The sequence below is a fragment of the Haliotis rufescens genome, unplaced genomic scaffold, assembly GCF_023055435.1.
Source record: "Haliotis rufescens isolate VD_foot unplaced genomic scaffold, xgHalRufe1.0.p SCAF_20, whole genome shotgun sequence".
Lineage (NCBI taxonomy): Eukaryota > Metazoa > Mollusca > Gastropoda > Lepetellida > Haliotidae > Haliotis > Haliotis rufescens.
Genome location: NW_025963891.1, coordinates 12642888 through 12896155, shown reverse-complemented (window position 1 = coordinate 12896155; position 253268 = coordinate 12642888). Strand labels below are relative to the sequence as shown.

At 40.5% G+C, this 253268-nt stretch overlaps 3 protein-coding genes across 23 annotated transcripts; 1 reads left to right on the top strand and 2 right to left on the bottom strand.

Moving 5' to 3' along the window:
- Nucleotides 1-4725: 4725 nt before the first annotated feature.
- On the bottom strand, nucleotides 4726-46304 carry LOC124131692 (myosin heavy chain, striated muscle-like). Of its 15 annotated transcripts, XM_046495225.2 has the most exons (40): nucleotides 45964-46304; nucleotides 45497-45640; nucleotides 43314-43470; nucleotides 42583-42610; nucleotides 40610-40730; nucleotides 37892-37987; nucleotides 35377-35440; nucleotides 34912-35010; nucleotides 34279-34382; nucleotides 33740-33872; nucleotides 31885-32003; nucleotides 30445-30594; nucleotides 29707-29877; nucleotides 29413-29592; nucleotides 28395-28521; nucleotides 27005-27066; nucleotides 25678-25765; nucleotides 25074-25191; nucleotides 24411-24668; nucleotides 23707-24172; nucleotides 23264-23473; nucleotides 22946-23091; nucleotides 22365-22455; nucleotides 16474-16530; nucleotides 15678-15764; nucleotides 14741-14907; nucleotides 13948-14026; nucleotides 13223-13468; nucleotides 12726-12922; nucleotides 11774-11906; nucleotides 11119-11335; nucleotides 10728-10968; nucleotides 10309-10501; nucleotides 9480-9740; nucleotides 8896-9135; nucleotides 8397-8597; nucleotides 7892-8050; nucleotides 7647-7704; nucleotides 6677-6715; nucleotides 4726-5356 (listed from the first exon to the last, which is right to left on the bottom strand). In XM_046495225.2, exons 1-38 carry the CDS (start codon nucleotides 46156-46158, stop codon nucleotides 7651-7653), a joined length of 5859 nt encoding a protein of 1952 aa, XP_046351181.1. In that variant the 5' UTR covers nucleotides 46159-46304; the 3' UTR covers nucleotides 4726-5356; nucleotides 6677-6715; nucleotides 7647-7650. The 15 variants fall into 15 exon arrangements, with proteins under 15 accessions (XP_046351181.1, XP_046351182.1, XP_046351188.1 ...); XM_046495226.2 differs by lacking the exon at nucleotides 6677-6715; XM_046495232.2 differs by lacking the exon at nucleotides 7647-7704.
- Nucleotides 46305-107745: 61441 nt separating this feature from the next.
- LOC124131677 (DNA polymerase beta-like) lies at nucleotides 107746-155580 on the bottom strand. Of its 2 annotated transcripts, none has more exons than XM_046495136.2 (12): nucleotides 155424-155580; nucleotides 138155-138279; nucleotides 131727-131801; nucleotides 130145-130203; nucleotides 121347-121396; nucleotides 120686-120737; nucleotides 118761-118815; nucleotides 114109-114181; nucleotides 113043-113113; nucleotides 112557-112643; nucleotides 111765-111832; nucleotides 107746-111128 (listed from the first exon to the last, which is right to left on the bottom strand). In XM_046495136.2, the coding sequence occupies exons 2-12, from the start codon at nucleotides 138242-138244 to the stop codon at nucleotides 110894-110896; spliced, it is 915 nt and encodes a 304-aa protein (XP_046351092.1). In that variant the 5' UTR covers nucleotides 138245-138279; nucleotides 155424-155580; the 3' UTR covers nucleotides 107746-110893. The 2 variants fall into 2 exon arrangements, with proteins under 2 accessions (XP_046351092.1, XP_046351080.1); XM_046495124.2 differs by lacking the exon at nucleotides 155424-155580 and adding an exon at nucleotides 152140-152479.
- On the top strand, nucleotides 152515-226888 carry LOC124133353 (glutamine--fructose-6-phosphate aminotransferase [isomerizing] 2-like). Of its 6 annotated transcripts, none has more exons than XM_048400850.1 (21): nucleotides 152515-152658; nucleotides 168710-168817; nucleotides 173290-173388; nucleotides 174544-174669; nucleotides 178229-178287; nucleotides 181803-181937; nucleotides 191116-191177; nucleotides 195378-195457; nucleotides 197348-197374; nucleotides 197584-197628; nucleotides 198372-198480; nucleotides 199604-199767; nucleotides 200149-200342; nucleotides 200876-201154; nucleotides 201534-201648; nucleotides 206110-206237; nucleotides 206814-206942; nucleotides 207685-207723; nucleotides 216421-216582; nucleotides 219902-219979; nucleotides 222447-226888. In XM_048400850.1, exons 1-20 carry the CDS (start codon nucleotides 152652-152654, stop codon nucleotides 219944-219946), a joined length of 2112 nt encoding a protein of 703 aa, XP_048256807.1. In that variant the 5' UTR covers nucleotides 152515-152651; the 3' UTR covers nucleotides 219947-219979; nucleotides 222447-226888. The 6 variants fall into 6 exon arrangements, with proteins under 6 accessions (XP_048256807.1, XP_048256806.1, XP_048256805.1 ...); XM_048400849.1 differs by lacking the exons at nucleotides 152515-152658; nucleotides 216421-216582 and adding exons at nucleotides 166274-166400; nucleotides 216961-217122; XM_048400848.1 differs by lacking the exon at nucleotides 152515-152658 and adding an exon at nucleotides 166275-166400.
- Nucleotides 226889-253268: the final 26380 nt, after the last annotated feature.

Genomic DNA, 253268 nt, shown 5'->3' with positions numbered 1-253268 from the left:
AGGGGGAGACAAGCAGGAAGCACTGGGTACATATTCTGTCTATAATCACCAGGGGGAGACAAGCATGAAGCAATGGGTACATATTCTGTCTGTAATCACCAGGGGGCGACAAGCAGGAAGCACTGGGTACATATTCTGTCTGTAATCACCAGGGGGAGACAAGCAGGAAGCACTGGGTACATGTTCTGTCTATAATCACCAAGGGAAGACAAGCATGAAGCAATAGGTACATGTTCTGTCTATAATCACCAGGGGAAGGCCAGCAGGAAGCACTGGGTACATATTCTGTCTATAATCACCAGGGGGAGACAAGCATTAGGCAACAGGGACATATTCTGTCTATAATCACCAAGGGAAGACAAGCATGAAGCAATGGGTTCCTTTTTTTGTCTATAATCACCAGGGGAAGACCAGCAGGAGGCACTGGGTACATATTCTTTCTATAATCACTTGGACATTTATATACTTTCTACGAATATTATGAATTTTTCTATTCAGGTAAATTGATATTCGTAAAACAATCGCAATAGTTTTTTTCCTTTACTGATCCTTTAAGCAGTGATACTGAGAGCCTATCCCTCGTGTAAATTTACTTTATGATACTTTATGTTATTGGTAACCGACCTTGGTTGATTAAAGCCGATGCTGTGCCACCAGTTTGGCACGTAAAAGTTTGATGGATAGAGGCGGCCTTGAAATCAACAGGCAGTAAATTCCACGCATCAGTTGCTGCATGAGGAAATTATCGGCAGCCAAAACATTAAAGTTTTGAAATCGGAACAACAAGTTTGTGTTTTGAAAGTGATATGTCAGGGAACGTGCGATATTCCTTCACCAGATCACACGGGTACACCGGCGCTGTGCCGCGTACACGCTGATAAGTACGCCATACGACATTGCATTACAGGAACGGGTAAGTGGTTAAGTCCGTTAAGTGGTTGATTAAAATTTAAAGAAAATGAAGTACAAGGAGGGTGTGTGTGTGTGAGAAGAGTTGAGTGGACAGTCGAAGGCAGATAGGTGGAGAAGAGGCGGGTGGGTTTGGGGGGGGTGGGGGGGGGGGGGGTTCCTTCTAGTGTTCCATAGTGAAGACGATCTGATGGATAATCAAGATCTCGTTATACTCCTTTTCAAACTCGAGTGGTGTTTTGTTAGCTCCAATGGTTCTAAAACCAAAGTAGCAAAGGCAATGTGGTTTGCTTTTCTCAAAATGAAAACAAATCGTTCATCGTTGCTTTAGAAATTAGTTCATATATCGTTATTGTCTGTGTTGGTTTCCATAAACCAAACGTATTTTCAAGAATCAAACACTTTGCATTTCTATTGAATTTGATTCCGGTCTCCGACAACTCTTTTCAAATGACATACGGTTGGCTCTGTCGTTTTAGACGGCGCAGTTCGCTGTGCGTCTCCTAGACGTACCAGAAAACTATGACCGCGTGTTCGAATCCCAGCACGATACACATACATCACTTAGGGATTTCCTCCCTTATCAAGCTGACACGCTGTGAAATAACTGAAATTTTGTTCAAAGCGGCGTGTAACCACAGGTCACGGGGATGGGTGAGGGTGTTAGGCTGCTTGGCTCCTGACAGTTTCAAGCGCCTCGGTCCTGTCCCACACTGAAGCACAGGTAACGCATGTGGTGTCTCATTGGGCAAGTGACTTTGTTCGAAATATGCCATTTTTCTACCAGCAGTGAATGGGTACCCGGTAAGATGATATGGCAATGTGGCTGTTAGCCTTCTAGCACATCACAGGCAGCTAAGGTCGTATACATACTTACTCCCCATGGAGTTGAGAATGACCGGGGTAATAATGCGCTTTGGACATGATATTCAGCAATGAAAAAAAAGCGCCATACAAATGGGTTATTTATTTATTATCATTATTATTAATATAAACTCGCTCACTCTCAAATCGTGAATTTGCTGTGCAGAGTGGCGCCCCCTAGGCGTGCCAGAACCCTATGAGCCTGTTCGAATTCCCGATTCGTCCTGATTTTGTTTTTGTTTTGTTTTGGACCTCCATGACTTTAGACTTTCCTCCCACATCTAGCTTACATGCCATAACTGAAATACTGTTCAGAGCGGCGTTAAACAATACTCACTAACGAATTTCACAATAATGTATTTGCGATGTGTATATTTGAGTCCTATATACTTAATCGGAGTTAATGCATCAAAATTTAGTGATCCGACGACCTTTTAACTCACAGACTAAGCTCCTTCACGGAGGTGAAGGACATTTGTAACTGCTGTGACCGAGTTCGTCCACATTCATCTATAACCATAGATCAGGTTTTGTTAATATTTTCAAAATAAGCAGCAACTACTAAAAGCGCGACAATGCGACAACGCAACATTTTTATGAAATGTCGCTTTGTCGCGTCTTGTTAAAATATTAAAATATGCAGTAATCATTACAAGCGCGACAATGCGACAACCCGACGCTTTTCCAAAACGATGCAAGAGCTCTTTTGTATCGAGTGTATGATTTAATTTGATTGGCCGAATGTGAACTGGCTCTTTAATCCTATAAATACAAACTGAATTGGACCAAATTTGGCTTTGTTTTTTTAAAGTAGGTCAACTGTAATTTGATTGGTTGTATTTTGAAATGGTTTTAAACCCTGAAATAGACTATTATAAATTGACCTTAGGGTTTTAAAGTTTTATATCTGTACGTGTACCGGATCATTTTAATATTTGCTCTGTATGTGTGTGTATGTGTGTGTGTGTGTGTGTGTGTGTGTGTGTGTTGCGAGAGCTAAGATCTGATTTTATTGAAATTGCTACCAGCACGAACTGAAAGAAAAACACGTGCAGATGTAGTATTTAAATAGCTTGAGACCAGGTTCAATGTTGAATATAACCGCTGAATGCCGATTCTTTCCCGGATTGTAACAACGTGGTTGTAACTCAATGATGATGTTTATCGCAAGCAAAATGGATATTTAGTGAAAAGCGCACTTTGCAATTTTTGTCATTAATGTAAGTGATATTCCTTATCAGCGGAATGGCTTGTTTTCACTTTAAAAGTATTAGCACACATGCAGCTATCGGGGGCACGGGTGGCCCAGTCGTCTTAGGCGCCGCGATTCGCTGTGCAGAGTTGCGTCCCTTGGGCACGCCAGAAACCTATGATTGTGGGTTCCAATCCCGGTTCGCCCCGATTATGTTTCTAGGTTTGTCAGCACCATTCCTGTGCTCGTGGGTTTTACCGAAGTGGTAAACGTCTTAGACCTGCATCACTTCGGGATCTCCTCCCACATTAAGCTGACACGCCGTGATATAACTGTAATACTGTTAAAAGCGGCGTTAAACCCAACTCACTCACTCACATGCAGCTATCTTTGTTAATTAAGCATCGCGATATTTCTTTATTCTATTTCAAGTGACGAGGACGGTCGTTCGGCCATTATAGTCGGCTTTACAAGGACCACAGTACCAGAAGGCAATAAAACTTAAAAGAAAAAATGAAAAAATGAGTTCTTTGCCACATTGATGTGTATGTGCAGTTTACGTTAATGTTAATTCGTGAGATTTGCCCGAGTTAGATTTTAGGTTTTAGGAAACCATTCCTATCAATTTTTAATATATCCGAATGGCAGTAAACATTTCACGGAAAGACGAGATTATTGTTTTGATGTTTAGCCAAGTCACCGCGGAGTACTCATTGTTGTAACCCGGTCCAAACGCAGTTGGGGAGGTAGTACGTACCAGAGGCCCAACCAAACACCAGGTGTGAGTGAGTGTGGTTTTAGGCCGCTTTATGCAATATTCCAGCAATATCACGACAGGGGACGCCAGACATGGGCTTCACACATTCTACCCATGTGGAGTACCGGACCCAGACCTTCGGCGTGACGAGCGAACACTTTAACCACCAGGCTACCCAACTGTCCCAAACCACAAAGTGAGTGAGTTTGATTTTACGCCGCTTTTAGCAATATTCCAGCAATATCACGGCGGAAGACACCGGGAATGCGCCTAACACCGAAAGCAAACCAGGCACATTAGATCTGTAGTTGGATGTGAGGTGAAATGGGGTTTCCGAGGTTCGAGACTGTTGCACTTATACTAGTATATCGATGTGCATGACGTGTGTGGCTGCTTGTACTAGTCCGGACTAACGTCGGGTTAATAGTTCTAGCCAACTGAGATACTATGCCGCAGTTTAACATGGACACGCCACTTGGACACAGTATACTGACTCCGAGCCAACCAGTACTTGTTTTATTCCCTTAATGCCGAATGCAGGCAGGGAAACAAGAAGTACACCATTTTAACGTTTTTGGCATGACGCGGCCAGAGGATCGAACCACCAACCTTCCGCTCTCCGGGCAGACGCTGTATTCACAAGACCACGGAGGCGGACGTGTCTAGTTTGAATTCCATTACTCAACGTCATGCCTCGCACGCAAATAGAGACCCGTGAAGATCCGGGGTAGAATAGGTCTTCAGCAACCCATGCTTGCCGTAAAAGGCGACTATGCTTGTCGTTAGAGGCGACTAACGGGATCGGGTGGTCAGGCTCGCTGACTTGGTTGATGCATGTCATCGTATCCCAATTGCGTGGATCGATGCTCATGATGTCAATCACTGGATTATCAGGTCCAGATCGCTTATTTACAGACCGCCGTCATTATAGCTGGAATATTGCTGAGTGTGGCGTTAAACAACAAACAAACACACAAACAAGCAAATAGAACAAAAGGAATTATTATGACAGAAGTTTTATTACTGCCTTAAGTTTACATCACTCTAAAAGATTTTTATGAAACACAAAGGAAACAACAAAACGTTTCAAATAATTGCATTATTCTGTTTCCTTTGTGGCGTCCAATGAGGGGGGCATGTTTTGCACGTGCTCAAACATCAGCCGAATCTGTACACGACCCCAGCTTAGGCAATGAATAAATTATCATAAATACAAGAAAATTATCACATCGTATATATCATAATCACCTATAAATACATAAACATACATAACAAGAAAAGAAGAAAAATCCTATGGGAACTAGAGAGAATGTCATTTGGGGGTACCGCCCATTATGCAGGAGAAAATCACTCCAATAAGCACGTTTGTATTTTTCTCGAGCTTTTAAGGTCGCGTGCTTAAATGGCATAAAATACACCCACAGAGCAAAGCAGTGACGATACGTTTGGTTCCCTTAAAATGCAAGACTTGATAGCGGTATGTATGTACATGGGCCCTCGGGGAAAAACCGGGAGGCCCCTGCTATGTATTATTAATAAGGAGTATCTTCACCCTCATTGGACGGATCGTGGGTACGGCGGTAAGAAGAATTCATTCCTCCAGACACAGTCAAAGTCAAACGCTGGTTTGGTGTCTGAAAAACAGACAATAATACAATATGAAATCAATGTCAACATGACTATGGCCCTTAAGTCCATATCCTCTATCTCTCTTTCTCTCTCTCAAATAGAGCCGTTGTATTCATTGTATTCATATTAAGAGTGAGTGAGTATGGTTTTACGCCGCTTTGAGCAATATTCCAGCAATATCACGGCGGGGGACACCAGAATCATATTAAGAACTGATGTACTTATGACATAATGATAATGGACGACTGTGGTCCAATTTAGAGTTCCCTGCCCACTGACGCCAAATACAATGGAGACGGAATTATAAAACTACCATTAGTTAAGCAAATATATGGAATTCAAACATTCAGTTATAATAGGAATTAAAATAAAAACACAACAATTAGGTATCCCTGCTACATGTTTAATTTGTGAATTGAATGTAGAATCATTCATTCAGCGACATACGTAAATCCAAATGGACTATACTAATATCCACTTAGTAGAAACAGTTCCAGGGGGACAAGCATGCAGACAACTTATAACGAGTGCTGTGGAAAGGCGACAATCACAGGGGCTGATGGTGGACATGGTTGAACTCGTCAGAATAACAGCAGAAAATGTTTTGCAACTAAGCCTGAATGAAACCTTGTTTTTAATTACAATGTCGTTCTAAAACACGAATCATGATGTGAACGAAAACATAGCACTTAACGTCACTTCACACCGTGTTATAACAGAACATGAACGATAAATACAATCAAGTTTCAAAAACGATTTTTCTTAACTGTTTTTAGTAGGCATTATTCTTATTTGCGAAAGAAAACTGAACCGTTTTATATATCACTCTGGAGTATTAATGCGGCCACTGTTATTTTACAAACGTGAAGCGTTCAAAAGGAACGATAACTTCACAACTGCTCAACTTACACCTGTATCTTATCACTCCACCTTGAAAGAAAAATGTGCATATTTCTTAGTTGTTGGAAAGTAGTATGTTAATACAAGGTACTGACATTGTTAATATATCACACCATTGGAAAACTAGGGTTAATAGTGTGCATATACACTTCTCATACACATTCAACTAGTATCTGTGCTCATTTGAAGTCATACAGTGCGAATGAGATGAAATTGGTTTTCGTTGTCGGGACAACGGGCCCTGAACATGGAGAAAGAACATGAGAACTATTGTGATAGAGTGACAACTATCTACATTGGCATGAACCCACACTCGTGTGCACCTGAAAAAGAGGTAAGGATTTCTAGCTACAAATGGGTTTGCAAAACATATCATTCGACGACAGTAACAACATCGGTGCTGACCAACGCCAACATCCACTTACTCTTTACTCAGAAGAAGGCGCTCTCGCTCTGGTGATAGGCTGGTTGGGGAAATAAAGATACGCATGAAATATATGGGAGCTGTGGGTTGCGTCTAAAAGGAGGGAATATGTACTGGGTAGACAAAATGGGTAAATCTCACACACAAGTACTGCATCAAATGTCCAGATTCGTTTTATAAACACCTTTCCCACATCCCCTTGCCAAATACCTGTCTGAATGCTGCCTTTGACTACGATACCTTATTAAAAAATAACATGATGAATTAATTTATAAAACCATTTGAATGTTCACACCAACTCATATCAATTTTGCTATTTGCTGTTTTGGGCAAACTTTTCATATTTTTCATATTGACCCTTAAAATCCAAACCATTTTAAACTTTCGATCAAAATAGTTTAGCGTCAGACAATGATTTCAATCTATCAATCTTTATTCATGGTACTTATGAGGCCAAATGCCTATAGTACATTGTGTGGGGCGTTACAAATTCATACATTTTCTTAGTTTCATGGCATGATAAATGAACATTGATAAATTTCTAATAGTTTCTGTACAATCACAAGTCACAGACAATAATTTCAATTCCCCGAATAAGTTTCAAAGGACAACTACTCTCTTTCAAGAGCTGCAGCTACTAACGGAATCATGCAGCAATGACCTCTGTCCGAGGCAAAGCACACCCTATAAGTGCCTGTACGGAAAATCACACCCTATGGAGATCTGTAAGGGACACATCACACCCTATGGAGGTCTGTAAGGGACACATCACATCACACCCTATGGAGGCCTGTAAGGGACACATCACACCCTATGGAGGTCTGTAAGGGACACATCACATCACACCCTATGGAGGTCTGTAAGGGACACATCACATCACACCCTATGGCGATCTGTAAGGGATACATCACACCCTACTACTAGATCACTCCACTCGGTGGTATTGTTTCACCAACACTCTCAATCTTTACCTATTTAAGCGAGCGAACCAGCTCTAAGGCTGCGATCGCTGCTTCTTGCCCTACCTCCCTGAAATTCAATCCGTCAGTTGGAATTAAAACCACGTTCGATATTATCTTCATTTGAGCAGATACCGACTAATCAGAACAGAACCATTTCGTAATCGACGCCAACGTAATAATTACTCGTTACGTGTTTGTTTGATTCGAAGCATTATTAATGTGTTTCAGGACACTGGTGACGGTCGTAAACTCACCGCGGGGCTGGCACTGGTGCGTTGTTGGGACACGGAGCTACGGTTCTTGGCGCGGAGCTTCTGAAGGGTGCTTTCGGCTGAGTCGGCTCTCTCCTCAGCATCCTCCAGCTCGTGCTGAACCTTGCGGAACTTGGCCAGATTGACAGCAGCGATTTCCTCCTGCACACAGCAAACAACAGGATTGTACAATTTTGTAAATACCAGGGAGAGGGCAATCTAAGTTGGAAGAACTTGTCCCCCAATATCGTTCACTTCTTGTGAATAAACATGTTTAAATACAGGGTTAACCAATGGCGTCTTGGACCTACTCGTACAGATAGATGATGATTTAGTCAAAGATTGCTGGATCGGATGTTTATATATTAAACACATTTTGCATTGTTGTCTGGTCTGTGGGTTTGCATTATCAACATTGTTTATCGTGACCCCACTTCAGACACCCTGACACGTATTTTGACAATTAATTGAAGACATGTTTCTCGAGGATGCTGGAAAGAACACTCACAGCTTCCTCCACTTGGCGCTTGTATGTCTTGATCTTGCCGTTGAGTTTGTCGATGGTGTCCTGGAGTCTCTCCTGGTTCTTTCTGTCCTCGTCAGACTGGAACGCGATCTCCTTAAGACGTCTGTCAGCCTTGCGCATGTTCTTCTGGGTCTCCGCGTGGCGGCGCTGTTCGTTGTCAAGCTCAGACTCGAGTTCACGGACCTGGAATTATCACCAGACGTCAGATTGTTTCTCATGTCATCATTACAGAAGAGTCATTTCAGAGATTATACAACGCCAGAATTGATAGTTATGTGACCCAGGACAGCATCCTTTTGATATGAGATTAATCAACGTATGGCAATGTTTTTTTTCATTTTTGTGATTGAAAGACATAAGTATGAGTACAGGGACAATTGTTTGGCCCAGATGTATGCGTGATTGAAAACTACATCCAAATCCTTTTAAGACTACTGGTCAGTTGTATAAACATTTTGAATGATGTATTGGAGGTACTTACTCTCTGTTCGAGTTTCTGAATGATCTTCTTGCCTCCCTTGAGTGTCTGTGCCTCAGCTTCATCCAAACGGGACTGCAATTCCTTCACCTGACTCTCCAACCCCTTGCGGAGCTTCTCCACCTGGAGTCCGTGGTCCTGCTCCTGTCGGAGCTCGTCAGCCAGACGGGCGGCATCGGCAATAGCGCGCTTGGCGCTATCCTCAAAGCCACGGAGTTCAGAGTTCATCTCATCCAGGTCAGCCTAGAATATACCAACGAATATTACAGTATGTGAAAACCCTGTTGTAGTCTGACTTAAAATACTAGTTGCATAATAACGAGGTAGCAGGTACGGTCTTATCCTCTGTTAATCATTACTCCAGCCATATCACAACTTGGAAACCGTAAAAGGACTTAACGCAGTGGAATCGAGCCTGGGTCATCAAATGACTGACGCCCCTTTAGCTACTTTGCTACCCCATCCCGTTTTTGGATATTGTTACGACCAAACATTTACTAGAGTGAATATGATAACCCACAGATTCGTGATTACATGGTAACAACGTAATACATTGAATAGTGCTTGCACGGTTCTCAATGGCGCACCTGCATGGCGGTAACATCTCCCTCCAATTTCCTCTTCTGGCTGGATACAGATGACACCTGGGCGGCGAGTTCGTTGACACGGTCGTTGGCATCAGTCAGCTCGTTTTCAGCTCCCTTACGGGCACGCTCGGCGGACTCGAGAGCTGTACGGAGCTCCTCGCACTCCCCGGTGAGGATGTTGCAACGACGTTCAGTCATGTTGAGGTTCTCGCGGACCTCATCACGGTTGCGCTGCTCTTCTTCAACGCATGCTGAGAGTTCCTGATAAAACAAACATCAAAATGATTCAACTCAATAAATAAATATTAGCAAAGCAATTACCTTTGAAAAATGTAAGAGAATAAGGCAACGTTCGCGTTTGACACCCCATTCTGACTTGTTGCTGTTTGAGATGGAATCTGTTTGACTACTTACACTGACTTGCTGTTGGTTGTTAGTTGTTTAACACCGCATTCAGCAATGTTCCAGCTAAATGACGGCGGTCCTTTAATAGTCGAGCCTGGCCCAGACAATACAGTGGTCGACATTATTAGCATTGATCTACGCTATTTGGCTATTGACAGGCACCAACCAAGTCAGCGAGCCTGACCACCCGAATAGAGTCGTCGCCTCTTAAGACAAGCATGGGTTGCTGAAGACCTAGAACTTCACGGCTCTGCTGCTGAGATGATGAGCTAGAATCTGTATGACTTGCTACACTGACCTGCTGATGGTTGAGATATAATCAGCGTGACTACCAACCCTGACTTGTTGCTGGTTGAGATATAATCAGCGTGACTACCAACCCTGACTTGTTGCTGGTTGAGAAGGAATCAGCGTGACTACCTACCCTGACTTGTTGCTGGTATCTCTTGATGTTCTTCTCGGCCTCAGCCCGGCCACGGTTGGCGCCGTCCAGGGCAATCTCCAGCTCGTTGATGTCAGATTCCAGCTTCTTCTTGATCCTCATGGCCTCAGCCTTGCCCTTGGTTTCAGCCTCCAGACTTGCGTTCATGGAGTCAAGAGCACGCTGGTGGTTGCGGCTGAAAATTTCAAGTAAATTCAATTAACTTTTTTATATCATCATTTTTTCACAACCAATGTTCTCGATTTGTTTTTTACAATGTAGAAATTTTGCTAGTTTTGACCCCATTCTACTTCATACTACTATGAACGAAATTCTGTCATAGCATCAGCCTCACGTTAACATAAAACATCTCGAAGATTAAACAAAGTATATGGATATCCGATGACTAGTAGTTTCTTTACCGTGTGTTTTCGAATTCCTCTTCCTTCTCGTGGATGCGTCTGTCAATCTCAGAACGGACCTGCGACATCTCGAGCTGAGCACGCATGACCTTGGCCTCTTCCTGTTCCAGGGCAGCCTCGGCCTCCTCCAGGGCAGCCTGCAGTTCCTCCTTCTCCATCTGGAGACGTTTGCACATCTTCTGGGTCTCGTGCGTGCTGCGACCGCCATCGGTAAGCTGATCAGTGAGGTCGTGGATCTCATCTGAAGTTCACAATATGACAATGACAATTTCATTGAATTCAAATCACACACAATGTGTCGATATATAAATAAAAAATCCTTTCAGAACCCAAAACTGGTGAAAAAGGTAAGTCATTTTATGGAATTGTTTCTCTAGCCTGTCGTACGCACCAGCTAAGTTCTTGTTCTCCCTCCTGACAGACTCGATCTGGTCCTGAGACTCCTCCAGTTGGCCCTTGGTACGGAAGAGTTCAGCAGAGTAACCGCGGGACTCCTTCTGAGCGTTCTCAAGCTCGGACTGAAGGTCCTTCACCTTGGATTGCCACTCAGAAAGGGTCTTGTCAAAGGCACGCTGCTTCTTCTCTAGTGAGTTGGCGTTAGCGTTGGACTGTAAGAGAAATCACAAAGAGGTTTAAGTCTAACTAAAGGATACACTCCTTTGCCGTATGAGACCCCAGCCTGGCTTAGAACCTGATGCTATTTCAAGGTAAATAGTAATTAGGAAAAAAATTAAGTGCATGTAAAGGTCTGATGTTGTCACCGTTAACTCGCATGATTGGAAAACATTGTACTTAAGGCAATGGGAAATTCTGTATGCATTTCGGGGATTTGTGGAGATTATTTGAGGCATTATGGCACGAACAAACTACAATTTTTCATATTTAAATTTATTTTGTTAAAAAAATATCTATCTAGAACACAACAGTTATTAATATTTCTCATAAATGCTATGTGTTCACTATGTGTTGTCTATCAGAAATAATGCGTATTTGTGTGCAGAACGGTACCCGTCTGTTGTAAGGGGTCCTCATATCTAACCACTCACCCTCTCGACGTCGACCATCAGATCTTCCAGTTCACCCTGAAGGCGTGACTTGGACTTCTCAAGGGCGTTGACCTTGGCCTGGGCAGCTTCCATGTTCTGTTCAGCATCGTTGAGTTTTGACTGAAGGCGGCGCCTTGAAGAAGACGTTACAATACAATGGAAGCTCTAATGCATAATAGAATCAATGTTCACTAAAGTAACTTGTATACATTTTCTAAAGTATTTTCATTCCCAGTATCAAATACAAACCATCTTTAGATCTGTGCCCACTTGCACAAAGCGATCTCACCGCTACGACTTTTGTAAGCCTGCGTTAAAGTATGGGAGTTACGATCATCTTAGCGCTAAGATCTCTTTGTGTAAGTGGGTCCTGGTGGTTATCTTCCTGTCCTGGGCCCCGCTACACAAAGTGAGTGAGTGATCGAGTTGGGTTTTACGCCGCTTTTAACATTATTCCAGTTATATCACGGCGTGTCAGCTTAATGTGGGAGGAAAGCCCGAAGTGATGCAGGTCTCAGACGTTTACCACTTCGGTTAAATTTCACGAGCACAGGTATGGTGCTGACAAACCTAGAAACATAATCGGGGCGAACCGGGATTCGAACCCACAATCATAGGTTTCTGGCGTGCCCAAGGGACGCAACTCTGCACAGCGAATCGCGGCGCCTTAGACGACTGGGCCACCCGTGCACCCCTACATGAAGTGACCTGAGCGCCAAAGCGGTCGCACGTTATGTTAAAGAAGGGGGAGTTACTACAGTCGCAACTAAAGTCGGTTCGTGGCGAACCCTGCCCACTTGCTTATGTTCTGTACGTTCTCTTCAACTGTCGCAGAGCGCCCATTGCTAATGAAGAGGTTGAATGACCGTGGATCAGGACACATTCGTCGTCACCTGACCCTCACTGTATGCACGACTACAACACAATATTACAGCTGTTTTGATGGACTTACTTAGCATCCTCGAGTTCCTCTGTGCGGGCTGTTCCCTCGCTTTCGAACTTCGATCTCCATTGCTGCACCTCGGCATTCGCCTTGGACAGCTGCCTCTGAAGATCACTGCGACCTTCTTGTTCCTCTTCCAGTTGTTCGCGGATACCGTCCAGGTCGGAGCTCAGATTTCTTACTTCGCTCTGGAGCTTTTGGCGGGTCTACGATTAAAAAAACAAAAATGTTGCAGCTTCATGTTTGTTTAAAAACATTTATATCCTATTGTTTCTCCTTCTTTTTGACGAGTATTGCTTTACGCCGCATTTACATATTAAACACATTGGAACCCCATCTTCTGATTATGAGACAAGGGTTTTACGACTACGCAACCACACGGTCCCGTGTATGTCAAACATTTGCAAACATTCCACGTTGGTTCTGCTGTGATGCTGACAACTCGTTTATCAATGAAGGGGTTTTACTGGAAATCCAATAGTCGATATTTAGAAAACAGCCCGTACTCTGGTCTCATCCTCAAGTGATCTCTTAGCCTCCTCCAACTGGCTAGCGAGTGAGTTCTTCTCCTTGGAGAGAGAGCCCACGCGGTGTTCAGCATCTTCCAATTGACGGGTGAGGTCTGCACTCTCAGCCTGAAGGCGGTTCTTCTGGGAGCTGAGGTCGCTGACTTGGCGCTGTCCATCGTCAATCCTGCTGTTGAGTTCGGCTAGCTGGTTCTCCATCTGTTTCGAAAGCTTGTCGGATGTTCCCTGGAAAATATTACGTACACGAGAGAATGAGTTACAGAACAAATATTTTATCTTATGATTTGTGACCAGTATTCTAGAGCAAGAAGAAACTCTTTTCCCAAGCGACTCGTTACCCCTCCCTCTATTGAGAATTTTATAAGACTTATGTCAGCTGAAAACGAACAAATTATAAAAAGCTTAGGTATATTTCTCTTCCAAGTCATGAACATTCGAACGGAAACACAGTGTTGAACGGTAAATCAGTATTAAATCTACTCAGCATGCAGATATATATACAGAATATTTCCATTGTATTATGGGCCGGTGGACTGAAGTACCGAATAAATTTGTCTGTCTGTCTGTATTTTATTTTTCGTTTTGTTAAACCTGTTATATGTGTCAGTTTGCAAAATAGTACATATTGTAACTGATAAATGTTTACGGGATGACGAGCGGTAGGATAGCTAACATGGCGATTATAAAGGTCCATAATGACCTACCCTGTTCTTGGACACGTGTTCGACCTGGGCATGCAGATCATCCATCTCGCTCTTCATCTGGTTCTTCTCCTTCTCCAGCCTGAAACACAGACAGACACCAATACATCAGACCCGTGAAGATTCCGGGGTAGAATAGGTCTTCAGCAACCCATGCTTGCCGTAAAAGGTGACTATGCTTGTCGTAAAAGGCGACTAACGGGATCGGGTGGTCAGGCTCGCTGACTTGGTTGATGCATGTCATCGATCCCAATTGCGTGGATCAATGCTCGTAATATCAATCACTGGATTGTCTGGTCCAGACTCGATTATTTACAGACCGCCGTCATATAGCTGGAATATTGCTGAGTGCGGCCTTAAGCAACAAACCAACCAACCAACCAATACATCAATATTTACTAGGACAACGTGGAATTTTGTATTTGTTGCAGTGGGGTTGACAAAGTGCAGATGTTCACATAAAGAGTTTATGAGTTAAATTTGTATATCGCATCAGCAATGTTTCAGCTACACATCAGTGAAGAGTTAAAATTTTATGTCGCATCAGCTATTTTTCAATTGTATTGGGTAAAGAGTTAAAACTGCATGCCACGTCAACAATTATTAAGCTATGTAGTGGTGAAGAGTTAAAATTGCATTTCGCATCGGCAATATTTGAGCTATATAGCGGCACTCACATAACCATGTCGTTTAGGAACTATTTTTCGTGTGGGACAAAGGAACATATGTGTGAAGTCTTCTCGGAAGGATAGTTGTCAGGGTTGTGGGAGGTCCTTTTTCTGTACTAATCACGTACCTGCTCTTGACCTTCTGGAGCTGGTCAACCTGGTCACTGAGCTCATTGGAAGCTTCCTGTTGTTTCTTGCGGAGAGATGCGACCTGAGACTCATGCTGAAGAGTGGATTCCTCGAGATCACGACGCAGCTTCAGGAGTTCCTGCTCACGCTTCTTGTTCAACTCGACCTGGAAGTAGTTGTGTGTATGTTAGTGTTGACAACGTAATCAATGCGTCATCGTTAGCCATATCAGAAGTACAACGGCCTCAGTACTGATTCACAAAGCGACCTCAGCGCTACGAGTGTCCCGAAGTCCACGGTTTAGTAAGTTGGGAAATTTGGAACGCAAAATTACTATGTGATACGAAATTATGCCAATCTACTAGCGCTGGGACGCGTAACTCGGGTATCCGGGTCGGGTGGGTACTGAGTAGGACCCGGGTACCAACAGGACTGCCCAAACCAGTGGTCAGTCACGTGATATATTGTTTAATGGCAAAAATTATCTAGAACTCTATGCTTACACTACAAGTCACTAATGTGTGCATTCCTTCTGATTTTTCATATGGTTGAATAAAAATAAAACTTAATTCAACTTCAGTGTATGAATGACCAGATTGTTTAATACATGTATCTAAATAAGTTTTGCCAGGGCTATGCTAAAAATGTTTCCAATCGGACATTTTGAGGCATCTCCTGAGACCTATAGTGGGTACCCGGGTAGGGTCGGGTAATGGGGCGTTAGGTACCCGGGTAGTAAATTTGGACTCGTCCAAGCCCTTCAACCTGCATATCTCATCAAAGATGTACACGCTAAGTTTGTCACATATCTGAGCAAGTCATATTGATTCTGCGCCAAGACAATAAAATAGAAAAATATACCTTCATATTATTCTCAGTAAAGTGCTTTTACTCAAATCTGCTTGCTCGGAATTTCACACCTGTAATTAATCTTACCTGAGCAGCGGTGGCGCCGCCGGCCTCATCCAGGCGCTCGCCGAGGTCTTCCAATTCCCGAGATAGTTCAGTTCTCTGTTTCTCGACCTGAGGATGGTAATTTGGAGCAACAGCTTATTAAAGGCTCTCGTTTGATTCCTGCAAAAGTCCTCTGAAACCTTCATTAAGTTTCTTAAAGAATTCCAATTAACGAATCATGAATAATACGTTTTTATTTATGTAGTGCTTCATTGGGAATATATGTGACTTATGTAAAAAACAAAGAACGGCGATGATAAACCATACTTGGTTATAGCTTCCTAACAACAATGTAATGTTCCAGATGTTCTTTGTTCCACGTTTTTTGTTGATATAATAATTCCTAACTGACAAGGAATCGCACGGTAAACATACATAAAAACCTCTAGCACTGAGGAGTGCTGGAACGGTACAACTATATATAGCCAGAGATAAGTTGGGCCCACGTAGTTTGTCTGAGTGTGCAGGATTCTGCTTAAATGTAGCAAAACTCTCTCCATGTGTATTTTTAGAAGCGACTGTTACGAATGTCAGTACGCTTGGTAAAACAAACTGAAATTGACAGAATTCCGAAAGCTGAGAGGCCCCAAACATTTGAACGAAAGCCAAATTCTTCATTAAAAGTTCCTAGAAGCTTATTTGGTGATGTAGGCTTTGGTAGTAATTAATATTATCTCGTACCATCCCTTGAACCAAAGAATTCTTCTTGGTTTAAGATATCAGTGTTTCAGTAAGTAATAGAGGCGTGAATAGGAATAAGTTCCAGCTCTATGCTTACCTTGGCTCTTGCTTGTCTTTCGGCCTCGAGTTCCTCCTCAAGTTCTTCAATACGGGCCTGCAAAGAACGATTTGTCATTTTCAAAAAGTATTGAAGAACTATACGAACAGGGGTAGGGTATGTGGGAGAGGAGGGGTCCGAGGGTCCTAGTGTGAGGGTAGGCCTGGTTCTCCTGGAGGCCGGTCTTCACACGACGTATCACTACACTTCAAGTGAATAAGCCACATACTTGAACAGTGAGTCAGGTCGTACGTAGGTGATGCGCCTACGAGAAATTTGAGAACTTGATTTTTTTTAACTCAACTATCTTTGGAATTATCTTCTAAGCATTCTGCTTTCAAGGCACAATACTGCTGATTTGCAAAGTCATGCTGATATTCAAAAGTTGGATACACTTTAAATCACACTGACGATAATAGAATCACAATTTTACGCTTTATGATATCAAACTGGGAGAACCCAGCTTGCAGCGTTATCATCAAGAGCTGGTTCTTATCAGACTTTGACAGATCACTGGGAATTACTGATGGCCGCTTGCATGTGTTTACACTCGTCCAGCCATCACCATCATAAGCCTGCTGCCAGTGCACGGTGGCCCTAAACAGCTGGGAGTTTAGGGGAGGGGATGGACATTGACGTTAGAAAACGATTTCAACTGAACAAGAATGAATTATATAGAACAGAAATTAAAAACAAAGCATTGTATAAAATGATAAAAATCATGCATGTAGAAGATGTGCGTGATGAAAAAAGATGAAAAGGTTGTGTAAAAGCATTTAAAACAGTACATTACTTCTAGCAGGTTTTTTAATCCCGGGGACACACAGGCCAGATCGGCTGCCTCTCGAATAAATTTCCTGCTTCTTGCGCTAAGACCTGGGTATCTTGATGGCTCGTAAGCACGCGAGAACAGCAGTGGGTGACTCCCGATATTGTCCAGCACTGATGGCGTTACCCCATGGAATTCCTTTTGAAGATCACTATAATAAGACGGGTATCCAGATGATGATTTAATTCTAGAACCTTTCACAGTTGAAGACGATTTCGTAGTGCTAGTCTTTGTTGATGTTTTAGAACCTTTGGACTGTCGTGGTCTAGTCTCGGGCTCCGGGGCAGGTGCAGGTACAGGCTTAGGAGCTGACTTCTTCACTGTCACCTGTTCCTTAACTGTAGTGACAACATCTTCCTGTGGGGCAGGGGCCGAAATGACCGGTGGGTCAGGCTCCCGTGCAGGAGCAGGCACCGAAACAGCGTCTCCATTAGTTGCCATGGTGACCGATATGTATGATTAATACCCTTGAATATCAAAAGTATTATCAGTTGTAACGAAGGCTGGTGTCCCGGTCTCTACGCTATATGGTAGAAGACAGGGTCCAGGCTGGGAGGTAGGCACCACAGGAAGGTAATGGGTAACTGGGGGGAGTCAGCCGGCTTCTCACTTTATACACTGGCAGCCATTGTTGTGAATCACCAAGAACGAACACCATGAGCAGTACCGGCGCGAGCTGTGTGGAGTCGGGAACTGTCAGTTCTAGAACACCGCATAACACTTACCTGCCTTTAAAGGTCCGGCTTCATGGAATATGTTAATAGGATGAGGTCATCACTCCTGACAACGAGTTGACCTCTTGCCCTTCCCAAGGTCATGTGATGCTTCCTGGTAATTGTACCGACTACGCATAATTCCGAGCTGAACTTATTTAGGCGCTCAAACAAAATGTAAAAACACTGAGTTTGGCCGCCAGCCAGCGATAAGAAGATTCGGATTACATGTCTGGAACTAGCTAGGATCGAGGATGGTTACAGGAAGAGATATATGCACACGCAAACACAGCGAAACAAGGGAATTTGTTTCGAGACGGAAGCACAATATTGGAAACACAAAGGGGGAGGCGCTGTGAGGAGCTTTCTTAACAGATTTTACTATCAGTCTGGGGGGAGAGCGAGGCAGATATCAGGTTACACCAAGATAAGCAAAGCCCCCATGCCGGGCTCTTCCTTATTTAGCTAGCGAGGCGGGGATAGGATTTCACAACATCGGTGGCGAATGTGTCGGATTCTCCAGCTTATGAATTCCTCTGAAACTGACAGCGTGACATGAACAGCGAGTCTACATTGTATACATGAGTAGTTCCGATCAAATAGGCTTGCCAAAAACGTCAAATCCCAACCATAACGCCCATCGTTTCTCTGAACCTAGCATTTATACATGTATTAGTATTTTTTTATATTACCTATACGTTTCGCTACTCCATACAACTACATCCCGAAGAAGCAAATTCTTCATATGGCATTTTGTTCTGGCGAGAAAATATTTCAGGATGATTAATCGCGATCGTGATGCGCCACAGGTGAGATACCTGGGGGAGAATATTGACTTTTAACCGACCTTGCATCATATCTGCATTGTAGCACGTCTTGCCCTGCATCTCATGAGTAACACTGCACATGCAGTTGTTTTGGTACAATGAAGCAGTATGTCTCGCATCTGGGATGTAAATATAACTTGTTTTTCAGTATCAGTTACATTCCAAGCGAAACATATATATGGCAGGCATTGTTTCCGTCTTTGTAGCCTCACTTCCTCTTTCAGTGCTTACACGTCAGTATTTAGTAGGACGTTCGTACATAGAGGCAGACATCTTCTTACTGATTCTGCCACATTAGAAGCCGATTTATTTGCGGAATTTATAATTACTGAATTTGAACACTAAATTCCCTTTAACCTAACCAGGTATCACCGTTTGAGTTGCTATAGCGGTATTTTGAGATAATTATTTCTCGTCTTCATCGTTTCACATACCGGTATTTATGTACCGGTATTTATTTACCGGTATGCCTTTGTCTGCTGCCTAGCCATTAACAGAAAACGAATTACAGCAAACGGTGAATCACGCAATGTAATGAAGAACGTTGATTCTCTGCAAACTTGCTGCGTTGGGAAGATCTTCCTACTCTCAAATTGTATTATCGCAAAAGGAGTGTTGAATTCCAATATGACGTCATTGAACACGTGTGTGCATTTAAAAAAGGATGGCATGAGAAGATTAACGGTTTTACCACACATTTCACGGTCGGAACAAAACTATTTGATCATTTTCGGTTTGCATGTATTAAATGGCAGTTAATGCTCTTCTGATAGATTTTTTATGAAATTCATAATTATTTGATTACCGATAAAACCTCTTCAAAAAGTCATCAATCATAATTGATTAAGAAAAGCTTAACCTACGTTCTATAAACGCGTCTTCATCGAGGAATTTTCTGGGGTCGTAGATGAGCAAACGTATGGGAGGATTCTTGTCAAATACCTTGAACGGTTGCTATGGTAACATCGAAGAAGTCTATTTACGTGTAGGTGCAGTTTGCCAAACAACTGTTGAAAATGAAGCACACGGCAGGAAATGCTTCGTGAGCACATTTTCCAACATTCCGTCAGTCAGATCTGTTGATAGTGACTTTCCACGTCAAACCTGACTTATTAGCTTGTCTGACGTGAGAGTACACACAAGAAAACACCGACGGCCTGATTACAAATATTGATACGTTTATCACATGGATCCGTGTCAATAATGTAAAAAAACGTCTGAATAGGTTTACCAGATGCGCATACCTACATCCATACCAAGAGTTTATACTAAAATAGTTCTACATTTACTAAGTTTATATATTTGTCATGACCAGGATGTGCATACCAAATGTTTCATACCAAGTTAATATACACTGATTATAAGCTTAGATTATACACCGTGTGTGGGCTTATTGGAAGTTTAAACTCATATTCAAATTTAGATCGTTATGTAAGCATTCGTGAAGATATTAGTGGATGTTTAATTAATTGATTATTTAAAGAGTAGAAGTAGACAACGGCAACTTCTACCCAGCCACATCGCATTTCAACGTCACCCCCTCGAGCTTAAGTTGTCCTAAGTTACCTCACAGGTTTTTCCAGTGATTCTATGAAGGCAGAGCGTATTTTTTAGGTATTTGTAAAAACGCGGAATATTTCTGAAACGTGCCTCCTGGCTGTTCAATCTTAAAAGAAAACAAATCTTGCACTTACCTTTTCTCTGTACCCCAAAATCTGCCGTTGATTGCACGAAATGTATTCTATCTAATCAAACAGTTCACGTCTCATTTGGCCTATCAACATATATTTACCGCGCAACCATCTAAATCCCGTTTTAATTTGTTGGTGCGATATCTGCGTAATGCGAAGTATTCATTTAATAATAATTTTAATTATTTTTTTATTTAATTTAATTGCATATCAAAGAGGGGGGTAGGGATTATAATTGCGTAATTTTATGTTAAACACAAGTGATTTTTTGCTTATATTAGATTAACAAAGATGCCAATTGTAACATAAACATTTCAATATAGTTCTTATTCAAACTGCTATATATGGTACTACATGGACTACACGTAGATGGATGGGAAGGGTTGCACAAACAATAGACGTCCAGATCAAAATGAACACACGCACCTTGTTAGGGTGTATCGGTAATGGGAGTACACCTGTTGGTGGTAGATGTGTGATATAAAGTTAATTGTGAGAGTTCACCTTTTGGCGGTAGATGTGTGATGTATAGTGAATAACGACAGTACACCTGTTGGTGGTAGATGTATGATGTATAGTTAATTGTGAGAGTACACCTGTTGGCGGTAGATTTGTGTTAAAGAGTGAATAATGACAGTACACCTTTGGGCGGTAGATTTGTGTTAAAGAGTGAATAACGACAGTACACCTGTTGATGGTAGACATGTGACATAGAAGATAATACTTCACCAAGGTGTCAGGCATAGACGGAAATAAATCTGAGAGATGACATATTTAAGACCCTAGAAGACTATTGCACGATGCAAAACGGTTATAACATACACATATGAATATATTTCCGAAACGCACATACCATCCGAACATACCATAAGACTCGTGGCCTCAGGAAAAGTGAGTGTGAGTGAGTTGGGTTTAACGCCGCTTTTAACACAAATACAGTTATATCGCGGCGTGTTAGCCTAATGTCGGAGGAAAGCCCGAAGTGATGCAGGTCGCAGACGTTTACCACTTCGGTGAAACCCACGAGCACGGGTATGGTGCTTGTCAAACCCAGAAACATAATCGGGGCGAACCGGGATTGGAACCCACAATCATAGGTTTCTGGCGTGCCCAAGAGACGCAACTCTGCACAGCGAATCGCGGCGCCGTAGACGACTGGGCCACCCGTGCCCCGCCTCAGGAAAAAGAAACAAATACATGTTTCGAAACCACCTAGTCATATCATGCATCTGGTCCTAAAGATTAAATCGATAATCGATCCATTACGCAGTCAGGTTGTCATAAAATATATGCTCCCGGACCCTTGTATGGAAGCAACGAACCAACCCTGGTCCCTGTTGAACACGTGTTGAACACGTGTTGAAAGGCTGACGTCAAAGGGTAGGCAACCATGGCAATGGTCAGTGTGACATGTTATAAGGTCAACCCAGGCATGGCGATACTCTCATGTAGTTTAGTAAGGGCTACTCGAGGGGACTATGGATCACGGTGAGGGTCTATACCCGAGGGTGGGAAACTCATATTAAATCATATATATAGAGAGGTAAGAAAGAAGGAACACGCAGGTAGCACAGCAAACTTTATTCATATATATCTTGGACTCACCTGTGATCCCAGCCAGGCAGCACCGATGTATCCATCGCCATCCATAGGCCACATATACAATTCAAATATCCCGGGCAAAAACTGCTAGAAGTAACGAGTACATACTTACCCTAGAGCATGTAGTGAGGAATGTGTATGTGGATATATGTGATGGTGATGAGAGATGTTATTTTAGGGTGAAGATAGGGTTTGAAATGGTAAGGGGTATGTATTCCTGTGTTTATACCTGTAGTTCTTTAATCTTCCTCTGGAGTTGAGCAACCAGAGACTGTTCGTCTTCCAGCTTAGAATTGAGACCACTGATTTCCATGTCTTTCCTAGAATGAATAAATCAGCGTTTTGTAAAATTCAAAATAATTGAGGCCAGATAATGTGGGGAACAGAACCCGGGTGTTATAGGATGAATACAAGAACAAAGAAGCCACACAAGGAACCTCTCATCAGCTTATTCAGAACCTTGTCATACACCAGTCAGGCTAGTACTACTATTTATTGGTCGTACATTGCTGTAGCAAACGACTGCTACACTGACAATACTTTGTTTGTCGTCTGCTTATGTCACGTGATCCTACGTCCTACATTTGGAATGCTATGGTATTCGTCTGTTCGTCTAGACTAACGCTTAGTCTCTACAAATATATAATTTTGACACCAACAAGCAGCTTCATTTAATTGAAAAGGAGACCCAGTGAGATGGAGTATTCGGAACCTGTGGAAACTAGATCTGCTTCACTTACAGTGTTTATAGTACAGGCCGACAGGAAGGTAAATAATATGGTTTAGAGACAGACTAGCACATGGCCCTACCTTCTAACATTCTCCTCAAGCTCCCGCTTGACACGTTCCAGGTCCTCTACTGTTTCTTGTGTCATTTTCAGATCCTGTTCCACCTTCCTCTTGGCCTTCTCTACATCACCTCTCACCTTCTTCTCGCGTTCCAGATTATCCTCAAGCTACAGCAGAAAACCCAACATTAGCACTGGACCCTGGACAAAGTTGATTAAATCCATCAATCATCACAATACTAAAGAGAACAACATCATGTATATTGTTCCGATCAGCCCCTTCAGAAAAGATACCTGGGTTACCAGAGGCAACAGAAAGGGACACCCCAACCATACTCACCTCGTCAAGTGTTGATTCGAGTTTCTGCTTGAGTTTGTTGAGATGGTTGACCTTGTCTTCCTCAGCCTGAAGATCTGCCATTGTCTTTTTCTGGAGCTCCTCGAGATCCTTCTTGCCTTTGGACAGCTTTGCGATTTGTTCATCCTGAGCTGCCATCTCATCCTGGAGTGTCTTGATCTGGTTGTCTTTGGTCTGTTTATCTTGTTCAGCCTAACAGGAAACACCCAGTGCGGAAATATAGAAACGTCAACGCCAGAGAATAACCAGTCTCGACTATCCAATGAAATAGATTCCTTTGTGTGTAAAAGACAAAATGGCGGTGAACATGATACGACTTGATCACAGCTATCATTATTTTACCAGTTAGTTTGGAGTACAGCGAATAAATGGGTTTGACACGTATTTACGGTAATAGATTCTGACATTGGAAACTTATCGTTTACCTTTGCTAGATTGCCTTCAAGTTCTTCACAGTCTTTCTTGAGATCGTCGATTTCTCCTTCCATCTTCTTTCTCCTCTCGGACGCATCAGCATTTGCATCTTCTTCGTCCAAGAGTCGTTCCTCGAGATCCTTCAACTGTTGTTCAAAGTCTCCCTTCTGACCAATCAACTTCTCGATTTTCTCCTCTGCATCAGCCAAACTGTCCTGCTCAGTCTGCAGTTGAAGGAACAGGTCGTTCTTCTGTTGAAGAAGGGTGACGTTCTGCTCCTCAAGTTCCTTTCCTCTCTGGCTAACCCTAGACAACTCTTCCTTGGTCTTTTCAAGTTCTTCTTCCTTCTTCTTCATGTCGTCCTCAGCACGGGCAATGTTGAGGAGGGGCTTGACCTTGGTGTACAGTTTCCACCAGAGCCAGTTCCTCATGGACAGCCACTTACGGATGTTCCTCTGAATCACGGAGAGGCCAATTCTGGAAAAAGAAACAATTGTCCATTTGATATGCATATTTAATATCACGACATAACAAAGTCCACATTTCTAAAAGTGCATTTTTCAAGTTAATAAATGCATTGTCAGGTGTATAGTTATGACCACAAAGGACTCGGATCCACGGGATCACCCTTTTCATATGCGTGAGGATAATGTTCGTTTGACCGATGGCCCTATGTGTTACACACAGATAATCATCGTCTTTACAATGTATTCACCTCTGGTCCTGGAGTTTCTTGTAAGCCTTACGCATCAGATATCCACGGATGTGGGCTTGGAACATGGAGATGATGGCGGACAGACGCTCGTCACGGAGATCCTCTAGGTAACCCAGCACACCAGCTTTGAAGAATACTTTGGTAAGACCACAACGGTATTCATTTGTGTCCATCTGAAGAGCTTCAAGAATCTTCGCGGTGCAAACTTTGCCGTCAGCAAAGCCTTGGGGAATGGCATTAGGGGCCAAGATGGAGTATCTGTGCGGCAACAAACACGAATGGATCTAGAACCTGTGTTCATACTCTGTCGTTCTCCTATACTTAATATTTAGGAAGAAGCATGGGCTTGAAATAGTGCCAAAGTTCCCAACGAAGTCTGATGAGAGTAAGTTTCTCTTTCACGATTATATATATTTTCGCTCATAGGCAATCATTGATTTACCAAATTATTCATCGTATAAACAAATCAGAATTATTGCTGATATCTGATTTAATATTTCGTATTGTGGTAAATTATAGTACAGGTAAATTTATTCATGCATACCCGAGAGTATGTTGCGCTAACAAATATAACAGACACCTTTATGTTTTCGTGGCTTGTTTAGGGATCTATTGACATCTAATCGTATTCCGCGCTGAATCAGGAGACTGGGCCTATCTTACCTCTGCTTGAACTCGGAATAGATGACTCTGTTGGGGAAACCCTTACGACAGATACGAATACCCTCAAGTACACCGTTACATTGCAGCTGGTGGAGCACGAGATGAGCGTCAATCAGACCTGTTTTGAACAAGAAATCCATGTAAACAGATGTCCTCTTGTACAGGACGTTTATGCGATCAAATAAAACCTCCACGCGTCCTAAGAGGTTTGCTTAATATTGTCAAATCTGTTTCCTTGATGGGATCATATATGCCAGAGATATTCATTTAAATCAAGAATAGGACAGTGTCCGTGTATCCTAAAGTATGGAGTATGAATATACATTGGCAGTGAATCTTAGAGAGTGAGATTACATCTATTTATTTTCTTATGTATGTGAGTTTAAACAGTTTTCGGTTATATCAAGGCAGATCAGTGTGTCCAAATGGCGCAACTAACTGACCAAGACTCGTAATCAGGGTGGATAAACGATTCGAACCTACGATCAACAAGTCCGCAGGTTATTTTGGAATGCCTTAGGTAATAGGAACGACTGGTGAGATGAGTCCTATTCAACAGAGGAACAACCCCATGTAAGCATTGGCCCTGCTAGATTTAGCTCACCTGGCGTCTTGAACTCGTTGGGGATGATGCAACGCACGAAGTGGGGGTGAGTGCTGTACAAGTTCTTCATCAGTTTGTTCAGAGACTCCTGTTACAGAACAACACGGGCTTTATACCAAGGAAACGGCAGGAAACTGCATGCATACTATGCATGTATAATATCATACACTTGACAATGGGAGATTATATTTCATTATTGTAGGTCATAAGCGATGACATGATCGAAAATCATATGAGTATCAATATATGATCAAATTGTCAGTTCAAATAGTTGTTTATGGTGAAATTAAATTATAATTATTTTTTTCAAGGCAGACAGGAAAGAGGACAATTTCAAAGAGAAAGGTCGATGCATCAGAAAAGATGAAGAAAGAGCATGAGATGCAGAAGACTGGAACCTAACTAGGAACAGAATTGTGGGTAGGTAAATGTACAGTTTTTCCTACGCTTGTATCATAACTTCAGCAGTGTGGAGGCCATTCGGCTTCACAAAGCACATCCATGTGGGAAATCGATTCCAGGTCTCCATCGTGACGAACGCTTTAACCACTGAGCTACCGTAACGTTCCATGATCAAACAGTGTTAAAGAGATACAATCTGGAAGAACCGGAAAACACCAGTGGTGCTCCGTGTTGTTGAGGAAAGAGAAAGGCATGCAGAGAAAGTGGTGGTCGTGAAGTACTGGCGTCAACGGTGAAGTTTTCACACTTTGTTATTAAAAGGAAACTCACGCATCTCACATCGTTAACACAAATGTCACACAAGGAAGGAGTCATCAGCAGTGTCAGAGACTTGGTCTATGTGAAGGAGGAGCTTGTGAAGCTACATGTGCTCTAACGTACCTGTAGCTATCTATAGTTCAGGTGAAGTCCAGGAACCAGTGGTAAGGATGATTGGGGGTTAAGAAAGAAGTGTTATTGTTTTTTTAGGTTCTGCGTGAAAGGGCAACTGTTTCTAAAGGGGTGGCATGCAGACTGGGGTGTGAAGTCCTGACTGGGGTCGGGGATCACCACGCTTCTACCTATAGCAACCATGTCACTGAATTATACCCTGTGTGTAGCACTGATTGTCTGGAAAGCTGAGCTCTTCTTTTTCTTGCCGCCGGCCTCTGAACGTCAAAGTGAGCACATTACAGTGTTGTTAATGATTGTACAAAGGAATATACATTTATTGGTCCCAAAATATATCACGATTATGATTATATGTTTGAGACCAATGATACATTACGAGGTCCATATTTTTTCAAAACGAATTTTCGGTTTTGTAGGTCTGGAAGAAATACGTGTTTTGAAAGTTATGGACTTCGTATGTTGGTGAGAGTCCTACCCTGTGCATGTAGGACACCGTCATGAAACTCGAACCCTTCTTTCTGTGCTTTGGAGCTTCAGCTTAAAAACCAACGAAAGCACACAGCAGCTTGTGTTACTGGAACTTAATGAGCAATATAGACCTCCATGACGGTTGTTAGCACTTTCTTTGCGAGAATAGATGTTTTTGGTACTTCTTACATATATATATTTTTTTTATAAACGAATAAGAATAAGACCATTTATGGGAGATGACGATTGTTTCCATCTGCCTATATTAAGTTTAAACGATTATGTTTATGTTGATAACTCGTTTAAAATATCTATTCATAGAATTCATTCTTCTCTTGATTATTTACAGTTGTTTTGCAATTTTACGTCGCAGTCAACAACAATGAATCTACATCACGGTGGCCTGTAATTAATCTGGGCCAGGCAATCGATATCACGATCAACATCCCATGCTGCCGGTCCGATGACATACAATAAGCGAAACCAATTACAATTAAAGTTGGCTACCCACAAGCATTAGGCACCAGAGACAAATTCTCAGTCAGAATTCCAAGGGTTACAAAATTTATGGATTCCAAAATATATAACGTCAACGACAGGGCATAACCAGTCTCAATTATCCACCTGAACACATTTCCTTGGGTGTAACAGGCAAACTATCGGTGAAAATCATACGAATGAATCACTGAAATTCAATGATAAAAGCAGGTACTCGCGAAAAGCACATCAGTATGTACTGTCCTTCTTTACACTTTGGTAGTCATCTATCACTTCTGAATGACATATTGAATTCTTCTAACTGTATAGAAAATATTGATTTCGAGAAGGTTGTTGGTTGGTTTGTTGTTTAACGCCGCGCTCAGCAATATTCCAGCTATATGACGGCGGTCTGTAAATAATCGAGTCTGGACCAGACAATCCAGTGATTAATATCATGAGCATCGATCCACGCAATTGGGATCGATGACATGCATCAACCAAGTCAGCGAGCCTGACCAACCGATCCCGTTGGTCGCCTTTTACGAGAAGCATAGTCACCTTTTACGACAAGCATAGTCACCTTTTACGGCAAGCATGGGTTGCTGAAGACCTATTCTACCCCGGAATCTTCACGGGTCGATTTCGAAAAGGAAAAATGTAAACTTATACAGCTTTGTTGACATGACACTGGAATGTATGACAAGAGTCGATTGTACTGTGCGGTGTCATGCAACATACAAACACTATTTTTTTAATACAAATTGTATACATTTTATATAATTTCCACAGCTATTTTGACTTTTACGCCCAATGGAAGATAATCGAAACTGGTCATTCTGTGGAGTTGACATTTTATTTTTATGTGATTTTGCTTTACACTTCCACATATACGTTGTTGGTTTCTTGTGGTCTCTTACCTGGCGCCTCGGGAATCGCAAACAAAGTCTGAACCATGGCTTCCTTGGAGTGAGACAGCAACTCCACGACAGTCTCGTTAAGGGGATCCTTGTTCTTCTCAAGCCATCCGTTGATGTTGTAGGGCACCTGTCATAGAAGATGTGTTGGCAGATGAATAAGTGAGTTGGGTTTACCGACACGTCGGTGACTCTTACAGATGCATCATGACTAGATAAGCATGTAGTGACGACGTAGATGGTAAAATTTCACGGGCACAGATGCTGGCAAATAAGAATAATTCATTTGAATCACAGATTCGAACCTAAGACTAACGTGATGTGTACCGCTGAGACACGCAAGTTCACATATTGTTTCAATGTGGGGCATCGAACCAAGGTCTCAGCATCGAGACCAATACACCTTCATATGGTGAGGTGAGGTGAAATGGGGTTTAACGTCGCGTCCAAGACTATTGCACTTATATAGCGACACGCATGTACGTGTGTGTGTTTGTGTGGCTGCTTGTACTAGTCCGGACTTATGCCGATTTATAGTGCTAGCTCACTGAGATACCATGCCGCAGTTTAACATGAAAACCCCACTCAGACACAGAATGCTGACTCCGAGCCCCTTAATGCCGAGCGCCAGACAGGGTAACAACAAGTACCATCTTTTAACGTCTTTTGGTATAACGCGGCCGGGAATCGAACCCCGGATCTTCCGCTCTCTGGGTGGACGCTCTACCACTAGACCACAGAGGCGGTCACTTTCATATGGATGACAAGGAGTGAGGTTGGTTCAACCGCTTTCAACAGCATTCCAGTTGTATCACGGCCAGTCAGCTTGATGTGGGAGGAAAGTCCGAAGTGGTAGAGGTCTTGCTCATTAACCAAAACCCATAAGCACGCATTCAGTGATGGCAAACCAAACCTATATAATTAGGCTGAACAGGATTTGAACCCACAGTCTTAATTCTGTCTAATCTAATGTTAGAATTATCGTACTTTTTGGTAACAATGTTCTGTTGGAGTTACTTACTGTGCCAGCGTAGTGCTTCAGGGCGAAGTGGGCATGTGTTGCACCCTTCTGTCCCTTCTGAGGTTTGCCAAAGTTAGGTGACTTGCCCATGTGGTTGGTAAACAGCTTGTCCTTGAACGTCTTGTCAGACGCCTTGGGGAACATGCACTCCTCTTCCAGGATGGACAACAGACCCATAGGCTGTAAAAGGAAGCACATTTACTCAATACATCAATGTGTGGTTATCTGAAAATCACAATTTCTGTATTCATCCTGGAAAGGAGCGACGTCTTTCAAATGTGCACGCTTTCTTACCTTTTCAATGAGATCGATGCAGGCTTGCAAGTCCATACCGAAGTCAATGAACTCCCACTGGATGTTTTCCCTCTTGTATTCTTCCTGTTCCAGGATGAACATGTGGTGGTTGAAGAACTGCTGCAGACGCTCGTTGGTGTAGTTGATGCACAGCTGCTCGAAGCTGTTGAACTAAAGAGGTAAAGACATGTCATTTATTTTGCCCATGAGACACACCCAGAAGGGTGAGAGAACCTTTAAGGTGGCGGGAACAAATAAGTCCCCATACCATAGCGGGGAGAGCAAACAGTTGGATCATAACGAAGGGAAATGGAGGTATCCTATGTATGACGGCAGTCTATATATTATCGACACCAGACAAACCTGTGATTAATATTATTAGAAACGCCCCACGACGTCGGGGTACGATGACACGCATGTTGATCCACATTGTTGTCGGCTCTCACACGTTTATGAGGTACAAGCAAGTCTGTTCCTTTTTTGTTTGCTGTTTGCTGTTCGTTTAACGCCGCACTCAGCAATATACCTGCTATGGCGTCGGTTGGAAATCAGGAAGTCTGGACCAGACAGCCTAGTGACTGAAATCATGAGCTTCGATCGACGCAGTTGTGATACGAAGATATGCATCAACAAAGTCATCGAGTCTGACCAATTCTTACCCGGAAAATCACGGGTGTTTGTTCCTAAGGGCCTATGTGGTGCTATGCTATCAAAGTCACGGCAGGCAATGACACTTACGTCGAAGATCTCAAAGCCAGCAATATCCAGTACACCGATGAAGAACTGCCTTGGTTTCTTGGTGTCCAGTGTTTTGTTGACTCTCTTTACCAGCCAGCCGAACATACGATCGTATAGGGACTTAGCCAGGGCAGCCACGGAGTAAACCACCTTTAATCAAACAATATTAGTTACGTAATGTCACTATGATAAATAAAAGGCGAATGTGATAATCAGTGAGTTTTTAAAAAAAAATAAATATGTTCCTTGCATTATCCTTTGCACTTGCCCTTGCATGTGTTTGTGACGCTTGTCCCAGGTGGGGAAAGCACCTGGTATCATCGCGATGTGATAGTGATTCATGCTCATGTTATAGCCGGAATCGTAAATTGGACTCCGCTTTTAGCACTTTTCCTATCATTACAGGAAGGGTTTTATGGATTTCAAAAAAAAAAATTTATTGCTTGGAATACGGTAATATCAAATTAACTTCGAATTTATATCTCATTTAGCAGATATTTCTAATGATTATGAGTGAGTGAGTATGGTTTTACGCCGCTTTTAGCAATATTCCAGCAATATCAGGGCAGAGAACACCAGAAATAGACTTCACACATTGTATCCATGTCGGGAATCGAACCCGGGTCTTCGGCGTGACGAGCGAACGCTTTGACCACTAGGCTACCCGACAGCCCCTCTAATGATTATGGGAAGGGTCTTTTCTGCGTAATCGTCAATTAATTCAGTGCCAGAAAAAGAAAATATGCACCCATGTTTGATGGTGGCTAAAAATTAAATAAACAAGAAATGGTTATTCGATGATGATGTATTTGATACGGGTATTGTGATTTGGACCTTAAGTAGCGGGGACTGTTACGTTTCAACAACGTTTGTAAGTTTTTGGTCAAATCCAATTTTTCATATTTAAGTTCATATGTTCTTTAGCCCGGCAGTGTATTAGGGCTAGAAACTGTATAATGCGATAGCTTGGCGAACACGTTGTAAACGTTTACGACTTTGGCGATCGGCTTACCGGGGTACGCGTAGTAATAATGTCACAACCTCAAAACATGCTTGTGTGTGATAAGTTCGACGTAATATGCGTACACAACTGTCACCAGTGGAATTGTCCAGACAAATTTCCGAGGTAACGAATCCTTGATTGGAGTTGATATTCCTGTGTATGGTCTCGACTATGTTGTATTAATGATATCAGGGATTGTACTGTTTACTTTTAATATACAGTAAAGTACGGTTATAACGAACTCAAAGGGACTACTAATTTTAGTTCGTTATAACCGTAGTTCGTTATAAGCATATATACAGTAAAACTACAGCAAATAGTCGGGACCAAAAAGGTAAGTTCGTTATATACGTCAGTTCGTTATAAGCGTGTTCGTTATAACCGTAGTTTACTGTATGTCATATACAATTATACAAGTGTTGCAATGCCGTGGTTACCTGATCCTTGGTACGACCTTGGGTGACATATTCGTTGCCGACCTTGATCTTTGGTTTCAGGAGACCTTTGACAAGGTCACCAGCATTGACCCCGAGCAAGAAGGCGACTTTCTCAACCTCTGCAAAGGGAGAAAACTCAATTTCAGAGACGTCCTTATTTTCGCAACTTAACCTACGACAACTAACTAATCTAACACATACTAACTAAAATGACTAAACCTATACCGCTAATGCTAGCAACCACAATCTATGTGCAATTACGGATTTACCCAATGCATCATGACAAACAATGATATATAATATAGCATGTGTTCTTGCAGATTATAGATATGTCGCAGCAGCAATCTCTGGACTTTCATATAGGGGGATAATCGTATCTACTGAACTGTCAACACAAATATATGGTGGGGATAGTCTTAAACTATATATGGACATACGCTTTAAGTCTAACCCATCAATATCAAAGTGTTATGTTTTAATGAAACCTTTGTAACAAATTAGTATAAAAGTGGAGTTGTTAAATTCGAAATTAGATTTTAATTGTCGTATCAGTAGACGGAAACCATTAGACTTCAGCAATGCTGAATCGGGATCATGGCAGAGGGTATCACGTCGGATGTTATTTGAGTGTCCACAACGTTAGTGTATGGTTCAGGAAAAGCAAAAAGATGCTTTTCGTGAAAGGTATTTGAGATGAGAGAAAAAGGACCTGTCAGGGGAATGAATGGGCGTGTGGTGGGGTGGGGGGTCAAACGTGGAAGGTACGTGCATAGTGATCAACGAGGGAAAAACCAGGCCATAGGAATAACACCTGTTCCGAGAACCACTGTCTTTGATGGTACACCTCGTATGTTCTGTGCCGTAGTCTGAAGTAGGTCTATGCATTTTCACCCTCTCTGCTGGTAAAGATAATACAATCATATACACTGACAGTCTGCTTCACCAAACGTTAGTTGTTGATTGGCTGTTGTTTGTGTTATGTTCAGGTAGAACCACACGGCCATGGCTCTTTCAACCATGACATAAGATTGGTTAGATGTCTGAATTAGAGTTAGAGTTTGAATTAAAATGTGTAAAAAGGTTTGTCGTAAAAAAGTATTAGGATAGAGAGAGGGAGGAAACATAACGTAATATATCATCAGTGTGTAGGTGAGCGTTAGTTGGTGAACATATGTGTATATCGCCGTGGTGTAAGGTGGAGGAGGTTCAAGAGCTCATCGACCTGTAAAACAATATTCACACGGCAGAGAGGGACGGTGCAGGGATGAGAGTGGGGTGAAAAATACTCAGTTGAAGTTGTGGAAGGATGACCACAAATGTTTCAAAGCTGAAATAAGCATGACATTGATATATATATGTAAACATGCATGTTCAAAGCGTAAACACATCAATGTCTTGACCTATGACATAGAGGATGTTCTATCACAACACACATAGTGCACTGAAATCACAATATCACATAGAAACACCACTCATGAAAATGCTAATACCAAACGTCAAATCTTCGGCCATACAAAGATAATATTATCAATGTCTTACTAAATGTTTCATTATCATTTGCATATTTATTGATTTTATTTATTCGCGAAACAGCATGAGATGAAGGCGTGAGGAGATTTAACTTAAAATAAATATACCTGAAAAGCTATAGTAAAATACATCTGACTGATGATGGAGATTTAACGAACGCTTCTAGCAGAAGCTTATTTGGCACTCAGGTCACTTTGCATTGCTGTAAATAACTCGTTAATGTCACGTCACCGTGAAGAATACTTTACTTTACTGCTTTTTCAATAATTAGATATGGCAATGGAGAGTTTTCTCAAGAATCCCGACTTTTGCTCTGGACACTCACCAGCAGTTCCATCAGCCTCGGCCTGCTCGCCTCTCTGCTTGAACTTCATCTCGCCGAAGTGCATGATGGCTCCCGTACCCTTGTACATACTGGTCTTCTCTTCAAGCGTGAAGCCCAACACATCGAAGGCGACCTACACAGATACATGGCCCTCAAGGTTTATATAGACAATATTTGACGCGTCAGTCACATCAGTCTATTTTGTCAATCATAGTGTCCACAAGTTCGCAGACTTTCCCAACGGCCGACGATGGAGGGCTTGCATTTGGTGTTCAGCTACATCACAGCCGTCCAGCGTAATAAGGGAGACTATTCCACGTTACACGGGTCGTATACGTTTACGACTTAATAAAACCAACGCGCATGGCGTGAATGCTGACAAACAGCAATTCGCGGCGTCTTTGACCACAAACTATCCATGCCCCCGCCCAAGAATATGCGGCTACCCCATCAACTATTATAAGTCGTCCTTAATCAATATAATATTATTGCGAAATCTATTTTATGTACGTTTATGTTTTTCTTATTTGAATACTTACGTCTGTCATTTTCATTTCCTCAACGTCGTCAATGCCGTCGACGGTGAGGGCGCCCTGGTTGATGAAGTAGAACAGGGCGGGGTCGCAGGACGTCAACAGCTTTTCTGAAATCATATGGTGATGGTGTCGATTGCATGATTTCATTACTAAAACAACGAAGACCAATATTCTCTCGGCACTGAAATATACTGATACCTTACATAGAAAATGTATTACATCTTTTACGAATCCATCTATCATCAAATTCGAGAATTCAGTATTTCTTTTATATTTTGTCTTTGACTTCTCTATTTTTCAGCTGTTTTATGCAAACAGGGAACCGGTAACACTTCTCTGAATCAAATCGGCATGAAGACAATTACACGGGTTTACACACATGCATAATGGACAATTCAAGACAAGAATAAACTTACCATGTTATCTTTCTTTTAGTTATAAAATTCCTCAGTGTTTTGAAACGTAATATAAGGAATAAAAAAGGCTGGCTTTACAATGAGAAAAATCAATACAGTGTGACTGTTGTTACAAACTATACTGCGAAGGGTGATGACATTTGAGTCATTCCCAGCAATGTATTTCTCATAGTTTTTAAAAAAAATATTTTTTATTCAATTTATTATTTCTCCTAGTTACCGGCGAGCTTGGGGACGCCATCAGACAGGAGCTGGTAGAAGATGTGGTAGTTCCTCTCAGCGGGCTGTTGAAAGGTGACACGAGATTTCTCCAGTAGGTCTGTTCAATTAACATAAAAATAGATTCAAGGCCACAGGGAATATATACAGTTGTACTCAAAGGATTAATTAAAATACACCATTGTCATATCTATAAAATTTTATCATTGTATGGGTGTAACCTGATAATGAGTTTGTGAAGAGCCCTTCAAAGTAATCGTAAACTGTTTTTCGTGTTTTTTTATTTCTGTTTTAAGATTATACCTATTCACTCGTCAACAGTTTACTAACATATTTCGAATTTGTAATGGTATTTTTATTCTAAACATATATTGATACCAGTACATTTCGCGTTTAAGGCGGTGAAAAGAAACCACGTTCACCCAAAAAACTGAAATTTCGATCATCAAACTTAATCTCAACTTACATGTTTCAATATCAGCACCGGCAATCTTTCCTTGGGTACCGAAATGGATACGGATGAACTTACCCTTGAAATGTAGAAAAAATATTCACATATCCAACTGATAAAGCATAACAATAAGGTAAGTTAAATTATCCCCATAAAATGCATATTTATTATTATATTGAACATTTCACCATTCATTTACGTTTTGAAATTTATATCAATGAAATTGTCCTGAATATTTAAATTTACTTATAGCATTGAAAATTGCTACGTACGAAAATGTGATTGCCATTCGTATACCTGATAATTTTGTATAATAAATCAATGTTATTCAACTATGGAGCAATTCTGAATGGGATGGTTCACTTCAGTGAGTAGTCCTGCACCACGACTGTGGAATATATTTATTTTATGAAAAACACAATCTAGATATGTATACTAAAGCCAGTCTAGCCAGCATGAAATCAGCATCGTGAAAATTATTTGTTTAATTTTAGAGTTGAGAGGAGTATTGTGTAATATAAGATTTCATAGACTTAATGTTAGTCTATTCAGTGAGTAAGAAGCCGCTGTAAGCAATATTCCAGCTCTATCACCGCAGCCTGGACGTAGAAGATTCTGGGCCACGCAAACCATCGGTTAATAGCACGAGCAGCGATTCACGCCGCCAGGGCACGGTGCCATGCAATCACCAAGGTCACACGCTTTGACCATCTGAATCTCAGTAGTCGTCTCAAACGACAAACTTGGGGCACTGGGAACCAGTCTACCCCAAGGGGACGCTACGCTACAGCGTACTTACCTGCACGACCATGGCGTCACGATAATAATGATCAATGATCAAGGTTGGGACGTTGATATCAATGGTTAGGAGGGGATTGTTTAGGCACAACATGCAGGTTGTTCACAAAGGAGCCGGTTTTGAAAAAGACACACGAAAATTCGCTTACAATGAAACTATCTATCTCGATCGCAAGTGGTAACGCGCATACGTGTTCGTATGTACACCCTTGACATCTAGACACAAGGGTCACTTTGAGCGGTTCTTATAACACGGGAAGTGATCTTCATTCCTTGCGAACAGCCGTGCTGGGCAACATGAAGTGCTTAGCGCCACCATAACACAGTATGGTTTAACACACTACCACTTCAAGTCGAGAGATCTGACACAATTATGTCCTGCAGAAGGGTTACAAAGTGTAATACATCAAGCCTCAAGAAAAGTGTTTTAAACGTTTAAAATGAACAACTAAAATGTTTTTGGAATTTTGCATCACACCCAATAGGGCCTATTTATATTAACGGAAGACGTTCGACAAATAACTTCGTATATCCGAACGTTCGGCGCCTCATACCGGAGACGACAATAGGAAAAGTTTATATTTTTGTAATAGTTTTGACTTTTGATGCAGAAGTTAACAAACACTTAACACTCTGAGACAGCGAGGGAACAACCACCCCCAGCAAACAATCAGAACGCCTTAGTCCAAAAAGGTTCAAAGATCTGAAACTGAATGCTTCCTATGTGTCATGGTTTATCATACTATTCCGATGATACTTACAAATCTAGAGGAGTTGTTATTTCGAACCGTCTTGGCATTACCAAAAGCTTCCAAAACTGGGTTAGCTTCGATGATTTGGTCCTCAAGGTTGCCAACCTGTCGGCGCCAAGCACACACGGGAAGGAGGCAAGATGAAGGATTAGTGTTCTGTGCATACTGTCTACATACCCAAAAGGCATCTGATGTTAGTATCAGTATCTACCTCGACAAGGTGGTTGGTGTGCGGTTGTGAGGAAAAACACAAGACTACTTCACATGAGGTTTGTCAGATGAAATTATGGTGTCTGGTGCAGTGCTTCAGATTTATAGGGACACCGGGTCACTCACCCCTTCAAATCTATAACCCTTCATTTTATTTAGTAATATGGTCCCTCGTGACTATATTTCTGAAACGAGGCTCGTCATAATGTGACACTTGATCAATACAGATTTAAATAAATCTGAAACACTGACGATGTGGTATATGATTGTTGGGAAAGAAGGTGAAGGGCACGCGCACAATCAAAGGGACATAACTCGGAATGTTTGACTTGGTGGTCATGAAAAAAAGACACGGTAAGAAAGGGAAAAGGAAGAATCAGAACACAGATTTAGACAGAAAGAAAGATCAAACGCAATGTGAAGGTCGGGAAAAGGAAAGATTACTTTGCACGCCATGTTGAGTTGAACGACCGGTTATTGTGTAGATACTGATCAAAGGATCAGGGGAAAGAGTCCGTCCGTACCGACTGCACACATGTTTAGGGGTGCATTCAAACAGGTTGTTAGTCGACAAAGGACACAGGTAACTACTGACCTATATTCAAACAATAGACCTTAAAACCAGGGCTCCATGGCAAGGCACATGGGTATCCACGAGGTTCGTGGGTCCTATGTTTTGGAGGTCATCTAGGGCCACTACGTTATTAGGCTATCTATGTTATATGTGCTCCGTGAGATGCCGAGCATGGGAATATGTACTGGGTACTCACGAATCGGGAGGAGTTGTTATTACGGGTGGTCTTTGCATTACCGTACGCTTCCAAGACCGGGTTGGCCTGAATAATTTGATCCTCGAGTGATCCAATCTTCAGGTACATGCGGGAAAAGGTAAGGTGGTAAATAAGGCGCCAGGAGTAACGACCTTAGAAGGAGCTGATGGAAAGAAGGACTCAGACGGGAAAGGAAGAAGACCAGAGAGCCCTTGTGATTGTCCGAATCTATTTGATTAGACAATCCAAGAGCTGATCGAGAGCTGGGTGTGCGAGGTTGTTTGGGTTTACTAGAGGGTTGTGGAGGCCTTTTACCAGAGGTTAGAGGATATAGTTCTAGGGTATTTTGGTGATTCGTTCAGGGAGGTGTTCAATATGCATTAGTACATTTGGAAGGTGAGAGGTGTGTGGGGGTTGTCTGGCCTTTGGTGAGTAATTTGTAAAAGAGTAGTCACACAACTATTTCTTCTTGAACAGCACTCAAGAATCATTAGTTCGTTGGAATATGAAGGTGGCGGAGTTAGAAATTCATTGGGTTGTTATGGTACTTTCTTCCTGGGTGAGAGGTGTTATTTCAAAGATTCCTTCGAACGTACAGACACGGCACAGCAAAATCAGAAACAGTTGGAAAGAGAAGGGGAAGGGTGGAGTGTGACAGTTTCAACTGGAGAGGTTGTGATGGCACTTTCATCCTAGGTGAGAGGTTCTACTATTAGGCTGCCTTCGAACGTACATCAACAGAACTACTAAACCATTAGTACACGTGAAGAAGGAGGAGGTTTGAGTTTCAGAGTTTTAATTGGTGGGGTTGTGATGACACTGTCATCATAGGTTAAGGTTCTAATGCTACGATTCCTTCATTAGGAGATAGTTGAGGGGGTTCTTCTGAGAAAGGGTAAAACACACATCACGAAGACCTCTCCGGACTTCCAACTAGAGGGGGTAAGGTACTCACGAATCGGGAGGAGTTGTTATTACGGGTGGTCTTGGCGTTACCGTACGCCTCGAGTACTGGGTTGGCCTGGATAATTTGGTCCTCCAGTGATCCCTGACACCCGACACAATACGACAACGGAAGGGTAAAAAAAAGGAAGGGTGGAAAAAATAAGTAATGAACTATTCATTGAGGTGAAAGGGGTGGTTGATGGTATCATGGAGATTCGCTAAATGTTAGAGGCAATATGTACCGTAGGTTGGCGAAGGACATTCTGGTTCTGGGGAGTAGGGGCTGACATTTTAAGGGCCAACAGGGCAGGGTGTGGTTCAGTATGGGCTGAGGGGAAAACATCAGTTTAGGGTGAAGTGTGTTAGAACTGGAGAAATGACTCAAGGGGGGGGTTCAGTTGGGGGTTACCTGAGTGGACCATGAGTTGGCTGGTCTCACTTTTTACTTACGAATCTGGAGGAGTTGTTGTTACGGGTTGTCTTGGCGTTACCGTAGGCTTCAAGAACGGGATTAGCCTGCACGATCTGATCCTCGAGGGTACCCTATTTTGGGGGAGATTGTTTTGGAACGGGCAGGTCATATGTGAGATTAGGTTATGTTGGAATCATGGGATTAAGGTACAGGGCGGGTAGTTGGTTTTGTTTGGGTATTTTGTTTTGTTGGTATAGGGGGGTAGAAGTTAAGTCGGGTATTGTTTTTTTAGGGGTTTTTTTTTTTGGGGGGGGGGGGGGGGGGGTGTGTTAGGGTTGGGGTTTTGTTTTTGGAGGTGGGGATAGGGTGGGTTTTTTTTATATAGGGGTAGAGATTTGGACGGGTATTGGGGTTGGTTGTGTTTGGGGTTGTATTTTGGTAATGGGCCATAGAGGTAGGTAAGAACGTTTCGGGTGTTTTATTAATTGGACGGGTTAAGTTTGGGGGATCATTGAAAGGGCAGGGTAAAAGAAGAAGTATGAACTGTGTAATATATGTCATGTGTTCACAAATTGCATAGAACAAAAACATTTTATAAGACCATGAATGTCATATATAATATACATTTGCATGAAGTATACAAGAACGGTATTGAAATCAAAGCTTAAAGTGGAGTTGCGAATGATCATAACTTATACTTGATAAAACATCAATTATCGATACTTTGTAGACCAGTCAACGCATTTTGATATTATATTCTATCACCATCACCACTGATTTCCAGTATCAAAATACATTGACTGAGCTTGCTGAAAATAAGAGAATTAAAAATGCTGAACAAAGTCGTGAAAAAAGATAGCCAAATGATGTAGAATTTCACAACTCTACTCTACAGGAGATATTGTTCAGTGATTCGTAAGTATAAAATTCCTTGTCAAAGGAAAGGAATTACCTTTGTTCAGCGTTTATGTGGTGAATATTTAACTGATGACATTTTCACGGTTACTGGTGCTTATAGAAACATAGCTACGGCAGTCCACTCGAGTGAGGTGCTACAGGGAGAGGGTGTGTTGTAGTCTGGTAACTAAAAGTCGCGTGTGAAACTCACACGCCATGCAATCTTTACTTGATAGACTTGTAGATCACTTATTACTCATTAACAACGGTAGATGCTGGTACAATTTGATAGAGCAAGCATTCACTTATATAACCGTCAGTGTTGTACGTTTTTACAGCTTTCTGTATAAAGTAGAATCTTGAAGAAACCAAACATATTAGATGTAGCTGGAAGATAGTTAGAGTAAGAGGTGGAGTTCTATGACGTCATCGGGAGCATGCGCACACGGGATTTCCTTTGCTACCTTCTTGTCTGATTCGTCTTTTTCCTTATCCTTGTCTTTATCCTTTGTCCCTCCGGCAACCATAGCCAAATATTGGATAACCTTCTTGGTGTTCTCAGTCTTACCAGCTCCAGATTCGCCACTGTGTAGAACAGGAGCACAATCTTCTGTATATATATATCACTAATTTCGTATCCCACTCTCGATCCTAAGAGAGTCAAAATGTGCCTTGTTGACTTGTTACAATCAGCATGGCATACACTAACAACATGCCAACGGCATCTCCCTCCATCTTCCTCCATAGTAAATTGATGTACCCAAAACAGGAATAACCTCCAACCATTTGCGGCCAAAACGTTGCAGTGCTAGATGCCCCTTTCATGGAGTTTGGGAGATGCAGATAGCATGTTGCTAATGAGTATAATCCCATATAATGGCACCGATGTTAGACCACAGGTATTCCAATTTATACTTTATGTCAGAAAAGGATTCTTGGTTCAGGTATCCATTTGACACATTATTTGACAACTTATCTTGAGAACATTATCTTTTACTTATGTTTGATAATATAAGATCAACATAGGTCAAAATGGGAAGGGAAGTAATCACTGACTTCATCTGACTGAATAAAAATCTTTATCTGGTTGATTTGTTTCTGTCTTTGACTGGACAAACAATTTTATATCAATTAAACAAAATTATGGTTCTTATCATCTTCTTTTATTTCGATTCCTGGCAACGATTTATTTAAAGGAATCCTTAAACCAAGTATCACTTCTCACTGGATAAAGAGTTCTCGGTTCTCTGCTTCCTTGAGGTCAACGGTACCGTTATGCAGGATTACACAAAACATATAAACATTTGTAGCAATTTACCGTAAAGACTTACATAGAGGTCATCTTGTTGCTTGGTGACTTTACCACCTTCGCGGTACACATTAGCTGCCACTCGAGCAAAATACATTATCACTTTCTTCGTACTTTCGGTTTTTCCGGCTCCTGATTCGCCTCTAGCCAAAAGAATTATCAAATGTAAATAAAACACAGCACAACAGGAAACTACGATGTCGTTACTTCATCTTCGATTATTGAAATATCAAAATATTAAATCTCTATTCTATAACGATGAATACCTTAGCCCCATTCGCCACCATTACTTCGTTTCCGAGGTGATGTCACCATCTTACCTCTCTTATTACTAACATAGCATATAATTTCCCTCGTCCATGACCTTGAAATCAACAACCAAACAAAATGCATCTTCAGAACGAGTTCTCAATAGATATACATTCAAAATAGCGACCTCGTCTGAGCGAGCCATCGATATATTTTGTTGAATCTGAAGACGGTCATAAATGAACGTTTTCTTTTTCTGGAAAAGACTTTTTCCCGAGTGGTAAGACGGTGAGGGAAGTTCTGATGCTACAAGGCCTTCCGGCTGTATTTTAGACGGCAGGCAAAAGTCGAGTCAAGAACTGATGATTTCGACGCTTGTTTCAGTCGTGGATGTTAAGCCGTCCTGTCATACGAGCCGAACTCAAAATCAAGACATGGTGGCGAATGGTTCCATGGCATTTATCATAATAGAATGGAGATATAATACACTGGATAATCGAGGATGAAGCACAACAGGATCCTACGATGTCTTTCCTTGAGCTGGGTGTTATACTAATACTACGGAAGGAGGATGTATTCAGTGCACAGGAGAAGGTTTCTATCTAACAAGAGGTTTAAAGTAGTTCAAAAACACACGTGTTAAAGTTCACACGTGAGGAGGTGAATCTTTGACCAGATCACTAGATACTCTCGTAAGGTAGGAACGTGCTTGTTAAACTATTGCTGTACTTTGTGTTCTTACAGTTTATCATGCATTGAAACTGAACTGATATGTGCGGAAAATGATTAGGAAGGATACATTGTTGGTTAAAGTTCACACATTGGGTCACAATAAAAGAAGGGTAGGAATAAGGTGAAGTCGTGTTCGAGGGTACTCACGTGATCAGCATGGACTGGTTCTCGCGATCTGTAAACAAACGCATAGATTTAGTAGGTGAACTTGTCTGTCTCAAGGTTAATCAAAGGGAATGCTGGAAATGGGAATTTTGGATGTAGGCAATGTGAATCTTGAGGATATGATGGCATGCACCCTGGGGTTTTAATCCCGTAAGTACCCCGAGGTTCTACCCCGTACGTGCCGAGAGGGTGCTCCCTTCTCGAATGTACCTATTTCCTACATCCAAAATTCCCATTGCCTACATCCACCATTCCCATTGATTAACCTTTAGATTCACATTTCATATCCTCAAGATTCACATTGCCTACATCTAGGATAATAATAGCCTACACCCAAGAATTCCATTGCATACCCCGGAGATTCCTATTGCCTGCACCTAAGATAATAATTACCTAAACCCAATATTCCCGTTGACCTCAACTTTAAATTCACATTTCCAATCCTTTAGATTCACACTGCCCACATCTAGGGTAATAATTGCATACCCTTAATATTCCCATGGCCTACATCTAAGACAATTGCCTACATCTAAGATAATAATTGCCTTCACCCAACATTGCCATTATATACATACCCTTAAAATTCCCGTTGCCTACACCTTAGATAATATTGCCTACGGGCAATATTCCGATTACATACCCTTAGAAATCCTATTATATATACCTTTAAGATTCCTATTGCAATGACGAGGAAACAGATAATGGTGCCATACCTTGCAACATGTACTGGTAGGCGTTGTCAGCTACGGAGAACAAGTGGGGAGGCATCTCCACCCTACGCTTGCCCCTAAACTTCTCAATGACGCTTGTTGTGTAGATGGGAAGTCGGCGGTAGGGGTTGATGGCGACACAGAACAGGCCAGAGTAGGTCTGCAGTAAATAAACATCGTATAAGAGAGACAGAACACTGGTTGAATGACATTAAGCAGGAACATATGTTGCACTTACAAATGTCTTTTGGAACATGCGTGGATTTGATGGCATTGTGTAGGTACCCATTGACGTAGTCACAGATGCGAAAGGGAATTACATGCCTAATAGTTTCGCGAGCACCTGGTGTCATCAGTACGTTTAGAGTTTTGCATTCATTTGGCGGTTATATTTTATTTGAACTTTTTTTTCTTTTCAAGTACGAATACCCCACCGCATAATAAGTACACCTTACAAGGACACATTACAAGTACATATTACAAGATCATTAGGCTTATTTTATTTTCATCCGTTCATAAAAAAGCAACATACACATTGCGTAATTTTCGATAGTAGATATATAAAGCCGTTCACTTGTTTTCATTTACAGTTAGGCAGCAAGATCATTAGGCTTATATTATTTTCATCCGTTCATAAAAAAAGAAACATAAACATTGCGTAATTTATAATGCGTAATCTATAGTTCACTTACTTTCATTTATAGTTAGGCAGCAAGTGCTATCATTATCTCTTTCCGAGCACACTGTCATATTTATCCCAATGATTATTTAGAATTTATAGTAACATTTGCATTCATACACATAAGTACTAGGAATAATGTGTGTTTATTGAAACATGTGTCATATTACAATAACAATCAAACAAACAAATACAAAGAACTGCTTTCAAACGAGAGACCATAACACTAATACTTAATACTTGGGGCTGCAATGTAAATATAGGTGTTGAAAAAGTGAAACATCAAAGTATAATCTATCTTGTTCCGCTGATACACTGGCTACAGCAATATGGGGAGTCATATTCTACAAATCTAAATGCGTTCGGACATTCCGGGCAAGTGAAGCTGCCAAGGTTTCAAGGACTTTGAAGGTCGTAGGAAGATGGCGCCAAAAATAGCACCACACACTCCGCTAATCTGCAGCAGCATCCCAGAATATCGTCTTTCAGCCCAGCCTTTCGAGCCGGTCCGTGAATCGAAAACTTACAACCGTACATGTATTCATACCAGAAAAGCACGAATGTAGCATTCTTTGAAATTTTAAAATGTGTATGCATAGTTATTTTAAGCAGGAGCCATGGTGAAATTTGTTCAAAAATAATTAAGAAACGTTTCATTAACGTTTCCAATGAATCCACTAGATTTTTCAAGAACTATTTTCGTGTCAGTACTAACACCACGTTCAGTCAATAGTTGGATCCAACTGATTAGTATGATTAAAGGCCACTACCTACAGCCGACAACACTAAAACCCTAAAACCCTAGTGCTCTTATAGATCTAAGGTTGATTTAAAGTACCTTGAAATGCGAGTTCTAGGGTTCCACTGAGCGACCTTAGGGCTAAGACTATCATAAATCTATTTTAGAGTATGAATTAAGTAGTAGCATAAGGATCGCTGTGCGCAAAAAGGCGCATGTTCCGATGAATGTGACAAAGGACAGATAGTATTATGCTTGGACACAAAGCGATGAGAAATAGCATCACAGTGGTAAGACAATAGAAATCCTTGCGTGTTTAAAACTTCCTTTAACCAAGAAGCATTTTGGTTTGGACCAGAACTAGAATTACTGCCTAAGTCTGTTAGAATGTCTTTCAATTGAATACCACCTCAAAGTTTTGGTTTGAATATTATCGTCATTCACAAACTGTTTATGGCATTCTTTTGTGACAGCATAAACGTTCCTTTTCAGAGGGAGGTAATATTTTCAAAAGCATATGGATTTAACTTCTTTGAGAGGCATTTAGAAGTTGGAGTACACAGTGAGGATAAGATATATGGATGAACAACTTCTTTAGGACAATTAGGAGCGACGTTTCGGTGTAGGTTCCAACAGTGTTATCACGCAAGTGATACTCCTAATTGTTATAAAGAAGTTGTTCATCCATATAACCTATCCTTACTTGCTATGAATTTACATAGCATAAGCAATGTTCTGTCTGCGCAAGTGACATGAGTTATAACTTACGTAGATCAGAGAAGCGGTGTATCTAGCTCTCAAGTTGTACAAAACGGCAGCCTCGTTAAGGTAGGTCAAGTTAGCCATGTCGTCAATCTTCTCGAACTTGGGGGGATTCATCTGCATGATGTCATCCTTCTTGACGGTTCTTTGCTTTTGAGGGACAAAACACATAATCATCAAACTATGCACATTTGTTTTCTTAAAAGCAAATAAATATCAGTATCTCTGAAGCATATGTATCCCTAATGTCAGACATACAAAGTTCCTCGAAGATGTGTCAATACTTTTATACAAATCGCATAAAATAGGAAGAACTTTTCAAGAACAAATTCAGATGATGTTACACTTGGTTTCCTAATAAATGGACGGTCATATGTCCTGTATTTACACAGGGGATGTAGTTAATATCAGGTAAGGTTATAAGCCACTGTCTAGCATAAATTGTATCATAAATGCAATCAGATTATATTTACCGCGTTATTATTATTCTGCCTGACGGTGATTTCATCTCCTTTGGTGCTTTCAATCTCACAGGCCAAAAACCCTTCCTTTTCGTCAGGAATCCAGCAGGCCTTTTTACCATCAAAGGTCTGGGTCTGTTCTCTCATCAACTTCTTGCGATCTACCGCAAGGTACAACATATCGGGATCTTGGGGATCGAACGACATCTTGGAAGATGTGGTGGCGACAAGTTCCTACTTCTGCCGAAAGGTAGCACTGAAAGTGCGAAGTTTTGTGTCTGCCGTTGACAAATGAGAACTCCTCACCACGGTAAGCCTACTGGAGACGAGCAGAACAGCTCAAGATCCGGCAGCTGAAGGACAAGGTCAAGGTTAAGTTATGTGGTTCGAAGGGCGATAACTGCTTCTTACTCCCGCACGTCATTGACGAGCAGCGACTGGTGAATTACACACCAAGCATGTAATTTTATGTAATGGTTTAACGTTTAGTGATTGTATTATTAGTGACCATATCTGTCAGATTTGTGAAATAGAACAGCAAAACAACAACCAATATTTCTAAAACTATACATTATAAATGACGATGCTACTGCTTGTGTAAACAACACGTAAAGAAACGGTGATAGACATGTAAACAGGTCAATATTTTGGATTAAAACCACATTCAAATGGCATGCAGGTGTGAGTAATAGCAGCAGGTATATATCATCTTATAGTGTAAGGCGTTTAAACAACCCAAGCCAAAACACATCCTTCAACATGCGATATGGAAACCTATTAATGACTCATATAAGACTCTTTCGAATAAGGACATTGTTATCTACAATACAAGCTAGTGTTAGAGGAATGTTATTTCAAGAGTGTAAGGTTTAACATGCTCTTTTTATATTCGTATGGCGTTTTGCAATAATTGCAACACCTAAATATTGATAGAGGCGCATAAGATATGTGAATCCTATCTATCTTAATCCCTCACATTTACTCTGTTTCTATACATTATCCAAATGCAAAGCAGAAAAAAACATGTACTTGAAACTAATAAAAATGATAAGTATATACTAATAATATATTGGATTAAATTAAAGCATGCTCATTTATAAGAACACTTGTTATATGCATCCTCAAGCCTATTAACTATTAACAAATGTTGACAGTGGCTGTCAGCATCCATGCATGACGTGTTGTCACTGATCCCATGTGAAGTAAAATCCTAGGAATGGTCACACACTAGGTTCCAGTGATATCCGGACGCTCCATGGGATAAGGAGTATATCCATCCGCTGATGCTAGAGGGTCCATAGCGCATCCCGAGATCCCAATATGGATTTTAACACATCCGGGTTTTGAAACACACACCAAATCTCGTACAGTGGGTCCACACACACAAATGAAAATCCACTTACGTTATGTTAGGATCAAGCCGTTCGTGCAAGGGGTGTTATGATACAGAGGACGTTGATAGGAATCGCGTCTTTGTGACACTACAGTAGGTGGTGATAGGCTTTGGGAGTTCTAAGTGCACTTGAAGGTCAAGGGTCATTCGAGAAAGTAAAAGTTTGTGATTTAAATTAAAGTTCTTAAAGTTTTTTTACAATTTGAAACAAAGCTGTTAAATGTGGATATGAAGGTGATGATGTAATAATAGTGAGAGCAAAAACAAAAAAAGAATGAATGTTTGATAGGACAGAGAGAGACACACATCACAATCCGTGTACTTACGTTCAAAAGCTGTTCTGTGGAGATACACGGGACCATCCAATTTATACCACTCATTATGATTCTCAGACGTGACATTATGCAAACGCATTTCTGATTGGTTAGTTTCTTTTCCTCGACCAATCAGAAAATATGTAACTTAATACGTAGCCGCTTCTGTATAAGGAAAGTCCGGGAATCCGTGGCATGTGTTAGCGCTGCTATGACTGCCCACTTCGGCAAGGCGGAGAAGCTGCGCCAACGATAAGGACGAGAGAGCGGGGGTGATGCGTGTGCGCGTGTGTGTGTGAGCACTCGACCTCTGCACTGCAGACCCCCTGGGATGCTGGGCATTCGGGCGTGAGGCATAACCCGGCAGGGGCCATTATTCAATTACTGGGCCAATTACCACATTGTCTGTCGGCATTAATCATAATAGGCGTCAATTTAGATTACCTCCCTACCTCCTAAAGGGTAAACACGTTTACTGATAGTTCTTTTGCTTTTATTCAACATTAATGTAAATTCGATTTAAAACATAGAAATTGAAATCCTCATTTGTCGCTTTAGATTAGTCAGTTAAACATGCTTCATATAAGAAACGCATACCAGTCAGTGGACGTAGCTATTAATATAATCTCTGGGCAATCAGCATTGGTTAATATACAGTGGACACCAGTTAAACCGAAACTGATAAATATATTTAAGCATGTGTACGTTACTTTCCATCAGCAAAACATTATGCCAATTATTTAAACAAGAAGCTAAAACAATACACAGTGTGTCCGTAGCTCGTAAGTCTGTCTTCACGTCTGTTGTTTTTTCGTTGGTAAATTCATCCACACCTTCACATGATTTAGTATCACCAGCCTCAGCAGCCTGTGAGATGCAGGCCGGCTTGTGAATGGTAATACGTTCTGGTTTCCATGGCAACGTGAGGTTGGAGTCGAGATGAGATGTGTATGTATCTTATAGGCAGGGATCCAGTATCTCGGTATACTGCTGGATCGGAGATAACTCCCAAAAGTTTGCCTACCTCACAACATGGCACCGTGGTAGCCTGTGCCCTTATATGGCGGTGCAGACTGGATAGAGCGTTCGCTCTCGTGTCATGGGCTAACTAAATACAACACTGGCATGGAGTTGGTGGAACTTTATATGGAACCTATGCTATCTATATATTCTCAGAACAGTTGTTAAATGCCCTTTTCATGATCAGGCAGTCTTACACCCACTCATCACCTTGACACTTCTTCCATATGGCTGTAAATATATGATTTTCTTTATTATTTCGTTTTATACTTTTATATAAAATGATGGATTGTGTCATGGTGTTGAATATCGTTAAGGAATTCGGAGTTTTAGTTAAATATTTTGCTACTGAGAAATTGAACTACTTGAGATTATTTTCGGAGCTTGTTTACCTAAGCCGTCTACAGACATACGCCTCTCCTTCAGAATCCGATATGCTCCTCACAATCGCTAATTGTTCTTTAAACATTTAGAAAATAATATTTTATTCCACCTGAATAGCACGTGGGCGGTAAAGAAATCACGGCGGACTGATGCTTTCCGCAAGTTATCTAGATGTATAAGTTTCCTAGGGTTGTGTAGTACCACGAGGCTGAGGATGATTCCCTCAAGAGCACCTTGACGCAGACAGCATGACTTGTACTGGCTAGAACGTGCACACATACCTTGACGCAGACAGCATGACTTGTACTGGCTAGAACGTGCACACATACCTTGACGCAGACAGTATGTGACTTGTACTGGCTAGAACGTGCACACATACCTTGACGCAGACAGTATGTGTCTTGTACTGGCTAGAACGTGCACACGTACCTTGACGCAGACAGCATGACTTGTACTGGCTAGAACGTGTACTCGCAGCTTAACGCAGACAGTATGTGACTTGTACTGGCTAGAACGTGCACACATACCTTGACGCAGACAGTATGTGACTTGTACTGGCTAGAACGTGCACACATACCTTGACGCAGACAGTATGTGTCTTGTACTGGCTAGAACGTGCACACGTACCTTGACGCAGACAGCATGACTTGTACTGGCTAGAACGTGTACTCGCACCTTGACGCAGACAGTATGTGACTTGTACTGGCTAGAAAGTGCACATGAACCTTGACGCAGACAGTATGTGACTTGTACTGGCTAGAACGTGTACAAGCACCTTGACACAGTTTTACACAAACATATTACATATTACATATATAGTTTTACACAAGAAGCTTACAAGGAGCCAATATCACATAGTTTTACTCAAGGGTACACTAGGAGCCAAAATAACATACTTTTACACAAGGGCACACAAATAGCCAATGTAACATAATTTTACACAAGGGCACACAAGGAGCCAATATCACATAGTTTTACACAAGGGCACACAAGCAGCCAATATCACATAGTTTTACACAAGGGCATACTAGGAGCCAATATCACATGGTTTTACACAAGGGTATACCAGGAGCCAATGATACATTTTTTTACTCAAAGGGCACACAGGGAGCCAATATCACATTGTTTTACATAAGGGCATACTAGGAGCCAAAATCACATAGTTTTACACAAGGGTATACCAGGAGCCAATATTGCATCGTTTTACAGGAGGGTATACTAGTGCCAATATAACATAACTTTACACGAGGGCATACAAGGAGCCATTATCCAATAGTTTTATACAAGGGCACACAAGGAGCCAAAATCACATAGTTTTACACAAGGGCATACTAGGAGCAAATATCACATAGTTTTGCACAAGGGTACACTAGGAGCCAATGTAACATAATTTTACACAAGGGTATACTAGGAGCCAGTATTACATGGTTTTACACAAGGGTATACTAGGAGCCAATGATACATGATTTTACATAAAGGGCATACAGGGAGCCAATATCACATAGTTTTACATAAGGGCATACTAGGAGCCAAAATCACATAGTTTTACACAAGGGTATACTAGGAGCCAGTATAACATTGTTTTACACAAGGTTATACTAGGAGCCAAAATCACATAGTTTTACACAAGGGTATACAAGGAGCCAATATCACATAGTTTTAAACAATGGTTTACTAGGAGCCAATATCACATAGTTTTACACAAGGGCATACTAGGAACCAATATCACATAAAGTAAGACGAGTTCTATGGATGAACAACTTCTTTATTACAATTAGTGCGACGTTTCGGTGTAGATCCTAACACTTTTATCAAGCAAGTGATGGGTAGTGCTAAGCAACATAGGTATATATACTCTGTGTCCATCTATCAATTTACTGTATAAACATTGATGTTAATAACATATATACCTATGTTGTTTAGCACGATCCATCACTTTCTTGATAAAGTTTTACACATAGGCAAACTAGGAGCCAAAATAACATAGTTTTACACAAGGGTATACTAGGAGCCAATATCACACGGTTTTCCACAAGGGTACACTAGGAGCCAATAAAACATAATTTTACACAATGGCGCACAAGGAGCCAATATCACATGGTTTTACACAAGGGTATACCAGGAGCCAATATCACATGGTTTTACACAAGGGCATACTAGTATCCAATATAACGTGGTTTTGCACGAGGGCATACAGGGAGCCAATTTCATATAGTTTTACACAAGGGTATACTAGGAGCCAACATCACATGGTTTTACACAAGGGCATACTCGTAGCCAATATCACATAGTTTTACACTTGGGCATACAGGGAGCCAATATCACATAGTTTTACACAAGGATATACTAGGAGCCAATATTACATAATTTTACACACGGGTATACTTGGAGCGAATATCACATAGTTTTACACTAGGGTACACTAGGAGCCAATATTACATGATTTTACACACGGGTATACTTGGAGCGAATATCACATAGTTTTACACAAGGGCATACTAGTATCCAATATCACATAGTTTTACACTAGGGCATACAGGGAGCCAATATCACATAGTTTTACACAAGGATATACTAGGAGCCAATATTACATAATTTTACACACGGGTATACTTGGAGCGAATATCACATAGTTTTACACAAGGGCATACTAGTATCCAATATCACATAGTTTTACACTAGGGCATACAGGGAGCCAATATCACATAGTTTTACACAAGGATATACTAGGAGCCAATATTACATAATTTTACACACGGGTATACTTGGAGCGAATATCACATAGTTTTACACAAGGGCACACGAGGAGCCAATATCACATAGTTTTACACTAGGGCATACTAAGATCCAATATCACATAGTTTTACACTAGGGTACACAAGAAGCCAATATCACATAGTCTTTACATAAGGGCATACTAGGAGCCAACATCACATAGTTTTACACAAGGTTATACTAGGAGCCAATATCACATAGTTTTACACTAGGGCATACTAGGAGCCAATATCACATAGTTTTACACAAGGTTATACTAGGAGCCAATATCACATAGTTTTACATAAGGGCACACAAGGAGCCAATATCACATAGTTTTACACTAGGGCATACTAGGAGCCAATATCACATAGTTTTACACAAGGTTATACTAGGAGCCAATATCACATAGTTTTACATAAGTTGAAAGAGGGAGCTAATGTTCAAGGTATGACCCAGGTGGGTGGGTACAAAGGGTCAATATATTACAGTTGTATTCAAGCCTAATTAGCTCCCTCTCTCAGCTTGTGTGACACTGTGATATTGCCCATTGGTATACCATCTACCAGAAGCCAATATCACATAGTGTTACACAAGCTGAAAGGGGGAGTCAATGTTCAGGGTATGACCCAGGTGTGAACAAAGAGTCAGTATATTACAATTATACCGAACATGCCGAAGGTACCAAAGTCATATAATGTCACCCAACCTGAAGCAACGATGGAGCCAGTATCATATATTATCTTACAATGGTTAGATTTCTCGCCAGGATAAGTCCAGCGGATAAAAATGGCATGCTTTGGCTTTGGGGTCATTTAAGGATACATATGCAAATATAATAGGTCAGGTAGGTACTACAACGGAGTCGCCCTTTGTTTATCGACTACGGGGTCAGAATTTACCATTGGGTATCCAGACAAATTACTGCGATAATTGTTATCATTTACAAAATAATAGTCTAAAACACCGAAAATCAGCGTCTAAATGGGGCGTAGCTAGGGCCTGTCACAAGTGTAGCAACATTGGAGATATAAACTGCGAAGCAATTTAGTGAAGATGGAAGACGTAACAGCTTCGGGTTTGCCATACAGGTGCTTGTAGACCTCTGCGTCTTGGGGCCTTTTCCTGACTTTACAATAGCTGTGTTTGTCCAAAACAAGTCCGAAATTGTATCTTGTTTTATTTTGTCGCTGGGCGGGACATATGACTGCATTTACTAACATTATGACAATGTAATATAAGGCAGACTCGACACGTCTCATAGTCTAGAGTAGCGTTCCTTTCATAAGGGCAATTATTCTTCCCGCCTGACCTATGGTTTGCAACGAAAGACGATTTAAATACATTAGCTTTAAATTATTTTACTTTTTGCCAATATGGTCACTGTCTGTCTTAGTTTGGACAATAGTACCTGTTGTCACTGTCTAATCACTGAGTTTGTGACGTAATATATTAATGTGCACATTCCAGGAAAGCTTGCAATGTTTAGGCACCGTTTGTGAGAGAGAAACTATGGGATATAAGAATAACATTACTGGTATATGATAATGAGGTTATCACGTTAGTGTGTTTTGGGATGGTAAATGGTACCATAGTAAATTGGGATGGTAAATATCCTGTATAAGGAACACGTATTAAATGCAATATTTATTCTTAATACAGGATATTTACCACGCAAACGCGTGATAACCTCTACATTACAAAGATGCAGCCAATATCACCGAATCCCATGAAGTAACACGTTTTGTTTTAGCCATGCCTTATACGTGACAATATGACAGAACCCATAGGAAGAAGCACGTTATGTTTTAGCCATTTCCTGTACGTGACAATATGACAGAATCCTAGGAAGTAGCACGTTTTGTTTTAGCCATGCCTTATACGTGACAATATGACAGAATCCTAGGAAGTAGCACGTTTTGTTTTAGCCATTTCCTGTACGTGACGGGGGGGGGGGGGGTTCAAGGAGGCCATGACAACACAAACAACATACACACTAAATATGTGTAGCCCTATTGAAGGACATCACTGCTCATAGCCACACGCTTACTGGTTATTCTAAAGCACGTCATTTAGGTGGTGAAGGTAAAATTGGGTTTTACGTCGCTTCCAAGATTATTGCATAGCGACGGGCATGCACGCGCGCGTGCGTGTGTGTGTGTGTGCGTGCGTGCGTGCGTGCGTGCGTGCGTGCGTGTGTGCGTGCGTGCGTGCGTGCGTGCGTGCGTGCGTGCGTGTGTGTGTGTGTGTGTGTGTGTGTGTGTGTGTGTGTGTGTGTGTGTGTGTGTGTGTGTGTGTGTGTGTGTGTGTGCCTCTTTATAGTGCTAGCACACTAAGATACCATGTCGTAGTTTAACATGAATACCCCACCCAGACACAGTACACTGACTCCGAGCCGTCCAATCATTGTTGCCAGGCAGGGTAACAACAAGTAATGTCTTTTGGTATGACTCGGCCGGGGATCGAACCCAGAACTTTCCGCTCTCCGGGCGGACGCACTACCACTAGACCACGGCGGCGGTCGCACTTAATTTAAATACAAAATATTTACTTTCTTTTATTTCATTCACACAGGTGGACTTGTCTAATTCTACCCCCATCCATTCACTGAACATTCTAACACGTGTTAACATAACCTTGGTTACTTTGTAGTTGGCTCATCTGAAATAGCGTTATTTGTAGAGACATGCCTATCTATTCAAAGGTGTTTTTAAATTCCTTATATCAAAGGGTAATTTTACTCAAACGGTAAAAAAGGCCCGGTTGAAGGGATGGCGATGTTTCCAGACAGTGTAATGCGAGTAGGGCCTATATACAGCCTGTTAGAGCGACGCTGTTGGGTGATGCGGTCGGCAAGATGGACCTCCAGAGAATCTGAGAAATATCCGCTGATCTTACACACCTGTTATGTGTTGCTTGAAGCTGTGCAAGCCAGTTGCTATCTGCCTCGATCCCGATACGCCAACACACAACTGGGAAGTAAATGTCATTATGTTAAATTGGGTGTGTAAACCTATCTGTGTGTATGGGTTGTTCAGATGTCTGAGACTCCATGTGTAACCTACCTGTGTGTATGGTGTGTTCAGATGTCTGAGACTCCATATGTAACCTACCTGTGTGTATGGGTTGTTCAGATGCCTGAGACCCCATGTGTAACCTATCTGTGTGTATGGGTTGTTCAGATGTCTGAGACTCCATGTGTAACCTACCTGTGTGTATGGTGTGTTCAGATGTCTGAGACCCCATGTGTAACCTATTTTTGTGTATGGGTTCTTCAGATGTCTGAGACTCCATGTGTAACCTACCTGTGTGTATGGTGTGTTCAGATGTCTGAGACCCCATGTGTAACCTATCTGTGTGTATGGGTTGTTCAGATGTCTGATACTCCATATGTAGCCTACCTGTGTGTATGGGTTGTTCAGATGTCTGTGACCCCATGTGTAACCTACCTGTGTGTATAGTGTGTTCAGATGTCTGAGACTCCATATGTAGCCTACCTGTGTGTATGGTGTGTTCAGATATGTTAGACCCCATGTGTAACCTATCTGTGTGTATGGGTTGTTCAGATGTCTGAGACCCCATGTTTAACCTACCTGTGTGTATGGTGTGTTCAGATGTCTGAAACTCCATGTGCAACCTACCTGTGTGTATGGTGTGTTCAGATGTCTGAGACTCCATATGTAGCCTACCTGTGTGTATGGGTTGTTCAGATGTCTGATAATCCATGTGTAACCTATCTCTGTGTATGGTGTGTTCAGATGTCTGAGACTCCATGTGTAACCTACCTGTGTGTATGGTGTGTTCAGATGTCTGAGACTCCATATGTAGCCTACCTGTGTGTATGGGTTGTTCAGATGTCTGATACTCCATGTGTAACCTATCTCTGTGTATGGTGTGTTCAGATGTCTGAGACTCCATGTGCAACCTACCTGTGTGTATGGTGTGTTCAGATGTCTGAGACTCCAAATGTAACCTATCTCTGTGTATGGTGTGTTCAGATGTCTGAGACCCCATGTGTAACCGACCTGTGTGTATGGATTGTTCAGATGTCTGATACACCATATGTAGCCTACCTGTGTGTATGGGTTGTTCAGATGTCTGATACTCCATGTGTAACCTACCTGTGTGTATGGTGTGTTCAGATGTCTGAAACTCCATATGAAGCCTACCTGTGTGTATGGTGTGTTCAGATGTCTGATACTCCATGTGCAACCTACCTGTGTGTATGGTGTGTTCAGATGTCTGAGACTCCATATGTAGCCTACCTGTGTGTATGGGTTGTTCAGATGTCTGATACTCCATGTGTAACCTATCTCTGTGTATGGTGTGTTCAGATGTCTGAGACTCCATGTGCAACCTACCTGTGTGTATGGTGTGTTCAGATGTCTGAGACTCCAAATGTAACCTATCTCTGTGTATGGTGTGTTCAGATGTCTGAGACCCCATGTGTAACCGACCTGTGTGTATGGATTGTTCAGATGTCTGATACACCATATGTAGCCTACCTGTGTGTATTGGTTGTTCAGATGTCTGAGACTCCATGTGCAACCTACCTGTGTGTATGGTATGTTAAGATGTCTGAGACTCCATGTGTAACCTACCTGTGTGTATTGGTTGTTCAGATGTCTGAGACTCCATGTGCAACCTACCTGTGTGTATGGTATGTTAAGATGTCTGAGACTCCATGTGCAACCTACCTGTGTGTATGGTATGTTAAGATGTCTGAGACTCCATGTGTAACCTATTCTTGTGTATGGTGTGTTCAGATGTCTGAGACTCCTTGTGTAGCCTACCTGTGTGTATGGTGTGTTCAGATGTCTGAGACTCCATGTGTAACCTACCTGTGTGTATGGTGTGTTTAGGTGTCTGAGACTCCATGTGTAACCTATTCTTGTGTATGGTGTGTTAGGATGTCTGAGACTCCTTGTGTAGCCTACCTGTGTGTATGGTGTGTTCAGATGTCTGAGACTCCATGTGTAACCTACCTGTGTGTATGGTGTGTTTAGGTGTCTGAGACTCCATGTGTAACCTACCTGTGTGTATGGTATGTTCAGATGTATGAGACTCCATGTGTAACCTATTCTTGTGTATGGTGTGTTCAGATGTCTGAGACTCCTTGTGTAACCTACCTGTGTGTATGGTGTGTTCAAATGTCTGAGACTCCATGTGTAACCTACCTGTGTGTATGGTGTGTTTAGGTGTCTGATACTCCATGTGTAACCTACCTGTGTGTATGGTGTGTTAGGATGTCTGAGACTCCATGTGCAACCTACCTGTGTGTATGGTGTGTTCAGATGGCTGTGACCCCATGTGTAACCTACCTGTGTGTATGGTGTGTTCAGATGTCTGAGACTCCATGTGTAACCTACCTGTGTGTATGGTGTGTTCAGATGTCTCAGACTCCATATGTAGCCTACCTGTGTGTATGGGTTGTTCAGATGTCTGATACTCCATGTGTAACCTATCTCTGTGTATGGTGTGTTCAGATGTCTGAGACTCCATGTGCAACCTACCTGTGTGTATGGTGTGTTCAGATGTCTGAGACTCCAAATGTAACCTATCTCTGTGTATGGTGTGTTCAGATGTCTGAGACCCCATGTGTAACCGACCTGTGTGTATGGATTGTTCAGATGTCTGATACACCATATGTAGCCTACCTGTGTGTATTGGTTGTTCAGATGTCTGAGACTCCATGTGCAACCTACCTGTGTGTATGGTATGTTAAGATGTCTGAGACTCCATGTGTAACCTACCTGTGTGTATTGGTTGTTCAGATGTCTGAGACTCCATGTGCAACCTACCTGTGTGTATGGTATGTTAAGATGTCTGAGACTCCATGTGCAACCTACCTGTGTGTATGGTATGTTAAGATGTCTGAGACTCCATGTGTAACCTATTCTTGTGTATGGTGTGTTCAGATGTCTGAGACTCCTTGTGTAGCCTACCTGTGTGTATGGTGTGTTCAGATGTCTGAGACTCCATGTGTAACCTACCTGTGTGTATGGTGTGTTTAGGTGTCTGAGACTCCATGTGTAACCTATTCTTGTGTATGGTGTGTTCAGATGTCTGAGACTCCTTGTGTAGCCTACCTGTGTGTATGGTGTGTTCAGATGTCTGAGACTCCATGTGTAACCTACCTGTGTGTATGGTGTGTTTAGGTGTCTGAGACTCCATGTGTAACCTACCTGTGTGTATGGTATGTTCAGATGTATGAGACTCCATGTGTAACCTATTCTTGTGTATGGTGTGTTCAGATGTCTGAGACTCCTTGTGTAACCTACCTGTGTGTATGGTGTGTTCAAATGTCTGAGACTCCATGTGTAACCTACCTGTGTGTATGGTGTGTTTAGGTGTCTGATACTCCATGTGTAACCTACCTGTGTGTATGGTGTGTTAGGATGTCTGAGACTCCATGTGCAACCTACCTGTGTGTATGGTGTGTTCAGATGGCTGTGACCCCATGTGTAACCTACCTGTGTGTATGGTGTGTTCAGATGTCTGAGACTCCATGTGTAACCTACCTGTGTGTATGGTGTGTTCAGATGTCTCAGACTCCATATGTAGCCTACCTGTGTGTATGGGTTGTTCAGATGTCTGATACTCCACGTGAAACCTACCTGTGTGTATGGGTTGTTCAGATGTCTGAGACTCCAAATGTAACCTATCTCTGTGTATGGCGTGTTCAGATGTCTGAGACCCCATGTGTAACCGACCTGTGTATATGGATTGTTCAGATGTCTGATACACCATATGTAGCCTACCTGTGTGTATGGTGTGTTCAGATGTCTGTGACTCCAGGTGTAACCTATTCTTGTGTATGGTGTGTTCAGATGTCTGAGACTCCTTGTGTAACCTACCTGTGTGTATGGTGTGTTCAGATGTCTGATACTCCATGTGCAACCTACCTGTGTGTATGGTGTGTTCAGATGTCTGAGACTCCATATGTAGCCTACCTGTGTGTATGGGTTGTTCAGATGTCTGATACTCCATGTGTAACCTATCTCTGTGTATGGTGTGTTCAGATGTCTGAGACTCCATGTGCAACCTACCTGTGTGTATGGTGTGTTCAGATGTCTGAGACTCCAAATGTAACCTATCTCTGTGTATGGTGTGTTCAGATGTCTGAGACCCCATGTGTAACCGACCTGTGTGTATGGATTGTTCAGATGTCTGATACACCATATGTAGCCTACCTGTGTGTATTGGTTGTTCAGATGTCTGAGACTCCATGTGCAACCTACCTGTGTGTATGGTATGTTAAGATGTCTGAGACTCCATGTGTAACCTACCTGTGTGTATTGGTTGTTCAGATGTCTGAGACTCCATGTGCAACCTACCTGTGTGTATGGTATGATAAGATGTCTGAGACTCCATGTGCAACCTACCTGTGTGTATGGTATGTTAAGATGTCTGATACTCCATGTGTAACCTACCTGTGTGTATGGTGTGTTTAGGTGTCTGAGACTCCATGTGTAACCTATTCTTGTGTATGGTGTGTTCAGATGTCTGAGACTCCTTGTGTAGCCTACCTGTGTGTATGGTGTGTTCAGATGTCTGAGACTCTATGTGTAACCTACCTGTGTGTATGGTGTGTTTAGGTGTCTGAGACTCCATGTGTAACCTACCTGTGTGTATGGTGTGTTAGGATGTCTGAGACTCCATGTGCAACCTACCTGTGTGTATGGTGTGTTCAGATGGCTGTGACCCCATGTGTAACCTACCTGTGTGTATGGTGTGTTCAGATGTCTGAGACTCCATGTGTAACCTACCTGTGTGTATGGTGTGTTCAGATGTCTGAGGCTCCATATGTAGCCTACCTGTGTGTATGGGTTGTTCAGATGTCTGATACTCCACGTGAAACCTACCTGTGTGTATGGGTTGTTCAGATGTCTGAGACTCCAAATGTAACCTATCTCTGTGTATGGCGTGTTCAGATGTCTGAGACCCCATGTGTAACCTACCTGTGTGTATGGTGTGTTCAGATGTCTGAGACTCCATGTGTAACCTACCTGTGTGTATGGTGTGTTTAGGTGTCTGAGACTCCATGTGTAACCTACCTGTGTGTATGGTATGTTCAGATGTCTGAGACTCCATGTGTAACCTATTCTTGTGTATGGTGTGTTCAGATGTCTGAGACTCCTTGTGTAACCTACCTGTGTGTATGGTGTGTTCAGATGTCTGAGACTCCATGTGTAACCTACCTGTGTGTATGGTGTGTTTAGGTGTCTGAGACTCCATGTGTAACCTACCTGTGTGTATGGTGTGTTAGGATGTCTGAGACTCCATATGTAGCTTACCTGTGTGTATGGTGTGTTCAGATGTCTGAGACTCCATGTGTAACCTACCTGTGTGTATGGGTTGTTCAGATGTCTGAGACTCCATGTGTAACCGACCTGTGTGTATGGTGTGTTCAGATGTCTGAGACTCCATGTGTAACCTACCTGTGTGTATGGTGTGATCAGATGTCTGAGACTCCATGTGTAACCTAATCCGGCGGCCTCCATTTCCTCATAAAAACGCTATCCTTGAAATAACAGCAAACTGAAATCTTGGCAGCTTCTTCTAAAGAGAGTGCCCTGTTCGCAAGCACTTTAAGTTCTAGGTCTTCCCCCTGTAACTTATTTAACTGCTCTCTACCAAGAAGTGGATTCTCAACAGCCAAACTGACAGAATTGTGAGTACTCTCCCTCTGAACTTTAGAAGGGCGATGAGAGTGATCCCTAACAGTGCCAGCCAAATCATAACTGAAATCATTCTCAGAAGACCATGGGGCGGTCGGGAAGCCTAGTGGTTATAGCGTTCGCTCGTCACGCCGAAGACCCGGGTTCGATTCCCGACATGGATACAATGTGTGAAGCCCATTTCTGGTGTCCCCCGCCGTGGTATTGCAGAAATATTGCTAAAAGCGGCGTAAAACTCACCCACTAAGAAGAACTTTGTTTAGCCATAGCACGAGAAACAACACACGAAGGGAGAATACCTGGAATGTCTTTTTCCAGATGTCTAGTACTTTCCCAAGTGCTAGGCTCAAGACAAAACAACAGGCTCAGACACACATTTTCCCCTGCCAAATCAGTAGAATGAGCAGGTCTACACCTCTAACAGGTGGCGTTTCTACGACCCCAACCTTGACCAACCCAGACATCGAATGTGTCTTTAAATTCACAAATGAAGAGGTGCACTGGTAATACCATCCAAAAATTTGAAGAGCACCAGTATCCGTCAAAACGGTAAAGGGCTCAACATTGGAACCGTCACCTTTAGCTGACACAAAACCTTTACTCACCAAAGGTGAGTGCTCCACAGACTTTGATGACTGGTCTACAACAGATATCTCTTCATTCGTCGAAGCACAAACAGGGTGTGACCTGACATTCACAAATGAGTGGAAGAATGTCTGTTCTTGAAAGCGAGATTTCTACTCTCAGAAATGATACGCTCTGGCGAAAATTCAAAAATATCTTTAGAAATAACTGAAGTAAAACTTTTTGTCAACAAACTCATAACCAGACTTAGTAGACTTAGAACTAAATCTAGGAGGGGATGAACTATCCATTCCTGATTTGTAACCCTGCGAACTCCTACCTGTAAACCCCGACTGCTTAAAAACTAACCATGTGAGTGAGGTAGCGAATAATCATCAGCTAAAGTAGCAGCCCTGTGTAACTAATCCACTTTCTGCACGTCAAGATCTGTCCGAATGTCCGTTGACACACATTGCCTAAAGTCCTCCAGCAAAATGCCTGAAACTATTATCACCAATGACCGCCTTTGAAGTACACCACCTATTAAACAGTTTCCTTCTCCCTTGCAAACTCAACAAAGGTAGAAACACTCCTTGTCTTAGCAAACCTAAACTTTTGCCTGTAAGGTTCGGGAACCAATTCATAAGCCTCTTCAGCCTCAACAACCTGATAATCAGAACTTCTGTCAATAGGTTAGGCAGAATTAACTTCCTGAGCTTTCCCCCTAAACACAATTTCTAACTGTTAGCCACCTCACCCTCCATTATGACCAAAACAAAACTCTTTAAAGACATGGACTAAAAAATATCGTTAAAATGTGCAAGTATGCATATATTTATACAACAGGGTGTGTTTGTCAGGAATGGAATACTGTAAGGGACATTATCGCGATCTCGCATTCTCGTGTTTGGGGCATATTTAGCTCGTTTCCAATGGTCGAGATGGCGAGAATGCAAGATCGCGAGAATGTCCCTTACAGCATTCCATAGCTAGGACATGTTAAGGCAAAGTAATTCGTATATTACATATCTAATTCCTTTTTACTGGCCCGTACAACATCTGAAGAGAGTCAAACGACACCGCCGTTAATAGATTCTCAAATCAATCCAGGCAATGCTTCATTACCTGGGTGCTATCTTTCCCATGATGAGCCAATGTGGGATATCTTCACAAGCAGTCTACCTGAAAAACGCTATACATAGCACCCCCATTCCACACGCACAGTACTCAGAGTTGGGAGCCTGAACGAGCTCCTGATTACAGGCCGTGACACACACACGGTACACTGTATTGTGGAGCCTGAGAGAGCCCTGTTTACCTGCCGTGACACACACACGTACACTGTATTGTGGAGCCTGAGCGAGCTCTGTTTATCTGCCGTGACAGAGACATGGTACACTGGATTTTGGAACCTGAACGAGCCCTGTTTACCTGCCGTGACAGACACACGGTACACTGTATTGTGGAGCCTGAGCGAGCCCTGTTTACCTGCCGTGACAGACACACGGTACACTGTATTGTGGAGCCTGAACGAGCTCTGTTTATCTGCCGTGACAGAGACATGGTACACTGTATTTTCGAACCTGAACGAGCCCTGTTTACCTGCCGTGACAGACACATGATACACTGTATTTTGGAGCCTGGACGAACCCTGTTTACCTGCCGTGACAGACACATGGTACACTGTATTGTGGAGCCTGAGCGAGCCCTGTTTACCTGCCGTGACAGACACATGGTACACTTTATTTTGGAACCTGAACGAGCTCTGTTTACCTACCGTGACAGACACATGGTACACTGTATTGTGGAGCCTGAGCGAGCTCTGTTTATCTGCCGTGACAGAGACACGGTACACTGTATTTTGGAGCCTGAGCGAGCCCTGTGTACCTGCCGTGACAGACACATGGTACACTGTATTTTGGAGCCTGAACGAGCTCTGTTTACCTGCCGTGACAGACACATGGTACACTGTATTTTGGAGCCTGAACGAGCTCTGTTTACCTGCCGTGACAGACACATGGTACACTGTATTTTGGAGCCTGAACGAGCCCTGTTTACCTGCCGTGACAGACACACGGTACACTGTATTTTGGAGCCTGAACGAGCTCTGTTTGCCTGCCGTGACAGACACATGGTACACTGTATTTTGGAGCCTGAACGAGCTCTGTTTACCTGCCGTGACAGACACATGGTACACTGGATTTTGGAGCCTGAACGAGCTCTGTTTACCTACCGTGACAGACACATGGTACACTGGATTTTTTAGCCTGAGCGAGCTCTGTTTATCTGCCGTGACAAAGACACGGTTCACTTTATTTTGGAGCCTGAACGAGCCCTGTTTACCTGCCGTGTAGGTGGTGTTTGGAGAACTATGTTGAGGAGGGTGAAGACAAGAAAACGGCCTCTGTATGTGGTGTTAGATGCTCATGTTGAGGAGGGTGAAGACAAGGAAACGGCCTCTGTATGTGGTGTTAGATGGCCATGTTGAGGAGGGTGAAGACAAGGAAACGGCCTCTGTATGTGGTGTTAGATGGCCATGTTGAAGAGGGTGAAGACAAGAAAACGGCCTCTGTATGTGGTGTTAGATGGCCATGTTGAGGAGGGTGAAGACAAGGAAACGGCCTCTGTAGGTGGTGTTAGATGGCCATGTTGAGGAGGGTGAAGACAAGGAAACGGCCTCTGTAGGTGGTGTTAGATGGCCATGTTGAGGAGGGTGAAGACAAGAAAACGGCCTCTGTATGTGGTGTTAGATGGCCATGTTGAAGAGGGTGAAGACAAGAAAACGGCCTCTGTAGGTGGTGTTAGATGGCCATGCTGAGGAGGGTGAAGACAAGGAAACGGCCTCTGTATGTGGTGTTAGATGACCATGTTGAAGAGGGTGAAGACAAGAAAACGGCCCCTGTATGTGGTGTTAGATGGCCATGTTAATGAGGGTGAAGACAAGTAGGGGCTTCTGTAGATGCATGGATAAAATTACACGAATGGATCACTTAAATCAGTAATGACACCAGGTGTTCGCGAAAATATACATTTGGGTGTGAATCAGAATCACACACCAGGCGTACAATGGTCCTACTGACATATGAAATAAGGTTGACGATGTTAACACATATCCCCCACAGAAGAAGGCTAACAATAAAGATTAACATGTATTCCTTGTAAAGGAAGGTTAGAAATAATGATTAACACATACCCCTCGTAGATGAAGGATAACTTTAGAGATTAACATATATACCATGTAAAGGAGGGTTAATCATAAAGATTGACTCATATACCTCTTAGAGGTGGGTTTACAGTAAAGATTAACATGTATCCCTCGAAAAAGAAAGCTGACAATAAAGAATAACATATATCCCTTGTACCGGAAGGTTAACAATAAAGAATTAACATATATCCCCCGTAGAAGAAGGCTAACAGTAAAGAATAACATATACGAGTATTCCACGTAGAGGAAGGTTCACAATAAAGATTAGCTAGCATATATCCCCCGTAGAAGAAGGCTAACAATAAAGAATAACATATATCCCCCGTAGAAGAAGGCTAACAATAAAGAATAACATATATCCCCCGTAGAAGAAGGCTAACAATAAAGAATAACATATATCCCACGTAGATGAAGGTTACGAATAAAGATTAACATATATCCCTTGTACTGGAAGGGTTAACAATAAAGAATAACATATATCCCCCGTAGAAGAAGGCTAACACTAAAGAATAACATATATCCCACGTAGAGGAAGGCGAACAATAAAGAATAGCATATATCCCACCTAGAAGAAGGCTAACAATAAAGAATAGCATATATCCCACGTAGAGGAAGGTTAAGAATAAAGATTAACATATATCCCTTGTACTGGACGGTTAACAATAAAGATTAGCATATATCCCCCGTAGAAGAAGGCTAACAATAAAGAAGAACATATATCCCACGTAGAGGAAGGTTAACAATAAAGAATAGCATATATCCCCCGTAGAAGAGGGCTAAAAATAAAGATTAACATATATCCCACGTAGAGGAAGGTTAACAATATTTAGTATATATCCCCCGTAAAAGAAGGCTACAAATAAATAATAACATATGTCAGACGTGGAGGAAGGTAAACAATAAAGAATACGATGTATCCCCCGTAGAAGAAGCCTAACAATAAAGAAAAACATATATCCCACGTAGAGGAAGGTCAACATTATAGAATAATATATATCCCACGTAGAGGAAGGTCAACATTATAGAATAACATATATCCCACGTAGAGGAAGGTTAACAATAAAAATGTACATATATCCCTTGTAGCGGAAGGTTAACAATAAAGATAATCACGCAATCTGCAATATTCCAGCTAAATGACGGCGGTCTGTAAATAATCGAGTCTGGACCAGACAGTCCAGTAATTGGCATCATTAACATCGATCCACGCAACTGGGATACCATGACATGCATCAACCAAGTCAGCGAGCCTGACCACCCGATCTCGTTAGTCGTCTCTTACGACAAGCATAGTCGCCTTTTACAGCAAGCATGGGTCCTAAAGACCTATTCTACCCCGGATCTTCACGGGTTCACACACAATGACTTATCATGACATCATCCAATGTCTGTACTGTAAAACCTAGGACGCAGTGCCCTGGTTCGCATGAACATTCTTGCAAACTGATCTTTATTTTTGACATATTGTTTACGTACGTCTCGCGTAGGTTATATTTGTAACAACGAGTTTAGCATGGCGATAAGAAACAACCACAAAGTTCTAAAACTGGAATTCATTTTTTAGGGAAATGAGCACATTCTTAACCTAAAAGTGCCGAATATACCCATGGAACGGTATTACTTGGAACTGAAGTTCTAACCAGACTGCACCAGCGAGTGCTGGTTGCACCGATGACATCCGAATGCTATAGCCAATGTGGGTCTTCCGAAGGTATACAACCACTTATATACAAGGACCGGATCTCTGTACAACGATATATAGTTTTCAAACGTCCAAAACCTGATCTCTTGACCTGCCCTCTCTCAACTATTAACACATTTCATCACAGCTCAAACCAACACGACCCACGCACCATCCCCCACCCCCTCTTATATTATGGGTCATGTCCGTCCGCGTGGGGCCGGGATATAACCAGCTGTCCATAAGACCGTCAAGCTGACACCTGACCCTTCGTATCTCGCCGCCAGGTGCTCGATTCATCATATTTGGTTGAGGCGGGCTGATCTGTCGGTGGTGTCCTGCACTATATCCCAGAGTAGCTGGTTGCGAAGACATTTATCAGCATAAAGTACAGGCCTATTTAAACGTTTACTGCAATTAATGGAGGCCCTACGGGTTAACCGCCATATTGTATATTCCGGAACTAATTGAACTGTAAATTCCCCACGTTATTTATTACCAGAGAGAGGGAATACTGTTTACGGTGCCTACTGGAAACTTGTTATTTCCCTCTTGATGCCTACCCTTGTACAATGAAACCCCCTTTATCCGGACCTCGTAAATCCGGAACCCTGACAATCGGGTTTAAGCGATATTATGCCTACTGTGTTTTCAATGTAGAGCTATCACGTTATGTCAGAGACAATATAGCGATGTTTGGTCCATGGTTATATGTATTTTAACCGTGCCAAATTAAATTCGGAACCGAACGCGCAAAACTTAAAATACAGTCTCTTTGTTTGTCGATATTGTTGCACAAAGTGAGTTGCCACGCATACTGTGAATACTGTAGAAACCGCAACTTGGCGTTTTGTTACCTATCATTATACGTATATTTAATACGTATAAATATAACTCAGAAGTACTTTCCATAAATATGTAGAAACCGCAACTTGGCGTTTTGTAACCTAACATCATACGTATAATTATATAAAAAATACAACTACGAAGTACTTTCCATAAATATTAGCTACCGCTGTGATGCGTCCGTCAAGTCGGCTGTCTTAATCAGAGGTGGTTATCGTGGTTTGATACCTTGTATATCCCATAACAAAGCTTCTTATCAAACATTGTTTATGATATGAATCGGTTGAACAAGAATATTTACGTTCGTTGGATTTTGTCATAATCGGCATCATAGGCCGTCTGCGTAACCTGCATGCAAGAAGGCGTCATCTCGATAATAAGTTCGTCCATTTCCGTAACTTGACCTCAAGAAGGTGTCCTCTCGATAATTGGTTCGTCCATTTCCGTAACCTGACCGCAAGAAGGTGTCCTCTCGATAATTGGTTTGTCCATTTCCGTAACCTGACCGCAAGAAGGTGTCCTCTCGATAATTGGTTCGTCCATTTCCGTAACCTGATTGCAAGAAGGCGTTCTCTCGATAAATGGTTCGTCCATTTCCGTAACCTGACTGCAAGAAGGCGTCCTCTCGATAAATGGTTCGTCCATTTCCGTAACCTGTGAGAAAACGCGACAAACCGATCATTATGCGCGTACGACTGTAAGAATCCCTCCTTAGTAACTTGTTTTTCAATGGATATGTTTTATAAATCACAGTTAAGCGACAGCTCCAGGTGTTGAATCATATTGAATGTAATAATACGTCGCGAATGTCAGTAAAGAGCAACTATTCCGTTGCTACGTCCCTGTGCTGAGACGGGTTCCTGTACATACAATTACCTCAAGAAGGCTATCAGGTTAAATTACAAGAGTGATATAAAATGTTCACCGTTGTATTCAACCGCGTAGATAGCTCCAAGGTTGCTCATGACGTCACTAATCCACTCTGCTGTCTGATGTATCTTTACCCGAGTAAACACTGTATCTGTTTCAAGGTGGCGAAAATAACGACTTAAATACTTCCTTTATTTATAGAGTTTAAGTGTACTAATAATAGAATCAATGTGTAGTCTCGGGAAACACTCCAACACGCCATTTTATAACTGCCACACCTGGAAGGATACCCGTGACGATCCGGGGTAGAATAGGTCCTCAGCAACCAATGACTGCCGTAAAAGGCGACTATGCTTATCGTAAAAGGCGACTAAAGGGATCGGTGGTCAGGCTCGCTTACTTGGTTGATGCATGTCATCGTATCCCAGTGGCGCCGCTTTTAGCAATATTCCAGCAATATCACGGTGGGGGACACCAGAAATGGGCTTCACAATGCTCATGATGTCAATAACTGGATTGTCTTGCCCAGCCCACACTTCACCTCACTTCACCTCACCACACTTCACCTCCCTTCTACCCACCGCACTTCACCTCACAACACTTCACCTCTTCACCTCACCTCTCTTCACCTCACCACACTTCACCTCCCTTCCACCCACCGCACTTCACCTCTCTTCACCTCACCACACCTCACCTCTCTTCACCTCACCACACTTCACATCTCTTCACCTCACCGCACTTCACCTCTCTTCACCTCACCGCACTTAACCTCTCTTCACCTCACCACACTTCACCTCTCTTCACCTCACCACACTTCACCTCTCTTCACCTCACCACACTTCACCTCCCTTCTACCCACCGCACTTCACCTCACCACACTTCACCTCTCTTCACCTCACCTCACTTCAACTCTCTTCATCCCACCAAGTGTGAAGCCAACAGGACCACGGTCGCGTCTATGGTCATGGCTGTTCGATGCGTTCCTACATAACATTGCTATCAATTTGGCTATCGAGGCAAAGTAAGAGCATGCGCTTTCTACGAAGAGCATAATACGATTCTTGTTCAAAAGTTGTTTGATGTAGGTTACAACATTCAAGGCCTCAGTATAGTATATAAAAAGTTGTATCGTAGATATGTGGACATTTCCAAACATGGCGCATCAGTGACAAAAATTATGTCAGTGCTCGTGTTTTTCACAAAGCGTGGTCAGTGTCTAACTCTACTGTTACCCCTGCTCGCTCACATTGCCTGGCTGTGTTAGTGTAGCGTCAGACCCCGCTTTAAAATGGCCTGCACAAAACGAATGAACCCATCTCACCAACTCCCGATGATACCCGCCTATCTGAATTCAGGATACCAAACAGTCATACCATCGAAATATTACTGAACACCCATAATCATACCAAATACAGTCACATTATCACCCAAATGTGCCAACGTAGGACGATCTCAGTACATTAATCTTATTTCCAGCACATCAACCCAGATTGCAGACACGAGGCCAGGCATTGGGGCAGTCTGTTAAAGCGCCACTTGGCCAATTTTCTGGCCGACCAGTCCAAGCAGGGGTCCTCGGCTCATACGAGTAACTTGCTGAACATACTGTGACAGGCGCCTCTCTACTCTGGCGTCGGTGTTATTTCCTACTGCTGCGTTCACCTTGCTGCACATGTGAGATGTTCCCCGCTCGTCAGGAGGTAGCCTTGCTCCAAGGCTGTACTGAATGATAAGTCCATGGGTGTAGAGTAATTCTATCCTTATAATAGGCAAGTCTAGATAAGCGAGACGCCAGTCTTTTATGGGGACAACATTTTCTGATTATTTATAAAATCTAGAAATTATTTTTTAAACTAATAATTATTGCCTAAGAGACTTGGGGAAGTCTGAGTTGAGGTACGTGTAGGGAACTCCCTCTGGACATGGGAGGAATCCATTTTGGATACGAACAGGTGCGAGGCACAGCGCGGCCGGGATCAACACACTTTCCATACATTAAATTAGGCCGGAACTATGGCGCACACCGGACGGGGGATGTTGAATACTGGGAAGAGGGTGATTAATCTGAGCTCTGCATTTTTTATTCTGTCAAATGAACAACATGTTATCGCAAAGTGACTGCCGTGATATGGCTTGAATATAACATGGGCTGACTGCGGGGTTAAAAGTACATTTACCAGTAACGTTACTACCCTGAAGCAAGTCTGACAAGAAATCTTCTTGTATATCGTTCTCCATTGAAGTGATTTATTTAGTGATGTTTATTACCGTAAAAGAAGACCCAAAATGGGCTTCACACTTTGTAGACGTGAGGAATCGAATCATATCTCAGGAGTGACGGACAAACACTGTAGTTAATAGGCTACAAAACCACTCTATACCCTCCTCGTTGCGACAATGTGAAATGGCGGGGTATATCCGTCCGTACCCTTTGATAGCTAAGATGAGGTCAATTCAATGTTTCGATTAAAAATACACATTAATTAAAAACGAAAAGAAAACATGAAATTGTTAGAATTCCGTTGTTATGGTTACCAAAATATCCTCGTCCCGTAATGGTGTGATATGGAGCCAGCTTAATGGCACCTGAAAGTAGGGTCAACTACGTGCATGTAACTTCAATATCAACATGATGGAGTTGCACACTCAAGACTACACTCTATCTTAACATGATCAGACCTTCTAGATATAGCAGTATCCTTGTTCAAAGTGTAAGTCTCAACACCTATGGACAAAGATCTTTCGTATACTGTGGTTCGTTTAGTGTGGATCTCTCTCCCAAACGTCGCTCTATGGCTGAAATAATGCCGGTGTGACGTTAACACGTGTAACTTCTCTCCCAATTGAACTCAAAAACTCTCCTTTCCTCTGTGTGTCCAAGTATAAAATTTATTGGTAGTAGTAGTATTAGTAGTATTAGTAGTAGTGGAGGCGGCAGCAGCAGCAGCAGCAATAGTAATAATCGGGTAGTAGTAGTAGTAGTAGTAGTACTAGTAGTAGTAGTAGTAGTAGTAGTAATGGTGGTACTACTACTACTACTAGTAGTAGTAGTAGTGGAGGCGGCAGCAGCAGCAACAATAATAATCGAGTCTGGACCAGACAATCCAGTGGTTGACATGATGAGCATTGATCTACGTAATTTGGATACTGACATGCATCAACCACGTCAGCGAGCCTGACCACCGGATCCCGTTAGTCGCCTCTTATGACAAGCATCGATTGGTAGCTGAAGACCGATTCTAACACTGACATGATATATAAAGTAGCCAAAATTGCCCATACCCACCTGACAAATACATATTAAAATATGCAACAGCGCTTTCGTAAATGTAGACGTTGTCAAAGTTAAAAAAACTAGTTCACACATCAGCTGACAGTACGACCATTGCTGAATTAAGAACGAGTACCGAAATGCAAGTCAGGGGCAAGATGAATCATAATAGGAAACGCATCAAATTGCAAACACCATACGTTAATGCACCCATGCTCATCATAATAATACGTTCAGAAACTAACCACAACCAATTCGCCAGGCACGAGATACACACGTGCATGTCACAATATTTTCAGAATTTGTACTTCTAGGTTATACACCCAACGATTTGCCCTTCAAAGCAGCCCTCGTTATTGGGCGTGTCAGTGGTACATCGAGGAGGGTACACCTGTGAATTCGGAATTGCTCATCTTGGCTCTGCCAAAGCAGGCGGACTGTGAGTTTACCCCTTCTTGCGTCTCCCTGACCTGTGTGGAATGTTGGGCAAATATCACCATATTCTCAGATACGTCTGGACATCGCTAGAACCTCGTGGTAGCACTACCAATTTAGAGACATAATTCTTTGAGAAACATTTTTTCCCGTATATGATAACAGTCATTCATGCGTATGTCTGCATATGTAACGATTGCAATTATTATTTATGTTTAGTCAACAATTGTTCTTTGTTTCATATAATCACATGATCAAAATTAGATAATCAGTAATTCTCGAGTATAATTCTACAAAAAATATAAATATTTAAAATCTACTTTTTTTCAGTGTACAGTATGGCTAACATTCTACTAAGGTTTGTATTATCAGTGCACTGGGTATCGTAATATTTTCATAACTTTGGCTACGTCTTGTTAATTATTCGTCCGTTGTTTGTCCTGGTGATACAGCGTGAATATACAAACAAGAAAATCAGCAACAGACATCTGAGTCAGTATCTCACAAACGTCAGCGTGCAGTCTCCGCAACATGGCGGTGATGGGGGCCGTGACGACCTGCTGTACAACCATTACCGATGGAACTCTCCTCATACCGCGTTCTTGTCAGCATGAAGCCTTGCTTAAGTGTATGACTAGTGAAGCTGAAGAATGTAGACTATCACTGGGTTTTTTAAACTTGGAGAGGCATCAGTTTGTAACTATATACCGACGCGGTGGCAGGCAGAGGTACGTTCCAAATCTATTCGTACCTGAGTTGCCACAGTGTACCCAGGCACTTTGTTTAGATTAATAATTTGTTTTCACAAACACGGTGAAACCAATCTCTATGTAATTATTTTTACGAACTCCTGCAGCTGAGTTCGAAGCCATATTTGCTTCTTTCATTACTCCGTCCAATCATTCACTTTATCCGATATCCGATATCCGATATCGGAAGCTAATTGCGTAATACCGAAAGATGACTTCGTCATACCGGGAGTTGATCACTTCGTATGACTAGAAGATGACTTCGTCATATGGGAGTTGATCACGTCTTAATACTGGGAGATTACTTCGTCATACCGGGAGTTGATCACTTCGTATCAGTGGAAGATGACTTCGTCATACCAGGAGTTGATCTTTTCGTATTACTAGAAGATGACTTCGTCATACCGGAAGTTGATCACTTCGTATGACTAGAAGATGACTTCGTCATATGGGAGTTGATCACTTCTTAATACTGGGAGATGACTTCGTAATACCAGGAGGTGATCTTTTCGTATTACTAGAAGATGACTTCGTCATACCGGGAGTTGATCACTTCGTATCAGTGGAAGATGACTTCGTCATACCAGGAGTTGATCACTTCGTATGACTAGAAGATGACTTCGTCATATTTGAGTTGATCACTTCTTAATACTGGGAGATGACTTCGTAATACCAGGAGGTGATCTTTTCGTATTACTAGAAGATGACTTCGTCATACCGGGAGTTGATCACTTCGTATCAGTGGAAGATGACTTCGTCATACCAGGAGGTGATCTTTTCGTATTACTAGAAGATGACTTCGTCATACCGGAAGTTGATCACTTCGTATGACTAGAAGATGACTTCGTCATATTGGAGTTGATCACTTCTTAATACTGGGAGATGACTTCGTCATACCGGGAGTTGATCTTTTCGTATTATTAGAAGATGACTTCGTCATACCGGGAGTTGATCACTTCGTATAACTAGAAGATGACTTCGTCATATGGGAGTTGATCACTTCTTAATACTGGGAGATGACTTCGTAATACCGGGAGGTGATCACTTCGTAATACCGCAAGCTTTACTTTGCCCTATCGGAAGTTTGCTGTACTTATACCCGTAGCACCAGTTTCCTTGTGTAGTTCACTCAGTCAGAATGGTTTGAGAATCCCACGCGAGTATGTTATAACAGGACACGATTCCTAACATGAACCTGTCTAGCAGCTGTCTGGCAGGATATTTGAGGACGTTTAGCACTTACGGTGTAATTCCCGACCGTTTTGTAGATTTGAAATGCGATGTTCACCCCGGAACACATGCAGTAAACGTACGCCAACTGGTGCCCCCGTGAAGACCTGGGGTAGAATAGGTCCTCAGCAACACATGCTTGACATACAAGGCGACTATGCTTGTCGACTAACGGGATCGGGTGGTCAGACTCGCTGACTTGGTTGATGCATGTCATCGATCCCAATTGCGTGGATTGATGCTCATGATATCAACCACTGGATTGTCTGGTCCAGATTCGATTATTTACAGACCGCCGTCATATAGCTGGAATATCGCTGAATGCGGCGTTAAACAACAAACAAACAAAAACAAACCACTGGTGCCGACGTCATCGTGACATCCTCAGATATGCTGTGGTAATGAGAGGATGGTGTACGCTGTACCAAGTCAAACTGCAAGGTGAACTGCTTCTGAACAGACACGTGGATGAGTGAGTGAGTGAGTGAGTGAGCATGGTTTTACGCCGCTTTTAGCAATATTTCAGCACCAAAAATGGGCTTCACACTTTGTACCCATGTCGGGAATCGAACCCGGGTCTTCGACGTGACGAGCGAACGCTTTAACCACTAGGCTACCCGACCGCCCCGACACGTGGATGAGCGACAACACTCCCCATCCATAGACTGAGGTCAGTAAACACACATTGGTCGGCAAGTATTCGTTTACAATATTTATAAACCCACAGTGGTGTAAACCAAGTCATCAAAGAACGCGGTTTGAAAAAACTGCCCCGGTTCACAGATGCCTGTATCCAGGGATAAACAGGACCTGGCTGAGAAGATGCATGGGGATGAAACACCCACTCTGCTATCTTGCTGGAGGTGGTGTTACAACATTCCATGCAAAGGTGCTTGGCTTGCAATTTTAATTAACCTCTTGCTTATCTGAACAGCATATACTGCCTCAACAACTTCCTATAACGGTATGATCACATTGTTAACATATTTCGCGTATATTATCTGATTAATCACTGTACCTCCTAGCCTCGTTTAGATGTAAACAGGTTTCTAATTTAGACGGTATTGACATAGGTACACTTAGATGTACCAAAGCATAGGGAGGCCGCCTCGACATCAAGTTACTTCGCCCCAGTATCGCCATGCCAGTTTCAGTTTTTATTTCAGTGAAAAAACAGCCTCAATCTCACATTGCGTTTTATCTAAATTTTTAACAATTTTGATTCCTATATAAATAAAAGCGTCAAAACTCATTCCATATTCATAAGAAATCTCTGTTAAAATGTCGAATGTATTTTTCCGACTATATCATGAACATGTGTTTAAGAATCACTATCATATTGTGACGATACAAGGTGTTCGCGAAAAGGTGAGCCTATCTTGACCCACCTGTGGCAACCGTCACAAACACAACCAAATGCAAGTCAATCGTTCACCTGAAAAAACAACAACACGGCAACACTTGGTTCAAAACAAAATTAGGAATTGCATCGGCTATAATATTTGTGAATGATGCGTCAAATTTTGAAATGTCCTCCACATGTCTCCCATAAAACTTTTTGAAAGCTTAACTGAGGCCTTGAATGTTGTAACCTTGATCAAACAACTTCTGAGCAAGAGTCGTTTGACGCTCTTTGAAATCTTGGTAGAAGGAGCATGCGACTTTGCTTGTCGTAGAAGGCGACTAACGGGATCGGGTGGTCGGGCTCGTTGACTTAGTTGATGCATGTCATCGTATCCCAGTTGCGTTGATCGATATTCATGCTGTCAATCACTAGATTGTCTGGTCCAGACTCGATTATTTTCAGACCGCCGTCATATAGCTGGAATATTTCTGAGTGCGGCGTTCAACAACAAACAAACACAAAAAGAGCATGCTCGATTGTATCTCAAAGGTTGAAGGAATAATGCTCGACAAAAGGGCAAGTTAACTATTGGAAAGTTGAAGTCTTGTTGAGAGTGTTTCGTCACTCTGAATATATAAATTTGGTCCAAACCCTATTTATTTTAACCGACTATTCATTCTCAAACCCCAAAATCGTTTCTCCGAATAAAGTCATTTGAGGTCATTGCGATGCATGTGCAAGTTATATGAGTGGGTGATATTAATCTATCTGCTACATGCAAACATCAAGTACATCGAGTTCCAAACCCGTGGGGCCTCGAACATGTGCACCACATGAAAGCCGAAAAACAATATGGCCCCAATTGTGGAACCGCGTTGTCATGGCAACAATAGACACATGTGTCGATTCTATCGGAGATAGTGTCTCTAGGATAAACATATTTAATGCATCCTTCCGGGGTTATGGGGAACCACATGGCATATCGTGTTAGGCTGTCAGAGCAACTAGTAGGATTCTCCCAGAAACCTATCATTGTTACGTCTTCATTATCCTGAGCTTTGATTCTGTTGATTTGAACAAATATTCAGTTGATATCACATTTTAATGTTTTAAGTTATCGATAATAATCATTGAAATATGAAATTATTTCTTGATATCCCAAAATTCATTTGTAGAATATCTGGATTTCACAAGTGTCACAAAGTTCTATCTGGCTAACTGCTTGTTAATAAGTGAAACTAAAGGTTTTGAGGTACGGATACTTTAAGCGCCGCAATTTGCTGTGCACAGATGCGTCCCTTAGTAGTGACCGGATCTTATTATTGTGGGATCTAAGGCAAATATCGCCACGATAAGGATCCTTTTTAAAGTCTGTGTGTCAGCACGTTCTCGTGAGTTTCACGAAATGCTGAAAGTGGTAAATGTATTTGACCTCCATCACTTCTCGTCCTTCTCCAACACTAGTTTAGTCTGTCAAATACCAGTTTATTTGTTTTGTTTGTTGTTGAACGCCGCACTCAGCAAAAGTCCAGCTAGATGACGGCGGTCTGTAAATAATCGAGTCTGGGTCATACAAACCAGTGGTTGATATCCTGAGCACCGATCCACGCAACTGGGGTGCGATGACATGCATCAACCAAGTCAGCGAACCTGACCACCCGATCCCTTTAGTCGTCTCTTACGAATAGTATGGGTTACTGAAGACCTATTCTAACTCTCCAACACTGAGCTGACATAACTGAAATACTGGTGAATCTAGCCTTCCAGTAAATATGTGAATCACTGGAACCGTTCATGTGTTTTCCAGAACAACCTACAGTGCACGAGAGATTCGTGGATCCTGGCATTACACTGTGTAATTAACTTTTGCGTATCAATATCTACTTTTTTTCATTCGCCATAAAAAAACATTGAAACGCAGACGTGAATATCGACACAATTCATGAACAGTTTATGTCTTTTTCGCAGATAAGTTTATTTGAATAAAGCAGACATAGTTAGGTTTATCGTTAGAGTGAGTGAGTGAGTATGGTTTTTACGCCGCTTTTAGCAATATTCCAGCAATATCACGGCGGGGGACACCAGAAATGGGCTTCACACATTGTACCCATGTCGGGAATCGAACCCGGGTCTTTGGCGTGACGAGCGAACGCTTTAACCACTAGGCTACCCGACCTCCCCGTTTATCGTTAGAAAATTAAATCTGTCACTCACATGCTCAGCCATGTTGACGTCTTTTTACTAGAAGATGCATATCATTTCGTGCCTTTAAGCACAGTGTGTGAGTGGCGGGTGCTACCGGTGGTCAGGACATGCGAACCCTTTTCGCGAACACCTGGTGTCATCACATTTTCAGTGATCCATATAATGTCACTCCCTTGCTTTTATGAAACTTGTACATGACATGACTAAAACAACAAACAATGGTCTCTTTTATTTATTAACACCAATATCGACATTTTGTGATTGATTTAATAAATTCTACTAGCTTAGGTTCAATTCCATAGCAATCTGGATCTCTTTGTCGCCTTGCTTAAAGTTGAAAACTGTCCCTTTTCCTGGACTTGACTGGTCTTGACTGGGAGACAGTTTTGATTCCTCAGCCTGAAAATCCAAAATACAATCTCGAATAATTGTCTCTTATATGCCTCAATATAGCGCTATATATATAGGGATATTGCTAACAGCGGCGTAAACCCCAACTCACTCACTCCCTCACTCCTAGGTTGCAAGTGCCTACTTAGTATGTCTGGCAGGGATTGATGAAAGCTCAGGTATGTGTGTTATGTTCCCTCTGCTGCTGGCGTTGAGAAAAGACATCAATAGCTGAATACTTCTGACACTTGTTGACTGAGTGGAAGAACTCGGGAGATAGATGCAACTGAATATATAGTGTCTATCTTACGACTCCGTTCAGAAAAAACAAAGCTACCTCTGTTAGTTCCTAATAGATCTATCTATTCCTGATCTTCCCATATCAGACAGGAGACAAATGAGATAATTGAGTTCTCATAACTGAGTTCGAGTTGTGTAGAAACACAGGCGTTTGGCCATCACGTGTCACTGCTTGAATAAGGAATGTTGTTTAACGCCGCAGTCTGCCAGAATCCAGCAATACCTCGTCGGCCTGTAAATAATCGAGTAATGACGACAAGGGTTAGCTGGGGGTCTAATCTGACACGGACTCCCGCGGCGCCAAGAACTTGAAGCACGGGACAGATGATGTAAGAGTCTACGGAATCTCATGAAAAACTATTCTTAGATTAAATATGTTTTATAGAATGTTTATGTACGTTTGTGGAAATGTAGGTTGTGAGATAAGTGTGGTCAGATTAAAAGGTGTTTAAAGGACCATGATGATAAACATTTTATTGGTAATGTCTGCATAGAAACAAAAAATACCAAATCACAGGAATCAGCTGCCATTGGTTCATGAAGAATCAAAGAATCGAGGACATCACCATGACAACAGATGAAGAATTACTTGATGTCGTGCTGCCTCATACTCTCGGTCCACTTTCAGACCATCTAGAGGAGGCGGCTTCACTGGTTTCTGATATTATAAGGGACATTGTCCATTTGACGGTTATTGAACGATATCAGATGATCGCTATACCTCAAACTTAAGTTAAACGTCCTGTCCCAATTCCCTTGTTTTGATTTTGATTCCAAACCGTTGTAGAAATTCCGATTCATATGCACAGAGAAACAGATCAGCAAAAAGGGGTGCCCATGGTGATGCCTCTTTCTTGCCTGAATGTCTAACCCCAAAACTTTACATAAATGTTATTAAGGGGGATGCCCAGCTTTTCACGTTAACACAAAATTTTCATATCTATTAAAAAAATCTTTATTTAACTTCAGACACATTCACCCCTTCGATCTGACGCCATCCATTGTTCAAGACGTCACAAATTGATAACATGACGTCATCTGTACAATAGGCTACCTTTGGTAAAGTATCAGTTGGGCTTACATATCAAGCGTTCTTCTTCATTTTCTATCGGGCTTGGACAGTATTCACCGGAACAGATAATCCATCATTCCTGGTAGCCTGTTGGTTATTGACAGACAGACAGACAGACAGACAGACAAATTCATTCGGTACTTCAGGCCACCGGCCCATAATACAATGGAACTATACCGTATATATATTTGTATGCTGAGTAGATTTAATTATGGTTTATTGTTCCACACTGTGTTTCCGTTCGAATGTTCATGACTTGGAAGAGAAATTTACCTAAGATTTTTATAATTTGTTCGTTTTCAGCTGACATAAGTCTTATAAAATTCTCAACAGAGGGAGGGGTAACGAGTCGCTTGGGAAAAGAGTTTCTTCTTGCTCTAGAATACTGATCACAAATCATAAGCACGTGGAATTCATCTTCAACAAGGTTACGTCCCTTCGAAAAACAGAAAGTGCAGACACGTTCATTATATGGGATGTTGTTGTGACGCCCCAGTTCGACAGCAAGTCTGAAATTATTACACCGGAACATGGCTATAAGTCTACATTGGTAAGAAGACATATCACAAGTAATATATGATTCCACATTTAGTAATGACTTGAACTGTGAGTACGGTAGTAATTGCATTTCGTTGATGATGTCAGGGAAAAGTGCCGTTGGTTATTGTCTGTGTATAGTTAGGTGTTGTGGCTCTGTGATGACTCCGCCAGGTGGAGCTGGTTATGGAGCTTTATTAAATCTAAACATTAAACAAAAACTAATTTCTTCCAGGTTAAAACCAAAGACAGATGCATGGCCATTATGCAAATACCGCATGTTATTTTCCCAATAAAAATCAGTCTCCTAGCCCTAATTAGGTTCGACCCACTTCTGGATATAAAACATAATTTTGTGCAGCATTGTCATAAAGATAATTGCCAGTATTATCAAAAGGAGAATAAGTATTGCCATAATGTCTGGGTAACCTTTGTACTGCCACCAACGTTTCAGAAAACAATCAGACCGCCTCCGTGGTCTAGTGGTAGAGCGTCCGCCCGGAGAGCGGAAGGTCCGGGGTTCGATCCCCGGCCGCGTCATACCAAAAGACTTTTAAAGATGGTACTTGTTGTAACCCTGTCTGGCGCTCGGCATTAAGGGGCTAAAACAAGGACTGGTCGGCTCGGAGTCAGTTAATGTGTCTGAGTGGGGTATTCATGTTAAACTGCGGCATGGTATCTCAGTGAGCTAGCACTATCAATCGGCATCAGTCCTGACTAGTACAAGCAGCCACACACACACACACACGTGCATGCACGTCGCTATGTAGGTGTAATAATCTTGGACGCGACGTTAAACCCAATTTCACCTCACCTCACCTCAGAAAACAATCGCATAGTTTCCACTCTTTAACGGGGCTTTTGATTTATTAAAGTTTTTGTCATAGTTTCAAGCTATATATCTTATCTTAGTCTGTGAATGAACATTCCATCTTATTTGGAGATTATTGAACAGGGGCTTATTCGCCATGATTACATTAGCAAGGGCGCCGTTAACGTGAACATGTACAATTCACCGCATCTGAGGCATCTGGTTAAACATGCATCAATACATGTAAGTAAACATTTCCAAACAGCCCATCGCATCTGATGGGTTCCCCTTTACAAACAATGCCATGCCTTTCATGTGCCATTCCGCTAAGAGAGCGGGGTAATTAGTTTTGTCTTATTCGCGCGTCTCTCTGACAGACTTTGCATAGCACCGCGTCATCACGACGTTGCCTTTGTGGTGTTGCTGTTTTCAACATGTGTTACACAACACTGGCGTGTGTGTTAGAAAATCGTTGAAACAAATCTCATTTATAAGGAGCATGCTTGAAATTTGAGACCTTAACTTCTACACTAAAACGATGTAGTTTTTAGGACGTGCTCTGGTTCATGTATATAACTATCTGAGGTAACGGCATATTTTGCCATGGCAACGAGACATGCTTACTCATAAATGCATCTTTTTTATCAGTGCGATGTATTTTAAAGTGTACATCACTGATCAAAATCAGATTATTCAGTATAACCCTGTAATTACTATGGGAAGGAAATTCTGCAAACAGTTTGATTTGATAAGTACGTATGGTTTTACTCGCTTTTAGCAATATTCCAGCAATATCATTGCGGGGGACACCAGAAATGAGCTTCACACATTGTATCTATGGGGAATCGAACCCGGGCCTTCGGCGTGAGGAGCGAACGCTGTGACAACAAGGCTACCCCACCGCCTCTGATTGAAGCAAGAATGTATGATACAGAATAGCAATAATTATTACTGAAGGTTTGACGGTTTACGTTCGATGTCATTAGTTCACAGGCTGCATATCCAACCACTCGAGCAGCTGTATCAGGGCTATACTGAGTACATGATTAACCCGTAATCTGTATGGGCTATCATCTCGTTAATGTGAACGATTTGGGTGGAAACAGACACGTAAATGTATGTATAATGATTTACATTTTCATAAATGGAAACTCCGTGTCGTTTCGAATGAACTTTGAAGTGTGAAACCCTTTCATCAAGTGTAAGTTGCACCTGTGTAAAAGATCCAGCTGCGCTCAAATCAAACATATACTTTGGGGACAAACGTAAACACGCTTGAGTGTTTATCAAGGGAGTCTCTCTTTCAGTATATGCTAGATCCGCCCGCCAAATTGTGTTAGATCCGTCCGCCAAAATGTCTTAGATCCGTCCGCATAAATGTACTAGATCCGTCCGCCAAAATGTCCTAGATCCGTCTGCCAAAATGTCCTAGATCCGTCCGCCAAACTCTCTTAGATCCGTCCGCTAAAATATCCCAGATCCGGCCGCCATATTGTCCAAAATCTGTCCGCCAAAATGTCCAAGATCCGTCCGCCAAATTGTCCCAGATTCGTCCGCCAAAAAGTCGAAGTTCCGTCCGCTAAAATGTCCCAGATGCGTCCGCCACAATGTCCCAGATGCCTCCGCCGAAATGTCCTAAATGCGTCATCCAAAATGCCCCAAATCCGTCCGCCAAAATGTCCTAAATGTGTCATCCAAAATGCCCCAAATCCGTCCGCCAAAATGTCCTAAATGTGTCATCCAAAATGCCCCAAATCCGTCCGCCAAAATGTCCTAAATGAGTCATCCAAAATGCCCCAAATCCGTCCGCCAAAATATCCTAAATGAGTCATCCAAAATGCCCCAAATCCGTCCGCCAAAATATCCTAAATGAGTCATCCAAAATGCCCCAAATCCGTCCGCCAAAATGTCCTAAATGAGTCATCCAAAATGCCCCAAATCCGTCCGCCAAAATGTCCTAAATGAGTCATCCAAAATGCCCCAAATCCGTCCGCCAAAATATCCTAAATGCGTCATCCAAATTGCCCCAGATGTGCCCTCCTAAATGTCCAGTTCCGTCCGCAGTTATGCCCTAAATGCAACGTCCTATATGTTTAAATGCGTCCTCATTCCAACAAGTTTCTGTAAATTACCGCGACTCAAGAAACAACAATTCTTAACTGTCCAGAAGTAGACCATGGTTTGTTATCATGCACTCACACAACGTTCTTTCATTAGGAAATAGTCCTCTTTATCTCGGTTGATAAGCTCGAGAGCTTTCACTATGTTACTATGAGTACTCAGCTAATGAAGTGGCACTAACTGGTTGGCTACAAGCACACAGTGTTGCGTAACACCACGTGTAGCGTAATTCGGTTCATGGGAAGCTTCCACGTTTTGAAGGAGCTAATCGGGATGCAGCTGTCGTCCGGTTTGGTGATGCTGTCCATCGATACCTGAAGTGATAACATAGACGTTGTGATGGACACAGCCATTGGTTCACCTTGTTCGCCTATCCCGCTATGGGGGCGGTCGGGTAGCCTAGTGGTTAAAGCGTTCGCTCGTCACGTCGAAGACATGACCTAATTGAGCATCCAAGTTTGCTAAAACTTCAGAAGAGCTTAGGGCAAGCATAGTCACCAAAGCCATCAATCTTAACAAAGTCATAATTCTCATCAGTATCACAATTTAATACAATATAAGGGGCGGTCGAGTAGCCTTGTGGTTAAAGCGTTCGCTCGTTACGCTGAAGACCCAGGTTCGATTCCCGACATGGGTACAATATGTGAAGCCCATTTCTGGTGTCCCCCGCCGTGATATTGTTGGAATATTGCTAAAAGCGGCGTAAAACCATACTCACTCACTCACACTATCCCGCAATGTTTGGTGTGCAGGCCTGTTAATAGGATTACTTAAGTAGTGTTTCACAGCTATATGTTTTCAACAATGGAGAACATTTGCAACTGGCACTTAGCACTATCACTTCGCAGTTAGTACTCAATGCTCAATACTTAGTAGTAGCATTTGATTGTCGTAAGAGGCGACTAACGCCTGTTTGTTTGGTGTTTAACGCCGCACTCAGCGATATTCCAGCTATATGACAGCGGTCTGTAAATAATCGAGTCTGAAACAGACAATCCAGTGATTGACACCACGAGCATCGATCCACGCAGTTGGGATCGATGACATGCATCAACCAAGTCAGAGAGCCTGACCACCCGATCCCGTTAGTCGCCTCTTACGACAAGCATAGTCGCCTTTTACGGCAAGCATGGTTGCTGAAGACCATTTAACCCCGGATCTTCATGGGTCTCATACTTGTGAAGGTCATTCCTTTCAGAATGAAATGAAGTGTATATTGAAATTGATTATATATCACATAGACTCGATTTGGGATACAAGGCGACATGTACATATAAATGATATAAAAACAAATGGACAGGAATTTTAACAGCGCAGTAACATATAAGTAAACATGTAGTTTAAACCTGATATGTTTGCGTTTTTAATGAGTGTTGCCAAATACCACAGCAGCCATAACGTAGCGGCCTGGTCTGTCTGGCACCGGTTCAATACAATCACATTTGATATTTCAAAGTCGTTAACGCAGGTTTCGGTGGTATTTATGGACATAAGATCAAGCGCAATCAACTGCATGAGAACACAGCACCTGTAAAGCACACTAATGATAAACATTGCTTTCACCGGTGGGGCAGGATACGCTAACCTTTTCGCGAACACCTTGTATCATCCTGTTTGATAGTGATTCACAAACGCATGCTTATGAAATAGTCGAAATGGTACAATGGACTGAATATACATGCTTAGATCATGTCGATCAAAAGGTGGTGAGGTGAGGTGAAAGGGGGTTTAACGTCGCGTTCAAGATTATTGCAGTTATATAGTGACGTGTAATGCACGTGTGTGTGGGGGTGGGTGTGTGGCTGCTTGTACTTGTTCGAAGTGATGCCGATTTATAGTGCTCGCCCACTGAGATACCATGTCGCAGGTTTACATGAATACCCCTCTCATACACAGTATACTCCGAGCCGACCAGTCCTTGTTTTAAACTTAATGCGGAGCGCCAGACAGGGTAACAACAAGTACATCTTTTAACGTCTTTTGGTAGAACGCGGCCGGGGATCGAACCCCGGACCTTCCGCTCTCGGAGTGGACGCAGTACCAGTAGACCAAGGAGGCGGTCGTCAGTCAAAAGAAAGTATACCCATTTTTGTTATCTTAGAACAGAGACCATTAAAAAAACCATGGCTGTAGTGTTGGAATTCTCCAAATAAAATATCTATGTCCAAGACGAAATGTCCCGGAGAATGAAATCGTACATGTGCCGAATGTAAGTTGAAATAAATGTCCTGGGCTTATAAGGACACGTATTTCGCGGAAGACACACATCTTCAGCGAATAATTTGCAGCCAACAGACATCTGCTAATGGGAGATAAGATAAAAATTCTTGTGATCCGCTAAGGGCCGTCCTTTTATTGGATTGTCGAGGGTCGTCGTCGGAGAAATCTCGGCTAAGGGAAGTAACTCTAGCTCTGGGTATTATGAAATATTCTTAACGTGTTCACAAGAATGGTCAGTTGCAAATGTCTGCGCATCTATTGCGCATCTAAAGCGGTGCCGGTACTTTAACAGTAGGGTGTGAGAGAGCAGTAGCAGTTGGTGTAGTGCAGCTGGGGGGCAAGTCTCTATTAAAACGACGATCACCAGGTTGATGCAAAGGTTTAGGATGACTAGCAGAACTGCAGACAGGCTACGAAGTGGAAGACCCCACGTCACAACAGCCAATGAGGACCACTCTCCGCACCCTGGGACAACGTGACAGATCCCTCACTGTGACGTCATCCGCAGGGACTATACGCGTGACGTGCCGTCATACGTCACACAGTACGTCGTCGATTACGACAGTATGGTATCAGGTAAGATGGTTCCCGTTCCCCTTTAAGCGCCTTGAACTTGCGCCAAGCTTATATTGCGATAATAGAGACGGAGCCCAGTTCATGTATCAGGGCCTGGCGATGATGTGGCAACATCGACTCCGGCGTTGACGTTGGGCACGTCCTCTTCGTCGGAACTGGCAGTGTGTGGTCTTTTGTGACGAGAGCAGGTTCCAGATGTTCAGTACCGACGTCAGAACACGAACCCACCGACGTGGCAAGGTAATCCGACGCTGTCCCAGCTCTCCAATGTACAGAGATCAGATTGTACTGGCACAGAGAGAAAAGAAGGGCAATTCCTCATGACGTCATTAGACGGCTAACGAACTAGAGGAGACACACGCTACGGAATAAATTATCATTTAGTGATAGTTGTGATTATGTTAATTCACATTTATTCCTCGGTGTGGTTATGATTGTTTGTTTTGTTTGTTGTTTAATGCCGCACTCAGCAATATTCCAGCTATATGACGGCGGTCTTTAAATAATCGAGTCTGGACCAGACAATCCAGTGATTGACATCTTAAGCATCGATCCACGCAATTGGGATACAATGACCAAGTCAATGGGATGCATTAACCAAGTCAGCGAGCCTGACCACCCGATCCCGTTAGTCGCCTCTTACGAGATGCGTAGTCGCCTTTTACGGGAAGCATGGGTTGCTGAAGACCTATTCTACCCTGGCTCTTCACGGATCTGGTGTGGTTATGTGAAATCTCTCATTTTACCACTCGTTCTGTTTGTGGAATGTGATTTGACATTTGCTGGTAATTATTGTGTCTATCAGTGTTTACATGTCGTCAAATGATTATATATACCTAGAAATTACCATTTCGAAAAACTGATATACGTTCTGTTGATCCTCAGTTTATATAGCAATGGTTAACGGAATACTTGTTATCACTGACCCTTGATGTAAACCCGCAAATATTTTGGATCATGAATGTTATATACTTAACAAATCTTGACTTTAGAGTGAGCACAACAAAGCAGCAACAAGCATGCCTAATGTTCAGTCTGTATTGCATGTACGGCAGTCGAAACCGGTCAACGCGTGCGCAGGGCGGTGAGAATATCAGTGTCCGTTGTTATTCTCGATACATTTTACACACGTAATGTATCAAACAGTAACTGAACAGTGTTGAGAAATCAATTAAAATTTGAGTACTGAATCAAGCTTGTTCAAAATGATTATTCTCGGTTAAGCTCACTATCACAACAATTAGTTAATAAAAATAATAATAATTCGTATTCCAAGATTGAACTTGCGGAAACATGATTTTGTAGTGTACTTGCATGATGGAGTGAGTGAGTAAGTATGGTTTTACGCCGCTTTTAGCAATATTCCAGCAATATCACGGCGGGGGACACCAGAAATTGGCTTCACACATAGTACCAATGTGGGGAATCGAACCAGGGCCTTCAGCGAGACGAGCGAACGCTTTAACCATTAGGCTATCCCACCGCCCCTTGCATGATAGAACATTCAAAGATCATCTTCATCATATACAGGATATACATTACATGTTAGTGCATCAAAACAGTTGACATACACTCCGTATCGGATTCATACCCCGTAAATACATTACAAGCACCTGCTAGTGATGCTTTGCCGGAACGTTCCGGTGTTGTAAAACCTGTATCACTTCATCTAGATGGGATTTGCTATTTTGGACAATGCTTTTTTTCTGTACATAAGAAGAAAGACAATTTGAAAGAAACAAGTTTCAACATTTCTCCCAGAACTCGAACAAATGAAACGAAGCAGCACAGTAAATGTCAAAGTTAACAGCTGGGAGCCGTCTACTTGATGGGGTAGGTATTTCCTACATGATGCACATATACACACCTATCTGATATACGATAGGCACACACCAGTCTGCCCTTTGTAGAGCATACGCCGTATAGCGAGGACTACAGGGAAACAAGCACCCGCGGTGTATCCGTCCAGGTAACAGGCGTTGTGTGGGATGCCAATCTATCTATTTGACAATTTTATTCTTGGATATTCTTTGATTTCTGCACTGGTACTGGCTGTGGGTTCGAGATGAAGACCGTATACAAGTCTTCAATATAAATATTTTTGACATCATCGCAAAACAGATTGAAACGAAAATACCATAGAACGGTTATAATTAATACCTTTCCCCCATATATATGTGTGTGGATTCACATACGAATGTCTGTAAAAGTGTAAAGGAAATCAGAAGGTAAGCTAAAATGAATCAATTTAATCTACAATGATCTTTATTAAAAAAAGTATGTATTGTGATAAGGATGCATCTATTAATATTACCTTTCCTATAGAATGTATACAAGGTTTAACAGCGTGCTGTCTTTGTGAGCTTACCTACGAAATGGATGTACAGAATGAAGAATATCTGCAGACACAGCGGTTCTTTATCTGTTAGACAAGCAGTAATAGCTAAAGATAAAGACATTAATCTGAACTGTAGAGGACGTATTTATGGGTTAAGAATACCGAAATATAGTATCACTTGGAACCTAAACTGTTAGTTCTTTCGTGTTTTCAGAAAGGACGCCAGCGAACTTTGGCATCTTGATAATGTTGATTGTATTATCTTCACCAGCACATAACCGATACACTGTTTTCTTTTAATCTAGGACCAAATTGCTTCAAGCTTGTTATGCAAGTCCGCCAAGCGCACGGAGTGGCAAGCCTTGAAGCGATAGCCTCGTATCAAAGGTGGTGTTGGGTGTAGCGGGATAACCATCTCATTCCACGCAGGGACATCTGTTGGTGGAGTTTGTGTGCCTAGGACGTAACTGGTCCTACTGTCGGAATGCGCGGCCGCATGGACGCATCAGATATCGACATAAGTAAGATAGTGGTGGACAGTAGACCAGTCTAGCTTGGATCTGGGTCCTTTGGAGCGATGCCTTCACCTGTGAAAGAGTTACGTAAATGGCGGGTCTGAGACATGACTCACGCTGCGGATATATCTGTAGAGCGTCTGAATGAAGCTTTCATTAGAAGCTTCCTACCTTGGTCAATAACCTCATTCTGACAATAGCTAGTATTACTTTGGGTGGTATCAATTCTCCTGGTCACTGGCACTGCAACAGACCTGCTTCAAAGTGTGGAGTCAGGAGAAACTGCCTCGGGTTTTAGCGAAGTGTGCATCTGGTTTTATCGAAAAAAAAGGTATTTCCGCTCTTTCTGTGAAACACAGATCAGCTCATCGTGCATTAGCTTCTAGTAACCTTTATGGTTGACCCATGATAAACCATAAGATTGGGTTGATAAGAATTTGAATACATTTCAATTTTGATCTAGAAGCAAGTACGCACAATCAACAACTGGTACCAGATATTTTACCTGTATCGGTATCGGAGCATTATCTCAAATGAATGATATTATACAACAGCAGTCTGAATGCGGACCCATGTGGCCATAACAAAATTAACATAATCTTTATCTGTTTCGTTCTGTCTGTTATTTTACAAATACAAGTCATCCATTTGTTTTAAATTGATTCAAATGTCCCATATATGAATGGTGTGAAATTAGGCCGCCGCACACGACTTTTGCTGACTAGGCATTATTCAAGGTCGCGCGGTAATCTTCAAGGTATAAAATGGTAAACTTGTGAAACAGATAGGTCAGGAACGATTAACGATTTATTCAAATAAATTTAAACTTTGATAATATAAAATATCACGTTAATGATTTGGAATGTCTGTGCTAGAAACTCCGTTGAGGCTTAATGGATTTCTTGATACACTTGCTAAATATGACAGTAGCTGTTATGTGAAGACACATTGAGTAACAGCATATCCCATTCACGTGATGAAGAAGTAAGTATATACCCCGAAACGTTGTGTTCCTCATAATAAAGACGTTGACATCCATAAATTCGCTTCCTTAACATATCCCGTGTTTTTTTACTTCTGGAGATTTACGATTTAAGAACAAGAAACCAGAAAACAAGGATTTGCAATAGAACGTTTTGCTCTACCGCCGTTTAACATGATATTAATGGAGTGCAGTATATCTGGTGCCATCACCATGCAGGGGTAATGCTGAGTTGGTTATCAGTGTTTGTCGATGTACTTGAAATTTTCAAACAAACAAATTGCTTGAAGTATAATATAAAATAATATTTTACTTTCTCATTTCCCTCAAGAAATACGTGTTGCATCAATATATGGCTAAACAAATACAATTCTTAACGAATTTTGTATGTAAAAACCTTGAATTTCAAGATCAACTCGATGTTGAAGGGTAACGTATTATTCAACAAGAAGCGATCAATTCTCATCAACATAAACGACCTAATATTAATCTGCATTGAAAATCATCGTGCACCTCGTTCCTATTTACTCATATGTGTTACATCACATATGTTCATTCGCTGCTTCCGGTTAAGGAGCCTCGTTTTGATGTGCTAGCGATGACCCGTGTTACAGGAGGGAAATGTTTACAGCCAAGCAGATGTTTTGAAATTAAATCCGTATATCAAACATGATATCAAACAGACAAAACGAGATATAACGTTCATGTGAGTGTATTTTTATATATTTCTGATTGGTTGGGTTTGATCGAGGTCGTGATTATTTAGGGAACCTATTAAAATAATAATTAAGGTTCTCCTTTCGTAATGTAAACGTTTACGTAATCAATCCCTTACACCAAGACTGAAGTTTCGAGATCATCGGGGCATCTTTCGAAATTAAGTAACTGTTGGCGATATGAAGAAATATGTACTCTTTTAACTTTGAATGAACATAGCTCTAATAATAATAATAATAATAATAATGATAATAATAATAATAATTCTTATAATGCGCTAGCTTCCACGCAATAAAACACACATACACACGTAAACAAGAGTTCAATTGCTGAGTTGTTTTAAGTGTGTCTTGAAAGTATCAAGTGATGAGGCTGTCCATAGGACATTTAGAAGAGCATTCCATTTTTTCGAGGCAGTTACTTGAAATGTTCGGGCACCAAAGGATTTCAGTTTCCATGAGTGAGTGACCAACTGAGGTTTGTCTCCAGGGTTCTCGATGGTTGGTGGTATGCACGGACAAGGTCGTGGAGATAAGATGGAGATGTTCTACTGTATAATAAGGATTTAACGTCATATAAGGAAGTCAACAAAGTGTCTTGGTTGTCTTATTTGAATGCATATGATGGTATCGGAATGTTCACACAAAGCTGTCAAAGTGTTAACGCTTCACCATTAAAGTACAAACAGAAAGGCTTGAGACACAATGTTGGAGCGTCAAGGAAGATCACAATTTTTCTTGCAATGTGTAAGTTTTTGTCCGACCATTTTACTTTTAAGGGGAGGCTGACATTTTGTTCAATATTTTGAACACATTCCGACGCAGAATGCATGGTTTGCATTGAAACATTCGGTTTCCATACACAATTGGCACAAGAACGGATCGAATTCTACCAATGTAGGGAATCGAACCTGGATTTTCGGCGTAAAGAGACAACCCAGTAACCCCTAGGCTACAGCAATGTCCCTTCCTATTTCAGATAGCGACAGTCGGGCTACGCCAGTTTGATTATTTCTATGATGTTTTCTTTCTTCGTAATATGCATGTACGTTACCAAGAGTAAGACAACCGACATTGTTGTGTACAAACATGCGTTATATTAGCCCACCTGTAACACAGGAACAGGCGTAACATTGTACCACGGAGATACTAGCAGTGTGTGATAAGGGAATAGATACAGTGATGTCTAGCCCGCCTACAGGGCCTGTCGCTACCACTGCAACAAGATAAGAAATGAATTTGCAACCATATGTCCCCTACCATGTTTTGAAATGTTGTAAGATTGTGCCGAAAAAAGCTCTTTACTGATTTTCAAATATATATATATAAGATATCCATCAGCAGTTGTGTATAATGCGAACATTTCTTTTTAATTAATAAAATTAAATTTAAAAAAACAAAATAGAGAAGTATTCTTTGAGTGCTGACTACGCACCAGTGCAGTTTCTCTTTTGGACATAATATCGTTAAGTTAAGATATTTTCAATCGGAAATCTCTCTGTAAAATTAACTGAGAGGTATAGTTTCCTTTGCTTCTCTGTTTTTTGTCTTCTCGTAATCGTTGTGCCTGTGATCACAGTGTATGGTGAAATAAGGGTTAATTTTTTATTAGTTTTTCTAAATGTTACAAAAGTCATATTTTGGATAACACTTTCTTATTAGGCGCCACTCTGGAAGTGTGGGTTCGAATCACGGATCAGACTCAACCCAAAACGTTCAAGAATCTTTACTTTTCTAAGAAAGTGTTACTCTGAATATAACATTTGTTACATTTGACCACTTTCTAAATGGCATTGTGTGTTCATTTCTAAATATTGTCATGTAGGGTGTACTAACTGATTGCACTATCGATTTAATACACTTGTCCTTGTAATATTGACATCAATAGTTGACATCGATGCTACTCTAAGTTATCGATAGTTTCGAAAAAGGTAGCTTATTTCAAGTGAATGACAAACATCTTGATCGTCAGTACCCGACAAGGGTCTTTTTTCGTTGAAATAAACTGCTGGGCAAGACAAAGTATGCGCCGATGTATGCTGGGGCTGCACTGAAGCAAACAAGCATTGGCATTCGATGGTGATGTATTGATGTTGTTTTTTCAAATCCAATTTTCAAGCAAACATTTTCTTTTGCCGGTCAGTTTACTAAGAAAGAGTGAGTGAGTGAGTTTGGTTTTACGCCGCTTTTAGCAATATTCCAGCAATATCACGGCGGGGGACACAAGAAATGGGCTTCACACATTGTACCCATGTCGGGAATTACTAAGAAAGAACATTTTGTTTGCAGAGGTAGGTGATTATCCATGTAGATACCGATATTTCTTCATCTGATACTATATCTCTAACTCACTGACATCAGAATGCCCGCCTCCGTGGTCTAGTGGATATGTACAGCTTCTGCCCGGAGAGAAGGTCGGGGTTCGATCCCGGGCCGCGTCGTACCAAAAGACGTTTCAAGATGGTACTTGTTGTTACCCTGCACAGTGCTGTGTATTGAATGGATAAAACAAGAACTGGTCGGCTCGGTTTCAATATGCTGAGTTTAAATGGAGAAGTATGGTTGCTATATAAGTATGTCGCTATATAAGTGCAATAATCTTGAACGCGAAGTTAAACCCCATTTTACCTCACATTGCAGAATACTGATCCTTAAAATAGTGGGGCGGTCGGGTAGCCCAGTGGTTAAAGCGTTCGCTCGTCACGCCGAAGACCCGGGTTCGATTGCCGACATGGGTACAATGTGTGAAGCCATTTCTGGTGTCCCCAACCGTGTTATTTCTGGAATATTGCTAAAAGCGGCGTAAAACCATACTCACTCACTCACTTAAAATAGTGGAAATGTGTGCACTTATAGTTCCTGAGTATTAACGGTATTTTAACCATGTTACCGCTATAATAGTCCAAGTGCCCGCACTGTAGTCACATATAGTTGTATAGAAGATATACCATATTTAATTTGTTGAGCATGTAATATTCTTACAGCTAAGTAGTCTAATACACAGGGATGGTTAAGGGTAAATATATCGTTTATTGTATTCAAGGCCTCTGCCAGACACAAGACATCTACTTCATGTATATGTATAATTGGTTACAAATTTTTGTCACGTTGAGATCAAACTGTTCTTTCCCAACCGCAAATATAACATACACGAAAAGTATTAATTGAAGAAGTAAATGTTACAGCTGGTTAGACGCCAAGACATGACTCGCTGTGGGGTTGTGATCGGTTATATTCAGATGAATAAATGTTGAAATGAAGAAATGACGAAATGGCCCTGAAACAATTACAACAGAATAGAAACGGCCATACATTATATCAGTTATACATACACATCACAAGCAGATTATATAAAGAATATATTGATACCATGGTATCTCATAACACATTGTAAATTGTTACAAATTTATCCATTAGTCATGACATGTTATCACGCCAAGGGAGACAATTTCCCACCAAATACAACATTTCGCCGACATACTCAAAATTAAAACAATGTTTACACATATACCTAACATACACATCATTCCACAAGTAAGATGACGTACATTTAAATAAGCATGTCGTAACCCTCAAAGGTTACACAAAAAGTGTACATGAAGATAAAATATATTTAAATATGCTAATAAGCGTTACCTATTTGTGGAATTGAGCCATGTAATTGAACGTGGTGACTCACGCTCCATGACCATAGATTGCCTGTAATTCAAAAACACAATCATACAACATTGTGACAATGCATTCACCATCACTCATGGTCTCCACTCACACAATTCAAACAAAACCATTTGATATATACTGAACCAAATTAAAAACTTCACAATCCTAAAATTTTAACATTTTGACCAGTTATTGTGGGCCCTTATTGTGTATTTAAACAGTAATGGCCGCGTATTGTCTTCAGATAACACCCGTTTTTGTGCAGGTGAATCGATCAAAATCATGTGCACAGCACTATAGTAGCAAAAATGGTTTTTCACGGGCAACTGGTCACGTGGCCATAATACCGCACGTGTTTTCAGCCATACTTGTCAGCAGTCATTAAAAAAAACCCAAAAAAACAAGAAAACAAAAGTCTTTACGGCCATTTGTCATGCCACGCCTTTCAAATGTGCAACGTGAACGTGCCATCGGCATGTTGCAGACGGGAACGTCCGTAGCTGAAGTCGCAAGGACGATGGGTTGTAGTCGACGGACTATTTATGATTTACAGACGCGTCTACAGCAAACGGGTACCAACGCTGATCGCCCTCGGCCAGGTCGACCACGTGTGACGTCACATGCAGAGGATCGTCAGATTGTCTTACGTCACCTCCGTAACCGATTTTTGACGGCTACATCAACCAGAAATGAACTGTTTAGGGGTAGACTGAGTGCGCAAACTGTTCGAAACCGTTTGAGAACTGCTCACCTTCAAGCACGACGGCCATAGTGCAGGCCGATTCTGACTCAATTACACAGACGTCAACGTCAATTGTGGGCACAGCGACACTTACGATGGACTCAGAGGAATTGGAATCAAGTCGTCTTGAGTGATGAATCCCGATTTAATCTTCGATTTGCTGATGGTAGGGCGAGGGTGTGGAGGCACCGTCATGAACGTTACGCCCAGTTTTGTGTACAGGAAGTTGACAGATTTCGAGGCGGAAGTGTCATGGTGTGGGGTGCTTTCTGTGGCAATGCATGTTCCAGGCTTCTTGTCATCCGTGGCAACCTCAACGCTGCTGCTTACCGCGACCAGGTACTGGCACCAGAACTTCTGCCTTTTATGGCAGCACATGGACCCGGTTTGATCTTCCAACACGACAATGCCAGACCCAACACAGCAATTTTGACAAGGAATTTCTTTCAGAACGTCATGGACTGGCCGTCAAGGTCTCCCGACCTCAATCCCATCGAACACGTCTGTGATGCTCTTGGCAGAAGTTTGCGCACTCTCCAGAACCAACCACAGAATTTGCAAAATCTTGGCACCATTTTGCAGCAACAATGCGGAGGCGCTGTGTGGCAGTTGTCAACGCACATGGTGGCCATACACGCTACTGAACTTGTGTGCCAACAGATTCTCGTGCTTGGGACTTATGATTTAAACTGTTGATGTTATTACCGAATACCGTAGGTGCTTGGAACAAATTATGGTTACCACCGTTAAATAAAATCCTTCTTTAGACATTAATGATTAAAAATTACCTTCTCTGATACATTTGTCAGTTGTATATCATATATCGGATTACTTTTAAAAATGTGAAGTTTTTAATTTGACTCAGTATATATACACACAGCCAACTGACAAAAGCTGACGTATAATAACTATTTTTAACTCTAATCAGAACATTTGTTGCAACTTTCTACACTACCACATGGACTTTAGGTTTGACTAAGTGGACAAACATCAGATACTTTAGATACTTAAATACATTTTTCAACATTATCATTTTTAACAAGATACTAAATAACATTAATTTCTAAGAAACAACATACTTAATGAACATGTAAAAGAACTAATAAACCTAAACATAATTTAGTATTTAACTGACCTGTTGAATCCTACTGCCACCTTGCTGTTGCCTGTGCGGTGCTGTGATTGTGAGGTGGTTAGATTGGTGCAAAGAAGACTATCTTAGTTTTTAAATGAGCCAATGAGAAGCTAAGAATTAGGGTCAGGTGATAAACAACTTTCATCCTGGATCCAGAATGAAACAATACTCTTGATCCAGCATAAAACTTTACATAACTCTGACGCCATAACCATTCAGATGAATGAAATTCATATGAACTAATAGATAAACAAAACCAAATGTAAATCTAATTGACATTCGCTTCAAACCACAAACATTAGAATACTGCCACCAACCATGACTTTTATGACTTATATACATTATTTTTATTCTTATTTTACCTTTAAACCATAAAATATAAAACACCATGTTGCATCCAATAATTGTAAAATAGATATATACAAAGAAACCAAGATAATTGATTAAAATACCCTCAAAATGTCACTGCTACATACATTCTCTGATAATAGTCTCACAAAACAGCCCCCTCGTAATAGGACTCGATCTATGCAACTGGGATACGATGACATGCATCAACCAAGTTAGTGAGCCTGAACACCCGATCCCGTTAGTCGCCTCTCACGACAAGCCTAGTGGCATATTACCGCAAGCATTTGGTTGTTGAAGACCTATTCTACCCCGGATCTTCACGGGTAAAAGGCACACACACACAGACAGACACACACATACGCTCGTGTATGTCGCTATAAAGGTGCAATAATCTTCAAACATCAAACTCCATTTCATCTCACTAAACTCACCTAACCTCACCACACTTCACCTCACCTGTCTTCACCTCACCACACTTCACCTCTCTTCACCTCACCTGTTTTCACCTCGCCAAACTGCCCCTCTCTTCACCTCACCACACTTCCCCTCTCTTCACCTCACCTGTCTTCACCTCACCACACTTCACCTCTCTTCACCTCACCTGTCTTCACCTCGCCACACTGCCCCTCTCTTCACCTCACCTGTTTTCACCTCGCCACACTTCACCTCACCACACTTCCCCTCTCTTCACCTCACCTGTCTTCACCTCACCACACTTCACCTCTCTTCACCTCACCTGTCTTCACCTCACCACACTTCACCTCTCTTCACCTCACCTGTTTTCACCTCGCCACACTTCACCTCTCTTCACCTCACCACACTTACCCTCTCTTCACCTCACCTGTCTTCACCTCACCACACTTCACCTCTCTTCACCTCACCTGTTTTCACCACACTTCATCTCTCTTCACCTCACCACACTGCCCCTCTCTTCACCTCACCACACTTCACCTCTCTTCACCTCACCTCTCTTCACCACACTTCATCTCTCTTCACCTCAACACAATTTAGCTCTCTTCACAACACCGCACTCCATCTCTCTTCACCTCACCCCACTTCACCTCTCTTCACCTCACTACAATTCACCTCTCTTCACCTCACCTCTCTTCACGTCACCACGTTTCACCTCTCTGTACCTCACCTCTCTTTACCTCACCACACTTCACCCCTCTGTACCTCACCTCTCTTCACCACACCAAACTTCACCACTCTTCACCTCACCACACTTCACCTCTCTGTACCTCACCACACTTCACTTCACCTCTCTTCACCACACCACACTTCACCTCTCTTCACAACACCACACCTCACCACACTTCACCTCACCTCTCTTCACCTCACCACACTTCACCTCTCTTCAACACACCACACCTCACCTCTCTGTACCTCACCACTCCACACTTCACCTCTCTTCACAACACCATACTTCACCTCACCTCTCTTCACCACACCTCTCTTCACCACACAACACTTCACCTCACCACACTTCACCTCTCTTCACCACACCACACTTCAACTCACCTCTCTTCACCACACCACACTTCACCTCTCTTCACCACACCACACTTCAACTCACCTCTCTTCACCACACCACACCTCACCTCTCTTCACCACACCACACCTCACCTCTCTTCACCATACCACACTCCACCTCTCTTCACCTCACCACACTTCACCTCTCTTCACCAAACCACACTTCACCTCTCTTCACCACACCACACCTCACCTCTCTTCACCACACCACACTCCACCGCTCTTTACCACACCACACTTCACCTCTCTTCACCTCACCACACTTCACCTCTCTTCACCACACCACACTTCACCACACCACACTCCACCTCTCTTCACCATACAACACTCCACCTCTCTTCACCTCACCACACTTCACCTCTCTTCACCACACCATACTTCACCACACCACACTCCACCTCTCTTCACCTCACCACACTTCACCACACCACACTCCACCTCTCTTCACCATACAACACTCCACCTCTCTTCAACTCACCACACTTCACCTCTCTTCACCACACCATACTTCACCACACCACACTCCACCTCTCTTCACCTCACCACACTCCACCTCTCTTCACCATACAACACTCCACCTCTCTTCACCACACCATACTTCACCACACCACACTTCACCTCTCTTCACCTCACCACACTTCACCTCTCTTCAACACACCACACCTCACCACACTTCACCACACCACACCACACTTCACCTCTCTTCACCAAACCACACTTTACGTCACCTCTCTTCACCACACCACACCTCACCTCTCTTCATCTCTCTTCACCACACTACAATCCACCTCTCTTCACCTCACCACACTCCACCTCTCTTCACCACACCACACTCCACCTCTCTTCACCTCACCATACTTCACCTCTCTTCACCACACCACACTCCACCTCTCTTCACCACACCACACCTCACCTCTCTTCATCTCTCTTCACCTCACCACACTTCTCTTCACCACACCACACTTCACCTCTCTTCACCTCACCACACTTCACCTCTCTTCACCACACCACACCTCACCTCTCTTCACCACACCACACCTCACCTCTCTTCATCTCTCTTCACCACACCACACTTCACCTCTCTTCACCACACCACACCTCACCTCTCTTCACCACACCACACTTCACCTCTCCTCATCTCTCTTCACCACACCACACTTCACCTCACCACACCTCACCTCTCTTCACCACACCACACTCCACCTCTCTTCACCTCACCACACTTCACCTCTCTTCACCACACCACACTCCACCTCTCTTCACCACACCACACTTCACGTCACCTCTCTTCACCACACCACACCTCACCTCTCTTCATCTCTCTTCACCACACCACACTCGACCTCTCTTCACCTCACCACACTTCACCTCTCTTCACCACACCACACTCCACCTCTCTTCACCACACCACACTTCACGTCACCTCTCTTCACAACACCACACCTCACCTCTCTTCATCTCTCTTCACCTCACCACACTTCTCTTCACCACACCACACTCCACCTCTCTTCACCTCACCACACCTCACCTCTCTTCACCACACCACACTCCACCTCTCTTCACCTCACCACACTTCACCTCTCTTCACCACACCACACTTTACCTCTCTTCACCACACCACACCTCACCTCTCCTCACCACACCACACCTCACCTCTCCTCATCACACCACAGCTCACCTCTCCTCACCACACCACACCTCACCTCTCTTCACCACACCACACCTCACCTCTCTTCACCACACCACACTCCACCGCTCTTCACCTCACCACACTTCACCTCTCTTCACCTCACCACACTTCACCTCTCTTCATCTCTCTTCACCACACCACACCTCACCTCTCTTCACCACACCACACTCCACCGCTCTTCACCTCACCACACTTCACCTCTCTTCACCTCACCACACTTCACCTCTCTTCACCACACCACACTTCACCTCTCTTCACCTCACCACACTTCACCTCTCTTCACCACACAACACCTCACCTCTCTTCACCTCACCACACTTCACCTCTCTTCATCTCTCTTCACCACACCACACTCCACCGCTCTTCACCTCACCACACTTCACCTCTCTTCACCTCACCACACTTCACCTCTCTTCACCACACCACACCTCATCTCTCTTCACCACACCACACTTCACCTCTCTTCACCTCACCACACTTCACCTCTCTTCACCACACCACACTTCACATCTCTTCACCTCACCACACTCCACCGCTCTTCACCTCACCAGACTTCACCTCTCTTCACCTCACCACACTTCACCTCTCTTCATCTCTCTTCACCACACCACACTCCACCTCTCTTCACCTCACCACACTTCACCTCTCTTCACCTCACCACACTTCACCTCTCTTCACCTCACCACACTTCACCTCTCTTCATCTCTCTTCACCACACCACACTTCACCTCTCTTCACCTCACCACACTTCACCTGTCTTCACCTCACCACACTTCACCTCTCTTCACCTCACCACACTTCACCTCTCTTCACCTCACCACACTTCACCTCTCTTCACCTCACCACACTTCACCTCTCTTCACCTCACCACACTTCACCTCACCACACTTCACCTCTCTTCACCTCACCACACTTCACCTCTCTTCATCTCTCTTCACCTCACCACACTTCACCTCTCTTCACCTCACCACACTTCACCTCTCTTCACCTCACCACTCTTCATCTCTCTTCACCTCACCCCACTTCACCTCTCTTCACCTCACCACACTTCACCTCTCTTCACCACACCACACTCCACCGCTCTTCACCTCACCACACTTCACCTCTCTTCACCTCACCACACTTCACCTCTCTTCACCTCACCACACTTCACCTCACCACAACTCTTTTCACCTCACCTCTTCTCACCACACCACACCACACTTCACCTCTCTTCACCTCACCACACTTCTCTTCACCACACCACACTTCACCTCTCTTCACCACACCACACTTCACCTCACCACACTTCACCTCTCTTCACCCCAAAAGTTTGAAGCCAACTGGACCGTGATCGCGATTATTGTCATGGCTGCTCGATGCGTTCTTACATAAAATCGCTCTCAATTTAGATATCGAGCATGCCCTTTCTACGAAGAGCGATTCTTGTTCAGAAGTTGTTTGATGAAGTTACAACATTCAAGGCCTTGTCATCATATCCCAATTGCGTGGATCGATGCTCATGATGTCACTCACTGGATATTCTGGTCCAGACTCGATTATTAAACGAACCGCCGTCATAAAGCTGGAATATTGCTGAGTGCGGCGTTAAGCAACAACGAACAACAAATAAATACAAACCTCCAGTGACGTCATTCTATTGTTCTTAGGTCGGCTTAAATCTCATAAACAGGTATATTGTAATATCCACGGTATTTTATACAATATCCCTGGTATTTTATATGATATCCCAGGCATATTTGCTATATAATATCTGGGGGGCTTACAATACAACTTTCCGTTTAGATTGTAACATATAAATGTTTCTTGCTAGAAATGTTTTACATTTGAATGTAAAATCAAGTGACAAATGCTTTCTTTATATTCCCGAGGATCGAACACGCAACCTTCATATCTGTAGCCCAGTGAGTGTACCACGGGGCTTACAGAGGCGGTGATGAAACACAATGCTTTTAGAATGCTTTTTCAAGTACTGCAAGCCAGCAACAGACATTTTACGCCCGTTTCCTGAAATTCATGGAAAGTATGTTTGAAGCATAAAAATGTTGGTAAATGTTGTTTTAAATGTTTCCCTTTATAGGTTTATAAGTAAGCGGGTTTTAAATATCGTTAAAACCCACGGACGTGCTTTATCCTAGACCTCCAGCAGGGAGGGGCGGTCGGGTAGCCCAGTGGTTAAAGCGTTCGCTCGTCACGCCGAAGACCCGGTTTTGATTCCCGACATGGGTACAATGACTTATGTGCGAAGCCCATTTCTGGTGTCCCCCGCCGTGATATTGCTGGAATATTGCTAAAAGCGGCGTGAGAAACGAACTCACTCACTCATAATCACATCCAACAGGGGCGTATATCCAGAGTAACACTCGGGGAAGGTTCCAGTTACCGACTTTCAACATTCTGTCATGGTGTCAGTTCACTGTAAAATAAGGCCACACCTGAAAATAGTGTCACTTTTATTGAATTCATCATGAGTGCATGATCACGGTCAAAACCTGTCACGGTACCTAACCTGTCTACCCGTGAAGATCCGGGGTAGAATAGGTCTTCAGCAACCCATACTTGCCGTAAAAGGCGGCTTTGCTTGTCGGAAAAGGCGACTAACGGGATCGGGTGGTCAGGCTCGCTGACTTGGTGGATGCCTGTCATCGTATCCCAATTGCGTGGATCGATGCTCCTGATGTCAATCACTGGATTGTCTGCTCCAGACTCGATTATTTACAGACCGCCGTCATATAGCTGGAATATTGTTGAGTGCGGCGTTAAACAACAAACAATGTGATTGATATCACGAGCATCAATCCACGAAATTGAGATACGATGACATGCATCAACGAAGCCAGCGAGCATGAACACCCCTTTAGTCGCCTCTTACGAAAAGCATGGGTTGCTGAAGACCAATTCTATCCCGCGGTGTGTACACATACGCATATATGTTTATCGACACGTCTCACACTGCATTCAAGACATTCCTTTGGCAACCTCATAATTAACCATTTTTTCAGAGTGGAACAGCAGTCTGGACAGAGTCTCATTCACAAAGTCAGACCAATTCCATCTTCATGTTCTTACACGTTGTGATCGCTTTGTGCTACAGGAGTTATCTCCCTTCCTTTACGCAACTCGGCAGGATTCGGGCCGGTGCTGGGGAGGGGAGGCGAGAATATGTGACCCGTCACACTGACCTAAGGGGCGGTCGTGTAGCCTAGTGGTTAAAGCGTTCGCTCATCACGCCGAGACCCGGGTTCGATTCCCGACATGGGTACAATGTGTGAAGCCCAATTCTGGTGTCCTCCGCCGTGATATTGCTGGAATATTGCTAAAAGCGGCGTAAAACCATACTCACTCACTCACACTGACCTAAAGATGACCTAACTACTTGTCACTAGTTCACGTGCAAGTAGTGCTGAGGTGTTTATTTTCCGCGCAATGGAACGCCAGAAGTGTGTGTGCAAATATGCGTCAACCACACACAACATACATATATGTGCGGTTCATATCTGCCCTTTATTGTCAAACAATGTTCCTACTTGCATGACAAATCTGTTACCATGTTTACAATTATAAACAAAACTAACATATGCCTCTCCTGAGTTTATACACTATTAATGCGTATTATTGTGTGTTTGTAGTATATACATTTTGTCGACCCGTAAAGATCCGGGGTAGAAAAGGTCTTCAGCGACCAATGCTTGTCGGAAGAGGCGACTAACGGGATCGGGTTGTCAGGCTCGCTGACTTGGTTGATGCATGTCATCGTATCCCAATTGTGTAGATCGATGTTCATGATGTCAATCACTGGATTGTCTGGTTCAGACTTGATTATTTACAGACCGCCGTCATATAGCTGGAATATTGCTGAGTGCGGCGTTAAACAACAAACAACAGAAACATTTTATCAATACTATGATCTACATTACTGTTGCGCTGTTACCATATTTGGACTCATGTAGATCAACAACACTATTATTGACGAACTGAGGAAGAGATATTTATCACATGTACTGACATCGTAACACGCGTGTACATTATACCCCAGTATATAAACACCAACCACGTTTCATACATAATTGTGGACTCAGGTGTGACACCGGTGTCGTGTATACCAGGAAATGTGTTTTAGAAAATGACTGCTAGGATCCTTTAAGATAAACCTAGAAACAGAGAAATATTTAATAGATTCGACCTTGTCCACATTTGCTACCGAGTTTGGTCGTGCTCGAGATGGATTAGACTAACATTTAGTCTATGAAATCTTATATTACACAATACCCTTCTCGACTCCAAAAATGAAAAATAAAACATTTCCCGATGCTGATTAGAGCTGCTTTTGTATACGTTTCTAGATTGTGTTTTTTCTTTTTTCATAAAATAAATAATGTATTCGCAATTCGACCGTCGGTCCAACAATTTATTCGCCTTATGGCAACCTCAAGTTATCAAGATTAACAATCTGTTATATATATATGTTTTTCAAATATGCCCTCAAGACCAGAAATGTACAGAAATGAAACATGTGAATCTATTTGTAAAATGATCCCTTGCTGTATGGTATGCATTACATGTCTTCGTGTATTTGGGCCTATGACCTTTCAAACAATACTCCTTTCAATATATTTTTATATTCTACCTTGTCGACAATATTCACAACATATATATAAACAACAAACAACCAGAGCGTTCTCGGTACTGAGTTGATGCAATTTTTGACAATGCAGGCGCGACGCATGTCACGGCCTAAATATATGCATGACACGTGGAAGTTGCGTACGGAACATAATCATGTATTTGTTTCACGTTTGTCTCGTGGACCTGACTTCCCCACACATGCTAATACATTCCTTTGCGAACTGAATACTGAATACCTGGGGATGACGTTCCGCATTCTGATACTCCACTTATTTCCAGCCTGTCTAGACACTGTGATTAGGGCAGTCTGTGAGATTAGGACATTGTCTATGTCAGAGACCATAACATAGACTAACATTTAGTCTCTGAAATCTTATATTACACAATATCCTTCTTGACTCTAAAAATAAAAACAATTCTCTATGCTGATTTGTGGAACAGAGCTAGCTTGAGATGGCTAGACTTGCTTTTGTATGCATTTCTAGATTATTATTTTTTCATAAAATAAATATATTCCACGGTCATGGTGCAGGACTAACCATAACATAGAACTATTGTATGGCCTGTCGTATCTGCAAAAGTTTGGCATGTATAAAAAGAAACCGAGTTTGTAGACAAACTGAGAGCATTTCGAAGGATTTTAATGAAACGTGTACCGACTTCCATCTGCCCCGAGCCAAGTCCCATAAACCCCATAGCAGTTAACGCTTTTAATATTGGCCGATGTTGTCAATATTGCTGAGCACAGAGCATACCTGTCAGCGTTAGAAACTAACAGTTTCAATCCACTAGTCCTTATAATGATAACATATAGCAAACCCCTTAAAAATGGCAAATTTCTACTTGTCCTTATGATACCTTTACCATTGGGCAGTTTGGCAAGGACTATAGGACTAGTGCCAATTTCTAACCCTGCCTGTGTATGGGTACCAGTGCACAGAGAGCATGTGGTCGGGAAGTGACCCAGTTGGTGTAATGTACTCGTTAAAGGATGGGCGGCGCTGAGTCGTCCTCACACACTCAGGTGTGTCGTTGCTATACAGGACCTACCTAATGTACTACTCAAAACAATTAAGGGAACATATCATTGTTGATACAACTGATAACAGTAAGAAAGTGAGATTTAATTGCTGCATATTCGCCGTTTTATTGTCCGTGAACAGCCGGAATTGCATGACCAAATGTTGTCCTGTCAACGCTGTCAAAGTAACACGTTACCAAAGTCACCAGGGGTCAAACCTAAGAGACCGCCTTCGTGGTCTAGTGGTAGAGCGTCCGCCCGAGAGTGCAAGGTCCGGGTATCGATCCCCGGCCGCGTCATACCAGAAGACGTTAAAGGGCAAGTTCACACGGAAATGAAACTATTTTTCTTGTACTTTTTCCACATTAAAAGTGTTAACCTAGAAGTGTCAAAGACAAAAATATAAAAATATCACAATTAATTAACATATTTTTCGCATTAAAACGATTTATATTTTTCACATTTACCAAGTGTTCTATTTCCACAACAAAAACACCATGGCTTATGCCCCTTGCAATATGACGTCATTGGTGCCAATTGATAAACATTATGACGTCATCATGCTTTGTTAGAGCCGCTTCACGTGGTGTAGGTCCAGGTGTGTGATTCTAGCGTCTCAGATGCCAGCCAGCATAGTGTTATGCTGAGTCACCACTGCGCCGGAGTGTGTCGTAGGCCATGGTGTTTTACCGCAAACTGGTACTTGATATCTTTTGCGTTGAGAATAGACAGGGACCCAGTTGAATTGGCACCAATTACGTCATAATCTAAGGGGGATAACTCAGGCCTGTTTAGCTCGAAAAACGAAGGCCTCATAACGGCATATCATTTTCACACTATTGTGAGCTTCCTACGTTCACTGTGAAAAAAATGAGTGTATATTTTCAAACACAGATACTAATTAATTCTAAAATTACGTTTTGTTTAGAATAAGAAAGAAAGTGATTTTTGCGTGTACACTTCCCCTTTAACAAATGGTACTTGTTACCTTGTCTGGCGCTCGACATTAAAACGTCTAAAACAAGCACTGGTCGGCTCGGAGTGTGCTAGCACTATAAGATTGGCATTGGTCCAATCTCATTAAAATCAGATCTTAGTTCCCGCTATCGCAAAACAAAGATATGAGGACATCCCATTACGGGTCACGTCAGAACGACCTTTCATCCGACCAATCAAAGCGTCGCTTACCAGATCATGCAAGTAACAGTCGGAATGTGTTTTCTAATCATGCAACCTCGAAAACTTTAACACGGGGTATACCGAACGACAGTTACAGCCCGTACAATTGATTCCGTCAGAATGATCGTCTTTCTCGCCCTCGAGAAAGCTGCTTTCTAATTGGCTGATGTCGACTTCTTGTTAGTCATTTCATTGGTCGGTCAAAGTTCGCAAAAGGTCCTTCTGACGTGACCCGTAATGGGATGTCCAGAGATCTTCGTTTATCGGCAGCGAGAACTAGAATGAGATTGTGCCCATTTCGAACTCTAGATGTGTATTACATTACATGAACTTGTCTCAAAGCATAGGAGGTGTGATCGTCGCGATCATGTGCATGGTGAGTTGACGTTATCATATGTATGGCGAGAACTAAGCAGCAACACATATCACTTCCAGAAATCAGATGAACTCATTTAATCCTTGGCTTCTCCCCGGAATGCCAGTTGCATTCGTCACCACTCGCCCCTTTCCGTAACCTTCACGAATGTGCCAGTTGGTTACAAAGCTTCATTTTCCGAACTTCTAATAGAAGCAGCTGTAAAATCTAATGTCCTGTAGAATGATGCCTTGGGACATTAGGTCATGATGAAAACATGGTATCTGTATTTGGGCCAGGGGAAAATGGGGATGGGGTGGGTGTTTGTTGTTCAGCAAAATATGATAGTGATAAGACCAATCACACCACCCCCAATCCCCATAGACTGGGACATTTATTCAGACTAATTTGAGCAATCCTTAACTGGTATTGAAAGACAACAACATACACTTGGCAGGTAAATGACTAAATAAAACATAAGACTGCCAGCTGGCTGAAGCCCAGTATCTTTTCAACACACTTTAGAACAGTTTTTCATTTATATATAAAGATGTTAGCTTATAGTGTGAGTAAAGGGATGCAGGTAAAAGATGCTTAATACTTTTGAGTGAGTGAGTTGTGTTTAAGGCTGCTTTGAACTATTTTACAGTTCCATCACAGCTTATCAGCGTAATTCGAGGAGGAAGGCCGAAGTAATGCAGATCTCAAGACATTTACCCATGAATAATGACTGATTTTGAATCAGACAAACCAGTGACTGTGCAATGATCCACAAAAGTTGGGCATGATGACCACTCTGACAAGTCAGCGAGCACTCAATCCATGGTTTTGGTTTGGTTTGTTTGTTGTTTAACGCCCACTCAGCAATTTTTTTCAGCTATATGACGGTGGTCTTTAAATAATCGAGTCTGGACCAGGCAATCCAGTGATTGCTAGCAACCTTCAATGACAAAATCAAAACGATCTAATGGGACTTATAATCCCTGACAGTCTCTTTTTCAGTATCCATTGTTAGAATTTGGCCCCATGCCACCTATGTTGGCTGTAAGAGGCGACTGAATGGACCGGGAGGCGAGACCACGCAATGTGGTTGATGGCATGTTAACGTACCTCAAAGGATCGACTGTCTGGTCGAGGCGTGATTATTTACAGTCCGCCGTCATATAATTGTAATATTTCCGAGTGCAGTGTTAAACAACAAATATATAAAAACTTATTTTGCTATTAAAAAAATAATGAAGTCATGATAGAGTTATCTCCCTTACACTAAAAGTCCAGTTAGGATACATGAAATGCATTTAATACCAAAGCTACTATAAAACAAACAAAAACAGGAAAAGCATAGATGGTTAAACTACAATAGCTATTGTGACATGTAATTAATTGTACACTTTTATTTTGTATTTCTTCCTTAAATCTCCCCCCACACTACCCCTTCATTTTCACACCATGAACATATCTGGGTTCCATAAAGGTTACAGATATCCTCCTAAGTTTCAGACTTTCAGCCTTTTCAGAGAAGTTGAAAATTAATAACCACATGAACAGCTGTTTGACAACATGCTGTCAGTTCCTGGTAGGCTAAGGCCTAAAAGAATAAAAGAATTGGTTCTCAGGCAATGACTTTTGAAAATATAGTGCGGACGGGGGGGTGTATTTTTCTTTTGACTTGTTCAAACTAGTATGCATTCAAATAAACAGTTGTGCACCATCAGCCTGGGAAAGAGCCTCCCTACATAAACAAGCATACAAACTCCTATTGCCGCCATGACCATAACACAAGATGCGCAGAAAAGCAGTGCCCATGTAAAGGGAAGTAACTGCGTGCGATATTGGATCGCAGTATTAGGATTTAAAGAAAAAAGAAAATACGAACGAAACGTCTAATGTGTGATGGCCGATTCTTCAGCATCCGTGTTGGTGCAGTATCAAGACACCACTGTTTCAAATATTTATACACATCACATAAAACAGCGGTACAACTTTTATTTTCTTTATTGGTAATCATACAATAATATTTCATTGGATTGTAGAAATAATGTTACCAACAATGCACACACTATCACACCACAATCACACATCATTATGACATTGTGAGGACTTAATGATAACAGGATACATAAACATCCTAATGAATGCATTGACACACAGCTCGGACAGTCACTTTAGACTTCCCTGTATAGCGATGGTCGTGTCACAGCGGGTGACCTTGCCTAGATGAACACTACCATGCTAACTGTTGTTCATTTCCCGATGAACGTCAGCATGTCACGTGTTTACGTTGTCAATCGAGCCGAGATTACTGAACAACTTTAGGGAAATTCCTAAAGGTCTAAAAATAACATCAAATAAGGACAGGATCATCATAAGATTCAGGCTATGAATGATGCAGGTTTTGAAGGCAGACAGATTATAATATGTCGGGTCACCAAAATGAAGCGTCCATTTGAAGTTACAACAGAGAATGCTCTACTTACCAAAAGAAATCACTAAGCTTCCCGTAGGCCAATATGAGTGGAGAATATTCAAACTGCGCCGTCTAAAGGGGTTATCCTGGTCATCAGCAGCTAATGTAGCCACACACCCAAAGTTTACATTACATTTATATAATGAATCTTATTATGCGCTTCGCTCATCATGGAATTTGCTCACTGTCTTCATCAGCTGGTGAACGTCAACAAACACAACATCAGTCCTTAAATGATGAAGTGACATTCATCCCAATATAGCAGATGAAACCAATACAGATCTCACACACGAACAAAACACAAAGTATACTCCCATTGGTTACACATTCAGCAAAGCTACTGTTCACATTCAAACTTGCATTTTGTTAAATTATTGCCAGTGTTTTCTTCCATTATGTGTTATAGTTAAGAATGTGATGTTTCACCTAATTCTTCCTATACTGCAGAACAAATGGGATACAACACACGCATCATGACACAATGACAGGCACTACCAAAGTAATCATCACACAAAACAATCATGCTCCTATGTGTACTAATGTAAGGAGATCCACAAATAATAAGAGTGAAAAGTCACAACTGTTACCTAGATGAGTGCTGCTAAACAGGCGAAATAACTTCGGCGAATAATTCCCTGATAATAAAGGTGCCCAGTTTCATTCAACCCCACGCATTTACATCACACATACTTAACTTTCGACCCATATATGCATTCAAGTGTATAAAAAAAAATCACAACAACCTAGGTTAAAAATTATTACATATCAACAGTTTAAAGTATGTATGTTTGACAAAATGTTGAACAAGTAAAGTATTTAAATAAATTGCTAAAACCAGCTACATACTGGTAGATCCTCAAAACCTACTTGAAAGGTTGTGATCTTTTGGAGAGCTTCAAGTTCAACATTTGGAAGCAAGTCAGGAATATTCTTGTTTGTCGTCTCCGTTACAACATTTTCTGAGTTATATCAACAGTTAGCCATGACTGTGGCCTTGATTTCCAAAAAGAGTAAAATCTTTGGAAAGAATAATACACATGGTCAGTATCTAAAGGATTTGATCGTAAATACCTTAACTAAAATGAATATTTCCATCTTTCTTTCTTTTTAAAGTCCTAGATAATTTTTGTCACTAATCAATATAATCACGTGACTAACGTGTCCGGGTAGTCCTGTGGGTACCCGGATCCTACTCAGTACCCACCCAGCCCTAGTAGAAGGAATGCTGGCCATGCAAGATACAGCCTGTAGATAAGTACCCTCCTAAAGACTGTGTGTGGCAAGTGAAGTGCAGTCATAAATTCATTGAAACACCTTTTCTCCAACAGCAATATATCATACGTAGTCTGACGCTTTTAGAAAGCATAAGCCCACTATCACTCTATCATGTCTGTAGAACATTTTCAAGGAGTTAATTTTTTTTTGAATGAATCGCACCCACAGACCGAAACCATATACCATAGAATACTTTTGATATTATTATGACATATTCTGGATTACTCAAGTAGTGGGGTCTTGCATTCGTGGGAGTTAAATGATATGAGTCATAAACAGTGACTATTGTTAATGACACATTTAGCAGTACTGCACCAATGGAACAGTTGGGGACACCACACATAGACCTGAGACATTGTACCCATGTGGAGAATAGAACCCAGGCATTCAGAAGGAAGGATGTATATCTTAACCCCTTCATAAACACTGTGGAATATTGCTGATGCGGCTTAAAGCAACATTTACTCACTCACTCATAAACACTGACTATTGTTAATGACACTTTTAGCAGTACTGCACCAATGGAACAGTCGGGGACACCAGACATGGACTTGAGACATTGAACCTATGTGGAGAATAGAACCCAGGCATTCGGAAGGAAGGATGTATATCTTAACCCCTTTATAAACAGTGACTATTGTTTACCAATGGAACAGTCGGGGACACCAGACATGGACTTGAGATATTGTACCCATGTGGAGAATAGAACCCAGGCATTCGGAAGGAAGGATGTATATCTTAACCTCTTCATAAACAGTGATCCTCATCTTGTCTATACATAGCGTGTTAAGGGAAGGTGTATCGAGTTTATCACTTGGATGGTATGTGAAAAGCTCAATATTACCAGTGTACAGTTACAACCAGCACCATGTGAAAAAAGTCTTTCCCAACAAGCAGTCTACTCCAAATGTGAGATGGAATATTTGATTGTTTCGACAGTCCTCATTGTATTTTTATGCCTGAAATCACACCAGTCATAGTAAACAAGTGAGGTGAACAAAAAGTAAACTATCTTCATCCTAAAAATAATACTTTACAGGTGCTGAATCAAAACTAGCAACTGAGACATGCTTTCAAGGGAAGTTAAATATATGGACACTGGATTGGTTTTGCTGCAAACATTTTGTCTCACAGAATATATTTCTGTGATATTTCAAGGTTTCCTTAATTAAACTGAATATTTTCAAGATGATATGACAAAGCCAGACTGTGAGATATGCTGAATGCTATTTCAAAGCATTGAAAGATTACCCAGGATATTTTTCCCAGGTACATATTCCAGGACTGGAAAGAGTACACAAATGTCCCCGATATCAACTCATTCCAAAGCAAATTGGAGTAGGCCCCTTGAGCTCCGATGTATGGTCATCATCCAGCCATGGTCTACATGCTCCTGTCCTTGGGCACCTTGTATTTCATGCCCACATAGTCAAAGATGTCTTCCTCACATGTGACAGGAAGTGGTTCCCCGGGCGTGCCTGTGCTGCCTACAGGGCGTATGCAATACTCGTTGATAGTGAAGCCCTCGTCCAGGGCATGCTGCCTCATGTTCTTGTTGAAGACGTCGGAGCCAGTGAAGTACAGCAAGGCACAGAAGTACTGGTCGTGGGGTATCAACCTGCACACACACAGGCACACAGGCTTTAAGATGCAAATATACAACTCAAAACAAGTTAAGGACCAGTATGTTACTATAGCCAATCTGTCATGCCATGCCACCTTCTTGTGAGTAGTGTAGCATTGTCGCATGTTTTAAATAGTCTTCAGGACAAATTTGAAACAATAATATTCAATAGATAAATTAATGAAAAAATTAATTCTACAGCCTTTCAGTAAGAAAGGGTTGCAGGAGAAACATCTTCCAGTCTCAAGTTAAAACATTCTTGCAAATTAGTGCTGGATTATTATCTCAAATTCTAAATTCCATTTAGTCATCAAACAAACTTCTTATAGAGAGACTACAATAAGATGTGTTGGGTAACTTCTTCTAACTTCAGGCTAATTGAGAACACAGATTATCACCTTGACAACAACTCAGGATTGAGCAATGCCTCTTCCTGCACACAAATAGACCTTCAGGGTAGAAAATATTCAGTAGCACAAATATTTTCTTGTCAGTATTTCTTCAATGGTAAAACATAGTCTTTGTTATCAGGTCCTCTTGCACCACTAGGTCACCCCACACCATTAGTTCATACTGGTCTCACCTAAAACTACTGGGCTACCTAGTGTCCATGGGTGTGAAGTAACTAACCTGATATCTAGTCTCCTGTAGCTCCTCTCCTCTGTGTCATCTGCTTCCTTGGGTTTGATACAAACTCCCTGAAACAGTTACGGTACACACTGCATGGAGTCCTACAGATGCATGTGCAGATTGCACCTCTACTTGCTTTGCAAATGTTGGGAACCACTTCACCGAGACATACGTTAAGTATATTTCCTAGTAAGTAAACTTAGTTTATGCCATGCCTCTGCACAGGAAATAGGAACATTAACACACAGTAACACTTAAACTGACCACATAAACTATTCCTTCCTTCCTAAAGAGTCAGTAAAGAACCTCACAAAGATTTCAAATTGTCTTTGGTGGCTCCAATTATATTTATTGTGAGTGAGTATGATTTAATGCCTCTTTTAGCAATATTCCAGCAATATCACTGCAGGGGACACCAGAAATTGGCTTCACACATTGGACCCATGTCAGAATCAAACCCGGGTCTTCGGCATGACGAGTTAATGCTTTCACCACTAAGGTACCCAACTGCCCTATATTTATTGTGTTTTTTAAAATAGGGGATGTACGCTTTCTCTTTTCTTCATAAACACTGCAAGTGTTGATCTTGAATAAAATATCGAAGTAGGCCAATAGGGGAAGGCCAATATTACTTGGCCTTGGCCTTGGTGCTCCTGCTTTTGTTTCAGTTCTTATTTCACCTTATAATATTTCAAGACAGTGCTTTAAAAATCAAACAAATTGAGAATTCTGTTTTATATTCAACCAGTAATATTGTTTAGAATCAAAGCTTGAATAAAATGTAGAACTTACCATAAACTTTGAATCCCCTAGGGAGATGGTGTCCGTTACAAAGTTGTTGGCCTCCAAACACTTCACAACTTTATGCAGCAGGTCAGGCTGCAGGGCAAAGACATATCTTAATTTTTCACATTATACATTAGAAATTCGAAAAAATTGGGTGTCATAATACCAATATCATCAACAGAAATGAATAATCGTTTAATAAGTTTGATCCTGACTGGATCATTTGTCTCGTACCTTAACATAATTCAGGAACGAAATTCCATGCCGTTTTGCAAGTAACTCGCCTGATATTGTATCAGTTTGTATCAATACAACAGGAATCACACATGACAAAGGGAGGAAAATCTTTCTACTTGATAAACCTGAGGCCAGAAGCAAACAGATCCATTTAGTGAAAAGAATCTCACTGTAAGTAGAACAGAAAGCAAATATAACAGACATTTAAGGCTGAAGTTTGCCATCTTCAGTTAATCAAAGCTAAATTGTTTTTACCATTTTTTTACCGCCACTGACATAGCTGGGGTGGGCGAGGAGAATATCTATATCACCACTAGAGGTAGCACCTACAAACAGAGATGGACACAAATACAAACAGGCATTGACATGATTCCTATTAAACAAACATAAAAGTGTTTGTATTCATTCAAAAGCAGAACATAAATCACTTTCATCTTAATTGCCATATAAGTATTTTTTATAATAAGACGAACTTGTCTTGATCAAAGTAGGTCACTGTGACATTTGTTACATATAAATAATAGGAAATGCATCAATATATGAGTCCAGTTCTTATGTTTGTAAAATTGAAAATGTTTAACACAACAAAAGCAGTGAGTGAGTGAGTATCGCTTTACGCCACTTTTAGAATATTCCAGCAATATCACGGTCAGGGACACCAGAAATGGGCTTCACACACTGTATCCATGTCGGGAATAGAACCCGTGTTTTTGGAGTGATGAGCGAATGCTTTAACCACTGGGCTACCCGACCGCAAACAACAAAAGCAGGTGACAGTGACTTTCTAGATATAGGATAACACTTCAAAGAATGGGATTTGGAAGAATATTAAATCTGTTCATAAATTGACACAGGACACAGTACACAAGTAATGGGTGCCCAACTGTCAACATCTACTGAACCTAGCCTGTAAGAGGCGACTATGCTTGTCGTAAGAGGAGACTAACGGGAATGGGTGGTCAGGCTCGCTGACTTGGTTGATGCATGTCATCGATCCCAATTGCGTGGATTGGATGCTCATGATGTCAATCACTGGATTGTCTGGTCCAGACTTGATTGATTACAGACTGCCGTCATATAGCTGGAATATTGCTTAGCGCGGTGATAAACAAGAAACAAAAAACGAGTGGAGATATTTACCATTAAATGTAGACCAGTGAATGAAGCACCCATACAATACTTAACACAACCCAATAGGACAATGTGCACCAGTGTCACAGAAGCCCATCACCAGTAACAAATGCTGTGGGCGACGACTTACAACAAGACTGAAGTAGATGTTAAGCTGGCATTTTGTGTTTTAAGTTTTTGATGACCATACCTCTCCTGAAGCTGCCACACACTTTAGCTGTGTATTCGCTGTCAAGTTTCTTGATTGCCCCAACACTAGTATCCTGCAAACAAAGCAATCAGTTAAACTGACATTTAGAAAGGTGTCATACACTCACTCTTTGTAGTGCGTGCTAGTTTACCTGATTAGGGCCTCTGTAAAACATTCACACAAGTATATCAAGATGGTGTTTTCATATATATACATATAAGATAGCTATGGATAAATCGCAAAGAACTATGAAGCACGAAGTATGGATTATTTCACGATAAAACATTGTTCTATCATGAAGCTATTCCTAGAGATTTGAACATTCACTCAAAACTTGATGATGTTGTAAATTGGACGCCGTTATTTTTGAGAGGGAAGTGTCTGGTGAGTTCCCCACAGATGTAGCTGGGGTACTAGGATAAACACAGTGGCCGAATGATCACATCCAAAAGTGGGTGACATCTGAAAATTTGATACTGGGCAGAAAGGGACAGATAATCGACGTGAGAATTGTTCGAATGTGGTACAATAAAACATTGCAGGGAGAATAAACTACTCGGGGCTGCACCCTCATGGTTAATTCTCCCTGCAGTGTCTTATTGTGCAATAAACAACTCCCATTTGTCATTTATTTCTTAAATGTCTTGTGCATGGTTGTGTAAGGTTTTCACACAATCATGAGACAACAGTCCACTACAATAATGACATTACATGACACAACAATCATGACACTACATGAGACTGCAATCATGACAACAGTGAAGTTCAATCATGACACAGCAATCATGACACTACATGACACAACAATCATGACACTACATGACACAACAATCAAAACACTACATGACACTGCTATCATGACACTACATGGCATTGTCATCATGACAACAGTGCAGTGCAATCATGACACTATATGACACTGTAATCATGACACTACATGAAACAGCAATCGTGACACTACATGACACAGCAATCATGAAACTTCTTGGCACTGACCAAGACACTACATGACACAGAAATCATGACACTACATGACACAGCAATCATGACAACAGTGCAGTGCAATCATGACACTATATGACACTGCAAACATAACACAACATGACACAGCAATCATGACCTTACATGACACAGCAATCATGACACTGCAATCATGACACTACATGACACAGCAATCATGACACTGCAATCATGACAACAGCGTAGTGGAATCATGACACTACATGAAACAGCAATCATGACACTACATGACACTGCAATCATGACAACAGTGTAGTGGAATCATGACACTACATGACACTGTAATCATGACACTACATGACACAGAAATCATGACACTACATGACACAGCGATCATGACAACAGTGCAGTGCAATCATGACACTATATGACACTGCAAACATGACACAACATGACACAGCAATCATGACATTACATTACACAGCAATCATGACACTACATGGCATTGCAATCCTGACAACAGTGCAGTGCAATCATGACACTACATGACACTGTAATCATGACACTACATGACACAGCAATCATGACACTTCATGACACTGCAATCATGACAACAGTGTAGTGGAATCATGACACTACATGAAACAGCAATCATGACACTACATGACACTGCAATCATGACAATAGTGTAGTGGAATCATGACACTACATGACACTGTAATCATGACACTACATGACACTGTAATCATGACACTGCAATCATGACACTACATGACACTGCAATCATGACACTACATGACACAGCAATCATGACACTACATGGCACTGCAATCATGAAACTTCTTGGCACTGACCAAGACACTACATGACACGGAAATCATGACAACAGTGCAGTGCAATCATGACACTACATGACACTGCAAACATGACACAGCAATCATGACATTACATGACACAGAAATCATGACACTACATCGCACTGCAATCATGACAACAGTGCTGTGCAATCATGACACTACATGACACTGCAATCATGACATTACACTACAGGTCTTGAAACACACACCTCAATGTACTGCTAAACAATCTCAGGTGTGACTCACATGTTTCAAATCCTGTCTTCAAGGTAACTATTAAATGTTTTGTGTTTGAATCCTTAACAGGATAGAAAAAACCTTCTCTGTTTCTATACACATGTAAAGTAGTGGGATAGGTAGGTTTCCATTTGCCTCACACATAATAGATTTTGTCACAGTTGGCTAGCTTCAAAGATTGCCAGAGAGTTTCTTGGTGAAAATAGTCCTATTCTTTGGAAGAAACTTTACATAGCAACAACAGTGTCATGTTTCGGGACACACTGAATGATGTATGTTATTTAGGACGAAGCAGCAATTCTTGTCAGAGCAACTTAACAAAGGCATACATTTGTTACATTGATTTTTCTAAAGTTTATCTTCTTCGTTCCAGCACATTTCATCCACAACATTTTTAATTACATGGTTGTTTAGAAACCAGTGAATTGGCCCGTGCCCTGTTTCATAAGAAGGTCGAATGCAAAGACGACTGTAACTCCTGTACTATAAAAGAGACTTACGACACCTGTAGGGCTATTGGGGTTTTGTAAAACACGGGTCCAGGGCAGTTGAAGCAGACAGGAGTCATAGATGGTTGTCGGGTGATTGATTTGCTGCACCCACTTGTAAAGCAACCAACTGACGTCACGTTTTTTCCAGAAGACCAGGATATTGGGATTGACACAGTGATGGATATACATTTTCCATTCTTACAAAACATATTATGTACTATGCCATTTATATCTTGGAAAAAATATATTACATGTCTGAAATCTATTTCCAAACCTGGATCTCCTTCACTTTACTGAAACTAATAGATGTACACCATGAAATTAGCTCTATTGTAGCAATATGATGGTGTTTGGTGTTGTGAGATAGACTGCATGACATACAGACTTACAGACTTCAGTGTTGACTGACATATAGACTTCAGTGTTGACTGACATACAGACTTCAGTATTGACTGACATACAGACTTACAGACTTCAGTGTTGACAGACATACAGACTTCAGTGTTGACTAACATACAGACTTCAGTATTGACTGACATACAGACTTCAGTGTTGACTGACATACAGATTTCAGTGTTGACTGAGATACAGACTTCAGTGTTGACAGACATACAGACTTCAGTGTTGACTAACATACAGACTTCAGTATAGACTGACATACCGACTTCAGAGTTAACTGACATACAGACTTCAGTGTTGACTGACATACAGACTTCAGTGTTGACTGAGATACAGACTTCAGTGTTGATTGACATACAGACTTCAGTGTTGACTGACATATAGACTTCAGTGTTGACTCACATATAGACTTCAGTGTTGACTCACATACAGACTTCAGTGTTGACAGACATACAGACTTTAGTGTTGACTCACATACAGACTTCAGTATTGACTGACATACAGACTTCAGTGTTGACTGACATATAGACTTCAGTATTGACTGACATACAGACTTCAGTGTTGACTGACATATAGACTTCAGTATTGACTGACATACAGACTTCAGTGTTGACTGACATATAGACTTCAGTATTGACTCACATACAGACTTCAGTGTTGACAGACATACAGACTTTAGTGTTGACTCACATACAGACTTCAGTATTGACTGACATACAGACTTCAGTGTTGACTGACATATAGACTTCAGTATTGACTGACATGCAGACTTCAGTGTTGACTGACATATAGACTTCAGTATTGACTGACATACAGACTTCAGTGTTGACTGACATATAGACTTCAGTATTGACTGACATACAGACTTCAGTTTTGACTCACATATAGACTTCAGTGTTGACTGACATACAGACTTCAGTGTTGACTGACATATAGACTTCAGTATTGACTGACATACAGACTTCAGTGTTGACTGACATATAGACTTCAGTATTGACTGACATACAGACTTCAGTGTTGACTGACATATAGACTTCAGTATTGACTGACATACAGACTTCAGTGTTGACTGACATATAGACTTCAGTATTGACTGACATACAGACTTCAGTATTGACTGACATATAGACTTCAGTATTGACTGACATACAGACTTCAGTGTTGACTGACATATAGACTTCAGTATTGACTGACATACAGACTTCAGTGTTGACTGACATATAGACTTCAGTATTGACTGACATACAGACTTCAGTGTTGACTGACATATAGACATTTCAATGTCAGTGTATTAGGGTTGTAATGTTTCCAGAAAGAATCTCATCATGGAGCTCAATTCCTTGATATGAGAAATAGTATGAGAATTGTATCATAAGGTTAATATAAGGTGATTGATGGGAACAATTCTATCATTCTATGACATACCAAACTGTTTACCAATAATTGATCAATTTTGTGATTGTTAGTCTAATTATCACAAGTGTACTAAATTTGTCAACTTTCAAAGTGCAAAATGTCTTCTAACATGGCACATGTCATTAATCATGTCATGTATTTAAGAATTGAGACTTTTTTCGGTGTGTTTGGAGGTAGAACTGTAAAACCGGTGTGCATATTGTGTAAATATGCATACCAGATTTACCCAAAGTGTGCACTCTGCTACTAGTGACCACACCAACACTGTAACAAACTTCAATGAATTATCTACCTGTAGTAGCACCATCTCATCTCGTGGGATTCTCTTTTCAAAATCTTCAAAATGCCTGAAACAAATTGTTTATAAAGTCAAGTATTATCAAGCTCATTTGTTGGGGAAGAGATGATAAACATTGATAAAACAGTAGACTCTACAGAGCTCCAGATAAGCTGAGTATCTGCCTGAAATACGCATCAGAAATGCAGAAATACGCAGTAAAATATAATCCAAGCGTATCAAATACGCAACGAACATTACAGATACGCTACAAAAATAATACTTGTGCGTATCATCAAAATATTGTGAAGTAACCCTGCGTATTCGATTAGCAAATGAGCAACTTATTTTGAAATTATAAGTTGGCATTCCGTCAACCTTGCCAAACTCCACGGTGACAGTCAGATCATGATCATTTGCCATCACACTTTCTTGTGGAAGTATCGTGGTATTTTTTAGTCCTATAAAGCTCTCGAACCCACACGACACCAGTTTGCAGGGACTAGATGAATAGTGTTTTAAATATTTAACTTAAATACCCACATGTGTAAAAACTAGTGGGTAACAGAAATTTGAATACGCAGATAGAATTACTGATACCCAATGATTTTAAAATGCATGGGTAAAATACCCACAACACCAAAAGCTTATCTGGAGCTCTGCTCTAGTTAAGTGATTCAAGTGATTGAGCCAGAAATATTTACATTGCAGATTTCTACTTGCTACTCAGACAATTAAAATTCTTTCGTCCCAAATAATATGTCAAATATAATCGCTTCAGTACACAGCCATGAATAGAAACAAAAAAGAATTAATTCTTACTTATAATACACGTTAGTAAATGACAGACTGTGTGCCAGTGTATGATTCCTTGGGTCAGTCCCAGTAGAATTAAGTCTGATCATAGGGACTATTATCAGCTGTGCTTACTAGTCCCAACAGAATGTTACTAGACTTGGGCTTTGGATTAGTGGCTAAAATCACAGTCTACACAATCAACAATTTGTTGTTTGGTGATTATATGTTATAGACAGGAATTTATTACTCGCCCATTGACGATACCACTGTTTATTCTTATAAATTGGTACTACACACTGTTTAATAGCAAAGCATGTGCTCACATAATGCAGGAACTAATTTCACAAACAAATATTGAAAACTCCAAACATCCCTGGGTTTATTCAATGACCTTAGCTTTGTTGAACGGAGCCTGAACATTGGTATTACACAGTGTGCGTTTAATGTCTTAATTATTACTTGCCATTTACAGTGTAAAAACAAAATCACTGTTGTTTGTAAATAGGCAGACATCTATGTGATCCACAACATAATCCAGTCGAGTATTCAAACAGAATAATACAAATTGACACATATTAAATTAATGCCATACAATGGTCCTTCTTTAGAATTTAGGCGTCCGTTCCACAAAGTTATCGTAACACAAAGGTGATCATAACTCCCATATTACAACAGGGTTGATGGGGTCATCGAGTGTGCCTCATCTCCTCTCAGTGAGCTGTCACCTCAACACGCAATGTCATTACATAACCAGCCATAAGCCCAGGGATGTTGGGAGTTTTCAATACCGTTGAAACTAGTCCCACAGTATATATATATAATCACATGTTTGGTATTACACAATGTGTAACTCCAGCCTATTGTATTAAATAATGCTCTCTTCAATGGGCGAGTAATAATTCTAGTCAATTCATCAAGAATGAGATGATGATGATAAAGATGAGGATGGTGACGACAGCGATGATGACAATGATGATGATGATGTTGAGGAGGAGGAGGAGGAGGAGGAGGAGCAGGAGGAGGATGATTATGATGATGATGATAAAGAAAGGGTCTACAAAGATGGAGATGTGACTGGTCAAGCTATGTCTCCTACAGTCAACTGTACACAACAATCAGGCGGCCACAATGTTTCTTCTTACCTGACGCCTATTTTCTGTGCATTATTCAGTTTGTCCAAATTTTTTCTCAAATCTACAAAATAATGATAGAATACCAGTTTTAAACAATAAGAAGGCCTTTAAGCTGTGACCAAAGGAGATACATCTGTCAAACAATACATCACGGTAAACATGTAATACAATATACAGTACTGCTTTGCTTCCATACATTCGACTGTTTTATGATAACAGAATTGTTCACAGGAACTTATAGTAATCATACAATACTTCTCAGAACACATATCTTATGCAGATGATCATATATACCACATAATAACCAAAAATGGTATACATGATCCACAGTCACATGTACAAACTCTCTTGGCACATTTACAAACTACCAGTTTCAATACAGTAAACTACGTTTATAACAAACACGCTTATAACGAACTGGCGGATATAATGAAGTTCAGAACTGGGTTTTTTTGGCCCTGAAAATTTGCTGTATATATGCTGTATATATGTTTAGAACGAACTACAGATATAACAAAATTAAATTAGTTGTCCTTTTGAGTTCGTTAGTTTACTGTATTTAATTTACAGTGATGCAAACAGTATTTGTTTATACACCAATTCCGAGTTAAAATACAGCATCTGAACTTCACTGTAGAAGTTTGAGAAAATCCTCACGAGATTCCCCTACCTTCGACTGACATGATCCCTTCCTGCACAAACTTCTGTGCTGCAGCGGGTCTGAAATAAACAAATATACTGAATCAGGACAAAACTAACAGTAGATAAATTAGGCCTACCAAAAAAACCCAGCAGAGAGCAACCAAACATTTTCAAAGGAAAGAAACACAGTAAATCACACAGTAGAACCAACAGAGTGTTGCATTCCCCATTGTTTGTGTGTTGTTTAACGCCGCACTCAGCAATATTCCAACTATATGACGGCGGTCTGTAAATAATCGAGTCTGGACCAGACAATCCAGCGATTGACATCATGCCGTTGGGATACAATGACATGCATCAAATAAGTCAGTGAGTCTGACCACCGGATCCCTTTAGTCGCCTCTTACAACAAATATGGTCTTGTCTTTTATGGCAAGCATTGGTTGCTGAAGACCTAGTCTACCCTGGATCTTCAGGGGTCACAGTCTCCATTGAAAGTATGGCAGGTTTTAATTATTATGATGCAAACTTTATGAGGAATGTGTCTTGTTCGTAATTCCTCAAATTTCCAAACACTAGAAGTGAAATGATACATTGGTGCACTCATGCTTCATGACTTTTCATACGACGATACGGAACATGATACCTGGTTCTTTTTTTGTTTTTTTTAAATTTTTAAATGCTTTTTCCTGTATTGATACCCTATAAAAATTACTTACTTATTTTTTGTTTAATGCCCCCCCCCCAGCAATTTTGTGAGTCAAATATTGAAAAATGTATAATAATTAGCGTTTCGAATTCACAATTTAAAATAGCTACTACAAACATGTGACTAAAGCTAGCCTTTCCTTTGGAACATACTATGAAATATTTACTTCAACTTAATACTGTAAATCTTGAAATTAATGCGAGCGTGAATTAAATGCGAAAAATGTGTGGTCTTTGTTCGCGTTAATGAAACTTCGCATTTATGTCTCCAAAATAACTACCAACAATAAGACGACAGCCTCACTGCACACTTTGGATAGCAACTGACTGACTGACTGAGGTTGGGGATTTAACATGCGCTTTCTGACTTACAGCATATGTCGCACAAGGGCCGGCCAGGCCATTTAGTGTAATAGCCGAAAGGGGCGTAAATAATTTGCAATCCGATTTGGGGCTTTTAGGGATTGCTTATATAGGAATTTTGAAATTAGGAGATTTGGAATGTATGCCAGGGAGGTGTGGTTTGAGTTTGAGTTTAGGGGTTTTGTTTTGGTTAGCTTATTTGCTTATTTGGAGGGGTGTTTTTTGTTGTTTTTTTATATTTTTAAATGCAATTGATTAGATCTGTTTGGATTAAGTATTTTCTTAGGGCTTTAAAGTTGGATGTGTTGCTTTGAGGGTTTAATATTGTCCCTAAAGTTAATTCGAGGATAGCGGACATACCAACTTGAATATATACACAAACACGGTTTAATGAGTAGCAGTTGTAACAAGTACATAACATTGTCAATTAAAGAATAGGAATTACACAATAGACATCCGGTGAGTTATCACTGCTGGGGTCAAGAATTCTACCCACTCGTGTCAACCAAGGCATCACTGACCACTCCAATCAGTGAACTGTTGTTGGTTCAATTATTTTATTGCCTTTGAACTGTCTTAATGTTTATTGTTATTACAGAAGGATTTTACTCAGTGCTAATATGCGGTGCTATTTGCTGTTTGATTGGATTGAGGTAAGGATTGGTATCATTCCACTGGGGATCGGGGTGGGGGGAGGCGCATTGATTTTGAGTCGCATGTTTTGCTAGGGGTCAGTAGTTGTATTCATTTGGAGGCGCATTAATTTCAAGATTTAAAGGGTACAAAAAACGGGCCTGGCAAATCAGAGCCTGAGAGCATCAGCAACCATCTATGTCATCAGAACACGACAATACACAATCAGCCAACTCACAAGTGTGAGGTGAGGTTAAATGGGTTATAACATTGAGCTCAAGATTACTGCACTTATTTAGGGACGTAAGTGTGTGTGTGTGTGTGTGTGTGTGTGTGTGTGTGATTGTACTAGTCTGGACTAATGCCCATTGTATAGTGCTCGCCCACTAAGATACCATGCTGCATTATCAGTATACTGACTCAGAGCCAAGCAGTCCTTGTTTTAGCCCCTTAGTACTGAGGCAGGGTAACAACAAGTAGCACCTTTTTACGTACATGTATGACGCTGCCGGAGATTGAACCCCCAACTTCCAGCTCTCCAAGCAGACTCTACCACTAGACCACGGAGGCGGTCACCAATTCACAGAGTCTGACCATAAGATCCCCCTTGTCAAGAATAGTTTTCAGGGCCCTTAAACTAAGTTGATTGTCAATCCCATGATGTTAACATAGACTTTCAGCATAGTCGTAGGGAACAGGTATCCCAACAAGGTCAGTACCATCAGTTACATAACGAATGCTCATGTTAACCATCCATGCTCATATCAGTAGTCTTTGGAAACTACACTGGAATGTTTTGTTTGTTTGTTGTTTAACGCCGCAATCAGCAATATGCCAGCTCTATAACGGTGGTCTTTAAGTAATCAAGTCTTGACCAGACAATCCAGTGATTGACAACATGAGCATCGATCCACGCAATTGGGATCAATGACATGCATCAACCATGTCAACGAGTCTGACCACCTGATCCCATTAGTCGCCTCTTACGACAAGCATGGGTTGCTGAAGACCTATTCTACCCCGGATCTTCACGGGCCTGCTGGAATGTAGTTATCCTGGGGTGCTTATTACACTGAATACAGTACATCTTATGTTACACATGAACTCGGAAACTATAGGAAATGTTCCACTGACACAGTAGTATCAACTACATCCAAACCACATATCTGCTATCATCACTGTACCATGTGTAATAAACACACCATGACATAAGTTCAAATTCCTGTACAGATTTTCCAGCATTTGCAAAAGAAAGAAAAGAAAATATATAAATTATAAATTCAAAGCAAACATGCAATTTCATTCTATAGTAGCCATCAAGTACAGTAATTATGAACCTTGCATGTCCTAGGGCCTGAATATCTTTTGAAGCTACTTAAAATGCATTCACAATGCAGTGAGTAAACTTGAACAAAGACATATGTAGGTGTATATATCTATATACCTCTGTGGTCGAAGCTACTTATCAAACTATGCCATAAAGTGAGTGAGTGAGTGAGTGAGTGAGTGAGTTTGGTTTTACGCCGCTTTTAGCAATATTCCAGCAATATCACGGTGGGGGACACCAGAAATTGGCTTCACACATTGTACCCATGTCGAGAATCGAACCCGGGTCTTCGACGTGACGAGCAAACCCTTTAACCACTAGGCTACTCGACCTCCCCGCCATAAAGTAGTGAGCGAGCGAGTTTGTTTTTTACGCCGCTTTTAGCAATATTCCAGCAATATCATGGTGGGGGACACCAGCAATGGGCTTCACACATTGTACCCATGTCGGGAATCGAACCCGGGTCTTCGGCGAGACGAGCAAACACTTTAACCACTAGGCTACCCGACCGCCCTGCCATAAAGTAGTTACAAGATAGATGAAATGTGACAGCACAAGATGGCATAACAAGATCTACATCATAGTGTGCCAAACATCACAAGCTTCTTCACCAAACACCAAAATGGCTGTCACGGTGTCCACATCTGAAGATCTAATCACAACTGCCAGAACAGATTGATTTTTCAGGTTATGAACAGGTACGTGAGGTTTGTGTTGAGACAGATGTTGCCTTCAGAGAGAGATAACATGAGTATACAGATCATGGCAAAGAATATCTTTAAATGAAAATCAATCAAAGAAGAAAAAGCTTTTGTTCAAATCAAAATGTTCAGATTGTGTCAGAAACATGTTCAATACATGCAAGTATCAATACTGTACAATGACAGCTTGAGAGACATGTGTTGCAGACTGATCAATGCTCCTGTCAAAACATGCCATGAATGTGATCGTTAAACTTTTCCGTGCTAACATGGCTAATAATGATTAAAGCAAGCTGATAAAACAAATACCATCTGTGACCAACATAGGTTTCATTTGCTGTTGTGGTGATGATGGTAAAAAATATTACATTGAAAATTTGACCACTTTGATTTAAATTGTTGAATTCTTAAATCTCTAATCCACAAAAGTACAGTAAGCAAGCATAACAGTTAAAACATGATCATGATGTCAATTAAAACTACAATGGGAACATAAGTATTTGAAACTGGAAACCAGGGGTCTGGAAATGGTCATATGCGCCGAACATGTCCAATTGGGAATCTCAAATGTCCGGTTTAAAATATTGCTTACCGGGCATTTAAATTTTTCTGTCCAGACATTCTTAAATTTTGACCAGACATGATCTACATGAGCAGTTTCTGTCTGCAATTGTAACACAATAAAGATTATCTACACTGACAAGCTTTGTTTGTTTTCATTGCTGTAAATACATCGTATCTACATGATAGTCCAAGCGGTTGACACTGATTCCAGTGGAAACAACATATTGGCATATATTTAACACTTTTATAATAACAGGGTAACTTCAGAAAGAAATATCTGTCATTTGACTGTAAATTAAAAGTAATAATAATAATGAAAATAACCATGTGATTTTAAAGGCAGAGACTTGATGCTATAAGTACATATACACTCCTCGAAAGAAGTTAAATCAGGTTTCTTTAACTCCTTTTGCATATTATGCATGTATGTACTAAAAGCCTTCTACACAAACCAATGCTCTTTGAATACACAAAAGCGTGACTAAAAATGATGGCCAATCATCTAGGAAGTTACCAGTTAATGAGTTACTTCAAAAACTGACAAGTCTGTTGAGAACTCTTATTGTCTGACAGCTGGAGATAGACATCAGGGATATCGAGTAAACCTATTCTCCCATGAATCACCTTTCAACTGGCTAAAAGCCAAAGGGTTTATTGTAAGAACAAACACTAATTAACAGTTGATATCGTTAACTGTGGGAAAAACAGTTTCTTGTTTTTAATGATTAATCACAGAATGTCGTAATACATGCCATAAGTTCTGACTTATATCCATTGGGAATCTTTGTATTGTACACAACACTAATTAACAGTTGATATCATTAACTTTGGGAAATACAGTTTCTTGTTTTTAATTATTAATCACAGAATGTCGTAATACATGCCATAAGTTCTGACTTATATCCATTGGGAATCTTTGTATTGTACACAACACTAATTAACAGTTGATATCATTAACTTTGGGAAATACAGTTTCTTGTTTTTAATTATTAATCACAGAATGTCGTAATACATGCCATAAGTTCTGACTTATATCCATTGGGAATCTTTGTATTGTACACATCAGTATCCCTGAAGATATTGTGAGCTGTGAGCCCTCCCAAACTACATGTTCATAGCACTACAACAGTCGTTCCTCTATGTTAAACCTATAAAGTTACGACAGTCACTGAACTATGCCCACATGGTGGATCCGGCCCTGGTTCTCAAGTTAGATGATGTTGTATATTTGAAAACAATTGATAGCCAATTTTCTTTTACAGAGCTTTGATTTAAATAATCTTAGTTTATTCCTGTAGTTTTCTGTCTGAAATGCTATGGAAGGTGATGCCTCTTGTGTATGCAACTAACCTCAGCAGCCCTTTCAAAAGAGTCAGGCACGACTGTGGCAGTTTGGGAGCTAATAATCCCCAGGTAAATATCAGCTGATGAAACAGATTAGGACTGGACACATCAAAATGCAAAAACCCACACAGCTTGGAACTATGCAAAGGTGACAGTGACACATGGACATTTCATGGACATCTCATGGACACCTCGTGTGTCCCTCGTGTACAACTCCCCCACATCTCTGTCCTGCAGCCAACAGCCAACAGCCAGCAGGATGCGGTGGTACTAAAGATGTTGTGTGTAAAGCAGGGTGAACTCATGGATTTGTTGTTTGTTGTTTACACTACATGCAGGAATATTCCAGCTTTATGACGGTAGTCTGTAAATAATCGTGTCTAGACCAGACAATCCAGTGGTCGACATCATGAGCATCAATCTAGTAAATGGGGTATGATGAGTCTGTAAATATTCGTGTCTAGACCAGACAATCCAGTGATCGACAACATGAGCATCAATCTAGTAAATGGGGTATGAGTCTGTAAATATTTGTGCCTAGACCATACAATCCAGTGATTGATATCTTGAGCATCAATCTAGCAATTGGGATATGGTAACATGCATCAACCAAGTCAGCAAGCCTGACCACATGATCCACTTAGTCGTCTCTTTTCGACAAGCATAGATTGCTGAAGATCAATTTCAACCAGGTAGCAAGATGATTCATTTGTAATGCATTTCACAGGAAGCAAGGATTTATCTCTATGGAGCATAGAGAGACTGCACATGCACAAAACACAGTGATGTCACAACGAGTGGTTTGTAGCAATGAATGAGCATGTGTTTAGTGATAAATTCAGGTTCTTTCACAGTATGCCTAACACTTTGGCCACAGTTAAATATGATCTTCAGCAGCAGAAACTTATAATAACATATAGCAAAGCCCTTAAAAATGTTAAATTTCTACTAGTCGTTATGCTACCTTAACTATTGGGCACTTTGGCAAGGACTACAGGACCAGTGCCAATTTCTATCGCTGATCTTGTAAGACTTGATTCTTAATCAAAGAGGAACAGATTGGTCCATTGGTACAAACCCTTTGCAAGAAGTGCATGCAGTTACAGTTTGTTAATTATGGTCATTGTTGTTAGCTATGCAATAAGTTATGTACAATTAACATTGAGTACATTTATAGCTTCATTTTTGTCAACATTTCATCATAAGAAAGTCAGTTGTTTTTATGTATTAACAAGGGTGCCCATTTTCCTCCCACTGAAAATTACATTTCAATTACTTTTACATATAAAGTATAGCAAGAGATCAATATAAAGTTCAAGAAACTAATATATCATTCAATACATTATCACTAAATAAACAGTACCAGAAGTACAAAAGAACACATAATACTAAATAAGTATCAAGTTCAAAAACTAATTTCAAAAACCCATAAATTGTTTTTAAGTAAATTCTCCCTTAGCCTTTCGATTAGAAGCTGAAAGACAACAGACAAAACACTAGCAGGATAAAAACGAAATCTGGCAGGGTTTATTGAACAAGGCAGTATTTGAAACCGGTGGCAAGATAAAACTGAAGCATATATCAAACAGAGTGTCCCAGTGTCGGCCACCCTAGTCAAACACACAGGTTGTTTGTAAACAAGATTGATACAGTCGTCAGTCTGACATGAGAGCATGCTGACACATGCACAACTGCAGGATACTTTATACAAGTAGGAGACGATTAGCGATACAGATATCACTGAATAACCATATGTTATGCAACAGAATATGATATACTCCTCATCAAGTATGACAAAATACTAATGATAACAGTTCTAATAACCAAAGCATAAAAAGCTGTAAATTCACTATTAATGTTTCTTGAACTATCATGCATATCCATATTCATTTATGTACTAATCATGAAGATTCTTAGACTAACATTTAGTCTATGAAATCTTATATTACACAATATCCTTCTTGACTCTAAAAAAAATTAAAATTTTTTCCCTATGCTGAATTTCTGGAGCTGGCTCAGACTTGCCTTCGTATGTGTATCTAGATTGTTTTGTTTTTTCATAAAATAAATATATTCCACAGTCATGGTGCAGGACTAAAAGATGTCACATGCTACAATACTAGGATCCCTGAGAACAATGGTAAGGGATCCCTGAGTACATTGGTAAGGGATCCCTGAGTACATTGGTAAGGGATCCCTGAGTACATTGGTAAGGGATCCCTGAGTACATTGGTAAGGGTTTCCTTTTTTCCATAATAAACATGATAAAAATGTTAACTGAAAAAAGTAACACGTTCTTATTAACCTCAAATTAAATTTTACAAATGTACCATGACAGTAGAGCTGACCTGGGGTTTGTTCAACATATCATTCATCGTGCTACGACAGAAGTAAAACTATGTGAAACTGTACAAGCTGCAATAGTCAAAGATCGACCTACTCATTGAAGATATGAACCCTGGTGATATATAAGAAGTCAACAAAAGCAGTTAAGTCAGCATCTTGATGTCATACATTTAGTGGGATTAAACATGTGGAATTTGTGGGTGAGTTGTGATTAATGCCGCTTTGAAGAGCATGAGTTCTATTTGGGGATGTCAGCTTAATGTGGGAAGAAAGCTCGACCTAAATGCACGTCTCAGTGGAAAAGACAGCAATATATCAGCTGTATTACGATGGCCTGTATAAAGGTATAGAATCAAGATTGCTAAAGGCCAAACAATGGTTGATAGCATGAACATATCACATAATCAGCAAAGTCCCACATTGTAGCCAACCAATCCTCACTAGTCACCACTTACGACCATCGTGTGACCCCGGATCCTGATCACCACTTACACTGCTTCTTATTAGTCATAATTCATTGTACCCATTCTCTCAAGATTTCAATGAAGACGACAGTGTTCGTTTGTTTGCAATATTCCAGCTATATGACAGCCGTCTGCAAACAATCAAGTCTGGACCAGACATACCACTGATTGACATCATGAGCATCGATCTACGAAATTGGGATACAAAAACATGCATCAAGCATGTCAGCGAGCCTGACCACCTGGTCCTGTTAGTTGCTTCTTACCACCAGCACAGTGCCTTTTAACGGCAAGCATGGGTTGCTGAAGGCCTATTCTAACCCACATCTTTGGGGGTGTAAAATTACAGAGTACAATGACATGCATTAATACCTACCCAATGCCGTTGACCTTTGTCAGTTCGTTTATGGCTACATTTGTGTCACTGGCACGGATCTGAAATGACAAAATATATTTGAAACTGAAATCTTAACCATGTTCATGTACTATTATTGTTATTCTGTATCTTATTATTCCGAAAATAGGAACAGTAAAATGGTCTAACACGAATAACTAAGATTTTGTCCAAGAGAACAAAATTAGAAAATCTAAATATTTTTTAAATTTGTATACGTATCCTGCATCTACCTCTTAATATTACGACAAAGGAGACAGCGCCTTGCGATGGTCCTTGATGAAGAAAAAAGGTTGTTTTCACTTTCAGTCTTCTTTTGCAATGACCCATCGCCGCTGTCATATGACCATCTGTTGTGACGTCACATTGCTGCTTGTCACCCATGCTAAAACATTTTTGAAGCTATAGTGGGGAGGCAGGATGCGATGGGTGGGCCTTTAGACGTAGTAATGCAGGATAAGTATAAAATGTAAAAAATATTTAGATTTTACTTAATGTTTACTTATCCTGCAATACTCCTCAGGGTTAGAAATTGGCACTAGTCCTATAGTCCTTGCCAAACTGCCCAATAGTTAAGGTATCATAAGGACTAGTAGATATTTGCCATTTTTAAGGGTTTTGCTATATATTATCATTGTAAGGACTAGTGGAACAAAAACGTTAGTTTCTACCGCTGCTCCTCAATACATCTGAAACTGACGGTATGGCAACAAGCAGACATGGCATATTAGTATCATTATAAAACTATTTCTTTGCTTCGACAATAATCGAAAATAAGCAAATTTAAAGAACACCCGATTCTTTCATATGACTACAGTTAATCTGTCATGACAGATCTTAAACTATAACGCCGGTATCCAGGCCCCTATTACCCTACCCGTGTACCTGCTTTAGGTCTCAAGAGATAGGTACAAAATGTCCAAATGGGAATAGTTTGACCATAGCCCTGACAAAATATATTTAGATACATGTTAAATTATCCGGATATGCATACCCTAAAGTTGACAGAAGTTTTATCTTTATTCAAACATACTAAAGTCAGAAGGGATGGATGCATTGTCAGAAAGAACAGAAATAAATGCAAACATTAGTAACTTGTAGTGTAACCATGGAGTTCTAGATAAGTTTGGTCATTAAACAATATATCATGAGACTAACCACAGGTCTGAGAAGTCCTGTGGGTACTCGAGTACCCAGTACCCACCCAATCCGAGTACCCGAGTTACCTGTCCCAGCCCTATAACTAATAGTCAATAACAAAAGTAGTTCGGTAAAGATCATTGTCCAAAGGCTCATAAATCGGTGATACCCATCGTAACTCATAAAGCTCACCTACTTGTGCTATTATCACCATGGAACTAAACATTAAAGAATACACATAATTCTTCCTGGCTTGGTTTACTTGTTTTGTATTGAAGTGAGTGAGTGAGTGAGTATGGTTTTACGCCGCTTTTAGCAATATTCCAGCAATATCACGGCGGGGGACACCAGAAATGGGCTTCACACATTGTACCCATTTTGTATTGAAGAGTTCACAAATTTGTATCGCAAAGTCAACTGATACCTTTTCAAGCTTTTGGAGTTTGCCTGTTGCAATAAATTCATCAATCTTCTTGGCAATCTGAATTCCCACTCCATCCTGAAAGTAATCAAATCATTCATGAACAACACTATTAAAAACAGATGGGCAGCGAAAACATACACAAAACTTGAGTTAAAAGTGCATGATTTTTACAGAGGGTCTGGCCTGAAGAAGGGACATCAAATGTTTTTTTCTGGAGAAAGGACATTATATCTGCCATTATCTACCATATTCACCATCATAAGTGCTCCATGCACTTACTGAATTTGCACGGGTATGGTGCTAACGAGCCTAAAAACACAATTGTGGCAAACCGGGATTCGAACCCACAATCATAGGTTTCACTTGACAATATATATACCCCTTCTGCTAGGATGTATTCTGTAAAAAGTCAGTAATATACACAGGAAATTATGAACTGTCATGAAAGCTTTCAGTCTTAGTACATGCAGTAGGGGGCACTTATAAAGATACCGGTAACTTAGATTGATCTAGAAGTTAGACATAAGGTAAAAAGCATCATCATCATCATCATCATCATCATCATCATCATCATAAGGCATTTGTTCTAAATGATCATCTAAAATCATGGTTACTGGCTGGCAAAGGAATACTAGCATCAGCTTTTCAACTTTTACTTATTAGCATGAGAACGACTGTTATTCATATTCTTTCATGTTTTGTTTGTTTGTTGTTTAACAGTCGCAGACGTAACGGCTCTGTCGTCTCTTCTACGCGAGATGGGTGCGGTCCGAAGTACTCAGAGAAGCGCTTGATTCTAATTAATTCAATTACCGTGGTTGCGCTCTCACCCGTGACCTCCGCAAAAGTAATTAAAGCACTATGTCAAATCACTCACTGCTGAGAGAGTCCCCAATCCACTCAAGGTCGTGAATGGCGACGTTAAGTATTTCTAAGCAACTTAAAAGATATGTACAATATCTAGATATATGTATCTTTAAGTTGCTTAGAAATACTTAATCTTTACATGAAAGCTCCCATCTTGATGTATTATTCTGTTTTGTATAGTGACAGCTGGTGATTAATTGTCACCATATTGCTCCAGCTGAGGTAGCAGACGACACAGTTTCCAGAGCCGTGATTGCAGCCAAGGGCAGTCACAAGATATACTGAGCCTTGTGGCCTTATGTGACATGTTTTAACAGTTTTCAAAGCCTTTGTACAACGACAACATGTGACTATCGGACTCCAAAATTTCATATTTGTATCTATGATATTAAATTAAATATATTGACTTTATTAGGTACAATAAATTTACTACAAATCTACCTGTGCGTTTCTATTTTCGAAGAGTGTATATCTCCTTTCGCTAAAGTTGACCGGTCTATATTTTGTAAGAATAAACTATTGCACATCTCCTTTAGCTATATGCGTAGTATAGAGCTTTGTCACGCATGACCTTGCAATGCTGTACATCGTATCTTATTCAAGCTGTATCATTGAAAGTGAGTGATTATCTCCCTTACCCGAATAGCTCTATTGCGCACTACCTTTGCAATGTATCGTATATTATTCAGGCAGCCAGCGAGATTGGTTCGAGGGAGGAATTCAGGTCAAGCATGTAACGCGCACTCAATCTTTCTCCCTTCACACTGCTATTGCAACTTATTGTTCAACACGATCAAATACCAAGCTTCTACGAAGCATGACTTTGTTCAATAAACAACACATGTAAAACAACGGGTTCAATATCAGAAAGTTGTAATTAGTTGTCTTCAAAATCACATGTATGGTGCTTGCTGTGCAGATTTGAGCACAGTTTCAAGTAGTTCACTGTATGTAAAGTATGAATCATACCGTTTCATACAGTGGTTAACAGTTCTGCATGGTTTATTGTATTGACAGCATAAGGCGACTGAGCCAACCATGCTCCCGTACACAACTGTAACAAAATATCATGCAACAAAGATGTTTAAGATGAGATATGTATGGCATAACATTCCATGAAAAAACAATGGCAATATTACAAAATCACAAACTACAAAATATATGCCCAATAAGTGCAAAACACACAAGTACATTCAACATACAAAGAAGGCACATTATAACAAGTTTATTTTAAAAGAAGTTTATTATAATGATATGGAAACAATATGAGAATTGAGCCAAACACTTATATTCAGAATGCACAGGGAAAAGGGCTTCACTTTGAGAAACTTATTTTCTCTAACTACCGCGATCTGTGACATTATAAAGTGTATAAAGGTAGATATAATACTTATCTATAGATGTAAACACATTTGATGATACATCTGTGAGCTTAAAGTTGATATTGACAGCCCGGGCCAAGTCGGACCGAACACATGTGAGACTGTTGAGAGTATGGAGAGAAGAGGTCTACTTCAACCAACGTGTCTGCTTTAAATATGATGAACAGTGACATTATAAAGTGGTATTAACTTAGATATAGTACTGTCCAATAAATGCAAACGCTATGCGGACATATGGAAATTTGTATCACGATAGCTAGAAGTATTTGATACATTTCAAATCCTATTTCGTTTACCCATTGCCCTTTTACATGTTACCAAGATCGGCGACACTTACACACAGCTCCACTTTCTGTTTTTCAAGCGATTTACTCTGAATCACTTAATTATGGTGCACGTTCTTGGTTGCTGATTGTTCAATAATGTCCTGTGTGTATGTTGCATCAATAATATGTAGGTTTTGGTCGCTGATAATGAAGTAATAAGCCAATACAACTTTGGCCCGTCTTGGCCCGGCCCGACCAGACTTTTAGGCAATCCCTCGAGAACCGGACAACCAGTTCGACACCTCGGCCATCAACTTGCTGTTACCAGATGGGCAGTGTGTGGGTAGGGTCCCAAAGACTGCATCATCACGTCAGCGATGAATGATGGATCTCTGCAGAACGCTACTCCGTTCTTCACTGGGAATTTAGTACACCATGGCCCCAGTTGCAGTGGTGGTCCAAAGTTAACTTCCTTCAAATCTCCAAATGGCATGGGCTTGTGTAAAAACTGAAAACTGGCATGATTCCAGAAGATGACGTGTACTGTTGAGTTACGACAGACACACATGTATATACATGTATATTATCATGATTATTTTTGTCATTGTATTTATTGTCCATGTAGCACCTTTGGGCTACATTATTAGAAATAAACAAGTCTTGGTAACAGTTGTTCAATTACTTTCCTCTAATAATCCCATTATGAAAGTACACTTAACCAGTGCTTACAGATAAGTTAACCTCAATTAGTGTCAATTACTCACTACTCGCACCAATCAGCAGCATATCAGCGAAGCAAACTGATTTCGCTTAGCAACTCAGATCACACATGTGTGCTGTCCATTGTAATAAAATATATTCTACAACATATTCCTTCAGAATATATAGGTTTTCATATCTTACTCAAACCAAAAAACGAAGCCAGCAAAATTTATATAAGCATAGTTTCTGTGAAGTCTTTGATAGGCATATATAATAGTTACTGTATACATTGCTTTAGCATTAATGACCTAATAAAGTGTAAGTAAATCAATCCCTGGTTGGGGATAAAGACCCACAAGGAATGCATGCATTTTACCGCATCTATGGGGTATGGTGTTAGTAATTAAAAAAAATATAAATATTTTGGGTGAATATTTACCGCTACTACCATTGAAATGTACATTGTATGCGAAATATATTTCCAATCAAACACATGGCTAGTCCTTTAGGGCGAAAGAGCGACGTATAGGTACGGGGAGGGACCTGTAGGATTTATTACCACATCAAATAGCACTGAATATACAGGCAATCTCAGCAATTAGGCAAAACAGGTGCGATGCAGTAGTATATTCTATATATAGTAGTGTATTCTGCGTGCGTGATATGCCGTTTGGACCAGATTATATTATTTCCTGTCCACCTGTGCTCGGCTATATTTTTTGTTTATCGCATTATGCTGAAGTTATGGACAAAGACATCATCTCAAATTAATGAATATTCTGTCCTCAATATTGATCTGACAGTCATTAAAAGTGCCAATATGTCGATCGTTCGGGAGGCAAGATTGACAAACAATTATTCTGAAATAAGAGTGAGTGAGTTAAAATTTAACATTGTATTGGTATTATTTCAGCCATATAGCTACGAGACCAAGTTAATATGTTTACAATTTGAACAGAGGGGCCTAATGCAAGCCTTTTGGTGCGCTTCAAATATTGTTTTGCATAATTATATAGATATGCTAATTAAACTGCGAAAGTGAGGTGCATGACAATACAGCTTTACACACTATGCAAAGTGACGCCAATTATTCGATAGTCTTGATTTTATATTGTTCAAAAACAAGTATCATAACAGTCAATGACTACGTATGTTTGTTTTTATAATCACATAGGACATCTGTAATCCATCGATGTTGATCAGGGAGTCACTCTCTCTCAGGCCGTCATTCACTTGCTTGTTCGGAGAGCCGTCTCTCGTAATCGTAACGGGGCTGTGGGACGACTTGTTTACCAATTGCTATCAGTTTGAGGAAAGTAGACATGTTTCGACGGGCTGGCACACAGGTGTGCGTTTGTGTGCCCGAAAAAGTATATATATATGTTGTAACTCTTCGACGAATAAGCTTTAAGAAAATGCTGAAATTATGTTTCTGAAAAATACACACATAGGAGAAAATCGCTGTCCAAAATCTGCAAATTTGGCTCCAATTTCATACATTCCCCTCAAAATTTTAATTTAAGATTTTAATTTACTTTTCAATATTTTATGGCGTTCGATAACAAGTATATAACAGTCTTATTCATTATTTCATAGAAATACTCCAAAAAGGGTGTCCATACGTAGCAACTTCACGATGAATAAGATTCAAGTAAATAACAAAAAATATTTCTGTAAAATATGTACATAGGAAAATATCTTCGTCCCAAAAGGGCTAGCTTAGGTCATATTTCTGATTTAAACATTTTTATTTTCACAGAAATATGAAATTGGATTGGTTAAAAAGCAAATCGCTTATGTTAAGCTCACATTTCCCACTTTTCTCTCCAAATTTGACTGTTTAATTGATTATATTTTACATTTGGTGTCATTCGATAACACTTATACATATAGAAGTCAATGACAGTATGTATGTTTAGTTATATTATTCACATAAAATATGCCGAAAATTGCCGTCCAAAAAGGGCTGCGTTTGCTCACATTTCAAGTTTTTCTATGATTCAAAATATTGCATTGCGGGTAGCTGTCTCTCGTACCCGTACAGACCTTGCGATGCCCTGAACGCAATCCTGGTCATGATGATCCTGTCCCCAGCTATCTGGCTATTGTTGACAAGTTTGACTTTGTTCAAGATTATTGGAGGAAAAACTTGTTACTGCATATATACCCCAATTATGAGAATATAATGTGCCGTTGCATATATGGCCAGCGTTAAAATAATTCAGTACAAACTAAATGAAATCCGAGGTGCGTCGTTTGGAAATCAGTGGAAGTCTTTGCCCTGTTTACCAACAATTTTGCTTCTTCCTAATAATATAGTCTCGATGGGAAATTGTTTTCCTAATACGGGATCAAAATACATTTCCTCCTTGTTCTAACCATGAAACTACGCGCTAAATATCGTGCATATTATACGTACAATTCTCATTCAGACATTTTGTGTTAACAAGCAGTTGTTCCGATTGAACAATTTAGTCAGGCATCGGTTACCTGCCTTTATCGGCCTGTCGGCCTGTCACTTGTACGCGAGACGGTACGCGCAGTTTCAAAGAAAGTAATCATGTTTCAACGCGAAGGCAAACAGGTGTGCATTGGTGTGCATGAAACACTTCATGTATTTTGAAACTCTACGATGAATAAGCTTTTTGAAAATACTACATGTAAGTTTCTGAAAAATATGTACATAGGGGAAAATCGCTGTCAAAAACAGATTTTGCTCAATTTTTGCACATTTTTCTCCCAATTTGACCGTTTATTATTTTTCTTATGACACTTTTTCATGTCATTCGATAACTTGTATAATGATCAATAATTGTACTTAATTTTGTTTTATTATTTTCATAAATAACACTTGTAGAGACATTTTTGTGCAACATGAAGAAATCCACGGTCCACTGACAGATAGTCACGCATACGAGTGACATCCTCTCAGGTGGTCACTTGAACGCGGGATGGGACTCCTGTACAACGTACACGTTATGTCCTCTATTGTTTAACGCTGCACAAGGCAATATTCCAGGCACATGACAGCGGTCTGTACATAATCGAGTCTGGACCAGACAATCTTGTGATTGACATCAACCAAGTCAGCGAGTCTGACCACCCGATCCTGTTCGTCGCCTCTTGTGACAAGCATGGGTTGCATAAGACCAACACAAACCCGGATTCTCATAGGGTTATATAATTTCAACCTCTAACATCAAATACCCACCAGTTTCTTGGCCTCAGCTCCACTCTTTATCCGTGAAGTATGTTTAGCTATGGCGCCTGCTGCCTTCCGATATGCATTGTACTTGTGCATAGCTCGGTTAACATTCTTCTCATAGTTAGCTAGCTCTGAAAGAATGGAAAATATCAGTAGCATTAAACACTTGGACAGTTATGATACTCGGATACACCACTGTATCATGATACTCATCTTCTGATTACGATTTACAAGGCTGAAATATTGATGCAAATCATCTGATATCCTACATCAGTGTACAACATGTACAAGGCTACAATACCAGCACACATCTTTTAATAGCTTATAACTGTTTACAAGGCTAAATACTAACACAAGGATTCTTCACATACAACAATAAAGTCGCATTAAGATACTCACAACTATATGAAGCTTGTTGGCCTGAACATAATGAAGTTCGCTCTGAGACCAAAAACATTATACAGTTGTATACCAGGACGTCATGGTTGTATTATTTTATACAGCCAGTTTTCTTTATCATGATTACAGCCAAGTAAATATTATTATTATGTCATTACTCTGCGTAAATTTATCATTTCAAATACCAGATATGTCTCAAAGTCTTTTGTAAATTTCAATACAATGTTAGTTTTTATAATTGATTTTATGGCTAGATTCACTATTGCTGACAAGGAATAACATGGACAATGCTGAAGACATAAAACAACCCTAAGCAAGCATGGTAGTCTGTCTCACAGTCCATGAACCAAATTATGGTTCTTTCTGTCCAGCCCTGAGTGTAATGCCAAAGCCTCAAATGAAGCCATCTACCAGTGGATCTTCAAGTGTAGGTTCAGGGCCCACTTGCACAAAACGATCTTAGCGCTAAGACTATTGTAAGCCTATGCTAAAGTATGGGAGTTACCATCATCTTAGCGCTAAGATCGCTTTGTGAAAGTGGGCCCTTGTTCTGAGACCTGCTCAGAGGCCAATATTTGGCCCCAAATCTGCAGTAAATGATAGCAAAAATTCCCGATTTGAATTAAAAATGTCCCAATTCCTCAGAATTAAAGAACATTAAAATAATCAGATATTGAACAACACAACAATTTTGTCCCAATTTGCTTGCCAAGGACATTTAGTATGGAATCCTAGATTAATCCCTGGATGTGGCAAAGACTGATCAAATGAAAAGTAGTAAATATATAATTTGAAATGTAATATTGACATCAACACATGTGATGGTGTTTAAATTGAAATGTTAGAGATATAGCTTTTTAAAGGGAGACTAGGTTGTGGGTAATTGGCAGTCCCAGCAACAATACTTATCTGCTCATGTTATGTTGTAGATGAATGTATCAATAAATGATTCTCTAGTAATTATGTATAATATACTTTGTTAATTTCACCATAAATAATAAGGGTGTGCGGTATTACAAGTACACGTATATTGTGGTGCAAATCTTCAGCAATACATATTGCGATACGTTTGTAAATGTAGCAATATATTGGGGCAAATATAAATAAGTATATTTATGTGTTCCTAATCAATATGGAGATGGAAAAAAGTATCTTTCTGATACAACTTGCCTCTGACAATCTATTTATCAATGTACACATAGTGACTATCAAGCTCCTCACAGCAATAGCCCGTTCACGGATCTCTCTATACTGAGAGTATAACGAAGGTGTCACGTCCTGAGAACCGTATTATCTCCCTTGATCTTTGCTGGGATAAAAAATGGCAGATGATTTTGACATCGTCCCAAATATGCAAGCCAAGGGTGATGATGTCTAGCGAAAAGAAACTGAACAGGTGATATTTTTTACCTGTTTAAATAAATATAAATTGGATCTAAAATTAATTGTAAGTGATTGAAGAGTTTAGTTTGCTAATCAGATAATTCGGATTTCATGTATATTTAATTTTGATCAATTTTAAGTACTTCATTTTAGTGCTTATTTTATAAAAAAAAGTATTTTTACAATATTATGTCACTTCAACTGCAATTTTTACAATTTCATATTTGATAGGGCTATTAGTTTATCAAATGTCAATGAAATTTGTGCATTTTAGTTACAGTTGCTTTGTTATTTGTTAATGCCCGTCATTCATTCATGAAATACTGATGATCGCTGTACTGAGTCTACCATCTTCCCGAGGCAAGGGAGTTAACTGACTTTAAAAGCCCAGTTTCCACCCTTGCCGAACTAGGCTGGAATTACTGGGCTCGATCGTTGCACCACCAGTGGCTATTACCAATTATGTCCCTTCTAAACCTCTCCTATGGACCAATCAGATTCCACCTCTCGTATCACTTGCGTTTGCTTCACACAAAATGGTGGCGCCCAGTCAGGCCGATCTGATCGATAATCAAGATCTATATTGTGATAAAACGGGTCTTACATCGCGAAATGCATCAAATCACGTGAGCACCTTGATTAAAAACATGAAAAGATTTGGAAAATATCTGCCCACAACGAGTTGGCGGTGCACATGCTTTGCAAATCCTGCAATCGATCGAAATCTGCCTGATAGTTTACGAACCAGATTTTGATTTCGGTGCGCGATTTTGATTGGACAATGCATAGACTCGTTAGTCCAGACAAAATGTAACTCCATAATACCAGCCTAGTTCGGCAAGGGTGGAAACTGGACTTTTATACAGGGATGTGAGCAGGTTTTCCCGAAAAAAGAGGAAAAGTCTAGGGGGGGTCTGGGGGCATGCCCCCCCAGAAATTTTTAAAACATTTGATTGCATTTTAAGCAATTTCGTGCTGTTTGAACAACATTCACACCAAGAAATGTAATAAGTCAATAGCAAAAAAGTCAAATAAACAAGATGACAGATGCAGTAAAATTTTGAAGTTAAATCAGTACTTTTAAAAAATCGGGCATAGCTTACGCGCACCTGGCTACCCGCCAGGTCTGGGAGCAATACTGCCATAAACTTCAACCCCCATCCCCCAGACACAAGGACAACTGTCACAAGCGTGCAATGTCTGACCCTTTCCCCCATGTTGAAGCATATTGAAAAAAACTTACCTTGTACTTACCTTTTGATGAAAAGACAAAACTCCATTGCAAACATAAGACATAAATACAACATATATCCCAATGTTATGGGGTTTTGGACGCTGAAGAAACATTCATAGTTTTCTCGCTAATCACATGAACTGTAAAACATCTCATTCACTTACAGGCTAAAAGACAACTTTATCTTAAAAACAAGCCATCAGCTGACTCTGAGTATTTACAATTTCTGTGTGACGCCACACCCCACGTCATAGTGCAAGTATTCGTGATAGAAAACGTATGATGTCCGAAAACCTATGCTGGTGAAAGCTCTGATCGAAAACAGGACAATCCGCGACTGTTGTCCGGTTTTCGATCATATTTTTCGGAGTGTTTTTTTTTTTTTTTAAATTAAATTTTTACGCGGAAGATGATTTTTTCCGAGGACTACTGTTTTAAAGTCAGTTTACTCTCTTGCCTCGGGAAGATGTGAGTCTACCTGCTGCTGACTTAACAAACTGGCAGTGACTACTGTCACAAAATAAACAGGATTTATTTCTTGTTTTATTCTTATTTTCTAATCTCTTATCATACATTTATTCACTGAAAAGGAAAAATAGTGAGGGACACTGACTGATGGTATCTGACATTAATACAGGGTATAACTCTGATTAACTCATGAAAATGTAAATTGACAATTTATTGCAATACATATCGCATGACAGGTTAAAGCATGGCAATATATTGCAATACAAAATCTAGGTCAATACACAGCCCTAATATATTAAATAATAATGCCCAGAAGTCACCCTTGAAGATGAAAATACACTATAACACAGTGGATATATCTTATGATATATCTTAAGGCTACAGGGCAACTAGGAGTGTTTCATGGAAAACAGTTTTGGTTACTCTGCTGACTGTTATCAGTTATCAGTGAGGCCAGACTTGTTTCAAAACTAAGTTTACAAATCAGCTGACTCCCAAAATTTGAAATGTCAAATTAAAAAAAAAGAGAAGAATTTAAAAACAGTGTGTTTTCTTAACTCCGCCAACCAGAAATAAGTGAAATGTTAAAAAACAAACTTGAAGTTGACGAACTGGATGGCGATTTTGTTACATGATTTTGATTGGACTATGCATAGACTTGTTAGTCAAACTAAAAATATAACTCCATAATTCCAGCCTAGTTCGGCAAGGGTGGAATATGGACTTTTACAGTCTGTTAACTCCCTTACCTCAGGAAGATGTGGAATCACTTGCAAATTATTTATTTACATATTCAATATTCTTTCTGAATGTAACATCAACCAGGAATGAGACCAGCAGTTAAAGTTCCTTGAGTTGACAGGGTCAATTGATACATATAAAGAACATGCATCCTGCCTCATGATTAAACTGATAACATCAGCTTGCTACAGATGTTGGTACGTTAGACCATGACACTTTAGAAGCTGTGGTATGAATGAAGACAGGAGTTGAAACAGATGACTACCATGACTACAGATGTAAGTAAGTTTCACCTAAAAAGTGGACCCACTGGACATAGGTACTAGCATTTGTTGTCAAAATGTCCATTTGAAAGAATAAAGAAGAAAAAATCTATATCTCAACTCTATCTTCTTATCTTATCATCTTAATAAAAAAAAAAAATGGCACAAATCTAATTGGTGTTGGTTTAGACAGGGCTCAGTCAACTTGATAAAGCAGTCAGTATTCTAACTTTCAAGAAGTTTTATATCGAAAACATTTTGATAACGATATCATGTGTGTGTTTTGACTATCAAGTACACACTATCAACAGACAAATGCACAGGTTAAGAGCCCTTCAGGAGATCTTATTCACAATGACTAGGAAGCAAGATAGCAGCATATATCTGCCCTATCATTCAAGCATGTGATTAACATAACAAGGAAGAAATAGCAGTGCTCATAAAGTCATTTGGGCTAGACATGAACTTGTTGAAGGCATATCACATGACTGACACAGGGAAAGATTACATGCTTAAATCATGATGCCAATGACTCAATAGTATGGCTAGAAAATGCACAGGCAATGTCATGGTCTTGATGATATAGTGACATGCCATTATAAGTAGAATGTCATAATACTCTCATTTGTGAATACATTACCACTGAATATACATGGTGAAACAAAATACGAGTTCTTGTCTATAGCATAACATATAAAAGCTGTATGGCATTAGACCGAATAGCTGTTAGCTTAATTTTAAGTACAATTTAGTTTAATCATGTGGACTATTATTAGCTGAGTTTACTTGACCGAACAAGTACTAAACTTGGGTTTCAGACTTGTGATTAAATTTGCAGACTGCATGTACATACCTGGAAAACCTGTTTCAATTTCGTCAAACAGTCATGACTAATGAGTGAAAGAAACAAAGGACACCACATGTCCTGTTAATCAAATATTAAATGATCTCTTCAGGAAAGTTCAAAATTTGCATTAAACATACATCAATAAACAAGCACAGCAGTAATATTATGGTATGGTGAGTTAGTATTTACATAAATAGACATTATTTGTGATACTATTCTTTGGCAAATAGAGGAATTTGGGAGTAATAATCTTTGATCACATTAAGTAGTGGCCACAAAGAGCCAGATGCAGTTTATACTTTCATGTTGGTATTGTGTGGTCTACTGATCCTTCCACTTGAGATATGTACTAAGATTTGAACATCAATTCCACCTAACAAATGTAACAGTAAAGATTCATGTTTGTTAGTCTGATGCTTAACACCACACTCAGCAATATTCCAGCTACATGAGGGAGGTCTGTATATAATCGAGACAATCCAGTGACTGACGCCATGGGCATAGATTTATGTGTCAAGGTCACATGGGTAAAATATGTGATATGAATATGATCCAACCGAGTAAACCATGGCTTCCATTTGTGGTACAAATGTTATATGTCATGCATTTTGTAGCTGTTCAATAGACACAAGGGTGAATATATAACATGTTCCTCAGTCAACACCAAAGGCTCCAAGATTTTACACGATTCTGCATTGCAAACAAACATGGACTTTCATCATTCTCATCATGAAACTTCATACCTCCAACACGTCTGCATTTTGTTTCTGAAAAAGTATTACCTTATTCGACCTAATAAGCGCCTAGTGCGCTCTCAAAATTAGAAATAGGGGGCTCTTATTAGAATATTATTTTGGTGAACAAAATAGAGTTGAAAGATAAATTTCATGGTTAATGCTAATGGCCTGACTGTTTATATACGACAGATATATTTTTCCAGAATTTAATTGCCCATAATTAAGGGTGCATATAACACACAAGTGAGAATTATACACGAATAAATAAGTATTGTGTACATTGATCAATCTGAAGGGATGCTAATTGGGATTGTTCACTTGCCAATATTTTAGCAAATATCACTATGGGCGCTTATTACGTCAAATACGGTATTATTTTTAAAATCCCGGGCTGCCACCAGCAGCATTTATCTCTGCCAGGGGTCACTGGTGTGAGGCAATGATAGCTGCTGCTCGAAGAGTCATGAACAATAAGGTCCAAACATTGAGCTAGATGCAAAAAATTATTTGCAAAGCACTTAGTATGAATGTTCTAGAATGCATAGGCCATGTGCCAATTGCTGTAAAGAAAAGATTGCCCCTGGGGATTTCAAAATAGATAAGGTCCCCAGAAGCCTATGCTTGTCGCTTGAGGGGATTAAAGCAATAGGATCAGGTGGTCAGCCTCAGAGCCTGGTGCTCATGATATCAACCATTGGTTTATCTAATCATTTACCTGATTATTCACAGGCTGTCATAATAAAAATGGAATATTCCTGAGGATGGTGTTATACATGAAAGGACTGATACGTCTATGTGTATAGATCTGTTAAATAGTGTTGTTTTCCAGACTGATAGGTAACAACTCGCCCACATGACTTTTGCATTTTGCCTTGATCATTACTGTTTGGTTCTATTTTATGAGTGACAGAATCTCTGTGCCACCATTGTGACCATGGCTCCTCAGTACTTTGAATGTACACCATTTGATTAACGAAAGTAATATTAATGCAAAGATGTGGCCTGGGATATACTTATATAAATATAATTATATTCAAATAAACTTTTCTAACTGAACATTTCTAATCCAAAAATATATTTTTTAAAATTCCAATGAGATATAAAACAAACAGACATATGTTGCTTATATATATTATAAATATACATACAATGTTATTCTATAATTCAAAACCTACTAAAAAATTTTGTTCAACAAATTTTTCAGATATCATCAAGATGCCTTTGACCATGCTGTAGTAGAAGTACATATACATGTAAACACCAAATGTTTGGTAGAAAATGCAGTTAAACCAAATGAAAACTAAAAGAAGCTCCAGAAATAGAATGACTGCTCACTATTTTCCTAAAATTTTCCAGTCTTAAGAATTTCATGAACAGGACACACTTAATGATGCTCAGCCTTCATAAATAATTTACCCAACTACTGAGAAAGCCCATGACAAATGTTATTCCTGAGAAGACCTGATCCCGGAACAGGGTAGGTCTTGACGGAGCTACTATTGGCTGAGTGTCTGGCAAGGAGGGACTGTGCTCATCCAGGTGTATAACCCCACCAGAGTAATCTATACATACCTACGTACACCTGTATAGGGTCACGCAAGATAACATATGTGTGGGCAGCTACATTACTTCCTGAAACCTCTGTGCAGCTATCTGGCTTGTATGTAGAAGAAATGGGAAGGGTTGCAATAGATGGGGAAGGGGTGCTATTAATGGCTTACGAACGTACTGCTTGTGTCAGTTTTGGAGTGGACAAGCTGAAAGCTATTTATAAATGTACTACGAGTATTTACACAGGGGCAATGCCTAAACACTATCAATGATTTATTTGATTTCATGCTAACCACACCATTGGATTCTACAATACTATTCTACTGTTGTACATGGATATTTGTGATATTTGGACCTTTCAGAATTTATCAATATAAGGTTTAATGGAAAAATAGTAAAATTTCCTATCAAAAGTAATCAACATCTAATTAATGGAAAAATAATATTTCTATCAAAAGTAATCAATATCAGGTTTAATGGCATAATTGTAATATTTCCTATCAAAACATGAGATGAAAATATTTACAGATCGATATGTTTAAAGGGGCACTAATCACTGGCTTCTTTCCGTCTGTCTAACACTGCCTGCTTGGGCTCACTTACTGCAGTGGGTCAGTTTGCTCACTTTAGAACTGAGCGTGTCAAGATACTGGGCTACGGTCTGTAAGGACAGCATAAATAAACTTTGAGGCAATATCTATACACATTTCTGGACACTGATTGGTTACCTGTGATCTATGAAGATTTTGATATTACAACGGGCTTATGTTAATTAATTTCTTCAACCTAGTCAAACAGACAAAATGAATGTGACAAGAGACTGGGCTACGGTCTGTAAGGACAGCATAAATAAACTTTGAGGCAATATCTATACACATTTCTGAACACTGATTGGTTACCCGTGATCTATGAAGATTTTGAATATTACAACGGGCTTATGTTAATTAATTTCTTCAACCTAGTCAAACAGACAAAATGAACAGGGGAAGCTCTTCGGATGTTGTTATTTGCACATACCCCTATTGTTATAGTTAATAAAAAAATATCCCTTTAGTGAAAGCATTTTCGGATATTTGATTGTGTGTATTACATGATTGCTAATCCTTTGTTGTCATCCATGTTTCTTGGTATAACCCCACGCCTGTGTATATTTGTTGTTATTTACTTGATGCTCATTCAATGAATTTATTACAGGTATCATTAGTGGCAGCACTACTCAGATTACTTGACAATGGTTCCCATTTGGCATTTCTTGTGTCTGGGGTAATTATTCAATCTAAATCCAGGTTTGAAGTGGGATGAAATGTATGTTATGTAATATGCATGTGATAGCGCAGCAAGAGAGGAATGAATGATCAGTTGAGTAACAACAAAAACATCCATCCAAGGAGTAACCGAAAATATGTTGGTTGATTAATCACTGCTATCTTGCACAGTGGATTTATCAAGTGTTAAGTGTTAAGTGTTTACACGAGTGTTAAGTGTAGGTGTTTACACAAGTAAGTTTGCTAAAGAAGATGGAATACACCTATATCTTACGTGAACAGCTGAGAAAGAAACATGAGTTATTATATCCAGAAATGCTATAAATGTATTTTTAAATATTAGATTGTTACAAAGAAATGTGATATCAGACACGTTTTTTCGTACAGCTGCAAAAGTATGCGATATTTTCCGTTATGTGGACATTCACAGACACATTCTTTGAACAAGGGAATTGACTAATATCATACATATAACTTTGGTCGGTTGCAATTATGATATTTTCATTTTGTTTCCATTCATATGCTGTAGCACTGAACAGGATAATTCTTGTTCCTCTACGTTATCATTGGGAAGTTCTTCGATGCGAAACATACAACACTAAGTCATTGTTTTCACAAGCCTTTTCGTTTTTGTATATGTTACAATTAATGTGTAAAATATGATTCACTCAGGCAATTTATACAATGACTAAATATTTCAGTCATTTTACAAATCTACTGAAAAATCTGTCCATTTATTTAACAGATTGACTAAAAATTATTAAGATGTTCAAAGGACTTAAAATATCACAATAGACTAATAATGCTTGGATAAGAAGCCACAGAAATAGAAATGTACTTTGACTTTCATTTTCTTTTAATCCTATCACTTTCATTCACTGGATAATGAAATCACATCAAAATGTTTGGAATTAGCTGTCATAATACAATAAATGGACAGATTTTTCAGTCAATTAGTAAAATAACTGAGTATTTAGATGTTAAATAAATTGCCTTAGTGAAACTTGTTGTCATTTACAACGGACTATAACATATACACACAATAAAATAAGCAATGCTCGGGTGAAATATTTAGGTTTTTTTACAAGTCAAAATAGTGTCTCACAATACCAAGCAAGTGAGTCTGTGAGTCTGTAACTTTGTTACCAATACTGATGCAAACCCCGCAAAATACCTACATTTCCTTATTATTTCCCAGACAAAACTGTATGTCATTTTGTTGATCAAAGTAACGATATGCCCTTACACTATCAATAAAAGTGACAAAAAGCTTACTGTGGTTTCTGGGATATCATCGGGGTACTCACAGGGAACAAGAACAAGGGCAACAACCAATCCTGGGGATTCATTGCTGAGATCAGTGTCCTTAATAATGTTAACAGAAGAAAGTCTGAATAATATGTGACTATGCTGACCTCTGACAATGGCCGATACTTATTCATTGACCCAGTTGCGGTGACACAGTAAAAGAAATATCAAAAGCTAATTCTGTTACCATGGTTACTCGCATTATATTACCATTTGAAAATTACACAATCTGTGGAAGCAGACCTTATTCATATTTATCCCATTCATATTCAATGGTAAATTGGTAAACCAAATACACGTGGACACAGACCATGACCATAATGACTGTTTCAACCAGTCCAAAGCCGGGGCAGAATAGAGCTTAGTTGAATTATCTTTGCTGATAATAGTCAATATGTTCATGTTAATATTGGCTGAAAATTATATTAATTGTTCAGGCTGATAGACTAATACAAGTTTGGTACTTACTAAGTAATTGTAATGACATTCAACATGATAAAAACAAATCATACGTACAAGAATTTACAGTTATTTGTCAATGCCAATCTCATAACTAGTATAAGAAATATCAAAATAGATTCATAAACAAATACAGGGATGTGAGCAGGTTTTCCGGGGAAAAAAAGAGGAAAAGATTTAAGCAATTTCGTGCCAAGAAATGTAATAAGTCAGTAAGCAGAAGATGATTTTTTCCAAGGACTACTGTTTTGAAAAACGTGATTTTCCACGTTTCCTGGGAGATTTCACATCCCTGCAAATATAAACTTTCAACTACCAACAATATGGTCTCTGAAATAATCAATTAAATCAAACTAGTTTTTGTGTCGATCAAGAACTGCAAACATTATCCAAAGTAACAATCTTGTAAATAAGACAATTCAGCCCAATTTCTGTTTGTGAAAACGTGATTTTTACAGTAAACACTCACACACAGTTTCAGCTCCGACATTTCTAGAGAAGAAAAGATGCCAATTTCCTATGCTGTGAACTGACACAATCCTTCCAAGTCAGTCAAGCCCAATGAACACTATCTGACTAATAAAGCTATTGTCTTATCTGGGTACTTAAATCAGGCAAAAGAAAACATCTTCTCCAAAACATCTGTAGAAAATATCAGTTGAAATGTTCATGCCACATATAACACATATACTGTATTTTCTTGAGTATAGTGCGCACCCATGTTTTATGGTTGTATTTCTTTTTTAAAAAGTGCACACTTTACTCAAGAAAATATGGTTGGAGTCCTCATATACCACATGTTAGTGACAGATGTCCTGCCTTTGTAGACAATGCATTGAAGCCCTATAAACTGCAACAAGACTGACTTGGGCTAAGCAACAGTAATTAACTCATCGGGGATTTATCCAGAATTCAAAAATAAAGTGCCAAAGGCAGGTAATTTGGGGGAAGATATTGTTATTTTGTTCAAATTGGTAAGTGAAATACAAGTCAACAGTACAAAGCCATAACAATAGTTATTCCTATATATAAGATTGCTACGTGATAAATCGAAAAGAACAGTGAAGAACTAAGTGTGGTTTACTTCACGACTAAACACTGTTCTATCATGTCATCATTCTTGGAGATTCGAACATACGTTCGCAACTGGATGATGGCGTAAATTAGACAAGGCTATTTTTGAGAGGGAAGTGTCCAGTGCGTTGGTCCCCATAGATGTAGTTGGGCAATTTGGATAAATGCAAAGGCTGAACGTTTGCATTCAAAAGTGGGAGAGATATGACAATCGGTATTGGGAGAAAAGTATAGATAATTGATGTGAAAATTGTGAGAACATCCGGGAAATACCTACGTAACCCCCCTGTTCATAACATGGACTTGTCCGACATTGCCGAGGTCGGATTGTATTCAGGGAGTCATCGTAATTTAAACACAGGTAAATGCTTTTAAAGCTTTACATTTTATAAGCATCCTTAAAGAGGAAGTACAAAATGTTGATATCTCATATAATAAATAAGCGACTCGTGGTCGTTGTTTATCATACAATAAAACATGCCCCTCCCTGCATTGTTTTATCGACATTAAACAGCTCCCACTCATCGCCTATTTCTTAAATAACATCAGTTGTAAAAATTTGTAATTCCAGTTTGGGAATATTTACTGACAAGTGCTGCTCCCATGGGGCTGAACTAACCTCCGAGAGCTCAAGATAAATCCCTGCTAATTATTACTCAATAAAAAACAAAAAGGTAATTAAACTCAAAGTTGTCACAAATGATCTATATTTTAACAACAGTAGGATAAAAACCAGAGTGCAACTTTCATTAGTCTGCTAGCTCAAGTCTGAATGTCAGTAATGTTAAAGGTATCCTGAGGATAGCAGAATTTCACTTTTTGGAGGGGACGTCCTTATACTTTATCACTATACAAGATAGTGAAATGATTCAGGTTAAGCTACATCCCTGAAAATGTATGGTTGCTACAGCACATTCCAAATGCAGGACACTAAAGCTTGGCAACAGAGGAAGTTGACCAATGCCTACACATCTGGGTGTCGGCTTGATTGTTTTGTTTTGTCTTTCTCAAGACATGCAGGTTTACTAGTATTATCCTGAAATGAGGAGGCAAATAATGCTTTTAACACTGCTATTTTTTTCTCTAGACATCCAGCATGGCAAGCAATAGCTTTTGTAAAATCTGAGCCAAACTAATATTTCTTGATTTTCTTGAATGAGTTCAAATTATATTTACCAAATTATCTGAGGTGGGATTGGTTTGGTGTTGTTTTCTATGTGAATGACATATATATGTACTGTCTCATTAGGAGACATACGCTCATTGGGAAACATAATGATGGTTAATCAGAAGTCAATTGTGTATTTTATGATGATTATCACAGTTTGAACTATCATGAAATTGAGTGTGTTTGTTGTTTCAGAAAAGCCGGGATTGATATAATAAGGAACCTTTGAAACTAAGGTAACAAACATCAAATAAAGTATTGATCCACTGACATTTGGTACTCCATTTATTTTGCAACTTCATCAATAATGTTCCACGTTGAGTGTAGGAGATGGTGCCAAGAAGTAACTGGGAACTTATTATGGTTCTTCTCTTGTGGCTTCTGAAGAGAATATTCGACATATTTATCAAAATATATGTTTTTCATTTGCAAGCAATTTTTCAAAATATAGTTCTATATAGTTTAGCAATGTGAAATCTCTCTGGGCTTTGTTTAATGGTGTGGCTCTGTGGTGAATACACCCAATACATTAATTATCATGTTATTTATTAAATATCTTTCAATGAAAAATTAGCAACTAGAATCAAATGTTAATACTCAGCTGATAGTGACATTTGGTCTTAGTCAACTAAAGACTCATTGCAGTTGTGGTAATGAAACAAGTTCATAACTTCATATATGAGGGTAAAAAATCGGATCTTATCCAAGGCAAAGTAAACATATGGTCAGTTCTGTGATGTAAACTAAATATTGCTGATTGCATCATACAAAAAACATTTAATCAGGGGAACATGGGTGGTGGTTCAAAATATGCATTGGAAGTGATTAAAGTTACACAGGAACTTCTACGCATCGCAATCCTCATAGGCCTACACATCTAATAATATGATACACTGTACATTTGTTGGGACATTAACAGTATGACTGTTGATTTTAAAGGAAGTTATCTCTTATGAATTCGGTATTATCCTGAACTCATGACCATGGCGTCAGGAATATTCTTTGTTTACAAAATAAAACAAGTGGATCGATCTCAGGCCAAGTAGAATATAAGGAACATGTCGACAACACATCTTTGTAAATAAGTAAATTACCCATTATAAAGTCTGAAAATTCTGCATTAAGGTTTCCCGATTCTGGTCCTTTTCGTTTACTCATTTTTGTTGATTGCAGAAATAGTCGAAATTTGCTGACTTTCGTACACTGGCTTCTTACTGTCCACAAACGCCAACGAGCGAGCATCTGTTTACGTATCCCATCATCCCTATCAACTTCCGGTCGGCTTGACAGGCAATGATAACATTCGTTATTTCTTTAACCAACGTTAAGATTCGCATGGTTCAAATCAAATGTGTAATGACTCGAATAGTTATTTAATATTTTTTTGATCTGAGCGTCAGATATGAAGTGTCAAATTTTAAATATCAATGGAATCGACAACTCTTTGCCCATGCTAAAAGTTTAACTTAACCCGGAAGTAAACGTAAGGTCACGGGTGCCTTATAAATACCGTTCACCGTAACGTGGCACAGATATTGACAGACGATTGTGAGAGGTGTACGACGTTTTATTCAGTGTGTATCGAGATTCAGAGACATTCTTAAATATGTGTGGTAAGTACTCAAAGAAATAATGCTTTATCCACGAACAGTGCTACTATTAGCAAGCGACAACACGTTGTTTGTGTTGACTGTGTTATGTTGATTTCGGCTTGGAACGTGTTCCATTGACAGGAGATTTAGGTCTCTCCTGGCTCTTGCTGAAAAATTACCGAACGGGGCGGGCAAGCCAACCTAGTTTGTTTGCTGCAACTCTCATGTTTTGTCGTCATCTTTTAGGAACAGGTAATATCTGCATGAAAGAACAGACGTGCTGTATTATTGTAGAGATCGTAGAGATTTCGTCATATTCATAATATTTTGAATGGCTTTACTGAGATTATGACATTAATCAAGTACATACAAGTTCTATACCATAACTAATTGAGATGATATCTGTTTTGGTTTACATCTATATAAATCCAGTTTTCTGTATCTAATAAATATGCAACAAACCAGATATTGTATTAATTATCTCTAGATTTGGATTACCCAAATTTAGCGTTTTTTAATAACAGCCCCATATGCCTAATCGCTGACAGTCGTTGTTGTCATTATGATTGTACTGGTGTCTGTTTTGAATTATGTTTAAAGAAATGAAGATACACACCTACCCCTTTTTTTGTTATGCTGAGGTATGCTGCATTATTTCATGGTTATTTGATGAGGCGACTAGTCATCTAATACTGTTGTGTGAGCTTCAACATGTAACATAACAGTTCCCTAGATAAAATTCTTTCTCATTTAAAGGCATATTGAAACAGGAATTGTCATACGTTGAAATGCTTCACCAAAAAACACATGCTATGTAACTCTCTCTAGATTATGTAGATCTTGTCATGTGATGTGGAAAGTTACTTTTATTTGTCATACTTTTTTAATATAAGCTTGACATTCTGCATTCAGGTTTCAACACAATGTTGAAATAATGAATATTCAGTAAGTTGTTGGCTCAATATTTGATAATATTGTTCTAGAGATATATGCAACAGAAATTAATATCATTTGCACATATCTCACTTTCAATACATGAAATAGTGTTTTTGTAGAATGAAGAGTTCCATCTGTGCAAGGTAGAGTCTGATGCCATCAGGCCATCTGTTGCAAGAATAGGTTCTTTTGAGGCCATTTCTGTCTTGGCAAGGTTTGGTCTGATGATAACATTCCATATATTGCATCAGTTGGTTCTTCAGGTATTCATTTAGGCCTGTTCAGACACCAATATTTGACCAAAAATGTCAGTTGAAATTGTTCTTATAAAAGAAACAACTCCCAATTCATCCTTATGTCTTAATAAAGGTTACTTGTTTTTCACTGATATTGGGACCAGTATCGGGAAAGGGGTTTTACTGTTTGATTTTACATCACAGTAGTGAATGCAATGACAAAATACAATGTTGAGATACATCTTAATTTATGAAAATAAGAACTTTTAGACATGCTTTTCCCCCCAAAATTTGTCTACCAAGGGCACTTAGATTGTAATTTTAGATAAATCGGAAGACATTTAACTTTTACGGATCAGTCCCATGTTCTTCCTTCATGATTGGACACTAGCACACCAAAGAGTTATACACTAGCACACCATGGAAGTATACACTAGCACACCACTGAAGTATACACTAGTACACCACGGAACTTTACACTAGCACACCACTGAAGTATACACTAGTACACCACATAATTATACACTAGTACACCACTGAAGTATACACTAGTACACCACAGAATTATACACTAGTACACCACTGAAGTATACACTAGTACACCACGGAATTATACACTAGTACACCACTGAAGTATAAACTAGCACACCACGGAAGTATACACTAGCACACCATGGAAGTATACACTAGTACACCACAGAAGTATACACTAGTACATTACGGAATTATACACTAGTACACCACTGAAGTATACACTAGCACACCACGGAATTATACACTAGCACACCATGGAAGTATACACTAGCACACCACTGAAGTATACACCAGTACACCACGGAAGTATACACTAGCACACCACGGAATTATACACTAGCACACCATGGAATTATACACTAGTACACCACTGAAGTATACACTAGTACACCACAGAAGTATACACTAGTACATTACGGAATTATACACTAGTACACCACTGAAGTATACACTAGTACACCACAGAAGTATACACTAGTACATTACGGAATTATACACTAGTACACCACTGAAGTATACACTAGTACACCACGGAAGTATAAACTAGCACACCACGGAAGTATACACTAGCACACCACTGAAGTATACACTAGTACACCACGGAAGTATACACTAGCACACCACGGAAGTATACACTAGTACACCACTGAAGAATACACCAGTACACCACGGAAGTATACACTAGCACACCACGGAATTATACACTAGCACACCATGGAAGTATACACTAGCACACCACTGAAGTATACACTAGCACACCACGGAACTTTACACTAGCACACCACGGAAGTCTACACTAGCACACCATGGAAGTGTACACTAGCACACCACTGAAGTATACACTAGCACACCATGGAAGTATACACTAGTACACCACTGAGGTATACACTAATACAGTTCTCTGATCAAACACAGTAAGCTTCGTTTGCCTAATACATTTACAAAATAAGCATTACTCATTTGAATTTTATTCAAGTAAATTTATCTCCGTACTTTGAAACAGTGGTGCACCATAGTTTACCTTTGATAGTTGATTTGTTTTGATCAAGTGAGAAATACATGGGACTTAAAGTCACTTACTCCCTGATCTTCGGAGGGCGAATAAACACCATCCTTGAGTAAACGGCTTCTATTTGGGCAGCATCGACCCACACAGAGGTTTGTACTTGTGTGCCATGTCAACTCATGTCGTGATGTTGCCCATCAGCCGAGGTGCCCACACTCGCACACCCAGAACCTAACGTCAGTTGCAGCGAATGTGTAAAAAACTACGTTCCCGTCAACTTGCTGATAAGTCTATCCCTAGGCGTGGGCATCCTATGTTATGTCAGGCCTGTTGCCTGTCTTATCATGTCTTCTGTCATTGGACGTACTTCAGCAGATTAATTTTCATGTTTAGGGGATTGGTGAATTTCCTTGTGTGACGTTTTGTTGCAAATGAATCCTGTAAATATTTTAAATTTTAGACGTTTTCATTATTTGAAAACATGATATCACAAATATAAATTTTGATTGAAACTTTCATAATGTGATGTGAATCTTTTCAAAAATTGATTTAGTAAGTGTTTTAGTCAGGATCACATACCTAAAGGTGACAGTCTCAGTAGGCCAAGTATGTTGCAGGGTCAGGTTAACTGTGATATTGCCTATGTATTGTGACAGTGAACTACTGGCAACAATTCAGTGATACCCAGCCATTGTAGGGACTTTCAATGCCCCGAACCTGTAAAGCTAGCCCTGCCCCAGTTATACCTATGTTTATTTTCACTAACCAGGGCCCACTTGCACAAAACAATCTTAGCGCTACGACTATTGTAAGCCTATGTTAAAGTATGGGAGTTACGATCATCTTAGCACTAAGATGGCTTTGTGCAAGTGGGCCCAGATGGGGGTACCTTTACTAATGTAGCATTGGGCAGGAGATGAGTGTTTATATTACATTGTTTACGATGGAAGAGAATTTATTGATGAACACAACATTTCAGTACACGTACGTCTTCTTCATAATGTAGAAGTTGACATCCATTAATTCTCTTCCTTATGTGTATCACCTAAATATCATACAAAGACTTGATAAGTGTTAAACTGTTTACAAGGAGACAAAGGTCGTTGACCCACAGAAAAACACATACACATTAATTTCTGAAACAGGTGAGTTTCTCAGGTCATGCGTTACTTGACCCATAGGATGGTGCAGTAGCCTAGTTGTTAAAGATCTGCTTGCCACAGAAAGGATGGGGTACAGTGACAGTTTTGTAACGAAAAGTTCCATAAATGAAATGTTTAAATGTGTTGAAAAGGTTGTCATGAACACAATGAACTCCTTGATTCTTGTACAGTAAAATATGTTCATAACGAACACGCTTATAACAAACCGACGTATAACAAACTTACTTTTTGTCACAGACATTTGCTGTATATATATCATGTATATGCTGTATATAAGCTTATAACAAACTAATATTAGTGGCACCTTTGAGTTCGTTATAACCTTAGTTTAGTGTACTTGTATCATAAGTATGATGGATCCTGTTCCTGATTGTGTAGCTTATTATCCATAACACATAGCTTTTTGTTATTATATACAGTATTGTAAAGTTTGTCAGAACTCCTATTTTTCCAAAGTTCTCACTATTGGGAACCTGATCTAGAGCAAAAACTACAACATCAAGCACAAATGAATGCACAGAACCTGTTACTTTTAATCATTTGAAAAGTGGCATTGTCATCAATATCTTAAAAGAGTCAATTACTTTCAATATGATCGGAGGACATTAGGAGGAAAAGCTGGCTGTGGACGTAGTTCGTAGCAGCTATATTTAGTAGTGAACCGTGGTACCATGGTACCATTGTACAGATCAACCTCAGATCTATGACTGCCATATGCATAAGGTATGGAATTATGGTCATCTTAGCGCTAAGATTGCTTTGTGCAACGGCACCCTGAACTGCTAATTACTGCTCATTTTGCAATATTTGACTGACAAATTTGCGTGGGAGCTATAAAACGAGTAGTAAGTAATTTATGTTAGGGGTGTATCATCCTGTATTAATACAGGAAAAAACATCATTTATCGTATCAGTGCATGAAAACTCACAATGCACCCATGCACTGAGGACATCAAGTGTAACTTTAACTTCATTTGATAGTGGCCTCTGTAAGTGTGATGGGTCTCTTTACGTCAGCAATCTTACAAAGACATCTATTCATCAACATTATCACAGAGATAACTAGCTGAATGTTCAGATAATGTATTTTGCTCCTGCAGGGCAACTTGAGTGCTAGCTTTGTGGCGTTCCTCCGAGTGATCAACACATGGTTCAGCCATGCCTCTCTTCCTGTCACTACGTGGTGTCATGTGGTCAACAGTTGTGAAATGGTCCCATGTCACAGTATCACATTTCTCCAGCTTGACATTGTCATCGAAAACGACGATTATTTATTTTGCAATAACAGGAAGGCAGTTTAATAATGTCTCTTAAAGTATATTCTGATAGAAATTTGTAACCCTCTTTGAGCAGAAATATGTATAATGCATGTGCATTATGGGATATTTAATGGGATATTTTATGGTATTTGAAATGGTATTTGAGCTGTATTTAGCTATATAAAACATGCACCAGTGTAATCTATTTTTGAAAAATGGAACCTAATATGTATGTTGACATTATTTTTTTCTAATTTGTGTCTGACAAACCCTTTTTTGTCCACACAACATTGATCTTTGAAAACAAATACCACTTATTAGCTTCATTTAGCTGCATCAGTAATCCCAGTGTTATGTATAATTTGTCATGCTTTCTTGTTCTTGACATTTCTGGTTTCCCCCGCCTTGATATTGCTGGAATATTGCTAAAAGTGGCGTAAAACCATACTCACTCACTCACTCACTCTTGTTCTTGATGTCATCAAAATGTGGGTGCTTAAAAATGCTTATGTGCTCATTCCAGTTACGTTTTACAATTTTTAATGTCTGACACTGGCAGCAGACAGGCCTTGGACTAGGGTGCAGCTATCAACGTCGGTCTGTAAATAATTGAGTCTAGTGAATCCAGTGATTGACATCATGAACATCAATCCACGCAATTGGGATACGGTGACATGCATCAACCAAGTCAGCGAAACTGACCACCAGATCCCGTTAGTCGCCTCTTACCACAAGCGTAATTGCCTTTTACGGCAAGCATGGGTTGCTGAAGACCTAATCTATCCCGGATCTGTATGTAAGTGATGAGAGGTTCACAACATGGTGATGGTATTTGAGTGTTATTATTTAGCATCTAATCCTTGCATCATGCTACGTACGCACACACAGTTATACAGGTCATCGCCACCAGCTGTGCCCTGCTGCTGTACTTGGAGTACAGAACTCCACCTGGCAGGTGCTCGCATTGTCACAACATGCTGTGATGCTCCTGGGTACCATATTCAGCATTATAAGCACCCCACTCTAATAAGCACCCACAGCGATATTTACTAATATATTGGCTAGAGAACAATCCCAATTAACACCCCTTCTGATTGATCAATGTTCACAAGAATTAATTATTCTTGTATAATATGCACTCGTGCGATATATGGGCAATTAAATTCTGGAAAATATATCTGTTGTGTATAATATGCACTGACTTTTCTTATATATCATTTTAGGCTGTAAGCATAAACCACAAAAATTACGATCTTTCAACTCTGTTTTTTTTCTCACCAAAATTATATTCAATAACCCCCCCCTATTTCTAATTTTGAGAGGGCCCTGGGTGCTTATTACGTCGAATACGGTACCTGTTTTCCAGCTGAGTAGACTGAGCGTTAGAGAGTCAGTGATGATTTGAGGATATTGTCTTGGACTACAAACTTTGTAAATAGCAGCTCTCTGTACTGTCACATGGCTGATGTCATCACTGTCATGCTGAAATGTTGTTCATACTGTCAACCACTGGTTTGTGCAGTCCAGACTTATTTACAGGGATCTGTGATGCAGCTTAAGTGAAGCGAATAATGTTGGCTCACAACATTCCATTATTTATAGGTCTGATCTTGATATCATCAAATGTGGCCCATCAAGAGGAAAGGGACCTTACGGGCGCTAGGTACAATTGTGCTGTGATGTCTTTAAGAGTGACATTTGATGTCAGTTTACCTCCGTAAACAATGGTCATGTGTGTGACTGTTCAACAGTTTCTTATATGTCTCTCGTTAGTTCATAATGTAATATAAACATTATTTCAAAACATTTCAGTATACATTGTACATGTCAGCGTTCAATTAATCAGACATTATATCCAAAAACGGCAATTAACATAGATATAAACAGTTATAGTCTGAAAATGAGTCATTCCAGAAAAGAGCCTAAATGTTTGATGCCATGTATCTCTGTTATAAATATAAATTGAAGCTTGTGAATTGTATTTTTGTGTTCCAAAAATACTGTACTTTAATAAAATAATGAGAAATCAAAATGGGATTTTTCACCTGTATGGTCCCTTTTTTCCTGGTGGTCACAAATATAGAATTGACCAAGCTAAACCATGTTAGAATGTAGCATGGTGCATCTCAGCATTTTGAGCCTATATTGTTACAGGGATTTTTTTAGGATTCCAAACTAAGTGCCGATGGCAAGCAAGCTGGGGCTAAACATCAGCCTCTGAGCAGGGACACGTGAAGATCCGGGGTAGGATAGGTCTTCAGCAACCCATGCTTTGCCGTAAAAGCGACTAACGGGAATGGATGGTCAGGCTTGCTCACATGGTTGATGTATGTCATTGATCCCAATTGCTTGGAACGATGCTCATGCTATTAATCACTGGATTGTCTGGTCCAGACACAATTATTTACAGACCACCATCATATAGCTTGAATATTGCTGAGTGCGACGTTAAACAACAAACCAACAAGGTTCGATAAGCAGGGTCTGAGCAGGGTTAGATAAATCCCTCATTCTTATGTTTATGATTCTGGGGGAAAGGGGTCATTTCTTCGAATGGTGAACCCTCGTAGGTCCGTTCCTGAGCAAGAGCTGGTGAGAGTTGGGGGGAAAGTAGGTAGCCCTGACTTGGAGTACTTCCATGCTGATCTGGTTGCCATCCCTTAATATGAATATCACTTACTCAGCTACACAAACAGATTAAATACTTGTCCACCTAATATGCAAACAGAAAAGACGTAAGATGAGGAGGCGTTGGGGTAATCTACAAGCTTGTGATATCACTTGGGTCCACATGGGGCCATCCCCCATGGTGCATGCTGGGCACTCTCCTGGTGATGTCAGGTCCTTGGTGTGTTGTTAAGACGTGACTTTGTTGTTGAATCATGTTCCGTCAGGTTCAATAAGAATCTTGTTGAATTTTGGGGAGTTGAACATGAATGTAGCTCACTGTTTGATTCATGTTAAATATTATCACTAACTTAGATTTCTGTTTTGAATTAGTATTTTGGATCTGTGAATTTTTATGTTGTAATTTTGGTGGTATTTAATCAGAAAGCTGATCAGACATAACAGTGATGAAACATACTCTGAATGTAGTCCACAGGGATGTGTAGTCTCCAGACCCGAGAATGAATTAAAAATGGAATTCAGGTCATGTCTGTAAGCATTTGGCATGTCTAGATTGCCTCAACTTTGAAATTAAACATTGTTCTTGGCACCATTAGGATTTTTTTTTTAAGATGTATTTTTATTACATAAGATAACTTTATTTCTTGGATTAAATATTAGTTGAGGAATTGGAATAAATCCTCTTAATGCCAAGTCCAAATGACAGGGAAGCTTCCAATAGCATAGTTGCCCTCGCCATTGTGTCATCGTATTTAATGACCGCCCCAGGATATGGAGATAGGGGACATATGTTGCATCATCTTATACCAGTGTTGTCGCAGACAGTGTAATTAATTCACAAGACCTAGAGGATAATTGTATTCGCTACTCAGGAAAATATCAGGATTTATGATAACACCTTTATCAAGCAAGTGATGATCACTTGCTTGAAAAGGTGTTAGGATCTACACAGAAACGTCACAATAATTGTAATAAAGAAGTTGTTCATCCATAGAACTTGTCTTACTTCAAGTACTTCTTTGATTCTATGTAATCTAAGGTTACCTAGATATTGTTCAGTATGAATTGTAGACACAGTACCATCCAAAGGGTCTTTGTTTAAACTAATTGATGTAGCCAAGCCAATGGTTAAAAGTGATATTTACTCAGAAGTTGCTGAGGGACTAATGTAAAACAGTGGCCTTGTGAGGTCAGCCTGCTTGCCCTGGTAATCACCAGTTGCTGGTACTACTTATGTCATCCATTTCAACAATGTTGATCCTGGAATATAAACCTGTCTGGTTGGGGCCTAGTGTCCCCAGTCAGGTCACAGCCAGGGGCACCTGTCAAGCCCTGCCTGGGGGCAGGTCAGGGACAGCTGCTTTGCTGTGACCCAGGGGCAAGGAGTCGGGGCTGATTTCATTGATGGAGTCACCTGTGTGGGTTAAGATTACATCAGTGTTGAAGATGGGGATGCACTTGTCATAAATTACACAAAACGATGTTGGGCAATGCCTGGAGCATTCTGTTGTGTTATTAGTGTCATTTGGGCAAGAAGATATTAAGTTTTGTTATACTAATATTTTCAGTGCATATTTGATTATTTCGGCCAGGGTTGGAAGTAGGTCATATTTAGGACAAGTGTGTTTGTTGTTTAATGCTACCTAGCAATATTCCAGCTATTTGACGGTGGACGTCTGTAAATAATAATGAAAAGAATTCTCCTAACATATTTGTAAAAATGTCATGGTCAGTGACTAGCAACAACGGTTACCGATAGTTATCACTTAGACCTTCAATGAATCAGTAGGTTATTCACCGCATGGGCTATAGCCAGGGCCTCAGAGACTAAATTACAAAAATGAAATCAAGTCTAGATTGCCTCAGCTGTGAAATTAAGCATTGCTTTGGACTCTGTTTGGATTATATTTTGTGGATGTATATTGTTAAAGAAGAATAACGTTATCAAAGGGACTAAGTGTCTATGTTGCCTTCTGCAGTGGCTGGTGTTGTCTGTTTCACAACACAATCATGTACTGTCGCACCACAATGTCACAGCCATCCATCCCATGACAAACACCTGCCTGAGGCCGTAGAAATTTTTACTTTGTTAGACTAGTCCAGAGGACAAGTGCAGAATTATGCAGTGATCTGTATAGGAGTTCCAACTAAGTGCCTTTGGCTGGCAAACTCGTAAAAAAATCATTGTCCAATATTAGATTTTTAAAAATGTTCTCATCATTGTAAGTTCTGAAAATTGGTATTTTTTGTATTCGAATTTAAAACTGTAAGTCTGTTAGAGAATGGGAATTATTATTTTCATAGCATTATTGTCGCTTTTTGTAGGCTCTTGGTGGGAATGTTGGCGGTCGGGTAGCCTAGTGGTTAAAGCGTTCGCTCGTCATGCCGAAGACTTGGGTTCGATTCCCGACATGATGTGTGAAGCCCATTTCTGGTGTCCCCTGTCGTGTTATTGCTGGATTTTGCTAAAAGCGGCTTAAAACCTTACTCACTCACTCACTCACTTGGTGGGAATGTTCTTGATTCTTAACAAGAATTCTAGATGATGAACAGTTGAACAGTGTACAACCTGCATAGGATCTGTCTTGTTTCACGCTGTTTCAGAGCATGGCATGAGAAGACTCATGTGACTCAGAAATAGTGAGACAGCTGTCTCAGCCTTGATATGGAATCAGTTTGTTTTTCTTGTATTATATGGCTGCCTGCCAGTTTTATTTTACACACATGAGCCCCCTTCCCTCTCACTAGTCATATAACTTATTTTACAAAGCTTATGAAAACATTTATGAACTTTTGTCAGTAATTTTCATTTTCACAGTGGCAACTTGAATCCGGTTTAGAATTCCTTCTTTTTTTTAAATACGTTTTTTTAAATAATCATTCAATGATACATTTGCTGAAAAAGTGTGCTGTTTCTGGCACATTGAAATCTACACATACATTCTGTTGTCTGTGATCTGTGCTCAACATATCGGGCCAGTTACATACAGTGAAACTCTGTTATTCTGGACAATGTCATTCCAAGTAAAATCATCTGAATCAACAAATTTCTGATTAACAAGGAGCGGTAGGGTAGCCTAGTGGTTAAAGTGTTCACTCGTCACACCAAAGACCCGGATTTGATTCCTGACATTGGTACAATGTGTGAAGCCCTTTTCTGGTGCCCCCTGCTGTGATACATGTATTGCTGGAATATTGCTAAAAGTGGCGTAAAACGAAACTCACTCACTTTGATTAATGAGTCATAGGCATGCTGTTCTATGGTATGTTCCTCGTTGTAATTTTCCTGTAATGGGGGGTTCTGCATTAACAAGGCTGCTCTTCCTAGGAACACTGTTCTATGGTACGTAGATGTTCCTCATTGTAATTGTCAAGTAAGGGAGGTTCTGGATTAATGAGTCTGCTCTTAAGAGGAATACTTTTTTAATATACTGTATTCAACGTAATAAGCACCCAGGGCGCTCTCAAAATTAGAAATAGGGGAAGCTTATTAGAATATTATTTTGAGTTGAAAGATTGTAAATTTTGTGGTTTATGCTAACAGCCTGAAGTGTTTACATACAACAGATATATTTTTCCAGAATTTAATTGCCCATAATTAAGGGTGATGTAACACACGAGTGGGTATTATACACGAATAAATAAGTCTTGTGTACATTGATCAATCGGAAGGGGTGCTGATTGGGATTGTTCACTAGCCAATATATAAGCAAATATCGCCGTGGGCGCTTATTAGAGCGGGGCACTTATTACGTTGAGTAGATGCTCCCCACAGTGATTGTCGAGATTTTCCGATTACAGTATATGACCGCAGATAGCCGACCCCGTAGATAAGCTGAGGTTAACTTGACCATTGAAATACGTAAGAAAATGATATGACCCGCAGATAAGCCGAACCAGGAAGTGATAGGCAAAAAACACTGCGAAGTCGGACTGCAAGACATGTGCTGGTACTCGCAGATATTCAATAATATAAGATGAAAAACATAATTATATTGAAAAAGTCATTATTATTTCAAATAAAGATTTAACAAACAGAAAGTTTGTGATTCATAATACAGAATGTTCCAGACACATGTTGTTTGTCACATTAGAAGTTGCACATAACTTGCATATTTCAAAACAATCTGCCATCTAAATACATTTAATGCCTAGTTTTTATTGTGTTAATTGTGCATGCTGACAAGATGATACGACTTGGATATGTATGTATACTCTAGTGTCTATTGTGTCTGGTTAGCAGGTGTATCATGGAGTTTAATACATGTCAAGACTAGACCAACTCTTAATAGTCATATATATCACATACATTTATAACTTTGATTTCTGGATGTTAGCTGTATTACGCAACAAAGGACATTCTTTCTGCCATTTTAGCAAAAGTAAGTTGGTGTTAATTGTATGGTTACAGTAGCTACTATTATTAAGTCCCACATGTTCAAACTGAGACGGTTCAATCCCCACATGGGTACCATGTGTGAAGCCCATTTCTGGTGGCCCCATTGCTGGAATATTGCTAAAAGCAACGTAAAACCATACTCACTCACTCACATTCGGACTCTGCAATTTGCTGTGCAGAGTTGCATCCCTTGGGTATGCCATGATTGTGGGTTTGAATCCAGGTTCGCCCTGATTATGTTTCTAGGTTTGTCAGCACCATACCTATGCTTGTGGATTTCACCAAAAATCTCAGACCTGCATCAAGTCGGTCTTTCCTCTCACATTAAGCTGACTTGAATACTGTTCTAAGCGGCGTTACAAACATCTCACTCACTTATAGGGTAACTTTGATCGGAGGTTATGGGCTTCTGCTCAAATCATTGAGCACCGAGAGGCAGATCCAGGATAGGGGCAGTTGGGTGGTTATAGCTTTCACTTGCAACCCAGGAGACCCAGGTCGATTCTTGACATGGGTACAATGTGTGAAGCCCATTTCTGGTGTCCCCCGCCGTGATATTGCTGGAATATTGCTTAAAGCGGCGTAAAGCCATACTCATTCACTTAGGTCCAAGATACATGGGGTACAAGGTAACAAACAAACAAAAAACACATGATAGGAGACTGACACAGGCTGGCATGTAAGGTGTCCGGAAAAAGGGAGGGGTGCACTCTCATTTCCTCTTGGCTACGAACCTCCTTCCCAGCGCGTGACACCTTCGTTACACTCTCTGGCACAGCCTTTACAAGAATCTTGAAATTTGCCCTCTAACCCCAAATGTAGTAACGTTTCTACTTTTGTTTATGTCTTTGAGGGGGCACAGGTGGCCCAGTGGTCTAAGGCGCCACAAATCACTGTGCGTAGTTGCATTCCTTGGGCACACCAGAAAGCTATGATTGTGGGTTTGAGTCTCGGTCTGCCCCAATTAGGTTTCTAGGTTTGTCAGCACCATACCCATGCTCGTGGGTTTCGCCAAAGTGGTAAACGTCTAAGACCTACTATAATATATATAGTAGGTGGAAGATATGGGATATGGGATATCCTGTTTTACCTTATTTGTACAATGTCCCTCATTCAGTCTCTAAGGATCTATACCGAAATATCGCTTTTTACAGTATTAAAGAAGTTATTATCCATAAAATTGTGTCTACCTAGTATAGAGAGCTCCACGACACTGGATGTCACTGTGAGGAGCTCGCTTGGCTTCCCCACCGTCCCACTGCTAATCTATCTGTTAGCATAACAATTACGGTATTCAGTCAAGGGCATGGCAATGTCTAGTGATCCCATGCCATACCGGGAAGAACATTGAAGCGAGACTGTTACACAATGTGAATGATAAGTTCTTTACACAATGCCTAAGTTACGAACATATATTGCCTTTCAGTATAATCTTGCACCAGGATGCAATGACGCACCAGTGGAAAAACAGTCCACAGAGACCCTGTGTAAGAATAATTTCACTTTGTGAGACCAGTTTCACAAGAGATAGTTTGCAGGATTAGCGTGTAAAGTTTGGAAATCACGTGCAGCCTATGGTGATGAAAATGAAGACACTCTGTGGTAACACTTGACTGATTAGTTTTAATGTACATAATTCTCTATATATTTCTAGGGTTCAGGTTTCGTTTGGCGATGAATATATAAACTTGTGATGTTATAATAGGTATGAAGACAGTTGTCCGTTTAGTTTTTGTTTCACTGTGGTTTTCCAATAGTTTAAGGAATGTCATTATCAGATAATGTTTAAGTATCTGTAAAAAATGTTTATAGTTTGAAAGAGGTGACTAAGTGAAGATGACAGCTATCTTTGAACATAGTGTCACAGCAGAGAGATAGTCAAAATGTCCCTTTGGGCAGGTGCATGACACAAAGACGTTCTCACCCACGGGTCTTTTCTGTGTCAAGTATAACACAAGTCGATAAAGTTTAAAACTATGTGATTTAGGCACAAACAGATATTGTTCTGGAGTGAAAGGTCTGATTTTTGTGACATCGGATTTAATGGAACTACATTGCAGTACAGGGAAAATAGTGACATGGTGGACGTGGCTCTTTGAACTTAGAATCATGAGATTAGAGTATTAAAGAACACCTGATTCTTTCATATAAATAACGTTCATTTATCATGCCATAGTCTGGTATAGTATAATATAGTATAGTACTACCCTTGAGTACTATATATCTGACTTGGTGTGTGTGACGTGCTTTAACAAAATTAACATATAGTAAGTGGACAGCAGTTTAAAAAATCTGCATTTCTCATTTTTCCAAAATTTAAGTAAACTCTATTGCAGTGCAGGGAAAATAGCGACATGACTTTGAACGTGCATAGAATCATGAGATTAGAGTACTTTGTTGCATAAAACAGCCTCCTATGAAGGTCGTAAATGCCCCAAACCCTAGATCAGCTTACTTTAGAATGTACAAGGCTAATGTTCTGCTACTTAAAGTTTATGTATTCTTTCTGTGGCTATAACTTCCTTACCAATGTAACATGATTACGGCCTCCGTGGTCTTGTGGTAGAACGTCCGCCCCGAGAGTGGTAAGTTCGGGGTTTGATCCCCGGGTGCGTCATACCAAAAGGTGTTAAAAGATGGTACTTGTTGTTACCCTGTCTGGCGCTCAGCATTAAGGGGCTAAAACAAGAATTGGTAAGCTCAGAGTCAGTATACTGTGTCTGAGTGGGGTATTCATGTTAAACTGTGGAATGGTATGTCAGTGTCCTTGCACAATAAATCGGCATCAATCCGGACTAGTACAAGCAGCCACACACATATATGTGCAATAATCTTGGATGCGATGTTAAACCCCAAATCACTTCACCTCACCATGGTTACAGCCTGTGACTTTAGCCACTTGTAAGAAACATTTCAGTCGAATACTAGTTCATATATCAGTTTGTATATTACAACAAAAATATTTTGATAATAATGCCAACATAAAAGTTTAGTCTGTAAGACTCAACATGTTTTGGCCCAGACTGTAGTCTAGGTATTGCGCCAGATATGTTTTCGCCTTGAAGGTAACCTTCTCTGCATTAGTGTCTAGACAACTTCCTCATTCCTTAGTATAAGAATTAATTATAATCAGTTGACTGGACATTAGGTTTTGTTGTGCACGTTTACAGCAGCACGGTAATCTATTTCAGGGTGGTAATGCTTAACAGTAATGATAAAGAGCTGCATCTGTCCAAGATCATATACTTTACTTCCTTCATGCAAAATCAATTAAGTCTGTTCAGCAACACTGGTATTCTCTCCTTTAGCCTTGTAGACTACTCAATGGGGGAACAGCTGATTCTTTCATATAAATATAGTTAATCTATCATGCCATAGTCTGGTATACTTTTGTACTACAGTAAAATCAAAGAATCAGGTGTTCCCTAACTTCTTTTGAGTACTGTATATCTGACTGTATATTGGCAGGTGCTCAGTTTGTTAATAAAAACAGATGTAGTATTTGTGAACATCTGCAAAATGTTGACTGGTTAGATTACAAGCTTGACTTTGGGCTTCTGTATTGCTTACGTTGGATTAGTGTAAGATATTGAAATGTGCAGAGATGCAATATGTAACGAATTGTGTATTTAATTTCCCATATGGATCATACAATCCCTGAACTTACCGTTAGGTAAATAGTTTCTGTGTTAGTCTCGTTAATGAGGCTTTCTGAAGTAAAAAGTATTTGAATTAAATGTTACTGTTAAAAACGTTCCATTTGGGGATTTCAGAAGTGAAGATTTCTTTGAAATTGAGCTGATGGTATAGTGTGGGTTTTGAAGTTAAAAAGATGAATATTTTTAAGCAAAGCAAGTAACTGTTGGCAACTCCGAACTGTCTCTAACAAGCTGACGTTTGTTTTATTCCAGGTATCTTTGCATATTTGAACTATTTAGTGCCGAGCACTAGACGTGAGATTCTGGACATCCTCATCAACGGCCTAAAACGTCTGGAATACAGAGGATACGACTCAGCAGGTGGGTGACTTGTTTACTTTTCCTCTGTTTCCCACGTTTTGTTTGTTTCCTAGTGACATTAAACAGTTTTGAAACGACCAGTCGGGGGACCCTACCAGACAATGCGGGTTCCTCTGAGGACATGGTCAAAAGTGCAGATGGACTTCACATTTGTCCCTGTAACTGTTTAAAGCATGTATATGAGATCAAAGACGACAACAGGCTCCCTAACGATTATTTAGTTTTATCCATGAACTTTCAAATTCTGAGTAAGTGTGTAATTTCATCTTGGAGATATGGTTATTAAGTGACATTTTAGAAGCTGTAGCTTCAACTAGGACAGAGGATGTTTATGGATTTCATTTTTTTAATTTTTCGGCACTTTTCTTTGGAAGATTGAAGAAACTGAAATCCATGTTAACTTCGTCTTCGTGTTGAGGAAAGGTATAATGGTTACCATGGTTACTCATCCATAGTGTAGTGCTTCAGATTCACAGGGGTCCGGTCATTGACCCTCAGAGAGACAAATAGCCCATCATTGTAAGGAAGCTAAGCCACCTAGCTCTATATGTTCCTTGATCCTTATCAGTCTGGAACTTCCACATTACAATTGTCTTCAACATTAACTCTGTTAATAATAATAATAATTATAATATCAACAACAACAATAATAACAACAATACAGGCCTATTATTAGCAGACATGTTTTCCACAATCAGCTATTATTTATTTTTGTGTCTACATATGTGTAGCAATAGAATTTAGTCACAAGATATTTTTCAAGGTAGTCTGCCCTAATTGTCGATGGACGTAAAAAATCTTCAGCTTAAGGTTCAAATAACATCAAAAATGCCGTACACAATACACTGGTGCACGTGAAGTGGTATCTGGCTTAGTTCTAACCCTTTGGGTAATATAGCTGGATGTTACGTGTCAATCAGATCCATTGGAGCTGGTTCCAATATGTTATACATGTACGTGAAATTATTAACTGAGTCTTCACTTGTTTCATCATAGGTTTTCGAACATCATACGTTTATGGTTATTGCGATTACTCACGCTAAAACCGTGAGTGTAGCATCACACAGATATTGTAACTACTCAGATGATGGCTTGTTTACAAGAGAAAGTTGTCTTTTATATGTGAATGAGATGATTTACAGTTGTTCATGTGATAAGAGAGAAATGTTTCTTAAGTGTCCGAAAACCCATAACACGGGGATATAATATGCAAAAGTTGCACCAGGTTGTCTCCCACTTAAATTATCAAAGTACCTGTATAGTCGTGAGTTTCATGAAAGTATGTCTATGACCTGCATCAGTCTTGCTGTGCTGTCCTCCCACATCAAGATGACAAGATGTCTGAAGTGAAACTCAGGGCATTGTCAAACTCCATGTCACTCGCTCACCCAGTCTGTCATGGTGGAAACTATGAAATGTTAACCTGGTAGATAGGCAGTGATAAATAATCTTCCAAGTATTTTATTCCCAAAGTGTTAGCTTGACTTTGACTGTTGTTAATCTGTGAATTGAACTTGATTGGACTCCCCTTGTATTTTTTCTAGAAGTGGTGAAAAACATTCACTCATTCAACCTGATTATTGTGACTTCATGGTTAACCAGTGTACTGCAATTTGCTTTTCAAACGATATGGAATGCAATATTTTTCAGTGTTCAAATATTTTGGGTGAAAATTAATATGTAACAAGTTTTGAATTTATTTTATCGTTAAACCTACAATCTACACAGAAATTCATTCTCAAGTGATGTTTCCCTTTGAAATGAATTGCGAAAACGCAGAACTATTTTTCTCTCGCCTTGTTATCTCCACTGTATCCATGACTACAAAATGGCGGCGACTGACCATTTTGAGTAATATTTACTCCACTATGCACGAAACAGGATCTGCATGTACAATCAGTGTCAATCATTGTCAAACACTTTTACACCCAATATATCATAACAATCATATAATATGATAATACAGATACCTGTTTTGCAATATATCGCAATACAATTTGTTTGCAAGTACAAAGTCCTACTGATTATGTTAAAATATTACTTTGACAGATTTTGTCCTACCATGTCTGGAGGCACATTTTACAATGAAATGTAGATTTATGCAGGAGAGAACTCTGTTTACGATACAGGTGTCATATTGATCATCAATGCACAGCTTGTAAGGCATGTATGTTTTAGGCAGCACTGGAAGGCAAATGATTTCTTAAATTGTACTCGATATATATTCTTAACTATGTTTGTACTGTGAAACAGCTCATGGCAGTGCTTGGTGGAGATGAAAGAGAACACGTAGTGATTTACACGTCATGAAGGATTGTGACTTGAGTTAATTTGCTTTGATTCATTTTTTAAGATTTCTGTAATATTTTTGTCCATATTCATGGGCCAACGGATAAATTATCCATGAAAATCATTGTTCAGGGCTCAGAAAAATGGTTCTACAGTGGTTTAGGGAGCCCATATTGTTTGGAAATTGAGGGTTATTTTCATGTGATGATATGATACACAATACGTTTAACTTATTTTGTGTATCGCTACAGGATGATACACTTGCTAAAATTAATTAATACTTACTTGATACTACTGATTTAATGTCCCCAATGTTTCTGTCAGTCACATATCGATCAGTCAGACTCGATTATTTACAGACCATAGCTGGAATATTACTGAGTGCGGCGTTAAACGACTAACAAGCAATGTAAATGTAATATCGGAGTGATCCATACACTGAGTAGTAATTCTAGACATCCTGTGAAGCAGTGGAACAGTGCACTATAAATATGGATCTGTATTCTTATTGTATGAAAGGTGCTTAGGCAAGACTGTCACTCACAATGACTATAATGCTCATCATCAGGCAACAGTGCTTATTTAAAGTTCTGTATGACCCTGAGCGATACGGCCAGATATTAGGGAAACAAAAGGCCCTATTATTTCCATGTATATTGGGTTACTTGATGGTTAAATGTTCAGCTGCTACAGTAGCACTATTGCAAGCATCATAAAGTCACTCTGTCACTGATGAGGTATCAGCTTAGGAACAGTTAAATGCCTTGTGCTGTGAAGTGTGGCGACAGTGAGCTATGGAGCAAGAGATTTTCCTGTTTTGTCAACAGACAGATGTGATTTTTATTACCTGTGTACTTTAGAAATAGAAGCCTTTAGTTAAATTTGGCAAACAAAAACATGTTTGACGAGATGCTGAGACTGTGATACACTTCTTTACTAATTTTTAATATTCCCTCTTTAGGTATTTCAGTACACAAATATAATGTGACAACTAGTGAACAGATACAACATCTAGCAAGTGCACAAATATAATATATAACTAGTGAACAGCTATAATATACAAACAACTAGTGTACAAATATAATTTAGCTAGTGTATAACTAGTGCACAAATATAATATAACAACTAGTGAACAAATATAATGTATAACTAGTGAACACATCTATGACAACTAGTGAACAGATATAATATATAACAACTAGTGAACAGATATAATATATAACAACTGAACAAATATAATTTAACAACTAGTGCACGAATATAAAATATTACAACTAGTGAACAAATATAATATAACAACTAGTGAACAGAAAATAACATTTAACAACTAGTGCACAAATATAATATATAACAACTAGTGCACAAATATAATATATAACAGCTAGTGAGCAGATATAATATATAACTACTAATGAACAAATATGATATAACAACTAGTGAACAGATATAACACTTAACAACTAGTGTACAGAATGTGTCACCTGACTGGTTTGCCTGGCCCAGGAATTTTTTGTCAAAGGCCACAATGTCCACCGTGGCCCAATTTTACAATTGTTTGCTGTAATATTCAGCAGCTGTTACATCACAATATGTGTTGTATCATCAGATGTATCAGAGGGCTCTTGTATCATGAAAAGTATCATCTGGCATTGTGACGTGACACAAGTCTTATATCACCATGTGACCTAAGGGTAGAGTAGGTCTTCAGCAACACATGCTTGCTGTAAAAGTTGACTGTACTTGTCATAAGAGACGACTAACTGGATCGGGTGGTCAAGCTCGCTGACTTGGTTGATGCATGTCATCGATCCCAATTGCGTGGATCGATGCTCATGATGTCAATCACTGGATTGTCTGGCCCAGAGTCCCTTATTTACAGACTGCCTTTATATAGCTGGGATATTGCTGAGTGCAGCGTCAATTCAACAAACAACCAAACAAATATATCACCTTGTGCTTCGACGCCTGTGTCAAACTGACACAACCTGTATATGGAGGGGGAATTGACCAAGGGCGTAAATGAAACCGAGACTGACATTAAATAACAAATAAAATGACATTTGACAGTTTAGAATTTGAAAGACCCTAAGAAGGGACATCTATGTCATGTTACACTTAGGATGAATGAGTAGCTTGTCTGTATCCCCATTATATCTAGTACTAACAGCGGTTTGTGTTTCTAGGTGTTGCATTTGAGGGCAGCAATGTTGATAGCAAAGAATGTTTCATCAAGGTCATCAGACAGATTGGCAAGGTCAACATGCTGGAAGAGGCAGTACGAAGTAAGTATTTCATGACATTGCACATAGAGTATCCCAGGTTTGCATGTCGAGATCTGTGGAGCTCCATGTAGAATATACCAGGGTTGCATGTCGAGATCCACTGAGTCCCATGTAGAATATACCAGGGTTGCATGTCGAGATCCGCTGAGTCCCATGTAGAATATCCCAGGGTTCCATGTCGAGATCCGCTGAGTCCCATGTAGAATATCCCAGGGTTCCATGTCGAGATCCGCTGAGTCCCATGTAGAATATCCCAGGGTTCCATGTCGAGATCCGCTGAGTCCCATGTAGAATATCCCAGGGTTCCATGTCGAGATCCGCTGAGTCCCATGTAGAATATCCCAGGGTTGCATGTCGAGATCCGCGGAGTCCATGTAGAATATACCAGGGTTGCATGTCGAGATCCGCGGAGTCCATGTAGAATATACCAGGGTTGCATGTCTAGATCCGCGGAGTCCATGTAGAATATCCCAGGGTTCCATGTCGAGATCCGCGGAGTCCATGTAGAATATCCCAGGGTTCCATGTCGAGATCCGCGGAGTCCCATGTAGAATATCCCAGGGTTCCATGTCTAGATCCGCGGAGTACATGTAGAATATACAGGGTTGCATGTCGAGATCCACTGAGTCCCATGTAGAATATCCAAGGGTTGCATGTCGAGATCCGCGGAGTCCCATGTAGAATATACCAGGGTTGTATGTCGAGATCCACTGAGTCCCATGTAGAATATCCCAGGGTTGCATGTCTAGATCCGCGGAGTACATGTAGAATATACCAGGGTTGCAACTCGAGGTTCATTCCATTCCCATCAAAGGATCCTATGAAAAACAATCCCAGGGGTTTTGTGTATAATATCCCAGGGTTCCATATTGCAAATCCCAAGGTCAGCGATCTGCTCTTGGTACTAAGTAATAAGATGTTGAAAATTTCAGATCATGGTATGAACATGTTGACATGAAATTGATGGAATATATATATATATATATTACTGTTTTATCAGATAGTCACTCTGTTTGTGAGCATTTCCAATGACTTAACGTTTTATTCATCAGTTCTATGCCGATCAGTTTGTTTCCCTGATATTCTATTGATTGGCTACCAAGTAGCCATCTGTTGTCTCCACCAAAGATACCATATATGTCTCCTGTGTTTCAGCTGCACAGGACGTGAACTTCGAAAAGCCCTACAATGTCCATGTCGGCATTGCACACACACGTTGGGCCACTCACGGAGAACCCAGCACCCGCAACAGCCACCCACAGAGGTCAGATCCTGACAATGGTGAGTTAACATTTTTGATAGAAAAATGGCAATGCTTCCGAGAAATGAGTGTTCAAAGTTAAGCATTAACGTTCTTGTCATTTCCCAAATGTTGTTTATTGGGTCCCTAAATCAGAATACTAGAACAGAAAACCTCATGAAGTCAGGACCCCAGCTCTGTTCTACCATTCTTTGGCATGGTACTGATTATCTCCCCTTTTGCAGCAGGTGTGAAGGTCCAACTTTTTTAATGCATGGCACATTTTCATCATTGATCGGTTTATTAACTTGCTGCATTTCCTCGACAAATTGAAAGGGAAATGTTTAGAGGACCTTAGTGGCTTGGACTATTGGAGTATTGCTGACTGGCACTGTGATATAGTTGGAATATTGCTGACAATGCTATGAGACCACTCATTCACAAAGACCACAATAAATATGTTTGTAATCCTAAAGCCTTCTGCTTCACCTCATTATGCACAAGTTGATTGCGTTCCACTCAATTTTCAGTTGTAATCCTCTTTATTTGTAACAAGAAGAAAAATATTTTTCCCTCCACATTGTCCCGAAAAGAAAGAAAGAATATACATAATACATTTATAGCAGCATAGGCCTCTTGCTGTTGTAGTGATTTTATTCCTAACCTACATATGAATACTAGTTTCCTTGTGCTTATATATGTGTGGATTTATTGCTGGCAATAACTTCTATAGCCTCAGGGTTGGAAAATGTTCATTGCCCTCTGACAAGTACACTGTCAATTGTCAGCATGTCTGAAGTAGATACAACTTGTACCAAATATGTCATTGAATGTGTCTTTGGGAAGGTCCTGAAAGGCGTTTTGAAATCATGGCCAGAGTAACATAAAGAACATGCTAAATGAGACGTGTTCTCTTAAAATACTGGTGAAAGGTGTATTTCAGTGTATTATTTAGTTTATTATTTAGTTTATTATTTAGTTTATTATCTGTGACCACCATGGGGTATTACAGAGTTTCCATGAACATTAAAGGAGGCAGAATTCAACACTGGTACACTGGTACATGCTGACACTGTTGGTCACCGGTTTACTTGTCAATAGAGGGGCGGTCGGATAGCCTAGTGGTTAAAGCGTTTGCTCGTCACGCCGAAGACCAGGGTTCGATTCCCGACATGGGTACAATGTGTGAAGCCCATTTCTGGTGTCCCCCGCCGTGATAATGCTGGGATATTGCTAAAAGCGGCGTAAAACCATACTCAGTGAGTCAGTCAGTCAATAGATCTCATGACCTTGGACTCTGTATATCAGGTGGCACAGCGGGTAAGGGTTCCTTGTCACACCTAAGATCCATGTTTGATTCCCCAGAGCATATGTCCACTGTTGTCATACTGCGGGGATTTTGAACAGAAGAGTCACACACAAGGTGGAGATAGTTCGGACACACTATTGGTCACATCCAACAAATCCATACCTCATGTGCAGCTCCCCTGGTTTAGGTCTTCTGTTAGCAAATAGTTCAAACTTTCAATCGTCTTTGACTCATGGACTAGTGGGCGTGTCTATCTATGCACGCCTCAGTCATTCACCATGAAACTCTCTCTCAAGGAAACATGTCTACATCTGGGAAGTACACAAGTATTACAAAAGTACACATCTAGGACAAACTTAAGACGTGGACAATTGCGTGTGTCCTAGAAGAAGTTGACGGTATTGTTTGTTTATGGTATTGCTGTGTTTAGCAGACTGGAGCCTGCATACCTGTGTACAGTGTCTGATATATTCAGTAAACAGGTATTTGACTAAGACTCATCTACCACCTGCAATAGTATCACATTTCACCAGGTCGTCATACAACACTGACGAGTCCATGCCCTAGGTACACCTTGACATGAAAGCCTTTCTAAGTTTGCACGATTTTGTCTTTTGTATAAGATCAATACAAGTCAATGTAACTGAACGTTATTAGTTGGAAAAGGGTGCAGAAAGGCATCCTTTTATGATTTATTTTTCCTACAGTTTCCTGGTAGAATAGGTCTTCAGCAACCCATGCTTGCCGTTACAGGTGACTATGCTTGTCGTTAGAGGCGACTAATGGGATAGGGTGGTCAGGCTCACTGACTTGGTTGATGCATGTCATCGTACCCCAATTGTGTTGATTGATGCTCATGACGTCAAACACTGGATTGTCTGGTCAAGACTCGATTATTTACAGACCGCCGTCATAAAGCTGAAATATTGCAGAGTGTGGTGTTAAACAACAAACAAACTAACTTTCGGATAGTTATCCTGCCTGTTTGTAAAACCTGGCGTTATCAGTTTAGGTTACGTGTGCTACTATTGTATTTACCGTATTCGACGTAATAAGCGCTAAGGGTGCTCTCAAAATTAAAAATAGGGGTCTCATATTAGAATATTATTTTCGGGAAAAAAAACGAGTTGAAAGATAAATTTTGTGGTTTATACTGACAGCCTGAAATGTTTATGTACGACAGATATATTTTTCTAGAATTTAATTGCCCATAATTAAGGGTACATATAACACACGAGTGCGTATTGTAAGCGAATAAATAAGTCTTGTGAACATTGATCAATAGGAAGGGGTGCTAATTAGGATTGTTCACTAGCCAATATATTAGCAAATACCGCTTATTAGAGCGGGACGCTTATTACGTCGAATACGGTAAATGTAGTGACCCCTTACATCTTCAGCTCTTAACATGAGTGTTGTGACAACATCTGCCGACTTTCATGCTTAATGTTTGACAACTGAATAACATGTTGTTGACAGCTGAGTGTAAGATAAATGTAATTCTGATCTATTAAGGATGACAGCAAAATGTAAAGCAAAAAAAATATAATCTATTTTCTTCTTTTATGATGGTTAAACGTGGTTTTTTGTACAGACTTCACGAGGCAGTGGTTATAGTGTTTGATCATTGCACATGAATGTTGAGTTTGATTCCCAACTTGGTACAATGTGTGATGTACCCCTGTGATATTGCTTAAAAATTGCAGGAAGCGGCTTAAAACCATACTCACTCAAAACATGAATTCACAATACAATGGTTGTATGATCATGATCGTTGCATAACATGACAGCTAGGTGAATTACCATTGGCCCAAGTTGGAGTACTCGAAAACAGGGGTAGAATAGGTCTTCAGCAACCCATGCTTGCTGTAAAAGGTGACGATGCTTGTCGTAAGAGAGGACTAACGGGATCGGGTGGTCACAGGCTGACTGACTTGGTTGATGCATGTCATCGTACCCCAATTGTGTGGATTGATGCTCATGACGTCAATCACTTGATTGTCTGGTCCCGACTAGATTATTTACTGACCGCCGTCATATGGCTGGAATACTGTTGAGTGTGGCGTTAAACAACACCCCAATAATAACTTGATAACTTGCCCTCTGTTACACTTGTCTGGTCCAGACTTGATTATTTACAGACTGCGTCATATGGCTGGAATATTGGTGATTGTGGCGTTAAACAACAAACAAAATAAATAAAAACTTGATAACCTGCCCTCTAAAATGTTACCCTTGCCGCAATACGACTTTGTATGTCATGTCTCACATTTTGTGTTCTTGTTTTTCAGAGTTTGTGATTGTACATAATGGGATCATCACAAATTACAAAGATATCAAGTCTTTCTTGGTAAGTTACATATTTTCACACGCTTTAACATTCTGTACATGTATAATGAGAAATGGTCACAAATTATCTGAAATTGATGTTTTTCATTATTTACCCAAATCCTGTAGACACAACCTTCCAGTCGAACAGGAAGAAGACCGGCTTCTCCCTTTGAACTTATTCTGTTCCGAATATATTGGGTCATTGTACACAAATGACTTTCAGCGAACAATTGTTTACCTTGGCAAGGCCCCAACACAATATAATGGTAATATGATATAAGTAGTATAAACTAAAGCTAACTCGAACAGGAAGAGACCATGGCTTGACTTCACAATAGCTCAGTCTGCATGACAGCCTTCTTGGCAGTGTGATAGTTACGCTGAGATTTTGATCTCGGGATTTGGTTGTGTGTGTGACAGTAAAGACAGGCTGGTTTGCAAGTCCAGGCTTGTCTCTGTCGACAAGTGTCAATACTTTTGTTCTAGTTTTTCTACGGTAATATATATCACAGAAGACGAGATGTGATACAGTGCATGTTTTTCTTTCTTATTGTTGAGTAGGGTGTATTCTTGTTACAGTATTGAAATTTACGTCCCCAACTTTTGAGTGAGCCCTACTTTACTTTTTTTTGTTTTTTTGTTTTTAACTTTTTTTATTGTTACATAACTGTGTTGATAGATATAGATATTGTGGTCTAAATTCCTGTTAGGTTCACAGTTATAACATTCGTTCTGACAGCATGGACAATCATTTTCATGAAATTTTAAAAATATGAGTTTAAGCTTATGATGGTAATGTTTAATGAATATATGATGAATTTGAAAACAGGGTCATAATTGTTTTTCCTAATGAAGACACATTATTTGTCAATATTTTCATTAGGCTGAATGTCTTGTGAAAGATAATACAAGGTTTTCTGTTGGTCCATAGTCCAAGTAGTGTCGTTAGGCCTTGGCATGTGTGTGTCGTATGATAGATGATTTATGGCTACCAACCACTCATAGCAGCTCCAAGAGGTAGTAAAACTCTTGCAGTTGTTATGTATGTTCAGTTCCTGTTATATGAGGTATTATTTAATAGAAACAAGTTCTTAAAGCGGGCTGATGCTATATGTAACTGTACCCCAATCAAGATCCAATGGCATGAGTTTCTGCTTACACTCATTCACTGCATATATATTCACTATACGACTTTAGCCACTAGTCCGAAGACCAAGTCTAGTAAAACTTTAGTCTAGTAAATTCAGACAATAATAAAGCATATAACACTAAAATCTGTTGAAAATGAGGCTAAGAGCCAAGTCCAGACTAGCTGGCTCAAAATAAAAATTAACATGTATTATCATTTTTGCAAGTCCATTTTAAACATTATCCTTTCTTAAAAAACTTATGTTTTGGAATCTCCATCTGAACTTTCATGTTGTGTGCTCATGGAACAAAGGACTGGTCCCAAACATGGGAAGGGAGAGTCTGGGAATGTTGTGGTTTAACATGTTTCAGTAGAAGAAATACAATTGTGTGTGCTGTTTATACACGTTCTGGTTGACCTTATGATTTAAAAATATTCAGAGACAAGCAGGCATTTCACATCCCTACATCCCCTAATTTGCCACGACTCTCTCAACTCACGACACACAAATGGCCTTTTAATGACAGTACCTCATGTCAATCTCATTTGAAAAAATCAAGAGTTATTTTGCCACTTCAGTGGGAAAACCTGTCAATCATTCTGTATGAAATTAAACCAAAGTGACAAAACGATCTTAACAGTAAGCACTGGTTGCCTTGTGGTTAGCAATGGTTAGATGTGGTGTGTCTATAGAAATCTTTTGATATATGTTTTTTTGTTAAGATTTCTATAGACACACCACATCTAACCACAAGGCAACCAGTGCTTACTGTTAAAATCGTTTGGTCACTTTGGTTTAATTGACTCTCTAAAGCCTACATGTCAAGTCTTTAAGTTAGTCCCATTAAATTGGTGTTAAGGTTTTAAGTGATAGGTACATACAATATTTCCTGAACACACAGGAGGTAATCCTCCCCACTTTGAAGATTTGGTTGGGACCAGTTGAAAGAATTTGATATATAAGATCAAAACTGTCAAACGTCTTACAATGTAATAGATTAACATTCAGTGAGTTATATGGTGATAAATTAATGTCAGTTGCATGTTTACCATGTCCTGAAGGTTGAAACTAATTTAACTTACAGCATGCTGATACTTGTATACAGCTGAGAAGTGTGAATGTTGAAGATGTGTTGCCATATTGTGTCCCTGTCGGCTACCTTGGAGTATCCATGGTATCTGGGTTGGAATAGGTCTTCAGCAACCCATGCTTGCCATACAAGGCGACTATGCTTGTTGTAAGAGGCAACTAAGGGGATAGGGTGGTCAGGCTCGCTGACCTGGTTGATGCATGTCATCATATCCCAATTGCATGGATTGAATCTCATGATGTCAATCACTGGATTGTCTGGTCCAGACTCGATTATTTACAGATCGCCGTCATATAGTTGGACTGAGTGTGGCATTAAACAACAAACAACAACAACAACAACAACAACCCATTCTATTATAATAGTACCTGAAGCCATTCACTGCCATTCAACTAAGGCTGATACGGGTAATTCGGGTTGGGTGGGTCCCGAGTAGGACTCTTATACCATCAGGACTAAGGTAAACAGACCCGTGGTTAGTCACGTGGTATATCATTATGATAATAACCTAAAAAATCCATCCGTGTACTACAAGTTCCAAAATTTTGCATATCTATCCGACTATGCACAAATTCCTTTTGACTTTTTAAGTTTGTGAAAAGACAAAGCTTCAGTGTATGCATGATCAGATCGTTTTATACATGTATCTTAATAGATTTTGCTAGGGCTCTGGCAAAATAATTCACAATCGGACATTTTGTTCCCAACTCTTGAGACCTACAGCGGAAACCTGGGTAGGGTCGGGTCATAGGGGGTCGGGTCATAGGGGGTTGGGTACCCGTGTAGTAAATTTTGACTCGTCCCAGCCCCCAATTCAACCACAGCACTTTTACTCCGATTTGAATAACACATATGTGCAAGGGAAGTGCTGTGGAAAGACCTAGAGAAGGAGATGGTCAGGTGTCAGTTCCCACACCAAGCTGTATGGGAGAAACTTGTGCCGGGTATTTATCATAATAAGATGAAGCTATCATACACTAGATAGTGGAGGATGCTGATTTGTGTGTCACCAAACAATGTATTATTATGCCTCTGTTAAGAATTTTGCAATTTCATTAGTTAATACATACTGCGGAATGAAACACTAAATTTCAATGTAGACTCCCAAATCAGGTAACTGACACTGGCCTTGAATATTAACTGGTTGAAGCAGTCGCTCGTCACACCGAGGACCCAGGTTCGATCCCACACATGGGTAAAATGTGTGAAGTCCATTTCATATTGCTGGAATATTGCTAAATACGGTTTATAACCATACTCACTCACTCACTCACTCACTCACTCACTCACTCACTCACTCACTCATTGTTTCAGGAAAACAAGGGCATGAAGTTTGAGTCGGAGACTGACACCGAGGTCATCGTGAAGCTGGTGAAACACTTATGGGAAACACACAAGACCTCCAAGATCACATTCAGGGAGCTGGTTGAGGTCGCTATTCAACAGTTGGTGAGTAACACATTGTATGGTTAAAGCTTCCACTCGTCCTGCCAGTGGGCCTGGTTTGTAAACCCTGCTCACTCTCTTTCTCACACCATTTTCTGTGAGGGCACCAGGTTACTCTTTCAGCCCGTTTGGACATGCTCTTTCAGTTGACTATAGGAGCTGGATATGTATCTGATGAACAGTGGGTATTGATAGTTTGTAATATTGAAGTTGATCTTCCATACTAGCTTGTCATCAATTCCTTTGGACTGATCCACCAGCCAGAGCCAGGGCTCTTCACTGACCCACAAGGCAGTATTGTTAGGCACTTATCAAGGTAGATCTTGTCATCAATTCCTTTGGACTGATCCCACAGTCAGGCCTCTTCACTGACTCACAAGGCAGTATTGTTAGGCACTTATCAAGGTAGATCTTGTCATCAATTCCTTTGGACTGATCCCACAGTCAGGCCTCTTCACTGACTCACAAGGCAGTATTGTTAGGCACTTATCAAGGTAGATCTTGTCATCAATTCCTTTGGACTGATCCCACAGTCAGGCCTCTTCACTGACCCACAAGGCAGTATTGTTAGGCACTTATCAAGGTAGATCTTGTCATCAATTCCTTTGGACTGATCCCACAGTCAGGCCTCTTCACTGACTCACAAGGCAGAATTGTTAGGCACTTATCAAGGTAGATCTTGTCATCAATTCCTTTGGACTGATCCCACAGTCAGGCCTCTTCACTGACCCACAAGGCAGTATTGTTAGGCACTTATCAAGGTAGATCTTGTCATCAATTCCTTTGGACTGATCCACCAGTCAGGGCTCTTCACTTACTCACAAGGCAGTATTGTTAGGCACTTATCAAGGTAGATCTTGTCATCAATTCCTTTGGACTGATCCACCAGCCAGAGCCAGGGCTCTTCACTGACTCACAAGGCAGTATTTTTAGGCACTTATCAAGGTAGATCTTGTCATCAATTCCTTTGGACTGATCCACCAGCCAGAGCCAGGGCTCTTCACTGACTCACAAGGCACTAATCAAGGTAGAGACATGGATGGTCCAGTCGTCTAAGGTGCCACAATTCACTGTGCATACAAGAAACATGATCATGGATTCAAATCCTGGTTCGCCTCATTTATGTTTCTAGGTCTGTCCCACCCTGGGTTTCACTAAGTGGTAAACGTCTGAGACCTGCATCACTTCGGGCTTTCTGCCCATATGAAGCTGACACACTGTAAAATAACTGGATTACTGTTTGCTCAAAGCAGTGTTAAATCCAGTTCACTCACTTACTGGTACTTGTCACGCATGTCCCCGCTCAGCCTTACTGTCTGCAATCTTGTTCTCTATATCCAGGATCAGGGTGCATTTCCTGTTCGTTATTCAGTGGTAGTTGTCTTCTCCTTCATAATGGCTGAACCTTGAATAATTTTAGTCATGTGTGACTGATTATTTCTGACATTCCACACCCAAACCGTGTACCTTTGTTGATCAATTATCATTTTGATTGACTTTTCCAACCAGTCCTAGTTCTTGTATTCATGTCAAGCAGAAATGTTTTCATCGGCAATTAGCAATTATTTCATGGCAACAGGCATACCATTAGTGGTAGCAGGTTTTTTAGAAGATTCAGTTGTGAAACGCCCCAAGCATTGTCCAATTTGGAGAAGCATTAAAAGATAGCTGCTGGTGAAGATGATGGCGATGATGACATGATGATGCAGAAACGTTAATGACATCAAACTTCAGAGTTTTTTGGAAATTCATTTTGTCATAATTTGTCTTCTTACTGTAAATATTCAGACCTAATGCAAGTTTCAGTGTAAAAACTCAGTGACCAGGGCCCAGGTCCACAAGTGATCACAGAGCCAGGACTATAATAAGCCTATTTTAAAGTATGGGAGTTACCATCACCTTAGCGCTTACCATCACCTTAGCGCTAAGATATACTTTCCCGCTGCTGATTGATATAATTATATGATTTTTCCTTCCCAAGAAGCCTGTCCTTTGTACGTTATGTTGTTGCATTGATACAAGACTTCATTACGCTTAAAGCAAACCTGTGTGTCTCATTCCTCAGCACAGGGTAGTTGTTACTACCACATGTTGTGAAAGCAGTAGCGCTTCTCGTCTGACAACAGCTTAATGCATGTCATGTCATCCTGAACTGGGTACATAATAGGGTATGTGAGGTAATCAAAGCTTAAATGTAGACCCTCTGTAGGCTGGTTTCAATGTAGACCCTCTGTAGGCTGGTTTCAATGTAGACTCTCTGTAGGCTGGTTTCAACAGGCTAGGTACTGATATGTTGAAAGCTTCCATTCAAACCAGGCACTCTGTTTTAAGGCCGTCTTTCAAAGTCTTGTCTTTTGTGTAAGCTAACACATGCAAACCACTCTTATCAAGTTACTTACCAGAGACACGATGGCCCAAGACTCTCTACCTTTGTGGTATGTCTTTAGTTACTGTAGTAATCTAATAAGTTAGGGACAACCAAATCCTGCATATTTGTTCTTTCCAGTTAATGCACAAGTGAAATAGGAATGTTACCTTAGAGATTTGTGTTTTTTTGTGACTAGCCCAGAACTTTATTTCACTCGTCCTCAGAGTTTGTTGCCAGTCCTGCTTGACCGAGATAAAACTGATATCAGGACCTGAAAGGATACTTTGCCCATGTTTGGTGTCCCCAGCCATGTTACTTGAACAGGTGTAGCAGCAAAAATATTCACTATAGTATTTATTAACATTTAGTTTAAAACTGGTTTCTGACTTGATAAATTCTAGTGTATATTCAGTAGATGAAACAAGAATGAAACATTTAAGTGAGAAAAAATGTTGTCAAGTCTACAATGTGACTAATGATACTATATAGTTCAGCAAATTGCAACTTTGAAAAGTCATTCACGTTGATAATAATTTGACTGTTTCTGTGCATATTTGGTTATCCTAGCCCTCGGCTCCAGAAGCAGGACATGGAGCTGGTTATATGTATGTCAGGAAGTGGGGTCTTCGTGAGTGTTTGTGCCTCATATCTACTGCTAATAACAAATCGTGTTTCCAAATTTTTGTGACAATTTTTAGAAATATGGAGGAACAGATACAGACATTAAAAAGTTTTCTCATCTGAGAAGTCGGAAAAACCTCAGACGATAATATTTACAAACGAAAGGACAAGATTTTCGAAGTTCTTCCGCGTCTGTTGCGTATTTGACTTACGAAAGGAGGAAGTATGTTCTTTGAATAATATGATGTGAGGGGGATAGCCTGGCAGACCAATATTGCATCGTGATCAGTAAAGCAAATTTGTCTAGAGATAGAATGGAATGTGATTGGTGGAGAAAGGGACATTAAGTCCTCGGCGCTTGGATGTTGTTTGACCACAACCCCGACCGCTACATGTACAAATATCTCACGTGACTTCAAAGTGGAACTTGTGATCGGCTTAGGATGGCAAGCATCTTGCTATGCTCTGTTTCAAAATTGCTGAACAATTCAAAGTTTGGAAATATTAATTTTGTTTGGCATTCATTCAGTGCCTTAGTCTCTATGGTAACTATGTCATGTTGCAAGATTATGTATATATGTGTTGAATAAAGAACTAATTATAATTAATAAGTTTCAATGATTTCATCATTCTTGTTTTACTTTCACAATATGAAGCTTTACTTACCTCAAAGATAACTAGGATATACCCCAGATATAACCCCCAAACATGCCTAGGATATACCCCAAATATGCCTCAGATATACTTGAAATATACATAGGATATATCCCAAATATGCCTCAGATATACTTCAAATATACCTAGGGTATACCCCAAATATGCCTCAGGTATACTTCAAATATACTTCAAATATACTTAGGATATACCCCAAATATGCCTCAGATATACTTCAAATAAACTTCAAATATACCTAGGATATACTCAAGGGCATGATTTAAGCATGGGCAAATGTGATGATGCTCAACAAAAATATGTAATAATATATGGCCTTGTCTTTCTCCAGGCACCTCTGTATTGCTTGTTCAACCTTTCCCTAAAAACACCCCTCTGGCCCGGTGAATACTTGTAATATCATACCACTGTGCCGGGGCATACACCTGTAATATTGTACCACTGTGCCCTGAAGTATAAATGTGATATTCCATTCTGCTCTTGTTGATACAAGTAATATCCTATCACTATGCCCTGAAGAATAAATGTGATATTCCATTCTGCTCTTGTTGATACCAGTAATATCCTATCACTATGCCCTGAAGTATAAATGTGATATTCCATTCTGCTCTTGTTGATACAAGTAATATCCTATCACTATGCCCTGAAGTATAAATGTGATATTCCATTCTGCTCTTGTTGATACAAGTAATATCCTATCACTATACCCTGAAGTATAAATGTGATATTCCATTCTGCTCTTGTTGATACCAGTAATATCCTATCACTATGCCCTGAAGTATAAATGTGATATTCCATTCTGCTCTTGTTGATACATGTAATATCCTATCACTATGCCCTGAAGTATAAATGTGATATTCCATTCTGCTCTTGTTGATACCAGTAATATCCTATCACTATGCCCTGAAGTATAAATGTGATATTCCATTCTGCTCTTGTTGATACAAGTAATATCCTATCACTATGCCCTGAAGTATAAATGTGATATTCCATTCTGCTCTTGTTGATACAAGTAATATCCCATCACTATGCCCTGAAGCTTTTCAGAATGTAATTGTTAGTAGGTGAATTTCTCGATCGGCTGATGTGCAGTCATGATCTAGCAGTAGTAATATATGCAAACGTTTTATCTAATAGTAATATATGCATTAATTTTATTTCAATAGCATATTTATACTTTTTGCTGTGTATTTGATATGCTAGGATTTTTTTGTCTGCATATTTAAGTTTATTTAATATGTATTTTACGTAAATAGGCAGCTTACCTGGTATCTCTAGCGCTGAGGTTAGGATCAAGGGGGGACTAGAGATGCAGTGGGGAGGTGGGGGGGGGATGCTTCATTGTTGGATTCTTCTGATGACCTCCTGGCCACTGCACTTATGTATGACGTGTGGCAGTAAGGTGCAAGACAGCCCAGTCTTCGATTGGAATGAGGAAGTCTTTCACAGGTCATTTAATCCTCATCCCAACTGAGAGTCTTTATTCAGCCATAAGTAATTATGCAAACATGAAACTTGTTTGTAGCACATTATCATTAACTCATAAATAAAGTATACAAAGGGATGATCAAGGACGGTTGGGGCTGAGTGCTGGTATGGCTACTTAGAGGAGGAGTTCCATTCAATCCCAGCCTTGTGGGGTCCAAATTCATTACGTTGAACTCAACTTGTTCAGTTGGAAAGCATGGAACCTTGGTAGTGGTTGATTTTAGACAAAACCATCATGTACGTTTGAACAAGAACATCTCTGAGTCTTACCCCAAAAATATTTTATCAGATGGTAGTTATTAGACCTGGGACGGGTAACTTGGGTACTCGGGTACTAGGGTACTAGGGTCGGGTGGGTACTGAGTAGGACCCAGGTACCCACAGGACTACCTGGACCTGTGGTTAGTCACGTGATATATTGTTTAATGACAAAAAGTATCTGAAACTCTATGTTTAAACTACAAGTCAGTTCTTCCTGACTACTACGCCCATTCCTTCTGACTTTTATATGTTTGAATAAAAATAAAAATTCAGTCAACTTCAGTGTACCAGTATTCACAAGAGCCTTTCATACATGTATCTAAACACATTTTACCAGAGCTACTGTCATACTTTTCCCAATCGGACAGTTTGTACCTATCTCTTGAGACCTACAGTGGGTACCCGGGTAGGGTCGGGTAATAGGGTGGTGGGTACCCGGGTAGTAAATTTGGACTCGTCCCAGCCCTAGTAGTTATAGTGTCCTCCCTTGCTTTAATGGGATAAAACAAGGACTGGTCTGCTCAGTGTCAGTATACTGTGTATGAGTGGCGTGCCGAGGCAAGGGAGTTAACTGTCTCTAAAAAGTCCAGTTCCCAAGGCAAGGGATTTTACAGACTATAAAAGTCCAGTTTCCACCCTTGCCGAACCAGGCTATTCTGAGTTATGTCCCTTATAATAAAGTCCCTATTGACCAATCATGTTCCACTAAACAAAATGGCAGCACCCAGTCAAGACGATCTGATAGATATAAACAAGATCTACATTGTAATAATTACCCTGAAAAGTGCATCAAATCACATGAGCACCTTGATTAGAAAGATGAAAAGATTTGCAAAATATCTGCCGACACCCAGTTGGCAGTTAAATATTGACGATTATCAACATGAAAATTGTGTCATCGATAATACCTTACATAAACTATTGTGATGAAATAAAGTTTAGATTTACCAAAACAGACTTTTATTGTCAAAAAATTTAATAGCTGAAGATGGAAAGTAACTGGTTTTGTTATGTCTCAAATATCCACAAAGTTAAATCCCTGAATAAATGTGCCACCTCTCACCAGTGGAGTAATATATGTTGATTTCTTTAGGACATTTTTTCCGTAAATACTCAAAGATACTTCTCCGATATTTATCGATATTTGATCGATATTTTGTTAACGATTATCGATCCATATGATCTGTATCGATAGGTAGACCTAACAGTCAGTGTTATAACAACGTCACGGCTTGGCCTCTCAAGAAACAAGTCTATACCAGACGGACCAATGATTTGAGTAACAATGCACTCTATCATGACACGTTACACAATTAACAATCTCAGATTCTTTCCTCATAATCCATTTTAGCAGACTCTTGCAAAAAGCTGTTACTGTAGACCAATTCTAGCCCGGAATCAGCAGTCACATTGAAGGATACTGGTATATACATCTTTATTCATTGAGAATTCCATGCGAGGGGCACGTTTTGTTCCCCTTAGCTACCAGGATCCGCTCCAGGATTCTCCACAATGTTGGTCCTTGATCTGTCGGCACCATTCTTGTGATTGTGGATTTGGACAAAGTGGTAAACATCGAATTCACCTATTAGTGTCTTTGGCTTTTACTCGCATACATATACTCGCATACTTATAACGAACGAACTGAGAAACTGTACCCAACACCAGATGGAGATGAAACAAGAAGAGAGGTTCAGTATGTTAGTCACTAGCGTCAAGAGTAAGTATACTAATCAACTTATGATAAGGATTTCTGTTATTTCTTGATATACAGAAAAATCCTGTCAATGTTGACTAATATATTTTCACACTTCAAACTTGTTAAAAACGCAATTTATCAAAATATTTTAACTTCTATCTCATTTCCCATAATAAAAACAAATACACTGAATTTATAAAATCTTCACATATGTCACGGAGCTGTGAGGGCGCCGGAGTGTCATTAAACAAGAATAAAGTTATAATGAAAGAGTGGTACTAGGTTCACAGGTTTAGTACTAGCAGCTAATTGCATCTATAGGGGACAATGTAAGGGATAAAAAATCCAATTCACACTGACAATAATCACTGATTAATTAAATCAGAGCAAACACACAAGTGGCTTGGCTAATCAACCTTATTACAGTAATAAAATGTAAAAACAGTAATAATGTAGGTCTTTGTAAGGCATTTAGAAGTGATACACATAAGGAAGAGAATATATGGATGTCAACTTCTTTATTATGAGGAACACAACGTTTCGGAGTATATGCTTACTCCTTCATCAGGTGAATCATTATTTATTATGAGGAACACAACATTTGGGAGTATATGCTTACTCCTTCATCAGGTGAATCATTATGAAGGAGTAAGCATATACTCCGAAACGTTGTGTTCCTCAAAATAAAGAAGTCCATATATTCTCTTCAGTAATAAAGTAGCTAAAACAACACTTTGACAAGATTTTGACAAGTTGCATAGACAGTCAGTTAAGTCGGCTGTGACCAGTTAACACCTGACTTAATGAACTCGACACCTCGGCTGGCTTAAATGGCAGGAAATATACGCATAGGACCTATCCCTATTGGACAGTCTCTTGGACAAGAAATAAGACGGAAATCGCCTGAATATCACACCAGTCTAATAGACTAACGTCTCAGTCACTTGGACTGGTCAAGGGAATTCTAAACTTTCTGAAGATATGAGGTACTTGACCTACAGAGTCACTAGGCCCACAGACCCGTGAAGATTCCGGGGTAGATTAGGTCTTCAGCAACCCATACTTGTCGTAAAAGGCGACTAACGGGATCAGGTGGTCAGGCTTGCTGACTTGGTTGATAAATGTCATCGATCCCCATTGCGTAGCTCGATGCTCATGATGTCAATCACTGGATTATCTTTTCTCGACCGCTGTCATATACAGCTGGAATATTGCTGAGTGCGGGGTTAAACAACAAACAAACAAACACTAGGCTCACAATCATTAAAAAGGTACTTGACCAAAGAGTAACTCAACTTAACAGGTACTTCAACTAAACTAGACAATCATGGGAGGGTTGGTTATCAATGGATTACGAGAAAAAGGGAGTATGTAAAACCCTAGCTAATAAGTTTAGCTCGATACAATCAGAATAAGTCAGTACTAGGTTAACACGCAGCCCTGTAATAACTAACAAACAAAACCTCAGTTTTCGAATGACCCCCGGTAGCGTGACGACCCGTAAACGGTCTAACAGAGCCTGGGGGTAGAGACACATGATTTTGACAAGGGTTTTATACATGTGCACAGGCGTCGGAGAGGACAACCTTTCCTGGTGGGCCAATGAGTGCAATAGTCTGACGAGCTTAGCTAAGTGTGTTTCTTAACATAGGGAAAACCTGTACTGAACTAAAGTCCTGAACATAAGCTATCTGACGGCATCACAAAAGATTTACAACCAGATATGTACAATTATTGAGGTGGCAAAAATGACCATAAACACAGGAGAAATATCTACAAGTAATAGATAATCCCGCTAATGTGTGAAAATGAATGTCACAAAAACATTTCCGACACATGAATAAGGTCGCGAACATACATGATAAGTATGCCATTCAATTGCTAGAGAATAAACTATACGGGGTCACTAATTCTCGAGCAAAGAAGGCACTGAACAATGACAACTGCTGGACTTTGCCAAAAGGTGACGGAGGCTGGACAATAGAGGAGAGGTGTGGTTTGGTCATTAGGCTGTGACTAAACTGGAATTTTGACCCAGTGATATATTTAATAATGTTTGCATTTTTTTCCAGGAGGGAGCATTTGCCCTGGCAATGACAAGCACACATTTCCCTGGAGAGATCGTCACAACAAGGTGGGTTCCTGTTCCACATGACCATAAATCTTTCATATGAGCTGCACCACAAAGATCTTTTTTATATATTTACAGGCTTTGCATCATTTTGATACAGAAATGAACGGTCATGGAAATAGTCATTGTACTAGACTAACAAATTTTTCCTGAAATATATTAAGTACTTGTAATTGTATAAGGGAACCTTAAGTCTTTTAATGTCAGAGCTGAAAGGGGGTGAGTACCGGTATAGGCTGTAAGAGCTGAGAAGGGGACGTACACTGGCTGTAAGAGCTGAGAAGGGGACGAGTATGAGCTGCTAGAGCTGAGAAGGGGATGACTGTGGGTTTCTAGAGCTGAGAAGGGAATGACTGTGGGTTGCTAGAGCTGAGAAGGGGATGGGCACAGGCTGCTTAGAGCTGAGAAGGGGGTGAGTATAGGCTGCTTAGAGCTGAGAAGGGGGTGAGTAACGGTATAGGCTGTAAGAGCTGAGAAGGGGATGAGTATAGGCTGCTAGAGCTGAGAAGGGGATGAGTATAGGCTGCTTAGAGCTGAGAAGGGGGTGAGTACCGGTATAGGCTGTAAGAGCTGAGAAGGGGAATAGTATAGGCTGTAAGAGCTGAGAAGGGGGTGAGTACCGGCATAGGCTGTAAGAGCTGAGAAGGGGACGTACACTGGCTGTAAAAGCTGAGGAGGAGACGAGTATGAGCTGCTTGAGCTGAGAAGGGGATGACAGTGGGTTGCTAGAGCTGAGAAGGGGATGACTGTGGGTTGCTAGAGCTGAGAAGGGGATGACTATAGGTTGCTAGAGCTGAGAAGGGGATGACTATAGGTTAGAGCTGAGAAGGGGATGACTATAGGTTGCTAGAGCTTAGAAGGGGATGACTATAGGTTGCTAGAGCTGAGAAGGGGATGACTATTGGTTGCTAGAGCTGAGAAGGGGATGACTATGGGGTGCTAGAGCTGAGAAGGAGACGAGTATGAGCTGCTAGAGCTGAGAAGGGGATGATTATAGGTTTCTAGAGCTGAGAAGGGGATGACTGTAGGTTGCTAGAGCTGAGAAGGTGATGACTATTGGTTGCTAGAGCTGAGAAGGAGACGAGTATGAGCTGCTAGAGCTGAGAAGGGGATGACTATGGGTTGCTAGAGCTGAGAAGGGGATGACTATAGGTTACTAGAGCTGAGAAGGGGATGACTATGGGTTGCTAGAGCTGAGAAGGGGATGACTGTGGGTTGCTAGAGCTGAGAAGGGGATGACTATGGGTTGCTAGAGCTGAGAAGGAGACGAGTATGAGCTGCTAGAGCTGAGAAGGGGACGACTATAGGTTACTAGAGCTGAGAAGGGGATGACTATGGGTTGCTAGAGCTGAGAAGGAGACGAGTATGAGCTGCTAGAGCTGAGAAGGGGATGACTATGGGTTGCTAGAGCTGAGAAGGGGATGACTATGGGTTGCTAGAGCTGAGAAGGGGATGACTGTGGGTTGCTAGAGCTGAGAAGGGGATGACTGTGGGTTGCTAGAGCTGAGAAGGGGATGACTTTAGGTTGCTAGAGCTGAGAAGGGGATGACTATGGGTTGCTAGAGCTGAGAAGGGGATGACTATGGAATGCTAGAGCTGAGATGGGGACGGACACAGGCTGCTTAGAGCTGAGAATGGGGCTTCATCTAGAATTTATCTAGGATTCCTTGGCAGGCAAATTGAGAAAAAATAAGTTACCATGCTTGTTATTTTCTTAGCTTGCGTAAGTTCCGAGGTATTTTAACATTGTATTCAATGCAACAATGAAAAACTCAGCATTAAACCGCCCCCTCTTTTTGGTCAGTGAAATACAAGGCACCTCTATAAACTCATAACATTAGTAATAGTGCCTGTGTTAACCATGAACTGGAAAATTCATAATAGCTGATATTTTCTTCTCACCTTGGGCTGAATTAATCGGCCTCCGAGAAGGCCGAGATAGATTCCTGAGGAGAGACTGCCAATGTAGGTAAATGCAGTTGTCTCTCATGTATTATGCATTCGTGCACATTCAAAAGTTACAGACCCATGCACACTCATGCATATTACCTGCCATGGTTTCCTTTCTGAGAATAGCCTGAAATGCTAGATAGGGAGCATTGAGTACATATTGCATGGTTAGACGCATATATATATTTAGATCAATTGAGGCAAGATCAATCCTAAGAAAGGCCTTTGATCAAGTATTGTATGTATTGGGGGCTCCCATTCTACCAGGAAGAAAGTGACTACAATGACACGTACATATAAGGTGGTTCTGGGTTTCTGTGTCAAGAGTGTATTTGTCTATAGTTTAGGAACTGTCAGGTTCATTATGAAACATTACTTTACTTGTTAACAATGTACCTATCTAGGAGTAACTAGACCTTAATTACTCAGATATGGTCAATATGGTAATTTTACACACATCAATAACTACATGTGGAAACCAAATTGTAAATGGCCCTTTGACAAGAGAAACACGACACATAAGACACCTTCAACACCGTGCATGTATTTGATGGCAGGACATCTTTAACTAGAGAAACATAACACATAAGACACCTTCACCTCTGTGCATGTATTTGATGGCAGGACATCTTTAGCTAGAGAAACACGACACATAAGACACCTTCACCGCCGTGCATGTATTTGATGGCAGGACATCTTCAACTAGAGAAACACGACGCATAAGACACCTTCACCGCCATGCATGTATTTGATAACAGGACATCTTTAACTAGAGAAACATAACACATGAGACACCTTCACCTCCGTGCATGTATTTGATGGCAGGACATCTTTAACTAGAGAAACATGACACATAAGACACATTCACCACCGTGCATGTATTTGATGGCAGGACATCTTTAACTAGAGAAACAAAACACATAAGACACCTTCACCGCCGTGCATGTATTTGATGGCAGGACATCTTTAACTAGAGAAACACGACACATGAGACACCTTCACCTCTGTGCATGTATTTGATGGCAGGACATCTTTAACTAGAGAAACATAACACATAAGACATCTTCACCGCCGTGGATGTATTTGATGGCAGGACATCTTTAACTAGAGAAACATGACACATGAGACACCTTCACTTTTGTGCATGTATTTGATGGCAGGACATCTTCAACTAGAGAAACATGACACATAAGACACCTTCACAACCATGCATGTATTTGATGGCAGGACATCTTTAACAAGAGAAACACGACACATAAGACACCTTCACCTCCGTGCATGTATTTGATGGCAGGACATCTTTAACAAGAGAAACACGACACATAAGACACCTTCACCTCCGTGCATGTATTTGATAACAGGACATCTTTAACTAGAGAAACATGACACATAAGACACCTTCACCTCACTGCATGTATTTGATGAAACACGACACATAAGACACTTTCACCTCCGTGCATGTATTTGATGGCAGGACATCTTAAACTAGAGAAACACGACACATAAGACACCTTCACCTCACTGCATGTATTTGATGGCAGGACATCTTTAACTAGAGAAACATAACACATAAGACACCTTCACCTCACTGCATGTATTTGATGGCAGGACATCTTCAACTAGAGAAACATAACACATAAGACACCTTCACCTCCGTGCATGTATTTGATGGCAGGACATCTTCAACTAGAGAAACACGACACATAAGACACCTTCACCTCCGTGCATGTATTTGATGGCAGGACGTCTTTAAATAGAGAAACACGACACATAAGACACCTTCACCTCCGTGCATGTATCTGATGGCAGGACATCTTTAACTAGAGAAACACGACACATAGGACACCTTCACCGCCGTGCATGTATTTGATGGCAGGACATCTTTAACTAGAGAAACACGACACATAGGACACCTTCACCGCCGTGAATGTATTTGAGGGCAATGTCCCTTTAACTGGAGACACGTGACACATTTGACACCTTCGCCCCTTTTAACATTTGCAACCTGCTTAAAATCCCTGAAGGTTGAATTCTTTGTTAAATGAGGAATTCACTAAGGTTAGGAGATCAGTAAGTGGGTATCAAATTACCGTAGTTTACGCGTAAATTGAAGATGTAGGTAAACTGCCAGAATGTCCCAGTGTGATATTCATTGTTGGTAATATAACACATATCAAGGCAGTTGGAATATGTTCCCCATACATTATTAGAGGCTATCTGGTTTCGCTCATTTTCACTTATTTTGTATTCTAGACGAGGAAGTCCACTTTTAATCGGCGTAAAGAGTCGGGCCAAGCTGACAACTGATCACATCCCCATCCTGTACAGCAAAGGTGAGAACATGTCTGATACACCTGCCTCTTAAATATGTTCGGATGTTGCAATGTGTGACCTGGCTGGTTGTGTGTTATCTGACGGTGACCCCTGGGTCGATGCTCCTGGTATCAACCAATGGTTTGTCTCACCCAGGTTGTTGTGTCTGGGCCAATATGGTTGTAGTTGATGTTGGAGTAGAATTGCATTCACGTGACTGATTTACCTCAACCAGGAATAGCAAGATCTTCATATGGACATGTTTTCTTTCAAGAGGTAACCCCTTGTTCCCTTCGCTGGTACCTTAAAATAACTGGCAGTACTTTGCACAGGATGTCTACATCTGGTGTGGACAATGCAAACTTCTTGTCTTTTCAGTATTGTTTAGTACATTCTAAAAACCAAGATTCAAAAATGGACAAGTAAAATAACTGAGCCTTACCTATACCATGCTTGACTTTAAATTGAAAGGAATTACTGATCAATGTGAAGTTAGTTAGACATGGTACCAGTAACATATACTACTCAAAAGAAGTTAAGGATCACCCAATTTTTTCATATTGGTAATGTTAACCTGTCATGGCATGAGAGATTAACTTTTGTAATATGAAAGAATCAGGTGATCCTTAACTTCTTTTGAGTAGTATATTACAAGTATCTGTCACTGATGGGGCTGAAATTGAAGGTCATGTCACAGTACATACAAAAAATACACCAATCTTCTTTGATTTTCTTATAACTCAGCCAGCTTTGACGTAAAAGGTAAAATGTTTAATTTGAAGAAGAACATTAAGTTAGCCATATGTTATTGTAGATTTATCTATAGTTGTTTTGAAGTCTTGACATGGTGTATTTTCTTGATAATTGCATGTGCCCATTTCATACTAATATATTTTTTTACGAGTCCATGCTATGTTTTGTTGTTGAGAATGCATGTAGTTAACAAAAGCATATGAAAAAACAGTCAGATTTTTGTCGTCTAAGTATTTGGCGTGACACCTTCGTGGAGACCCTATATGCACAGAATTCGGGACAAAATGCATGATTATCGCAAATAGCATAACAATCAGAATAGTTAGTTCATTTGAAGAGTACAGTAAAGTTATGTTTACAAAAAGAGAAGCCTACTGCCTGTGTGGGGTCAGCTGTGATCTGATGAATGTGCTGTGACAATGTGTGACAATGTGTCACAATGACATTCCCAGCACTCGGTGTGAAGCCTAAAAATAACATGTATTATGTTTATGGTGCTGATATCATAGATGTATTTTAAATGTGTCTTAATTGAGAAAATATAACTTGAATGTTAAGTATATTTATTTTTGACACATACATTTAAAAGTTGACGTTCTGGGATGTGTTCCTCAAAGTGCTCGTCTATCGTAGGACAGATTCTTAACATACAGGGCATTACGGAAGTCGTGCTAAGATCTAGAGCTGTATTTCGGCAAAGATATTTAATTGCACTTCCATGTTTCCACGTTTTGTCAATCTACTTTGAAGGGAAACATTTGTGAATATATTTCTGTGTGGTCAGGCTCGCTGACTTCATTGATGCATGTCATCGTATCCCAGTTACGTGGAATGATGTTCATAATGTCAATCACTGGATATTCTGGTCCAGATTTGATTATTTACAGACTGATGTCATACAGCTGGAATATTGCTATGGCGAACAAAACGAACATTCCCTGCAAACACTTGACGACCCTCATGTGATCTGCTACGTGGCTTTATAATGAATTTTCATGTTGGTTTGCAGGACTTTTCAGTTTTAATTCTTTTCATTTGATTGCTGCACATTGTGATCCTTGTTTTTTCCAGGTTAGATTAGTAGCATTGTGATATCTCCGTACGGCTTGCACCTCATTTTTTAACTAACCATATCTTCCTCCGTCTTACGCATGCAGGTTTTAAAGATTTGACGTCTACGGAAGGTACACAATTCTAGCATTTTCTCCGCTGTTATCTGTCTTATACAGCTCAGAGCATGGCTTTTTTTCACTTCACATATAAAACTCAAAACTTAGGACTTCAATTAATTAGTTAATTTAATGGAAAATCGGCTTCAAATGTGTTGATAATGGGAGATGTGGTTTATATTAATGAGGGATTTTAACAGAAACCGCTGTTTTAATCTGAACAGGTGGGTCGGCCAGGGCTTGTGGATATGAAGATCAACCTAATGAAAGTATGATTGGTTTGGTGCCAAAGTTCTGTCGTTATTAATATTTTCGCAAGCCGATGTATCGCAAAAAATTAACTTGAACTGAATATAAATATAATTTTATTTTTTTTAAATCTGATTTTTTCTTTTTTCTTAAAGAAATATTTTATTGATAGTATTTTTGTAAATGTAATCTATATTATGCCAGGTTTAATGCTGATTGTAGGATTCGCTTGTCTACTTTGTGTGAAATTTTGCTTAGCTTTCATGTACAAGATTATAGCATGAAGCATTGACATGATGGCTGCTTTCCTAACACATCATACTAACACTTATTTCCACTTTTCCACAATGTCTGGCTGGAGTAACAAGCAATGCAGCATCTTTTGGTGATGCTTGGATGGTTTGTTGCAGTTTGGAGTGGAAATAAAAATCGTTATTGTGTTGATTCTGTCAATTTGGACATGGATACAAGCATTGCTGGTATTGTATGATGACAATAGGCGAAACCTGTCCGACCGCCCCTCCCCACCCCAATGTTACAATGCATCATGGGATACCAGCAATTCTTGGCATTCTTATGTTTAAATGACAGAACGCCTCAATAACACATGCAACACAGAAAAGAATACTGTTTTTCAAAGAATTTGTAATTTGATATTTTCTTTTCGAAATCAACACTGGGACATTTCTGAAAATGGGAGAAAATCAAACAATGTTGCATCTATGTCTTCAAATGATTCTAATCCTTCGGCTGTCTATTTAAGGTGACCATCGAGGGTTTGTGGGCTCAGCACATCGTAACGAGGATCAGACTGAGTTTCATCCCGTAGGACCAAACAAAGAGGTGGAATACTTCTTTGCCTCTGATGCCAGGTAATAAAAACTTCTCTGATGTGATTCATTGTGACTGGCACAGTTTGTTTGTTGTTTAACGCCACACTCAGCAATATTCCAGCTATATGACAGTGGTCTGTGAATAATCAAGCCTGGACCAGACTATCCAGTGATTGACATCATGAACATCGTTCTACACAGTTGAGATACGATTACATGCATCAACAAAGTCAGTGAGGCGGACCACCCAATCCCGTTACTCACCCCTCACGACAAGCATGGTTGCTGAAGACCAATTCTGATCCGGATCTTCACATGTTGACTAGCACAGATGTTAATTTCATTAAAATCAGATCGCTACAGCTAAACAAAGATCTGAGGACATCCCATTACGGGTCACGTCAGAATGACCTTTCGCTAATTTTGACCGACCAATGAAATGACTGACAAGAAATCAACATTGGCCAATCAGAAAGCAGCTTTCTCGAGCTTTACGACACTAGTTCCAAACTGGCAACTACGCTTCGAAACATATTTTGACGTATTCTCGATTAAAAAATTTAAAACTGATAAGAACATTCTGGAATGGCTTATAGATGGCCTAGAATGTATGGATATAATCATAAAACCCGTAACTGTCGTTCGGAATATCCCGTGTTAAATATATCGTGGTTGCATGATTAGAAAACCCATTTCATGATCTGGTAAGCGATGCTCTGATTGGTTGGATGAAAGGTCGTTCTGATGTGACCCGTAATGGGATGTCCTCAGATCTTTGTTTAGTGATAGCGAGAACTAAGATCTGATTTTAATGAGCCTGGCATAGATGTATGTTCGGTATTTGTCTTGAGCACTGAGTCAAATTGATCATTGTATGTTATTGTGTCTCACCATTGCAGTGTTCTAATTTAACATTACATAGCAATCTTGGCACAATGAGGATCACCCAAACTTTAATATTGAATTACGACAATTGTGGAGATAACTTTGTAGATTGAGCCTGTGTTTTTTGTTTTGTATAATGAAACTGAATTGAGCATGATGAAGTCGGATGTTGCAGTTATAATGACAATGTAGTATTCTACTGACTTGACTGTACAATGATAGTGTTCTCAATATCTTTACAATCTCCAGCATGACATTTGTAATCCTCTCCTTTCAGTGCCATCATCGAACATACAAACCAGGTGATCTTCATGGAAGATGATGATGTTGCCGCTGTCCAGAATGGGAGCCTCTCCATCCATCGCATATCTCGCAGCATCGACGACTCCACGGTCCGCGAGGTGATCACCCTCAAGATGGAGATACAGGAGATCATGAAGGGTAAGATGGACGCCTCATCAGCCAGCGAACACTGGTCCTAACCAAGAGTTTGGTAATAATCTGTTCGGTATAGTAAGCTCTGCCAATAATTGTCCTCAATATAACACTAAATTATACTGAAAATCCTCTTTAAGAGCGAAGTTCGGGTCAGTAGAAGTGGGAAGTGAGTGAGTGGTTTTCTGCTGTTTGGGAAATATTCCAGCAATATCTTGATGGGGGACACCAGAAATAGGCTTCACACATTGTACCCATGTTGGGAACCGATCCCAGCCCTTTGAAATGATGAGCAAACACTTTAACCACTAGCCTACCCCACTTGTAGGCTGATCTGACTATTGAGAAGTTATTACAACTGAGGTTTTTTACCACTTCCATTTCCAGGCAGTTTCAGTTCCTTCATGCAGAAGGAGATCTTTGAGCAGCCAGAGTCTGTGGTCAACACGATGAGGGGCCGTGTCAGCTTCGACGCAGAACACGTCGTCCTCGGTGGCATCAAGGACTACATGAGTGAGATCCGGAGATGCCGCCGTCTGCTCTTCATCGCCTGTGGAACCAGCTTCCATAGCGCCGTTGCGGTGAGTCAGCCTCATATTTGGGTTTCGTTTTTACGGAAACATGACAGTAATCAGGCTAATGCAGTCATGAGGAATACGAATAGGTTTTATACTGTGAGTACAAAGGACATTGTGGTTAGTGTGTTTTGCTTCGCAGTATTATAGCAGACGTCACAGCCCACAGATGAACAGCTCAGGTAATATGAATTTACTAGGTCTTAAATATTTGTGAAATGTCTTCCCGATATAAGTGATATGAAAGCCTGGTTGTATTAACCATTTTAACCATCTGTGTCCATGTAGCCATGTATTTCGGAGTTAGTTAGTAAGGGCTTCGATATTCTGTTAACGTCAGTTCTGATTCCACAAAGCGATCCCAGCACTGAACCATCACTGCCTAGTCAAGTCTGTGCAAGTATGATGATCCTTGTGCAAAGATCGGTCTGTGAAATGGGGACTGGGACAGTTGGCCTCCTCCTCAGTGAGGGCCCTCTGTACATTGTTGGCGACACAAATGAGCTTGGTGTGTGATGTGTGTGTTTGTATGTCATCAGACCCGGCAGTTGCTGGAAGAGCTCACCGAGTTGCCGGTGATGGTGGAACTAGCCAGCGACTTCCTGGACAGGAGCACTCCGGTCTTCAGGGATGACGTCTGCTTCTTCATCAGCCAGTCCGGGGAGACAGCCGACACCCTTCTAGCTCTACGGTACTGCAAGCAGCGAGGGGCTCTCATTGTCGGCATCACCAACGTCGTGGGCAGCAGCATCTGCCGCGAGTCCCACTGCGGTGTGCATATCAACGCAGGGCCTGAGATTGGCGTGGCCAGTACAAAGGTAAGGATGAAGCTGAATTTGACTGCAGTATTGGGAAGTCAGGGTCGTGAGGTCTGTGGTTAAAGTGTCCGGTTGTTAGGCTGAAGGCCCAGGTTTGATTTCCACATTTGAGGTGGCCCTCGGTTGTCAGAGGCGACCAAATGGATCTGGTGGTTGGGCTTGGTGACTTCGCTTGAATGTCTTTGCAACCTGATGGCATGGATCACTGCTTACAGTATCAATCACTTGATCCAGACTCGATTATTTTGTGGCCTCTGTCATATTGCAGGAAAATTGCTGAATGTGGTGTTAAAAAACTAATGCACGCACTTACGGTTATCAGAACATCATATGTATAACATAAGATTTGAATCATGTCTATTAAACTCCTCTTCGCCAGGCGTACACAAGTCAGTTCATCTCGCTGGTGATGTTCGGGCTGATGATGTGTGAGGATCGCATCTCCATGCAGCAGAGGAGAAAGGAGATTATCCAGGGACTCAAGAAGCTCCCAGGTAACGGACGTTGCCCTGATGGGGGTTCGGGGGGGGGAGATACCCAGGTAACGGATGGTACCCTGATGGAGGAGGGGGGGGGGGGGGGGGGGTGGAGATACCCAGGTAACGGATGGTGCCCTGATGGGGGAAGGGGGGATGGAGATACCCAGGTAACGGATGGTGTCCTGATAGGGGAAGGAGGGCGGGGGGGGGAGATACCCAGGTAACAGATGGTGCCCTGATGGGGGAAGGAGGGCAGGGGGTGGAGATACCCAGGTAACGGATGGTGCCCTGATGGGGGAAGGGGGGATGGAGATACCCAGGTAATGGATGGTGTCCTGATGGGGGAAGGAGGGCTGGGGGGGGGGGGGGAGATACCCAGGTAACAGATGGTGCCCTGATGGGGGAAGGAGGGCAGGAGGGCAGGGGGTGGAGATACCCAGGTAACGGATGGTGCCCTGATGGGGGAAGGGGGGATGGAGATACCCAGGTAACGGATGGTGCACTGATGGGGGAAGGGGGGATGGAGATACCCAGGTAACGGATGGTGCCCTGATGGGGGAAGGGGGGATGGAGATACCCAGGTAACGGATGGGGCCCTGATGGGGGAAGGGGGGATGGAGATACCCAGGTAATGGATGGTGCCCTGATGGGGGAAGGGGGGGTGGAGATACCCAGGTAACGGATGGTGCCCTGATGGGGGAAGGGGGGGTGGAGATACCCAGGTAACGGATGGTGTCCTGATGGGGGAAGGAGGGGGGGGGGGGGGGGGGGGGGGGAGATACCCAGGTAATGGATGGTGCCCTGATGGGGGAAGGGGGGGTGGAGATACCCAGGTAACGGATGGTGCCCTGATGGGGGAAGGGGGGGGTGGAGATACCCAGGTAACGGATGGTGCCCTGATGGGGGAAGGGGGGATGGAGATACCCAGGTAATGGATGGTGCCCTGATGGGGGAAGGGGGGGTGGAGATACCCAGGTAACGGATGGTGCCCTGATGGGGGAAGGGGGGGTGGAGATACCCAGGTAAAGGATGGTGCCCTGATGGAGGAGGGGGGGTGGGGGGGGGGTGTGGAGATACCCAGGTAACGGATGGTGTCCTGATGGGGGAAGGGGGGATGGAGATACCCAGGTAACGGATGGTGCACTGATTGGGGAAGGGGGGATGGAGATACCCAGGTAACGGATGGTGCCCTGATGGGGGAAGGGGGGATGGAGATACCCAGGTAACGGATGGTGCCCTGATGGGGGAAGGGGGGATGGAGATACCCAGGTAACGGATGGTGCCCTGATGGGGGAAGGGGGGGTGGAGATACCCAGGTCACGGATGGGGCCCTGTTTGGGGGTTGGGGAGGGGATACCCAGGTAATGGACGGGGCCATCAGGAGTAAAGTATTTAATGTGGATAGTCAGAGTGGTTATTGATCCTCAATGTAATGATGGAGAGTAAAATGATCAGGACAATGCAAGTATTGATAATATATTATTGTGTAACATAAGTAACCATGACAATGAGCGAGTTGCAAGAACTCTTGTGGTCATTGGTGTTACTATGTATAGCCAGTTGGTGCCAAAGAGTTACGAGTCTGCTAGCCTGACCTTGTCATTTGACATGATCTCAGTATTGGTTCGTGTGTTTATCAACTTGTATAAGATAAGCTAACTTAGACTAGAGACTAAAGTCGCAGAATGCATATACAGTCAAACACTGTTGTGTCGAACATTGATGTGTCAATTTAATTTGTCTCGAAATAAAGCTTGCTCCCAGCATATTAGTTAGGGGTGTCACGATAAATGGAAATATCGATATATTGCTATTGGTAAGCACTTAAAGTCAATAAATCGATTGTTAAATCAGTTTCCGATCAATAGTATCGATTTCAATTAGGAATATTGATAGTTTCGATTGTATTTACCATAGTTTTACAGTTTCAATGAAATACATCCGATGCTGTTCAAATTTGTTTTCTTTTGATCATGAGTGGTTGTAATTTATACATGGTAATGTGGAAGTTTCTTTTTCTAAATTATTAGGGTTAACAAAAAACAAATCAGTCAAAACATAAACTTAACTTTATATTTGTTGTTATGGTTATCACATTCAAAGGAAACTTCAGTTCAAAGGTTTAATTCAACTCTAAAATCCATCTAAAATGATACACTGAAAACTATCGATATTTATCGCAATAGTTGCTTGCAATATCAATAGTTATCACAATAGTTTCTTTCAATATCAATAGTTATCGCAATAGTGATTTCCAGACCAATAGTCACCCCTAATATTCATATTTTGTTCATTAGTTTCGGTTGTCCCGAACCTCGGATAACACCTAGTGTTTACGTAGGCCCCTTAAACTTCAACGCGGCAGTGTTTGGCTGTATCATCTGTGCTTTATCCTGGACAGGCTGACATCACTTCAGTATGAGCAGGTGTTACATCTCAGTTACTAGTGATTTATGATGTAATAATGGCATGAGAATTACATTTACATTTACATTTGATTACCAAGTGAAAATTGATCTGAGAGCTCTGATTGTCAATGTAAATATTCAAAACCAGCATAAGTTGTTTGATGGCCCTACATAAACTCACTGTCTGACTGACTCACTTTGTGACTGACTCACTGTGTGACTGACTCACTGTCTGACTGACTCACTGTGTGACTGACTGACTCACTATCTGACTGACTCACTGTGTGACTGACTCACTGTGTGACTGACTCACTGTCTGACTGACTCACTGTCTGACTCACTCACTGTCTGACTCACTCACTGTGTGCCTCGCATTCTTTGCTTTATTCAAGGTTAAATATGTCATAGCAGTACTTGAAACTGGCTTCCCAGGAAGATCCAGGTTAGAATTGGCCTTCAGCCACCCATGCTTGACTTAAAAGGCAACTAACAGTATAGGGTTGTTGATGTATATCATCGTATCACCATTGCATGGATTAATGCTCATGATGTCAATCACTGGATTATCTGATCCAGACTCAATTATTTACAGACCGCTGTCATAGAGCTGGAATATTGCTGAGTGCTGCGTTAAACAATAAACAAAGAAACAATCAGTCAAGGATGATACAGATTATGTGTTATTATGTCTCCCCCAGAATGGAGGGAGACATATTGTTTTTGGCACGGTTCCCGTCGGCGTCGGCGTCGGCGTCGGCGTTCCCACCGTTTCCGGACCATAACTCAGAAACCGTTTAATATTTTTTCGCGAAACTTTGTATACACATTAACCCAGCACTGAAGTGGTGCCTTTTGCTATTTAGAGATTTTTGACATTTTTATTTTTTCTTGTTTCCATGGAGATAACTTGAACATAGACTCTGAATGGGGGTAAGCTTGGTTTCCGGACCATAACTCGGAAACCGTTTAATATTTTTTCGCGAAACTTTGTATACACATTAACCCAGCACTGAAGTGGTGCCTTTTGCTATTTAGAGATTTTTGACATTTTTATTTTTTCTCGTTTCCATGGAGATAACTTGAACATAGGCTCTGAATGGGGGTAAGCTTTGTTTCCTGACCATAACTCAGAAACCGTTTAATATTTTTTGCGAAACTTTGTATACACATTAACCCAGCACTGAAGTGGTGCCTTTTGCTATTTAGAGATTTTTGACATTTTTATTTTTTCTTGTTTCCATGGAGATAACTTGAACATAGACTCTGAATGGGGGTAAGCTTGGTTTCCGGACCATAACTCGGAAACCGTTTAATATTTTTTCGCGAAACTTTGTATACACATTAACCCAGCACTGAAGTGGTGCCTTTTGCTATTTAGAGATTTTTGACATTTTTATTTTTTCTCATTTCCATGGAGATAACTTGAACATAGACTCTGAATGGGGGTAAGCTTGGTTTCCGGACCATAACTCGGAAACCGTTTAATATTTTTTCGCGAAACTTTGTATACACATTAACCCAGCACTGAAGTGGTGCCTTTTGCTATTTAGAGATTTTTGACATTTTTATTTTTTCTCGTTTCCATGGAGATAACTTGAACATAGACTCTGAATGGGGGTAAGCTTGGTTTCCGGACAATAACTCGGAAACCGTTTAATATTTTTTCGCGAAACTTTGTATACACATTAACCCAGCACTGAAGTGGTGCCTTTTGCTATTTAGAGATTTTTGACATTTTTATTTTTTCTCGTTTCCATGGAGATAACTTGAACATAGACTCTGAATGGGGGTAAGCTTGGTTTCCGGACCATAACTCGGAAACCGTTTAATATTTTTTCGCGAAACTTTGTATACACATTAACCCAGCACTGAAGTGGTGCCTTTTGCTATTAAGAGATTTTTGACTGGGAATGAAGAGATGGGGTTTAACGTGAAGTAAACGAATGAATGGGGGTTAGGGGAGTGGGGGGAGACATATGTTTTTACGAGTAAAAACACTTTCTAGTTTGTGTTGTGTGTGTCTTACTGTTACTAACTCTGTCATGGTGGTCGTTGTTGTGTTCATCAGACCAGATCAAGGATGTGCTGAAGATGGACGAGCAGATCCACAATCTGGCGCAGGAGCTGTATCAACAGAAGTCCCTCCTCGTCATGGGCAGAGGCTACAACTATGCAACGTGTCTCGAGGGAGCCCTGGTGTGTTGTAGTAATAGCATCATAAACTATTTGTGGTCTTGCTTCACCCCAAGAGATGCCTGGTTAGACTTGGGTTCCAGCTACCAATGCTGATTGTAAGAGGCAACTTAACGCATTGGATGGTCAGGCTCGGTGACATTGTTGATTGCATGTCATCGTACCTCAATGACTTGGTTTGCAGCTCATGATGTATATCATCGTATCATCATTGCATGGATTAATGCTTATGATCATGATCTGGTCAAGACTCAATTATTTACATACCGCCATCCTAAAGCTGGAATATTGCTGATTGCTGCGTTAAACAACAAACAAATAAATTTTCGTGTCTCTTGTTATTTTTTTACTTCTGAATTCTTAATGTAAGCTACAGATAAGGGAAGTAACTCTGCACTTAAATTTGATACACCTTCATCAGTACATGAAATGTACGTTTTATCCAAACTACTTAGGTTTTTTGACTGCTGGAGTATATGGTCTGTGGAGGAGACTCGGGAGAGATGTAACAACAAGTGAGTTTGTAGAATGAGTCCGTTTCTTGTGATTAGTTCATTATTTGTCATGTTAAAATTTCAGAAAATCAAGGAGTTGACATACATGCACTCGGAGGGTATTCTGGCTGGTGAGTTGAAGCACGGCCCTCTGGCACTGGTAGACCGCGCCATGCCTGTCATCATGGTCGTCACAAGGGACAAGGTCTTCTCGGTATGTAGCTGCGTGCAGCATCATTACAAACAATATACCCATGGGGGTTCCAGATTAGAATTGGCCTCTTGCAACCTATGCTGATCTCCTTGTAGCGATTCCGGGTTAGAATTGGCCCATATGAACCTTTCCTGACCTAATTGTAGGGATTCTTGGTTAGAATTGGCCTCTAGCAACCTATGCTTGTCTTCTTGTAGGGATTCTGGGTTAGAATTGGCCCATATGAACCTTTGCTGGCCTAATTGTAGGGATTCTGGGTTAGAATTGGCCTCTAGCAACCTATGCTTGTCTTCTTGTAGGGATTCTGGGTTAGAATTGGCCTCTTGCAACCTGTGCTTGTCTTCTTGTAGGAATTCTGGGTTAGAATTGGCCTCTAGCAACCTATGCTTGTCTCCTTGTAGGGATTCTGGGTTAGAATTGGCCTCTAGCAACCTATGCTTGTCTCCTTGTAGGGATTCTGGGTTAGAATTTGCCCATATGAACCTTTGCTGGCTTCCTTGTAGGGATTCTGGGTTAGAATTGGCACCTAGCAAGTGGTGCCTTTAGCTATTGTGGGGGTCGGGGGGATTTTGCCATCTTCTGATGACTCTTGTATTTATATACAGATGTTTCAAGTGATTTCTTTCCTATTGATACGAAGGGAAAATACCACTAAATACACATTTAAATACAATAAGTAATAACCTCTGAATCTTATTTATCTGACTTGTTTTGACTTATATTTCCTTCATTTTCTCTTCAGAAATGTATGAATGCTCTTCAGCAAGTGAAAGCAAGACACGTGAGTGTTCCACATTTCTCATACATCAGCATTATCAAGTAATCATGCCTCGTCTTTCAGGTGCAGATACAAAGTATTTCCCGAGATTAAATGCAACTGGATCTTTAAACATCCACACTGTTGCAGCACGAACGATAAAACTGTATTGACCCTATCAGTGCACAGTGGGAAGAAACACACAAATATTAGTCCCAAGTTGTCCTGGTAATAGCTTTCATCAGTGTACGATTATCAAATCAACCACACTGGACTTCCATCATTCTCTACCATTTTATCATAAAATGAAGGGTCAACACCAGATTGTAAGCAGCTGAAAGTTCTTTGTGGCTCAATATTCCTGCTTCTATCAGTGAGGTCCTAAAATTATGCCTTATTTTTCTGCTATTTACTTCAAGCCTACACCTGGGAAAGAAATTGGTAGCCTGTGATACTCGTTTGTTGTGATCCTCAGTTTGTCCACATCACACAGTTGTTTACTGGTTTCACCCAAGTGGCGTGCGTCTAAGACCTGCATATCACTTTGGGTTTCCCCATGCGTTATCCACCTTTGAGGCAAGAACGTCCACTAGCCTTTTTATCGAAGTCTTGTTTCCACCCTTGCCACATCAAGCCCACTTTCCTGTGCTAAATAGTATTGGACTATCGCACATATCGATAGTCCAGTCAGAGAACGTTTCACAAAATCAACATCCACGACTGGTACACATTCATATGAAAGCGATATAATGCTGCTTGTCTGTTGACATGAATATGTTTTTTCCATCTTTATACCCCCCAACGATTGCCTATGATTTTGTGTCAGGGATGGAATCTTGAATGTTTTCGTTATCTGATCGACAAGGTCGTCGCCTTTGGCAGTCGCCCTCTTTGTGAAGCTACACGAGATAAGAACAGCGATCTGACTGGATATTGCGTTTTCATTACTAACGTGCACAAGTTGTGATCTACATGAGGTGGCACCAGGGTTGAGCCAAAAAAGTCGCCTTGATGTGGCAAGGGTAGAAGCAAGGCTTTGATATTGACTAGTGGACACGCTTGCCTCAGGAAGATGGCATTAAGCTGACATGCAGCGAAATTCCAGAAATAGTGTTCAGTGCAGTAAAATAGCGTTTACTATCACCCAGTCACAACAGACTGACAACAATTGCATACACTGGTCCTGCATAGAGAAAAATGAGCACTTGGTCGTGCACCTGAAGCACGCTATGAGAAATGGATGTTGTGTCAATGAAAAGATTTTAAAAGAAATATATAAAAAAAATGAACATATGTCTGTTTTAAAAAAACAAATGTTGGGGCTCCGCAATGAGTTACTTCCCTTGCCTGTTCTGCAGTTTGCTATGAAATTATTTGATTTCATTACTTTGTTAAGAGTCACAAAATCCTATTTGGCAGCTGGTATGACCAATCTTATCCCAGGGTAGGTGTGAAGCAAGTTACATAATCATTAGTCACCAGGTGTACTCACAAGGTGTATTCACGAGTAGTAGTACCAGATGTTTGGTGAGAGGAGGGATCAGTGTGCTGATGGGGTACAATACTTCAGTTGTTTATCTGTTTTTTTCAATGTCAGTAAATTTATGTAACAAAAAGATGATGGTTTAATGAAAAATATCTAATCATATTGGTAACTTACTTTTTGGGTTTGTAGAGCCAGGCTAGAATATAGGTCAACAACCCATACTTGTCGTAAGAGGCGACTAATCAGATCGGGTGGTCAGTCTGGAAGACTTTGATGCATGTCATTGATTCCCAGTTGCCTGGGTCGGATGCTCATGATATCAATCTCTGGATTATCTGGTCCAAACTTGATTATTTACAGACCTCTGCCATATAGCTGGAATATTGCTGAGTGTAGCGTAAAACAATCAAGAAATGAAATAATTTGGTTTGTCTTTATGATTAATTATTATGTGTAATAAGTTGTTGTTTTTATTTCAGTTTATTTGATATTGAATAATGTTGTGATTTTCATTTGTCATCTCTGCATTTTGTCCCCAATATGTTGGTAACATGAGTTGCCTCCCTTGTTCTTCCACATGTCCCCCAAGCTAACATCTGCACATATCATCATCACCTCCTTGCTTCCCATTCATCTGTCCTGTCTCTCCATGTCTGGTGGAAAACAGCTGTTACTTCCTGAAACCGATGTCCTTGTCCTCGGTGATACTTCCTACAACCGATGTCCTTGTCCTCGGTGATACTTCCTAAAACTGATGTCCTTGTCCTCGGTGATACTTCCTACAACCGATGTCCTTGTCCTCGGTGATACTTCCTACAACCGATGTCCTTGTCCTCGGTGATACTTCCTGAAACTGATGTCCTTGTCCTCGGTGATACTTCCTAAAAGCGATATCTTTGTCCTCGGTGATACTTCCTAAAACCGATGTCCTTGTCCTTGGTGATACTTCCTAAAAGCGATATCTTTGTCCTCGGTGATACTTCCTAAAACCGATGTCCTTGTCCTTGGTGATACTTCCTGAAACCGATATCGTTGTCCTCGGTGATACTTCCTGAAACTGATATCGTTGTCCTCAGTGATACTTCCTGAAACCGATATCGTTGTCCTCGGTGATACTTCCTGAAACTGATATCCTTGTCCTCAGTGATACTTCCTGAAACTGATATCCTTGTCCTCAGTGATACTTCCTGAAACTGATATCCTTATCCTCGGTGATACTTCCTGAAACCGATATCCTTGTCCTCAGTGATATTTCCTAAAACCGATATCCTTGTCCTCGGTGATACTTCCTAAAACAGATACCAGTGAGACCCGTCCTGGAAATCTTATTATATTAAGCATGAAAAAAGAAAGAAAGTAGGAAAGAAAAGAAACAGTATTAGTATTAGGTCATTCTCGTTTTCATGATTATAAAAGAATCCTTTGTAATTTGTCCGGACTCATTAGTTGTCTTTGCAACTCAAGTCATAGGTTGGCACAGATGGCTCAGTGGCCTAAGGTACCACTTTTGGCTGTTGCAGAGTTGTATCCCTTTGGAGTAGCAGAATCCAGTGTTAATGGCAGTGGATTCTCGGTCTGTCAGCATTCAAAGCGTTGTTAAACCTATCTCGGTCACTCACTCACGATATGCTGTGCTCACATACCACATCATATAAGGTAGTGTGATCATACATGCTTTAACATTCACCTTCACCTTCACCAAAGAAATAGATGTTAGATTCAAGTAGACATCTGACATTACGTAATCATACAAGCAGTAACTCCCGCGGCAAGGCCAGTGATTATGACATCACATGATCACATGAGGAATACCTCCCACGGTAGGGCCAGTGATGGTGACATCACGTGATCACGTGATGAATACTTCTCACTGTAGGGCCACTAGGTGTGTAGTCTGTGCCTAAAACCTTTGAGACTATACCCAAACATGACATTTAACACCCTGTTCAGCAGAGTTTAGGGTTGTTATGTGGACTATTACTAGTTGTGCTTACTGGACCACACAGATTTTTACTTGACTTGGGCTTTGGACTAGTCGCTAAAGTCGCAGACAGGGTGTGTTAGTCCTTTATCACACACGCATTTCATCTTGTGGTAGGGACAGTATGTGTGATATTCCTTAATCACACAAGCATTTCATCTTGTGGTAGGGACAGTACTTGTGATATTCCTTAATCACACAAGCATTTCATCTTGTGGTAGGGACAGTATGTGTGATATTCCTTAATCACACAAGCATTTCATCTTGTGGTAGGGACAGTATGTGTGATATTCCTTAATCACACAAGCATTTCATCCTGTGGTAGGGTCACTACGTGTGATATTCCTAAATTACACAGGCAATTCATCCTGTGGTAGGGTCAGTATGTGTGATATTACTTAATCACACAGGCATTTCATCTTGTGGTAGGGTGAGTATGTGTGATATTCCTTAATCACACAGGCATTTCATCTTGTGGTAGGGTCAGTATGTGTGATATTCCTTAACGACACAGGCATTTCATCCTGTGGTAGGGTCAGTATGTGTGATATTCCTAAATGACACAGGCATTTCATCCTGTGGTAGGGTCAGTATGTGTGATATTCCTTAATCACACAAGCATTTCATCGTGTGGTAGGGTCAGTATGTGTGATATTCCTAAATGACACAGGCATTTCATCCTGTGGTAGGGTCAGTATGTGTTATATACCTTAATGACACAGGCATTTCATCTTGTGGTAGGGTCAGTATGTGTGATATTCCTTAATGACACAGGCATTTCATCTTGTGGTAGGGTCAGTATGTGTGATATTCCTTAACGACACAGGCATTTCATCCTGTGGTAGGGTCAGTATGTGTGATATTCCTTAATGACACAGGCATTTCATCCTGTGGTAGGGTCCGCATGTGTGATATTCCTTAATCACACAAGCATTTCATCGTGTGGTAGGGTCAGTATGTGTGATATTCCTTAATCACACAGGCATTTCATCGTGTGGTAGGGTCAGTATGTGTGATATTCCTTAATGACACAGGCATTTCATCCTGTGGTAGGGTCAGTATGTGTGATATTCCTTAATGACACAGGCATTTCATCCTGTGGTAGGGTCAGTATGTGTGATATTCCTTAATGACACAGGCATTTCATCCTGTGGTAGGGTCAGTATGTGTGATATTCCTTAACGACACAGGCATTTCATCCTGTGGTAGGGTCCGCATGTGTGATATTCCTTAATCACACAGGCATTTCATCCTGTGGTAGGGTCAGTATGTGTGATATTCCTTAATCACACAAGCATTTCATCCTGTGGTAAGGTCAGTATGTGTGATATTCCTTAATCACACAGGCATTTCATCCTGTGGTAGGGTCAGTATGTGTGATATTCCTTAATCACACAAGCATTTCATCGTGTGGTAGGGTCAGTATGTGTGATATTCCTTAATGACACATGCATTTCATCCTGTGGTAGGGTCAGTATGTGTGATATTCCTTAATGACACATGCATTTCATCCTGTGGTAGGGTCAGTATGTGTGATATTCCTTAATGACACAGGCATTTCATCCTGTGGTAGGGTCAGTATGTGTGATATTCCTTAATGACACAGGCATTTCATCCTGTGGTAGGGTCAGTATGTGTGATATTCCTTAATCACACAAGCATTTCGTCCTGTGGTAGGGTCAGTATGTGTGATATTCCTTAATCACACAAGCATTTCATCGTGTGGTAGGGTCAGTATGTGTGATATTCCTTAATCACACAAGCATTTCATCGTGTGGTAGGGTCAGTATGTGTGATATTCCTTAATCACACAGGCATTTCATCCTGTGGTAGGGTCAGTATGTGTGATATTCCTTAATCACACAGGCAATTCATCTTGTGGTAGGGTCAGTATGTGTGATATTCCTTAATGACACAGGCATTTCATCCTGTGGTGGGGTCAGTATGTGTGATATTCCTTAATGACACATGCATTTCATCCTGTGGTAGGGTCCGCATGTGTGATATTCCTTAATGACACAGGCATTTCATCTTGTGGTAGGGTCAGTATGTGTTATATACCTTAATGACACAAGCATTTCATCTTGTGGTAGGGTCAGTATGTGTTATATACCTAAATAACACAGGCATTTCATCTTGTGGTAGGGTCAGTATGTGTTATATACCTTAATGACACAAGCATTTCATCCTGTGGTGGGGTCAGTATGTGTGATATTCCTTAATGACACAGGCATTTCATCCTGTGGTAGGGTCAGTATGTGTGATATTCCTTAATCACACAAGCATTTCGTCCTGTGGTAGGGTCAGTATGTGTGATATTCCTTAATCACACAAGCATTTCATCGTGTGGTAGGGTCAGTATGTGTGATATTCCTTAATCACACAAGCATTTCATCGTGTGGTAGGGTCAGTATGTGTGATATTCCTTAATCACACAGGCATTTCATCCTGTGGTAGGGTCAGTATGTGTGATATTCCTTAATCACACAGGCAATTCATCTTGTGGTAGGGTCAGTATGTGTGATATTCCTTAATGACACAGGCATTTCATCCTGTGGTGGGGTCAGTATGTGTGATATTCCTTAATGACACATGCATTTCATCCTGTGGTAGGGTCCGCATGTGTGATATTCCTTAATGACACAGGCATTTCATCTTGTGGTAGGGTCAGTATGTGTTATATACCTTAATGACACAAGCATTTCATCTTGTGGTAGGGTCAGTATGTGTTATATACCTAAATAACACAGGCATTTCATCTTGTGGTAGGGTCAGTATGTGTTATATACCTTAATGACACAAGCATTTCATCTTGTGGTAGGGTCAGTATGTGTGATATTCCTTAATGACACAGGCATTTCATCTTGTGGTAGGATCAGTATGTGTGATATTCCTTAATCACACAAGCCTTTCATCCTGTGGTAGGATCATGATGTGTGATATTCCTAAATTACACAGGCAATTCATCTTGTGGTAGGGTAAGGATGTGTTATATACCTAAATAACACAGGCATTTCATCTTGTGGTAGGGTCAGTATGTGTTATATACCTTAATGACACAGGCATTTCATCATGTGGTAGGGTCAGTATGTGTGATATTCCTTAATCACACAGGCATTTCATCTTGTGGTAGGGTCAGTATGTGTGATATTCCTTAATCACACAGGCATTTCATCCTGTGGTAGGGTCAGTATGTGTTATATTCCTTAATGACACATGCATTTCATCCTGTGGTAGGGTCCGCATGTGTGATATTCCTTAATCACACAGGCATTTCATCCTGTGGTAGGGTCAGTTTGTGTGATATTCCTTAATGACACAGGCATTTCATCCTGTGGTAGGATCAGGATGTGTGATATTCTTCATTCACACAAGCATTTCATCCTGTGGTAGGGTCAGTATGTGTGATATTCCTAAATCACACAGGCAGTTCCCTAACCTCCTCTGCTACTAAGTCTATTCGCTTTAATCTATTCCACATAACATCTCTGTAGAGATTCACCATGTATTTTTGTAGTTGTAGACTTGACATCTAATTCTCAGTATCTAGTTTGTAGATCATGACATGACATCTTGTTCCAGTAGTCTTGTTTGTAGATAATCATGTGGCATGAAATCTAGTTGAGATGGTGTAGTCGGTAGATATCACATGACATGACATCGTTTCTGTTTTGTAGTCAGTAGATATCACGTGAAATGACTTCGTTTCGATTTTGTAGTCAGTAGATATCACATTACATGACATCAAGTTTCGATTTTGTAGTCTGTAGATATCACGGAACATGACATCTAGTTCCGTTAGTGTAGTCGGTAGACAATCACTTAACATTTTCTTCTGAGTACAAGCCAGATATTCAATAAATTGTTCAATTTCTCAATGGCAGTGTTATTCTGAAAAATGCATGTCAACCATTTTGTTTTGAGGACTGCTCAACGATGAAAAAATAAATTTCAACCCTCGGCAACTATTCATATTGAGGTCCAAGAATTATGATACCAATTCACTGACTTGAACATTATACAATAGGGACAGTTGCAGATGTAAAACTTCAGTATTTCTGTTCTTTATAGCTAGGCACTGTTTTGACCAAACAAGTCTGTTTTCACACCTTTGCTTTAATTGACGAAGTAGAATATAAATAATTTTAAATCTGTTTAAAGAAATCTCCTGATTTTGGACATATTTCTAAATCTCTTGTGTAGATGGTCACATCAGCAGTTATCATTAGGAATCGGCCCGTGAAGATCCGGGGTAGAATAGGTCTTCAGCAACCCATGCTTGCCGTAAAAGGTGACTATGCTTGTCGTAAGTGGCGACTAACGGGACTTGGTTGATGCATGTCATCGATCCCAATTGCGTGGATGGATGCTCATGTTGTCAATCACTGGATTGTCTGGTCCAGACTTGATTACTTCCAGAACGCTGTCATATAGCTGGAATATTGCTGAGTGCTGCGTTACACACCAAATAAACAAACAAACATAAGGAATCCCTTAGTAGCCATCTTTCTCTTTAAAGCCGATCATCTGATTTGTTTCCATCATAATCACCAGTAGTAACTTTTTCCAAATAGTCTCCATTGTCTCATCATCCTCCATTGCTTCATTACATTGTTACCATGGAAACCACCAATCCAGATAGGTGTATCTAGTCAAGATATTCATTACCAGAGACCTAGGCGTAATCAACAAGTTTGTGATATTCACAGTTTTTCCTAACCTGCACATGACAATGATCATTAATACCACATATTTCGATTCATATTTTGCAGTCTGATTTGGCAAAATGTTTCATGTATTTGTTACAAGATAGAAATCTTTTGATCATGGACAATTCATCATTACTTGAAAATAATCTCATGCACGTTGTTAACGGTCCTCTGGAATTCTAAATTATTGATGTTGTGATACAAATTCATTCATTCATGGTGCATATTAAATCACAGTGAATGTATGGATTGAACTGAAAATCAAAATCAGAAGAGAAAAAATACTCTGAAAACAGAAATAAAGAGATTTGTGTTTTTAAAAGTGTTTCTTGGTAGCTGAGTTTGCCAAGCCAGTCGGGACTTTGAAGTGCCCTGGCAATATGCCGCGCCCCCCACCCCTCCCCCCGTGGCTCCCCCGTGGCCCTCACCGCTGTTACATGTGAAGCCCTAGTTTCTATGCATGATATTCCTTCCCTCTTTGAGTGCACAACTAACAATATTATTATTTTGTTTTTGTGTAACTCGCATGCCGTCTTGTGTTGTAGGGCGAGCCTATCTTGATTTGCAACACGGGTGACGTTGAGACGCAGTCACAGGCTTTGAAATATATTGATGTACCTCTCAACATTGATTGCCTACAAGGCATTCTGACCATTATACCATTGCAATTACTCTCATTGCACATTGCTGAATTGAAGAAATTTGACGTAAGCATGAATACATGGCCTCCCCGCCTGGAAACCTTGTACTCTACTGCTTGAGCTATGCATGCTTTTATACTTACTCACTCACTCACGCCATGAACATGTCTGCATGTTAGGCCGCAATAATCTCACAAGAAACGCATGGGAGGCTTGTGGGACGAAACAAACATTCATATTTTCTTGACGGAATGACTCCTTTAGAATATCCAAAATATTATTTTTGAAAACGTGAACAAATATGAAAGTTTGGTAAGAAATATCTAGCGAGCCTCCCAGGCACATCTAGCCCCTACCCTTCTCCCTCCCCTCCCTCTCCTCTTTAGCTGTGTCTAAGTCGCAAGTTATTATCATGGAACATTATACTGAACTTTCCAATTATAGGGGCGGCCGATTCTCATTTGTAACAGGACGGACATGGAGACCCAAAAACATGCGTATAAATTTCTGGATGTTCCCCACAATGTAGATTGTCTTCAAGGGATCCTAACAGTGATCCCTATGCAGTTGCTTTCCTTTCATATAGCTGTCCTTCGTGGATACGATGTAAGCATTTCTGTGTTGGTGTTCACTGTTATTGTTCAAACATTGTGTTGTAGTAGACACGGTAACGAGTTCAACAGTAGTGTTTAGGTTGTATATTTGCTGTATGCTATGTTCATAACTTGTCCTTATCAAGCCCTGGGTGCCGTTGTACAAAGCGATCTTAGCGCTAAGGTGATAGTAACTCCCATACCTTAACATAGACTTACGATAGTCGTAGCGCTAAGGTTGTTTTGTACAACGACACCGTTTCTCATTCCAAAAGGGATCTTACACTATGACTGGCGTAAGTCGTGTACCGATATATAAACCTTGGACAGTCATTACGTGAAGATTGTTTGTGGAATGAAGTCCTGTCTATGCATATTTACTATTCTAATATCATCAATCCATGAATATTGTCCTAATCAACTCTGAATGACTTCATTTGACTTCATTTTCTGTTTCTTTCCCCACCAATATTGAACTGTTGAATATATTTATGTATAGTTGTCATAACAAAGGTTAGAACACGACTTAGTCATGTGAAATAAAGTAGATACATAATGTAGAAGCTTTCACATCCTGCATGTGACAACGCAGAGCAAGACAGCGCTGTGTCCCTGTGTTTGGATGCAAGGATTGAAATACAAGCTTCGAGTTCAGGTTTACTTCAGAATTTCCGAAAACTGAATATTTGTAGATTGGTTGGTAAATTTGTTAGGAAAGGTAAGGACAATCAACCTGATATTTACATATCAAAATTCTCACAGTATCTCTCCAGCTTTCATGCACAATTTTCATATTCCACTATGGTGTATTCTGAATGTTGGGTGAACAGTGTGTCCGACTCAACCACTGTGATTTCAGTACAAGCACAGTTTACCTGAAGTTGTTAATACTAGCTGCACTTCAACCTGCCAGAAACCTATGATTGTGGGTTCGAATCCCGGTTCGCCCCGATTATGTTTCTAGGTTTGTCAGCACCATACCCGTGCTCATGGGTTTCACCGAAGTGCTAAACGTCTGAGACCTGCATCACTTTGGGCTTTCCTCCCACATTAAGCTGGCACGCCGTGATGTAACTGGAATACTGTCAAAAGCGGCATTAAACCCAACTCACTCACTCTCTAATAAACCCAGACTGCATGCATAATACAGAGAAAAGGAAAGTGAAGATATTCTCCGCACGTGCATTTCCCAAACTGCTTATCTGAACCTAGAGTAGAACTGGAGAAATCTGCCATAGTTCCCCACTGCATTAGTTGGTGATTGGTTGAATGAGTCTTGAGAGAAGACAGCTTTTCATGGAAGCAATGTCACATGATTGCTGACTAGGTGGTGTTTACTAAACATAATGGTGACTGTTTGCTGCTAATATATGATGACATGTATTTGGTTTTGGAGTTGAAATGCTATGCAAAAAAAAAATGATTATATTTTCAACAGCAAGTAATTGCTTGTGGTTGTTTTCTATCGTGTGTCAAAATACTCATTTGAATCTTTGACATCATGCATGTTTTTTTGGTTATATTCAATGACCTGAAATTGCAATCTTTATTTTAATAAGGCCACAACAAATATCAATTATCTATTTTCTGAATTCTTCTTGATGACATCTTTAATTGTTTTCAGTATATATAAACATTTTGAAAATGTCAGTGATTTTTTTTCCCAATTTATTTTTCATATTTTTATGTCTTTCCTCTGATTCTGAAGATTCTGAAGAGAATTTCTTCTGAGTTAGCTAGTTACATAAACCACACCCTTCCAAGACATGGGGTATATCATAAGGAGGTAGTGAGAAGATAGTGCTTGTCCCACACTAGACCAGGTTCAAGTCCCAAGTTACGTTGTGTGAAGCCTTATGTTTAAACTTAACCTATCTCACACCTTGCATTTCTCCCTTCTTCAATCCTATGTGGGAACGTGCTTAAATCATGTTTCCAGCTTCTGAAAATAAAATAGCCACCCAAGCCCCCCTGCATCTCCATGGTTACGTCCAAAAGCTAGGTCAATTACGTGCCTCTCAAAGATGGTCAAAGAAGAAGGGAGAAATGCAAAGGGTGAGATAGGATGGGTATATAAATATACAATTAATACTAAAATTTCCAATTTCGTGTGCATCTCCGTGGCCGAGATGTTGTCAGTGGCATAAAAACCTCTTCCCTCGGTGACAGGTATGAGAACAGTTCCGTCAGTATAGGGCAAAGGATCTGTAATAATCTTTGCCATAATTCTAATCTTGATACAACTCCTTTATATTTTACATATTAACTAAAATTTGTTACAACCATATTTTTTCATTTAATTTTTTGAAGAAAAGAATAAGCATCATGGGTAGATATTTTTGGATATGTAAACATATTTAATTTAGAATTATTGTTTTCAGAAAGAAAACAAAACAAACTAATTTGTAGAATTCTACACAGATCTACTTCATTTGTTGTGGCTTTTGGTATTTCTGATGAAAGATATCTTATTTTTATTTAAATGTATCATTAATTTCATATTGAATATTCAGGGGCTTGAGTACTTTATTTGTTTTTATTTCAGTATTTATAAACACCATTATAATAGATAGATTTGTAACGCCAGAATGACATCTTGTTTACAAAATATAATTCAAATATATATGTATGTATTCCGAATGAAAATTAAACGTTAAATGAAAGAAAGTATTAATTTAATTTATTGATAAATCAGATAACATTAATGATTTTTTTTAATGATATTTATGCTACATGTTTGAGACCCACAGAAGTGAGGGTTCACCGAGTGCAGGGTACTGTTTCCATTGTAGGTGGATTGCCCGCGGAACCTGGCCAAGAGTGTGACCGTGGAGTAACCAAGTACAGTTCCCTGATTGCATATAGCCCATGTGAGTATTCATGTCCTGTACAGGAGCAAGAAGGGCAGATAACAACGTACAGGGCTAGCTGAAACGTTCTGATCGTAACTATGATCAGAGCTACAGATAGCAGTGTATTTGCGTAAAATACCCCCCAAAATATTCAAAACCCAATTACTTACAATTTACTTCTGTACAGAAACTCATGACATTTAATGAAAAACTCAAATGTAAAAAACAGCATGTGTAAATACCCAATGAAACTTTTTCAGCAGGCGTCCAAAAGAGCTAATTTCCGGCATTAAGGGGCTAAAACAAGGACTGGTCGACTTGGAGTCAGTATACTGTGTCTGAGTGGGGTATTCATGTTAAACTGCGGCATGGTATCTCAGTGGGCTAGTACTATAAATTGGCATCAGTCCAGACTAGTACAAGCAGACACACACACACTCACACACACATGCATGCATGTCGCTATATAAGTGCAATATTCTTGGACGCGACATTAAAACCCATTTCATGGCGGTCGGGTAGCCTAGTTGTAAAAGCGTTAGCTTGTCACGCCGAAGACCCGGGTTCGATTCCTGACAATGGTACAATGTGTGAAGCCCATTTCTGGTGTCCCCCACCCGTGATATTGCTGGAATATTGCTAAAAGCGGCGTAAAACCATACTCACTCACTCACTAAACCCCATTTCACTTCACCTCACCGCATAGTGCTTGCCAGACAGTTTTTTCTGGAATATTGCTAAAAGCGGCATAAAACCAAACTCACTCACTCAAAACGACATAACTCCTCATGAAAAATGATTGAGCACCTTGATCATTTCTGATCTGTGTCAGAAGCCTTGGGTCCCAGCGTACTTGATACAGGCCAACTGTTAAGGGTGTACTAGGCATCCGTCATAGTTAAGCTCAGAATGTTCAGCCACCCCTAGTATCAATGCAGCTATTAGTTACAATACATTTTGTCACATACAATACATATTGATATGATGTTGAACCCTTTTTATTTCGAAAAAACTTTATTTCTGTATAAATTACCAGCAAAGACAATAAATAGATCTTAGTTGTGCACCCCCCCTTTTCAAAAAAGTTGTATCCGCCTCTGTCATGGTACCCAATAGCGTGCTTGTTGCATGTAATATCAATATGATAAATAAACTTATTATGCAATTTGGCAAGCACAACACAGAATAGTTATCACAAATCTTACACATCCAATATCATTATTGAAGTGCCAGCACTTAATATGAATTATCATTTTCTATAGTTTACTGCTTTGTCAGGGTAACATAGAGTATAAAGCATCTAACAATGTAAGTGATTTAGAACGTAACATTGCATATTGTTGTGTATTTATAGGTATTAGCAAACAGTCAGTTTGCAATAAAATATTAACTAGCGATACATATCCCTATTAGCAGTGTGATCGGTGCAGTACAGCTCGGAGTAGCATAAACCCAGCCCCAGCCCCAGCCCCAGCCCCAGCCCCAGCCTCTTCCAGGGAGGCTGAATGCCCAAGGGAGATAACTGTGTAGCTCCTATGGTGGGAAAGAGCGTATTAATGACAGAAAACGTATCGTTATTTGATATCAGTATTTCCCACTCTACAGGAGACAGCTGTGTGTGTTTGCCTGCCTAGTGTTAATGTCTGACATGACGCACCTATCTGTCTGTTCAAATTGTAATATCCTATCTCAATAAACACAAAGAATGTGATATGTCGATGAAAATTCTTCACATCATCTGTAGCCAAGGAATATTTTCTTATGCATTCTAAATTCTGTGCATTCTACGCATACTAAATGTCTTTATCGATTACACATGGACCCGGGTATGTGCAGTTTCTATTTATCAATTTGGATCATTTTGGATCAATTTGGACTCTGTGATTCTGAATAAATACCATTAGGCCTGGGACGGGTAACTTGGGTATCCGGGTCAGGTGGGTACTGAGTAGACGGACCCGTGGTTAGTCACAGGATATATTGTTTAATAACAAAAATCTTTAGAACTCTATGTTTACAATACAAGTCACTAATTTTGAGACATCTCGGGGTAGGGTTGGGTAATAGGAGGTCTGGTACCCGGGTAGTAAATTTGGACTTGTCCCAGCCCTAGTACCCATAATGCACGGAGGTATGTTTATGTTACTGGTATTTCCTAGTTTGCCAGAAAAACTAAGTCAGTATTCACATTAGGAAAACTTTTGAATTTAGTGTTGAATCATTTATCTCTGTGGGAATTCCAGGTTAAAATCATTGGAATATTGCTGAGTGTGGAATTAAACAACAAACAAACAAAACCCAGCAGCCTATCCTTGTAGTAATGGTAGGATGTTATTCTTAATATCAGGCACTAGTTTATCTGATCCAGAATCATTTATTTACAGCCTTTCACCATATAGCTGGCATTATCCTTTGCAGCATTAAACAACAAACAAACAATTTAATAATTTGAAGATTTATTGGTCATGCTTCTTTTCTTTTTCAGACTGATCTCACCAGCTTTTGAAATCTTTGTTGGTATGATGCCAAAGGTCAAGGTTTCATCAGGTCAAGGTGAAGGCTTTTTGTCTATCTTTGTTACATTAGATCACATCATTGAACACAGTGCCATTGGAACAAAGCATTGCTACATCGTCAACCTCAACGTATCATGTGTCATGTTTATATGAAGTTTGTAGGTACAATGACAAAATTATGTACTGATGGCCTTTGACACAAAATTGCATATTTATTATTTTTTTATGCACTGTTTCATGTTTCATGTCTAACTTACAGTTGTCTACGACAAACGATTACGTGGGACCACAGGTGTTTCCTTTCATTCAAAGTCATTATATACATTTGAATATTACCGTTGAACAACCATTTTGTTAACTATTTCACAGAAATTAGGGGAAGCAATGAACTCAAACTTACTGGATTGATGATAAAAAATTACGTTGTCATCGTTGCTTCTTTTCTAGGTTTTCTATTTGTGTTCAGTGACATTCAGAAAATATATAGAAAATTGAAATACTTGATGACGAAATGATAGAAATTGACCAAGATACATGGATACTTTTCTAGGTTATTTATTTGTGTTAAGTGACAATCAGATAATAAATAGGGGCACGGATGGCCCCGTCGTCTAAGGAGCCGCGATTCGCTGTGCAGAGTTGCGTCCCTTGGGCATGCCAGAAACCTATGATTGTGGGTTCGAATCCCGGTTCGCCCCGATTATGTTTCTAGGTTTGTCAGCACCTACCCGTGCTTGTGGGTTTCACCGAAGTGGTAAACGTCTGAGACCTGCATCACTTTGGGCTTTCCTCCCACATTAAGCTGACACACTGCGATATGACTGGAATACTAATAAAAGCGGTGTTACACCTAACTCACTCACATCAAATAATAAATGAAAGTTTGAAATCCTTATGGGCATAGGTGTTTGCACAAATGTAATGGAGGTTTCCTCATACACATCTGTAGACTTTAGTAAGGGGTGACTGGAGATCTGTGGGGAGGTATGCCGTACACAATGTACTGTCATCAGCAACAATCATCCTCTACCATTATGTGCTATATGTAGTATATGACTGTATCACTGGGCTAGAGTGTAGTACATCGTATCATCTGGGTTAATGTGACGTGTAACATTGTATCGCCGGGCTAGTATGTATTATATCACGACAACCCGGACTGTGGGTTAACATTTTACTGGGCTATGACCATCACTGACATTACGACGAAGTCTATACGTGCCAATAAACATGTTATTGTTATGTATTGATACCATATTCAACCCTGTGGGCAGACTGAATGATTTTGTAGATTAACAGTACAGTTGATAATGTGTTAATGAATTAAATGTGCATATTGTAATGAAAAAAAATGTTTTGTAAATATATTCGGGGGGGGGGGGGGGGGGGGTAATAGGGTTTAATGATAGAAGGTGTTCATACAATTTTTATAAAAAAATGTCAATCTTTATAGGAGTTCACATATAAGGTTGTCAATTATTAGATTGGACACCTGGACTCACCTAGTAACAGTAACACCTGGAGACCCATGAAGATCCTGTGTAGAATAGGTCTTCAGCAACCCATTATTGCCATAAGAGCCGACTATGCTTGTTGTAAGAGGCGACTAACAGGATCTGGTCGTCAGACTCGCTGACTTGGTTGATGCCTGTCATCGTATCCCAATTGCCTGGATTGATGCTCATGATGTCAGTCACTAGATTGTCTGGTCCAGATTTGATTATTTACAGACTGCCATCATATAGCTGGGATATTGCTGAGTGCAGCGTTAAACAACAAACAAACAAACAAACAAACATAAACAAAACACACCTGGAAATATCTGACGACAGTAACACACCTGAAATACCAGGTATACAGCTTGATGAAGAACTTTGTCCTGGCCCCCGCTGGATCACTCCCATAGTCATGCTACCTTTCCCATACTGGATGCTGATAGGGTTGCATATGGTATTGAATAATTCCTGTATATCACTATTCAGTATCACTATTTATTTATGTTAACCATTAATGCTAATTCATGTATTAGATGTTGTTGAAAATAATGCAGAATTGGATGAATATATATTTGTTTCTCTTTTCTTAGATTCTATCCTTGAGCAGACACCAACTGTTGTTTATGATTCACAGTAGATGTGTTGTATACTTTTAGAATCACAAACAATCTTGATCTCGGCATGTTATGCTTTTCTGCTTGTTTACTGTTTTGTCAAGAAATGTTTTATTGTACATATAATGTATTTAAGAAGTGCATAAGCTTGTTTTGAGCCTAGTAGGACAATCTCTTCATTAAAAAGTAGTTTGGAATAATCTCAGTGTTTTGCGTCTTTTGCATAGTTTGTTATTTCTAAACATTACCCAAGATAACTCCGCAGCTGTCAGATGATCATTTGAAAGTTTTATTGATTTACTGTATGAAATGTTTAACCTCGTTTAACAAGTATTATACCTTCACTAACAATGCCATGTTTGGTTGTTACCTGAAACTTGCAGAATGTTGAACGTTGTGTATTCATTATACAATCTATTTGAAATCTATGCAATTTTAAATGCCTTGTATTTCTATGCCAGAGATATGCATGTTTGAATGTCTTGTTTTAAAAAATGGCAGACTAAGTTATTTTGTTCTCTCATGCATCCTGTACAGCACAGTCTCACTACTTTTCATTTATCCGAACATATCTAACCTCAATGGCTGATGTATAACAGATTCAGAAACTAAGTAGGGTCAATCTTCTGATTTAGAGGGGGGGAGGTTGGGAGGTTGGGAGGCATGATTTAAACTTGAATATGATTGTTTCCTAAAAGTGCTGGTACAAAATAATTTGTCAGATTCTACCATAAAAATAAACTGTTTAATGGTCATTCTTTGCCTAAATAATGTATTGTGAGTAAAAATTGACTTGAAGGGTGACCGAAAAATTTCCTGTCTCAACCAAATCAATACCAAATCTTCAGAATTGTAATTGGATGGTTTAGTTGTAAGTGTCCGTTTAGATGGTTGTTAAATGTGGAATTTGTCCTTGATTCATTTCAAGGAAAGGAACTATATGACTTTATAAAGATTTGAGTTGTCATCGGTTTGCGTGTTTTCCACACTTCTGTGTCAGTCGTCTGTACTGTGTATGGCCATTAAATCAGGGACACTTGCATGTGGAAGCAATGATGTGTGTACGTCGTACTTGTTGCTCACGATATAAACTGGCTGTATCAAAACAGCTGGACAAATTTAAGAAAAGTCACAACCTGATATTTGAACCTGCGAATGTGCATCATCCGTGCAGTCATTAACAGGGGAGGAGGGTTTGCTAATGGGCCAGTCATTGATGAAGACATAGAGCATGTTCTCCATATGCAACATGTCACATTCGCTCACAGCCCCCTGTTCAGTGGAAATAAAATGTTCCGTATTATACGAAATGTTCCAAAACGTGGTGTTCACACTGATTTTTTCTTAAGTTTGTTTAGCATGGTACAGGCAACTCGTGGTCTGACAAATTCCACAAGGCATTTGCTTTGTGATATGTAAAATTCTCGATTTGTGAAAATGAAAACTTATTTTATCACAGAATTGAAGTTTGTTTTGTGATAAACCGTGTCTGATGTTGTTGCATCTGAAGTTGATGTCTGAGTACTTTATCAGTGTCAAACAATCAGACCAGTTATATCCCTTGTATTGTTGTTCAAGGACAAATGATACGATTTGGGAAGTGAAAATTTGGAACTGAATGTCAATTATTAAAAGACACAAAAAAATATGTTATGTTAAGTTAAAAATATACTGACCTACTTTGAAAATGCAGATTTAAATTTTTGAAATATTTGGCAAAATGGCAACAAAAATCAATTAAGTTCTGTGCATTTAGGCATGAGATAGTCAAACACGACAAAGGGGTAGTTGGGGTTGAAATCTCATTCCATGTGTTTTGATGTGGACTTGAGCACAAATACACCTTGTCTGATGCTTGAGAACATGATTATGAGGATTCATTGTGTCAGTCTATGAGAATATTTGATATTGGTTTGAAAATCCATGTCCACTCTCAACTTTATGATTATCCTAAAATGTCTTTTTTTTTTAAACAAAAATTGAAATAAGCATACAGGTACTGCTATTGAACACAGCATTTCCTTTACCAGCCCAAAAAAGTCATAGATGTTTTGACAATAATGGAATTGATATCTTCACAAATAATTCCGCATCTGTCAATGAAAGTGATGATCTATATTGCTGATGCTTGTGTTTTGGGGTTTGTGCTAGTGTAGATGGTTTATGTGTTATTGGGAGCCTACTCATAGCCAGACATGCTTCGGGGCTGGTGCATGGGGCGGGGCGGGGCATCCCCGGGGTCGTCATGTCGTCGGGGCAGAGAGCATACTCTGCTACATGACAATAAAACATTACTATGTATGTCACTCGTCTGTTCTGTGTTATTAGCCTCTCCAGGCACGGTGCCACAATTCGCTGTGCAGAGTTGCTTCCAGTGGGCACCCTGGAAACCTGCGATTGTGGGTTTGAATCCAGTTCACCCCGATTATGTTTCTAGGTTTGTCAGCAACATACCCGTGCTCGTGAGTTTCACCAAAGTGGGAAACGTCTGAGACTTGCATCACTTTGTGCTTGGTTTTAACATTTTGTAGTCACTAAAAGTGTGTGTTTGTTGTTTAACGCCACACTCAGCAATATTCCAGCTATTTGACGGCGGTCTGTAAATAATTGAGTATGGATCAGACAATCCAGTGATTGATAAAATGAGCATCGATCCACACAATTGGGATACGATGACATGCATCAACCGAGTCAGCAAGCCTGACCCCCCGATCCCATTCGTCGCCTCTTATGACAAGCATAGTCACCTTTTACGGCAAGCATGGGTTGCTGAGGGCGTATTCAACCCCGGATCTTAACGGGTTCACTAAAAGTGAATTGGATTGGGTACAAGTTCTCCACCACCTCCCAGATGTTTACTTCATTGATTTACAGTCTGTCCTAAACAGGAACAGAACAGCAAGAAACAAAACGAATAGGAAAGGTAAGCGAACAGTGAGAGCTGTATTGTATACATAAATCTCTTTGTATTACATGTATAAGTTTCTACATATTTGAACATTTATGTATTATATTCGGGCTTGCCTCGCACATCAAGCCAACATGCCATGATATAACTGGAATACTGTTCAAACAGCTTTAAACCCAACTCATTCACTCATACCAAAAGACATTAGGAGATGGTATTTGTTTGTATGTACCCTGGCGCTCTGCATTAAATATATAAAACTATGACTGGTGGGCTTCCTGTTAAACCTGGCAGTATCTCGGCGGGCCAGCACTATAAAACAGACATGGGTCCCCACTGATATAAGCAGCCACACACACATGCTGGACTTACATAAAGTCTTTGACATCTTATATTACATTATACATAATACATTCTGTCTTAAATTTATTTATTCCTGATGCTGATGGTACCAGCAAGACTTGCTTTGTTATGATCTAGGTTGGTTTTGGTTTCATTAGATTAATATACTCCACTGTCATAGTACAGGACTAGCACACATGCCCCTAAGGGAAGTGAAGCAATCTGGTTGCTATGCCTGGGACGAGTCCAAATTCACTACCTGGTACCCTACCCCCTATTACCCGGCCCAACCCGGGTACCTGCTGTAGGTCTCACGAGTTGTCCGATTGTTATAAAAAGTGTCTCAAAGAAATATACGCCAGGCATTTTATCAAGGAAATACAACATTTGCGAATCGCTTTTTCCTAGTGCGGTACATGATTTGATACCCTGCTTATGATCAGTTATTGTGATACACCAGATAGGGGAGTCACACATTATACCCATGTGGGGAATCGAACTCTTGCCTTCTTTGTGGTGAGCGAACGCTGTAACCATTAGGCTTCCCTACTGACCCCTTCATTTAAGTGGGGATTTGTTTGTTTGTTTATTTTTGAACGCCACACTCAGCAATATTCCAGCTCTATGACAGCAGTCTGTAAATAATCGAGTCTGGACCAGACAATCCAGTTATTGATATCATGAACATCGATCAGCGCAGTTGGGATATGATGACCTGCTTCGACCAAGACAGCAAGCCTGACCACCCGACCCCTTTGGTCGCCTCTTATGACAAGCATGGCTTGCTAAATACAAATACTAACCCGGATCTTTACTGATGGAGCAAGAAGTGATTTATATGAGGTCTAGGCTTGAAGAAATGTGAGATTGGTGTTTTCTTAGGCCAGATGTGACATTGTATATCTGTGCATAACTACCCAAATAAATAAAGCGACAAAACCCTTTCCACAATGACAAGAAATCTCTGCTAAAAGCAGAGTCGACTATACAATTCATACCGTATCATATACATGTGTTTATGAATCCATATCCTGCCCCACTGGTGCCACCCATCACAAACTCATGCAAAGGCAAGGGAACTGTTCACCTTTAAAAAACACACGGGAACATAGGGAATTTCAGAAACCACACTCATAAAGATACAATTTTCCACTGTATTGTGCAACTCATGCAAATGAAAAAACCAGTTTGCTGCGTGTAGGTGCCCCTCTCTGAGAGAGTGGGTTCGAATCTCGAATGGGATTAAACACCCCAAAGTACTAGTGTTATCCTAAATATAACAATTGTTACACTTTAAAATAGAATGAAACAATATTCGTTTATAGAAAGATTGTGCTTGCTCAGCAGTCTCCAAACGACGCATGTAGAAACACCTTACCCAAAAAAGAAGATAAGTTTATTCAGCATATAGCTCATTAGGCCTAAAGTACAAATACAAAACGAGAAGGATGTCAGCTTCCTGTTAGGTTTGGGGAATACAGTCGATAACAAAACAGGGATGGTTACGACAGTATCAGGAATTTACAGTATGTCATGGTATTCAATGCAAGTACTTCTAAAGTGTGTGTATGGTAAATATATAAGAATTGAAGTAATGTATAGGATACGTAAAATGTTTCAACTTGCAGCGCTAGTAGAATAAGCATGAGAAATTATATCCATTGAAGCTTTCATAAAAGCCCATTTGAAACGCCACAAATGAAATACATATTTCATGAACAGAGCCACTGTTTGTTTGTTTGTTTGTTATTAACGCCGCACTCAGCAATATTCCAACTATATGACAGTGGTGTGTAAATAATCGAGTCTGGACCAGACAATCCAGAGATTAACATCATAACCATCGATCCACGCAATTGGGATTCGATGACATGCATCAACCAAGTCAGCGAGCCTGACCACCCGATCCCGTTAGTCGCCTCTTACGGCAAGCATAGTCGCCTTCTTTTATGACAAGCATGGGTTGCTGAAGACCTATTCTAACACGAATCTTTACGGGTCTAACAGAGCCACTGATTTGATTAGGTATCATAGTTTGATTTTAAAATATTATTAAGTGCTTGTTTGCATGGGATATCTTGGCAATTTTTTGGTAAGTATTTGCTTCGTAACAAGGAATATTTATTACATTTGAATAGAACATGGTGTTCATCTTTAACGTCTCCAAGATTACAGGTAGTACAAACACAATCAAGTTGTTGCACATTATTTTTTCTTCTATGCAGATTTATCTTAAAGTTATGGAATGATATTCTTAATTTTCACAGTGGTCTAATTAATTATCTATCCTGTAGATGAATGATATATCATTCTGGGGACAAGTGTGACTTAATTATTTAGCGTAATTACTAAGATGCTTTGATGTACTTCAGATTCATGCCACGAATATGAAAACAGGTATCTATTAATCTTTGCATAATTTGATTAAACAATATTTGTCATTACCAACTTCCTGCGAAATCCATACAAATCAGTTCAGTTTAGCGCGGTTAAATCTACAGGTAACCTAGCTCTACATTGAAAACACAGTATGTTTATCTCCATTCTACCATGACTAAATAAAACGCGAACTCTTTTGTTGTTTGCTGAGTCCAGTGTTTTGAGTGGGTTCTCGGTCTGAATTACTGGAACACTGACAACAGTCTGTAAACCAAATATGGCGTTGTATTTGCTGAAGCTGTTTGTTTACACCATAATACTTCTCTCGAACATATATGACAGGCATTGAAAGTATATATAAGCACGGCGCCCCTAATATATAAAGAAAACTAGGCAAACTTTGTAAGGCTTTCGTTCTAGACTGCGCGTCCCCATTTGTCGCCAAAATTTAAATACATTCTCTTAGTATATTTTTATCGTATTTCTGCACGAAATGTATGCCACACATCCTTTGAATGTTGTAGTAACCGCAACTTTGCATTTTGTAACCTGTAATTGTAGGTAAAATTATATAAATATGCCTACCGACAATGACTGAAAAAAGTACTATTCTGTGACTATAAGCCTCCGCTAAACCAACTGTCTCAACCAGAGGGGTATATTGTGATTTAATAGCCTCTGATTGACCAATCGGAATCGATTAATTTCCAAATTAGGAGATGAAACTATTCTTTTTCAAATTTCGAGGTGGTTCATCGTTGATTAAACACCGCTAAATGTCATTTAATACAGAACGCATTAGCGTGAAGATTTATATGTAACATTTAGCGGTGATCATCCTCTATATCTCCAGGGCTTCCATTTCGGTAACCTACACTAACGTTAGTGTAGGTTTAGTGTAGGTTTAGTGTAGGTTTAGTGTAGGTTTAGTATAGGTTTACCGAAATGCCAGCCCTGGCAATACAGAGGATGAGCGGCCATTCGTGACCAACTCGTGTTATTCCGGGACAAGCCGAATACGGAAAGGGGCGAGTGGTGACGAATGGATGAGCGGCGACAGACATACGAGCTACTACAATCGGGGAAGGTATCACGTGATACATAGTGAATACTACACTCGTTCTCGTTAGATACCATTCTTATGAAACGATTGGACTCTCTATGGTATCTACCCACGTTAAATATATATTTAAGTGTAAATACGTAACAACTTTCGTTCGTTGACAGACTAAACTGAAACCGGTTGCAAAATCTGGTTGCGCATGAATATTGATATATGCCCAAATATGGGCATTGTTGACATTTTTATGCATACGCAATAGCAACATGCGCTTGCACACACTCCGTCGCAGTGGTGACTCAGCATAACACCACTGCCACAGGCTAATTTGCATATCACGTGACCGGACTTTTCTCTTGTTTGTAAACAAACGCGCTTCTTCAGAAATCAGTATAGAACGGACTAATGCAAGTATTTGGGGGCGCTTTACATATTGTTTTGCATAACTATATAGATATTCTACTACAACTGCGACAGTGAGTTGCATGACAATATATATTTATGCATCAAAGTGACCGTGTCGCTAGCTCTCCGTTGGGCTTCGATGACAGCACGTGGAGCCGTACAACCAATGTAAACATAGGATAACTACGCAAAAACAAGTAGATTTTTACGTATTTGCATACTTTCTCAATGAAAGTTAACCATTCTTTGACATTTGTTTATGAAAATGTGTAGACTTGTCAAACATGAAACGGATGAAAAGCATATGCAATATCTTGAATGGACGGTGAAAGATGTGACGAATCGTCACATGGTGCTGGCCTGTGGCAGAGGTACTATGCTAGCTGGCTGCCGGCCGCATGGAACTCTGGGTAGGAGAGTGGCGCTTGCAGTTGAGTTTGTAAACATAACGCTTAAGATCCTTTTCGAAGAATTTCTTCAACTTATGGTAATTCAAGCGCCATGTTGTTAGTACGGAGTACACCTATATAAGAAAATTTGAAAAGTCACATTGGCGCCGTGCTTTGAATATCGGACCAACAGTCGTTCACTTGCACTGCCGGGGTCCCGTCTGTGCATTCAAAACGGTTCGGCTTTCTTGGTCTATCAGCTGTATTTATATCATGTCCGTACCATTTTGGAAGAGGGAATCAGATACTTTTTCTGGCGGCCGCCAGATACTTCCACTGGTGAGATCATTTTTCACTGTATGCCTCTATATTTTGCCAGATACTTTTCGTTTCAAATTGGCATACCACGTGTGACTAGAATTTCTTCCAGATCAGTGCTCTGGCTATCGATAGGTTGGAGATTGTATCCGTAAGATTGAGCTTTGATAGATTGAGCCAGATAAAATATAGAGGCATACAGTAAAATATGATCTCACCAGTGGCGGGTATGGGCCGCCGTTCCAAAGACATTCATGTTAACTGTACCACCCTATACTGGAGACGTGAAAATCAACAAACTCCAGGGCCCACTTGCACAAAGCGATCTTAGCACTACAACTATTGTGAGCCTATGTTAAAGTATGGGAGTTACGATCATCTTAGCGCTAAGATCGCTTTGTGCAAGTGGGCCCAGGTCTGCTTGCATGTCAGTGACAGCTTCGAACGAAGGGCAAGGTCACCACCGGAATGAGTGAGTTAAATTTTACATCGCATCGGCAATATTTCAGCCATATAGCGCCACCGGAATGAGAAAAGACAACCGTGATCTACTCACAGCGTTTTACGCTAGAGTTAGGGAATGTTATTGTTCACATTTGGGATATTTTGGGCCACATAATCAGAAATCAGACACACTTCTACGGAGTTTTCGAATGAATTGTATCGGAAATGTTCACTTTGAGTGATCGGAACGTGCAGTCGTGAACAAACAACTCCCGAAACAGTGCCACAAAATACGCTTCGAAGGGGACGCTGATGGCACAACCGGATCATCCCAAGTAAGTTTAGATATCTGACCAGATAGTTTAAACTGACTTCATTTCACCACCCTTATCCTTTTACGTTAAATCAAATTGAAAGTTGCGAAAGTGTTCGGGTGCGTCACGTTCATGGGGACCCTCGATCTATTGATCGGTAGTCGTACATTGTAAATGGATATAGCTCCATTGTATAGTGTCTGTAGAAGCTCAATGCATAACTTATATAAAATGCAAACCGAAATTGATGCGTGTGACTGTCTTGTTTGGTTTAATAAAGTGTTTGTAAACATCTCTTGCTCTCATGAGATTGCTTCAGTTCTGCCTTGTAGTTGCAAAATGAATGACGTCTCGACTCTTCTACCCAATGCCCATGCGACCAGCATAGAGTTATGGTTAGTCACCACTGCGCCGGAGTGTGTGACGTCTCGTGATTCTTTTACGAATGAAAAAAGTAGTCCCGGTGTGACAGAGGTCACGGTTATCCAATCAAAACGAGGTCAACCATGTAGAACACACGTGTGAAGTACGGATTTATTATCTTACCACCTGTATCTTCACCACGTGGGTAATAAAATAAGATAGTCCACGACACTAGATCCTGCCAGTGAGGGAAACGTATATTGCCGCTGGTGATCTGATACCAGTCTACCATCAACAATATGCATATTCATATTTCTACAGACATCAATAAGCAGACTACCATAATTGTTTATAACATTATCAGATGAGCAGCGTTATAGATTAAACTGGTCTTGTCTGTAGCCTTAATACAATGGCAGATATTTGTTTGCATCATCTAAGATGTAGTCAATCGCCTGTCCAGTACTTGCATTAAAATCACCAAACAAGATACATTAGATTAGATGAGCCACAGTCATAGATAATCTGTGGTAGGTTATTTTCCAATATGTCTATGAGTTTTATGGTCGCACTATATATGTATCCTATAGATAGATCATCTTAACAGTATAGTTGGTTGGTCGGTTTGTTGTTTAACGCAGCACTCAGCAACATTCCAGATATATGACGGCGGTCTCTAAATAATCGAGTCTGGACCAGACAATCCAGTGATTGATATCATGAGCATCGATCCACGCAATTGGGATCGATGATATGCATCAACCAAGTCAGCGAGCCTGACCACCCGATCCCGATCGCCTCTTACGACAAGCATAGTCGCCTTTTACAGCAAGCATGGATTGCCGAAGACCTATTCTACCCCGGATCTTCATGGGTCTGAACAGTACAGATTTGAGAGTTCAAAGAATATGCAGTTACCGAAACAAAAATACCTTTTGATAAAGAAACTCACCATCTAAACGTCCTAAATTTCACATCCATGAAGTTACGTATAGGAGCAGTTATCGTGTGAAATATGCATGCTGAACGTGTTACGTATACTCTGAACAGAGTGAGTGAGTTGGGTTTAACGCCGCTTTTAACAGTATTACAGTTATATCCCGGCATGTCAGCTTAATGTGGGAGGAAAGCCCGAAGTGATGCAGGTCTCAGACGTTTATCACTTCGGTGAAACCCACGAGCACAGGTATGGTGCTGACAAACCTAGAAACATAATCGGGGCGAACCGGGATTCGAACCCACAATCATAGGTTTCTGGCGTGTCCAAGGGACGCAACTCTGCACAGCGAATCGCGGCGCCTTAGACGACCGGGCCACCCGTGCCCCCTACTCTGAACAGAGAGGTGACGAGACGTGGCTATGTAACTAAGCTGTCGAGCGAAAAACACGTCTCGAAACATAACAGTGCATATCACAAGAACAGATTTTCGCTTTAAGGATACATGTACTTTAACACATGTCATATGTACAGACGTTTAACAGGGAATTGATGTATGGACCCCATATAGGAGTTTTACGTAAGCATCATGCCGTCAGCGCGTGGCGAGTCATGGCAATACGCCCAAAATAAATGAGGTTAAAATCTAAATATACAATTTTCAAAAGAGGTCAGAGAACAACCGATTCTTTCCTATGGCTTTGGTTCATCAGCCATGGCTGACTGTCTTGCAAAATATAGGAGTCGTATATGATGTTACAGTGTGTATGCCATAATACTGATGACCGTCAATATTCTTTGTCAAATTATAACATTTGATATATGGTCAACTTGTATTGTGTCTCTTGCCTTGTGCAAAACTACCAGTATATGTACTTGAATATAGTAATTTGATAAACACCGCTGTGAGGGAGTGAGTGACAGAGTATGGTTTTACGCCGCGTTTAGCAATATTCCAGCAATATCAAGACGGGGAACACAGAAATTGGCTTCAAACATTGTACCCATGTGGAGAATCGAACCTGGGTCTTCGTCGTGGCGAGCGAACGCTTTAACCACTATGCTACCTCACCGCTCCCATCGCTGTGACAATGGTGTTATCAGAATTTATATGTGTTCTTTGGTAAACCACATATATAGAGATACATCCTAATTAGTGTGGCCACACAGTTAACGTTGATACCAATATGAACCGCATTACTATGATTATCTGTACCATATGTTAAATCAGCTGTCATTCTAATATTGTATGTATGTTTTGAGCATAGTTTTGTCAAATTATGCATGTGGGTGGGTGGGTGGGTTGTGTTTTGAGTCTGTCTCCCTCCGTCAAGCTGTCATGCTGTATGTATGCGTGCGTGCGTGCGTGCGTGCGTGTGTGTGTCTGTGTCTGTGTCTGTGTGTATTTCTGTGTGTGTCTGCGTCTGTGTGTGTGTCTGCAGTTAAACTCTATTTTACAAGCACATTAACATTGCATGTTATTTCCGAAGACAGTTTGATTGACAGGTATTATAAGAAATGAGTTGTTTTAAAATAATATTTACAACGCATTCCATTTCTATTGTCCAAGGAGTGAGGTTACGGGTTAATGACGCTCTCAAAAGCGTGTATGTGACTTAGGTAAAAACATATATCTGATCGATCTGGATTTGTTACGGGAAACATAACAGTGTTCATGTATAACTTTTGTCTGCATAATGCACATGCATCTTTATCAATATGATTGTCAACTCCAAATTTGTTGACCGACAAAATATTTCTTTGGACAATGCAATCAATACACACAGTGGTTGATAATACTGACAATTATTTGTCAATGTATGATCTATATGTTAATCATAATTTGTTCAAGTGATGCCTATAAGGAAGAGAATTTATGGTGTCAACTTCTTTATTATGAGGAACACGACGTTGAGGAGTACACACTCACTCCTTCATCAGCGAATGAAAGCCGTGAAGCAGAGATCATATATATGTACCTGTAAGGGAACAAACGGATGGAAACTTAACAGGGGAAGCCAACAGTTAATTGGCGCTGAAAGGAGATTAGCTATGGACAATTGGAAGCCAACACTTAACAGTTTATTAGCGCTGATAAATTACCCCGATAAAGTGGTATCCCAAATATGGGAAGATGTTTCGAAAGCCTCATGGATCAGACACATGTCGATTCTCCTTGGGGATTTCACAACGAAGGAATGTCAAGAACGTTGTATAATGGATATTGATCAACCTGTAAATAAGTTAGTCTAAATTATACAGGAATCTGCTCGACATCGTGGTCTTCAAAGACGCGAATCTGCACGTCAGCGTAAGAATATTGTACATAACGAATAATGGTAAGACGATGAGTGTATTCCTCTAAAACGCAGGAAGCTTCAGTCATTGAAAACCTTCAAACTAACAGGGAATAAGAATTTCTTAAGGAATATCAACATAAGGAATATGGTATCAGGAATAAATACAGAAGTGTTTGCAGAAGAAAGTAATGTATTTACGTTGATGAACGGGAACACAGTCTTGTGTCTAACATCGACCTTAAGTCAATCTGAAGGAAACTAAAGGTACTAAAACAAACTCCATGTCAGACAATTAAGGATACTATGACTCCAGGTTAGTGGACAAATTACTTCAAGCTAGTTCTTACCTACTACCTACTAATACCTACTAATGACAAAAAATATGTATATTCCAATCTTAAAATTCAGAACATGTAACCATAATTTACCTATTGAAACCGGCCGTTGGAATAATGTAAAGAAAGAGGATCGTGTATGTGAACTGTGCAACTCTCCTTCAGTTGCAGACGAATTCCATTATCTGTTTAGATGCCAGGCTCTGTTAAAACATAGAAGTGTATACTTACCAACTGCTTACAAAAATAATTGGTCTAATTTATATACATTCAAGAGGTTATTATCCAGTCAAAACACGAGGTATCTTAAAAACCTATCGAGATTTATTGATGAAATATTTAAAGCAGTAAGAAAACACAAAACAGAAAAGATATAACATATTCATGCATGACATACTGTCATCTTGTCACATATTAATACTTTTTTACATGCTGTACTTTTGTACTCTTTTGTACCACCGACGGTGGTTTGGAGAATAATAAACTGAACTGAACTGAACTTAATCTGGTTGATTTTCAAGTGAACTCTGGTCACCTTGATCCTGCAGACATGTAGGAAACAAGTCACACACATGTGGACTGACTACTGTTACGATGAAACATAAACCACATTTTAAACTCTTATATGACTGAAACAGAGGTTGCGTCAGCTATAACAAGTCTGAAATGTGGAACAGCCGTTGGACGGAATGGCCTTCTTCCGGAAATTTATTATAAATTGTAGTCACATTTTAGTACCTCATTTAACAGTAATATTTAAATGTATCATACAGACTGGTATATTTCCATCAATGTAGACAAAAGGAATAATCATACCTTTGCACGTGAAACGTGAATGATAGTAATAATTATAGAGGGATAACTCTAATAGACATACTTGGAAAATGTTTTACTGTTTTGAATGATAGATTATCTGTCTTTGCTGACATGTATGAAAAGGTCCCTGAAGCACCAGCTGGTTTAAGGAAAAGTTATTGCACGGTAGATAACATTTTCACATTACAATGCTTTGTTGAAATATATCTTTCTAAACGAGTTGAAAGGTTATACTGCCTTTTTGTTGATTTCAAAAAAGCTTTTGATTCTATAAACAGGAAACTACTTTGGCACTCTCATATGTTGTGCTACAGGTACATATACATGTATATGCTCTCTGCCGCATATCATTCATTCACCTGATGAAGGAGTAAGCATATACTCCGAAACGTTGTGTTCCTCATAATAAAGAAGTTGACATCCATAAATTATCTTCCTTATCGCGATTCGCTGTGCAGAGTTGTGCAGAGTTGTGTCCCTTGGGCACGCCAGAAACCTATGATTGTGGATTCGAATCCCGGTTCGCCCCAATTATGTTTCTATGTTTGTCAGCACCATACCCGTGCTCGTGGGTTTCACCGAAGTGGTAGACGTCTGAGACCTGCATCACTTCGGGCTTTCCTCCCACATTAAGCTGACACGCCGTGATATAACTGGAATAATGTTAAAAGCGGTCTTAAACCCAACTCACTCACTCACTCTTCCTCATTACTGCTTGGTGATAGGCAATGGGCAAACGGGAGGCAGGGGGTAATTAGCATTGATAGGTAAAAGCAATGGCAATGGACAAATGGAAGCCAACTGGATAATAAGTCCCATGCACTAGGCAGATAGGTTCCCTGGTCACGGTTCATGGCTGGCTGGTGTGTCCTGGTGTCAATGGCTTCTTGTAGTTTTCTTTGTCGCAAGTTGTTGGTGGTAGAAGACTGGGTTTGGTGGCTTCCTATGGTCTTGGTTCTTAAGCATGTGTTTGGAATTGTATATAAACAGTTTATATAGAGGGATATTTGTGCCATAAACAGCTACCCCAAAATCTTCTGGAAACACTACTTAAACTATACAATCTCATCTACCACAACGGTCAGGTTCCTACTTCATTGAAAGAGGCATTGGTCATCCCAATACCAAAGCCGAACAAACCAGCAAACGAAACAAACTCCTACAGACTAATTCCCTAACCTCAAACTTATGTAAAATCATGGATGGAATGGTCAAAAATAGACTCCAACGCTATTACCAAAACAATATAATAAACCAAGATCAAGGTGGATTCACTCCAGGCCGATCAACCTTAGACAACCTCGCCCGATTAGAACAAGACATCAAAACCGGCCAACTAAACCGACAATACACAGTAGGCATATTTCTAGACTTCTCTAAAGCTTTCGATATGGTATGGCATAACGGCCTAATACAAAAAATAAAAAAGCAGGACTTAAAGGCCAAATAATAAACTATATCCAAGACTTCCTAACTAATCGAAAAATAACCGTGGGTATCGATCAAACGCTATCGGACCAGTGTCCTTAGAAAATGGCACACTCCAAGGTAGCATTCTAAGCCCAACACTTTTCAACATTATGATTAATGACCTATTCGAGGGAATACCCAATAAAACTTCCAAATACGCGGATGATGGAGCCCTCTGGGTCCGCACCAGAAGCATAAATATGGCTACAAAATTACTGCAGAATGCATTAAATAAAATTCAAATATGGGCAAATAAATGGGGTTTCTCACTAAACGCCGAAAACACCACAGGGATAGTATTCAAACACAGAAATATGCGTGCAAACACCCCTAAACTTCAACTAAACAAAAAAATCATACAATTCCAAAAAGAAACCAAATTCCTTGGACTAATCTTTGATGAACACCTGACTTGGGTTGCTCACATTAAAACCTAACAAATAGATGCACTAAAGACCTAAACACACTACGCTGCCTGACGGGTTCCAACTGGGGGGCTCCAACAAGGAGACCCTACTATCACTTTACAAATCACTAATTAGATCAAAAGTAGACTATGGATGCCAAATATACAACACCTTAAACTCCCCATCAAGCGATAAACTAAACTCAATTCTATATCAAGCACTCAAGATAATCACACGCACTCAGCATGGCACGCCGCGCATATCGCTACAGGCACTAACGGGCGAAATACCCCTTGATCTACGCCGAGAACATCTAACAATGAATTACTCGGCCTCAACCCAACAAAACCAACAAATCCAACAAACTCGTAACATAAGCCCCAGACTCCAAGCTCTAGCTTGCAAAACCCCTAAATTAACACCAATCTCTCAACGCATAATAAATTACCTAAATACACAACCTAAATAATTTACAGTTAAACACAGCCCCAAATAACACCTTCACACCCAATCGCCAAACCCCAATATCGACATATCTCTCTCCGACAGACTAAATAAAGAAACTGATCCAAATACCGCTAAATCCATCACACTAGCATACATTCACGAAAAATGGCCAAATTGGTGTCACATTTACACAGACGGGTCCTTTGACCCGGGCACAAAACGCACAGGATTCGGCATCCATATCCACAAACCCCCAAAAGAAACATAATCATATAGGCTCCCAAATACTCAATCAATTTTCACAGCCGAATTAATGGGGATATTAACAGCCCTGCACAGTGATCAAATAAATAGACACCAAAAAACCCTTAATCCTTTCAGACTCATTAAGTTGGCCCCAGGCCATAAAAAAGAAAAACACAAAAAAGCGCCCAAAACTAATGCAACAGATAATTAAAAGCGCCAACAATCTACGTAAACTAGGTAAAGGCATAGAAATAGTTTGGTTCCCTGCCCATGTTGGAGTGTTTGGCAACGAACAGGCAGACAAAGCAGCCAAATCATCACTAACATTTAGAAGAAGTAAGCATCAACCTACCAATATTAAAAAACGAAATTAAAAGTATCACAAAGTAGAAAATCTTCCCAAAGTGGCAAAATAACTATCAGAAATCTGATTGCAAACTAAAACACCTGCTACAAAAGCCACTCAAAAAAACAAAAATCCATCATAAAACCAAAAAAGATTGACAGAGTAACAACTAAACTACAAACAGGCCACACTAAGTTTAACTTCAACCTACACCAAATTAAAAAAACCGGTAAAATGCCCCCACTGCAACTTTAAAAAAAAGCCTGAACAATTAATACTATATTGCACACATTACTATCAATACAGAACAACACTCTAATCCACACACAATTGCAACAATCAAATGACACTAGCAACGGTACTAAACCCCCTAAATGACTTACAAACCTTTAAAGCACTAGGCATATATCTAAACAAAACAGGCCTACTTGGCCGCATTTAAAAATAAAAGTACAACAAACAAGCTGCCAATAAACCCTAAAATTCTAAACTTACAAAATACAAATTGCCTCCTTTTATCCCCACCCCCCCCCCCCCCCCCCCCCCCATTGCATGACATATTTCAAAATTCCAAATTTGTTCTCCAAATTAAGTAAGCAACCCTAAAAAGCCCCATCTAGGTTGCCTCACCTTTTCGGACATATTCTTTTCGACCAAACACCAAATGGCCTGGCGGGCCCGTGCGCGAAATACGCATATGTCGGAAAGTGCACGTTAAATTCTTAAGTAAGTAAGCCATTACTGACCACGCGCTGACCGCGTGATAGTCCCATATAACTCCATAACAGGGCCATACATCAATCAACTACTTTTAAGCAGAAACCCGTGGATTGTTTTAAACTCACCGTCTGTGCAGTTAAATTATGTTTAAGTAGATAGTGAGGTTATTTGATTGTTTCATAATTCCCTCCACTTGTATAATTTGAAGACAACAGCATGGTCGGTACCTATATAATACATTCCTTGTCAAACCATTTTAGTTTATTCGTCCAATTTATAGCGAGGGTTTGCAACTCATATTAAGGCGACTCCCTGCTCAAGAGTATGTCTGATACATTATCTTCAGAAGCATTAACATCAGTGTGTGTACTACATAACTTAGCTGTTGATATTAACGTTTACTTCATCAGACTTCTACTGTAGTACATTGTCAGCTGCCATATAATACTGTGGCAGTATTCAAAGTATTACTTCCTTCGTTCTAGGCATATGATAAACCTATGTTTGGGCGAAGAGTCTTCATCATGTTCCTATAAGTGTGTCGTGCTGCATATTATTTCGCACATACTGTGACATTTACATACATTTCTATTCAGTTATTCAGACGTTAATTTTATTTTTAGAGTTTATTGTTGGTGTCGGAATTCGCTGTGCAGAGTTGTGTGCCTTTGGGCACACCAGGAACCTATGATCGTGGGTTTGAATCCCGGTTCGCCCCGATTATCTTTCTAGTTTTGTCAGCATCATACCCGTGCTCGTGGGTTTCACCGAAGTGGTAAACCCATGAGACCTGCATCACAAGGGGTTCATCCCACGTTAAGCTGACATGCTGTGATATAACTGGAATGCTGTTCAAAGCGGTTCAACTCACGCACTCATTCACTTTATCACATCAGTTCACGCCCCTGTCTTTTATTGTGCGTTCTATACATTGTACAATAGCTTTAGTTATTTAGGTCGCGCCGTCTCTGTAATGTACTTAATACCCAGCCATCAATTTTGTTATCCTGCGCTTGTTTACCGACAAACAGTAATGATTGCGTTTTTATGCCATATTTAGAGTTTTTGTAGATACATTCGGCGGGAAATCCGAGTGCGTGTCATACTGACACCGCTAACTGGATATAACGTTTTGCTGGATTACCCGAACTTTAGGACGGAATCTCCTCCCTCGCTCTTTGTAGGTAGGGGGGCATGGGTGGCCCAGTCGTCTAAGGCGCCGCGATTCGCTGTGCAGAGTTGCGTCCCCTGGACACGCCAGAAACCTATGATTGTGGGTTCGAATCCCGGTTCACCCCGATTATGTTTCTAGGTTGTCAGCACCAACCCGTGCTTGTGGGTTTCACCAAAGTGGTAAACGTCTGAGACCTGCATCACTTCGGTCTTTCCTCCCACATTAAGCTGACACGCCGTAATATAACTGGAATAATGTTAAAAGCGGCGTTAAACCCAACTCACTCACTCACTCTTTGTGGGTAGTGCTGGGAACTGTAAAGTTTCTGAAATGTTATTAAATGTCTCTATCTTTGAACTTTCTTTGACTTTGTGCTAATTCCACCTGTTACACTCGCTATTACGAAAGCAAATATGTAACACAGAAATGTTAACTTTGGAGACACTATCCTTCATTGAATATATATGAATATATCCTTTGAACATTCTATGTAAAACTATGGGTACTGTTTCCGATTTGTGTGTCAACTCAATCGGACCCGTGAAGATCCGGGAAGTGAATAGGTCTTCAGCAACCCACGCTTCCCGTAAAAGACGACCATGCTTGTCGTAAGTTGCGAATAACGGGATCGGGTGGTCAGGCTCGTTGACTTGGTTGATGCATGTCATCGTATCCCAACTGCGTAGATCGATGTTCATGATGTCAATCTGTGAATTGTCTGGTCCAGGCTCAATTATTTACAGACCGCCGTCATATTGCTGGAATATTGCTGAGTGCGGCATTCAACAACAAACCAACCAACCAACCGGACTAGTACAAGCAGACACACACACGTGCATGCACGTCGCTACATGATCACAACCACTGGATTGTCTGGTCCAGACTCTTGCTGAGTGCAGCGTTAAATAACAAAAAACAAACTGTCAATCGGCAGAAACAAGGGGCATGCTTCTTATGGTGTCATAGTCTGTCATACTGACCCTGAAACAAATATATCAAATATATACAGCCGTTGGAAGTCTATAATGTTTGGCAAGCCTAGATTACTGCAGTATCTGAAAATGGAGAAAGTCTCTGGGCTCCTTTTTATTATATTTTATAACTATAATTTAACAACTGTTTTTTGTCTGTAAAATATGTTCATTTCAGAGACTAGATGTTAGTCCAGAGGAACAATTGCAAGGCCGAGTTCCTAGGCTGAAACAGAAGATGAGAGAAGTCAGGCACCATCGATCCTTCCTCTTGTCAGACTGACCACCCACCCGATCCTCACTCCTCTGTACGATGACGAAATGGATCCAACACTAGATAGAGTTCCCAATGTGAACACGTCGTCTCGCATGACAAGTTTTCATACAAGCGTGCATTCTTGTCAGCTCTGGGGAAATAAAACAGCTGTTATCGTCAGTCTAACCTTCTCTGGTGGGGTGAAATTAGGTGTAACGTCGCGTCCAAGATTATTGCACTTATATAGCGACGTGCATGCACGTGTGCGTGTGTGTGTGTGTGTGTGTGCGTGTGTGTGTGTGTGTGTGTGTGTGTGTGCCGGACTGATGTCGATTTATAGCTTGCTCACTGAGATACCATGCCGCAGTTTAACATTAATACCCCACTCATACACAGCATACTGACTCCGAGCCGACCAGTCCTTGTTTTAGCCCCTTAATGCCGAGTGCCAGACAGGGTAACAACAAGTACCATCTTTTAACGTCTTTTGGTATGACGCGGCCGGGGATCGAACCCCGGACCTTCGGCTCACCGGGCGGACGCTCTACCACTAGACCACGGAGGCGGTCGCCCCTAGTGGTAACGTTATATGATAGCAACGTTACTATGATGGATTGGCACCGTTCCTGATCAGAAGACAACTGGCTCATTCTTGCACATAGCGTGACATTAACCTCTAAATGATTTCGTACATTTATGATGCAAGTAAGTGAATTTTTTTTAACGCCACTGTCAGCAACACTCCATCTATATCACTATATATATATATATATATATATATATATATATATATATATATATATATATACTATACGGACCCCCCGTTTACTATTCGCGCGGGCGTGTGTGTGCTTGTGCGTGCGTGCGTGCGCGTGATTTGATTTTGTTTTATATATATATAATTTCAGTTAGGCTTCAATGCATGTTTTACCAACAAGAAAACAAGGGGAGTAGGTTATTTTGTGAAAAAACCCATTTGTTTCACCTTTCACAAAAAAAACCAAACAAATTGCCTGTTTTGAAACAAAAAGAAAAAGATACCTTTTATTTTGATTTTAAACCTGCGGTTTTGGATTGAACAGTTATCCAATCTACTGTTCGACTACCTCAAATTTCGGAACAGAGAAAGATTATCTCCTTATATGTTTATCGTTTTTCTTTAATTTCATGTTTAGTACTTTAGTTCGTTTAATTTTATTTCAATTTAATTTAAATTAATTAAAATTATTGAAAATGTATATTTATTTTTTTACATAAGCTTAAATCATTAATTACTGGATTACGCTGACATGCATCAACCGCGTCAGCCAGTCTGACAACCCGATCTCGTTAGTCGCCTCTTACGACAAGCATGGGTTGCTGAAGGCCTTCTCTAACCAGATTTAAACCGGTCCTCTTAATCCTATATATACATTGATATCAAACAACACAAAGACATGCACATGAGGCATGTTACGTTGTTAGCGAGGGTAGCGATTGTTTCGTAACTGTTTATGTTTAGAACGAACATTTGACGATTATGTAAAGACGGCACGAGTCTTCCCGGACCCTCGATAATAATTTAAACTGGTATGAAGTCTTCAGTGAGTTGGCAAGTTTAGATTGCCTGAGCTCTAAGAAATAAAGGATTGTTCTGGGCTTGATTTGGATTATATTATTTTGGGGGGACTAAATGTCATACTAAATCGGCACTCACAAGTAATGTTGTTTTATAATAGACAATCAAATCTAGAACTTTCATGAGTTAAAAAGTATATATATCATCCTTCAATGTCGACCGCCTCCGTGGTCTTGTGGTAGAGCGTCCGCCCGGAGAGTAGAACTCCGGCGTCAAGGGGCTAAAACAAGGACTGGTCTGCTCGGAGTCAGTATACTATGTCTGAGTGGGACATTCAAACTGAGGCATGGTATCACAGTGGGCTAACAATATAAATTGGCGTTAGTCTGGACCAGTACAAGCAGCCACACACACAAACACACGTGCATGCACGTCGCTATATAAGTACAGTAATCTTGGACGCGACGTTAAACCCCATTCCACCTCTCCCACTTCAATGTCATGGTAGAATTTGCAATCAACGATTTGATTCCTCATCTATAGTTCAAGCCCTCCTCATAAATCTATTGTCCTCATCACTTGAAACAGAATCACAAAATATCGTGATCATTATTTAACGAAGACAGCTGCATGTGTGCTAAACACCTTATCCTTTCTACAAAGTTGGGGACAATGCGCTACTTCATCATAGGGAGCAGTTCATTAAGTTTATTGTCAACAAAGGGGTTAAAATCAGTAACGCTGTTTGCACGAGGGATAGTAAAAAAGGCGAAATATAGGTAAGCATCGCGATTATGAACCGGTTCGAAATTAGGCATGTTATAGTTGTTGACCCGAATTATGTCGGTAGATAAGCAAACCACGAGTGAAAACGCGAAACGTGCTTCCTCATTTGTTGCCTCAGAGCTGACTGTTCCGTTGTTGTGTCACAACTTGAGTGCAAAGTCCAGCGTGCTTTTAGTGAATGAATGAATATGGTTTTACGCCGCCTATAGCAATATTCCACAATATCACCGTGGACGACACCAGAAATGGGCTAATTAAATCGTACCCAATATGAGGATTCGGATCCGAGTCTTCGGCGTGACGGGTGAGCCCCGTAAACCCCCAGGCTGTCCCACCGCCTCCTCACTTGTTATCTCCTCTTATTAATCGCAGATTATCTCCAAATGTCAACATGTCATAATATTGTCCATAACATCCATGCAGGATTTGTCCATACCGTAATCTCTTACCTCGAAATCTTACCTCCAAATGGACGCCTCCGTGGTCCAGTGGTAGAGTGCCCGCACGTAGAACGGAAGGTCCAGGGTTCGATCCCCGGCCGCGTCATACCAAAAGACGTTAAAAGGTGGCACTTGTTGATACCCTGTCTGGCACTCGGCATTAAGGGGCTAACACAAGGAATGGTCGGTTCGGAGTCAGTATGTTGTGTCTGAGTGGGGTATTCATGTTAAACTGCGGCATGGTATCTCAGTGAGCTAGCACTATAAATCGACATCAGTCCGGACTAGTAGGGTAGAATAGGTCTTCAGCAACCCATGCTTGCCGTAAAAGGCGACTATGCTTGTCGTAAGAGGCGACTAACGGGATCGGGTGGTCAGGCTGACTGACTTGGTTGATGCATGTCATCGATCCCAATTGCGTGGATCGATGCTCATGATGTCAATCAGTGAACTGTCTGGTCCAGACTCCATTATTTACAGACCGCAGTCATATAGCTGGAATATTGCTGAGTGCGGCATTAAACAACAAACCAACCAACCAACCGGACTAGTACAAGCAGACACACACACGTGCCTGCACGTCGCGACATAAGTGCAATATTCTTGGACGACGACGTTAAAACCTATTTCACTCACCTCACTTCCAAATACTTGTATTTTATTCCATGAACAGGGATAAGGTCACAATATCCAAATTAAGTGGCGGTATAATAATAATAATAATAATAATAATAATAATAATAATAATAATAACAACAACAATCATCATCATCTAATAATAATTATAATAATAATAATATTATTATTATTAATAATAATAATCTGTAAATAATAATAATAATCTGATAATAATAATGATGATGATGATTTCGGGATTTCCAGTTAACGCGAAAAAGATAATTGATAATCAAGCGTCAAAATAAAAATAATATAAGATTTGTTGCGATGAAACAGGAATAGTGATTGGGAAAAGCCTTTGCTCATGTACCACTGTGGTGAACTGGCGGGGATGTGCGGACAAACATAATCAAGGGAAACAGGGATTCAATCCGCAAGATCCTAACTTTCTTGCACACCTAAGGACGCAGCGTTGCAAAGAAAAACGAAAATTGAGGATTGTAATTTCAGGCCATAAATTCTAAGCTTGATTACATCTCGTCTCGTGGCTTGCATTCCTATTTTCTATTACTTCTCACAGTGCCCCCGAGCCATGGTATTTTGTTGGATTTAAGCCTTAATCCGCTTTAAGCGAGACGACAAACCCTGTAATACAGCGATCCGTCAGCCGTGAACCGAGCAGGCCATTGCTATGCCTACGTGATCTTAGCCAAAAGTGATATACGCACAACATCTGAGACCACAAATGTGTGAGAGCATCAACAACGTCAGAGATCACGCAGACATCAACGACACACAACGTCAGAGACCACATTGGTGTGAGGACCCCAACGTCGCACAACGTCAGGGATCACGTAGGTGTGAGGACCCCAACGACACACAACGTCAGAGACCACATTGGTGTGAAGACATCAACGACTAACAACGCCAGAGACCAAGTAGGTGTGAAGACATCAACGACTCACAACGTCAGAGACCACATGGGTGTGAGGACATCAACGACTCACAACGCCAGAGACCAAGTAGGTGTGAAGACATCAACGACTCACAACGTCAGAGACCACATGGGTGTGAGGACATCAACGACTCACAACGCCAGAGACCACATGGGCGTGAGGACACCAACGACTCACAACGCCAGAGACCACATTGGTGTGAGGACATCAACGACTTACAACGCCAGAGACCACATTGGTGTGAGGACATCAACGACTCACAACGCCAGAGACCACATGGGCGTGAGGACATCAACGACTCACAACGCCAGAGACCACATGGGTGTGAGGACATCAACGACTCACAACGCCAGAGACCACATGGGTGTGAGGACATCAACGACTCACAACGTCAATGACCACATAGGTGTGAAGACACTTACGTCACACCGACCACAAGAAACGACATCAACGACCTACAACGCCACAGCGACCACAAATATACGACACCAACGACACATAGCGTCAAAGAGACACATCTTAGATGTGACATCACCCAGAACGTCACAGAGATAACATGGGTGCGACAACATCACCGACACACAACGTCAGAGAAACCACATAGGTATGAAGACATCAATGACACACAACGTCACACAGACCACAAAGATGCGACATCAACGATTATTTACCATTGCAAAGAATTCATTTGTCGAGAAGCGGTCACAGTTTTGACTAAAAATAGAATAGAAGTTACCACGAAGTGGTATTCCCCTAACCTAAGCCAATTGCAGCTGACATGGTTTGACATTTTGAATTTAATATTGTCTCTTTATTATATAATATATAAGATGAGCAGGCATCACCGTCTCCGTGACAGTACTTTAGCCAAGTGTTCACGGCCCGTGTGAGGAGGTTTGGGATTTTGTATGAAGAATGCATTTTTTTCAGCTACATTTCTTTATTGCAAAACCAGCTATGTTTTTAGTAAGGCTCTGAGATTTTTAGGGAGACAATGCAACAATGCAATTTCCATTTTTTCAACAGTCTGAAGTATAATAATTTTTTTCACCAATATTCAAAGACAACTGATTATTTTCCACCACGACCCAACAAACACCCCCAGACCCCACCCCCAATCCCACAAACACCCCCAGACCCCACCCCCAACCCCCTCTGAATATCAAATGGACTTAAACAAAGTCTATGAAATAACTCAGTCATCATTCATCACGACCTCTCTGACATTACTTAAGCCAAGCGTCCACTGTGCGAGTGCTGATTGGTGACGACACAACTGGAATATTCACAAACAACCTCATCATTCCTGATATTGCTCAGAGAAGGTAAGGTTTGTATTTTGTAGCATTGTGTCTCCACTCTTCCACCTCTTAACTACAGCTGGCAAACTCACCCAAATATTTCCAAATGCATGACAGTTCGCCCCTTGAACACAAGACTTACGTTCTCGCACGTCAACAGGTTATAGTGCATGGTGCTCACTGCCGGGGATGATGCAAACTATTCATGGCATGGCAGATGAACAACTGTCATTTGAAAAAATCTTTAATTTCTTATAAGTACAGAAAACTACGGTTATAACGAACTCAAAGGGACCACTAATTTTAGTTCGTTATAACCGTAGTTCGTTATAAGCATATATACAGCATAACTCAGCGGTAGAAACTAACATTTTAGTCCACTAGTCCTTTAAATGGTAACATATAGCAAAACCCTTAAAAATGGCAAATATCTACTAGTCGTTATGATACCTTAACTATTGGGCAGATTGGCAAGGACTATAGGATTAGTGCCAATTTCTTACCCTGTAACTGGAGCAAATTTTAGGGACAAAACAGTAAGTTCGTTATATCCGTCAGTTCGTTATAAGCGTGTTCGTTATAAACGTAGTTTACTGTAGTATTAATCACATATTCCGTCTTACAACCCACATGACGTCGAGGTACATACTCCACAGTACGCTCGACGCATGTTCAGCATGTCTGGCGTTCCTCCCCTTGCCATTAGGGCTCATCGCAAACGTACTTTTTGTCTCGGGTGAATTTCGAGGGCTAGGTATGTGTCAGGCTCGGAGTCACAGACAGATTGTTATTGAATGCCATTCTTGAAACTGTACATAAAAACATCAATGTAAATACATTAATATCGCCTACATCTTGTAGATATCATACATTTGCATATTTCAGTGTAACATTGTTTTATGATTAAACAATGCCTAGCATGTGTACTATTATTACCCATAGGCTTAGAAAGAACCGAGTATGTACTCTAGTGCAAATATCACTTCTCGCGCACCGGTGTATTGTCCGGACGGCATTGTTGACATCATTCGAATCTTATAATGACGTAAGGTCGCAATGACGTCACACTAGAAATGACGTCAATGCTGAAAAGTGTTCACGTGTTCATTGTGTTTTATTAGGACGGCGGTGACGATCACTGCATTTTTCTGAAGGGAAAGTCACAAGGATTAAGAAATAATGGGTAATAAATACATTATTACACTCACATGTGAGTCATACAGATTTTAGGAAACTCGAATTAGAATTCATGAACCCTCGCTCTCGCTCGTTTCGTAAAATCAGTATGACACTCATGCTTGTATAATAATCTCTTTTTTTCCCAGTGTTTAAAGCTTAATCTTTTTGAATGACACATGTCTCATTATGTAGTTAGATCTGTTGGCTTGATGTGAGTATATAGTCACAGGTCTATTACGCCGCTTTTAGCAATATTCCAGCAATATCACGGAGGGGGACACCAGAACTCGGCTTCACACATTGTACCCGTGTCGGGAATCTGACTAGGGTCTTCGGCGTGACGAGCGAACGCTTTAACCACTAGGCTACCCGATCGCCCCTATTTACTGTGAACATTGTGGATATCGTCCTTGGTGAGTTGACCTCTTTCCTTTTATATAACCTCAGATAGTAGTGACACTGGTTGTGACTTGTAGCTGCTCATTCTGCGTTACAAACCACGGTGTCAAGCCCCAAAAGGACATGCCCCACAAAATCTCCATCAAGCACATACGGTGCAATGTATACCATACACATGCGGTTATTTAATATTGTTGATTTACATATCTCCACTTCATAGTTTCCACAGATTGAATTCAAAGACCCACTAATGACCCTTATCCATGAAAAGATCATACGTTGTTCATTGTTCCGCTGGGGGCAATTGTGGCCCAGTCGTCTTAGGCGCCGCGATTCGCTGTGCAGAGTTGTCTCCCTTCGGCAAGCCAGAAACCTATGATTATGGGTTCGAATCCTGGTTCGTCCCGATTATGTTTCTAGGCTTGTCAGCACCATACCCGTGCTCGTGGGTTTCACCGAAGTGGTAAACGTTTGAGACCTGCATCACTTCGGGCTTTCGTCCCACATTAAGCTGACACGCCGTGATATAACTGGAATATTCTTAAAAGCGGCGTTAAACCCAACTCACTCACTCACTCATTGTTCCGCTCTGTCAGTGAGATCTCGCGTCAGGGAAATGACATCTCAAGGAACCACACAGAGTTCTACATCAACGTTCGGAAGCCATTAAATAACTGAGACCAAATATTTATAATGAAGCTGATATATATTTTCTCACAGCGTCGTCGTAAACCTGTTTGAAGACATGTTTTCTTATATTTGGCTTGTGAACTGTGAACTGTCTTGTGGGTTTTGAAACTGACAGTGCTACTGTATTACAAGGTGAACTCTGTGCCGCTATTCTGTATGTTGTGGGCTGTGTAGCGCGGTATGTCTGTATACAGAACAGAAACACTGAAGATATCCAGTGAGAATCTTTCAGTATTTTCACAGTGTTCATATAATTGTCTGCCGTTTATGGGTTTTGTTGCAATTAAAGATTTTGAGATTTTACTTTAAATTTAAGAACCCCCCGCCCTGGCTGTGGGTTACAGAACTCCTGAAATTGCCCGTGAGCTCCAGAAAATCTTGACATTACAAGTGAGTTACAGAACCTTTTGAAATTTCCCATGAGCTACAGAACATCCTGACATCGTTTGTGAGCTAAAGAACCTCCTGACATCGCCTGTGTGTTACAGAATATCCTAACATCGTCTGTGAGTTGTGGAACCTTCTGAAATTGCCCGTGAGCTACAGAACATCCTAACATCGTCTGTGAGTTGTGGAACCTTCTGAAATGGCCCGTGAGCTACAGAACATCCTAACATTGTCTGTGAGTTATAGAACCTTCTGAAATTGCCCGTGAGCTACAGAACATCCTAACATTGTCTGTGAGTTATAGAACCTTCTGAAATGGCCCGTGAGCTACAGAACATCCTAACATTGTCTGTGAGTTGTGGAACCTTCTGAAATTGCCCGTGAGCTACAGAACATCCTAACATCGTCTGTGAGTTGTGGAACCTTCTGAAATGGCCCGTGAGCTACAGAACATCCTGACATCGTCTGTGAGTTGTGGAATCTTCTAAAATATTGCCCGTGAGCTACAGAACATCCTAACATCGTCTGTGATTTGTGGAACCTTCTGAACCGTCTGTGAGCTAAAGACCACCCTGACATCGCCTGTGTGTTACAGAACACCCTGACATCGTCTGTGAGTTGTGGAACCTTCTGAAATTGCCCGTGAGCTACAGAACATCCTAACATCATCTGTGAGTTATAGAACCTTCTGAAATTGCCCGTGAGCTACAGAACATCCTAACATCGTCTGTGAGTTATAGAACCTTCTGAAATTGCCCGTGAGCTACAGAACATCCTAACATCGTCTGTGAGTTATAGAACCTTCTGAAATTGCCCGTAAGCTACAGAAAATCTTGACATCGCCAGTGAGCTAAAGACCATCCTGACATCGCCAGTGAGCTACAGAATCTCGTGACTTTGATTATGGAGAAGTCATGTTACGCGCAAAATCTTCGCAGCTAAATATCGTGTGCTCTATACTATCATATTTGCGTCATAAAGTCTTAATACATGATCCGGATGGTTGATTTCTGAATCAGG

Coding starts and splice junctions, on each gene's coding strand:
- LOC124131677 (XM_046495124.2), bottom strand. CDS start 152,287: ATGCTCGCTCGTTGGCGTTTGTGGACAGTAAGAAGCCAGTGTACGAAA. Junction 138,280..152,139: donor ATTTTCAGACTTTATAATGG/GTAATTTACTTA, acceptor CCATTCTTTCAG/AGCTAGCTAACTATGAGAAG. Junction 121,397..130,144: donor ACAAAGGTCAACGGCATTGG/GTAGGTATTAAT, acceptor TGTTTATTTCAG/ACCCGCTGCAGCACAGAAGT.
- LOC124131692 (XM_046495175.2), bottom strand. CDS start 46,158: ATGTCGTTCGATCCCCAAGATCCCGATATGTTGTACCTTGCGGTAGAT. Junction 43,471..45,496: donor ACACCGCTTCTCTGATCTAC/GTAAGTTATAAC, acceptor TATTTACTGCAG/ACCTACTCTGGCCTGTTCTG. Junction 14,908..15,677: donor GCGGCGCCACCGCTGCTCAG/GTAAGATTAATT, acceptor AACTACTTCCAG/GTCGAGTTGAACAAGAAGCG.
- LOC124133353 (XM_048400849.1), top strand. CDS start 166,373: ATGGTGATGAAAATGAAGACACTCTGTG. Junction 181,938..191,115: donor AGGTCGCTATTCAACAGTTG/GTGAGTAACACA, acceptor ATTTTTTTCCAG/GAGGGAGCATTTGCCCTGGC. Junction 199,768..200,148: donor GATACAGGAGATCATGAAGG/GTAAGATGGACG, acceptor TTCCATTTCCAG/GCAGTTTCAGTTCCTTCATG.